The 209,419-nt window shown below is 45.0% G+C and overlaps 1 protein-coding gene across 7 annotated transcripts; it reads right to left on the bottom strand.

The window, feature by feature from the left end:
• Positions 1–10,005: 10,005 nt before the first annotated feature.
• SMOC1 (SPARC related modular calcium binding 1) lies at positions 10,006–161,643 on the bottom strand. Of its 7 annotated transcripts, none has more exons than XM_007987125.3 (13): positions 161,278–161,627; positions 91,655–91,820; positions 90,423–90,535; positions 67,291–67,390; positions 65,147–65,194; positions 50,234–50,323; positions 48,226–48,306; positions 31,389–31,581; positions 30,775–30,857; positions 28,820–28,925; positions 18,818–19,062; positions 12,627–12,682; positions 11,839–12,148 (listed from the first exon to the last, which is right to left on the bottom strand). In XM_007987125.3, the coding sequence occupies exons 1-12, from the start codon at positions 161,545–161,547 to the stop codon at positions 12,636–12,638; spliced, it is 1,542 nt and encodes a 513-aa protein (XP_007985316.1). In that variant the 5' UTR covers positions 161,548–161,627; the 3' UTR covers positions 11,839–12,148; positions 12,627–12,635. The 7 variants fall into 7 exon arrangements, with proteins under 7 accessions (XP_037840102.1, XP_037840103.1, XP_037840104.1 ...); XM_073011112.1 differs by having other exon boundaries at positions 11,839–12,145; XM_007987130.3 differs by having other exon boundaries at positions 11,840–12,148; positions 50,234–50,290.
• Between the last annotated feature and the right edge of the window lie 47,776 nt (positions 161,644–209,419).

The following is a 209,419-nucleotide window of genomic DNA, read 5'->3' as shown; positions in this document are numbered from 1 at the left end:
TGTGAGTGTAACAGATTAGCACAAAAAGCAGGCAGGGAAAGAGGTTGGACTAAAAGCCTCATTCAGTTTTTTTTTTTTTTTTGCCAGCCACTGAGTTAAAAATGAAAAAAAAAAATGTCTTTTAGCGGATTAAATGGTAGATACAAAATCACAAAATTCATTTGTCCCCATCATCACTACCGTTTTCTGAGTCCTTTCTGGGTTATCCAGGTGTTAGGCTTTGTCAAAACAGGAGATGGAATGAACAATAGGAGGAGAGTTGAGGAACGCATCCCAGGAATCCGAAGCCCTGGGTACTAGTTTAGGTGCCCCCACTAACAATCCCTCTTCTCTTTGGATCCATCTTCTCTCTGGATCACAATTTCCTGAACTATAAGTGAGGTTTTCATAAAAGACCTCTGAAGCCAATTACTTCTAGCTTTAATATTGCGGTCCTAGAATATATACAAAAGCAGTGTGTGTGTGCGTGTGCACACATGCATGCACACGTGCTTGCACACACTCAAACTGCCTGGCTACTTTAATTGGCACACCATTGCAGATGTCCCTTTGCAACTCCTTGGCCCTATGGCCTGTGTATTAGTCAATATGAAGAAGATGTTGTTAGCCATTGTGCACATGTTCATTTTCAGCACTTCTTACTGATAGCCACAACATGCCCACCTCTTTGGCTCATTTATCATTAGGGTAATGTTAACTGCTGTAATAAATAAACCCCAATATTTCAATGTCTTAGCAAGATAAAATTTTATTTCTCACTCCTATAATAATCCAATAAAGATGTTCTTGGTCAGCAGGTGACTTTCATCCATGTGATGATTCAGGGACTCAGTTTCCTTCTATTTTGTAACTCTGTCAGCCTCTGGGGCCCTGGAGTGTTCTTCATCTAGCAGTAGATGGAACAAAAATTAGAAAAAGCCCACACACACACTTCTGATTACCTTGGTTTTGAAGTAGTACTCATTACTTTCACTCATATTCTTTTATTAGTAAAAACTGGTCACTTCAATCTACTCAAATGCAACGGAGACTAGGAGATATTATCCTTGTCAGGGCAGCCACTTCCCACTGACCATTCTATACTGCAAAAGGATGAAATGTGTTTGAACGTTTGCCTCTGCCACACTCCCCTTTGTGATTAAAGATAGATATTTTTACCATCAATGGCCAAGAGCAATCTGACCTATGTCTATGTGGATTTTCGTGGTTTACAAAAAGCCTTTCATATACAAGTGTTTGAGTCTGATAAGAACCACAAGTGGTAGATACTCTTATTTTATCAACGAAGTTCTGAGAGGTTAGATGATTTCCCAGGAGAATGCAGATAGTAAGAGGCAGGCACAAACACAGGTCTTCTGATTCCAAATTCAAGCTCTTTCCAGAATATTATGAACCCTTGCGACAAACACCAGAACAAAGAATGAGACTTAGAGGAAGCTGGATCTAGCCAGCGAGAGAGAGTTCCCTAGAGAGGCAGCCAGGGTTCGGGGAGGGAAGGCGAGAGAAGCCAGTCAGCAACTGGTTCTCTCACCCTACCACAGTTCCCTCCTCCTCTCCTTTGTCTCCATTCTTACTAAGCGAGGCACTTCCTCTGGGGGCACCTGAATGGTCGATGTGCCAGTAAAAGCCAAGGGCAGACTGATGGAAATTTCCAAAAGAGAAATTTAACTGTGATAAAGTGATTTGGATTAAGGAGCCTGATTACAATTTTTGATGGAGTGTCATCTGGCCTCAGGGAGGGGGTGATTCAAAAGACATCTTCTTGGCAAAGAGAATCCAAAAAAGATTCCTGGAACACGACCCTGGTTGGTGTGTTATATGGCATTTATGGCATTTTCAGGAGGGAACAAAGGAGAGGGGAAGTCAAACTGACTTTATGAAAACTAAGATCAGCCTTTACTAGTAAACTTGAAGGTAAATCATTATTCTTTCTTTTCTTTTTTCTTACACTTTTACTGAAGTGTAACCAACAAATAAAAATTATATATATTTGAGGTCTACAATATGATGTTTTGGTATTTGTTTACTTTGTGGAATGGTCACCACAATCAAACTGGTTAGCATATCTGTCACCTCATATAGTTGCCCTTTTTTGTGATGCGAATACTTAGGATCTATTCTCTTAGCAAATTTCAAGTACTCAACACATTGTCATTAACTATAGTCACCATGCTGGACATTAGGTCTCCGGAACTTGTTCCTCTTATAACCGCTGGTGTATACTCTTTGAGCAACAGCTTCCTCTCTCCCCCACCCATCCCCTGATAGCCACCCTTCTACACTCTGTCTATGAGTTCCAACTTTTGTAGATTCCACGTATAAGTGAAATCATGCTGTAGTTGTGTTTTCTGTGCCTGGCGTATTTCACGTAGCATAATGTCTTACAGCTTCATCCATGTTGTCACAAGTGGCAGAATTTCTTTCTTTTTTAAGGCCAATTAATACTCCATTATATGCATATTGTGTGTGTGTGCATATACACATACATACACACACACACACACACACACACACACTACAACTTCTCTACTCATTCATCCATCGACAGACAATTGGGTTATTTCCACATCTTGGCTATTCTGAGGAATGCCGCATTGAACATGCATATACAGATACCTCTTCGAGACGCTGATTTCATTTGCTTTGAATATATTCCCAGAAATGGGATTGCATCATTCTTTCTTAAAAATCTGGAAAGGAGGTGTAGCCCAAGGTAAACTATTCTGGTACCTCAAATCTTTAGATTCTGATTTCTAATCTTAGTCCTTTCTGCTGTTTCTCAAGTTCTTTCTAGCTTCTACCTCAGCAAAAACACAGTGGGAGTGGTTGTCATTCTGTCATCTTTACAAACTGCAAATTACATCAGTGGGATTGCTTTTACAGTGCATGATAACTGTTGTTTTATTGTTTGTTTGTTTTTGTTTTTGTTTTTTGCTATGATCATCACCTCTGACTGAGTCCTCACTCAATCAATTTCTGCTTCCATGACTATGGGGCAGGCGTTAAAACCTGGTGGCCAGCAGACCTGATGTGTTTGATTCCTACAGTGCTTTTTCAAAACTGGAATAGTTGTCAATGTTTTAAAACAGAAACATGTTGTGTAAAAATCTGGATTCTCTGGCCACACTGGGTTGGCATTCTTATGAGGCCACAACTCCAGTGGAAATGCTAAGTGGCCACCCTATCTATGTACACAGTGTTTACTCTCTCAGTTTACTAGAGTTCTTACCCAACCCATGTCTCTTTCATGTGACGAGTCCGGTCCTGAGGCCGTTTGTACACATGACACCTGCTATGGATCAAGGCTTGAGGTATTGCATTTTGGCCTTTGCATGTTGTTGCTTGTCTCCAGTGTTCTGTGGGGTTTGAAGCCCAGATCTACTATTTTTACCTCTTGTGGAATTTTAAACAATTGACTGCCTCCCTGAGCTTCAGTTTCCCTAATCCAAAAATACAGTTTTGCAACAATTAAACAAACCATTCTCAAGTCAATTGCCACAGTGTTTAGCACCTTCCATACACCCTAGAAATGTTAAACTTGAGTATTAAGATTTGGAGAGATGGTCAAGGGACACCAGCACCTCCAAGTCAGGTGAGCCTCTAGACACAGTGGAGAAGAGAGGCAGACATGTTTGGTGTCAAAGAAAGGGTGACATGGAAGAGGCAGCAGGCCAAAGGAGTTCATTAATGCTAATAAGTAAGTCAGGTAATGGTGGGCCTGAAGAAGAGAGTGAAGCTTTGTGAGAAGTTATGTCATCTGTCCAAGGTCATTCCACAGGTAAGTGGCAGAGCTGGGCTTAATATCTAGATTGGCCATTATCTTCATACGCACCTGTTGGGTAGGTAAGACAGTTATTATTTACTGCCAGGGTAGTGAAGAAGAAAGCACAGATCGTAAGTAGGATAACTTATCTGGTTTGCCTAGGACTTTTCTGGTTTTACCACTGAAAGTCCTGTGTCCTAGGAAATCCCTCAGTCCTGGAAAACTGGGACAGTTGGTCACCCTAAAATATTGTGTCTTACAGAGTTCGTAAGAGATGGACTGTCTACATGCACCTTCTCTGTCGTGCTGCCATATTTTCCAGCCATTCCATTCCTTTTACTCTTAGCCAACATCTCAGTTAGATGAGGTTCTTTCCTTGGTCAGATAACCCAAACTTTCATTCCCACAAGATTTGAATTCTTGGCATGTTGCTCAGTTTTCAGTTGACCAGTACTTTTGGGCAAGGGAGTATGAAAAGGTACATCAGATGAATTCCCACATTGCAAACCCAGTCCTTCGTATTCTCATTATGCAACAGCAACCTGATTTCCCCCAGGTAATTAGGACATTCACCTCACCAGTTCAGTGAACCCAAAATCACTAGGAGGCAGTATCTACTTCTAATTCATCAGAACCAGAAGCCTTCCTTGGTGCAAGCATTTCTCCATTGGTCATTGAGACTTCCAAACCTGCTGAGACCAAAACTATAGAAACAGAAAGTAAGATTCTTCAAGTGGGTTATTAGGCATAATAATGAGAGGCATCACCCATCTCAACCCCTTAGTGTCCAGAACTATGATCCCTTCTATGGGTAGATAGCACTAGATATTGGCCCCCAATTACAGCATATACTGCATTCAGTATGATAGCATCTTAATATCACAAGGTATTATCTTCTAGCTGATGCTGTAATTGAGCCTGAATCAGGTCATTCCACCTTTGGGTAATGGGAAAAGTGGTACGATCAGTGACCCTGGTCAGACAATGTTGTGAAAGATATCATTGCAATGGATAAAACATTCAAAGTCCATAAACGGACACCCTAGTAAAAACACTATGGGCAAGAAAGGCAAATTCATACCCAGAATATGAGTCTATCCTCTGTAAAGACTGACTGCTACATTTTCTATAATGGCGATTGTCCAAGGAAATCAATCTGACACCATATAACCCACTGGCCTTTCTGGGAGATATTGCCATGTCAATGGCTCATCAGTTGCTTCTGCTGTGAGCAGGTCATACACTCATCAGTGGCAGTAACCAAATGGGCCTTGGTGAGAGGACAGCCATGCTGTTGAGTCCAAGTACGGCCTCCATCCCTGTTGACATGCCATTTTGTTCATGGATCCACTGAGCCAGCATCAGGGTGGCTAGAGAGAGGGGCCAACTAATATTAATGAAAGCATAAGTCATGGGCCAACTAATATTAATCAAAGCATAAGTCATGACTCATAACAGCATGAGTCGTATGGAGAACGTCTACCACCATGGTTGCTCTCTGATAGGCATTTGTATGGGGCACTATATCTTCACACTATGGGGCGCATTCCATACATGGAATTCCTAAATTCCTAATTTTTCTTGCCACCAATTAGCTTCAAGTCCTCAGTGAGCCAGTCACCCATCGTCTACTGCATGAGTTGGTGTAGATCCATGATTCAGGCCCAAGTGGACAGTTCAACGTACTGTCTGAAGTTCTGTCCACTGGGAAAATTTCCATCCGCCACAGTCTTTGATGGTCTCCTGTGAGTAAGGTTACAGACGACGCTGTCCGCTTCTGGCTGGTGCTGGCATACTGTGCAGAAATAGGTTCATGCTTTTTTCTCATTTATTCACTGGTCACAGGGAATTCCCCATGAGGTCAACATATGGTTGAGGGAAAGGCAGCAAAGCTGTTACCTGGAGTTACCACGGGAGTCAAAACTGCCTGTTTGTGCGGGTTACTGGTGCTTTCTTGACATGAATGGGCTGTTTTCCCTATATACATACCATTTCCATTTTATAATGGAATATTTCTGAGCAAGTTCAATTATATAATTTATTGGGAAAGGTACCCAGTTCTACATGGGTAGGTTAAGTCATATGTTATTTGGTGTCACTCCTTCCCTACTCATGACCTGAAGAGTCCTGATGGGGTCCGGCATTTAATTAATGCTGCAACTTGGGTTTGGTCCATATCCCTATGGTCCCTGCAGCTGTAGGAGAGGAAAGACTCCTTTAAAGTTTCCTGGGAGGACTTCCAGTTCTCCCTGTGCATATTCATAGCTTTTAATTTGTCTTTTTCCCCATGTATGTTCTCTAGGGTCATGCAAATAATCAGATGATGCCATAATTTTTGAAAATACTGCAATTGCCCTAGTAACAAAGTATTAGAACTGCTTGATCTCCAGCACCTTGCCCTCCACTTTATTCACTACCCCATTCAGTGATAATTTGAGTATTCATGATGCCACCCTTTACCGTGAACTACCTGGGTCCTATTTGCCCTCATCAAGGAAGTTATCCTTGAGCTGCTCATGACCAACCCAAACCCAGAGTTCCACTTTACGAGTTTGCTTCCTCCTAGGCCCAAGTGGCAGGGGAGGAGAGGTTTCAGGAACTGAGAAGGAGAGAGAATCAGGTAGATAGGCCTCTTAGAAAGGAGTGATATCTTTCAGTCAAAAAACAGCCAGCTCAAGGCAACCTTATAAGGAATAACACCCTGTCTTCCCTCCCCTCCCACTCTCCCATCTCCCACTGGACTCCTGGTCATCCAGAGAGCACAAGAACTCCATTGATGCCATGCATAAAAGTTAGTCCCCCAGGCAGAGCAACAGCAGGTGAAGAATGGGGAAAGAATGGCTCCAGAGGGGCAGGCAGGAGATTTCTGCACACCATAGAGAGTTGTTGCAATGATTTCATGAGGTAACAGGCTTAGCAAAATGTCTGACATACAGTGAGAACTCCCGGGCAAAAACACTGAGGAGACCCAGAGAGGTGAAGCCAATGGCTCAAGGACACACATAGCTAGTTCATAGCAAAACCAGGCTGAAGACTCCTGTAGTAGGTGCTCTCTCCACTGGCCCTGCCTTTCCTGCCAGACCGTGTGATTTTGCTGCTATTAATCTGTTCCTCCATTTTTAGCTCTCCTCTAGAAGTTACAGCTCCATCATGCAACCCGCATCATAATGCTTTTTGCAATGGCATGTGCATCCCATCAGGCTATCTCTACCTCATTTCACTGCCTTATCAGGTATATTTCATTATACCTTTCCCTAAACAACTCACTTTTTAGAATCTGATACAGTGAGCTACTCAACATCTCAGTAGACACACTTCTTTCCATAATTTAATGGAATTTTCCATTTATATATGCCATATGCCTCTTTAAATGTGTAGCAAAATAATCACTATTAAGAATGCTAAATTAGGAGTTGACAGCAGTGAATTCTAATTCTGGTTCCATCACAAGCTAAGTGTTTGACCTGGAGATGGCCACTTCACCTATCTATTGAGATTTTAGATTTTTCATGTATAACCATTAGAATAGGTGATTGTTCAGGCTCCTCCCAGTGCCAACACTCACTGATGATAAAAAGGAGGAGGAGGAGGATGATGACTGACAGATAGTGAGCTGCAGCTTTGTACCAGGCACCGCGCTGAGTACATTACCCTCATCTCACTGCTGTGTTGCAGCAGTGAGAAAAACACCTTTCTGTTTTGAGCCAGAGAGGTTGGGAAGGGTGTATTTACTGCGGCTTATACTGGTCTCTCCTGACTGAGTCTTATGAGCAGTTGAGCAACGTGTCCATCATCGTGTGGAGAGACCACATCCAAGTATGCAGTGTATGTGACCATCAAGTGTGTGAATTCTCAGGGTTGCCCTGAACTTGTAGACAGGTCTGGTCTGGGGTGCCACATACAGGACCATCGACCAGTAGCTAGAGTTAGTGCTCTGGCTAGGAGGATACGGGCAAGACAGCCTTCACAGAGTGCATCCTGACAGAGGAAAAAGAGGCAGTGCAGAGCGGGAGAGGGAGCAGCCATCTACGGGTGGCATAGAAGAATAGAAGGAATTGGCCAGAGTGCCCCACCAAGACTTGACAAAAAATGACAAGAGAGACTTGTGTTCCATAAGTAGCACAGACACTTGCAGGAGTAGGCAGGCATGGAACCAAGGTAATGGCCCTTTTCCTTATCAACTCGTGAAAGGCACACAAAGTGGAATGTTGATCCAGACCCTAGGGTTGAGAGCTTGCTTCGGCAAAGCTGCATGAAAAGATCAAGCTTCACCTATTTCCACCTGTGTAGTAGAAAAAGGCCTAACGCCACAGACCAGAAGGTCAGGGTGCCTGCGAAGTCTTCAGCCTCCTCGCCGGGCACAACTGTGGCCTTGCAGGTCATTCAGGAACTTGGGGGTAAATGGCCAGATGAACAGCCTGGCGATCTAGGGTTTTTTTTTTTTTTAGTTTTTGTTTAGTTTTTTAGTTTTTGGTTTTGGCTTTGTTGTTGTTGTTTTGCTTTTTTTATTTTTTGGTGTTTTGTTGTTGTTGTTAATCTACAAGGGGGTTGGTGCTACCAGCTTCCCATTCCACTTGGATCCTTTTGGGGACCAGGAGTAAGGATGGGCCTGGGGCCCCTTCTTTGTTGGCATCACAGCACCCCTGAAAAGATGCCTGGCCCCAGTGGCAATTACTTCTCAGCATCCTGACTAAAAATGTCCCGTCTTCCCCACCCCACAGAGGCTGAGCATAGCTCACGAATCTCCAGGTGGAGGAAGAAACAGGATAGATCTATTTTGCACTTTTCCTTGACGCTTGATCCTACTGTCCTTGTGAATGCATGGGAAGGCAGAGGGGGTCTGCAGCTTGCCCTGCAGTCAAGTGTGAGCTCAGACCTGCCCCTTCCCATGCCAGGCTGGGGATCTCTGCTGGAGGCAAGGTCAAGCCCAAAGCTCCCAGTGAGGGATAAGTACCTCCCTGCAGGAACAAGTGCCTGCCTTATTTCTCTTCCCCAAATCCCCAAAGCCTGTACAGGCTTCAGCAAAGTGGTGGCTTTTAATAAGACCTTAACTGTTCTGGGGGAAAAATGCACTTACTGCTGGATGGAACTCCCACCAGGCCCCAAGCTGGACAGGAAGGAGACGGTTGCAGTTCTAACCCTTCAAGGAAGGTAGCTGAGGAGTAGGCAGAGCTCCAGGCCCGGAGTCAGAAAATCTAAGGATAATTCCTGCTCCGCCTTTCCAGTTGGGCGACCGACCCCAGCAAGTCACTGAACTCTTGAGTCTGGGTCCACACTTGAGAAATAGGAACAAGAGTCATTGGGTTATGGTATTACACACGTATGGCAGGGCCTGTATACACAGCAGGCAATGTCTGGCACATGGTAAGCGTGCCGTGAACCACCTGTCCTCTTTTCTGAGCTGCAAAGCAGGACCAGCCCTGGACAAGGAGGGGCCTGTGTGATCACATTCAGGGTGTAGACCCTGCCCCAAGAAAGCTTAACTAAAGAAAAGGCTGGAGGAGAGTTTTACAAGGGGAATTATCTTCTGTTCACCTGCAAAGACAAGGGGGCAGAGTGTGGCACAAGGAATCTGGAGAAGGTTCTCAAGGGGGTGGTTGAGGAGGTCATTTCCAGGGACAACTGTGTGTGCAGAGAGGGAAAAAGGCAAAGAGGCTGGTCATGCTGGAGAAAACCTAGAGCCTCCACCCCTGCTGCCAATCCTTGTTTGGGAGTTCTCCAGCTCTGCAAACCAGACCTGCAGCCTCAGCCAGAATAGATACCCCACAAAACTGGGGCACAGACTGAAAAACTCCACGGGGGGTCTGCTCCCCATCTATGGCTACCTGTCAGCCTGGCGTCTTGTCTTCTGAATGATGGCAATGTACTCACTTCCAACAGCCTGAAGCCACGGAATAGGCCCCTCCCCCAGCCCTGCCCCCAAAGCTCTGCCAGCAACATTCCCTACATTCCAGCGAGAAGGGAATGGCAGTCAGGGAGGGGCATCCCGTGGGGCAGATATATGTGGGTGGAGGTAAGAGGAACAATTACAGAGAGTGCACAAACACCGTCAGCAAGAGAGTCCCCTCTTTAAGTGCAGTACCGCCCAGTGGCCACTTCTGAGTCCCCTACTAGGTTCATCATTGGCAGCACCTCACTCAGATGTCCTTGGATGGAAGTGGAGAGCACCCAGGCCAGGGAAATGAACTAAGCTTTCTAGGAAGTAAAGCCTTTTCATTAAAGGAAGCCACCCAAAGAAAGAGGCAACAGCCACCAAGGTTTATCCATTTTTATTTTTTATAAAACAAGCTACAAATAGTTTCCCTCTCTCCTTCACAAAGGAAAACCACACAACACTGCCTACACACATGATCCTGTGGGAGAAAAGATGTCTGGGGAGATCTCGAAGATCCAAACATCTACAGGCAGGTGCCGTCTTCATGTGCACATGTTTCCTCCAGGCCTGAAAGTGGGGCCAGGGTCTCGTGCAAGGCCCATTCAGCTCCAGCAGGTTGAGTTCTCTCACTGGGGCTAACGGGAGAAGACTTCCTTCCCACCTTTCCACGTTGGGGCGGGGCCACCAGTCATTCCTGAGACAACCTCTAGGATTGTCTCCAGGACAGCAGGGACCTCCTTTAGCCCAAGACCCCATCAGATCCTGTCCTGAGAAAGGTCCTCCCACAGGGACAGTGCTTGTGGTGCCCATGCCTTCTGGACCCGGAATGGGATACACAGTCTGCCAAGGTGGAGGTACTTATAGGGATGTTGGGTTGAAATACAAGATGAGGCCAGATTTGCAAGGGTGATCTGAGGAGGGCACCAGTCCAGGGCTACCCAACCTCCCTCACTGCCACCACAGCTGCTTATGGGAAGGGGCGCTAAGGGTCACTTGTTGCTCTGCCTGAAGGCCACTCGAATAGGCACAGCACCTGGGCAGAGGGAGCTGCGCCTTGGACCAGAAGGCTGGGCAGCCCATCCTGGAATCCCGGGAAGACGCCTGTGACGCCTGCGGAAAGCTGGGCCGGGATTTCCCCGTAGCCAGGTTATCACCCCGGCCCTTCTGACAGAGGCAGAATAGGACACCCAACATCAGTTTTACTTCTGGAATTAGCTTAACACCTGGAAGCCCCTAAGAAAACTTGAAGGAACAGGAAGAACCTCAGTACTGAGTGTTTAAAAAACCAACAAAACAACTTTAGTGTTATCAACAAGGTGACTGGCACCTCCCCCAACCCACCCACCCAGGCCTGTGACAGTCACTGGGACAACAGCAGGAGATGGAGAAGAGGAGAGGTCATACCCAATCTGCCCCTGGCACTGAGACAGCTGCGTCTGTGGGAGCCTCACTGGTAGGTCTGCAGGGAGGTGAAGAGTTTCCCTGTTGGTGCCACACCCCTCAGTGCAGGCATTCTGTCCTGTCCCCTCCCCTGATTAGATATCAAACACCTACTTTTTAAAAGGCCCTGTTGTGTGTCTTTTTCTTCTTTGCCTCCCCTCTTATGCTTTATACAGAGTAGATGCTAAGCATGGATGAAAATGTTTTGAGTGACGTAATGCCAATCCTTTGTGGATAACTTGCTCAGAGGGTCAGTAAGATACTGGTGTACCAACCAACGCTGGGCCCTCTGGGGATGTGGAGAGCAGGAACGTATGGACTCTGTGAGAGCCGCTACCTGTGCGGGCTATCCATGGGATCTGGACTCCCTTCCTCTCCAAGGGCAGTTTCCATCTCTCCTTAGCCCAACCTCCCTGGACAAGGCCCAGAGACAAGTGACTTGTCAATTTTGACAACTAATGGCATGGGACAATATAGTCCTCCCACCAGAAGAGAACTCGTGGAGTCCGCAGTACGATTGCAGGACTCCCGTCTTTATACACAAAGGTCAGTCTCCAGACAGAAGTTTAGTAGGCCCAGGATAGAGTCCTGGGTTTTAGAAAGCTGGACTATGTGTCCAGAGCGCCCACCACCCCCAGCAGGGAGAGGAAGAGAAATAAACAAACAGCAATGCCAATGCCTGTACAAAAGAACTATACAATTTACATATATATTTATATACAGCATATAAATCTCTTCTCAGCCCCAACAACACCCTCCCCACCCCCCCAAAACCCCCTAAAAGTTGTCAGTAGCAGATCCAAAAACTTACAATAAGAGAGAGAATAAAGTCTTTCTTCCCTTTCCTTTTCCCACTGTGGTATTAGATATTGGTGTTTTAAAATGAAACCAAAAACAAAACACGCAAATAAGAGTTATTAAAAGTGCAAACATGGTGGGCACCACTTATGTTACATGGGGCGTGGCCAGGCCATGGGCAATGCTGAAGGTTGGGTGTCTGGTGGTCCATCCTGCCTCCCTGGACTCTCCACCTGCTCTTGGGCTTTCTGCTCCTTAGACGAGGCGTCCTACTGAGAGGAGTAAGGAGAATGCAAAAAACAAAAACAAAAACGTTGTGAGAAATCCAACTATGTCCATCAATTTCCCCACAAGTGCAGCTTTTCCACCTGCTGTCAGCTCTGAGGCTAGGTGGGCACAGGTTACCTGGACTTGCAGATGAGCATCTTTTACCAGCCTGTCCTTTGCCACTTTGAGGTACCACCACGGCAACCGAAATAAGTCTGGCATTGGAGAGAACGAGGCTTTGTCTAGGAAGTGTGGGTTGCAGGGTGTGCACTCTGTTCAAATCACACTACTCTCACACGCCAGTCTTTCAGCTTGGGGCTGGGGTGGAAACGGCAGGGGTTTGTTTACAGGTGGGGATGGCAGAATCCCCTGGGCACTGACCCAATATTTCTCCCGTGTCCTCAGCAAACAACTTGAAAATGGGAGCCTAAGTCACCTGGCCAATCCCTCCACCCCTGGCGATCCCAGAAACGGGCAACTTACTGAGCGGGTTCATGCCTGCTCGTTCTCCCTGGGGGAAACTGTACCAAGGCTACCATCTGCAACAAACCAGGAACATGTGACACTGAGTGGCCTTGACCCAGAGAACTGGCGCCTTCTCCCGTATCCTGGCTCCCTGTCCCCTCTGGCCCCCAGAATAAAGAGCAAACTTGGGAAAGAGCAAAGAGTTTGTTTGGCCCTGCTTTTTGCTTTGTGGGTGTCTATGGCCCAGGTGAACTTATTACTGGCCAACGCCTTCACGCAAAGTCCCTTTCCCATAAGGCCTGGCTTCTGCTGGGCACCTCTTTGCAATCCCTCAGCTATCCACTAAGAAGGGCTCTGGTGCTGAATCACCTGGGCAGAACCGTCCCAGGTCTTGGTTCCCCAAGTCACAGAACGTTGGAGGTAGAAGGAATCCAGCAGTGGCTCGGAGCAGATGAGTGACTTACACAAAGTCCCAGGCTCATTCTGCTGACACCCACCTCTCCCCACGGGGGGCTGAGCCATTGTGGAAACTTCCATGGCTGCTCTATCAGGACCTGGTCTCCTGTAGAGGAGCAGGGAGCTGGGGGCAAGCACATCAAGAGCTGGGTCCGCCCTGAGATGCTTAGGGCCACGTGACTCTGTGTATGCCCCTAAACCTCTCTGGATTGGTCTAGAACTTGGGAGCTAGAACCGCAGCTGCACGGCTTCTGCTCTGCCTCCCTCACAGAATTGCCTTGAGGATCCACTGAATTCATGGAGGAGGAGAAAGGGCTTTGAGGAGTGAACAGTGCTGCAGAACCCAAGCCCACCCATTGGTCATGTGAGCCACAGCTCCATGTCCCCTGGGTTACGCCAATATTCCTTACAACTGGAGAAAGAGAGAGTGGACATGGGGTGGTGCGGGCGTGGGGTAGATATCAGGGTGGATAGTGGTTTATCCAGTTTTACAGAGGAGGACACGAACTCTGAAAGAAGGTGACAGCCCCAAGGCAGGCAGGTTGGAAGTGGCAGAACCAGGCTGCTGACTTCAAATCCCACCTTTTTCCCACTCCCTCCAGCAGCCGCTTCTCTCCTTGCTGAGTAGAAAGGTCAGCACGTCTAAAAAGGAAGTGCACAGCACTCCTGCCCACCAGGCTGAGATGCATGAAGCAAAATGGACAGCTAGCTGTAACCAGCTCTTTTTCATAGAGGCTTATGTGCTAATCCTGTTACTTAAGTCCTATCAGTTAATCCTCAGAGCGACTTTATTTGAGAATGATCCAATTATCTCCATCTTAGGATGATGAAACTGAGGCTTGGAGATATCAAGTAACCCACCCAGGATGGCACAGCTTCCACACGGCAAAGCGAATTCCAACCTAGCTAGCTGCCTCCAGAATGATGCTCTGAGCCACCAGGGAGGATGGGGGAGAAGAAGTCTGAGCCCCAGGCAAGTGGCATCCTCAGACAAGGCAAAAGAACAACTGATAGTTCTGAGAAAAGGAGGCACTAGACCCCACCCCACCTGCCTCACAGGGCAGTGACAATGATCCCAGTGAAGGTGCTTTATAAATTGGGAAAGTGAAGAAAGAGGCATGTTATGCAGAGAATTCAGCTCTCCAGGGAGGAGTCTGGTTGGTAAAATATCTGTGTTCAAGTGGAATTTCCAAAAATTCAGTCCCTTGGACCCAAAACTCTACTGGTCCCCAAACTCTGCATCCTTCCCCCAGCCAGCTTCTGCCCTCACCTAGCATGCAAGCCCCTCACAGCCCACCAGAGGGCACCGCACAACACGGGATGGATGACCAATGCATAGGCTCTGCTCCCGGAGCCGCTGCACACCATCGACCACAAGGGCTTTTCTGCCGCCCAACGGAGCAGAGGGATGGAGGGGGCAGTTCTTAAAGTCATGCCTTCACTCCCTGGACATGCTCCTCTATCGCTACCAATTTCTTTTGTGCCTTCACTATGTACCAGGTATCATGTTAAGTTCTTCACACGCACTATCTGGTTACATCCTCACCAAATCGCTGTGGTAGGTACTATCATCTCCACTTTGCAAATGGGGGAACGGAAGCTTAGAGAGTTTAAGTAACTTGCCAAGGATTACAGATCCAGTAAGTGGCAGAGCTGGGATTAAAATCAAGCCAGGCCCATCTGACTTCAGGGCCTCTGCTCTTACTCCAGCCCCAACTTGTGCCTGATCATGGTATCCCACATCGCTCCTGGGCCTCTCAGTAGTGGTCTGTCATCCCACAGGCACTGCCTGCCTGGAAACTGGGCTTCTCAGCTCAGGTTGTTGGTGGCACCCTCACCCCCTGCAACACCTCTACTCCTGCCCACACTGCCCCCAGGCTGGTCTGCTCCCCCACTTCCCCAGACTCCCCCACTGGCCACTCCCTTGGCTTCACCAGGCAACCAAGACTGGCCTGCTCACACAAGGCAACATCTTCAAACACACTGGGGTCCTTCTCCTGGAGGGGACAGCAGTCTGGCCCAGGAATCCTGAGGCTAGACTAAGCGCCAGCAGTGGTGGTACCTCACAAGTACCCTTGAGCAAATCGCTACCCCTCTCTGGGCTAACCTTGACTCCTAGACTGAAAAATTGACTAGAGGAGTCTTCTAGCTCTGGGCTGCGTGGGTCCAGAGCAGTGTGTCCTGTGGTGTGTGTTGAAATGGAGAGTGGGGACACAGGAATCCTTTCTGCCTCTGCATAGGCTTTAAGTCTACTCAGCCTCCACTTCACCCCACCCCATTGATTAATCCTACATACCCCCTTCCTCTTATCTCAATGTTCTACTCTCCCTCACTCCATCACACACATACACACACATATGCAGACACATGCACAGACATACACAGACATATACACAATGCATGCACACATATGTACAGACATACACACATAGCCATACTTAAAGACATAAGTGTAGACCTTGTACAAACAGACACAGACATGCACACAGACAGGTGCACACTCAGGCCTACCCACGGAGATATGCACAAACAGGCATGTGCATATACATGCAGAGACATGTCACAGACACGGGCTTTCTGGCCAGACTTTCAGGCAGTGTGTTTAGGGGTGAACAGTAATTCCAAAGCTCTCTGGTCTCCACAGTCCTACCTTTGCAGTGGGGGGTTCAAGAGGGTGTATTGGGCCAGAAAGAATGACAGTTGCACTCCAAAGCACCCTAGAGGCCTCTGTAGGCAAAGCTATGAGAATAACTGAAACTAACACTTGTCCGCAGCTGAGTCTGGGTTGAGGAGGAACATCCAGGGGATCAGGGAATCCCTAAATCTACATTTTACTTCACAGTGTTCTCTGGATGCTTCTGTCAGGTCCCGAATGTCAGCTGGAAAGGCTTCAGAGGAAGGCTAGGAGGGGTCCCTGAGCTCAGTGAACCTGAGCTCACCACACTCAGCCATTGCTTGGCTTCTGTGTGCTGTGCAGACCAGAACTACCAGCCCAGGAAGGGGGCCGAAGGCAGGGTCAGTACAGAGCATCATCGCTCAGCCCAGGAGTGCCCCTGGTATATCTGGGGTCTACAATAACACTGGATGGTCTTTTCCCAACATTGGCCATCTGTCTGTGCTCTGCGAAAGGATCACAAATTCCAAGTGTGTCGGAGCATAATGTCACCGGAAGGGTAACCCCCTCATCCATTCATTCCTTCACTTATTCATTCATTTAACAAGGACTTAATGAACTACCAGGTGCCACGTACTGTGCTAGAGGTTAGGAATTGAGAGCGAGAATCCTTTTGGCTTCAAGGGGTAATCAGAAGAGTAAACTGCAACACGGTGTGGTAAGTGCTACTGAGAGAGGCAATCATCTTATGAAGAAGAATAGTAATATTGAACTTCTATTGAGTTATACTTCAATTTCTCAGGCACTATAGGAAATGTTTTCACTCACCATCCATTTAATCAGCACAACAGTCCTACGAGATAGACTCTAGCATTATTCCCATTAAGCAGGTGAAGAAACTGAAATGTAGAATGGTTCAGTAATTTGTACTGAACTGAAATCCAAAATGCTCCAAAATCCAAAACCTCTTAAGTGCTGACATGATGCTCAAAGGAAATGCTCACTGGAGCATATCGTATTTCAAATTTTGTGGATTTGGGATACTCAACCAGTAAGTGCAATGCAAATTTTACAAAATCTCAAAAAGTTCCAAACACTTCTGGTCCCAAGCATTTCGGATAAGGGACACTCAAGCCGCATGTGGTGAAAGAGTGAGGCCGGGGCAGAGGCAGGGTTTGAACCATGACATTGTTGAGTCCTGGAGACTCAGAGTACTATGGGAACAGAGAAGCATCCGCATCAGACAGCCATGCCCAGAGTGATGAAGTCACACACCAGTAAGCCTCAGAACCAAGGCCAAAAACCGGCCATGGAGTGGGTGGGTCCCAAGCCCTGGTTCCTATAGGAACCCATCCATTTCCCATGCTACTCTTTGGGTTTACTCTGACAACTGAGGAACAAGGAAAATGCCTTTTTGTCTTCTGCTAAACTCTTTCCCTAGGAAATCTCAGCTTTTCCAAAGCTTCCATTTCAAATAAGTCAGCATCACCCAAATCTGCAACTTCAAACCCTTCACGGGTATTACAGAGTCACTCATCCTTCATGTGCATCCAACTTAATGTGTCCAAACCACACTTGGGCTCCCTCTGCATCCCTCTACACCTAACCTGCTCTTCCTTCCATGTTGCCCGTCTCAATGAGCAGCCCTGCCTGCAGCTGAACAAACCTACCTCTGCCCCATAAACCAGCTTGATCTCCAATCACCCACTTCTCTCCATCCCCCTTACCCTGCTGCATTTTCATAACTTGGCCCTCCATCGCTCTAGCCTGGACTGTGCCATGCCTCCTATTGGGTGACCCTGTCTTGCTCATTTCCAATCCATGTCCCACCCTGAAACCAGAATAATTTTTTAAGAAAAACTGATACTATCAATTCTCTGATTGAACCCCTTCAACAGCTTTCCACTACCCTTATAAAGTCTAAACTCTTTCACCTGAATTTAAAAACTCTCCAACTTCACCTTGCCTCTTGTCACCATCCCTGCTCTTCCTATCACTGTTAAAATATTTATTTCAGTCACACAAACATCCTTCAGCTCATTGAAAACTGTTTCCTTGTCTCCAGAGCTTCACTCCTCGTTTGCCTCGGCTTAGAGCACTCTTCCCACTCCTGACTTCTCTGCTTGGCCATCTCCTATTCATGTTTCCAGTAATGGGTTAGACCATGGGTTGGCAAATTTATCTGCAAGAGACTAGATAGGAAATATTTTAGGCTTTGTGGGCCATGTACAGTCCCTGTAATATATTCTTCTTTCAAAAAAACGTATAGCTCTTTACAAATGCAAAAATCATTCTTAGTTCACAGGCTGTACAAAAACAGGCCACAGATTAGATTGAGCATTTAGGCCATTGTTTGCTGAGCCCTGGTTTAGGCATCGCTTCCTTCACAAATTTTTCCAAGGCTGTCTGTCCCTTAGTGTCTTGGGTGCCCCTATATATGTTGTTACAATGCTCTGCACTTGCCCTGCTGTGACAGAGCTTATTAGTGTTCACCAGAATTCATGCTGTCCTCTTCCTGGGTTCCCTTCCCTAGTGACTGAGTTCCGGCCAATGAATTATGAGCAGAAATGTGTGTCATTTCCAGGGCTGGCCCATACAACTCCCTCACACGCACTGCTTCACGTCTACTCCATCTGGTTGACTGAGGATGGAGATGATCCCCAGAGTAACCTTGGAAACCACATGATGAAGACGGCAGAGTCACTCTCAGCCTGGATCCCAGAGTGACTGCATAGAGCAATCCCTGCCCCTACTCCTTCCCCTACACACACACACACAACCTGCGACCATGCTGAACTATTACATGGGAAAGAAAAATTTTCCACTGTGTCTAACAATGATGTATGGATCTACTTGTGACTGTAGCCTGGCCCACCCTAGCACACTCTCACAGCACTTAATCACACAATCACAGCTCATGTGAGTGCTTATTTAAGCTCTGTTTTCTGTGCAAGAATAGGGACCTTATCAGTCAATTCCACCACTGTCTCAAACATCTAGCATGAAGCATAGCACACTCCCAGCAAATAATTGTTGAACAGATGAGTACCTGGGATCTCATTTATCAGAGAGCCCTTGGTCCCATGCCTGTCGCGGGGGCAAGTATTGAAAGGCCAGGAGCACAGGGGAGAGCACTCACCTTCTTTGCTAACACCCAGGCAGCCCTTCAGCTCGGGCAGTGAAATCACCTTGTCTTTGTTCAGGTCACAGTAGTCGGTGAAACGCCGGGCACATTTCTTGGGCTTGGCTTTCTTCTTCACATAGCGCTTGAAGGGCTTCATCTCCCGCTTGTTAATGTCATTGCTGCTATTGCTGTCCAGCTGGCTGAAATACCAGTGCACCACCCGCTCCTCCAGGGTGTGGCTGGGGTCGGGCTCTGAGAACCTGGGCCATGGACAAACACCCCCACCCCAGAGAACACCACTCAGGATCTTGCAGGAAGCATCAGCCCTGGTATGACTGCCCCCGAGAAGGTCAAGTAGAAACGGCTCCTCCAAGCCGAAGTCCACCCAGAGCGGCTCAGTCTGTGATGGCATCAAGCCATCCTCTCCGACTCAAATCCCAAGATTGGACCACTCTTCTCAGGGCTCCCCAAGTGGGTAATCCTTATTACACAAACATGCCCCACCCTCTACCAAAACCAGAAATGTTCTTGTACACAATGGGTGCTCAAGACAAATCGGCTTGATCTAATTCGCTGAATAAACCAGAGCTGGAATCCAAACTGTCCTTCCCCTTGCCTAGCACTCACTGTGGACCAGCTGCTCATCACACATAAACATGTGCCCTGGGGTGGATGTAACTGTGGGGAAGATGCTGTGAGCACCCACTGTACACCCAGTGACAGTCCAGGGCCTGGAGGGTGCACCCCTGGCCTCAGGTGGCTCACTGTCTCTAGTAGACAGAGCCAAAAAGGTGAAAACAGTCATGACAACTAAATGTGGGGTGTGAGGTTCCCATGGTCCATCACTGCTGGACACCCCATGCAGTGGGAACTGAGAGAAGAAAGCAACTGGGACAGACACAAACAAAAGTTCTAAAACTGGAAAAGCCTGGACCTACTGGGGATGAGTCTCTCTAGCCAGAGGTTTTAGTCAGGGGTTCTGGGGTGGACCCAGGAAACCACATATTCACCAGCATCACCAGGTGATTCTGCTGAGAAACGCTGGACTGGAATCACCAAGAACACTTCCTGGTGTCCAGATGCAGAGTCACAAGCATGTCTAACACAGCCCCTCATCCGGTTACAAGACCAACATCTACATCTACATGTGTAACTGCATGCAATGGCCTACCCATCTATGTTATTTACTTAACTGTGTCCTATTTTCTCCCAAAAAGGAGTCAGGGTGATAACTACTATTTACAATTTTTAAAGCCAACAATGGGTCTATGATAGAGGGGCTTCCTGGGATCACTAACCAGGAGAATGGAACCCCATGAGCCCCATGGCTCCTGTTCCCAGGGTTTGACACTGAGTGTATGTGATCTAGTGTATGTGATCAGGTGCAGCTTCCCCTGGGGAAGGAGAATAAGGTTGAGGTTGGGAGTCACACACATTCACATCCTTAGTGTGCAGGGCACTGGGACAGAGTGCATGACTACCAGAGGTCAAAAGATGGGCAGAGGGCTCACTGTTCCACAGGGATCCTAGACCAGGGTCCAAGGCCTGTCTGCACATTCTGAAGCTGTTCCTGGTGGGAAAACTATTCAAGGCACTTGTCATGCCACCCTCTCTTCTCTGGGGTGTGCTGAGTTTTCCAGAAGGGAGATAATCTCTGACCCCTCCCCTGTGAACAAGCCAGCAAACTCCCTCCTCTTCCATCCCCCCAAGTAACCTCCACGTTCAGCGAAAAAGAAGTTCTATTATGGGGGGGAGAAAAGCCAGTCATCCATCCTTGTTAGATGCCTATTCCTAATTAGGTGAATTTCAGTCTTGGGCAGGTACTCCGGGCATCCTGGACTGATTCCAGGAGGACGCAATTAGTGGATCTGCCAAGGGGACCTCATCCTGACACGTTTAACTCAGAGAGTACCTGGCGGAAGGTGTGAGGGAGCCATGGAGAGCTGCCAGCTGCCTCTAACTCTTAGGAAATCTGCTTAGTCTGTCATGGAAACCAGTCTCAGGAGGTCTTCAAAACAGGCATGAAGTTATTCACTGCAAAACTCAGATTTTGTCTCCGCCAGCATACACAGTATTCTGGGGTTTTCTATCTTTCCCTATTTTACCTGCAATATTCACTCTTAAGATGTCCCCTGCAGTGTGTACCAGTTGCAAAGGCAGAAAATTCTGTTGGAATGCTGTTGGTGCAGGTAGGGGAGTGACCTGCCTGTCTCTGCCTTTCCCCAAATAGCAGGGAGGACACAGGCTGCAGGGGAGAGACAGGGCCCCTAAGGAAGGAACTCGGTTCTCTCAGGCAATGGGGGAGGCAGTCAGGGACCTTCCCGCTCAGCCCCTCGCCAGGAGCCATGAGAGTTCCAAGGCAAAGGCAGCTCTTCCTTTAACCTTTAGGCTCAGTATAGCGTAATGTCTACCTAGAGGCTGGAATAATAAAGCCTCAGTCACTGAGACGGGAAGGGATGAGGTCATCCCACCCAGAGGCCCTGCCAGGGGAGGCGCGCTCCCTCCAACACATGTTTCTGGGGCTCCCGCCTGTCCAGCTTTCAGCAACTCCACTGATAGAGCTCTGCCACCCTCCTTTGCACTGTTTTGCAGCAAGAAGCAGTTCTTCTTCTGACTTTACAACCTCCAAGAGTTTCCTTCCATGCCTGAGAGTGACCATCATCTGGCTCCTGCCCCTTTCCCTGCCTTTCTTCTGATTTTCCCTTCTTGACATCTCCTTGCCAGAAGAATAACATTTTGACTCTCTTCACTCCCACCAAGACCTCCCAGTGCAGGGCAGCCACAGCTTCTGATTGCTGCCCCCCACCCCGCCTGGCTCCCAGCCAGGGTGGAGATGTGCAGCGTTCACTTCCTCAGGAGAGATCCTCTGAGCCCCTCCAAGGAGTGCCTCTGGGCTCCGTCTAACGCTGTCATGACCCACAGCCTGCCCTGTGAGGCCCAAGGGTCCTGCTGCCTTCCTCCCTCCTTCCCAGCCAGCATGATACTCTCTGCTTCTGAACTCCTTTGGCTGCCAAAACAACCCCCAAACTCCCAAGTAAGAGAGCCCTACCTCTACCTGTAAGCTGGATAGCCCTAGGGTCATCTTTGGAATTCAACACTTTGGCCAGGCCAAACTCCAAGTACATTAATAGCAGAAATTTTCAGCTTTGAGTCCATGAGGGATTGTGAACCCTCTGAGAGCCTACACAAAGATAATGAGCTCTCTCTCTAGAGAAATGGACATACACAGAGAAGTCTGCAGATTTTAGGAGATTAATGGACTCCCTAAATCCCATTCAAAGTCCATGGACTCAGGTTAAAAAAAAAAAAAAGACAAAAAACAAACAAACAAACAAACAAAACCCTTGATCTAGAGGAATGGAGGCTCTAGCCATGGCCCAAGAAGAAGATGCTTAAAGAAGATGGAGTGAGACAAAAGACAGCAGCTGGAGGGGTTTGGGGATAGTTTCCCTACTTCTAACAAAACTATTGAAGGCAATGGATTTAAAAACTCTGTAAATCAAGTTTCTGACCTGGCAACAGCCTTAAGTCACAGATTAGGTTGACAGCAGGTACCCACCATGCTTTGTACAAGCTCTTGGCTAAGACTGAGATCCAGCAGGAGTCCTAGCATAGCAGTAAGTGTGTGCAAAAGAAGACCCAAGAGGCCTCTGTTAACTGAACAGAATCTGAGATTTTTCCTGGGGGAGTGCTGGATAGACATGGAGCAGGGAGGCCTCCCCCAGAGCTTCAGGAATCTCTCGAGCAGTCTTTGCTGGAGACTTTCCATCACAGTTAGACCCCCTCAACCACAAAGCCATAGCCCAAGAAAGCCCAAAGCCTTGCCCCTTCCCCTCCCAGCTCCAGGCTTACACTGGCCTCAGGCTCCCAACCTGTCTCACACGAGCACACATATATTCCTGGAGGTTAGGACTGCTGGATTCAAAGCTGCTCATCAGGCAAAGGCTGGGGACCTAAGTGAGAGGGAGCAAGGGCTCCGCAGGATCAGCGTAACAGCACTCACTTGTCCACACTGCAGACTTCTCCACAGGTAAAGTTCTACTTCTACTAAAAGGGCTCACTGGGTAGGTAAAATATCCAAGTTTCCTTGGATATGGTATGAAAAGACACACCCAAATGATACCAAATTCCAGATTTTAGAAGACTATGGTTCAGACAACATGAGCCAGACAATGCTAGTGTCTGCCCTACCTCTGGGCTATTTTTGTGGCTGTCCTGTTGACTTCTGCCTCCAGGATGAGGAAACCCACTACAGCCAAGTTCCTCCCCAAACTGGCCCCACGGAGCCTTCTCCCAGTTTCAGAGGTGACACAGGCCACCCTTCTCCCACAGCACTTTCAGTTTTGCTTCTGCAGCCTCAGCCTCGCCAGGCCTTGGCTGCAACGCACAGCTGGAGAGCCAGCTCCGCTTACCACAAGGAAACCTGCTTTGGCCAAGATCTCGGGCCCAGTTCTGCTGTCCTAAGCAGTTTTAGAGAAGGTAAGGAGCGACTGCCTGGAGGCACTAGCCAAGCCAAGCAGACCAACTGAGCCCTGTCTGGAGTTGGGTCCAGGCCCCGCCAGCTGTGCGGGTGCGGCTGGGAAATGCCAAGTCAGCCACATTCCAGCCTCTTCCTTGCAAAGCCATCAACGGGCAACCACACTGGGCAGGAAGGAGGAAGCCACAGTACGGTCTCCCCTCGGGGGACCACGTGAAGGGCCAAGAGGCTCACACAGCCCTTCCCACCTCCCCTCAAAGTTGACTTTCCCTAGGGAGGGTGGAGCCAGGAGAGGGTTCCCCTGCTCTAGAAGACTCTGCCAGCTGAGATCTCAGAAATCTTCCTTTGGGACTGATAAATGCTAATGGGTGCCATGGGAAGGCTGATCTAACGGGGAGCACTGCCTCCTGAAGCCCTGGCCAGAGGGGCCAAAGGGATAACTCACTCACCCAGAAAACATTCACCGTGAGGGACTATGACCCAATGATATTTGCAAGGCACCCCCTCCCATGCACCTGCCATGGAGTTTTCGCAGACACCCCATTCTACTCTATTTTTAGATATTTGTGGCACTGCTTTTTGCTACTAAATCAGGCCAGAAAAGGGAGTAGATGCCTCCCACTCTTCCACTCCCCACATCTAGCAAGTCTTGAAATCCTATTGATTTATTTATAAAAGCTTCAGCGAATCATCCTTTTCCCACGGTCCATGCCCTCATCACCTTTCACGTTGGCACTTGCTATCATCTTCCTGCCTACCTTGCTCCCCTCCAATCCCGCCTCCATAGTGCCATCAGGATGACTCTGCAAAAATGTCCACCTGACCCTGCAGCTCCCTTCTGCCCTGCATCTTGAATCCCAGGGTCTGGCACCAGTTGGGCTCTGCCCAGCTCTGCAGCCTCATCTCTCCAACCCAACTCCCAAACGTAAACCATACTACTTCTTACAATTCCCTCCACACTCCCTACCCTGTTCAGTGTTCACACCTCACTACCCACATGGTCCCCTCTGCTGGAAAGCCCTTACCCCTGGTCCATCTAGGTCAGGCATTTTCCCATTCATAAGTGAAGATGGGGCTCCACGGTCGCTCCCATGGAAAGCCTTTCCTTGCACGCCCTGGCTTCCCAGGGTCCCTACAACACTTTCTCAGCCTCTATTATCCCACTGACTTTGTACTGCAGTCATGTGGTTGTTCTGTATCTCCCCTCCAGGCCAGAAACTATCCCCTTTTCTTCAGATGCCCCAGAACCTAGCATGGAGCTCATACCAGGGGCAGGTTGAAACATGAGAGTTGATGCAAAGCCAACATCTCCATGCCCGACAGGAAGTAGACTGGGAGGAAGACACCTTTTTTCTGTACTGTTCAAACATCTTCTATCCCTTTTTCCCACTGTCCCCAAGTGGGACTGTTTCCCTGGCCTCAGCTGATGTCCAGCTTTAACTACTAGAGTCTGAGAGGATAAAGGAGGGATCGGATGTGGCTTCCTTAACCTCATGCCTGCAGCCCCAACTCTGCCTGAACTCCACAGTCAAAGCCAAAACCCAGGATGCCTGGATTTCCTAATTGTCTTCGTCAGTCCTGTTCCAGACATGCTACCTGACCTCCAGCTGCCCCATGCCTCTGCTCCTCCATCACACAAGAGGGACAACTGGCCAAGGTCTGTCTGCACGGCGCTCCAAGTCCCTGGGTCCCAGCCAGGGTGCCCTCAGGTCCTGGTTACAAAATAGCACCACAGTAAACTTGACAGCTGGCTCCAGCCTTATACTTGGTCTTTTGGTGGTCGGGGTAGACCCTCTGATGTGTGCCAGAAAGAGGTCTTATCAAAACAGGGATCCATCCATCTATCCCTGTCCCTCTAGCTATTTATTCATTTAACATATTTTGCTGGGCACCTACTATGTTCCAGGCACTAGTCTAAGCTCTGGGAATACAGGAGGGAAGAAGACAGAAAATGTTTCTTCTCTCATAGAACTTAAATTCTCACTGGGTTTGGGGAGACAGACAATATATCAACAAGCCAGCAAAATATCAGACCGTTATATATGCTAGGCTGAGAGTTAAAAGGGGTGCTGAGGTACAGGGTAAACAGGCAGCTCTTGCAGATTGAGTGGTCCTGGAGAAGGTGACATTTAAATAGATAAGCAGGGGCCAGTCATTGGAAGATGGGGAACTGAATTCTAGGAGCAACTGACATACAGGTCCTGGAACCGGCAAGAGCTTGACTTGTTCGAGGAACCAGAACTGAGGAGAACCAGGAGAACCAGTGCCTGGAACACAATGGTGGGAAGGAAAGGAATATGTGAGGAGAGGTGGGGCCAGCTAGGTTGTCCTGAAGAGCCAGCCCAGGTCAGAGTTAGGGCTTATGCTGAATATAGTGGGAAGATCTGGGACAGCCTTAAACCCTGTTACTACGCTGGTAACCCTGGCAGCTACCTTCCTGGATAGCAGTTTCTCTCTTTCTTCTCCCTTCCCCCACCCACTTCCTTGATTTCTAAACTATTTCTTGGAGCATCTTGTCCGTCTTTTGACTAAAGTCCAGCCTTTAGGTAACATAACTACCAAAGGCAGCTCAAATCTTTCATTCCCATCAAAACCAAGTATGGTCAAGCTAATATGAGCTTAAAATGAAAAACATGTTTTGAAAACAATTATTTTTTTGAAAAATCTCTTCCAACTCTAAATTACACCTAAAATAGAATGGAAAAAAGATTATCTTCCCTAAGGACACACTGATATTAAAAAATCATAAATTTCTTAGCTTTCATTGCCTGTAAAAATCCCTTCTGTCTGTCATTTGAGGATAAGGCACAAACCTACCTTCCTTCCCCTGGCAGCGGGGCCCATCTGTGTCCCCCACCTACAGCGGAGACCATGCAGTGCTCTTGGGAAAGCAGCCAGGGGGAGCTTGAAGTTCTGCCTCCTTAGGACTCAGGCAGAACTGCAGGTGGGACCCCTGAGCTGGGGGGCAGTGCCAGGAGCCTGCAGGAAGGTGTAAGTGGGAGCCCCCAGACCAGAAATTTTTAAGCCCACAGACCTCCTTTTTTTTCTTTTTCCTTCTCTTCTAAACATAATTATAAACACAAAACATAAATCTTTCATGCCTGTTTTTGCATGAAACAACAGTTTTTTTTTTTGTATTCTAAACACAAATAACATAAAGGCCAACAATACTGAACGTATGAATCTTTCATGCCTGTTTTTGCATGAAACAACAGGTATTTTTTTTCATATTCTAAACAAATAACATAAAGGCCAACAATACTGAACGTGCCTTTTCAAAATTCACCTCTTCCCTCTTCTCGGAGATCTGGATGCCATCCTCTCTATCTCGGAGACTGAGCAGCGGAGTGCCATGGGCCGCCTCCAGCAGCTCCCGTCTGTGGGCCTGCTGAACCCTGTCTTCATCTTTCTCAGACATAGTGCTGTGATCCTCCTGGAGGAAGCCAGGTCCCTACCAACAGGTTGGCAGAAACAGAGCCACAGCCAGAAACCAGCCTCAGAGCTCAGAGGACCATGGGGGTGCTCAGGGCCAGCACCCCAATAAGCAGTTTCCAAGATGGGCAACCACTGCATTCACTTTTTTTTCTCCTTTCATTTTTTTGTTGTTGTTGTTGATGATTTTATGTGGTAAGAACACTAAACAGGAGATCTAGCCTGTTAACAAACATCTAAGTGTATAGCACCGTGCTGTTAACTATAAGGACAATGTTGGATAGCAGATCCCTGGGACTCATTCATCTTGCTTTGCTGAAACTTGACACCCATTGGTTAGCAACTCCCCAAACCCCTAGCAACCGCCATTCTACTTTCTGCTTCTACGCATCTGACTGTTTCCGATACCTCATGTACGTGGAATCATGCAGCTTTTGTGCTTGTGACTGGCTCATTTCACTTAGCATAATGTCCCCAATAAAACAGGATTTCTCTCTCTTTTAAGACTGAATATTACCCCACTGTATACATATACCACATGTTCTTTATTCATCCATTGATGGGCACTGAGGTTGTTTCCATATCTTGGCTATTGTGTGCACTCACTTTGATTTGATATGAAATTGGATTTTCAAAATGGCTGCCTTTGTCTGCCTCAGGATGCAGAACTGTCAACAGCTTGCCTGGAGCCCTAAATTCCTACCCTAAACACATACCACACAGTCCTGCCAATCACCACTGAGGGAGCCATGCTGGGGTCCTTCCAAGGCCTAGGCTTTTTCTCTTGGTTGCATTCCTTGCCTTATGGATAACAGCTCTGCCTCTGGGCAGATGCCGGGGAACTAGCGCTCCCTCCTCAGTGAGCCATGTAAGTTCAGAGGCAGGCTTCCCATCTCTACCAAGCCTAGGGTACCTCCCTTGCTGCTGTAAGGAGCCTAAACACCCCCTGCTTGTCTCCACCAGTCCCTGCTGTGCTTCCCCAACTGGCTTCATAAGCAGAAGTCTTACTCAGCATGTCTCACAGGCCTTTTGGGATCTGAGTCCTGCCCATCTCTTCCATCTCACGATTACCACTCTTACCTCCTCCGCTTCCTCCTCCTCTGACTATCCATCCCAGCCCAACCTAACTGAACCACAGACATGCACTTTCTTGGATCCACAATATCCTTTCATTCTCTCTGGAATGGCTTTCTCTTTTCTTTGACAGGCATAGTCCTACCTATCCTTTAAAACTCAGCTCAGATATCACCTCCTCCAGGAAGCCTTTTCTGACTCCTTCAGACTGAGTTAGACAACCATTCTCCGTTCTTCCACCTCTGTCCTAGCACTCACCACAGATTTTGTAAGTATCTATCTATGGTGTAGTATCCCCACTAAGCTGCATCCTTTGAAGGTGGGACATGCCTCTATCCCCAGATACCTTGTCCTTAGCCCAGTGTTTGCTGTGTCTTCGATGTTCAAAAGGTGGTAAGCAGATGGATGAATGCACGCATGCATCTCCAACCAACTGGCCTAAGGGGCCAAACTCATGAATGCCAGCAATGCTGGTTACTGGGGAGCATGTGCATTTCAGCCTCAGATCAGGACTGCCTCAGCTACCACCTCAATTCCTGACCTAAGCTGGATTTGGCTATATGAGTGTCCAATTCCATTGCCAAAAGCTCCTTGGAATTCTCAGGATGCCAAAAAGGCATCTGGTTCCTGCCCTCTAGGAGACAAGAAAATCACAAAGTGCTTTGTGCTTCCTCTCTGTCCTCCCTGTCCCCATGATATGCCCATCACCCTTCTTGCCATTCAGAACTCTCACTCCAACCCATCCCCTTCTGAGATTAAACAGCTGGAAGTCCCAGACAGCCCTGGATTTTCCTATAAAGCAGGTAACTAAAAGCTAGGGACAAGCAGCTCCCAAAGAATAGGGAAGGAAGAGGGGCAGGAAGATTTTTGGCAGAAGGCAGGTCAAAGCTATGGGGACATGGTTTCAGGAAAAAGATCACCTTCTAGTCCTTGCCCTCCGCAAACCCTGCCCACTCTCCCACCCTCCCTCAGCATCTGAAAAGTCAGGGGCCCCACATTTTTCTCCTGGGCCTGATTCCTGCTCACATTCTCACCTCCCACCTCCGGTGGGCGCTGCTGAGTTAATGGCCTGAACCATGTCAGTGGTGAGAGCATCCAGTAGGCTGGTGATAAACTCCATTTTCTTCCCTTCTGGACAGCCTAAAAGATAAAATGAGATTTGAAGGTAGATGCCAGGTTATAATCAAGTCAACAGCTTTCTCAACTACCATCCTTTCCTGAACTTCTCAAAGCCCTTCTTGTCCAGCCAAATCCACTTTAGGGATTTGTTTACTGATCAGAGGAGTCTCATAAACTTCCATAGTTCCTTTACCCATACCCCACAAAGGACCATCAGACCAAATAATGCTTTCAATTTTCTTCCATTCCACACATTTTTGCTAGACATCAACTCAGGCACCATGTTAAATGCTAGAGATACAGCAGTGAACAATACAGAAGGTCCTTATCCTTGTAAAGTTCACATCTACAGGGGAACCCAAGCTAATAGCCAAGTAGTCATCCTAAAGCGAGAAAAATACTGTGTTATGGGTAAGAACTAGGGGCTGTGGGAGCACAAGACAGGGAGAGAACCCCCAGTGGTCAAAGTTGACTTAAGTACACCTACCACCAGATCCACCCAAGAGTGTCCTCCTTTTTTCACTTCCCTCCTCATCCATCTTAGATTATAACTACAGCATCTCTCTTGCCAGTACTCTCAAGTCCTTTGTTCCTTTTTTCCTCCTTGTACTATTCCAGCAAAACACAGTAAAGCACAGATGAACCTTCTATAGATACGCCTTTTCCATGTCTACACCACATAGCTGGGGAAAACACCACCACACAACTGGATAAATGGGTGCTCTATAAAGTCACGATCACCAGCACCAGGTGGGCCTTCTACACTACTCCCAGTGCTCCTCTCCACAGCAACTCCACACAGAAATGAGCAACTAGCTCATTCTCTTCTGTCCCCAAATCCTCCAGGTCTCAGGTTCAACACTTGCTTCTCAGAGAAGCTGTGGAATCTAAAGTAAGTTCTCCCTGCCATTCTCACAGCACATTCTGCTTTTCCTCCAGAGTACCCACCGTGACTATCTATAAATGCCCATATTCATTTATTCGTATCCTGTCTCCTTCACTCTGTAAGTCTCATGTCAACTTTGACCACTAGATTATACCCAGTGCCTGGCACATAGTAGAATCTCAATTCACATTTGTTAAGGGGTTGGCTAAAAGGGATACCCTGGCCACCATGACTCCATTCTTGTCATGGGGTGATTTCTACAAACCTCGTGTGGAAACTCCCTGACTTTTGGAACTTTCTGCTTTCAGTTCTCACTTGGAGTCCTGATATGTCATGGAAAGGTGGCCCATTTCCCACCAGCACTAATCTGACTTCGTGCTGTGTAAGGAACTAATCTGACTTTGTGCTGTGTAAAGAAAACAAGATTCCAAGCCACCAACATTTAGTAATTTTACTGTAACCTGTAGGCAGAGATCACTATAAATAAGGGGAAACCCACAAAGCAGCTGTCTGGAGGTCCCAGGGCCCTGCCTATGTGCCTTGTGTCACACTCCATGATGGTCCTGTGCCACCAGAGGTCATCTGCCTCTTCAGAGCAGGCAACAGACACTGTCCGCATCGCTCAGGACAGCCCCTCCCTGTAAGCTATCTTATCCTCACAGCCCTGGAAAAAATAACTCACAGTGCTCAACACATTGTCCTCATGGACCTCAGATGGACAACGCATTGTGGAATTGCAGAGACAGGATTTTAACCCGATGACTGCATTATAAAGACGAAGAGGCACAGGGAAGAGAAGCAACGTGCACAAGAGCACAGAGCTAATTAGGGATAAATCCCCGACCGGGATGCAGATCCCACGGCTCCTGGCTCCATCTTACATATGGGGAAACAGACAAAGAGGAAGCAGCTTCTTCTGCATGATGAGAGGGTGGAGGAACAGAAGGAGGTGACGGTGCCGGCAGGGCCAGCATCGTCTCCCACCTGGTAGCTCCCTGTCCTTGAAGGGGTCATCCACCTCTGTACTCTTGGCCCTGGCGTCGCTCTCACAACTGGGCATCACGTAGCTGAGAAAAGAGAGATATGGGGGGGTTGGGAGGGGCTGGCAACTGAGCCTACTTCAGTCACTACTGCCCAGCAATGATCTATGTTGTCACCAAGCCTAAAGCACCGAAGGTGGGCAGCACGATATCCCTTGCGCTGTCCGGCAGCTACAAGGCAATCTTAGCATCAATGTTCCCATTGCGACATGTTCAGGCATGTCATTTCAACCACTCAAGCATAATAACAATGATACTTGAGCTGCACCCAGTATCTTTTTTGATCCATGGAACCAAGTGGCTTAGAAAGGGCAATAATTGCATCAGGAAACTGACGTTCAGAGAGGTTAAGTACTGTTCCAAGGTCTTAAGTTAGAAAGAGACAGGCCTGTGACCAGAATCCAGGTCCCAGGGTCTTTCTACTTGAAAGTCTTCTACTCGTTGAAAACATTGCTCTCCCAGGCACTCCCACCAAACCAGGGCAGGAACACTGGGAGATGCCAGCATGCCTAACAGCCAGCAGGTCCCTTTTCCCAGGACTCAGCCTGGGGGGCTTACCGTGTGGAGGTCCCAGGCAGCGGGCGCCCTGTGTCCACCAGCACACACCAGCAGTAGCCAGTGGACTGATGGCACTGCACTGGCTTATAGAGTCCCCCAGGAGCACACTCAGGGATGACAATACCCTCACGGGGATTTTGCCGGGCCTCTTCCAGGGCACTCTGCCTCTCCTGGTCACATGAGTAGACTTTCTCTGCAAGAGAAGACACAGCCTGTGGTGACTATCACTCCTGTGACTTAACATTCCTGGCTTCTGTGTCCAGCACCCAAAGTAAGTAGCAAGGACCAGGCCTGGACCCAAGGAACTGATGTGCTGCCCCATTGATGAATTACCACGGAGAGCTGTCTCCCATGTCAGCACACGCTGAGGGGGCTAGAGGTTCAGAACCTCCCTGTGGCCATCTCTGCTGCCAGCATTCATTAGCATTCCCACCAAATAGGTTCAACTGCAGCAACAAGCCAGCCAGGGACTCCAGGGATGCCCCTTCTCAGAGCTGCAGCTTGTCTGGAAGGTGGAATATCTTACTGTTTTCAGAGTGGCTCCTATGGATGCTGTCTAGGGCTGCAGGAGAGGTGGGTGCAGGAGCCTGGCTACCCTGCAAGCTGATGCAGGAATGCCTGTGCACGTAGACCCTTCCAAGCCCAGACACAGCAGGATGGAGCCGTCGCCATCAGCCTCATGTGGAGTGATGCTCGGCACCCAGGAGGAGCAGAAACAAGGTCCAGCCTTGGCTCCTCCCCACCCTCCGACGCTGCTGAGCAAAGCAGGCCAAGTGAATTTCAGTGAATTACACAATGCTGCTTCCATTCAATGGGCGAGAAAACAGGTCCAGCCGGATGGTGTCTGCACTCAGCAGCCTCAGGAACACATGAGCATGTCTGAACAGTCAAACCTGGTTTCCCCCCATCCAGTCCCCGGCTGAGACAGTGCATGGTACCCTGTGTCCAGCATGGTCAGCTCTAGGGCGTCTCACATCTGCACAGCCACTTACCTGAAAATTCTTTCCAATCAACCACTTAGCCTGCCTGGCTTCCCTTTTTGTTTTTTTCTGGTTTTGTTTTTGTTTTAATTATTAAAAATAAATAGTGTTGGGTTTCTTATTATAAAGAAGTTTTTAAAAAGAAACTTTGGAAAAACCTATAATCCTGCCAAAGTTAAACACTGTACCTTCCCTAGGTTTTATGTACATACACACATGGAAATACAGGTGCACACATCTTCTTTTTTGATAACAAAAGAATCACATCATAAACCTGTACTATTACTTTATTTTTCTTTTTTTTTTTTTTTCTGAGACGGAGTCTCGCTGTGTCGCCCAGGCTGGAGTGCAGTGGCACAATCTCGGCTCACTGCAAGCTCCGCCTCCCAGGTTCATGCCATTCTCCTGCCTCAGCCTCCCAAGTAACTGGGACTACAGGCGCCCGCCACCACGCCCGGCTAATTTTTTGTATTTTTAGTAGAGACGGGGTTTCACCGTGTTAGCCAGGATGGTCTCGATCTTCTGACCTCGTGATCCGTCCGCCTCGGCCTCCCAAAGTGCTGGAATTACAGGCTTGAGCCACCGCACCCGGCCTACTTTATTTTTCATTTACTTGTTTATTTACCCACTGTATTTTTTTCATACCACTATTCTACAACTCTTCTCTTGAAGAAGTTGACAGGAATGTAGTCTTGGGCATCCCACTGAATGTTTACAGATTGTTACAAAAATACCCTTCTTAAGAGCAAGGAACTTGGTATCAGCAACCTGGAGAACCATGCTGTGCACTGAACAACAGCACAAGCAATCAAAATAACAGAAACTCAACTCCACTTTAAAGAAGCCAAGTTCCTTGAAATAGTGGCTCTGTTAATGACACACATATAGGTAAGCGTGCATGTTTAAACAAACCATGGGAGTACACAGAGACACAAAGTAGCTCAATGCAGTTTTACAGATAAGTCACATGACAGAAAAACAATGCTATGTCTCACTGCTAGGAAAATGCTCGAAAACAATAGCCTGGTGATTCTTGTTGCAGGGTAAAAATATTTCCTTAGGGGCATAAAAATATCTAAGGGCCAGGAGGCAGGCACATATAGCATATTCACTATTAAAATAGAAAATGTAATTTTGAATTTGGGAAGTGAAAAAAAAAAAAAACTACTGCTTTCATAATGCAAATATAGAAAAGCTAAACAGAATCTCCTTGGCTAGAGGAAGAGGAGTTTAAAACAGCTGACAGACATCAGACTTGGGATTCTGCCTCCAACTGTGACTACCACTAGAACAGCATCTAGAGGCAGGAAAGAGACAGAAACTGAGCAGGGAGAGGGGCCTTGGGAAACCTGGCTTAAAGATCCAGCATTTTGACTTCAGCCCCTGGCTGGGAAGGTGCCATGGCAACTTCAAGAGGATTATGCAAGAATTTTTCAATAGCTCCCCCAACCCCAATTTGGTAGCCTTATTTTCCTACATCGTATTTCATGCCATGAAAGAGGCAACAGAGGAGCAAAACCAAAGGAAAACAGCTTTTTACTGGCACCACGTTCATGTAACAACCTCTGACAGAGGCTTTAAATTAAGACTCTCCAGGCCAACCTTCTAAAGCCATAAATCAGACTGAAAGCAAGAGGCAGAGAGAGAAGGGGGGATCTTCCCCAGGGGCAGAGCAAATAATGAACCTGACTTCACACCACTGGGGGTCCCAAGACCCTAGGAAATGTGGACAGGAGCCATCTAAGAATAGGCACAGACCCATGATTAAGGCCCTGTTGATGGATTTCTGGAAGTCCTTGAAGGCTGTTCTGAGCTGTTTATAGTCAGTGTCTATGAAGTTCCATGGAGAATAAAATCATTAAAATGCCAGGCTCAGTGGCTCATGCCTATAATCCCAGCATTTGGGAAGGCTGAGGCAGGCAGACTGCTTACCCCAGGAGTTTGAGACCAGCCTGGGTAACATAGCAAGACTCTGGCTCTACAAAAAAAAAACAAAAACAAAAACAAACCACAAAAAGTAGCCAGTGTGGTGGCACATGCCTGTAGTCCCAGCTACCCAGGAGGCTGAGGTGGGAGGGTCACCTGAGTCCAGGAGGTTGAGGCTGCAGTGAGCCATGATCATGCCACTGCACTACAGCCTGGGCCACAGAGTAAAACCCTGTCTCAATAAAATAAAATAAAATAATAAAAATGATAAAGCTCACTAATTTGGAAAAATGGGGTATGGCAAAGAATTTTTTAAAAAGCCTGAATGCAGGCTTTATTTTATTATTTTTATTATTGATTTATTACTTCATTACAATATCTGCAAGTCCAGGTGCCTCTAAGAAAGAGACAGGAGTGATTGATCATAATAGCACTAACCCTCTGTGAAGAGTACACAGAGAGTTTGTCTCACAGCAAAGAGAAAATCTCCCTTAAAATCATCTTTACAACTAATAACAATAAAAACAAACATTCATTGAGTGATATGTGCCAGGCAATAGACTAAGGGCTTTACCTGATTAATCCTTTGCCCATATGAGGTAGGCACTATTATTATGCCCATTTTGTAGACAAGGAAACTGAACGTTGGAGAGATTAATGGATTTTCCCAAGTTCACTCAGCCAGGAGAGAGAAGGGCCGGGGATCCTGACAGTCAGGCTTGACTTGCTAACCTCTAGACAATGTTGCCTCTAACCATTTGCTCTAGGAAACAAATAAATTTATTTTTACAGTGAGCTCTTCTATGTCAGTGTCTTTGTAGACTATCCCAAATCTGCTGCATTCAAAACCAAATGTGCTGGACACAGCACAGCCTCTTCTAAACAATGATATCTTCTCAACCTACGCAAACTACAGATCTTGTACCTGGATATTTTTCTCTCTTTGCCTCAGAAGCAGAAAACTTAATACCAAACTTAACTCACCCACCATTGCAGAACTATAAAATGAATAAAAATAGCTAACATCTGTTTGAGTATTTACCATGGGCCAGACTTGGTATTAGGTGCATTATTTGTATTAACTCACTTCAAATTCATTACAAACCTTTAAAGGCAGTGTTGTTATCCTCATTGAACAGAAAAGGATGCAGAAACACAGACTGGCTGAGAAATTGGATCAAGATCAAAGAACTAGGAAGTGGTAGAGTTGACATTTCAACACTGGCTGGGTGCTTCACCTCTCTGCAAGATCATCTTGACACAGAATAATCTGATTTTTATTCTAACCTATATTTTTCTTTTACTCAGTATAGTTCATCTCATTACAAAACAGTCCTCACTGAACTGTGCCTCCCTGTGATCATGCCCCTGTGTGGACCCCTCACATGGACTCTGGTTTGCTTTGGCCAATAGAATGTTGGAGGCAACGCTGATGCTGTGTGTCAGGCCGAGGCCTCAAGAATGACTTGCAGCTCTGGCTTTCACTTTTGTGGAAGCTGCCCTGAGATCACCAGGAGGAAGCTGGTCTCGCCTACTGGAGAACAAGAGGCCACAGAGAGGAAAGGGAAGCAACTCAGTGAGTAGATGTGAGAGGGAGGTCACCTTGTACATTCCAGCCCAGCTGATCCTCCCCCACCTGGATGAGTCCGGGAGTAAATTCAGATAAAACAAGTACCCCGGCCAACCCACAGACACATTAGAAAGAATAAATTATTTTTATGGTAAGCCAGTACATTTTGGAGCAGTCTGTTACACAACAACAGATAACTGAAACATCTAGACCTCCTCAACTATTCATCAACTTACCTTATACATATTTTTGTAGCCCTGTAAGCCCTTCAATCAACCAATCAATTATTCTTGAAGGGCTTCTCTAGAGGTTATGGGTCATGCAGACGCTAATCAGTAACTACCACAGGTCATAAACTTATTCCATATCTGAAGACCCAAATTTGTAACTCACCCACCTTTGCAGAACTCTAAAATGAATAACAATAGCTAACATTTATTTGAGTATTTGCCATGTACCAGACTCGGTACTGGGCAGTTTGCTTGTATTAACTCACTTCAAACTCAAACAAGCCTCTAAAAATATGTTCTTCTTATCCTCACTGAATAAAGGAAGATGCAGAAACACAGACTGGCAGAGTCACTGGATCAAGATCACAGAACTAGGAAGTGGCAGACCCAAAAAGCCAGCCCACCCCTGGGGCCACTGCCATCCTTTCCTTCTTGTCACCTGGATCCCAAATGCATGTTAAAATTCACATCTATCAGTTTTCTTAGGTACCAAGAAGTCCCCTTCCAGAATGCAAGACAGGGGACCAATTTCATGGGTCTCTTTGTGATCCTGGGTTCAGAGAGGGAGCTCCCCAGAAGTAGACACACACTGTTCTAAAATAATCTCTGCTCAGGAACATTCAGAGAGAGATGACAAGATTAGAAGGTCTGGCCAGGTATCTATGAGAATGGGCCAGGACCATCTGTAAACATCGGGAAGCCATAAACAGCAGGGGAAAGGGAACAATCAGGGCTGTCCAGGGGGGCATGGAAACACATAACCACACATACACACTCACACGCCTGCCTATAATCCTGTCCCTCAGATGGTGCAGGGAAATGAGAGTCAGGTCATTCCGCACTTGGCAATGAGTGGCTAAAACATCAGTGACAAACCTCTGACTGCCTAAGAGAAGAAACACAAGAGAAAAACATCCAAGCAAACTGCCCAGTACCAAGTCTGGCACATGGTAAATACTCAAATAGAAGTGAAACCATGTCCACTCCTTGTCACCAGAAAGCACACAACCCTGTCCACCACTAATTGCACATAGCGAAGAAAGACCAAAGTCCAGCAGGAGTGGGCAGGGCAGGAGACAGGAGAGGAAAAAAGAGGTTGGACCAGATAAACATGAACCCTGTCTCCAGGCCCAGGGCACGGGTTCTTTCACATCCCACCAAGATGGGATAAGCCTAGAGCACAGCTCTATCGGCCCTATCAGCTAGGACCAGCCCAGGCCTCTGTGCCTCTCAATTACTCGTGGTGATTGGGAACAAAGGAAAGCATGGATAACCTAAATCCCCAATCTTGATGTTAGCCCAGAGTTTAGTCTTTTATCCCGGAAACCTTTTCTTCTTCATCATCTTTTTCCTTTCTCTTCTTTTTTTGTTTAAACCAAAAATGGCCAAAAAACATAAACATTACAAGATTTGAGTTTCGGCTCTTTGGGCTGGCCTTTCTTTCTAGACACTGCCTTCCAGAGGAGGAACTGCTGAATAAAGGAGCAGACAGAAAAGCTGAGATCCTGGGTAACCCAACACCAAAGCACCTTCTGCACATGTAGTCAGCAGTTATTGGTTGGCCAGCTATGCTATAAACATTTTGGAGAAAGAACATGGGAACCTCATGGTGATGGAGGAAGGCGGGGGTAAAGGGGGAGACGGATGGAGAGAGAAGATGGTAGACAGAGAAAGTCTGTGTCACTTAGGGTTCTGCAGAGAAAGAGAACCAATGGAAAATAGAGACAGGTGTGTGTGTGTGTGTGTGTGTGTGTGTGTGTGTGTGTATCTATGTATCTATTTGTTTTGGAAGGGCCAGCACAGGCACAAGCGCTTGATATCTATAGATTATAGATACACACACATATACATAAAGAGAGAGAGAGTAATATTTTAAGGAATTGGCTATGCAATTATAGGGGCTGGCAAGTCTAAAATATGTTGGGCAGGCCAGTAGGCTAGAAATTCAGGTAAGAGTGATGGGGCAGTCTTGAGTCCAAAATCAATAGGTCAGGTTAGCAGACTGGAAACTCAAGCAGGATTTCCATGTTACAGTCTGGAGGCAGAATTCCTTCTTTTTGGGGAAACCTCAGTCTTTGCTCTTAAGCCCTTCCACTGATTGGATGGGACCCACCCACATTATGAATGGGAATCTGTTTTATTTGAAGTCAATTGACTGTAAATGTTGACCACATCCATAAAATACCTTCACACCAATATCTAGGTAAGTGTTTGACCAAACAACCGGGCAGGATGGCCTAGCCAAATTGACCTATGACATGAAGCATTGTAAAGTCCATCTGAAAAATGAGTGCAAGAAAAAAGGCTAATCTTACAGAGAGCCATATGCAGAAGAACTGAAGAAGAGTCACAAGCCATAAAAACGTGGACTGGGAAGATGCCTTGTTGAATGATGCAGTCCTCCCAGAGAAAGAACCAGAGGTTCTCCCAGTGGAGGCTCGACTGGTAACCAAGGTACCTACTCTGGCCATCTGGACAGGGAGTTCCTTAGACTACAGAAAAAGTAAACTGACATTGTCCTGAGAGAGGAGGACCTAAAGCAGGATCCTGAGTAGCAAATAAGATTAGGGCCCAGGAAGAGGACACAAAAAAGGACTGGGACCTTGTAGACCCAGGTTATCATCCAGGATGTTACTGGTTGTATATGTACTGGGTGCTGGCATCATGTCAGGTGCTGGAGAGGCCAGAAAAATCCTCTAAGACATAGCAAGCAGAAAGAATAAACCATGAGATCTTAGTCTACCCTCATTCAAGGCCATCCTCCGTCCCCAAAGCTTTCCCTGAGGCCCCGCCCAGAACAAGGCTAGAAGCAGTGTGGTCCTTGTGCAGGATCTGCCCTCATGGGCCCCTTGTCCTCAGTGCCCTGTTTCACTGGATGCAAGTTCCTGGAAACTAGGACTCTGCACATCCTTCCTGAGCCTTCACCACACCCACCTCTGGTAGCTATAGGAGAGCCATGGAACCTCTGGTGTACAAGATTCATAAAGGGTACTTGGTCCAAGAACCCTTCTATTGCTTGAGTCCCCATCATGTCACCCCTCCCACAGAATTCTAGTCTGACACTTCAGAGACAGGGCTGCCCACTGTTGAATAAACCATGGGGATGAGCCCACAGACGCTGCAAAAAGAGTATCTATCCCTTTGACACATCCTGGGAAATGCTACACACAACCCTCAGACCATCAAGCGCTGGATTTTCTTAGGGGAAAAATCAATTAAAATGTTACCCAGACTGAAAAATGAGAGGCACTTACTTAGGTTTCATTGCAAAAGGAGTTGTCCCACTGAGCCAAGAATATTAAAGAAAAAATTAGCAGTGTGTCACCTACAGTGACCCTGAAACCCCTTCAAATACTTCACACCCACCTAGTCTCTTATCAAAAATGAATGAAATGCTGAAAGATAATATCAAACTGTGGGTTGAAAACAACCTTTCTAAATTACAATATGAAATTCCAGAGGCATAAGAAACCGCATGGCTCCAGTCTCAGGATTCTCTAGGTCAGCATGTGAGCATGTGAGAGTGTGGTGTCGGGAGCGTTCCAGAACTGTCGGGTGGCTGAGAATTTGGCAGAGGAAGCACTGCAGGAGTAAAAGAGAGAAAGATAGGACCAGGTTGTAAGGGACTGACTTTGCTGTTTCAGAAGGGCTAGCACAGGGACGAGATGCGGTGCCCCGGGGAAGGGTTGCTGGACTCAGTGATTTATGGGACATCACTAAGCAGGCCCTTGCTGTTTATTTAGCCACATGGGGTTTTAGCACCTATGGTTTCAAGCCAACTATGTGAACAGGTTATTTTTCTTACTTGTGGACTTTGCACTTTTTCACAGGACGGGCTAAGTGGCCCCCAGAGGATCATTTTTCCAAGCACCATTTGCTGGGCCGACTCTGCCCTGCTACCATGGCTTTCCATCACGCACACCAGTCTGTGCCACTTGGCCATTGCCAATTCCCAATTTCTCAACATTTATGTGACTCAGAGTTATGCAGGGGCTCTGAGAGCCCTGAAGAAGGGGAGAGCCCACAGAACCATTGCTCAGGGCTCCTTTCCAAACACAGGGCAGACAACTGACCCAGAAAAGGAAAGGCCCTACCAGGGCAAGGAAAAAGCAAATGTCACTGGCGAACAGAACAGTCAGCCTCTGAAATTGTGCTCAGGTTTGTATCAGGTAGAGGGTGGGTATGGAGAGAACAGAAACAGAATTTGCACAAATTAAAATCACACTTCTGTTTACATGAGTTTTTCCATCTCCTTTAAGCTAAAAAGTCCTTTCCCCCACAGAATAGGCAGGAAAAGAAAGCAAAAAACATAACATCATCCCTCAATTGTAACCTACAAAGGGACCTGGGAGAACCCCCTGGAGGGAGCACCCTTCTGATTAACTCACTGGCCAAGAGAACTGTCTGCAGCTCCAGCCCAAATGGAGACGTGAGGATGGTCTGAAAGCTCAACTTGAAGACTGCTCCCACATGCCCGAGAGACCTCAGGGCAGTCAGAGGGAACTAGAGATAGGGCGTGAGGGAATACTTGGGCTTCCTTGGCAAGGCTGAAAGCAGTAGTAAGTGCCTATCACTCCTCCTGCACACTCCTATCCAAGGGTCTGGCATGTTAGAAGGTTCTGAAGTCAGCAACAGTTGGAATAGACGCAAAATAGGCAGTCAAGAGCATGGGCTTTGTGGTCAATGATTCAGGCTCTACCCCTTGTTCGCTCTGTGACCTTGGCCAGTTAAAGTTCTCAAAATTCCAGGTTCCTTACATGTAAAAGTAAGGTAACTCTTGCACATGTCTCATAGGGTCATTGTGAAGATTAAATGCAATCATATGTGAAAAACATTAAACCTGGTGGCATAGTAAGTTGCTAAATGGTAGCTACTAATCGTATTAGCTGGTCTAAGGTAGCAGTGTGGGGTAAACATGGTCTTCCTGCCTTATCCCTATGAATGACCAGTCTCCTCAACAGGACTCCAGTAGCTGACCAAAGGCAAGGCAGTAGAGCAGTATGCTCCAGGGGCAGGCAATAAAGGGGTATTAGGTCTGCAGGTAAACTAAAAAAAAAATATGCACATATAGCTAACAGTTTATCTGCTTTTTATAATCACTATGCCAGCAATTCGAAACAATGTCAGTGATAAAATATTCCTCCCCACTGGGGTGGACCTCACCATCACCCCCCATCCCTTTGGTGCACCACTGCCCAATGGTCAGCTCCTGCCTTAAATGTTCCTTGTATTTCATCCTTTGACCCCTCAGAGTCAAACAGAGGCCTCAGCACATGATAGTTCTTGATGGATCTATGACCTTGAACAAGGCCCTTAGCAAGTCTGGGCTCCTATTTTCTCATTTAAAATTAAGTGGCAATGCTAGATGACTCTCAGGCCCTTCTCACTCTAACGGCCCACAGTCTTACAATTAGACAAAATCATGTGCACTTCCCCATGACTCAGGGGCCAGATCCAAACTTAGCTTCCCAAGTCCCAGCAGAACTCCGAGCACCAGGAAGGGGCTGGGTTAAAGGGAAGGCTGTTCGGTGCTCTCAGGTTCTCCCTTGTACCTCATACCTCTTTCCACAACCCTGCTATGTGGCCTATGAGCCACACCTAACCTGCTGTGTCTTGGAGATCCCATCTTCAGCACAAAAGTAACACCATCCAGCCCATATCCCCGACATTGGCCGAGGGCACCTCGTCACAGGGATGTTTACAGTTGGCACTGTAAGTAGGGCGTGCTGCTGGGATGAAGTGTCATGGGTGAGGAGGTGTAAGGGAAAATTACAAACCAACCAGCCTGTCTAAATAGTTTCTCTCTGTGTAACCCAAAATGGTCATGCATGTCTCACCATGGTCTGAAGTGGTGACCGCTTCCTTCCCACACAGAGACTGAGTTCCTATGGGGCAGGGAAGAACAAGATCGAAATTCTACAGAGGATATTTCATCCAGGATGGATTGTCCCAATATAGCATGCAGGCATTTTTCTTTTTAACTTTTCCCCCAAGGCATCACTGACTCGCATCCGCTCAAATGTTAGAAAAGTTCCCATCTCTATTGACTCATAGTATTGAGTGAGCAGACATGACCCTTCCACCAAAAAGAATATGAAATACCTCACAGTATTTTTTGCAATGACAAGTACTGAGAGATAGCAAGCTGCCTTTTTTCTAGTTTTTCTCAGTAACTTCATTGGCCTTAACCTGACAGTCTCTGTACTTTCAAGAGCAAGTTCTAGCAAATAAAAATTTAGACAGAAAGGGAGGAGAAGGCACAGACAAAGGGGAAGATGAAAGAGCTATTTAAATTTATCAAAATAAAGTATCACAACTTCACTCTCTACTCTGCAAAACATGAGTGTTGCATGTGTGAGTGTGTTTATGAGATGTAGACCCCATCTACTTCCAAAGCCATTTTACAAATAAACACAGAACAAGGACCCTCAGATCTAAGCAAAGACTGTAGTTGACTTCCAGAAAATTGGAATGAGCTAATGACAATACCTGGGCAAGATCTTTAATTTCAGTGTCTTAGCAGCAGAGGTCAAAAGAAAATACCAGGGCATGTAGTTTTGCTATCAAACATTAAAAAGCAGACACACTCACCTCCAGAAACAGAAACAGAACCCCTGCTGGTGCAGCACGTCGTCCCAGTGCTGGGTCCTGCAGCACATCCCTTCACCCTCCCACACCTTTGTGTTCCAAGCAGACAACGTGGGGCGAAGGAGCAAGGCGACCAGGAAAGCTAATTTTAAAACAAGGTAAAAATGGACTGTGCGGCTAGGCTCCCTGGGGCCTCCAAGTGTGTTTATTGCTTCTCTCCGCAAAGGGAAATTTTAAGAAAGAACAAGGCCTTTGCTGCCATGGAGAAAGTCATAGGGATGACCACCCATCCCCCATCCCCAGCTCAATTCTACTGGCCATGATTGACCAAGGCACCTGCATGAGAGAGATGGGCAGACATCCAGAAGGCCAGTTATGGAAATAAATATCCAGTGTGTGTTTTTATATAGATATTTTAAATGCACACAAGCCCAGACCCATCCTCGGCTGCTAACGTTAGTGGATTACTCATTCTTCCTTCCAATCACGTCATGTGCGAGATTCCAGGTGGCCGTGGGGTATTTGCTTACAATGGCTACTGCTGGTTTCCCTGCGAGCTGTTTATTTTTCCAGGCCTCAAGTCATTACATCAGTCAGCGGTTTCTAGGCGGGCCAAGAGTACTGGCTTGGGGGGGGGGAGGAATCCAGCCAGGAGGTGCAGATGCCTCAGTGACCCCAAGTCCCAGTCATAGCAGCTATCCCAGCAGGAACTTCCTGGGTGAGGAAGGCGCAATCCAAGACGTGGTCAAGGGGCCTGAAGCAGGCCTAGAAGAGCAGCACTCTGACACTGTGAACAGCTTACCTGTGACAGGTAAGGTGACTTGAGCAAACACAGTCACAGTCATGCACGAGGAGGCCAGGGTGTCACTTTCATGGTAAAACTTAAAAGAAATGCATTTCCACCTTGTGTCTGTGCTGATGGCTGTGTCTCCAGGGAGCAGAGTCACCATGAGCTGCTCCCTTCAATGATGTAGAAAAGGAAGCACTGTGGGTCTAAGAGGCAGGGGAGGAAAGGCATGGCCCTTTTGGATTTAACTCACAGGGGCAGGGTCTAGGGCCTCCTTGAAGTCCTTGATCAGATCATGGAAGAAGTTAACTGGAAAAAAACAGGGACAAAGGAAAGAAAGAGATGACAAAACAAAGAGGGAAGTCACACCACTCCACTCCACTTGAGGCCACAGAGTCAAGCCCCCAGGGCAGAAGGAAATGAGTGGTGGGCCTTGGGAACATTACTATGCTGCACAGAGAAGAGCTGCATGACCATATTTCCTGAGAGATTATACTTGCCCAGAGGAGAAAGGGTGGAAGTTTTTCATATAGAAACAAAGATGTCAATCAGAGCCATAGAAAAGTACCTGCATATAGTCAAATTAGAAACATGAGAAGATGAGATGAAGAATTAGATGAAACCTAATTCTTGTCACTTATTTCATATCTTTATCATCTGTAACATGTAGATGGTAAAAAAATATTTTAAACACTAGGTATATTAAGAAATGCCTTGGTAACCAACCCCTGATTAAAAAAACAAACAAACAAAAAAAATTAGCAAGAGTTCATATTTCCTTATAAAAGCAGAACAGAGGCTCCATCCAACATTCATTTATGGGAAGATGCGGCTCTCGAGTTCTAGGGTATTAGCTGGCCAGGTAAATTGTCTTTCTGAATGCGAAAGGAATTCCTGGTGCGCTGGAGATGCAATGGAGGAGAGGTTCAATGGAGGCAAGAACTGAAGAGAAGAGCAAAGAAGCAAATCTGTCAATGCTGAACCTGCCAAGTACTCAAAAGGTGACACTGACCATAGTGAACACATGACAAAGCCTTAAAAACAAGAGCCAAAACTTCCAGGAGCAGAGAAGGAGACTAGGAGAGTCTGCAGGCATATGTGTCATGTTATTGCAAAACTTCAGCTGCCCAGTGGAACCTTTCCAATGTCAACAGTCCCCAGGCCAGAAAACAAACCTGGCGTCACAGGGTCTGAATGTGAAAAAAGGATGTGTGGGGTGTAAAAGAAACTGGGATAGCCTTTTTGCCTCTGAGAGACAGCTGAGAAGAAGAGCTCTCAACCCAATGGGCTTCACGGAGTCCCATGGCAACCTCCCCAGGGGAATGCAGGCTGAAGCACACCTGAACCCAGGATAGTCCGTCAAACTCAATGAAAAACTTTCTCAGGTATTTGGCCAAGAGGCTCCAGTCCCTACTAGAGCCAAATATCCAGATATAAGTTATCATTAAGGTATATTTGACTTCTCATTAAACCAAATATGATAACATGTGACAAGTGGCTAGCAGAAGACATAAAGATATTCCACCAAGAGTCACTAGTGTTTTGTTGGGTATAAAAAATCATTTATGGTGTACCTACTATGTGTCAGGCATTACACAGATGCTCTTGAGTCCTCACAAAAAAATCCTGCAAGGCACTAAAACTTTGTTTTACATATAAGGAAATCAAGACTCAGGGAAGTTAATTAACTTTCCCAAGCTCACTAAGCCTCTCAGTGGGAAGCTGGCATTGGAAACCAGGTTATAGGTTTGTCTGACACCAAAGTCCATGATTTTGCCATTACATGGTTTATCTCCGCTACATGCAAAACTTCAGCTGCCCAGTGGAACCAGTTGTGTAGTGGAGATAAACCATGCCTAAAAAAACCAAACCTCAAGATGCTTTTTTGGCAACCCGTTTGTGGCAGCATGCACCAGACCTGGACATTAAAGCCTGGAAAAGGTTTGTGTGAGATGGTGAAGAGCCTTGTGAGCTGCCTCAGAGCTCCTGTGCTGATGCAGGCTTACCTGGGCATGTTAGGAAGCATCCTCCTGCCTGGTCTATGAGATGGGCCAGAAAATTTAAGTAAGACATCCCCAGACATCCCCACACACACACTCCCATCCAAATACTTCTATTTCAATCATATATGCCAGAAGCCAGAAAGCTTTTCTATAAAGGTTCAGATGATAAATATTTTAGGCTTTGCGGGCCATACAGGGTCTGTCACAACTATTCCACTCTACTATTTAGATGAAAATGTTCACAGACTCTACACAAATATATGGCTGTGGCTGTGATCCAACCCAACTTTATTTTCAAAAACAGGCAAGTGACCATTTGACAACCCCTGTTACAGGTCTTTGTGGCACCATATATTTAATATATAATTATATCAAAGAGATTGATAGGCATTCAGTTAATATTACCCGTTGATCACGATGGAAAAAGTTCCAGTTTAGTAGGAGATTCCTAAGTCATCCATCTCTAACAGTTATCCCTGATCTCAGTTTCTCCCAGGGAACTGTTAGGTCTCTCCCAACTATCATATCATATACACTAACCTTACAGATATAACTGGGGTCAGCCAGAGAAAAATAAAGGTGGCCAGGTCACCCCAGCAAAAGGAAGGTGAATGGACCTGCCCAGAATCCTTTTCTCAACATGACCCTATTCTCATCCAAATGGAGAGTAGGAATGAAAGCAGAACTTCAGCAGAAGCAAAGATTATCAACTGACTTCGACCTCACCACTTTACTACATGCAGAGAATACAACCAAAGAAGACAGACATTCTACTTCCAAGGATAACTAGTTTTCTCCAGCCCAACCACTCCCTAGCTGCGACTCAGGACAAGTTACTTCCTCTGTCTCAGCCTCTGACTCTTCATCTGCAAGATGAAGACAAGAACAATAGCTATCTCAAAGGGTTATGGTGAAACTCAAGTGAGATGACAAATGTAAAGTTCCACAGGACCTGACACAAAGTAGCTATTATGGCAGTGCTATTCTAATTTTACTGATAATGATGATGATCTTTTCTCCTCCATCATTCCCCAAAGCAATCAAATGCATGGGTACGTGAAAAAGAAATTCAAAGAAGCAACTGTTAAATGCCAAGTGAGTGTTTCAGGCAAAAAAGTGCTATATATTACAACTCAGAGAGCTCACCTTCATATCTTCCATTTGGTCACAGAATGAGAATTAACTCATGGGGGCCTTGCAGACCTTTCAGGGCCTCAAGGACTAGAAGACTAATTGCAAATGTTACTTCTACCATCAGGCACTACAGGCACCAAAGCCGCTTCTATTTGATTTATATTTGCCTAACAGGGAAAGGGGAATGAAGGGGGTCCTAAGAAGAAGCCTAACAGATGCCTTTGCTTAAGGTGACAATCATAAATTCTTTCTGATTGAAGAATTTTCAAAATAAGCACCATCATTACTATTCCCATTTTTCATACCAATAATAATGATAATAATAAATACATGTACTTACAATTTATCAGTTAGCCAGGCATCAATTGAGTATCATATAGACACTAACTTAGTTAACTTTTAACCATAGTCCTTTGAGGGAGAGATTGTGATCACATTTTACAAATGAGAATTGAGGCTCAAAGAAATTATATGACTTGACTGGGGTCACTAAATGTTGGAGCTAGAATGTGAACCCAGGTTTCACTAATTTAAAAGCCTGTGCTTTAATCACCGCACTCTTCTGTCAAAGACTGACTCAAGGGAGTTCACAGTCTCCTTTCACTCCACCATCCCATATCTCCAACTTTTATCAGTGAACAGACACATGAAAAGGCACTGACAAGTCCAAGTCACAGAGGAACTCAACTGATGGCATTTGAATTCACCTCCTGGTCTATATCATTCCTTGCATTCTAATGCCACATCACCACCATTAGGACAGAGTTGGTGAACAGGTCAACTTAAAGGGGACCAATGACAGGACACTCATTAATTAATGGTCATGTAAAATTCTGCCTGCTGGTTCAAAGTCATATATCTTTTATCCATAGTCTTGCCACCTATAAGGAAAAGATTATATGGCTAAATTCAACAACCAGGCATAAATTATGCAGAGTGGTATTTCTCATAATGAAGTCTTTGGTTGAAAAGATGATCCTCCTTGATAGAGATACAGATTTGGCTTGTGAACACATTTTCCTGTTGATGAACATTTAGTCTTTATTGATAGTAAATGGACTTTACTGACTCTGGTCTTTACTGATATTAAATAGAGTCTACAAAATAATCCTACAAATATGATCACCCTTCAAAAATTATCACCTCTCTACAAGGGGTTTGGCCAGTGCTCAAACTTGACCACTCATAAGACCCCCTAAAAGATCAGACCAGAGAAGATCAGACCAGAGAAGACATGACTGTAAGCAGCTATTTAGAGCCTTCAAAACACACAGAATCGACTCCCTCCAGGATTGAAGTCCAACTTCTTTATGTCCAGTCATTCTTCTTTCAAATTCTTCTGCATGGCTTATGGAAAGTTAATCAAAACATTACAATATATAGTCCAAAAAATTGTTAAGAGGATCAACGACCTAAGAAAGATGATCCCTGAGATGATAACTGAATAAAATTAAAGCTGGAAGGGATTAATACATTCAATCTCTTTATTTTATAGCTATAGAAATTGACAACCAGGCAAATTAAATGACTTTCCCAAATCCACACAATAAGAAGTCACAGAACCATGGAGCAAAGAAGGATGAATTGGGTACGTATATAATCCAAGGAAGGTTATTTACCTGAATTTCTTATGTTGGTGTTGTTCAGTTTGGAGTCCTTGATCACCAAGTGTTTAATCCATAGAGTTGGAGCTGTGATTTCTAGGGGTGGGGAAAAAGAGAGAGAAAAAGTCTGGGCAAAGAGACCATGTGAGTGGAAGTGTAACCTCAGACTTCTTAATAGCCATTTTTCAAAGTCTGAGGCATTGAGGCTTCAGTTCTCTCCCACATCCACTCCTCCCAGTTCCCCTTCCTTCCTCACAACGGAAGCTCCTCTCCCCAACAGCTCATAAGAGCTGATCAGGGCATCCTGTGCTGGGAAGCAGAGTGGTCAGAATGCAGAGGTGCTGAGCACTCCATCCAGGAATAAAAATATTATCCCAGGAGGTAAGGAACATGGGCCAAGCCAAGTCTCTCTCAGCTGCTTCCCTGGGAGAAGATTTAAAGGGGATAAATCAACAAACGAACGCCAAACAAACCACAGAGACCATTCTAGAGGAAACGGCTGAGCCGAGACTGTTCCAGATGGGAAAGAAAGGAGTGCATCTCATGTGTGCTTCAATCCCCTTTCTAATGGCTTCTCATGCGCAGAGGCTGGATTCCTCCATCCAGAGAGTGCCAGGGTGCCTCCAGGCTCTCCAGGATTTGGTCACCCAGTGGACAGGCGGGAATCCTAAGTGACCCTGAGTATACTGTAGAGTGATCTTCAATGAGGGTACTGGGGAGGTCTCCCAAGATGAGACAGTCTCTGTCCCTCACCTGAACCCCCAGGGTCCCAGACTTGTCAATGATCCAGAACCTCTGTGGATCACAGAGACATCTACATCTAAACTTTCAGACATGAGCATACAAACCTTCCCATAAGTGAGCTGATTGTAAAGGATATTGTACATTTCAATCTTCCTCAGAACTGAGCTTGTGCTAGGGACATCCATAGCCACAGTGTGAACCCGCGGCATGATTTCTTTTTATTCTTCTGTCTCTCTGTCCAGTCTCATGATCCAGGACTGGATACACTTAGCTAGGAGTTGCTCAGTTTGCTACATGTTGCACTAAAATCCCAACCTTATTGTCATATTTTACAGACTTTACTCTGCCAAACTTCCAGTTCCTCATCAGGGGAATATGGAGTACTCAGTACAGTACACTGAAGAGTACAGGCCCTGAGCACCCCAACTTAAACCTTCTGCACCCCGCACTCCTATCCTCTCTCTATGCCTCCAGAGACTTCCAGCCTCTCTTTTGCCACCAGCCACAATTTCTCTTGACCTAGAATTTCTCTTCTCCAAAATGTCCTGCCTCAACTCTCAACGTCCCTACAACCTGCACAAATCAATCCCACTGGCCAATCTCCTTCCTGCAACTTTCCTCACTGTATCCCATCCCTACCTCTTTCCCCTCTTGTCCATGCCAGCCCCTTGCCTGGAACACCCAGACTCCTCCCCTCCACTTTCAAGATCCAACTCAAGTCCTGGCTCTTCACGAAAGCTTTTCCCAGACCATGGTGATCTCTTTCTTCCGTAAATGTCTACAACAATAAGAACGGAGACCACGTAATTTAACACATAAAGCACTCTAAGAGTTGCAGCTGTCTTGAGAGCAAAGGCTTACATCTCCAAACCTCCTTTTCATCCCCCAGAGGGGCTCACACAGTGCGAGGCACAGAGTGGACACTTGTAAGTGCCAATTAATTTACTGAAGGGACACTGCCGGCCTATCTTTCTCAGCCGTGATTCCTGGGTCTTGGCAGCTCCAAGGGTCTGTCCAGGCTGTGTTATTGTTGGACACCAGGAGACAGGCAGGAAGCCTGAGAGAACAGAGGGCCCTTCCAGAAGTGGAGAGTGTACCAGTTCCTGGGAGGATTTGCATTTTTTAAAAAGGTTAAAACAACCCAGCTTACACTGGGAAAAATTGAAATTAAAAAAGAAAATAATAATAATAAAACTTAAACAAACATCCAGCGTTAAGACCTTTCCCAAACCTGAAAATGAGTGGGAGAATGAACATCCGAAGTAATGCAAGAGCTTACCATCTCCATCGAACACCGGCTGGGTCTCCATCGTGGGCGTTGGCTTAGATCCGTCATCTGAATTGAGGGTTAAAAAGAATCGAAAGGAGACTACCATTATTGAGGTAAATACTATCTACTCTCCAGCACTGTTGAATGGTTGGGGTTTGTACAAGGCCCGGCCAAGTCCCAGTGAAGAGACCAAAGATAAAGAAACAAAAGAAGAAAAGGGCAAGAAGGAAAAGAGAACCACAGACAGACAAAAGAGCAAAACAAATCCAGGTTTGTGTTCACCACCCCAAGGCATGGATGAGAGGAGCTAAAGCTTCATGGCTTTGGGGAACCGTTTCTCACAAATCTGAGGATACCAGTATGACTCTGCTGGCCCTTGTTCCCACAGGAAAACTGGGAGGCAGTATCTCCTGAGTTAGCCCTGAGTTATGGCCAAGCATGTTAGGATAAGGTTGGCAATCCTTATGGCATCAAATTCTGTTGTCCCCAGCTCCTTTCCTGCCCTAAAGCTACCAGCTCAGTGGCCCTGATTAAACAGTTCAAGGAAAACAAGAGACCTATGTGCTATTCCCTTCCAATCTCATCGCTGTTTCTCCACTCTCACCTAAAAAAGATAAGAAGGCAGGAAGAACCATTCTCTCTCCAGCACGCTGAATTGAAGAGAATCAGGAATCATTAGAATACTTCTAACTGTGAAATAGCAAACACCCCAATTCCCAATAAGGGAGGGCAAGTAAAATGGGAGAGGACATGGGACTTTGCAGAAATCACCCTACACTTGCTTTGAAATTTCTAACATAGATGATTGGAGCAGGGAGCTCCCAGTAACAAAGTCCTAATGCTTATCATTCTAATAGTGTTGGCAGTCCTCTCTGCACAGCAAGAACCTCTGCAGGTCAGGAGTTAGTGCAGACTTTGTTTATTTACCTTCCAGGACTCTGAGTTCTTTCATCAGGGCCCCGAAAACCTTAACTTAGAGCCATGTTTCTCAACCTTTTTTCCATTATCACTCATCTAAGGAGCATTTTTAGGTAATTTTTTCTGAATCATCTCCCTAATGAAATTTTAGTAATGCAAATAAACTGTATATGTATTTTTGCTTCATATGTAAAATGAGTGTTTTTCATCCCCTAAGAAATAATTTTACCCTCTTAGAGAAGGCTGGGAGAGGGTATCTTTGTCCCTCTTAAGGATACATAGTTTAAGAGATTTCTCTCCATGTGGGGAGGGAAGGAGAGCACTGTTGTCTCAGGTGGTTTGATGGTTACACCATCCTTCTCTTCTCAAGGCCCCTTAGAGGTCTTTTAGGATGGAACACTATATTCTCAGAGCATTAACTATTTATGCAGAATGCACATTCTCAGATAGTCTCTGTGACGCCAGTCAGATCATCAATAATAACAACCCTCTACCATTTGGAGCTCTCAGTACCTTTGGCCGACTTTCCTACATCTTACTGGGGGAGGGAGAGAGAAAACAGAGTCCTGATCTCTTTTTTGCATCAACGTCTCACCCTTGGGAGCTTAAGATTCAAGAGCTATGGAGACTCTAACCCTTGCTAGAGACTGAGGCCAGCAGCTGAGCTGACAGTCGTGTGACACCTAACCCTGCTATTATTCTCATATACTGACACTAAGACCCAACTCTTGCAGGGGCCAAAGTGATCCTGAATCATCTGATAATCATCCCAAGAAATGAGATGTAGCAGGAAGAGAAGAGTATCTATGCAGGATATGTTATTTGCCTCAAACTGGAGTCCAAAACAGGCATCTTTTGATGCCAAACTGTGTGAGTTTGATCTGGAAGTCATTGAGGGAGAATAAACACAGAACAGAGCCACACAATGTCATTTTTTTAATAGCATCACTTCCCCTGACTCTATTAACACCTCTTTCCATTGAATTCAATGAGCCACTGAATTGAGTCTTTTGGCAGCTGCAATGCACATTTGGTTGTGCCTGCCGGATACAGAGTTCATAGTCTAAATAGTCCAGCACAGTGTGCTCAGCCGTTCCACACAGGGTGGCTTCATTTTAGGAGTCTTACAGGCTAACAAAGGGAAAGTGAAAAATCAAACATTCCAAGAGAGATGATAGTGAGAACTCAGGTGCATATGGCTTATGTAATATTTTAATACTCAATGTAGGTATTAAAATCCTCCCATATCACAAGAGCTGTATCTCTTCTCTGGAGCAAGATAACTAAAAACATTCTGTTTATTTCTCCCATCATCCAGATGAAAATCTTGGACTGCCCATCTGGCCCAGCCATCAGCAAAGGTGGTCTGCACTCAAGGAGGGCAAAGAAAGTTTTCTGGGGAAGCTTTGCACTTTTGCAGGTCAAGGAGTTCCACAGATTTCCCAGATGCAGTCAGAGAAGCCCATGAGGCATAAAGCCACGTGCAGGGAAGGAATCTTCCTGCAGGGTAGGGTCACTGAGGGTGAAGAGATACAGCTGGTCTGCCACAGGGAGGTCCTAAATGGAAATCTTTATGAAGTGAGAAAAGACAAGGTGCCCTGCTGCCAGGAACCACCTGTGAAATCCAGCATTCTCAAAGGCTGGGAAGCCAAGCCAAAGCGAACAGCACTCTCTAACCATCATCTCCGGGCACCTGGGCTCCTGGCTTCTGACACAGCAAATAAGAGCACCTCTCCTACCAAACACAAGTCCAAGGCCTAGATCCAAGGTCTACATCAGTTCTGCTTCCAGGCAAGCCCTGGAGCAACACCAGGCCTCACACTGGGTCCTGGGGAGAGAGCAAAGTTTCTATGTGTGCTCCTGCCTCCCAGTCTCAAGGGGAGTCACCCTCCAATTCCCCCTTTACACTTAACAGTTTACATGGAATACATCTAACACTCTGGATAAGTTGAGCCCCTCCTTCTACTTCTCTGGATAGCAATATCCTCTTCTGAAACTGAAGGATACTTGCCCACAAAAGGGACCCCTTTTTGTGTAGGTATAAAACACTTTAAAGGCCTATTAAAGGGAATCTATAATTCCATGAGTGCAAACCATCTTATTCAACTGCTTACTTTTAAAATTGGGTTTACAAAATTAAAATCCTATCAAAGTTTTTAAATTGAAAATAAGGTAAACCTTACAACTCAATAACAAGCAACCTTATTTAAATATGGACAATATATTTTAACAGACATTTCACCAAAGAAGAGATACAGATGGCTAATAAATGCATGAAAAGATACCCAATATCATTAATCATTAGGAAGGTACAAATTAAAACCACAACAAGATACTTCTAAACAGCCACTAGAATGGCTAAAATAAAAAGATAGACAATATTAAGTGTTGGTAAGGATGTGAAGCAAATGGAACCCTTGTTCATTGCTGGTGAAAATGTACAACTGGGCATCTACTTTGGAAAGGAGTTTGACAGTCTCTTTAAAAAGCTAAACATAAACTTTTCAACCCCAAAATTCCACTCCTAGAACCCATCTGGGAGAATAAAAACATGTCCACACAAAGACATGTATAGAAATAGTCACTGCAGCATTATTCATTAAAGCTTCAAAATGAAAACAATCCAAATGTCTGTCAACTGGTGAATAGATAAATTGTGATATATCCATATGGTAGAATACTATTCAGCAATTAAAAAGGAACGAATAACTAATACATGTGACAATATACATGAAGAATCTCAAAGACATTATGCTAAGTATAAAACTCCAGATGTAAATACCACATGATTCCATTTATATGAAATATCTAGTAAGGCTAAATCTATAGACACAGAAAACAGATCCGGGGGTGCCTAGGGCTACAGGTAGGAGTAGAAAATACCTGTGAGTGGGTTCAAGGTTGCTTTTGGGGGTGATGGAGATGTTCTCTGGTGACAGTTGTACAACACTATGAATTTATTAAACTCATTGGGTTGTACATTTACAATGAGTGAATTTTATGGTACGTAAACTATACTTCAATAAAGCGTTAAAACAAAAAGGGAGGTGTGCCCAAGTCATCACAAATAAATCATCAGGCAGCAGCAGCTAGATTGAGTGGTCCTTAATTTGGGGGAAGACTCTTTCATCTGTTTTAAAGAAAAATATACCTGAATCTGTACATGCATGTGATGTTTGGTGCATATTCTTCGCGACTTTTTTGGACCTCAGAGAGTATTTCTCTTTAATACTATAATAATCTTTCAGATTTAGAAGAAGAGGATAAACACTAAAAAAATAAATAAATAAATAAAATAAAAAGCCAATTCAAAGATTATCCTTTTTCTTACAGGGAGGGGAAAAAAAGGCAAATTTGGAAACATGAAAACAAACAAATAAATAAGGCAAACTGAAAGCATTCTCACGGAGGATGTCAAGAGCAACAGTAATAATAGTATTACCACATTTTGCAACACTCAGTTCCTGGCAGGTAGCTTTCCTCATCTATTCTCACCACTAGCCAGAGCAGAGGGAGAAGCCAGGCAGATAAAGAGAGAATGGAGTAACAATGCAAGTAAGTGATTTGATCAAGGTCCCAGAGGCAGCAAGCAGCTTTGGAAACTGCCTGGTCCCAGAGCCCTGGCATTTGGCCTCCGGAGACTCCCCAACCCCCAGTCATGCCTTGTCCTTGCAGGTGCAGGCCCAGAAAGTTGCAGCCCCCGCATGGGCTCTGTGAGCCTATACAGACAGTGGGTTTGTGTGACAGCACAATTCCTTGCCCTGCGAGAAGGCCTGGCCCACGCACAGACAGCTGGAAGTCACTTCGACCCCCGATGACACCGTTCAAAGCCTCCTCTGTTTGGCTTTTTGATTCCTGATTGACATTCGCTGGCGAGGAGAGATAAATGCCGGGCTGAGGACAATGTTGATCCGCTCGGACTATTCTCAGGGAAAGACTTTTCAGAATAACAAACAAAACAAAACAAAAACCCAAAAACATTGGTGTGCTTAAGGGACTGAATAGAGCCCAAGAGGTCCAGGGACGCAGGGCCAGGCCTTTCAAGGGGCTGGCAAGTCCATTGAGGAGTTAATTGTTTGGGTGTACAATGAGTTTATTCTGGCCACATACAAAGAGCTTTCTCTTCCAGGTCCTTCAAAAGCAAATGTCTCAAAGGGGCCAGAGGAGGAATCTGTATTAATGGCATCTCTTGGGGTCTCTGAGACTGAGAAGCCTTGGAGAATGAGGAAAAAAGAAACCACTTCCCCCATCCTGAGATGTGGAAGGTCTCTCAACAATCCCAAGTCCCCTTCAATTCTTGGGCTCTCCCCAAACCATGTCCATCACTGGTGACCCTCCCTCATATTCTTTCAGGTTGCCATTGTCCATCTTTGAAAAATACATGGAGATAAACTTCAGCCTGGTAGAAGTGCTGGAAGGTTCTTGCTTTGAAGGGACCACATTTATGCCAGAGCCACCATCCCTCTCCACATGTGACTCTGAGGCCCAGTGTGGAAGTGGAGACGACTCATTCTGGGCATCGTAAGGAGGCAACCATGTCTGTTTGCAAAAGTCCCTCAAGAGCCTGCCCTGAATCAGACCTGGAGGAGGATGGAATGCTAGGCCACCTCAACATTTCCTGAGATGCATGTGCCATGACCAGCGAGGCTCAGAAATGGATGGTGAACTTTCCTGATTCTGATCTGATCTGTAAGAGCAGAAGTGGTCTGGCATGTCAGGTTCTTTCCAAAGCAGGAGGTCAGTGTTTTATATTCCATGTACCTACCTGCATGTTCCCTCCCAAAAGAAGTGAAAACAAGCTGAAAGCTGCCTTTTTGCAGGCAATTCCCACATCCTCGAGCTCTACAGTTCCCTGAATAAGAGCAAAAACAGAAGGCTGGGGAAAAGGCAAACCAGGGATGGAAGAGGAAGAGGAAGCACCGGCAGCAGAGGAGTCTGATCAGGGCTGGGTCCACACAGAAGACTCGGCAATGTTTTTTTAACTTTTTATTTTTAAATGATTATAGATGCACAGGAAGTAGGAAAGATAATACAAAGAGGTCCTGTGTACCCCTCGCCCAGTTTTCCCCAATGGTAACAGCTTTACAGTTAACATGATGATATGGGTAAGCCCTTTAATTATCTAGGTGGCATAATTAGTACAAAATCAAAATCAGGACACTGATATTTGTATAATCCATGGACCTCACTCAGATTCTACCAGTTTTAAATGCACTCATTTTTGTGTATTGTTCTCTGCAATTTTATCCATGTGTAGACTCGGGTAACCACCACCACCATCAGCCTAGAACTATTCCATCAGCACAAAGATCTCCTTTGTGCCACCTTTACTGTTACACTTTCCCGCCTCCACCCCATTCCTCACACCTGGCAACCACTAATCTGCTCTCCATCTCTATAATGCTGCCATTTCTAGACTGTTATATAAATGGAATCATGCAATATATGACCTTTTGAATCAGGCTTTTTTCATGTGCATAATGCCCTTGAGATCCATTCAAGTTGTGGTTGCATATATCAACAATTCATTCCTTTTTATTGATGAGTATTTTTCCATGGTATAGATGGATAGGGGATCCCACCTTACTCACAGCAGTTACCTTCCAAGACCCCCCGTGGATGCCTTCAATTGTGGATAGTACCGAACCCTACACGTTCTGTTTTTTCCCATACATACTTATGATAAAGGTTTATTTGAAAATTAGGCACAGTATAGATAAACAATAACAACATAATAAAACAGAACAATTATAACAACAGACTTTTATAAGTTATATGAATACTGTCTCTCACTCAGGATATCTGATTGTATTATACTCATCCTTCTTCATTTTGCAATCTATCCACTTGGTAACAGAGCCAGCCCCAAGTGACAGGGATGGTACACAGCATGGGTATGTTGGACAAAGTCATGATTCATATCCCAGGTGGGAGGGAGCAGGACAGTGAGAGATTGCATCACACTATTCAGAACAGCTCACAACTTAAAACTTACAAATTGTTTATTTCTGAAATTTTCCATTGAATATATGCAGCCCATGGTTGACCGTGGGTAGGGCAGTACTACTGTGCCACAGTTTGTTTCACCCACTGAAGGACATTTGGGTTGTTTTTTTTTTTTTCTACTTTCGGCTATTACAGATAAAGTTGCTTCTTGTTCGTGTATAGGTTTTCTTGTGTGGCCATACATTTTCATTTCTCTGGAATAAATGCTCAGGAGTGCAACTGCTGGATTATATGGTAAATGTATGTTTAGTTGTTTTTCAGAAATTTCCAAAGTATTTTTGCAGTGTGGCTATACCATGTTACATTCTTGCCAGCGATGTATGAGAGGTCCAGCTTCTCGGCAGCCTCACTATCATTTGGTGTTGGCACTACTTCTTCTTTCAGCTCTCCTAATAGATATGCAGTGACATCCTGCCATGGACTTATTTTGCATTTCCTGTGGCTAATGATGCTGAGCCTCTTCTCGTGTGTGTATTTGCCCTCTGTTTGTCTGCCTTGGTGAAATGTCTATTTGTGCATTTGGCCAATTTTTACTTTTTCTTTTTGAGACAGGGTCTCACTCTGTCACCAACGCTGGAGGGATGATCTCGCTTGCTGCAACCTCCACCTCCTGGGTTCCAGTGATTCTTCTGCCTCAGCCTCCTGAGTAGCTGGGATTACAGGCGCCTGCCACCATGCCTGGCTAATTTTTTGTTTTGTTTGTTTGTTTGTTTGTTTGTTTGAGACGGAGTCTCACTCTGTCGTCCAGGCTGGAGTGCCGTGCCACAATCTTGGCTCACTGCAACCTCCACCCCCTGGGTTCAAGTGATTCTCCTGCCTTGGCCTCCTGTGTAGCTGGGATTACAGGTGTGTGCCACCGTGCCTGGCTAATTTTTGTGTGTGTGTTTTTTTTTTTTTTTTTGCTTTTTTGGTTTTTTTTAGTAGAGATAGGGTTTCACCATGTGGAGTAGGCTGGTCTTGAATTCCTGGCCTCAAGTGACTCGTCCACCTTAGCCTCCCGAAGTGCTGGGATTACAGGTGTGAGCCACCATGCCAGGCCACCATTTTCTAATTAAACTGTTTTTTAACTGCTGAGCTTTAAGAGTTGTTTATATATTCTAGATATGAGTCCTATGTTAGATAAACAGTTTGTAAATATTTTTTCCCAGGCTGTAGTTTTTTGTTGTTGTCGTTCTTGTTAATTATGTAACAGCACTTTTTGCAGAGCGAATTTTAAAGTTCAATTTATATACACTATTTTATCATGTTTTTGGTGGTGAAGATTTTCTCTTGTTTTTTCCTAAAAGTTTTAATAGCTTCACATTTTACATTTAAATCTGTGATCCATTTTGAATTAATTTTCGTATCAGGCCTGAGGTTTATGTTGAAGCTTTGGGGCTGATTTGTTGATTTCGTTTGTTTGGTCTGTGGATGTCCAACTGCTACAGCGCCGTTTGCTTGTGGGTCTGTTTCTGGGTCCTCTATTCTGTTTCATTGATTTATGCATCTGTTCCTCCACAAATACCACACTATCTTTAGAACTCTAGCTTTATTCATCTTAAAATCAGGTAAAATGATTCCTCCCACTTTATTTTCTTTTTAAAAATTGTTTCAGCTATTACTAGTTCCATTGCCTTTCTGAAGAAACTTGAGAATAAACAGCATGTTTATTCTCACATGTTTCTTTCTGTAAGCACAGGATCACTGCAGTGGAACCTGAGAGCGACAGACAGTTCCTCGGCCTTTACCACACGCACTCTGTAGCCTTCCGAGCTGGAGACCAGGGGTCAGAAGCAGGCCCAAGGCCTGTCCACCTGTGTGCCCACATCCCTGCCTCTCTGCAAGCTGCTGTGCCACACTGGAACTTAGGCAGGGAGCAGGGAGCAAACGAACATATTCTCGTTGGCCTGACAAGCTCTGAGCCCTCTTACCTGGACTTCAGAGGCCCCACAAAGGCACTAGTCAGAGGGCTCAGGAATCCGGCAGAGGGCTTTGCTCAGCTCAGGCCACCCCCTCCAAGGGGCTTTCCTTAGAGGCTCTGGCTACAGGAGCTACCACACAGGGCTGTTTGGAGGGACCACCTGCCTTCCCTCCCCTGCAGAGGTGGCAACTTCCCCGAGCTTACAGAAGCCTGTTGCTCCCCTGGGAGGATTTTCCTACACCTGAAGATGAATAATCTCCATCATAAAAGGCTAAGAACCATTAGAATGAGAGCTCCAGGAGGTGAGGCCTGGACTCTTATACTCATCCCTGGGTCCTTAGTGACGATAACAAGCCTGACATTTAGTAAGTTCTCCATAAATATCTGCTGAGTAAGAGCACCAAGCATAAAATATCAATGGTTACTAATACCACCAGGGATTCAAATGAATCTGTGTCTAAGAGGCTTTTTCCAGATCCCTAAATCTTATTTTCTGTCAATCCTTGGAGATGAGGATATGGCAAGAAATCAAACTCTCAGTCTAGTGCTGTTCATGCATAAACTTTTCTTCAGAGACCCTGGAATATGGGCCAAAATGGAGGGGGTTGAGTAGCTGGAGCCAAGCTGGCGGAGCAGTTAGCTGTGGGAAGGAGGGAGACGTGGTACATGTGTGAGCACACAAGCACACCCCTTCTGAAACTGACCTCTGCGAAGCTGGTATATGAACATTCCAGGCTTGGTGGAGGCAGCTCGGAGAACCAGAAAGCAAAAGAGCTGCCTCTCTCAGGCTTGGAGCTGCTCAGGCGCAGTTCTGTTTCAGTAGGCAAAGAATCAGAGTGAATCCTTCTCCAGGAAAAGCCATGTGAGCAGAAGCCAACAGCATGGAGGTCGTCAGCTACCCATCTCCATCCAAACCCAGCCCAGCCCATCTGATGGCAATGCTAAGAGATCAGCTACAGATTCAGCCTCCCACACCCCCGGGGGTGCTAGGGGAAGAGAAAAAAGAGGTAGTAGGGAAGAGATTTAAGTCACGTGAGCAGGAGTGATGTTTCACATGTGGAATGTCCCTCGACAGCCAGCCCAACACGGCTCTGCCAGGCTCAGGGCAATGAAGTTCCCCTCCTTCAGGTGTGCTAACACCTCATGAGGGCTGAGGCTGGGAGCCACCCAGTGCCCTGCATCTGGGATGTTTGCCAGCCATTGTCCCTGTCCTAAGCCTGCCGCTCAGAGCTGCTCCATCCATTGCTTGAGTGACAAGTTCTCCAAGTTGGCAACAACCTGTAGACCCAGCTCCAAAAATAGAGACACAGACAGGGACCTTGGAGAAATAAATATGACTCACTATTTACTTGGAGCATATACTATGGAACAGCCAGTGGGAGATTTTCTTTTTAAGCTCTGCAAATTAAAGGTGGGTTGGATTTTTGAAGTTCTGCCCCTCTCCAAGACTAGCTTGACAAATACAGAAGCCCATGCAGAAAAGTTAAGCAGAGTTTATTAGTATTTTTACTTTTTTCTTACTTCCCTTAAACAACTAACTCCCAGACTTCTTAGGGGAAAAATGCAAACTGCAGAAAATTCCTGGTGACCCTAAATTTTCACTTGCCATTTATCACAGCATCACCCCACGGCCTCCGATGTTCTGGGCACTCAGAAGTCAAAAGCTCGCAGAGAACTGCCAGAAATCATTTCACAAGTGCTTTTCCATATCCTTTCATTTAATCACTCTTCATCACTGCCCCCCTTCATCCCACCAGAGGCTAAGAACTTCCTTCCCTCCTTGCACTTCACAAGCAATGAAGAGCAGGGCCAACCCCTGAACCTGTGTTCAGTTATCCTGGAAGCTCCTCAAATCACCTATGGTAATTAGCATTGAGACCCCAAAAAGAGTCCCATCAGAAAAATCCACAGGCCTTGGTACAGCCAGGTAAAGCTGCTGCAGGATACGTTTTTGATCTCTGAAACCATTCTGCTTCCCATCTACTTTCCTTTGGATGATTCCAATGAAAACCAAAACTTTACCTCTATCTCTACTTCTTCAGCCTTCAACTCTTTTAGCAGCGCATTTTCAGAGCTAAAGGGGCTGTTTGGGGCCCTCTTCGTCTCTTCTGATATTCCTCTGTAGCATCCATAAAACACATGTGAATGCACGTGTGCACCGTCCCCCTCTCTCTCACACACACACACACACACACACACACACACACACACACACACATCTCTTTAAGGGCCAGGACCAAAGGATAAGAAGGGGAGGGGGCAGCCAGGATGGGATTGCCCCAGATCAATGGATATTTGAAACTCAAACACATGGTCCAGGACCTACACTGCACGTGTTAATTACCACACATGTGCCCATAAAGGAGTCCGTTAAACACAAGGGGCCCAAAGAACAGAGTGAGGAAAGGACATTCCAAGGGATTAAGTAAATAGTCTGAAGTTTTGACCCTCCTCCCCTCCTGGAGCACGTGCATCTGGGTAAGATAACAGTGCCTCTCCCTCCTTCCCCCACTTATTCCCTGCGGCCCCACACCTGTGGATCCAGGAGCCACAGCCACCCAGGCCTCCTGTCTCGGACCAAACGGCTGTGACCTGTTACAGCCCAGCCTCTCTCCCTCCTCCCTTCCTTCTGCTGTCTCTCTGGGCCTCCTCCCCCAGCCTCCTTCTGCTCTGCCTTTCTCCTCCTCTCCTTCAGAGAACTAATTCCTGGCTGGCGACCAGACTCTCCGTGGTCACACAATACATCTTTTCATTCCTTCCAGTCTGGGAGGGACAGCCGATCCCTCCCAGCCCGGTCAGGGGAGGATATTTAAAAAGGCAAGAAGCTAGGGAAAGAGAAGGCTGGGTCCTGTCCTTGCCCTGCCGTTCCCCACCATTCACACCTCCAGACTTCTGCCCTACCTCTTTTCTGGCCATACCCCTCACCCTGCACAAGCGTGCAGACCCAGCACCTCTTTGCAGCAGGCCTCAGGGAAATAGATGCCTCCTAGGAGAACCCGTGTGTGGGCACAAGTTCAGACAAGGGGCCTTTGTGTCTTCCCACCTGCTGCCTTCCAGAGCACATTCCATTCTTAAGTGGCAGCTGAAAGAGGAACCTTGGCTGGTCCACACAGGATATTACTAATGCCCTCTCGCACCCTGTCCCCATTCAAACCCCAGCTTCCTGGACAGGTGTGGCTTCAGGTGTGGCGTCCTACAGGTGGCCCGAACCTGCTCTTCATTGCACTGCCCACAGGAGACAAAGAGAAGAGGATCCAACACCTAATCGGATCCTTCAAAGTACAGGGAAAGAGAGGCCACTAAATAGAATTTAAGACTCCAGGGGAGAATGAGTCCTAGCATTCCCCACCAGGGCCTTGTCCTGACCTTTGCACCAAAGAGGAAGCCTCTGCAGAGCCACCTTGGAGGAAGGGACCCATCCAGGGCAAGGCAGTAAAGAGCTGGGAACTGAGAACAGCTTATCCCTCTGAGATAAAGGCTTCAGATTCTATCCCCCATTTCCTGCATCACCCCTGGAGGAATCAGGCTCCTCTACCCTCTTTTGGCTCTGGAAGCTGACCCTAGAGCTAAAAAGGAACAAAGGGTGCTCACTGCTCGACTGTAAAAGGGAACAAAGGGTGCTCACTGTTGACTGTAAACTGACATCCCCAGCCCCCACCCTCCCCGCTGCCTCTTCTAACTGGACCAGTGAGAGCCTGGGATGACCATGGGTCTGTCTCTCATTGCTGTCCACAGGGTGCAAAGCCACATCCCCCTGGAAAGCACTTCTCTGTCCAGTTTAAGAACCAGAATCCCATGGCTGGCAGTTGTTTAGTGTGTGTGCACTTTACTCAGCATCATATACTCAGATCCTTTAGGAGGAGGGGAATCTGGGTGGTCAGTTTGGCATGATTGCCAATTTTTCTTTCCTACCACCAGGACCTCATGCCCAGGAATAAAGGTGATGTTCCGGAAGATTCCCATTACAACAAGCAAAACTAAAAGCAGTGCATGCCTGTAGTCCCAGCGACCTGGGAGGCTGAGGTGGGAGGACTGCTTGAGCCCAGGAGTTTGAGGCAAGCCTAGGCAACATAGTGAGATCTTGTCTTTAAAACATAAAAATTAAAAATGCTTTGCTAGAAACACACACACACACACACATGCACACACGCGCACACACACACACACGCAATAGAAAACCTGAAGGCATCTTCCTTTTCCAGTCCCAGTAAACACACACTACTCACAGCGTTGGTGATTTCAGGTCGTTGTAGATTCTCTCCCCACTTCCCCACCTAGGAGGGAACCACCGACACTTATGGCAGTTTCCCCCTGCCCTGGGAAGGACCTGAAGAAGCACTTCTCCCCTTTTCCAACGACTTTCTCATTTCTGCCCAGGGGCCCATTGGTCCCTGTTTTCTGGTGGGTGGTGGTATCACCTGTTCCACTTCCACATCTTCTTGGAGCACCTGCATTTGGGGGCAGCAGGTTCTCCAGATCCTTATCTCCTGCATTCAGAGTGGGTGACTTCGCCTCTTCTTCCTGTCCCATGGCATAAGCACTGGAGGCAGGGCCCAGGGCTTTACCTTGGTCTCCCTGCAATTGTGTGTGCACAGGATAAGCCTGTGAACTTCACAATGACCCTCAGCAAGGCCAAGGCTCCACATGGGCCCTGATGAGCATGTAGTTTCCAAGGCCTAGATGCAGGTGGGAAGGCTCAAACTCAGCCTGAGATGGGAGTCCTGGAGAGGTGGCACACAAGATGAAATGCACACCTGCTTTCCATTCAACTACCAGCTCTGCACATATGCTGTCCTGGAGCTCAGTGGCAGTGAATCTTAAGCCTCCAACTGTCTTCCATCCTAAAAACTATGATCAGCATATTCCAGGGACCTATTGCTCATATTGGCTGGTCCAATAAACAGACCTCAGACAGATGCCAGCTACGTAACTTGTGGGGCCCAGTGTAAAGTAAAAATGCAGGGCCTCTCATTCAAAAAGCAGGGAAAAGTGCCATTTAAGGCATTAAAATACAAAGCTTTGTCCTTTATTACATAGTCTCTCTCTCTTACCTTGTCACGGTGTTATTTTTTTTTTTTTTTTTTTTTTTTTTTTTTTTTTTTTTTGAGACGGTGTCTCGCTTTGTCGCCCAGGCTGGAGTGCAGTGGCCGGATCTCGGCTCACTGCATGCTCCGCCTCCCGGGTTCACGCCATTCTCCTGCCTCAGCCTCCCGAGTAGCTGGGACTACAGGCGCCTGCCACTGCGCCCGGCTAATTTTTTTTTTTCTATTTTTAGTAGAGACGGGGTTTCACCATGGTCTCAATCTCCTGACCTTGTGATCCGCCCGCCTCGGCCTCCCAAAGTGCTGGGATTACAGGCGTGAGCCACCGCGCCTGGCCCACGGTGTTATTTTAATTTGCTACTTAGTATTGTCCTAGATAAAGAAAAATTAAAATGTTAAGCATGCTGTGGAAGACACATAGTACACCTCACAAAAGCTTTGTGCTAATGGGGTGACAAGGTTCAGCAGACACTCATGTGATGTGTCTCTCCTCCACTCACTTGCCTCTTCACTGTCCCACGGAACTCAAAGACAGAATTATTCAGAATTTCAGGATAACAACTGCACACGTCGCACACCCACAAAGCCAGCCTCGCCCTAGTGAAGAGAATCTGGATGTGCTGGGACAATTATGAAGGAGGATCAGTGAAGGGGGAAAAATGCCCAAATGTGCTTACACAACAAGAGAGTCAAGGGCAGACTTGAGCACCCTACCTTCCTCATCCTCTCTGGTTTAACGCTGGCTACACTGGTAGTTGATTGACTGAGCTCCCCACGGAACCAAAACTCCCAGGGCTCACACTCTAAAGGTCCTTCTCAGCTTTGGGCTCTATACTCACTCACCTCCCTCGGGAATTCTGGGAGCTTGGTGTCCATCACTGTATGAGCCTTACTTACCTTAGGTGCTTCAGAGAAGAAACATGGAATAAGAATGGAGAAGATGTTCTGCAGGACACATTAGGCTTTCACGCCAGGCTCCTTCTATCTCATCTAAGAAATCCTGCTTGGACCATCTTTGGAAGCAAACATTTAGATAAAGCATAAAACTCCACTCACCTTTCCTTCCTGAGTTACCCTGGCTCAAGGGCTTGTCGGTGACTGAACCTTGGGTGAGAAGGGAAACAAAAACATAGCCACTCAGAATGCATTGCGGTTGGTTTCTTTCAAAGAGTTGGCAAAACCTGATATTATGAGTATATGGTCATGTATATATGTATTGTATACACATCTAAGAATATTATATACAATGTCAGTACATATACACATGTTGAGTGGGGTTTGTTTAACATCAATGTCACTGATAACCCAGCACTGTTGAGATGAACTATGATTTCTAGGTTCCCTGGTAACAGTCTTGACCACATTTTTACAAAAGTCCACACTCATATAACTCTCCCGTTGAACATTCCAATATCTGCCCCTCACGTTTACACCCCCATCTCCCCAGCTTCTCACCAGTTCCATGTTCGGAGCCATATTCAGTCAGCAAGGCCAACTGAAAAGAAACTCCCTTTTACTGCAAAGGCAATGATTGACATCCCTTGCTGGTTAGGACAGGAAATCAGCGATTTTCCATCTGCATTAAGTAGAAAATTGTTGGCCCAATTGTACTGAATGGGCCAAAACAGTCTAAGGCATGGAAACAATTTTGTAGACACAGCCTGTTCCTCCAGAAGCGGGTAGCAGGTATGTTTGCCCAAGCATTTGCCCTGCATATACTAGGGAGCTCTGTGCACCCCCTCCTCCAGTCCTGACCCTGTGGCACCTGTCTTCTGCTGAGGTCCAGCCTCACACAGGCCGGGTACAACCGGTGCACCCACAGAAGAGCATCTGTGGAGTCCTGCCAAAAGAAAAGAATCTCTATTTCCCTAAACCATGTCATACTCCTTCTCCACGTACCAGTTTTGTGAGAACTCAAACATATTATCCTGCATGGCTTGTTTCTAGTCGTTTGTTTGCTTTACATGAAACTTTCCAGGTCATTTGAAAGGAGGGCTAATTCCTGTACCTCCCTACCCCAACCCCAATTAAGGTTTCTAGTTTCCATGTAAACCACAAATAAAGTAAACTTCCCTTTTCGACCTGTAAATTTGGGTTTCCTGATGTAGATTCTAATAGCCCTTTCCACTTTCTTTTTCCTTCATGTAACAGAGCAGTAGAAAAAGCTATGATAGCAAGACTGTCAGCCTTTGGAATTTCCCATAGGTTGTAGCATAATGTTTTATACTTTGCTTGCACTTAAAATGAAAAATAAGAAAATCAATAAAACCCTATGCACACAGATATGAAGAAATATGAATCAGCTGATGGGTGGGACAGGCTTTTTTGAGAGAGCTGAGCCACACAGTGAATTAAGGGAGTGACTCAGAGTCTTTTACCATCTGAACGGAGGTGGACACTGTGGGGCTTGTAAAAATCCCTAATCCACAATCCTATGAAATGGACCTAAAAGCACAATTTCTCTGCTTATTAAGTTGGGAATAGAAAGGACTTAATTTTTGCTATGGACTAACCCAATGGATCACTATAAAGCAATAGTTTGCTAACTTGTTTAATCATCAGAATCATCTGAGAGACTTCATAAAAACAAGGACCTCAGGTCTCCCTCCAGGCCTCCTGGATCAGAATGTACAAGGGGAAGCCTCAATATCTGGGTTCTCTTTAATTTCCCAGATACTGCTGGTGATCAGTCAGATTTAAGGGCCACTGTTATGAAGATTTTCCATTTCTCTACATTACATTCTTCAGGGGTGGTGAGTATATGACACAGAAGCCACCATTCTCCTCTCCTGCTCCCATGACAGGTTATCACTAATTGATAACCACAGCCTTTGATGCTGAGCTCCCAGGTGGTCTCAAAATCCATCTCAATAAAGCACTTCAAGAGCCACTAGCAATCAGAATCAGCACACAAGCTAGTAACTTACACGCCACCACAGCTCTATGAAGTTACAGCCAGTGCTTAGCATTGAACCAAAAATCTAAACTCAAAATCCGTAAATACACACACATGGCATACACTACCATACCTTATCATTTGCTGACTTCTGAGCAAGCGTGTTAGAGTAGAATCCTCCCTGACCTAGAAAAAGGTTCATCACCACCACCAACCTTCTAAAGGTTCTCCCACAAGCTGCAGGAGACCAACCAACGGGTCTCTCTCCAACCCTTTTCATTCTTCCCGCCCCTCCCTACGGTACCTGAACATACAGGAGTTTTATTCTGCACAGAAGAGCCACTGATGGGCTTCCCATCTGGAGTGACGCACCAGCAGTACCCAGTGTAAGTATGGCACTGCACCTGTTCAGGGAAGTGAAAACGGAAGAAAACCATAAGTCTTTGTCACAATACCAAGACTCATCTCCAACCCCTTTCAAAGCATCACCCATATGGTGAAAGAGCACCTTCCACCTCTCATCCCCACATCTGTCTCCAGAGTGTCTCTCATGGGTGGTCCAGTCAGTGAACAGCACTGGGTACATGTTTGCTGTGGGACGCCCATGCAAACCACAGCAATTCACCCGCTTCTTTCTTACTCCTCTTCACACTTAATACCTGCATCATACTGTGTTTTTCCTGAGATGATTCTCACCGATACCTGTACATTTGTTTTCTCTAGCACTGACATACGCTCCTATCCAATTATAAAAAATTCTAACCCACCCTATTTTTGAGACACAGTTTCACTCTATCACCCAGGCTGGAGTGCAGTGGCATGATCTTGGCTCATTGCAACCTCTGCCTCCTGGGTTCAAGCGATTCTCCTGCCTCAGCCTTCCAAGTAATTGGATTACAAGTGTGTACCACCACACCTGGCTAATTTTTGTATTTTTAGTAGAAATGGGTTTTGCCATGTTAGCCGGGGTAGTCTTGAACTCCTCACCTCAAGTGATTCACGTGCCTCGGCCTCCCAAAGTGCTGGGATTACAGGCGTGAGCCACCGCACCCAGTCAAAAATTCTAACCCTAACTAACTTGGCAAGTAAAAGTTGGAATGTCATCATTGCAGATTGATATGACATTTCTTTAACAAGCAGAGACCAGCGGTAAGCTTTTCTTCTTTGTCTAGCTTTTCCCAGCATCCATTCATAGATCAGCTTGCCTATTGATCTTGTGGCTCTCTTGAGATGAGGGCACACATGATGAGGTTAAGGCAAGGGGGTAAAACCTGCAGGTTTATTTCTAGATGCCCCACTGCACCACTGTGTGATCTTCCTCAAGCCTCCAAGGTCAGGTCTGCCTGCCTGGGAATAGCAAATATGGAATAAGGCTTTTTGCATCCTTCAGGGTAGCTCTTCTTTCTCTTCCAGTAGCTGTCGCCCTACCCACCACCTCCCGCCCCACCCCACTATCCTGCTTTCAATCTGGAGTTCCTAAACACACAGTGAGGCCTACTTCCCTGCTTAGAATCCTTCAGTGATTCGTGCTGGGATCTAGGATAGAGATGAAATTCATTGGCATGCACTCAAGGTCCTCCGTGATCTGCCTCCATCTATTCCCGCAGCCTCATTTCATGCCCATGTCCCAGCACACACCCTCCACGCTGGCCACAGAACCCTTTGATGCTCCTAAACACATTCTAGTTTCTCCTGATTCTGAGTCTTTGTTTGCTCCAACCATTCCATTTGTCTGGAATGCTCTTCCCCAACCCATCTCCCACCTACTCCTAATCCCTCGTATTCCCCTCCTCCTTTGTGATATACCTCCTCAAAGCAGTCCCAGCCTCCCCTGCCTCCTTCCTCTGATCCTCCCACACAGCCTGGGGCCCCCCAAATCAGAGCCCTTATCACTGTGAGCTCTAGCTGTTGATTTATCCAGTCCATTCCCCCCTCTCAAGATTGTGACCTCAGGGACTGCATGCTAGTTATTTCTACATTCCCAGAATCTAACATAATGCCTGACATTCATTGTAGGTGATTGATGGGTTGAATAAAGGCATCCATTATCATATTTCCTCAATTCTTGGTCTCCATCAATTATAAAAATGCAATGTCAATTTAAACAGCCCCACTACATTAAATGTAGATCTCAATTATAAGATGTGTGCCAATTGCAAAGATATTAAAGTGTGAAGAAAATGTGCCTCTCGAAATCAAGGACATATTGGAATCAAGGCTAGACAGTAATAGCATACAAATTGAGTGGTAAGGGATGGAAGGGAGCAGTGAGAGAAGAGATCTGACAGCCTGGGTGAAATCCAAAAGTTATCACAAAGGCAGAAAAGCTATAGAAAGGCTTCTGCTCTTGTGTGGGCACCAAACACTGTCATTTCCCCCAAGATGAGTTGTTTCACCATGGACCTATCAACAGAAATCAAGCATAAGACAAGATAGGGGGACCCTTATTCCTACCACGAAGGTGCATGTTGTATAAATGAGGCATTTCCCACAGCTCCTGCATCTGAGACGTTGCTCGGGTCTTCTGATCAATGCCTTTACCCCAGTACTATGTCCCACGCCCACTTCTTTTCATGGTCATGGTTGCTACCCCAAATGTTCATCCAACAGCAATATCTTCGGGTCAGGTCAATGCTACTTTCTGAGGAGCCTTAATGGTGGAAAGGAAACAAATCCAGAGAGACCTGAATTTGAATCCTGGTACAGCCAGTTATGAACTGGATACATCACTCAGCTCTTTGAGGCCCATCTATAAAATGGGGATAACAATGTCAAACCTGAAGGTAAGGAAGTCCATTGTTTGGCACTCAGTGAAGGCTGGATATGGAGTGGCAGTGGTAAGGATTGTTCTCAGCTGTGCCAGAAATGCCTGGCAAGCCAGCCTTTTCAAAGGCCAGATCTAGTAACCTCGACAGACTTGGGTGGGAAATGCTGCTGGAAATGTGGAGTTGATCCCTTCAGACTCCATCCACCCTACAGGGGATATTTCCTAGAGATACTTCCTCGCCAGTGGCAGCAATTTAATGGAGCCTGGCAGGCTGCTTTCTCCTCCTTGGCCTGTAATCACCTCTGGGGAAACCTGTCCCAGGAGCTGAATGGCTACGCTGACTCACTCCCAGGGACCTTGACTCCCATGGCCAAGGCAGGCCTCTGTCTCCATGAGGACTGTGCCCTCAAGTCCATCGCCCAAGGCTGTGTCTCTGGCCCAGTGCTGCGCTGCGGGAGCTGGGCACTGCAGTCAAGCAGACTGCAGAGAACGGGCTGGTTCGAAAGCCACCTCCTCTCAAGCATGCACAGAGTCCCAGCCAAGGCTACTGGGGACAGAAGCAAATTCATGAATAAGAGGCTAAGCCCAAAGCTTTGTTTCTGGGGATATAATCTGACCTCTGGGCTCAGAGGGTCCCAAGGGCCACATTCTTACTGAGTATGCCCATTGTATCCCAGTGGGCACATGAACACTGTCTCCCAGCCCCCAGCTGGCCCAGAGGCCCAAACACAGCTCCTTTCTCCCCAGAGCCCTCAGCATTTTTCTCAGTCCAGGCTCCAAAGAAGAGAGCCCAGATTACAAAATCCCAGTCTGGGAGCTCCTTCCAAGTCCTATAAAACTGAAATCGAATGAGGAATTGTTGCCACGTGCTTGTGAGGGCTGGGGTACACAATAATGGGCACGCCTGCCCCAGGTGTGCCACAGGGGTGGGGACAGCCATGGGCAAAAGGCGGCACAGAAGACCCCAGCAAGGTCTCAGATCCAGGAGCTGAGGGAAGTGGCCGAGCACAAGCTCTTAGCTGAAGGAGCCTCGAGTGAATCAGCCCATGATTCCACAATGAGAGGTTGTTTCTAAGTTGTCTAGGGAGTTTTCAAGGTGACTTCTTGCAGAAAAAGAAGTTACATGGAGACAGTCTGCAGCCAGCCTTCCAGCACTTCCCAGCTCTGCCACTTAACTCCTTCTGCAGCCTTGAAAAGCTTTTAAATCACACTAAGCCTCGGCCTGTCTATCTTTTTAAAAAGGGAAGATAATCATGACAATAATACCTATCTTAGTTGTTAAGAGAATTAAATTTGATAATGTAAATAAAGCACTTAGCTCACAGGGTAAGTGCCCAGTTAACTTTCAGCTATTTATTTTTATTATCATTGTGTTATATTTTAGCAAACTATCTGTACACTCAAAAATGCCAGAGCCAGATTATCTGACGAGAACAAAAGAACATCCTATTCTAAGCAGCCTGAGGGGAAGGGGCAGTCTAAAGTCAGCAAAACGTTTGAAAAGGTTTGGGTGGAAGAAGAAGATGTTTGTTTTCACATAGAAATAGTTCTATTAGGCCGGGCGCGGTGGCTCAAGCCTGTAATCCCAGCACTTTGGGAGGCCGAGACAGGCGGATCACGAGGTCAGGAGATCGAAACCATCCTGGCTAACACAGTGAAACCCCGTCTCTACTAAAAAATACAAAAAACTAGCCGGGCGAGGTGGCGGGCGCCTGTAGTCCCAGCTACTCGGGAGGCTGAGGCAGGAGAATGGCGTAAACCCAGGAGGCGGAGCTTGCAGTGAGCTGAGATCCGGCCACTACACTCCAGCCTGGGCGACAGAGCGAGACTCCGTCTCAAAAAAAAAAAAAAAAAGAAATAGTTCTATTGCCAGCAGAGGAGAGAAACATTTCTTGCAGAAAAGCAATCAGGGTGTAAATTCTTTGAATTGATGGTTTCTATATAAATGATCAAGACGTAAACTCTGCCTGGCTTAGCTTCCTCCCTTGCAGATTTATCCTTTTAAATTAATAAGTAATACCCTTCCTTTTTCCCTAAGAGCCTCAAGTTGGTCAACTTTCAGACTTAATCTCTGAGAAAAGCCCAGGCCAAGAGGATCCATGAGGCAACTGGCCATTTCAAATATCTCCCTGTGCAGTTCGCAAAACTCAGGGTTGTTCTTGCCCAAAAGGTACAGATATAGACAGTGAAATCTGCTCCTGTCCCACTCTGAAGCATCCTAGGAAAGCTGAAGTGTCAACAGATGGCTCTTCCTTAAGGGACAAAACGTGTTTACTCATCAACCTAAGTGAGGTTACCTTCTGCTTATATTGTAACTATATCATAGAATGTAACGGGGGGCGGGGGGGGTGCCGGGGGGGCTGGGTGCGGTGGCTCATGCCTGTAATCCCAGCACTTTGGGAGGCCGAGGCAGGCAGATCACTGGAGGTCAGTAGTTCAAGACCAGCCTGGCCAACATGGTGAAACCCCGTCTCTACTAAAAATACAAAAATTAGCAGGCATGGTGGCAGATGCCTGTAATCCCAGCTACTCAGGAGGCTGAGGTAGGAGAATTGTTTGAAACCAGGAGGTGGAGCTTCCAGTGAGCCGAGATTACACCACTGCACTCAAGCCTGGGCAATAAACTGAGATTCCATCTCAAAAAAAAAGAATGTAACTAGGGGTCCCAAAGGTCCTTTAAGGCAGTGTGTTCCTAGATAAGTTTCATCTCTGACTCATACACTTTAATATTTTTGGCAAGAAGCCCTTTACATAAACAGCCTAGTGGTATATTTCAGGCCAACCTCCATCCAAATAAAGACAGGCCTGAATTATTTTAATCCTGCTAATCTTCAACATTAGCCCAAATTCTGAACACCTGGAAGGATGCGAAAGGCTAGTACTCCCAACAAGGCAGGGGAGCAACCGATGAGCAGAAAAACGTCAGCTCCTGGGGGTAAAGCAAAGTTAGGGAGCAAAGGGGAAGAAAGCACAGAAAGAAATGGGGCCGACAGATGAACAACGCGTATAGACAACTATCACCTGCAGGTGCCGTGTCCAACGCAAAAAATACCACCTTCCACTTTCGTGATGGCTTCTCAGTCACCATCGAAGGTCTATGCATTATCTCACTTGGGCCTCAAAGCCACCCTTTGTGCAAATCTTTTATAAGAGAGGTACAGAGAGCAGAAGTTATTTGTTCAAAGGTCACAGCTAGTTAATAACAGCACAGGACATTGGAATCCCAATATCCAAGCAATCATAAAATTTCAGAACTGATGGACTAGAAAAAGCCTTAGAGGTCACCAATCTAACCCAAACACTTCACAAATGAGGAAACTGAGGCCCAGAGACAGAGTAGTAGTTGGCTCCCAGTACCTTGTCCCAGCAGATGGAAAGTTCTCAGACCGTGAGGAAGGAGGAAGAGACAGGAAGTGGCCGCAAGCGCTGATGTCTGAGGGAACTGACTGAGTATATTTGGGCCTTGTAATTTTCTGGAAAATAGAACTCTTTGGGGTCATGTAAATATGCCCACCAGGGAGGCAGCTGGAAGAGAGTCTTTTGCTCCCATTTCAATGAGAGGCCTTTTCTGGAGTAGCATTTGGGCCTCCACCTGCTGTGGGCTGCCCTGCTTCCCCTGGGATGTTCTCTGGGGGTTTCTATGGCAGGTGTGAGGCCTCATCTCCCAGAGTTGCTTCTTTGTTGCTTCTTCTTTCACTCTCCTACCAATCACCCCTGCTTTTCTAGGCAACCAGAGAGGAAACCAGCCTCTCTGCAGGTGCCCACTTTCTTCTCTTTTCTCCAGAAACGTGAGGCTACTGTTCTCTCCACTTTGATACACTGATGAATGAATGCAGCTTGTGTTCTGTGAGGTGTGAATAGACATAATGAGGGATAAAAGTATCCTCTGGTCAAATAACTTTCGAAATATTGGGTTAAACAAAGTTAAAAGATTTCTTTACTGCAGAACTTCTTCTAGTTTTACATCAATTAATGATTTATCCCTAAGAGAAAGATACCATTTGCAGCAATTCCTAAACTTATTAAACTAGGGACTGATATAGTTTGGATGCATGTTCCCAAATCTCATGATGAAATGTAATCCCCAATGTTGGAACTGGGGCTTGCAGGGAGGTGACTGGATCATAGGGCTGGGTTTCTCATGAATGTTTAGCACCACCCCCTTGGTTTTCTTGATAGTGAGTTCTCATGAGATCTGGTCGTTTAAAAGTGTGTGGCACCTCCCCTCCCTCTCTCCTGCTCCTGCTCTGGCCATGTGATTTGCCTGCTTCCCCTTCCCCTTACGCCATGATTGTAAGTTTCCTGAGGCCTTTCCAGAAGCGGAGCAGATGCCAGCATCATGCTTCCTGTACAGCCTGCAGAACCATGAGCCAATTAAACCTCTTTTCTTTATAAAGTACCCAGTCTCTGGTATTTCTTTGCAAGAATGGACAAATGCAGGGACCCTCCCCTAACTTTTACACAAGGAGCATTGGGCAGAACTACTGTTCGCTGAAACATGCTCGAGGTTGGGGGAAAAAGCAGTATAATGAACTACAAGGCCTTGCTGTATTTTTTCACTTTGCCCCATCCTACTTTTCTGCAGTCTAGGTATCAGGCTCTCAGTTCGCTATGCTTGAAATAATTTCCTTCTGGTGACAACCCCTCCTCTCCTTTTGTAATGCTTTGTCAAGCTATGTATTTGCTAAGGAATCCATCCTGAATTGCCTCGGAACTTCAAGGACAACTGGGATCCCATGGAAGGCATGGCGCCTTCTCACCCTGTGGCTTCATTTCTCCCGTCTATCTCTTTGTGCTTCTTTCACAAAATAGAAATCACGAACCATATGCAATGGGACAGGCTTGATTCAGCATGCCTTGTAGCAACTACAAAACATGTCATGAAAGGACCGCTCTCATGTATATGAACATTTCCTAGTGGGAAAAGATTCAACTACAAGTAAAAGGAATGTGAGTATTTTTCTAACTCTCTTTTGGCAGTGAAAGTATGAGACTGTTTTTTCTTTTTAATCTGCCCATTACTCCAAATCGGTTAGCAGGGTTTTTGGATTAAGCTAATCCACAGTGAAATTTAAACATCTTGCTGTTGGTCCTATTGATGGCTTCATGTCAGAGCAGTATTTTCAGCTGCTCTGTTTTCCTTTTGGCTGCATTCCCTACAGGATGTCTGAGCAGTTGTGGTTTTCCATGGGTGCCATGGGCTCTGGCTGGAAGACTGATCACCTGAGATGGCCACTTATGTCCCCATCCCCAAGAACATCTCTCTCCATCAGAAGCTGCTGGAGAAGATTGTTTGTTGGGTATGGATGAGAGTCACCTGGAGAGCTCACGAAAACGTTGCTGGGCCTCACCCACAGAGCTTCTGCATTCATTGGGTCTGGAGTCATCTGGAGCTTTTGCATTTCTAACAGGTTCTCTGGTGATGCTCTTGCTGCTGGGTCCAGGGACCACACTTCAAGAGCCACTGTGTCAAAGGAGCATCCCACCCACTTTCTGGCATTTATCATGAAATACCCAAGAAACAAGTACTTTTCTAGGTGAGAATTTGGGAACAAGGGGCCTTGTGACCCTATTTCTTTCCAAAGCTTTTATATTCCCAATGTTTTAATGACATGGTATTTTAATGCATGAATCTAGTGATTGCAGTATTAAATCTTCTGGGTGATTTCACACATGGACAAGAGTTTGACTGCAGTGAGAAGGGGGTAAGGGGGAAAGAAGGAAGGGATGGTGTAATTCTTTTGGTCTGTCTAGCATGAGCTGTCCTTTCCTCAGTTTGGAACACATTATCACACAAATCTTCTCCTCATCTTTAGTCAGGTTTGACTGAGAAGCAACAGGAATAGAAGGGAAAACATGGTTTTGGAGACAAAAAGACCTGAGTGTAAATACCATCTCCACTGCTAGCTGTGTGACTTCAGCAAAGTCACTTAACTTCTCTGAGCCTATCTATGAAATAGGGTTCATGGTACCACCTTGAAGATTATTAAGAAGACAAAACGAGATATATCAAGCATCTAAAACAGTGTAGATATAGGATATGCACTCAGCACATGCTGATTTTATCCTTTTCCCCTGCCCTTTTGCAGATGATCTAGGCCAGGGGTGTCCAATCTTTTGGCTTCCCTGGACCACAATGGAAGAAGAAGAACTGTCTTGGGCTACATATAAAACACACTAACACTAACAATAGCTGATGAGCTTTAAAAAAATCTCATAATGTTTTAAGAAGGTTTATGAATTTGTGTTGGGCCTCATTCAAAGCCATCCTGGGCTGCATGTGGCCTGTGGGCCTTGAGATGGACAAGCTTAGTCTAGGCCATAGCCTGAAAGCACTTCTATTCTTGTTGGCTGTAGACATTGTCTCCCACTCTATGCCACGTCTAGGGAGGATTGCCTATTGGGGAATGAATAATTTTTCCTTTAAGAATATTTACCTCATCTGCCAGAATTTAAGAGGAGATTCAGGAAAGGAAGCTAATCCTTCAATTTCAAATCCTCCTAAATATGGGAGTCTTTGTCAACTGCATTTTTTATGAGTTGATGGTGTGACATGGCTGCCAACATGGCATGAGTTAGGAGTGGTGTGTTTAGAACAAGAGACAGCCTTGTTCTTCCCCAGCCTGCTCATGACCACATCTGAAATCTTGTGTCCAGTGTGAGGAAGGATGCTATAAGGAAGGCCCTATAAGAAGGGCCTTGGCAAATTCGACTCAGAAGAAGAAGGCCAAGAGGAAAGACATATAAATCCCTATGATATGGGAATGAGTGCTAGAACTAAGGATTTCTGCCAAGGGAAATAAATTGTTGGCTGAAAGAGAAGATTTCACAAGGATATAATGGTGTCCATCTTCAATCCATCTTTCTGTGGATTCTGTAATTCCCACAGCTAGAACTGAAGTCATCTGTTGGAAGTTACAGGAATACAGCTCTCAAGTCAAGGTAAAGAGGACTTTCCAACAAAATAGTCCCAAAATGCATTATGGATTTTGTCATCGTGGAAATAAGCTTCCTGTCTCTGAGAGCAATCGAGCAGAAAGTGGAAGACTACTTGGGGAGAGACTGTAAGTGGAACCTGAGCCCTGGATTGGAGTGGGGTAGGGAGAGGAAGGAGAAGATAAACCAGATGTCTCTGAGGTCCCCTTTAATCCAGAAGGTCCGTAATTCTATAATCCTTCTGTAAGATGAACTTTTGCTCCTGAAGAGTAGGGTGGAGATTTATAAACTAGTACCTAATTGTCAGTGTTAAGACCACCATTCCAATTATATGGTGAAGAATATTTTTTGTATTTTCCAAAAAGTTTGAACAGCATCCCCCACAATGGACATATAAAGACATTTGGAACACCCGAGTGTTAGGGTGCCAGGGACCCAAGGAACTTCACCGTCTTCACTCCTGTTCCTCTGTGTGGTGCCTAGAATGATCCGGGTTTTGTAAACAGCAAATATGATACCTCTTGTTCCCTTAATTTTATTTCTATCTTGGGGGGTAAGTATCAAATACATTTTTATGTTTAAAAAAAATACCTAATAAGAAAGTCCCTCATAAATAGGAGCTTTTACTCCGATGAGAACTGTGAGAAAGCTGGCTGGTGGGGAGCACAAAGGTAGCCTGCAGGAGTGGAGCCTTTCCTTGCATCTCCTATCTGATTTCACTTTTAATAAAACTTTCCTGTCTTCACACCTCCCACCTGAGTTCCTATTATTCTTTCCTATTTTGACATGGAAAAAAATTTTGATCCCTTCAATTTTGCAGAAGAGTTTAGTTGACTGACCTGCCGGGTCACCTCCCAACATGTTACGTGCACTCACAGCGCAGTGGCAAAAGCCCTAAATGTGTGTCTTAATGGCTCTGCCTGAAAGTTTCCTGAGTAAATGTCTGTTGTGGGCCTACTGTGTGCCCAGCCACCTGATTGGACATTAGCTCTTGTCTCATAAAATCCTAAAATGTGGCATTTTCCTCCTCAGAGATCAACTGAGCCCCCTTCCCAATGTAGGAACACTCCCTCCCACCCCCATGGCACGGCTGATGGATGTCCACTTGGTCTCTGCTTGCCCACTTTCTGGGATGGGAAGTTAAGTCCTCTTTGAGTCAGACATTCTGTCTGTGAGCTACGCTAATTGTCAAAAGTTCTTCCCTATTTTGAGTCAGAATCCTACTTTTATATACTGTACTTGGTGATCCTGGGTCAGCGCTGTGGGACCACACATAAAACACTATTATCATTCACAGACAAAGGTTTGAATCTGGCTCTCAGGTATCCCTTTGGTCATCTTTTTACTATTATTATTATTATTATTATTATTATTATTATTTTTGAGGTGGAGTCTTGCTCTGTCACCCAGGCTGGAGTGCACTGGCACCATCTCGGCTCACTGCAACCTCCACCTCCTGGGTTCAAGTGATTTTCCTGCCTCAGCCTCCCAAGTAACTGGGACTACAGGCACGCGCCACCACACCTGGCTAATTTTTTGTGTGTTTTTAGTAGAGATGGGGTTTTGCCATGTTGGCCAGGCTGCTCTTGATCTCCTGACTTCAGGTGATTCACCCACCTTGGCCTCCCAGACTACTGGGATTACAGGCGTGAGCTATTGTGCCCGGCCTGGTCATCTTTTTATCCATCCTTTGGTTGTTATCTCCAGCTCCACTGGATATTCCTCACATCATTTCCCAACTTTACTCACCTGAGTCACCCTCCTGGATATGCCCCAGTTTGGCAACATCACTTTAAGAGATGGCAATGTCTCTTACAGGGGCAGTGTGGAATCATGATTAGAATCAGGAATTCTGGAGCCAGGGTACTTGGGTTTGAATCCTGGGTACTTGGGTTTGACTCTGCCACTTGCACACTGTGAGACCCTGGGCAAGCTACGCAGCTTCTCTGTGGTTCAATTTCCGCATCAACAAAATGGGAATGCAATAGTGCTTATAGTGAGGACTGAATAACTTAACATGTGTCAGGCAAATATAAAACAGCCTGGAACCTTGTGTATAGGTTAAGAAAGTGGTATTGTTGATGACAATGATTATTATCTAAAAAAGAATAGCAGAGCCTGTAATTCCAGCACTTTGGGAGGCTGAGGCGGGCGGATCTCAAGGTCAGCAGATCGAGACCATTCTGGCTAACACAGTGAAACCCATCTCTTTTAAAAATACAAAAAATTAGCCAGGCGTGGTGGTGGGCACCTGTAGTCCCAGCTACTCAGGAGGCTGAGACAGGAGAATGGCGTGAACCCAGGAGATGGAGCTTGCAGTGAGCCGAGATCGCGCCACTGCACTCCAGCCTGGGCAACAGAGTGAGACGCTGTCACAAAAAAAAAAAAAAAAAAAAAAGAATAGCAGAGAGAGTGACTGAAGCCTCCCATTACTGAGCCTCTCCTCTCCCACAGACAGCAGGAAAGCCAGAGCACGAGGCTTCCATCTTTCCCTCCCTCCCAAGTACACTGCATTGCAGAAGAGCAGCTGCAGATACCGCCCAGAGCTCACTCCTTTCATTTCCACAATAGACAAATTGTAGGGACAGAATCACCAAGGGCTATGGGGAGCTCAGATGCCCAGCTGGGAGCACCCAAACCTTGCATACTTACTCCAAAGCAAATGATGCTAGCCAATCTGAGAGAAGACTCACAGTGGCCATTCAGCTAGAAAATAGCCATTGAAGAGCAGGACAGAGCAGAGAGTGGGATAGGAGAGTCCCCAGAGAACACAATGGAGACAGTGTTCTGAGCACAAAGCGTGCTCCATCCACCCTCATCTTATCACATGTCCTTGCACCTGACGGGTGATGGGGGCATGGGGACCAGTTCTCCCATTGAAAAGATGATAGTAGAGGTTCCCAACACATGCAAGAGATTAGACCAGTCACTTCCTAGACAAGTCCTTCCTGCACAGGAATGGGTCAGACCCTGCTCTTGCCATCATTGACAAAATTAAACATTAAATTTCATAACTGCATAACTGAGATTGTTTACTCACTGCAAATTATATGCTACCTGGACCTCCCACGGGAAGGCAAAAGTAAGGTCCCCTTGGGAAGCTGGCTACTGGCTGCTGCTCACTGGGGCTCCAGCTTCTACCCTCCCAGATCTTGATGTGCTGAGAACTTTAATGCCCACAGAGGATACGCCAGTGGGGGAGGGGCAGGGTGGACCAGCACAAGCCCATCGCTCTACTCAGACAGGCAGCAGCATTTCTCCTCTACAACTTCAAGGCTCCCTGCGACCCAGAGTTTCTAATTTGAAAAGGAATTCCCTTTCCTGCTTGTAGATTCAAAGAAGTATTAGCCTATCAGAGACTGAGAGCTCTTAGAGATATACAAGGCTCATTTGATGGTTCTAAAAAGTTTCCTACCCCCAGTTGGTACCGTTCTCTCCCAACCTTTCCCTTTCCTTACAAATATCATGCCAAGGGTACTGACATTGTCCCAAAACCTAGGACCACAGCACAGGGTACAGGTTCCTGTGCATTCCCCCTACTAGATACTCTGCCTTGGTGAGTAGAGCCAGCACCAACCCCATACATGAGTGCAGAACAACACTCATCTCACTGTCCAATTAAAAAGAAAAAATAAGATTTCAACTTCCTACAAGGTTACAGTGATCAGGAGAGTGTGGCACTGGCATAGGACTAGACATATAGATTAATGGAATCGAATTGAGAATCCAGAAATAAGCTGATTTCTGAGAAGAGGACCAAGACAATTCAAGATGGAAAAATAGTCTTCTCAACAAGTAGTCCTCAGACAACCGAATATACGCATGAAAAGGAATGAAGTTATAACAAATAAAAGAGAAAAAAAGATAAATTGAACTTCAAAACTAAAGCTTTTTGGCCAGGCGCAGTGGCTCACGCCTGTAATCCCAGCACTTCGGGAGGCCAAGACAGGCAGATTGCTTGAGCTCAGGAGTTCAAGACCAGCCTGGGCAACAAGGCAAAATATTGTCTCTACAAAAAACACAAAAATTAGCCCCACACAGTGGCATGCACCTGTAGTCCCAGCTACTCAAGAGGCTGGGGTGGGAGGATCGCTTGAGCCCAAGAGGCTGAGGTTGCAGTGAGCCAAGATAGTGCCACCACACTCTAGCCTAGGTGACAGAGTGAGACTCTCTCTCAAAAACAAAAACAAAAAAAAAAAAGAAAAAGAAAAAGAAAAAAAACGAAGCTTTTGTGCTTCAAAGGAAATTATCGAGAAAGTAAAAAGACAACCCATAGGATGGGAGAAAATATTTGTGAATCATATATCTGATGAGTCTTGTATCTAATGCCCAGTGGCTCACGCCTGTAATCCCAGCACTGTGGGAGGCTAAGGCAGGCAGATTACTGAGGTCAGGAGTTTCAGACCAGCCTGGCCAACATGGTGAAACCCCATCTCTACTATAAAAATACAAAAATTAGCCGGCCTTGGTGGCACGCGCTTATAATCCCAGCAATTCCAGAGGCTGAGGCAGAAGAATCACTTTAACCCAGGAGGCAGAGGCTGCAGTGAGCCAAGATGGTGCCACTGCACTCCAGCCTGGGTGACAGAGTGAGTGAGACTCTGTCTCAAATAAAAAAAAAGAAAGAAAGAGTCTTGTATCTAGAATACATAAAGAGCTCTTGTAACTCAATAATGAAAAGGTAAGTAACTGAATTAAGAAATGGGAAAAGGATCTGAATAGACATTTCTCCAAAGATATAGAAATGGCCAAAAAGTACATGAAAAGATGCTTGACATCATTAGTCATTAGGGAAATGCAAATCAAAACCATAATGAGATACCACTTCACATCCACTAGAAAAGATACTAATAAGAAAGATGGAAAATAACAAGTGTTGACAAGGATGTGGAGAAATTGGAACCTTCATACATTGCTGGTGGGAATGTAAAATGGTTCAGCTACCTTGGGAAACAGTCTGTCAGTTCCTCAAAAGCATAAACATATAGTTACCATATGACCTAGCAATTCTACTCCTAGGTATACGCCAAGAGAATTGAAAATAGATACCTACAAAAAAAATGTATGTAAATGTTCACAATAGTACTATTTATAACAGCCAAAAAAATGGAAACAGGCCGGGCATGGTGGCTCACACCTATAATCCTTTGGGAGGCTGAGGTGGGCATATTACTTGAGCTCAGGAGTTCAAGAACAACTTGGGCAACATGGCAAAACCCCATCTCTACCAAAAGTACAAAAATTTAGCCAAGTGCGATGTTGCACACCTGTGGCCCCAGCTACTCAGGAGGCTGAGGTAGGAGGATCGATTGAGCCCGGGAGGTGGAGGTTGTAGTGAGTCCAGATCATGCCACTGCACTCCAGCCTGGGCAACAGAGTGAGACCCCATCTCAAAACATAATAAAAAATAAAAATAGAAACAACACAAATGTCCATCAGCTGATGAATGAATAAATAAAATGGGATATATCTACACAATGGAATATTGTTTGACAATAAAAAGGAATGAAGTACTGATTCATGCTACAACAAGGCTGAGCCTTGAAAACATTATGCTGATTAAAATAAGCCAGGCAGAGGGACCCAATATTATTATTCCAGTTGTATGAAATGTCCAGAATAAGCAAATCATAGAAATAGAAAGTAGACTAGTAGTTGCCAGGGACTGAGGAGAGAGGCAATGGGTACAGGATTTCTTCTGGGGTGATAAAAATGTTCTGGCTTAGATAACGATGACAGTTGCACAACTCTGGGAATTTACTAAGAACCACTCCATTGCATATTTTTAAATGGTAATTTTTATGGTGCACAAATTATATGTCAATACGGTTATTATTTTAAAGAAAAAACAAAAACAGGTGGCCAGCCCACAGACCACAGTTTGCCAACCTCTGAACGAGTTCAATTCTTCCAGTTTACAGTTGAGCAAACCAAGAACCTAAAGAGGAAGAAAACTAACATCTGCTAAGCAACAATTATGTGCTAAATAGAAGACATTTTGTATAAATTTTCATTGTACATTAACTGGTTGTTTGGAACAAAAGCAATTCACTGAAAAACACATGTAAAACAAGTAGTAAGATGCTCAGGACACAGTAGATGTTCACACTGTAACAATAATATGTTTTTTGAGCATGTAACAAAAAAGGAAACAGAAAAGCAATAAGTGCCCAACAGTGGGGTCCATTTACCATTTATGCCATCTGTACATAAAGGATGGGCTTGAATTGTTAGCTTTAACTGCTTTTGACTGCTTTGAAAAAAAAAAAAGCTAGCATTGTCCACAGACCAAAAGGCAGGAGGTCTTTATAAAGCAGGGCACCATCCACTAAACACACACAGAACACACTTTTTCTGCAGCATCCAAAGGGGCCAACTGTGGCTGAAGAAGCTCAGAAACATTCCAGCTCACAGATGCAGCCCAGGTCTCAGTACTTCAGCTAGAGAGTCCTCTACACTGTCTGAGAGAGCCACACTGTTGCTCTAGGCAAGATCTTCCCACATGAAGACAAAAAGGCCCATGGCCCCCGACTCCTGTTAGACCTCCAGGCTCATCAAAGATAGAACAAACCCCTTCCACCCTATGAGGCTGTTCAGCCTGCCAACGTTTCATCAGGCCAGGCCAACAAAGGTTCCCAGTTCATGTCAAGCATCCAGACCTTCAGTACTTGCTGGGAATGTGAAAGAAGAAAGACCAGACAGTAAACCAAGGTGTTCCCAGGGCAAGCCAGTCACACGACTCTAGTCTACAGGGGCGACGTCAGGAAGATGCGGTTCTATACTGTGGAGTTGGGGAGCTAAAACGGAACAATAAGATCTGCTTCATAGCTCAACTCCAGGCACTTAGGAAACAAGTGTGTATTTCCCTAGGTTTTAGGAAATACAATAGTAAGAATTATAGAAATGACAATAGAGCCCACTGCCTTTGTCAAAAAGTCATAGAACATTTTTTAAGCTTCCAACTTCAGAACAAAGCATCATCAAGAAGAAATTACATCTCCCCAGATCCCTATATGCAAGGGATCCATGCACATAGAACCCTATATGCAATGACCTCAGGAAATTAAAAAATCGGGTACGTGTGTGCACTGTTGGAGGGAAGTAGTGGTTAGAATGAGAAAATGGGGAAAGTGGTGGTGCCCATACAGCTATATCAAGAAAGATTGTTCCTGGACCATGGAGCTCAAAGACAGGAAACATAACACTTCTTTTTCCACACAGATATAACATAATGAATAGAGTTTTATATTCTATATTATTAGAACTACAATCCATCTACACAAAAAATTATAATGTCTTGGGAATGAGTCTGATAAACCAATAATCAACCACATGGTTGCTCAACATTTATGGAAAGCGACGTGGTAGTATGCATCAAATGCCTTAAAACAAAAAAAAGGCCTTTTGACACAATAGACAGTTGCTGGGAAGTTAATCCCCAAATTTTCAGGATTCATGATACATTCATACAATGAAATACAACGCAGACACTTTTTAAATGAGATAGTGCTGTATGTAACTTACTGGGAAATAAGCCCATAATATAATTAGCTAAGAAAATATTATAAAACAATACATGACATCACACCATTCTTGTCCGAAATAATGACAATAAGTACACACAAGGAAAAAAAATCTAGAGGGTTAGACTTAACTGTTGCTATTTCAGGGGGATGAAATCACTGGCTTAATCTTTCTACCTTATATACTTATTGTCAGAATTTTTTTAACACAATGTGTATAGCTTTTCTATTTAGAAGAAAATGAAAATATTTATTGCCTTAATTATCTGGTTAATTAAATCCCTAATACACAGACATACACAAATACATAAAATAAGCCTCTACAACACATACCTTTAGAGGGTGCATAGTGTGGCTATGTCATTTGTTTAAGCAATTTTCTAGTACTGGATATTTAGGTTGTTTCCAAATTTTTGCCACTATAAACAGAACTTGGATTGTAATCCTTGTGGCTAAATAGTTTCACATATTTTTAGTTACTTCCTTAGAATAAATTCCTAGAATTGGAATTGCAGCCCAAAATATGGACACGACTGAGGACTTTTGACCCATATTGCAAAATTATCCCATTAAAAAGTCAGTGCCAATTTACTTTCCAAACTGCAATGGAAGGGTACCCTTTTCCCTTTATCTGACCCTGAATATCATCATCTTTTCCCAGTTTTTGCTAATTTAGTAAGCAAAAGCATTCATCATCATTTTTATTTGTATTTCTAAAATGACAAAAGAAGGTAACATCATTCGGATTAACTTATTGACTATTTATTATTATTGTATGATGGGTTTATTGCTATCTCTTGCCCACATTTCTACTAGGATCTTTTTCTTTCTGAATTGCAAGAGTTCTTTACCTAAGATTAGCTCTTTGTTGTTAAGGCTAATGTGTGTTGTTTGCTTTTAGTTTAATTTTTCTCTTTTTAGAAATGGGGTCTTTCTATGTTGTCCAGGCTGGAGTGGAGTGGCTATTCACAGATGCAATCATAGAGCAATACAGCCTTGAACTCCTGGGCTCAAGCAGTCCTCCTGCCTCAGCTTCCCAAGTAGCTGGGACTACAGGCTTGTGCCACCATGCTCAATTCTGCTTTTAGTTTGGTTTAAGGTGTTTGTGTCCAAAAACTTAAAATTTATATATATTTTCCTAACAATAAAAAACATTCAGAATTCCAAATAACTGACTTATAAATGAGCCTTTGAAATATTATTGTTTGAATGTTGTCTTTTATATAGTTACTTTATCATATGTCTTCATCTCTTTTCTGCATGTAAACTCCTTGAAGGCAGAGGTCATGACATTTTTTTGAATCCTCCCTAGCAAGCAGCACACAGCCCACAATACAGCAGAGCTCAAAAACGTCTGGGAGGAAAAGATATTGTGCCTGGGGATTTGCTTTGAAGCAATCCAGTTTGGGGGCAGGAGATGGAAATGAGGTAAAAATGAAACAGAATTGGCCATTTGTTAATCATTGCTGAAGGTGGGTGACGGGTTCATTATATTATTATTTCTACCTTTTTGTATTTTTTTTAATTTCCATAATCAAAAGATTGTGTTTTTTAAAATGTTTGTTTCATTGATTGGTCAATAGCATTAGAAAGAGAATTTCTGGCCAGGCACGGTGGCTCAGACCTGTAATCCCAGCACTTTGGGAGGCCGAGACGGGCAGATCACGAGGTCAGGAGATCGAGACCATCCTGGCTAACACGGTGAAACCCCGTCTCTACTAAAAAATACATAAAACTAGCTGGGCGAGGTGGCGGGCGCCTGTAGTCCCAGCTACTCGGGAGGCTGAGACAGGAGAATGGCGTAAACCTGGGAGGCGGAGCTTGCAGTGAACTGAGATCTGGCCACTGCACCCCAGCCTGGGCAACAGAGGGAGACTCCGTCTCAAAAAAAAAAAAAAAAAAGAAAGAAAGAAAGAGAATTTCTGCAACAACAATGGTGATAGAAATGGAATATATATGTATCAAGGCCACTTCTGTAGCCCAAAAAAGTTAAGAGCACAGCCTTCGGTATTAGGCAGGCTTGAGTACAACTAGTCTTAGGCCCTCGATATTAGGCAGGCTTGAGTACAAATTGTCTTAAGCTTAGGGACCTCAAGTCAGCTATTCGACGCCACTGGAACTCCATTTTTCTTTATAAATAAGGGCATTAATAACTATCTCAAAAGGCTGTAGTAAAGATTAATGGGTGTAAAACCCAGGGCCTAGCACCTGATAGCACTCAATAAAAAGCGGGCATCATTGTCATTCAGTGATACACACACGTGTCAAGCTCCAGCCAACACAGCCTGATGGTGACAGCCCAACACCCTTCCACTGCAGCTGAGATTTCAGTTAATCAGCTTGGGCACCAGACAACTGCTTGGCAGAGGACTTGATAGAACAGATGTCAGGAGTTGTGTTTCAGATACCCAGAACAGAAAACAGATAAGACCATAGCAAAGGACAAAGCCTATAGCTCCTGACCTTACTCAACAGGTCCCCAAAAAGGCTAAATTCCACATCTCAAGGAGGCAGTCGAGGAACAAGAGTGATGAAGTCCTTATGAAAGTGGTTTGAAACTTTGATCAAACATTGGCATCACCTGGGGAGCTCGAAAAACCACAATGTCTATGTCCCACTCCCAGATTTTGATTTAATGGTCTGGGATATGGCCTAGGTTTCAAGACCTTTAAAAGTCTAACATGATCTAATGTACAGCTTTAGTGTCGCTGCTGTAAAAGAAAGCTGAGCCACTCCTGTGTATGAGTTGGGGTTGGAGGTAGGGAGGGAAGAGGACAAGGGAAAACAAAGAGAAAGAACAGAGGCCAGCGAGTCCCACATGAAGCCCATTAAAGCCAAGTCAGTCATGTGGTCTCAAGCTGTGTCCCATGCCAGACAAATCCAATCCCATTAGAGTCCCATCACTCCCCACATAAGCTTTAAGAGAGGGTTATTGTGTAATCATTCACAGGGCTAAAATATGTGACTAATACCGGGATGCGTGCATATCAATATTCTAAAGAATATTAAAGCAATGTAGTTTATCTCTGGGTTTTGGTCTTGGGGGAAAAAAAAACGCCCAGCTAAGTGATGGAGGTTGGAGAAAGGAGAAAACATCCATCTCCCGGCATTTTGGCAGCCTGTCAATGTGACTGAAGCACACTCAAAGAGGCAGCCTTATTTTGTGACGTTATTGCAGTGTCTTTGATCAGCGGGAAAAGCACATCCATTTCAATCACTGTAGCTGAGATAGACCCGCTGTCTGGCTATCTGGCTGCCCACCAGGGTGAGCTAGCCTTCAGCCTATAGACACATGGCAGTGCTTAGCATGTCAAACAAATGAGGGGGTTCTTGACTATCTACACAACTCTTGCTGAACGTCAGAGACTCTCTCGTTTAGCAATTTAGCCTGGACTAATCTGGAAGTTCCTTTCCCCCAGTAAACACCACCTGGTCTGACCTGGCCTCATCAAAACAAAAGCTGGCCAGTGGGCTGTCTGTCATGAGGTAGCCATCACTTCAGAATCAGGAGGGCAGGGGTCAACCGTTCCTATAAGCGACACACCCAGGATTACACAAGCCTGGAGAAAGAAAAAGCCAATGGCAACAAACTCCACTCTCCTCCTTTACCTCACCCTGTCTCAGCCCCAAACTGATCTGAGAGAAGTCTGATTCCTCCATGCAGACATGAATTCTTAGCAATGCAGTTTTAAATCTATGCAAAGATCACCCACATTCTTTTTACCAGAATAAACAGTTTTTTAAAAATTGATGGAAGAGTTCATCCATTTTCCAACTTGGGGATTTTCAACAGAAGCTTTGGTGGGATTTTTTCTTTTTTCTTTTTTTTTGCTCTGCCTCCCGGGTTCACACCATTCTTCTGCCTCAGCCTCCCGAGTAGCTGGGACTACGGGCACCCGCCACCACGCCTGGCTAATTTTTTTGTATTTTTTAGTAGAGACGGGGTTTTACCGTGTTAGCCAGGATGGTCTCGATCTCTTGACCTCGTGATCCACCCACCTTGATCTCCCAAAGTGCTGGGATTACAGGCGTGAGCCACCGCGCCCGGCTGGGTTTTTTTTCTTAAGTGGCATAGTGGCATCGACATGATAGAAAGATATGAGTAGTAGAACTACAGTAGAGATGGGAATAATGATGATGATAATGAGAAAACTTTATATATTATTTATGTGTTCCAAGTGTTTCATGTGTGTTAACTGATTTTATCTTCATTACAACCTAATGAAGGAAGTTATAATAATGATCATTAACAATAGTAATTATAGGAATATATAATATGTAACAATTATTATGACATATAATAATAATGAACAACAGAAAAGCAATCATAATAATCAATCTCGACTTTTCAGATAAGACACCCAGAGAAGCTCGGGGACTTACCTGAAGGGTGGGGGCTGAGCTTCGTCCCAGGTGTCCGGCTCTAGGAACAGCATTCTAACCAGAGCACCAGACTGCCTCCTTCCAGAGCACACCTCAGAGCCTCCTTTAAAGCTGCCAGCTCAGAGAGCCAGCAGAGTATAGAGGGCTTCCGAGGGCTCTGGACTTAGGAATTCGTGAGTCTGAACTCCAGCTCTGCCACTCCACATCCCACACCTGTTGCATCCTCTATAAATGGGGATAATGACACCTACCTCACAGGCTTGTGGTAAGGTTTAAATGACAAAATGAATTAAAAGCACCTCTCCCAGGGTCAGCAATGAAAGTCAGTTTAACCCAGTGACTATCAAGCCTGGCTACCCATTTGAATCGACCAGAAAACTTTTTAAATGCTGATATCCAATCCCCAAACTCCTTATCCCTCTACATTTCTACCTCAACAGAAAGTTAGTCTCAAATCAGTCATCCTCTGTGTCCCACCTGGATATGAAACCTGAAGCCCCTCAGACCAAAGACCAGCCTATACACCCTTTGCCACATTGATCGAGAATTACAGGGAAGCTTTTAAATCCCTGAAGCCTCTGCCCCTGGCTCTAAGACAGCAGGAATCCCCCCAAATGTTGTTTGATTGGACAAAGGAAGTTGCAGGTGCCAGGACCACTCCCAACAACTTGGCTAAGCTCACCCTTGTCCAGTGACCTTCCCCACATTCATCAGGACAGCACCTTCACCCAGCTGGCACCATATCCGACTCTCACAGAAGCTGCCCACCTCCCACCTCAGCCACAAGCCCCTGCATAGGAGGAAGCAGCCCAGAAGCTTTCCTGAGAAGCACCTTTCTGGCCCACCGTTGCCTGTGTTTTAGAAATAGTCTGTGCCAAGGCCAGGTGTAATGGCTCACACTATAATCCTAGCACTTTCGGAGGCTGAAGCAGGAGGATCACTTGAGGGCAGGACCTCGAGACCAATCTGGGCAATGCAGCAAGATCCCTGTCTCTAAAAAATATTTTTAAAATAAGCTGGGTGTGGTGGCGTGTGCCTATAGTCCCAGCTATTCAGGAGACCTGGGTGGAAGGATAGCTTGATCCCAGGAGTTCAAGGCTGCAATGAACTATGATTGTGCCACTGCACTCCAGCCTGGAGTGAGACCCTATCTGCAACAGAGTGAGACCCTGTCTTGAAAAAAAGAAAAGAAAAAAGAAATAGTCTGTGCCAAGATCAACACAGTCAGCATTACTTTGACAATACACTAACCAGAAGACCATCCAAGATGAGAGGTAGGACTGCCTGACTTAGGTTTTAAAATCTTAGTATATGCATACCTGTATGTGTATATACACACACACACTCACACACTCCAAGAACCATAGTACACTTTGTGCTCAAAAAGGACTCTGCTTCGTTCAAGGACTGGGTATAGAAAGCAGGGAGGGCAGGGGGGTAGCAATAAACAGGGAAGGGAATACTGGGGTTGCCCATGGAAACTGGCAGGAATAAGAAAAATAATCAGCCCACATTTGACAGAAGAGAAAAGCACAGCTCTGGCCCTCAAAGGAGACAGCCAGCAGGGAGGATGGGGACCAAGCAATGCCAGTTTCCTGGCTCGGGCTTCCATGCATCTTTTCAGGACCTACTGCCAGTTGGCAAGAGGTGGCGTGGGGGGCCGTGGAGGGGTCAGGGACGGGGAAGGCAGCACGGAGGAGAGTTGAAGAGCCACTCACTCGACTGTTTCCCAGAAAGTGAAGGCGCCAAGCAGCCCTCGCACTCTCAGGACACCTCCCCTCTGCTTCCGTCCAGGAAAGAGCCCAAGAGGATTGTCCAAGGCCTCACCTGGGTAAAGGAGCCGTCCTCGCCACACTCTGGGACAAACACAGCTTCCTGAGGCTTCTTGGCTTGCTCTAGGGCTTGAGCCCGCTCCAAGCGACACTTGCTCTGGCCAGCATCTGAAAGGGGAGAGGAGCGGATTTCATATTTCACTTGGATTCGACACTGGGGCCGAGGGACAAAATAGCTGAGAAAACCACTCCACCTGTGCGGGAGCCCACACACAACCAACTGGCTTCTCCAAGCCTGAAAGGGCCGTGGCTAGGGGCTGCTGCACAGCCCCTGTTCCCTGCATGTCAGTCACAGAAAAGTGGAGGAGTCATGTTTTTCCCAAGTTCTGCCTGTCTTTTCTCCCAAGTACCTCTACCCTCGCCCCATAGAAAATAAAAAATGTGTTACTTCCATGATTTTTCACTGGGTTTATTCTAAAAGTAGTAAGCCCAACGGGGGTTCAACCATGTCTTATGGTTCAAGAATTGCAAGTATTTTCTTTAGAAAATCAGAGGCTCTAGCGCAGCCTGCTTAGCCACCTACAATTCCTGGGATGGCTCTAAGCAGTCCGGGACTACAAATTCAAATATGTACAGGATTCAGGAAAAAGATACAAATTAGAGAAACCAGCTGGATATGAGAAGAATGACACTCAGTTCTGAGAGGCTATAGGGAGTGCTGTAAGACTGTGGCAAACTGGAGAACAGGCTCCCCTTTAAAGGGGTAGCTGTTATGCAGGTCTAGTCATGTGTTGCTTTGTAGGAACACAGACCTAATGTTACCAGACTTTCCAATTTTGGAACAGAAGGACAAAAAGCCAGATTTTTTTTCACTGAATCTCCCAATTTTTAAATGTTATCCCAAATGTTTTTTGCTGTTTTTAAACAGGCAAGGAGACCAAACAAAACATATCTGTTGGCCAACAATTTGGAATCACTATTCGGGAGCCAGCAATAATGTCTTGCCGTTTTAAGCATCTCCATAAAAAGAAAAAGGAAAGCACTCGCCAGATAGCAGCACATCTCTTTAAGCCCTAGCTTGGGGGCAGTGTGTGAAAGACAGAAAAATGCTCATTCCTTCAGGTAGACCAGGCCTTCTTCCTTCCACCCTGGTGGAAGGGGTGGAGAGACAGGAAAGCAAAGTGAGTAGACAGATTTATTCCAAGCTCCCCTGCTGCAAATGCACAGTGAGGGAGCTGGGGTACCCAGGAAACTCTCCTTGGCTGGGCAGGGGGTGCACACACTCACCTTTGCATCTACCTCGATGCACCACGCCCAGGGTCTGGTCTCGGCACTTGGCTCGCTGGTACTCACACATGGACTCGTAGGACCTGCCATCAGAGGCACAGATGGGTTTGGGTTGAGTCCTGGAGCAGTGGAGGTTGCACTGAGGGTCACGGTCACTTATTAGAAACTAGGTTGGAAAAAAGTGAAAGGGTACAGAGGTTACTTTTGCAAGAAAAGTAGGGGCGAGTCCATGACTTACAGTACTTGTTTGCCTTTAGAAAGTAAGTCCCGAATAAACCCGAATAAAACCCTGAAAGTCAAGGGAACGGAGCAGCCACAAAGTCTAACCAAGGAAGGCATCATCTATGCCTCATACGAACAATAATGTCTAACAATTACTGACCATTAACAGGCACTGTGCCAGGTAATTCGCATCCAGGACCTCAGTCCTCACAACAACCCTATGAAATAGGAACTCTATTCTGTAGACAAGGAAACCGAAGCCCAGAGACATAACTTGCCCAGTGTCACATAGCTATAAGAAGTGGAGGCTGAATTAGAATCTAAATCTGTCAGAAGTAAAATCAAAGCTTTACCCTCTAGGATGTCTAGCCTCTCCATCCATGCAGACAGCCATGCAGCCTCTATTTGGGTGCATCCTCAAATCAGGAACACACTCTCAATCTCCAAATTCCATCTCGGGAAAGTTTCATTTATTAGATGGTATTGAGCTCCAAATCTATCCTCCCTCCAATTTTTGCCCACCTCTCTCTGGCAGAATACAAGTTAAATAATTTTCTGTGAGAAACAGATTTCCTGATTTTTAAAATAACAATAATCAGCTTGGAAAATATTGAGTTAAGCAGATTTTCTTGGTGAAGGGCTTCTCAGGTGACTCTAATACATTCTTATGCATTGTGAACCTCCAAGACGCATAGTAAATTAAAGATAGCTACAAATTATTTGCTACTCCTCCCATTGAGCTATGGAGTCTAATTTCCTCTCCCTTGAATCTGGACTGGCCTCAGGAACTTGCTTGACCAAGAAAATGCTATGGGAGTGGTGTCTGGGGACTTCAAAGTTAGGTTACAGGAAGCCTTGCAGCTCCTTCCTGGGCCTCTTGTAATACTCACTCTTGAGGAAACCAGCTGCCGTGTAAGAAGCCTAACAACCCTGAGACCATCATACTATGAGGAAGCCCAAGTTTACATATGTCAAAACTATGCAGAGAGAGAAACGCCCAACCAGCCCAGGCACAGAGACATGTTGAGTGAAGAAGCCTTCAGGTGAGTCTAATCCCAGCTGTCATCTAATTGCAACTCACAGAGATGAAAATAAACAATTGCATGAGAGACCCCAACTTCAGAACCACCCAGCTGAGCCCAGTTAACCCACAGAACTGAGAGAGAGTATAATAATAAATTGTTTTAAGCCTTTATGTTTTGTGGTAGTTTGTTACACAACAACCAACCAGATTAAGGGGCATATACAATGAAGGATCTTCCAAATATCAGGGAACCCTCTGTTAACAACAACAGAATACAGTTGGAAAACAATAATTGGGCTATTACAATCCATGAGCTTCTGTTCAATGACTCACGGTTAGACTGTACGGGCCTTGAGACCTGGGTCCACTCTTATCTACTCCCATATAGCAGAGTCCTGGGCACACAGAATGAGGCTGTTCATCAGACTGGGTTGAGGGAATGAATGTCCCATAATAATGAATGGCAATGTCATGAGCACACATCAGGCTATTGGTAATGGTAGAGATGACTGTGTAATCAAATCAAGCTCGTAGAGGTTTTGGGAAGGCATGAATATAAGCTCTGTCTCAGACGTATTTGTGGGCCCTTTGTGTGAAGCAAACAGATGAGAACTTGTTGACCCTTTTCCAGAACAGCAGAGAAAGTTTCAGAGGTAGTACCACACCCTTCAAGGGAGTACCGGAAACACACATCCCACACTGGCCAAAATCCAAGAGGACCTGAACCTGTCCATAAACACACAGACTACATCCCAGCTATAAAACCAGTCGCTCCTTGGGACTGGACCTCATGCCTGGGTGCTGGCTGCCTAGCACAGGGACAGAGCAGCTAAGGGCTGAAACCACTGCACAGGACTTGTCCAAATGGACAGTGAAATTGCGCTTTCTCTTCAGACGCCTTCGGCAAACACGCACTCACAGGTCACACCTGAATATTGCCCAGGGCCCAAAGGGAAATATCCAGATAGTGTCTCATGAGCACAGCATTTGATAGAGTCCGGTGTTCAGGGGTAAAAAATAAATAACTCAGATCATCGTCTCCAGAGGAAGCCCACCGCCTCCAAGGCTGCCCCACAGAAGAGGGGTGAGCTGAGAGGGGGAAGTGGGAGAGTACATCATTGTTCAGTCAAGCCCTGCACATGACCCCCAGCCTCAACCCCCTTTGAGTTGCCCCTGCTTTAAACCTGCGAGCCGTGTCCCACTGCTTGGGGACCCTTACATTGTCTCCTGGGCCTGGTGAGAATCGGACCCTAGGGCCCCTCTCTAGCCCTCTGCTCTCTCTTCCTTGCTCTCCCTTGCTCCCTGCTGGTGGGGCACACAGGTCTTCCCATTTCTCAGATGAGCTACCTCTGCTGCTACCTCCCAAACGTTGCCTTGCTTCTCTGGGCTTTTAGTTTTCTCATCCATAAAATGAGAGTAGTAACAAGCCTTGCCTCATAGGGTGGTTCAAAGATTCAATTATTAACATATCCTAAGTCACGTATAAGTTCTTGTTCATCTTCTTTCTTTGGAATTTAAGAGAAGCGGGGCATGGTTTAAGAGAACACACAGAAAAAAGAGGGAGAGGAAGACAAAGTTTCTTTTCAAACCCACTGAGGCTGCCTAGCTGCTTATGCTGTAGCTCATGGGACAGGAGAGCTGCCAGCGTCCCCGTGAAGTTGAACTGCAGGCCAAAAAATCGGTTTGAAAATGGATTGCTCTATGCCAAGAGAGAGGCCACAGCAGCCGTGCCGGAGACCAGCTCCCTAACAAGGGGAATACTCTGTCTGCAAATAGACAGGTTAAAGAACTTCAGAGGCCCCACCCATGCCAACACACAGAGATCATTCTCAGCTTCAGAAGAGCACCCAAAATATTCCTGTCTAGAAATTACTGGTCCCTAAGCCCAAATAAAGAAATGTCCATCAGTGACAGACTGGATTAAGAAAATGTGGCACATATACACCATGGAATACTATGCAGCCATAAAAAAAGGATGAGTTTGTGTCCTTTGTAGGGACATGGATGCAGCTGGAAACCATCATTCTTAGCAAACTATCACAAGAACAGAAAACCAAACACCGCATGTTCTCACTCATAGGTGGGAACTGAACAATGAGATCACTTGGACTCGGGAAGGGGAACATCACACACCAGGGCCTATCATGGGGAGGGGGGAGGGGGGAGGGATTGCATTGCGAGTTATACCTGAGGTAAATGACGAGTTGATGGGTGCTGACGAGTTAATGGGTGCAGCACACCAACATGGCACAGGTATACATATGTAACAAACCTGCACGTTATGTACATGTACCCTAGAACTCAAAGTATAATAATAAAAATAAATTAATTAAAAAAAAAAAAGAGTTTGGAGACAGCATGGGGTCATTGACAATCTTCAGTCAACTATGGTGTCACATTTTCATCTGTTTTAGGAACGGTGTATATTTGTGATTGTTTTCACACACACGAAAAAAATGAGTTCTATAAAATGGAGCTTTAACCAGATGACTAAGCCCTAATAAGATCACCCAAACCTCCGGGGCCCCAAAGGGATTATTCTGTGTCCACAAACACTGAGGATGAGGTAACACTCCGGTTCATTCCTTCATCTGTTCATCTGCTCTTTACTCAATAAGTGATCACCAACAGTGAGCCCAACACTGTACCAGCATAGGAAGCAATACGTAACCAACATGGTATCCACCCTCAGTGAGCTTACCATTTAGGGTGGAGGCAAGGAGCATGTTAACAGGACACCATGGAGCTATTAAGATAGAGGCAATAAGAGAAGGCTTAATCCTAGAGACTCTGGAATGCTTCAAAGCCACACAGTCCAACAGAACTTCTCACTGTGATGGACATGTTCTATATCTGTGCCATCCAATACAGCAGCCACAAACCACATGTGGCTATTAAGCACTACAATGTAGCTAATGCAAATGGGAAATCAAATATTTAGTTATGTTTAATTTTAGTTAATTTAAGTTTAAATGACCACATGTGGCTAGTGGCTACCGTATGCAACAGCCCAGTTATAAAGTAAACAAACCAAGAAGAGAAGAGAGAGGAGGGAGCATAGTCTCCAACTGAATTTTTCTCATTTGAGCCAGGTGAAGACTGATTGAGAGAAAAAAGAAAAAGAAAAAAGAAGCTGGTCTGGAGAATAATTTCTGCATTTTGAAATTAGATAGTATATTAGGCCATTCTTGCATTGCTATGAAGAAATACCTGAGGCCAGGCATGGTGGCTCTAACCTGTAATCCCAGCACTTTGGGAGGTCAAGGAGGGAGGATTGCTTGAGCCCAGGAGTTCAAGACCAACCTGGGCAACATAGAGAGACCCTGTCTCTACAAAAAATTTAAAAATTAGCCAGGCATAGTAATGCATGTCCATGGCCCTAGTTACTTGGGAGGCTAAGATGGGAGGATCACTTGAGCTGGGAGGTGAAGGCTGCACTGAGCCACGATGGTACCACTGTACTCCAGTCTGGGTGACAGAATAAGAATGAAAGAAAGGAAAAGAAAAGAAAAGAAAAGAAAAGAGGGAGGGAGGGAGGGAAGGAAGGAAGGAAGGAAGGAAGGAAGGAAGGAAGGAAGGAAGGAAGGAAGGAAGGAAGGAAGGGAGGGAAGGAAGGAAAAACAGGCCGGTCTGAGACTGGGTAATTTATAAAGAAAAGAGATTTAATTGCTCACGGTTCTGTAGGCTACACAGGAAGCATAACACTGGCATTTGCTCTGCTTCTGGGGAGGCCTCAAGGAACTTTTACTCAGGGCAGAAGGTGAAGCATGAGCTTGTATGTCACATGGCAAAAGCAGAAGCAAGAGGGATAGGGGGGCAGGTCATACACTTAACCAGATCTCACAAGTACACTATTGCAAGGACAGCACCAAGCCATGAAGCATGCACCCCAATGACCAAAGCACCTCCCACCAGGCCCCACCTCCAACATTGGGGATTACATTTCAACATGAGATTTGGTTGGGGACAAATTTCCAAACTATGTCAGATAGAAAATCAGTTCACTATTTATGGGTCAAAACTAGGATATTCCAGGAGTTTGGAGCTGCTCAGGAGCAATCATGGTTGGTGGAAATTTGGGGACTTGGACAGGGTCAAGCCATCTCTCCAACAAGTCAAACACTGAGCCATTTCCTTCTAGAGGGGAATAGCAGTTTTACAGAAATATTCACTTATATTCCTTTCCTTCTTCCTAAACAAAAGACAGTAAAAACAAAATAATAATGTTAATTATGATTGCATAATACAGAAACCAAACAAAAGGAGCTGGGATAATTGTATATCTGCAGTTGTCTCTCCCACCCATTCTCCTTGTGGGGTGGAAGACTCTGAACATTCTGTGTTTTGTTCACATTTGTAAAGTAGGATAGATACTTGATATACACATAAACAAGTCATTTTTCCTACTGGAAAAGTAAGCTACTGACTGGGGGCTGCCTTTGCCATGGAGGAGATCAGGGTAGATGAAATCAATTTTGGACTAATCATCCCCTCCATCTGAAATGCACACATGCTGATTCTTCCCCTTCAGTCTCCAGCAGAGTAGAATGCAAGCCCTGCCACAGCTTTTGCTCAAGGAGACCACCCCAATACCACAAGCTGTGTTAGGTTTGACTGACTGCCAAGTTTCCATGACAATATAGAGAATAAAAGAGCCAGCCTAAGGTTCCATCTGGGAGGAGATGTTTAATTCTTTATAATATAGAGCTGTTCTCACACTCTTAACTTCAACCTGTTAGTATCATGCTGACTTAACCAATATCTAAAATCTAAACAGGTATTTTTCTGGTAATATGCATACCCCTATATTTTTCCTGGGTGTAGAGGAGGAGACAATAGCCATATTAAACAACCAGGTCGGTGGTCTATCCACTGGATTTAGGAGAGTGAAGTCCACAATTTGGAGCAGCAAGTGACATTTCTCTGAGATATCATACTCAAAACTCACAGGCCAAACTCAAATTAATTTTAGGTTTTTCTTTAATAAATTCATATGTAACACAGCTTCAAGTACTCACTTTTAACATTTTTGCTTCACTTACCTATGGGAGCAAAACAAATCACCCCTAAACCTAGCAACTTCAAACAACAATTTATCATTTCTCATAATTCTGTGGGTTGACTGGGCTCAGCTAGGAGGTTCTTCTGCTCCACATGGTATCACCTGAGGTAACAGATTTGACTTCACTTAGTCGAGAGCTTGATTGGGGTTCTGTCTCCAACAGGCTTTCCTGTCTTATCCATGATGACTTCATTTAGTCCTTTATCTCTTGCCTGGGTGTTTGACTCTTTGGCACCAACTTCCTCCCCCATCCCTACCCCTAATTCAAGTTCAAATTCCACATTGCCACTGAGGTTATCATCCTAAAAAGCAAATACTTTCATATGTTAAACACCACCATTAGCTTCCTTGGCACTCCTGCTGCACTGTGTTTATACTCCCATCAAAATCCTCAATATACTGCATTATCATTTATCTGTTTATATGTCTATAAAAGATTGTGTCTTATTCCTCTTTATATACATAAGGCTTAACACAGCACCCTACCAAAAAAGTTTGTTCAGCACATATTTGAGGAATGAATGAATGAATGAATGAATATCAAACCTTACCTAAAATATACCATGAAGAAGTACCTCCTTTTTCTGTCACTTACTGTGAAAATAAATATTCTTCATCCAACAACCAACAACAGCTTAAAGCTCTCAAATGTATAGTAATTAAAGGTATTTGTTCCTTTCTTTTATTTAAAGGAACATCTATCTCTTAGATAATAAAAGCCACATGTTAAACTTGGTAATTTTTCCTTGGATTAATGGAAAGGAAAAAAATCTCTAATTTAAGAGAATGTACCAGTATGGCTGAGATAGTACCCATATATCATTAAATCATCATGGAATTCATTCCCAATGAGCCTGGCCTTAGCCCCCAGGAAGACTTTCCACCACCCCAGAGATGTCATCTCACATAACTCAGGCAGTATCTGAGACCCTAGACTGATGAGCCTGAAATGAATTATAAGTCAAGGTAGAAAACTCTGACAATTTAACGGCCAATGTGATTAGCACTCTAGTTTTTTGAGCAGCTACCATATGCATGCACTTGAGTAAGAACAATAGTCAGACGGGAAAAAAAATCATTTATAGGCCGGGCGCGGTGGCTCACGCCTGTAATCCCAGCACTTTGGGAGGCCGAGGCGGGCGGATCACGAGGTCAGGAGATCGAGACCATCCTGGCTAACACGGTGAAACCCCGTCTCTACTGAAAATACAAAAAATTAGCCGGGCGAGATGGCGGACGCCTGTAGTTCCAGCTACTCGGGAGGCTGAGGCAGGAGAATGGCGAGAACCCGGGAGGCAGAGCTTGCAGGGAGCCAAGATCGCGCCACTGCACTCCAGCCTGGGCGACAGAGCAAGACTCCGTCTCAAAAAAAAAAAAAAAAAAAAAAATCATTTATAAGTCAACTTTTTGATACCATAAATTCATTTTTCTACAGGCTCAACATTGTAAATAATGGTGAATTTTCTCCACCTGCAAATGTCCAATCTCCAAATGCCTATTTGGAAGGAAAGAGAAGGAGAACAATCCCTACATGTACACCTGCTAGGTGGTAACAGGCAGGGCAAAAACCACAGCCCAGTTCTACAGCTCCATCCTGCCTCTGGACTGTGCACACACTGGCCCCTTTCCCTGGAATGTTCTTCCACCTGATGAACTCCAATTCAGGGGTAAATGCTGCTGCCTTGGGGCATCTGACTTCCAAAACAGGTTGGGATCCCTGTGATGAGCCCCAGAACACCCACTATGGTCCACTGTGGCCTGTGCCACAATTGTGATTAAAATGGCCCATCATTTAATTTTACATTGCTTGCCCATACCCCTCCTCCGGGCTGTAAGCTCCCTGAGGGCAGAAACCAAGATCTCAGTGTGACACTGCTGCATCCCCAGTGCCCAAAGGAGGCATTTAATAAATATGTATGGCTTGAAAGAATGAGGAGAAAACCGAGGCTGAGCAAGATTGTCAGTAAGTGGTAGAGCACTCCTGTAAGTCTGATCCTCACAGCCCAGATTCTTTCTCCCACACCACACTGCCTTCCTCTATGTAGGGATATCAGACACCGTGCCCCAGATGTCACTGAGGGGCAGAAAGGGCTTTGCTGTCAGCTCTGGCAACAGTGGTTTGGGTTTATAGTAGTGACCCACAGAACAGAAGAGGAGAAGGGCACCAGAAGCAAAAAGAGCTCTCCCAAGAGAGGGGATACTTTTCTGTCTTGTTTGTAAATCACAGTCCAGCTCAAGTTTTTAGAACTCAAGTACCAACAAGCATTTCTGGGAGGTAAACCTGCAATTGAAAGGGGGGAAAAGTCACTCTTGGAGCCAACGCCTGGAACAAAAAGCGGAGAATCACATTCCAGACGTCTAGCTGCGGCTCAGCCGCTTGCTCTCCAACCAAGGCCTGTGCGCCTCTCACCACATCCTTCACCATCTGCAAAACTGGACTTTGGCTTTTTTCTCTGGGGCCTGCATCTTTGGGAATGGAAAGTGGTTTCCCATTAAAACATCACTCACCCACCCACTATCAAATTCGTCATCTGCATTAAAAATCCACATCCCTATATCTGCCAGCTCGCTCTCACCCTTCCCTGACCCCATGACCACTGCATTTACACAGGTGCAAAGAAGGGCCTCGACCTGCTGCCTTCAGAGTGGGGCTCGGTGAAGATGGAGGAGGGAAGATAAGGGAGGTCAAAGGGAATGAGAGGCCTGCCAGCAATGGCAGCATCTGCTCTTCCTCCGCACACCTCCGCGACAGAGCCTGACAGCAGCATGCCCGATTAAAGGGCTTTTCACGCTGCTGAGGGAAAGCAGACACCCCCTCCAGCTGTTGGGCAGCTGGAGCCACTTCTGTTGTTTTAGCCAGGAGATGCCTGACCTTTGTCACCCCACCACCACCCCCTTCCCAAGGGAGGAATTTAGCGGTCACTTCACCCTACCCACCCGACTTCCCTCCTCCACTGTGCCCCCCACCCCCAGCAGCCACAGGGATGATGGGCCAGGGCCCAGGGGAGAAGGCTGTCTTACACCAGGTGCCACTGTGTGGGAGGGCAGGAGAGAGGAGGACCCGTGGGTTTGACAAAGCAGCTGAGACCCTGGTTCTAAAGAGACCCTAACAAAAATGCAAAGAGGGCCAAGTTAACTTACATGCTCCCAAACCACCCAGACTCTGTCTGCAGCCCCAAACCCATGCTTTCTGTCAATCTTTTAGAAAGGCAGGTGCACATAAAGTGAGGGTTAGGGTCCAAGTCATCAAATTTCAAAAAAAAATAAAAATAAAGCTTTATTCTAAGTGAAAGAAGCCAGACTCAAAAAGTTACATACTATATAATTCCCTTATGTGACATCCTAGAAAAGGCCAAACCAAAGTGACAGAAATTGGATTAATGATTACCAGGGACTGGAGATAAGGAGAGAAGCAGGAGAAAATGTTTTTGGGTGATGGAAATATTCCAGATCTTGATTATGGTAGTGGTTACACAACTATATACATTTGTTAAAATTCATAAAAGTATACATCTAAAAGGGGTCAATTGTACCCCATGTAAATTACAACTCAGTAAACAAACAAGATAAAATCAACAAACACAAAACTAAAAAAAAAAAAAAAATCCAAAGACTGTTTGCTTTGAAGGGCACATCAGACCCCCATAGGCACTCAGAGAAGTTTCTGGCGATTTCTCCGCCCACCCCCTTTAATACAAGCCACCATGCTAGGTGCATTGAGGATTATGAAAATAAACAAGAACACAGGCCCTGCCCCTACAGGCTGATCTAGTTGCAAAGACTGACATCTGGACATATCTCCACTGGGGCTGCATTTTTGAAACCAGGAAGCAAAGCCTAAGTCACAAACAGATAGGATATGGGAAAATGGGATGCCAGAAAATCCAAGATGTGAGATGGTCACAGCAAACTCATAGAAAGGAAAAGAGAGGAGAGGAAAGGCAGGGAGTAAGGAAAAAGAAGCATCCATTTGGCAAAGACTCACTGAGCACCTATTATGCTCCAGGGCTCTGCTGAGTGCTGGACAGAGCAGCTGAACCTGTGTTCTGTGGGGCTAGAAGGAGAGGTAAGTTCAGACTGAAAGGATCCAGGAGAATTTCTCAGGGAAGGGGCCATAAACTGGATCTTAAAAGATTTTCACAAGTAGGAAGGGATGTCGAAAGGACACTCTAAGAGAATCACAACAGGTACACCTAAGTAGACAAGCAAAGTAATTTCAAGACAGAGTTTAGAAATGACCATTCGTAGAAGAAATCAGCCCCTAGGGCCAGGTTGGAGAGATCATAGAGGATCCTAAAAATTCCCAGCTGTCTTTGGTGTTTCTTTTGTTTTTTAAAAAAACCGAAAGCCAATGAAGGAAGTAAAACATAAAATCAGACCCGAGTTTTGGAAATCTTTGGCAAGGGCATGACAGACAACAGAGAAGACATTTAGGAGGTTACTATGCTTGAATAAGGCAGCAGTGGGATGGAAAAGAAGGGGCATATTTGGGCCAATGAAGTCGTTGGGTGTCCTGAGTAATAAGTGTGGCCACACTGTAGATGATGAGCTTAGCAAACCCATCAGCGGCCCCCAAGAACTACAGCCTAGTCACAGGCAAATGTGAGTTTCTGAGTCTAACACTAGGCATCTACATGCACACTGCTTCCCCTGAGAGGTGGTTATCCCAGGCTGAAAAGCAAATGCACCAGGTGGAATATGGACCAACTGGATAAAATAAGAGCACCAAGAACCAGATCCTATCACTGTCTTACGGAAGAGGGTTGCTGTCCATGGAGAAGATCAGTGGGCTTCGTAACTGCCCTACAGGACTTCCACGAGGCTAGGAAGGGCAGGGCAGGATGCCACAAGCATGCATCCTGGTGAGAAAGAAGGAGAAAGGTGGACAAGTTGAGATCAAAATACCTCTTTGCATGAGTGGCGTCCTACAACTTAAAAGCCCTTTAGGTTTTAGTCCTCCTTGATCACTGACAGGACATCAAATCTTTTACTCAGAGGTGAAGGCATTTATTTTTATTTTCTGCTTATGCACACACACCCCTCTCCTGTCACTAAATACTAGGGAAGCAGAGGCTGGAGAAAGTCACATGCCCGTTCCCTCTCCTTATCCCTCAAAGTCTGCCACCAGCACAAATAAAAACTCCTCTCGCTCCAAATCAAATAAACAGAGAGCTCTCCAGGACCCAGGATCCAGATTTTTTTAATCCTCTCAGCCCACTAGCATTGAGGGAAAGAAAATAGAGATTAAGCTGATGGTATTAACAAGGAGCCACAAAATGGTCTTATACTTGAGGTGCATCCAAGAGATCATGGATTATAAGGGAGGACTGAGACTTGCAGGGGTGCAAAGGCAAAGAGGACAAAGAAGGAGTTTCTTCATGCCCGTTTGGTTCGAAGCATACTGCCCTTCCTTCCAATGACACACACATCTGATAGCAAGGGTTTGTTAAATTAGCACCATCTCTCCACCTGGCAGGAGCAATTTATTCAGCCAAGGCTAGTAACTCCTTACAAAGCTATCCTGAACACTCCTATGAGCTCTGACCAGCAATATGCTCTAAGTTTTCATTGAGCATTACTAAGAACACAAATATCTAGCATGTCACTGAGCCTGCTGGCTTGTGGCAGCGAGCCCCGGATACTCCTGTGCCACCTGACCCTGGGCAACCATCCTTGGCTCATCATCACTGGTAGCATTTTGCACCCAGCGATATGTGAGATGTGTTTTACCACTGGGGGACTGAGGGAGAAGTTCGGTGGGGAGTGGGGAAGATGGCTGGGGTTGATCTCAATACAACTGGGTGCTGGGCAGCAACTGAACCCCTCTGGCTGGAAAAACCAGATCCCAAAACAGAATTGTTTTCGCAAGAGACTTGTGGAGATTCTGGGCAAAGTGGGAGATGCAGAAGCTGAAAGTGCCATCCGAAAGATTCAAGTTCCCCTTGAGAGATTCTGGGTACTCACAAAGCTAAATGACAAAGAGAAACAGAAATTAGGCAGGTCCTTCTCCCCACCTCTGCATGAAGCCCATCCCTGCTCTGGCACCTGAATCGACAGCTTTGGCAGCAGTGGGAGATAGTCCCACTCACCTGGACCTGGCTCTCACCATGGGCACAGCCAGCAATAAGCATCCTTTGGGCAAAGGGGAAATTATAACTTATTTGTGGAAGTATCCAAGGCACCACAAAGTGGGGACTAGGGGGACTTACTGTTTGAGCAGATGAGGGTCTTAAGAGTCTTTGTAATTTAGGAGTAAATATGAATGTGGCACCATTGTGTAATCACAGACAGAAGAGACCTGGAAATACCAGTTATAAGAATAGAAGCTAAGGGGAGACTGGGTCCCTTTAGCAGACTGTGGGATTCCAACAGGCAGCCCCAAACTCAGGAAGAACTTGCAAAGGCCAGTGGGGGGATCCAGAGATTGATTTTCCATAAAGATGATACTGGAACTGGCTGTGAGACAAAATGCCTTAGTGATATGGTTTGGCTATTTCCCCACCCAAATCTCATCTTGAATTGTAGCTCCCATAATCCCCACATGTGGTAGGAGGGACCCGATGGGAAGTAATTGAATCACGGGGGTGGGTTTTTTCCCTAGCTTTTCTCATGATAGTGAATAAATCTCACGAGATCTGATGGTTTTATAAAAGGCAGTTCCCCTGCACACACTGTCTTGCCTGCTGCCATGTAAGATATGCCTTTGTTCTTCCTTTGCCTTCCAACATGATTATGAGGCCTCCCTAGCCCTACTGAACTGTGAGTCTATTAAACCTCTTTCCTTTGTAAATGACCCAGTCTTGGGCATGTATTTATTAGCAGCGTAAGAACAGACTAACACCCTCAGAAACTCACAATGTGGCTGAAACGAAGCTAACCTGGCCCAGAGTCCGGTGGAGAGTTTGAAAGAGGTGGGAATTGGATAGTGCTTTAAATAAAAGGGCTGATCAGCTGAACCTGTTCATGAGCTGAGGCATGTGTGCGTCCATCAGATGGACACAGGGACATGCGTGCACACACCGTCACACTCAGAAAAGCCCATAGGAAGTCATCGTTTGGAGGGCATAATCACGAGCTCTTGTTCAAGAGTCTAGGACCAAGAATGTGGAAGAAGAAAGCTGCCAGCTAAGTTACTTGCAAAAACAACAGCACTGGAAGTCTTTGTTTTCCTCCCCTCTGGATCTGCTCTGCACCACCAGACATAAGCCCTCCAATATCACAATATGTTCCCCAAAGGAGATGAATGGAGACCCTATCAGTGTCCTATAAGAGACCCTCATGCCACCAACAGAAGTCATGGACACTCCTTGTCCCTCCTTCAGTGGGCCAAATGGGCCAGGTGAGCCCCACCCAATGTGCTTCCTGCTCCATCCCCAATACAGCAACAGCCCAACAGCATCTTAAGGGGTAAGAAGCCCAAAAGCCACCCTCCAGGCCTGAGCCACTGAACCTGCAAGACAGACTATCCTCTTGTCTGGGTCTCCTTTCTCATCCTGCTGCAGAGCTGCCGTTAGCCCTCACGACGCCACTACATGGGATTCTTGGTGTTGCTGCTGTTCATTTTCTAACCTTAGAAAACATTTATCCACTCACACATTGTGCTTTTACCACCTACTGTTCCCCTTAGCAATATAAAAGGGCCCAAAACAGCCTCACCATAGCCCACCCATGATAAAAGACTTCCACAAATTCTAAACATAGCAGGAAGAAGAGGCAGAGTATTATACTCTCCCAGCCCCTGGGGAGTATGTCATAGCTCTGTCATAACTAAATGGAGAACTGGTATATTTCAGTGTCATAGGATTATCATGAAGGAAAATGTCATTTAAGTGCCTGTTTAATTTGGATGAAATCCTATGGCATACACACAGGCTCATCTTCATTTCCACTTACACAGTGGAGAGATTTACACTGACAAGGGAGATAACAGAGGAAGAAATGCTTTATCCACAGCACTTGAGGAAATCCACTCCCTTACAGCACTAAGCCCTGGGAATGAAGCTGAGCAAGTGCAGACTAAAACAAACAGAAGAGGAAATCCCAGTCTTGCTATATCATCGAATTCTGTTGGGGCTGTGTGTGTTTAACTCGTGTGCTTCCTTTCATTGCTACTTCCACTGTCATTTGAGATCCTGCTGTACTGATTGATGCCTGGCTTCAGATCACCAAACACACAAGCACATACATGCACACGTGTGAACATGCGTGTGTGCACACCCCCAAATACACACACAAAATGCTTTCAAAGTCACAGGCAAAAGAAGAGAAGAAATAGCTTGGCCCATGTGGGACTGGCACTGTCAGACCATCTCGAGCTGAAAATCCCCACTGCATCGCTCGGACAAGGATTGATGACTACTGCCCGGGCCCCAGGTTATGTCTGACTTCGCACAACTGTGAGGCTGTTCTGAGCAGGAGAGAAATCATGTTGACCCAAACTGGGCCAAGGAAAAGTAAATAAAACCATGTCAAATTCTACAGGCAGGAACGGGAGATCAGTGGAAAACCAAAGCAAACCCACTCCTGAGGAAGAGAAAGAATGGTTCTTCCACGTACTAACCCTTTTAGTTCCAGGGCAGAGCGAAGATCTTTCTTTTAAGGATAAAAATCTGTATTTGACTACGAGGATCTTTTTCTGTTAGTCCAGACATTTAAAACTCTTAAGGTCAGATTTCCCTCAAACACGGGATTAGCCAAACTGATTGAGAGGACCCTTGCCTTTGCACTTAGCAGGTCCCATCTGTTAAGCAGTCCTGTAGAAACAAGATAGCAAGGGGTGGGTGGATCTACTCACAGAGAGCATGCAGGGCACACCAAGCAAAGCCTGCACACTCTTAAAGAACAGGAACTCCACAGGCTTTCTGATGCGAAGGATAACACCCAAAAGACTCAGGACTAAAGACTTTTCACCCAGCCTTCAAAGCAGTTCTCAAGACTTTTTATTGGCCAGGGAAATGCTCACAATATAAAATTAACTAAAACTAAAGCAGAATATCAAACATATATATATAAAAATATATATAATACTTATGTGTGTATATATGTAAGTAATCTTTCTGCCACTCCAGAGAGAAAAAGAGAAAGACAGAAGATAGGAAATATACCAAAATGTTAATAGTAGCTGTCTGTGAATGGTAGGAATACACATGGGTTATAGATGGGTTTGCTTTTTTTTCTTGGCACTTTTCTTGGCACTTTTCCAAGTTTCCTACAATACACCTGTTTTAAAGGGATGAGAGTGAGGCACATACAGAATCCAAACAGATTGACCCTGACCTGCCTTTAGCCAAGTTGCACCCAAAGTTCTACCCCAAATTCTGCTGTCACCTCAAATGCATCCAACACTGGCCAGCAATGGCTCACACAAGGCCAGGGACTGAGCAAAGCTTGCCCAGACTTGCAGTGGGAGGGGAAGGGGAAAGGATGCCTTCTCGGCTTCTTGATCTCTGGAAGTCTGATGGGGTTACCTGTTACTCTGCATCACACCTACAGTTCAGAAGCTCAGCACAGAACAACTCAGTGTCTTTTCTCAACAGTGTCATTAGCATTGCAGGCCCGGATGTCTACCCAGTGTCTACCCAGGCAACAGCGTCCTTACCACATAGTCTCCCTCTTCAGCTAGGATGACATGGACAGGCAGTCTTCAGCCTTCCCTGTGATGCTGCTTTGAATCTCACCAGTTGGGATGAACTCTAATGTCCCAAGCCAAAATGGTGCTGTGATAGGGCCTGCCAGCCACACTCAGCAGCCTCTCTAGGGCACACATGTAACCTGTATGGGCCCTCAGACTAGAAGGTGACAAAGGGTGGCGATATGTCATCAACTGGGAGAATGGGGGAGAAATGAAAATCACAGGGCCAAAAATAAGACCTCACAAGACATGCAGCTGTAGCTTCAGGTAGAGGAGGGATGTGGAGGGATATTGGCTCTCCCATCATTGCTGAAAGATGCCCTTAGAACAAAACTCTCCTGGCATTCATTTCCTTGCAAAACAATTCAAAATCTAAACGTAGTTTCATATTCTAGCTCCACAACTTGCCACATTCATTTGTTCCATAAATATTTACTAATCCCTCTCTAAGGTCAGCCACTGTACTAGGCACAGGATCTGCAGGGAGGGGCACACTGCCGTAGTTCCTGCCCTTCATGGTCTTGTGAATGCAATCCTCACTGTTCCTATTTCACATCCTTCTAGCGTCTTGGTACTCTTGAGCTACAGTCAGGTCCCAGGCACAGACTTCAGATTGGGGATACACCAAAGCCCAACCACCCCTGTGTTGCCACCCACATGTAGCAAGCTCCTTGGAGGAGGTTCTTCTTGGTCTGGCTCACAACACAGATGTCTCTCGAAAAGGCAATTCCATTCCTGACCTAATCCAGAAAAACATATCAACTCTAAAGAGACCCCAGCAAACTAACTGTAGGAGGGGCTCGGGAGGCCGCAGGCCAACTTCAGAAGTTGCTCAAGCTAATCAGAGTACTTAGACTAGGTTAAGACACAGGGCTGACTGCCTCCTGAGCAGCCTTTGAAAAGACAGGGCTAAGGGTGACTTGTGCTAGAGTGTTTGGTCTTGTATAAGAAACTATTTCTTCTAGGGAAAGCCGAAAAAGACAATTTTGAATTTTTCCTTTTTACCTTGATAGAGTATATCTCCCCAACTTTTGGTGCATTTAAAAGCATCTCTGAAGGGGACACTTAAAGTAGAGGTTGCTTTACTTTAAACAGATTCCCCATGCCAGATCTAAATCTATTTGGGGTCCCTGTCTCCACCAGAAAACTGCCTTAAAATTTTTATTTTAGTGCAGAAGTTCCAAGAAAGAAGACTATATTTATCTAAAACCTAGACTATAAAACACCCAATTGCACTGCTGAAATTTTACAGCATTCTAAGAGGGAATTAAAGAGAAAGAAGTCATAGTAGAATAGAAATAAGTTTCCAGGGGATTCTCATGTATTGCATGCCTTCTATGTGCCAGGCGCAGGGCTAAGAATTTTAAATAAATTATTTTCATTGATCCTGACAACCACCCAAGAGATAATCTTCTGCATCCCACTGTGCAGATGGAAAAACTGAGATTCAGAAAAGTTGAGCAATTGATCAAGGCCATACAGTCAGAATTCAAACCCAGACCTATGGCTCCATTATATGACAGCCAACACAGACCAAGGAACTGTGTGAAGACCCAAAGGAGCTAAACCCCCAACCCAGCCTTGGACTACATAAAGGCTCAGCAACTTAAAAAATTAAGTCCAATGTTGTGATGTTTTTGCATAATTGAGTAAAGAAGATGTAGATTTCTAAGATCCTACCACCACATTCTTACCTCCTCCCATCTATTCCCTTAAAAAGGAGAGGAGTAGGACTAAACAAAGATGCTGAGTCCTTCAAAGGCCATAACACCTGGACCTCAGCAGCAATTTTTCCGGGACGCAACACTTCTCCCCTGTGGCTCAACCCCACCCCATCCTTCCTGCCCCACCTGGCTAGATTGGAGATTGCTCTGTCTCTCTCCTGGGGAGCTGCTCTGTAACACAGCAGGACGAAAATATGAGGGACAAAATTCAGAATCAATGCCGTTCTATTTCTGCCATGGGGGAACGGGCTGTCCTCATGTATGCCTCGGTAGGTGGAGATGGATGCCAGACTAACTCAATGTCAAAGCCCTGGGCCAATGACAATACCCCAGTCATCAATCAGGTGTGATGCTTCTAACAGAAACGAGATGTGAGCCTTCAACGGGACACAGCAAAGAAGGGGGTGCTGCTTGGGAAGGTCCTCCATACTGGGCAGAAAATGCAAGGCAGGTGGTAAAAACATGGACTTTCAGTGAGACACACCTGGGATCCAGTCCTTGGTCCTTGGACCTTGATCAAGATACTTACCTCTATGAGCCTCAGTTTCCTCATCTGTTAAGGCAGGGAAATATGGCAGTTACAGTATCAAAGATGTTCTGAGGATAAAAGAGTGGGTTGGCACACAAAAACCATTTGATAAATCTTAGATGTTACTACATTAATACTTCCATTATTGACTAAATCAGGTTTTTAAACTGCATTCCATGGTTTCAACATATTTTCACTGAAGTTGGCAAGGATTTTAGATACTGGTTTGCAAACAAAGTCAAAGTTTGTATATTTTGTGAAATAGCCAATTTTCTGGCCAGGTGCTGTGGCTCATGCCTGTAATTCCAGCACTATGGGAGGCTGAGGCAGGCAGATCACTTGAGGTCAGGAGTTCAAGACCAGCCTGGCCAACACAGTGACAACCTGTCTCTATTAAAAACACAAAAATAAGCCAGGCGTGGTGGTGCGCACCTGTAGTCCCAGCCACTCGGGAGGCTGAGACATGAGAATCGCTTGAACCTGGGAGGCAGAGGTTGCAGTGAGCCAAGATCACGCCACTGCACCCCAGCCTGGGCAACAGAGCAGGACTCTGTCTAAAAAACAAAAACAAAAACAAAAATGTCTTTTACATTTGTGTGAGCTCATTTCTTTCTAATTTTATATTACAGTGATTTTCAACACATAGCTTTGTAAAGAACCAAGACAAAAAGATGTGGAAGATATTTCAAGTTTTAAATTCAGAAACAGTGTATGTGTTACTAACTGTAGTGAGAAAAATGTCTTTCGTTTTTCAGTAACAGGCATAATGAATTTTTAAAAATAATGAACATTTTAAATGGGAGAACAATGTTATTACAAGTCTACAACTGTCATCCTGTTTCTGAAAATAAGTAAAATACTAGTATGCTAAACATCTACTTTTTATTTAGACCTTTCCCAGAAGGGTCACTGTGTTGAAGTAAAAAAGTAAGATAAAAACTATATTGTAAAGATGTATTTTGTAAGAAAACTTTACCCTTTTTCGCCTGCACTTGCTATAGATAAAACTCAGAGAACCAATCAGTTTAAATTTTTGCTCTGCACCCCATAATGTATGTCATCCTATGTATACTCATCGTTAAAACTCTCTCGATGGTCTGGCTTCTGAGGACACAGTCTGATTTGAGGTAAGAAGAGTTCCACGTCTTCCAGAAATTTTAAAACTGCTGCCCTAGGCTAGTGTAGTCTTGCACAGCTTATGTCAGAATTACTCAGAATGTCTCATGGGCTTACAGAAGGTGACAGAAGAACTGCTGCCACCATCCCCAAAATACTTTCAGCCCTGCCAGAGCTGCCTTTGCTCTGCACCCCCCACCCGCCCCATCACAGCTCCTGTAAGTGGTCACCAGGGAAAAGCCACACTGCCCTGCCAGCGTCTCTCCATCTTCCGGCACAGGGGCTCCCAAAGCACAAGGGTCGGTCCCCAGGACCACAAAGCCGCCTTTGAATGAATAGAGCAGAGGCCGGCTGTGATATCAGAACAAAGACTGAATGTGCCTAATCCGGCCTTTGAGAGCGGGAGGAGAGGGCTGCACCTGTATGAACAATGCTGCATCTGAAGCCCAAAAGGCACTGAAAGGTTCCTCCGGCTCCCGCTGCCCCCATTCCTCCTGGGGCCTTTGTGGTGGCTTTGTTCCTCACTTCCACCACTCCTTTCACTCAGCACACCCCCAGCTCCAGGGACAGGAGGAGGCATGTGGGGCTGAGGGCAGCATGGTAGTAAAGTCCCAGAAGGCCCCGCGCAGCAGAGGAAGCTCATCACCTGTAACTTAGCCGTACTCATGCATTCTACAGCAAAATGGCAAGTTTACCATAAAGCCACTGTCCCCCTCCTGAGCCCTTCAGGAAACTGTTCCTGTTCAGGGGCCGTGCCTGTGGCTTCACACATCTGCAGGCAAACCAAAGCACCCCGCTGGTGGACTCATGCTTTGCGAAACATGGAGCGTAGTGGTGAAGAAGGGTGTTTCCGTTCCCTTGAGCACGCCTTCACCATACAACCCACCGCGCACCTGGTGGAGGGTTGAGGAACAGCTCGGGTTCCGAGGAACGGGACGGCAAAGCCACTCCTTGGACTTCCAAAACAGGTGGAGGCTCCGTGGTTTGGGCCCTGGTGAGGTCGGTGCCCCGCTCCCTGCGCCACGCCTGCTCCACTTCTCATCCCATGCCTTGAGGTATAGCTTGGCTAAAGCTGAGTCACAGGAGGGAAAAGTGAAGAAAGCCCTCAGCCAATGACAAGAATCAGAAGTAGAAAGGCAGATTCCAGCCACAAATCTGAAGTCCTTTAACCAGACACTAAAGCGTGGCCATTTCTCCTTCCCCAGCTTTCTCCATGTAAACCTTGACCGCTGCCACCGCCACATCCCCTGATTTTCAGGAGAATCTTCTCTTATTTTTCATAATTGTGTTAAGACCTGGTACTGCCACAGTCTCCTCAGCCATCCTTTCTAAACATTTAATGGCTCTCTAGAAATCCTTTCTTAAATCTAACCTAAATCCTTTATGCTGCAATCTAAGCTTATTTCCTGTTGATCAATCCAACAATTATTTCTTGAGTGCTCATTAGAGGTTTGACCCAGGACTCCCAAAGAACATGATCTGGCTCCTTCCTCCAAAAGCCAATGCTCTGGGTGAAGAGAAAAGACCAGCAAACAAGGAAGAGCTCTACACTACCTGCCCGCCATGAAATTGTATAGACGACTGACAGTGAGTGGAGCTGAAGGTCTTGGAGAAGGAGGAGTTGGGGCAGCTGGGAAGACTGCACAGAGGGAGCGGGACTCAGGCTGCCCCTTGAAGGATAAATAACATTTGGCCTCATGGCTGAGACAAGGAAAGACATGTCAGGCAGGGGAGACCACCCCACCCTGAATAAAATGGCCATGCATGCGCAGGGGACAGAGAAAACGCCCATGTGGCTGCTGCCAGATGTCTGTGTGAAGGTGGAATGGCTCCCTCAAGACAGCCGGGCCTCAGTTCTGTGGCCCAGAAAGAACCCATGGAAGCTTGGGTAAGAAAGTCACTCCATAAAACTGATGTTTTCAGCTGCTTGGTCTGGCCACAGAGGGCAGAACAGAATGAAGGGGAAAGAGAATAAATGCAAAATGGACAGTTAAGAGGCACTGGCACAAATGCAAGCATGAGGTGTTGACAGCAGCCTGGGCTATGCTGTGGCAGTGGGGATGGAAAAGACGAATCAATACAGGAGATGGTTTAGAGGAAGATTCTGGAAGCAGCTGTCACCGTCTCTGGTTCCAGCCTACTTCAGTAAATGCAATGGAATTAGGTCACCCCCTGCATTCCCACCTCCAGGACAAGAGCAGCATCAGGCACTGGGAGGCAAGTGTCCTTGCCTGGGGAGCTGGCTTCAGAAGACACTAGCTGACCAGGCTCTCAAGGCCCTCCCTTGACAGAGCTTTTCTGAGGCCTAAGCCCTGAGGCCCAGGAACTCCCATTTCCTGACCCTTTCTCTTGCATACCCGGGGCCCTTCCTCAGAACCTCCTACTGCCGAAACCCCAGACCAGCAACCTGGCTGCTGTCACTTACCCAGAAAAAGTGGCTGGAACTGACGGTGTTGTTCCTCTGCACCCAGTCAGCTGCTAAGGGGAAAAACAGGCCTGCCCCAAAGCCACAGTTTGGTTCAAACAATTTAAACATAATGTTGCACAAAAGAGGACTCAGTTTCCTCTCACCCTCATGCCAAGAGCACATCCATCTATCCTGAGCAATGTTGGCACAATGCAAGTGCCTCTACAGACCTCTCAAGTGAAGTGACTCAGCAGCTTGTGGGCTGCTGGGACGGGCGGTGTGGTGGGACAGACAGCGAGGTCCCTCAGTAACTGGCCGGAGAGGTGCAGAGGTGGGAAGGTGCTGTCAGTGGGGTGGGAAGGATGCTGTCAGGTGAGGGGAAGGGTTCCGTCAGGGTTACAGTCACCAGGAACGAGAAGAGTGAGAGCAGAGGTGGGAACAGAATCAGGAAAGATCCAGAAGCCAAGCAGCAGAAGCATGTGTGGATTCCACAGCCCATCTCTGAAGTGGATATGGGAGTTGGGGCTGCTCCCCCAGCCACGTCTCTGCCTCCCTAGGGGAGGGTCACCAAAGATGTGGGGCCGAACTCTCAAGTCCTATACCAGACCCTACTTGCATCTCCAGAAAAGAGACTGATCCCAGCTTGGCCCAGACGCCAGGAAGAGGTTTCTGAGTAAGAAGGCTTCTCTTTTCCTTCGTCAGCCTGACGCCTCTGGGACTGCCTCCTTCCATGTCCGACCAAGAAACAAGCCCCACAATCTGGCCAAACTCCCAATTACCACTAAGAAGCAGTTCCACCTGTATTTAATCCAGAGCCAAGAAGCTCTTTATTGAGTTGTACTTTTAGATCATATCCCTCCCTTCTTCTCCGGGGGCTTGGATTCCCAAAGAAGCCTCCAAGATTCAATACTTTGGCTTCCCTGAGCCCCAGGCTTCCCTCTCACACAGCTTCCAGGACGTGTCTCTAAAACACCCCAATGTCTTAGAAAACACTTGGTTTCTCAGGCATCTCTGTGGCCAACGTAGCACAGTAGTTAAGAGTATGGCCTTTAGAATCAGATAGACCAGGATTTCAGATCCCAGCTCTACCACTCACTTGCTGTGTGACCTTAAGCAAGTCACTTAACCTCTCTGAGCCTCAGCTTCTTCATCTGTAAAATAAGAATGCTCATTCCATGGACTGGTCATGAGGAATAGTGAGATGGTGCATATAAAGCTCATAGCCTGGCACACTGTAAATCCTCCATAAATGTTAGCTATATTTATTAGGACTATTCTACAGCCCTCAGACTGAAATTGTTTGGGAGAGGCAGATGGAGTAGGGAATGGAAGGGAAAGGCTTCAGCAAGAAGGAGGAAGGAAGCCTCCTTCCTCTTCCTTCCATAACGGGTGAGCATAGAGCCTCCAGGGATCTCTGATGTGGCAGACGCTAGACAGTCACTATAAAGACACGAGATGCCACTTCAGGAAGGTCTCTTCCTATGCAACTTGCAAGCTTGCCACCCCTGGGGAGGCTCCCAGCTCCTGGAAGAGACCTTCCTGAGAGATCAGGGCCCTCCAGAGAGTTTCACTCCAGTGTACAGAGACTTCCAGATGGCCATTCCTTCTCCAAAAAGATATATTTCCCTGTCCAATACCCCAGCATCAACACCACCTAACAGGTGGGGACTTGACCCCAACTGTGAAATTTATGACAAATGTAGAAAATAAGAACACGCATAAGCAGAGGAAGCATTATATTTAATATACGCATGTTTTAACTATTCAGGCTTTGAAGATATATAATATTAATAACTCTACTCAGATGGGGACATTAATTAGGCAAAATGAAGTTCAAAGAATTCTCCATTAATCTAGACTTTCCTCCCAAATTAATATGTGAAGCAGGCTCTTGTTTCACTTGCACTCTGAAATAAAGTCCTGGGAAGCAGAAAAGGGCCCCTCCAAAGAGCACCTCTAAAGTAGTGCACATAGAAACCCCAAGGCATCCAGCCACACCACACCAAGGATCAGGAAGATCCAGAGCTGGAACCTCGCTGGAGTTTGCAAATCCAGCTATAAAGCTGTCTGGGCTGGGCCGGACCCTCACCCCTGGCTGGCTCTGGCTCTAGCCTCAAACACACTGAGCCTGGATAAACAAACAGGGGATTACGCTGACCCAGACTACGAGGAGACTGCATTTTTGCCTGAAAAAGTTGCAATTTGCCAAGAAAAACCATCTCTGATTCACACAAGGAAAATCTCAAAATAAATCAGAGCTGCACATAGGCCCAGCACAGCCAAGGAAGCCTGCCTGCTTCCTGGAGGAGGAGGGCTGACTCAAGGTAAGCCCAACCTCCTGCTTCCCAGCCTGGCAAGCCAGTGACCAGCACCAGCCATCTGGGTGCCAGCCTGAAGCATTCAGATACACAGATCGTCCTCCAGGCCTGGCCTTGGGCAAATCCCTTCTCCTTGCTGGGCCTCAGATCTGAAGCTTCCTGGACTTCATTCAAGGCACCTTTTCTCTTTGGCAGGAATCGCACTGTATCGAGGCCAGCATCCCTCCTTTCCCTACTTGCCCAGTTCCCCACTGCCTTCTCTTCCCTGCACTGACCCCTTCACCCCTCTATTTATTCCCCTTCTAATTTCCTCAAGGGGTCCCTCTTAGCTTCACGTTACAGAACACAAAGGAACTCGGATCAATTACCCCTGGAGGAGGTGACCTGAAAGTCCCTGTGGGATGCTCAGTCCTGCCAAGTACTTGGTTCAGAAGTGAGCAGTCAAGTACCAGCATCTCACCCTGCTAGCCTCCCTTCAGAAAACCAGAGCAACAGCTAGAGAAGTGTCTCCACCCCCAAGCAATCCTGCCCCTCCTCAGAGGTTTCCCTCCTACCATCTTTTTGTTGTTGTGGTTGAGGTAGAACCTGACTCTGTCATCCAAGCTGGAGTGCAGTGGTGCAATCTTGGCTCACCACAACCTCTGCCTCTGGGGCTCAAGAAATCTTCCCACCTCAGCCTCCCAAGTAGCAGGGACCACAGGCACTCACCACCACACCTAGCTAATTTTTTGTATTAACCAGAGACAGGTTTTCACCACGTGCCCAGGCTGGTCTCAAACTCCTGAGCTCAAGCAATCCACCCACCTCGGCCCCTCAAAGTGCTGGGATTACAGGTGGGAGCCACCACGCCCGGCTTCTCCTACCATATTATTTAGCCCTACTCCCTATCCTCCATCCCCTCACATTCTCGAGCAATTGTAAAGCCTTTCCTGTCCAGCACTCGTAGGCCCCAGCACAGACACACAGCCAATGCTCAGAAGTTGATGACCTGCAAAACCAAACCTAGAGCCCGGACCTTTTGAGGCCTCCTTGCATGCTGGAACGACTGGAAGTCAGTCAGCACGACATGAAGCATGTTCCACATATGCTACCTCAATAAATCCTTAGCTCTAGTTTTTGCCCTTGGGCATGTTGTTTAGCTTATCTGTGCCTCAGTGCCCATATCTGTAAAATGGCATGATAATGGAACCACCACATGAGGACATTCTAAGCAAAGTGAAGTGCAAGTGAAGACACATGAAGAATTTAGAATTGGGCCTGGCACAGGTTGAGTACTCAGTTAATGTGAATCACTGTCGTCGTCATCATCATCATCATCACCACGTTCAGGTCTTCACAGCAACCTATAAGCAATCCTGGGCAAATTAACTGAGGTTCAGAGAGGTCAAGTGACTTCCTCAAGGTCACCATGTAAAGAAGTACTAAAACATGGCTTTCAAGGAAGTCTGCTGACTCCAGCGTACTTTCCACCATTCCATACCCAATTATGGCTCTTTGGAGCCTATGTGCCATTTGGCTACAACAGGGAGCCAGGCAAGTTTCATCTCTGATGGGGCCCCAGAGAGGAGCAGAGAGTGAGAGGAACATGGTTTCTCAGCAATCTGACAGGATTGGTCAGAGGAGCTGGCCAAAGGACAGAAAGTGGGGTTCTGCTGCCACTGAACAAAAGACCACTTGATCCTCTGCAGAGCCCCAAGCACCTGAGGCCACAAGAGAGAAGCGCTTTAGCGGCAGAAGGAATACAAACCTCTCCCACATCTGCGGCCTGGCCCCTTAAGCCCTAATTTTTCCACTTTCCCTTCCCCAGCTCTGAAAGTTTACAGGACTGGCTGGCTGTCCTGCCCCATGGCCTAACCCAAAGCTTGAAGCAGAGAGGATGGCTTACTCCTCCCGGGTCCCTTGGTACCAAATTAAATGCAAAAATCCAATCTAGCTGGCGGCAGCTGATTGATTGGCCCTGGTATTGAGCCTTCTCCTTGCAAAATTTGCCAAAATCGGAACACAATTCAGAGATCTGAGTGGCTTAACTTCATCACTGCCCTCAGAATCTCCAATCAGGAAAATCCTGCTTCTTGTTCTTCAAACAAAGTCATCGTCCAGGAGAGAACATAATTTGTGTCTGTTCCCTGGACATGCAACTCCCAGACTTTGTCAGGATTTTGGTAATACCAAGTCAGGAGCCAGTTCAGGAGACCGGAAAAAAAAAAATAAAGGCTTCTGATATTAACCAGCTCCTTGGGTCTCGGTGACAGAGAGTTCCTGGGGGAAGCTGAGTAAGTCTCTGGGGGGTTCATGAAGAGCTAAGACTCCTCTCCAGGGTGTGTGCAGCCTTTTCCAAATGTGTCTGTCTTTCATAGTGGTCTGAGGTATAAGCAGGAAACAGGGTTTGATTTCCTGCTCTGCTCATTCTGATAAGAAAATTGGAAAAAGAACAACCTCTAACCTACAATGAACTTTGTGGACGGAGACTACCTGGCCTACAGTGAACCCCTCCAGGTTCCAGAGAGCCAGCAGCCCTGATTCACATCTCTCTGTTCACTTCCTCCAGTGTTCAGTCTTTCAGCCAACAAATATTTGAACCTACTATGTGCCCAGCGCTGTTCTTAGTGCCAGAGACAGACACGGGGAGTAAGACACACAAGCCATGGGCTTTACATTTAAGGGGGTCAGGACAAGCACACACATAAATGGACAAAACAATGTCAGGTGGTAATCTGTGCTCTGAAGAAAATAAAACAGGGTGACAGCACAGCAAGGGACTGGATCCTATGGTTGCAAAGAGACTCTAGGGGAGGAGGTGATATTTGAGCACATACTTGAATGTCAACCTTGGGTGCTGCCCACACAAAATCTAGGGACAATCATGGTTCCTCCCCTCAAGAGCCCTCAGTGTACTAAAGGAGAAAAGATGGACACACATGTAAGAGTCACATTCTACCTCCCCTAGCTCCCCTACCTCCCCTCCTCCCCTGCCTCTACTGCCTCCCCCTCCTCCCCTACCACCCCTCCTCCTCTAGCTCCTCTCCTCCCCCAGGTCCCCTACCTCCCCTACCTCTCCTAGCTCCCCTCCTCCCCCTCCTCCCCTACCTCCCCTGCCTCCTCTCCTCCCCTGACTTCCCTCCTCCCCTAGCTCCCCTACCTCCCCTACCTCTTCTCCTCCCCTACCTCCCCTCCTCCCCTACCTCTCCTAGCTCCCCTCCTCCCCCCCCCACCTCCCTTTCCCCTACCTCCCCTCTTCCCCTGCCTCCCCTACCTCCCCTACCTCTCCTCCTCCCCTATCTCCCCTCTTCCCCTGCCTCCCCCACCCCCCACCTCTCCTCCTCTCCTACCTTCCCTCCTCCCTTGCCTCCCCTAGCTCCCCACCTGCCTTACCTCTCTTCGCTCCCCTAGCTTTCCTCCTCCCCTACCTCTCCGCCTCCCCTTCCTCCCCTAGCTCTCCTACCTCCCCTGCCTCCCTAACCTCTCCCAGCTCCCCTAGCTCCCTTACCTCCCCTCTCCCTTAACTTCCCTAGCTCCCCTACCTCCCCTACCTTCCTAGCTCCTCTACCTCTCCTGTATAAGGCAGGCAGGACAATGTGGGGGAGGGGAGAGGGGCAGAGGTCAGATCATGTAGGATTCGACCCATGCCATGGTGAGGAGTCTGAATTTCATTTTCATTTCCGGGTGCCATGAGAAGACACTGGAGGGTTTCTCATGAGGGAACGTGGGATTCGATATCCACTTCATAAAGAGGTTCACCCCAGCTGCTGTGTGAAGAAGGATCACAAAAGGAACGGGAAGTGTAGACCAGTGATTTCCAGGGCTGAGTAGATTGTAAATGTTCTCACCACAAAAAATGACAAGTATGTGAGGTCATGCGTATGTTCATTAGCTTGCTGGAGAGACAGCGTGCAGACAGTGTGCATGCAGCCAGTGCATTTGGGAGGTGAGCTCAACAGGGTCTGCCGATGGACCAGATGCAGGGGCTGAGGGAAGGAAGGACCAAGAGTGATCTCTAGGCTGGGGCCTGAGTGCATGGGTGAGGGGCAGTTGCCATTTTCTGAGAAAGGAAGTCTGTGGGAGGACTCAGTTTGTGAGGGAAGAGCAAGCAGAGGCATATTAAATTCTGGAGGCTTCTTGGATATCTGTAGCAGATGCTGTTGACACCCCACCGAGATCCCCTTTTTCTGGTTGGAGCAGTTCAGTTGCTGAAAGGACCGTGAATCTTCTCTCTATAGAACTGCCTTGCTGAAGGCAGCCCGACCAGGGGACCCCAGGGAGGTTACACTGCCAACTGCCCACCCCACCAGTGGCTCAGGCCAAGGCAGGATACTGCCAGGCATCACATCTTTACTTAGCCTCTTCTCCTGCCCTATTCTGCCTCCCCCCTGCATGGGATTGATTGAAGGCATGCTCTCAGGAGAAAGGGCAGGATAAGTATGTCCCTGCCTTGGGTACCGTCCGCAGCTAGAAAACCAAACTGAGACCACAGCTAAATGAAGACATCAAATCAACAGCAGGTCATAGGAGTCTAGAGTAAGGGCTAGAGATACAGTGAGAGTCACCAGGGTATGGATCTAAAGGCAAGGGACTCAATGAAATTATCTGGGGAAAGAGTACAGCTGGCATCAGAGGATCCAGGATGAAGGCATGGGGTTGTCCCACACTGGGAGAGAATGGAGCAGGACGAGGCAAGAGAGGAGATTGAGAAGGAAAACCCAGCAAGATAAAGGGAAAAAAACTGGTCTCTCTCTCCTTCTGGCCCATGCTGTTACCCTTTGTGCTCCCACCAACCCAACTCCTACGTGTGCCTGGGTTTCAGAATCAATGAGAGGGAACTCACATTTACATTGAAATAATTAAATAATTTAAATAATTTTGCTGCGTTTACTCAAACATGTATTCAGTCTTGTGAGCCAGGGAGGGAGCTGGTGTGGAGGGTGTACAGTGAAGAAGGCTGAGACCCTGCCCTAGGAGCGTCCCTGGGAAAAGAGAAGTCAACAGGTGATAAGAGTCGATGTGACAACTGATGGGATGCACAAAGTCACAGGGTAACTTCTGTTGGTTTTCAGTTATCTCATCTATTCATCTTTCCCCTCCTTTTTCCTACACACACACCACACACACACCATACACACCCAACACAAGGGCTCTATCCCCATAAGCTGATACAATGTCAAGGCACTTCTCAAAGTTTGGGTGCATATGATCACCTAGACATCTTGGCAGCATACAGATTATCATTCACTAGTCTGGAGGGGGCCCAGGAAGCTGCATGTCTAGGAAGGATGCTGGAGGCTGCATTTCTATGTGATGCCAACAATGCTGGGCAGTGGCCCACACTTTGAGCACCCAGGGCAAAGAGGACACATTACACTAGACAGCAATAGTCAAGGTCAACCTGATCCACGACTTTCCCCAGGAAAGCCAGTTCTTGTAGCAGAAAGAGTTCAGCTAGCCATTGGCCACACTCCAACACATCAAGCAGCAGCACGTACTGTGCCCAAGCATTTAATAATGCACAAGACCTTTACGCCTGAAGCATGATGAAGAGAGACAAAAAAAGCAGATAACAACATCACCACTGTTTATTGGGCTCGCTGACTTTATGCCAGGCACCGTGCTAAGAACATTAAGTGCATTTTTCAGTCTATCCTCCCAGCCTGCAGTATTTGCACTTTTATTTTACCAATGAGAAAGCTCCAGAGGTTACATTACTAGCCCAGGAGGGCACAGCCAAAACCCAGGCAGTCCTACTTTGAAGACCGAGCTCTGTATCATGACCACTGAGCTGCCTCTTCAGTGAGCTAATGGAGTCTGAAGCCCACTCACTCTGACCTGGGGCACTGCCTGATTCTCAACAGATGGCTGGATCCCGGAGAAGGAGGAGGTTGGGCAGGCAGGAGCAGTGCACCCAGGTGAGGCACCCCAAAATCACAGCCAGCCAAATTCATCCAGAGCACTTCAGGGGTCCAGGGATGGAAAGAGGGCTCCTTCCCTTGGGTACATTTCTCCAACTTGATTCCTAACCTGCTATTTCTGGTTCCCATTGCAAAGCACCAGTTACTTCCAGACCCTCTGAGCCATTTTATAGAAGGAAAGAAACACATAAGAAGCATCGGTTTGTTCTCCAGCTGAACGATGCAGTGAGACCACCCAAGTTAGGGCCCAGCCCAAGCCTTGGGAATTCTCTTATGTTAAAAATGGAAGACTAATAAGATTCTCCTAGGGTTTATGTCAGCCCTCACCCTCCCCAGAATACAAAGCCCTGCACAGACCAGGGATTTCTTTCACCCCTCTTGCAGACTAGTCCACTCACCTGTGAGGCCCCAGGACCCACAGCCCAGGGACTTAGCATGTGACACATCAGGAATGTGCGACAACTGTTTGTTGAATGAATTGATGTCCCCTTCTGCCCTACTGAAAAACTTGACCCAGAATAGGGAAGAACTCAACACTCAATTTCATAGTGAGTCAGTGGAAATGAAAACCAGTGCAGTCTGTGAGCCTCATGTCCCAACAGCCTCCCCTGAGAAGGTCCAGGCCTACTGCGGGAGACACGAGGGGTTGGTCAGGCCTTCCCCAGGCACTCTCTCTCTCCATCAGCCTGCAAGATCTTGCCCATGATGTAATGACCAAGGCGGAAGTCTGTGGCGCTGGGGGCTATGGAGTCAAGCTAACTCCCGCCATGGCCTCCCTGGGCTGTGAGTCATAGCCAAGGTGATGCTCAGAAGGCATCTGGCCAGCCCTGCAGCGGGAAGTCTGTGTGAGAGAAGGCTCACAGCCCAAGTGCTCTGAAAAGCTCTCAGGACACCCAGGAGGACTATGGGCTTTGGGTGACCAACTAGGGGTCCTCACCCCCAAGGAATGGAGTGAGGGACCAGGGAGTTTTTGCACCCTAAGAAATGCAGGACTAAGGAGCACAGAGCAGAGTTCCCCATCTAATGGTGACTGTGAACTAGCTTAAACAGTGAGAAGAATTTCATCTCCAGCCACCAGGCCTCTCACTGTGCTGTGCCCTCTGCCTAGAACGCCTCCCTCCGTCTTCACTGGGTAAGTCCTCTTCCTCCAGACCATACCTCAGGCAGGGAACCCTCAAGCCAGCCCTCTCTGACCTTCCAGACAAAGCCCCAGGCAAAGCAGATCTCCTTTGTAGCTCTCATCCCAGGTGAAATTTTATTTTATTTGCATGCTCCTTTTATTGCCTCCCACCACTAGACTGTAAACTCCATGATGGCAGCAACTGTTTTTGCGGTTGTCATTGTATCCTCACCTGGCGCTGTGTCTGGCACAGAACAGAAGCTTAAAATAAGTGTGCTAAAGGAATGTTTGCATTGGGGTGGGAGGACAGAGCCATGACAACTCGGGAGGACACAGCCATCTGAATATGACAGGAAGCTGTTGAGATGTATGAGCACATAAAATATGATTCTAAGTCCCAGTTCTGGCAATAGCCCCTAAATAATAATATGAGGGCTGTCGGCTGCCAGAGACAGCCCCACATCTCATCTGCACTGCCTAAGTTACATATCCATAAAACCTACAGAGGTAAGTAGCAGTAACATAGCCAGCACTGGCACTAATCATATTAGGATCAACATTTTGGGGTTCACTCATTCTTACAAGGTCAGCCATAGCAAAGACCTAGAGATCACAGAAGGAGTTTTCTACAGCCAAATAGAAGGGGCTCTAGGCTTTTGGGCTTCACTGGCTTTTGTCCCCAGTGCAGGGGCACATGCTGTCCTTCTGTCTGCAGATCCAGTTCCCGATAGAGGCTCTGGGCCTCACTCTGAAGACATCTCTTAAACTAAAACCAGTCCATAGCAACAGCCTAGGCAACTGCCAAGGAGAGAGAGCACGCATCCATGCCTCCCGGGAGACTAATGGATGATGGCAGGCACCCACCTCCATGTTAAGATGCAATGTATGTGCCTTTTATCCCTACTCCAGGGGAGAAAAAGGGGTGGGGGGTATTTGTGTTCATAGGATGATTTAGTCCAGATGGTTGCATTAATTTCATATTGGATAATCCTTACCCACTGTAAGTTATCCAAAATTATGTTGAATAATTGTATAGTTAAAATACATTTTTTGAAAAGTCTACCTCTGGAAGGTTTCCACCGATTTCATCACAGCCAGGAGAGTGAATGAGGCAGGATTCCCTGTAGATCTTAGGCCCACCCAAATCCCATTGCAGCTTTGATGACTGTGAGTTGAGAGCATGAGATCTGAGTCCCACTGGGCCAAGCTTGAGGCCCAGCTTCACATTCACAAGGCTAGCAATTATGGGTTTTGTCAAGTTTAATACCCCCGTTTCTTCTGCAGGTCCATAACTTGTAAAATCATCACAGATGTGTTACGATATTACATGTGCCTGCTACGCTCTAGGTCTTGGTAAATCCTAGTAGTGATAATTGAAGGAGTTAAAATTATAACAATTATTTTTAAGTACAGAAGTGAAAAGGTTCAGGGTATATGTGGGAAACAGAGTAACTTCTCCCTTGGCTGCAACACAGGCTGAACAAGACACAGGGCTGGAGAGGTGGAGTCTAAATTGAGGGAAAGGGGCTGTGAGAGCAGCCCAGGGCTTTATTTTTCATCTCCCTGGGGAATACCTGAGTTTCTGAGCATGCTCTCTGTCCCAGAATATGAGAGGATTGCTTGGTGCAGTTCTTTTATGGGCTTGACCTGCCTATCTAAGGCAGCAACAGGAATTCCCAATGTGAAACACCAGCCGCATGGGAAAGAAGACTCTACCCTCTTCTGCAAAAAGTAACCCTAAGTCAGAACTTCTCAACAAACCCACCACAAGTATATGCATTCTCAGAGACAGCAGCAAAGAAAACACACAGCTAAAACTCCACAGAAGAAGGAATCAAAACAAACAACAACAACAACAACAACAACAACAAAACCACGATCACCACTCCTCCATTATCCACATAAATAGAAAGAGGCTATTTCCTTCTGCCTGCACCATTTGCCTGGGTTGTATGTGATCTTATGAGGGCTACCTGAAGCACTTCAGAACACTACAAGTCAGAAGGGACAGAGAAGCTTTGTTCTTGGCTCAATATTCTGTGGCAGCTGGGCAGCTATGAAAAGTGTTACCTCTCAGAATAATAACAATAATAATAATGGCAAGTTTTTTGCCAGGTTCTAGGTGTCTAACATGTTAATTCATTTAAACCTTAAAACAGTCCTGTGAAATAAGTACCTTCTACAGATTTCAAAGATGAAGAAACCAAGGCACACAGAAGTTCTGTTACTTGGCCATGGTCACCAGCTGATAAGTGATGGAGCCAGGAATTGATTCCAGCCAATTTGACCCTTGGGTTCATGGTCAAAATAGAAAGGATCAGTCAAGCATGGTGGCTCACACCTGTAATCCCAGCACTTGGGGAGGCCAAGGTGGGCGGATTGCTTGAATCCAGGAGTTCAAGACCAGCCTGGGCAACACGGTGAAACCCTGTCTCTACAAAAAAATAGAAAAATTAGCTAAGCATGGTGGTGTACACCTATAGTCCCAGCAGCTCAGGAGGCGGAGGCAGGAGGATCACCTGAGCCCAGGAGGTCAAGGGTACAGTGAGCCGTGATTGCACCACTGTACTCCAGCCTGGGCAACGGAGTGAGACCCTGTCTCAAATATATATATATATATAGGATAAGTTCTGGGGACCTATTATATAGCATGGCGACTCTAGTTCATTAAAATGTCTTCTATACTTGAAAGTTACTAAGAGAGTAGATCCTAAGTATTCTCACCACAAAAAGATGATAGCATGTGAGATGACAGATACGTTAATTAGCTTGATTTAAGCATTTCACGATGTGTACATAGATCACGGCATATATACATTTTTGTTAATTAGACCTTAATAAGGCCAGGGATGGAGAACTGGGGACCACATTACTAGAGGCAGGAAGGGAGGTGAAGCACGTTGTATTTTTTTTTAAAGAGGACATTGTGTGTTGCCTCCCATTCTGCCTGCTGCTGTGTTCATTCAGCATCCAACGTTCATTAATGGTAGGTCCACTATGTGACTAGAAACTGTCTTTGGAATCATCCCTAAAGGCCCTTTGGAAAGACAGCAAAGATCACTGGCCTGCTGCAAGCCCCTCAACAGATTTTGTTCATATAGAAACGTGAAAAACAATATTTGTCATTTTTGAAAAGGTGAAGAAAGAGAAAAAGAACAGCATGACTATTTTCAAAACCAGTTTTAAATGAACAACCGATGTGTTATTATCCAAAGTGTAACCCGCTGAAGACCGCCAGCACACACACTGTCTTGTGTTCTCAAGGTATTTACACAACACTCAGTAACAAAGCTTCTCCCAGGCCCTCACATTGTATGTTTATTTAAATGTTTTCTAAATGTGTCATTCATTGATTAAGAAGCTGTAGCTCTACATGTTTTGTTTTTAATGCAAGCTACACATATCTGTTCATGTGAAATTCTAGAAGCAAGTAAAGTTCACCACAACGGCCCATGTGCACTATAGGCAAACGCGGGGCAGGGCTCAGGCACACGTGCTCCGTGAGCATTGCCAGCGAGGTGTTTGGGCCAACTGTCTAAGAACCCATGAATGTTCCACTTTGAAATAAAATTACCTTACTACCCTTCCTTCAAAGTTCCGGCCCTGTTTAACTGAAGAACATTCTGCTATTGCAAAGTGAACTATTACCATTTGCAGTGTAAATCACAACTTTCTCACACTTTGTGAAAACACAACAAAAACAAGATGGAATTAGGTACATTTGAGCTGATCAAATATCATTATCTGTCCTAAAATTGAGGCTCCTTCTGAATTTGTTTAGAAAAAGAGTTGTCCTGCTGTTTAAAAGTATGAAAACCACCACCGTATTATAATGCATGGTCGGTATAAGAAGTGAGAATTCATTCACTCAACATGCTTCCAGCATGTTCTAAATCTCAGGCACCATTCTAGGCACTGGGCTTCTGGCTCTCATGAAGTTTTCATTCCAGCAGGAGGACAGAACCAATTGACAAGTACGTGATAATCTAGCAGGTGGTGATGTGCCCTGCTGAGAAAAATAAGGCAAGACAAAGGGAATGTAAAGGGTGTAAGAGGGTGGAGATAGCAGTTCTTACCCATAGGTTGGCCAGCAAAGAGTCTCTGAGAAGGTGACATTTGGCCAAAAGCTGAAGGAAGTAAACAAGCGAGCCATGCGGTTTTCTAGGGAGAGAACATTCCACACAGAGGGAACAGCAAGGGCAAAGGCCCTAAGGAGGAAATGTACCCAAGTGCTCAGGGAACAGCAAAGAGGTGGAGCAACTGGGGCAAAGAGGGCAGCTTCAGGAGGTCAGATCAGAGAGGCAGCCAAGAAGCAAATTACATGGGGCCTGGAAGCCACTGTACAATGGGCAGCAGAGGAATGAGTGATCTGATCTACATTTGAGAAAGCTCACTCTGCTCTCATGCTGCTCATAAAGGGTAGGGCCCAAAAGCTGAAGAGAGGAGACCAGTGTGGCAGCTACTGCAGTAATCCTGATGAGAGAGCCTAACGGCTTGGACCAGGCTATAGCAGCAGAAGTGGCAAGAAGTGGGTAGATTCTGGATACATTTTTAGAGTAGAATCACTTGGATGTGCTGATGGATATGACCCTCCAGAAAAAGGAGGGTCAATGATGACTTTGAAGGTTTCGTTGCACCTCTAAAGATAGAGTTGTCATTTATTGAGTTGGGGAATGGGTAAATGGGTTTGGTAGGGTTGGTGGGGAAAATCTGGGGTTTTTGGTTTCATGTTGGTTTCAGATGCCTATTAGATGTCCACATATAGATGTAGAGCAAGAAGGCAGATATGTTGGTACGGCTATATCCAGACTAGAGACATAGATTTGAGATATGTCTGCATAGAGATGCTATTTAAACCATAAAATTACACAAGATCAGCAAAGGCATGAGAATAGAGAGTGTTCCTAGGGCTGAGCCCTAAGGAACTATACCATTTACACATGAGAGAGATGAGGGGGAGCCAGGAGATGAGACTAACTGGGAGCATCTAGGCAAGTAGGAAGATAACTGGGCAATGTCCCAGAAACTGAGGAAAGTGTCCCATGATGGAGGTGATTAGCTGTGTCGAGAGCTACAGTACAGTACAATGAGGTCTGAACATTGCCTGTATCTGAACATTAGCCAGCTTGGAGGTCACTGGTGATACTGACAAGTTGTTTCAGGGATGTAGTGGAGACTCATGCCTGACAGGTGTTAAGTTCAAGAGAAGACAGAAGCGAGGGATCAGGGAAAGCATGTATAGACCATTACAAAGAGTTTTGCTGCCAAGGACAGCAGAGAAATGGGATGCTAACAAAAAGGTGACAAGGTAGAAATTATAATAGGTTTGACAATAAGGAAATGATCTAGTGGGAAGTGGTGGATAGTGACACAGAAGACAGGAGACAGTGGCTACAGTAATGTCCTTGAGTAAGTACGAGATATGACCTAGCATCAAAGTGGAGGCGTTTGCCCCGTACAGATGCAACAGCAGTTCATCCACAGTGACAGGAGGTTTGGGCACAGACATAGGTAGGTTCAGAGATACAGTAATGGTAACCTGAAGAAACTATCTTCCATTGCCTGAATTTTCTCAGTGAAAGAGGAAGCAAGGCTGAGATTGAAGAAGGAAGACCAATGTGTTGGAAATTTGAGGACAGAATGTGTAAACTGGCCGGGCGCAGTGGCTCACACCTGCAATCCCAGCACTTTGGGAGGCCAAGGTGGGTGGATCACCTGAGGTCAGGAATTTGAGACCAGCCTGGCCAACACAGTGAAAACCCATCTTTACTAAAAATACAAAAAATTAGCCGGGCGTGGTGGTGGACTCCTGTAATCCCAGCTACTTGGGAGGCTTAGGCAGGAGAGTCACTTGAACTCAGGAGGCGGAGGTTGCAGCGAGCCAAGATCACGCAGTTGCATCCAGCCTGGGTGACAGAATGAATGAATGAATGAATGAATGAATGAATGAATGAATTAAATTAGAAAAAAGAATACGTAAACTAGTCTTCCAGCACACCAGAAGCATGAATGGACTAGAGAAAGAGAACAGAACTGTCAGGCAGTACTTGGGATAAGAACAAATTTCTAGTGAGAACAGTCAGAATGGTCTCATTACTAAGCATTACAGTTGGAAACTTGGTAAGACTTAGAGAGGGACAGACACTTCCGGTCACTGGGCATCTTCTTGTATGATAATGGCTATTTCACCAGACCTAGGCAGCTTTGGGTTTGTATTTTTCCTTCCTGTTGGTGTTTCCCACTTTTGATCGTGTGGGTGTTAAGGAGCATTTTGAATGTATCACTGAATAGAAGAGGCAAGTAACAAGCAAGTCTGACTACTCTGAAGATGCCTTTTAGTTTTTTCAGGGGTCTGCAAACTACTGTGGGGAAAGGGGTACACAAATCTGGCCCAGTTCCCCATTTTTGTAAATGTAAGGCTTTATTTACTTTATAACTTAGCTATGCCCATTCTTTTACATATTATCTGTAGCTGCTTTTGCACTATAGTGGCAGAGTTTAGTATTTGCAACAGAGACCCTATAGCCCACAAAGCCTAAAATATTTACCATCTGGTCCTTTACAGAAAAAGTTTACAGACCCCTAATTTACAGCAGTGGTTCTCAAACTTTAGGAGCATCAGAATCACACCGAGGGCTTGTTAATGACAGACTGCTGAGTCCCACGCCTAGACTTTCTGATTCAAGAGGTCTTTGCTAGGGCCCAAATTTGCACATCTTCAAAATTCCTTTGTGATACTGTTGCTGCTGGTCTAGCGGCCATACTTTGAGAACCACTGGTTTAGGAAAGCCCATTATACCCACATGATCAGGATCTTATTCATGACTCTGTAGTGAACTTGAGCTTTTTCACTCTAACTCTAGGTTCCAATGTATAAACAGACAGCAGACATACACTCTAAAAAGCTTCTCTGAACAGGCAAGGAATGAGCCAAGGAGATAAGGGAACACAAATCTCATGTCATTCCTAGGACTCTTAAAACCCTAGCCAGGGTTTCTCTCAGGGCTGCTGTATTGAACGAGCTTGTTAGCAGCCATGAAAAGAAACTTATTTCCTCTTGCTTCGGAAGAGCATCAGAAGTCCCACACTCAAGAGCAAAATCGGATCAACAAATACTTCCACCATTGTGCCAAGGCTATTTCATTTAAATCCGTTATCCCCACCAACCTCAGGGACTTCTCCTGACACTCATGTATTCCAAATAGGTTGGTCAGATTTAGCAAATAAAAATGCACAATGACTAGTTACTCTGAATTTCAGAAAAGGAAGAGAATATATTGTTTAGTATAAGTATATCCCATGTACTCTTTGGAACACACACACACATGACAATTCATTGTTTATCTGAAATTCAAATTTAACTAGGTGCCCTGTATTTTATCTGGCAGCCCTAATGCTAAGGTTCCCCGAAACATCCAATCATATTTTGCTTATTTTGTCTTCCTAGGAAGCTGGTAAGGAGTACACAATTCACATTGATAAGAGTACATAGAACACTCGATATCGGTGGAAAAGGTACCATGTTCCCACCCACAGGAGAGGACATACAGTCTAGCAGAGTGGACAGAGATAGAGGAAAGATTTTGTTACCCAGCAAGACAACCCTACAGATAGAATCACAAAATCAAGGTGCCAAAGACTCTGAAGCCATGCAGAGCTGTTTGCCCCACACTCGCTGGCCTTAAGCTATCATCTGGGTTTTTTCCATCCTTCTTCAATGTCAAACTGTGCATGATCTGTATCTCCACATGCCAGCCATTAGCCATCATTCCTCCCACTTTCTAATTTGATGCTTCCAATTTTCAAAGGAACTTAAAGTAATAGGCGTATTCAAATTGTGTTTAAAGTGAAAATAAACAGGCCTGAATATTTCCTAGTGAAATAAGGGAAAGCCTGACAATTTCTCCTAAGCAGAAAGTAGCCACACAAACTGAAGGTTAAAGACAAACTGCAGCCTGAGGAGGGACGCGACCAGGAGGGTGAAAGAATGCAAGGCTCTTCTACCATGAGGGAAAAAAAACTGAGAGGGCCTTTTCCTTTTCCCTCTCTCCTGCCTGGAAAGCAAGTGTTATGGCTGGAGCTCCAGCAACCATCTTGTGACCTTGAGAAAGCAAGCCACAACCAACGGATGATGACACAGACAGTCAGAACCTGGGTCCCTGTGGCCACCTATCACCTCTGAATAGTACAGCTGGAATTCCTTTATGTGAATCACGTATAATTATGCCGTGGCTGGGTACAGTGACTCATATCTGTAATCCCAGCGCTTTAGGAGGCTGAAACGGGAGGACTGCATGAGGCCAGTAGTTAGAGACCGGCCCAGGCAACACAGCAAAACACCAGCTCTACAAAAAAAAAATTTAATTAGCTGTGTGTAGTGGTGCATGCCTGTAGTCCCAGCTACTCAGGAGGCTGAGACAGGAAGATTGCTTGAAGCCAGGAGTTCAAGGTTGCAGTGAGCTATGATCATGCAACTACACTCCAGCCTGAGTGACAGAGCAAGACCATGCCTAAAACTAAAAAAAAAAAAAAAAAAAGGAAATTGTGCCTCAACTATGGTTGAGCATCTGTTAACAGCAGTCAAAAATACAATTCAATATACTTGTGCTATTTACTTCTTTCAATCCTGACAATAGTAACTATACACATGACCTCATTTGGAAACAACGTCCAAAACATTTAAACAGAAATGCAAATTAAAACCATAATGAGACACCACATACTATTAGAATGCTAAAAATAAATATAAATACATTAAAAATATTGACAATATCAAGTGCTGGCAAGGACGCAGAGCAACCAGACCCCTCATACGTTGATGGTGGGGATACAAAATGGTACAGTCACTCCAGAAAACAGTGTGGCAGATTCTCATAAAGTTAGCCATACACTTACCATATGACCCAGCAATTCCACTCAAAGTGTCTACTCAACAGAAGTGAACACTTATGTTCATACAAAAACCTATACATTAATGTTTCTACAGCTTTATTCATAATTGCCAAAAACTGGAAACAACTCAAATGTCCTTCAACGGGTGAATGCATGAACAAACCATGATACATTCACGTCATGGAATATTACTCAGCCAATGGCAAATGCATTATAGTACATGAAAGCAGCCAGACTCAAAGTACTACATAATTCCACTTATGTAACATCCTTCTAGAAAAGGTGAAACTATAGAGAAAGAAAACAGACCACTGGTTGTCAGGGGTTAAGGTAGAGGGAGTCAATGAAAAGGAGCAAACAAGAGAATTGGGGTGGGGAGCAGGGATGGAACTGCTCTGTGTCTTGATTGTGGTGGTTACACAACTGTATGCATTGTCAAAATTCATGGAACTGTTCACCAAAAACTGTGTTGCAATTACTGTATATGAATTTTGAAATAAACTTTACAAGTTTAAATGTGTGATCTCTGGGCCACATGGCTCTCCTGGGCCTTCTACCTTGGGCCCAGTCTCAGTATCTGCCCTAATCTATTCCATCTCCAGCCTTTACCCCCAGGCACAGTCTGGATATCCCTCCAAAATCTAATACAGCGGTAGACAGAGAGGATTCTCCATCCAAATCCTGGACACATTTTAACACCAGCCACTAACTGGCACTCCTGAAACAGAACAATAGCTATATTGTATGCTGCGCCATACAGGCCACTGCATAAACATTAGCAACAAGTTCCATGGTGACTCCCTGCTACTGGCCTTTGCAGCTGCCCAACTCCCAGGACTTGAGGATCTGCCCAGGGTAACATGGAGTCTGGATACAGTTCAATGTGTCAGTCTTAAATCTATAGCTTATGACAGTCTCAGTCCTTGGAAACTCCCTGGTAATAACACAGGCAACAGACCTGCTCCCACCGAAGTCCCCAGTCTCAGGCTTCCAAACAGCTATGCTTGATGACCTCCCAGAGGACAGCGTACCCTCAAGTCCTGAATATCCAGGGTTAATCCCTACAAGTCAGGCCATGGAAAATCCGTCTGCTCAGGAGGGATTCTGACCAGGGGTGCATTTGACTTGACACCTCCTCAGCATAAACACAGTCTGTCTCTCTTGACCTTATGCAGCTGCTGAGCCCAGTTTATTAAAAATTGAGTATCCAAGGCTTATTGCAATAGGGGCATTTTTGTCAACCAAAAAAAAAAAAATCTTCAAACATAAATCATTTAAGCCACCTTCCACATTCGCTGGCATGAAATAAACAGAGGCTGTCTTGTAGGCAGAAGGTGCCAGAGTGGCTTTGCCAGCTTCATGCCTCCTGCCTGGCCATCGTATACTCCACCCTAGATGTTCAAAATATAATAAAAACCTGCACAGAAAGCTTTCTTCCCAACTGTTTCTTTCCACCCACCTGTGGGGTAACCTGAATCTTGCTGTACTGTGCTATTAAGGCAGCATGGTACATTGGAAAGCACAGGACTTTGCAACTAGACAGACTCGGATTCAAATCCAGACTCTTCCCAGGGGCCTAAGTACTTTTCTTGTCTTCTCTGCACCTCGGTTTGCTCAATCATAAGTGAGAATGAAAATCGGTTCCTTTTGCAGAACCAGTTGACAGAAATAAATGAGAGTCTATGTAAAACACCTAACATGGGACTTGATCCATAAAACATGTTCATCATATTAAATCTTTTTTCCCCTAAGTAATTTCCTCTATCTAAAATTGTTCCTTATAAACCTGAAAACATAAGCTAACACAGAAAGCAGAGGTAGATGATCTGTCACCAGGAGGAAACCATCTGCTCCAGGCTAGGAAACATGGTTCAAAGGAGTGAATGACATGTGAGCAAAGAAAAAGAAATTTGGTCTCCAATCATGTCCTCTTGACTGGTAATCAATGGAGTCCTGTTCTGGGGAGTGCTAGACCCAAAAACCTCTGCTCTCTCACTCCCCGATCCTCATTCTCACCCGGTTAGAATTATTTTTGGCCCAAGAATCAATGATAAACAAATTAAATGGCCAATACCCAAAAGAATACAGATTTTTAAAGTGTTTTCACTGCTTCTACCTCCTAGGGTACCTTTGGAAAATACCCTGACATTTTCTGGAAACTTTTTACACAGCACAACTTAAAATCTAAGGTTGTTCTCCATTGGAAAATAGCTCTTTACAAAAATAAGAAACTGAATATTCATTTAAGATACAGTCACAATTTTGAAAAGCTTTTACATAAATCCTTGCCAGAAATCATCCTTTCCCAATGCTACCCTCTGAGCTTAAAGCTGTCTCCCTCCCATGCCAAACTTTCCACCACCTAGACACTGCAGTGGGAACTTTGGAGGTCAGCATTGGATGTACTTGCCTGTAAACTCAAAGTGAAGTCCATCAGAGAAAATGTATTTGCTTAGAGAAGTCTACCACAAAAAAGGAAGAGTTCAGCCAATTCCTGCTATCAGACACAGTGTATTACATGTTCAGATCATATGGCAACATTTCACATGCTAAAGTAAAATAACAAAGCATATAGAGTGAATATGCACCATGATTCAGGGACACCAAAAACTCACATATTTATGATGATATGCTGTTTGATGCCATCACCAATAGATAATTTTTCAGTACTTGATACAGTGCTGAGCCCTGGGAGTATGGAGATTTAAGACGGGTCTTCTGAGTTCTTTCGGTATGGTTGGAAATATGGAGTCCCTGCCCTGAAGGAGTCCATCCATAGTCTAGTGGAGCAAAGAGATAAATCTACAGTGAACAAGCCAATGCATCACCATAGAGGGCTTTAGGAGAGGTGAATATAAAGTCATGGGAGGCAGAGAAGAAGAAGAGAGGGACATTTCAAAGAAACAATTGGGAGAATACAATTCTTCCAAATAAATTTGTCACACACACACAAACACACACACACGCGCACACACGCACACACACACCAATACCTAAGATTAAAAGAAAAGAGGCAAAGAAAGAGAAACAAAACTGACAAACAACTCCCCTCCCTGTTTTGAGCCAGCCTGCCCCAAGTCCTAACTGTACCTAAGGAGGTTACCACAATAAACCGGAGTGGTCTCCTAATCCAGCCTCCAACACTAACAGAAAGACCTGTTAGAGACCACTGGAAGGCCAGCACAGCACCCACAGAACCAAGGCACTGTTGGAAGGCCAGATGAGGAAAGCAAAGAGGATGCTGAGGCCCAGGCCCTCCCAGACCTGGCTAGCAGATTACAGGGGTCTACTGTGTTCTGTCCTTTTCTTCGTCTAAACACAGCCTGTCCTGCGGCCAGAGTCTGTCTGTGTTCCCACTACCCTCTAGCGCAGCAGCCACCAAGAAGATGCAAGACCTCATCCAAGGGTGTGAAACATCAGGAAAGGGACAGCAACAGGCTCACTTACCTGCATACAGGTAGCTGTGCAATATTATAGTCAGCTTTCACATTTGAAATGAACACATACGCAGATTCGGTGGTTGCTTTGGTTTTACTAATTCTATTTATACACACAAGAAATACATGTTCCTTTTACAGAAGGGAAATGAAAATCTCCATAATACTGCCACTCAGAGAAAACACCCAAATCAATGTTGTGGTGTGTACTCTTTTTTCTGTGCATATTGGTCATTTACAAAATGGGTGTCTACAGTACGATGTTTTACAACCTACTTTTTTCCCCACACTGAATCCATTGTGAACTTATCCATGTCAAAAACACATCACCATTTTTATAGATTTCTGTGCCATAGATCTGTGCCACAATTGATTCACCTATTGCTGTGGTCTGAAAGTGTATGTCCCTCCAAAACTCATATGTCGAAATCCCCACCCCCAATAGTATTAGGAGGCAGGGCCTTTGGGAGGTGATTAGTTAGTAGGGGAAGAGCCCTCATGAACGGCATTAGTGCCTTTATCAAAGAGGCCAGAAAGAGACCCCTCACCCCTTCTGTCATGTAACATTAGAGTGAGAAGATGGTTATCTATAAAGAAGCTCTCTATACGGAACCTTATAGATAAGGAACCTCACCAGACACTTGTTGGCACCTGGATCTTGGACTTCCGGCCTCCAAAACTGTGAGAAATAAATTTCTGCTGTTTATAAGCTTACCCAATCTATGGAGCCACTCAAATGGACTAAGACACCTACTCTACTTGGGTTCATTCTTAATACTTCTCTTTTGTTTTCTGTCTTACTGAATGTCGGCGAATGAGAGGCATATTACCCTTAGAGCTAAAATAGAAGTTACCTTAAATTCTGGGCCCACACCTTTGCTCTCTCTACCCTTGGTTCATTACAAGATAAAGTGGGATCTGAAATTCTTCTCTTTTGGGTAACTCCCAAGGGAGAATCAATGGGTAGAAGACTCAGAAAGGTAAAATTATATTTAATAGATAAAGAAATCACTATATATTTAAGCAAGAAAATAGATAATCAGTAAGCATGTTACAGAAAGAATTTCTCAGAGCAGAGGCAAAAAGATGATATCTAAGATTCCATGTGGTAGGTTTTACCTTTTATAAATAGACAGTGAACTAATTTTTGCTATCAAAATAATAATTCCTCCATGATAAGACATTAAGTGCCATAGTGCTGTTTCCTGTGGTTGTTAATCCCTAGACTCTAAGGCAATGCCTGTTCCACGTGGCAGCCCAGAATTTAAAATAGTCATGGCCCCCTGTCTCAGAAATTGTCTCCTCCACCACCCATTAAACCTCCTTCCCTCTACACCAGAGGTTGTTCAAGAACATTTTCTCACAAATATGACCATTTCCATCTTACGTCTCCTATTTCCCTCAAGACATTCCTCCAGTAATTTTTTCTTTCTGCATTTCCAACCTCTTTCTCTTCTCAAATCTCTCTCTAACATCTTTTAAAGAAAAAATTTGACCTTGCATCTCCACCTAACTTCCACTGTTTCTGTCCCTTGTTTCATGGTCAAGCTTATTGAAAAAGTGGTCCACCCTCCATTTCCATTCCTCTCTTTCATGGCAATCTTTGGCCTTCATGATGCATTGAAGATGTTCCTATTGAAGTCACTAATGGCTTCCTAGTGGGTAAATTCAGTGGATGCCTCTTAGGTGTTCACTGTCCTGACCACCTCAAGCCTTCCCTCTCCCTCAGTTGGCTTCCAACTTCTCTTGACTCTGCCTTTTTGTCCTTGTTCTGGTTATCTATTTGTATAGCAAATTTTCCCAAAACTTAGCAACTTAAAGTAACAATTTTATACTGCCCATAGATTCTACAGGTCAGGAATTCGGAAAGCACACAGAGGGCATAGTTTGTCTCTGATCTACAGAGGACTCAAAGGCTGGGGTTGAATTTATGACTGGAGGCAGGAATCATGTGCTAGTATTGTCACTCACACCTGGCAGTTGATCCTGGCTGTCAGTGGGACATCAGCTGAGGCTGTTGGCCAGAAGACCTATACATGGCTTCTCCCTGTAACCTGAGTCCTTCAAATCATGGCAGCCTCTGATTCTTACATAGTGGCTCAGGGCTCCAAAGGTGAATGTCCTAGGAAAACCAGCAAAAGCTGTATCTTCTTTTATTACCTAGCCTTGGAAGTCTCCCAGCAGCACCTCCACTGGAGTCAAGCTTTCCCAGATCATGGGAAAGGAACATAGGCCTTGTCTCTCTGGGAGGAGTGTCAAAATCCCACAGTAGGAAGGGCATGTGGGACAGAGGAGATTGCTGCAGCCATCTTTGGAAAACGTAATCTGCTACAATCCTCTTCCATGATTTTTCTTCCTATGCCCAACTTAATGGTAGCATCATCTGGAGTTTGATCACTTACTGATATAACACTTTTCCCAGGTCAATTTTATCCACACCAACTCTCATCTACACTGGTGACTGCTTGGTCTACATCTGATCTAGAATATGCACAAATATCTTCACCTAGATTTCTTAAGGTGGCTCAAATTCAACACAACCAAAACAATCCTTCTTGGCCCCTCAACAAGTCTGCTTCTCTTTCTGTACTACCCATGTGATTCATGACACCACCTAATTTCTGAAGTCATGTAAGTAAGAAAACAAGTAGGCATCTGTGTTTCTCCCTTTCACCTTCACCCTTCCACATCCAACTGGTTGCCATCTTTTAACAATACTGCCTGCTTGATATTTTCAGTCCTTCTTTTCTTCAACCCCACTATCATCTCATTGACCTTAACTCAGATGCTCATCATCTCTAGGTGGGTTTTTGTAATTAATTCATAACTGGTCTCCCAGCCTGGAGTCTTGCAACCCCTCCAAACTACTCACTGCTTGATCTTTCTAAAACATTATTCATGTTACTCCCCTGCTTAAAATTCTGTAATGATGCCAACTGCCTATAGCACCCAAGTCGACATTCCTTTGGGTGTAGATGCCTTGTCCTTCATGATGGGTCACCACCTCCCTTTCCAGCTACCCTCCTTCTATTCCCTCACAATCAACCTACATCACACCATCCTGAACTTCTTGCAGTCTCTACAACATATTTTCTCATACTTCTATGCCTTTGCATATGCATTCCCTCTGCTTGGAAGTTCCTCTCCAACTCCTGCCTTAGAAATTCCTACTCAGCGTCAAATACCTACATCAGGTGGGACTGCTTTGACTCTGCCTTCAGAAGACTGTCAGCCCCTATGTCCTATGTGTTGCTATAGCATTTCTTCCCAACATCATCATATTGTTCTTACACATAACATTTTCACATGATGTTATCATTTGTTTGTATTATCATCACCATTCTGACCACCATGACCATATGAGTCTGTATTTGAAAGGAATGCTATCAGTAAAGACCCTCTTCATTACAGGCAACCCATTACAAACTTGATAACAAATCGAACAAGACATGATTCTGTCTAGTGTTAAGAATGATATAAACATGGTGGGCAGTGGCGGAGTGGTGCTCTGTGATATCCTGCCGCCTTCAAGAGGAACAATGTTGAAGGATTGCTGCTAAATCTGGGCTACCAACACTGCGTGGGAGGCATCTCCTCATGTTTTGGTCACAACCCCATGAAGGAAGTATGATTACCTCCCATTTCACCTATGAGACCGAGTTTCAGACAGGCTCCATTATGGGCACAAGGCCCTCAGCAGCAGGTGGCAGAGCCAGCCTTTTAGCCCACAAAGGTCTGACTCCAGGGCCCATGCTATTTCACTGCCTCTACTACTTTCCTTATTCTCAAGTAGCTGATGCTTCACCTGTCCTGGGCATTTTCAGGACAGATCAGTAACCCCAGAAGTCACATGTGTGAGAGCGTATGAAAAGGAGCCACCAACAAGGCTGAGGAATGCAAGTGTTAAACCCCATAAGTGACCAGTAGAGAAGGAGCTGTTGAAAGGTCTTCCCTTAGGGGCAAGTGCTGGAGAAATCCACCACTTCAGAGACAGTGGCACCATTGTTCAGATAAGTTACACAAACATGAGCAAGAACTAGATCCTACCAGCAAGAGAATTCGCACACGCATGCTTGGCAAGTGAAGCTCCAGATCGAGGCAGCTGGTTTCACTCATAGGTGGGGAGAAGTTCCACAGAGATGCATTTCTGATAAGGTTTAATTCATTACAGAAGTGTATCAGTCCTAACTCTCTACTGTGAATGATAGAAAATAAAATGAAACTGACTCAAGCAAATTAAAAAAAAAAAATTATCAGCTAATTTATTGATGTATAACAAGTCACTCCCAAGACCTTGTGGTTTAAAATAACAACTCTGATTCTGTGGGTTGATGGGCCCACCCACCTGCTGGTTTCACCTGGGGCCCCTAGTGCAGCTGCATTCAGCTGGAAGATCAGCAAGGCTGAGATCTGAGATGACCTTACTGACATGTGGGGCAGCTAGGGAACTTCGGTTCTGCTCCACATGACCTCTCCTCCTCCAGTAGGTTAGATGGCTTTCTTAAAGGGTGGTCTCAGGACAGAGGTCCCAGAGGGTGAAGGCAGAAGCTGCAAGGTCCCCAACGCTAGTCTCCACAATACACACAGTGTCACTTCCACCACCTTCAAGAGTCCAAGCAAGTCACAAGGCCAGCCCAAATTCAAAAGGTGTAGAAATAGACCCTATCTCTTAATGAAAGCAGCCATAAAGAAATTGTGGCCATATTTAATCTACCGTAGGAAGCTACTGACTCATATAAACAAGAGATTCAAGGAAGCTTTTAGCAGAGTGGGATCCAGGTGTTTGCAATATATTATAAGAAACCTCTTTCTTCTCTCAGCTTTCTTTTGCTCTGTGTTGGATTTATTTTGAAGCAAGCTTTTCCTTCATAGTGACCAAATAACTACCCACCACTACAGGCCTACATCTTTAGAGCATACCAACCCCAGGGCCTCTTTTTCTCCAGAGTTTCAATAAAAAGTCTCCAAATTGAATCCACTGGTCCAGCATAAGTCACATGACCATTCTTAAACCAGAGGAGGGCATACACTGATCAGGCCTGGGTCATGCATTCACCCTAGAACTGGGAGGTGGGATCAGTCCACTCGAGTTATGAAGAGTAAGAGTAAGGGACAGGTGTTCCCCAAAGGAAAGTAGAGATTCTATTACCAGAAAAGACAGAGTACAGGCTGGGCAGACCAAAACAACAGATGTTTCCTACGATAGGCATCTCAAGATGGTGACAAGGCAAAGAGCCACCACAGAATGCACTGAATTTCCCTCTCCCAATGCATCATGGAATTGTGCCAGCTGACAAGTCCTTGTTTCCCAGCAGGGTGGTGTGTGCACCACTGAACAGCTTCTTGTGCATTTGAAAAACAAAGACATAGGACAAAGCCTTTTGCAATATGCACTTGCACAGTTCTTCAATCTGGCAAAAGATATTCTTTCTCAGACATTTGTCAAATTCCTCCCTAAGATGTCCTACCCTAATAGGAATCAGAATATTTTAACTCAGAGTTTTTCCTGGAACAGATGCAAACACAACTTCCCCCTTGCTTTCCACAGCCCTATCATAGGCCAACTCATAAAATCTTGGAAGCAACTGGGCCAGCACGACACGAAGGCTGAGGGACAATGTGAAGATGTGTGTCATCAGTAAATTAGTCATTCCCAGACCACCTCCGATAGTTCCATCCCCAAGAATATTTACAGTATAAACTGCAGAAATTAGGATATCCACAACAAGTAAACGAATGAATGAGTCAAAGACTGAACAAAGGAGTGAGGAAATGAGTCAAAATGCACCTCCTGGTTAGAGCTGTGCTTCAGGCCCTGAGCAAAGATGGTCAGAGGGCAAATGTACCTTAGCAATCCAAGCAGCCCTTCTCTTTGGACTCTCTTGGACTATGACTAATTTATGTTGTAGCACTTCTCTTCATCTTCCTGGACATCTCCTGAGTATGGGAGAAGGAGCTGAGAAAAGGTATCTCTCATTTTACATTTCATCACATGGTATAGCAGTCGCAAGTGACCCTTAAGACTTGGTCTTCCATGGAATTGGACATCATCTTTCTAGAACTGCAGCTGCCCAGTTGAGATTCCCAATTTCATGTCAGTAGAGGAGCAGCTCCAACCCAAAAACAAGAAGAGGGTAAGAAAAATCTATCCTCGAATAAGAGGATAAGATTTTGCTAATAATGGCCAGTTACAGGCTAGCATGACTAACGGTCATGCTAGACCAGGCCATTGTGGCATGTGGTCATGAGTTTAATCAGTTGTGGCAAGAACGAGGATGGAGAAGTGCAATTCACCTTGTTTTAGCAATAGGGAATACCTGGTTATCAGGTTTTTCATAATTAACACAAGAGGAGAGCCTTTGGGTGTTGGGGACAGGCAAGAACATGTTTGTTTTCTTGACACCTTCCAGCACATTATTAAGCTATGAGTAAACACCCTGTTGCCTGAAGTAAGCATCTCAGGTCAATGAACCTCTGTGTGTCTCAGTTTCCTCATCTGTAAAATGGAATGATAATAATATATTTGTCATCAGAATAAGATGGATTAGTATGTGCAAAGGGCTTAGAAAAGTACCTGGCACATAAGAAGAGCCAGATAAGTGTTATCACATAAGAAGAGCCAGATAAGTGTTATAAGTGTTGTGCATTATGTACTGCTCCATACACGAGGGACTATCTTGTTCCCTGTTGTATTTCGTTTCCCAGCACCTAGAACAGTAGCTGGCACATAGTAGTAGCTCAATAAATATTTGTAGAATGTGTTGATTTGAATAGCAGAAAACACTAGCTCTGTGTCAGGCTCTTTGCTAGGAGCTTCAACATGAAAAAATAAATAAATGGCACACACACTCCCTACCCTCAGCCACATCCCATAAGGACTAGGTAGCTGGGTGGCTGCTTCCCACATGGCTAGCTCTAGGAGGCACAGGTGGGCCTTCCTCCTCTCTTCCTAGGCCTCCCTCCGCATTGACAGCTTTCGAAAAGCACAGCCACCTGAGCAGGGAACTGTGAAGAAGTATCCATAATCCACCACTGAGCACACTCTCTGTGTGTCTGGAGTGAATAGAAATGAGTATGGCGAGTATGTTAGAAGCTTGGTAGCCTCCACTCCATCCTAACAACAAGTAAAAAGCTGAACAAACTGAAAATCAAAAACTCTCATTTCACAGGGCAAACCACTGCCCCCAAAATTGGAGAGACCGGCAGATTACAGAGAATCACAGCTTACCAGGGCAGAAACCTCCACAGGAACCAGTGTGGTAAGAAAACCTAAACCGGTATCTAAACCTCAAAAGTTTAGGTAGGAAAACCTAAACTGTAACTGACAACCTGCCAGAGGCTCAGTAGGAACAAGTCTGAGAGTCAAAAACTGTAAGAGTGCCTAGACTTAGGGGGACCTCCACATTTTAGTGAGTTTTACCTCCAGGAGCCCTACCTGGTTCTCACAGTGAATATCAGAGAAAAATCTCCTTGCCCTTTGTATTAGTCCGTTCTCACATTGCTATAAAGAAATGCCTGGGGATTGGACAATTCATGAAGAAAAATGTTTAGTTGGCTCATAGTTCTACAGGAAGCACAGTGGCATTTACTTCTTGGGAGGCCTCAGGAAACTTACAATCATGGCGGAGAGCAAAAGGCAAGCAGGCACATCTTACAAAGTTGGAACAGAAGGAAGAGAGCCAGAGAGGGGAGGTGCCACACACTTTTAAACAACCAGATCTCATGAGAACTCTGTCACAAGAATAGTACCAAAGAGATGATGCTAACTCATTCATGAAGTATCCAACCCCATGATCCAATCACCTCCCACCAGGCCCCACCTCCAACACTGGGGATTACAATTGAACATGAAACTTGGGTAGAGACACAGATCCCAACCCTTCCAGCAGAAGACGGGGGAGGCAGCCATTTTGAAATACAGCAGAGCATTCTGTTCCCCTTAACAAGGCCTTTGCCATCAGGAGAAACTATTTTACCAGAGCCTAACCTGTTGGGATTTTATCAGAGCCTAAACTACCTGGGAGAAGGGAAATAAACTCTAGCCCACCCTAGCCATCATGTTCCACCTAAGGTAGGGGGAAACACTAAGAAGCACTTATGAAGTTCACACTCCAGGGGCACAGGCTCACCAAAACACTAAGACCTAATCATGGGACTACAGAATGCTTCTCCTCCCCCTACACCTTACCACCACATCACTAAAGGCCTATTTACCACAAGTCGTTTTGCCCAATACATCATGGCTGGCTTTCAACAAAAAATTACAAGGCATACTAGAAGGCAAAAACAAACAAACAAACAAACAAAAAAACACGGTTTGAAGAGATAGAGCAAGCATCAGTACTGGACAAATATAGCGGTGATGTTGGAATTATTAGATCAGGAATTTTTTTTAAACTACGATTAATACGCTAAGGGCTCTAATGGGAAATGTAAACAACATACAAGAACAGATGGGTCATATAAACAGTGAAATGGAAATTCTGAGAAATAATCAAAAAGAAATGCAAGAGATCAAAAACACTATGACAGAAATGAAGAATTCCTTTGATGGTCTCATTAGTAGACTGGACATGGCAGAGGAAAGAATCTCTGAGCTTGAGGATATGGCAATAGAAACTTCCAAAACTGAAAAGCAAAGAGAAAAAAGATGGGGGAAAAAAAAAAACAGAATTGAATATACAAGAACTTTGGGACAAGCACGAAAGGTATAACATGTATAATGGGAATACTAAAAGGAGAAGAAAGAAAGAAACAGAAGAATTATTTGAAGCAATAGTAACTGAATTTCCCCAAAATTCATGCCAGACACCAGACCACAGATCCAGAAAGCTGAGAGAGAACACCAAGCCAGGAAATTGAAGAAAAAAAAAAAAAAAAAAAAACCCTAGTCATATCATATTCAAACTGAAAAAAAAAAAAAATCAAAGATAAAGCAAAAAATCTTGAAAGAAGCCAAAGGAAAATACACCATATGTATAGAGAAGCAAAGATAAGAATTATATCCAACTTATCCTCAGAAACCATGTAAGGAAGAATAGAGTGTGATGAAATACTTTAAATGTTGAGAGAAAAAGTTACCCTCCTAGAATTCTGTATTTTGCAAAATTATCCATTAAAAGTGATAGAGAAACAGACTCTGAGGCAAATAAAAACTGAGGGAACTTGTTGCCAGTAGACCTGCCTTGTAAGAAACGTTAAAAGAAGTTATTCAGAGAGAAGAAAAAAACGTAGCTCAAAAACTCAGATCTACATAAAGAAAGAGCATTAGAGAAAGAATAAGTGGAGGCAAAATTAAAACTTGTATTTATTATATTATCAATTAATTTAACAGATAATAGTTTTTTCAAAATAATAATATTAGCAACAATGTAGTCCATGAGTACAGCTTACATATAAGTTAAATAAATGACAGCATGATACAAGGGACAGGAGAGAGGAATTAGAAATACTTTATTATAAGGTATTTGCACTACCCGTGAAGTAGCATAGTGTTACTTGAAAGAGGACTTGGATTAGCTTTAAATGTTTATTGCAAACTCTGGGGCAACCATTTTGAAAAGTTTTTTTTAAGTATAATTGCTACACTAAGAAAAGAGAAAATGAAATCATTAAAAATGCTCAATTAAAAACACAACTGGCAGAAAAATGAGTTGAAGACAAAAATAGGCACAAAGAACAAGAGCAATAAGTAGAAAACAGTAGCAAATATAGTAGATATTAATTCAACTACATCGATTATCACTTTAAATATAAATGGTCCAAATATACAAATTAAAAGTACTTAGAAGAAAAAAAAAGTAGGTGTGGCTGGCCCAAGCCACGTTATCTGGAAATATCCCTCCAGGAAGTCATGCTAACAGCAAGGAGTTATTGTTTCTGAACTGCAGTTCTGAAAAAGACCTGGAGCGATGTGTAGGGACACAATGGGCTCTGCCCTTATTGGCCTTCTAACACCCAAACAAGGGGAAGGCTCATATGAGTTTAGAGGAGGAAGGGGCCAGAAAAGCCAGGCACTGCCCCTCCAGCTCCATGGAATGTTCCTGGATCACATCTGGGAACACATTAGACAGTCACTAGCCTGACCCCCAACCCCAAAAATTGTGAGGAGGGCACATCAATCAGCAGGACCTTCCACTTACCTCCTAATGGCAAAACTGTTTCTCATAGTCTTACAGACTTCCTATGATTTCTCACAGTCTTAGAGAAATATGAAGAAGGTGATCAGGACTACTCAAGCTTCCTTTACATGCTATAGTCAAGAAAACACCCTACCATGCCAGCAAAAGGGAAAAACGAAACAAGACTTCAAGAAAGAGCGTCCAGTTGCCTGGAGGAGAAGCCATAGCCACATGGCACATGGAGGAAGACCATGCCAAGAAGCATCCTCCCTCCACTGACTTACATTTAAGAGGATCCTCCTGACCTATATCAGATTGGGAAAGTGAAGGAATTTGATACATTGCACATAAAATGAACTTTATTTTTAAACAAAAGGGAATAAAATCATGGATTATAAATCTTCACTGTATTGATGGGACTCTTTTAGCTTTAATTCCAAGAGGGAAATCTAATTTTGGGTTCTTACATGGATCTCTCATATTTTCTTGTTACAGCTATTATTTTCGTGAATAGTCAACATTTATTGAGCTTCCTGCCGTCACTTCATTTAAGCTTCTCAATTACCCAATGAGTTAAATAATATCTTTCTTTTCTTGAAGAGGAAGCTGAAGCATGGAGCTTAGTTCATTTGCCTGAGGACACACAGCTAGAAAGTGGCAGAGCTAGAAAGTGGCTTTTCTGAGAAAAAGACCTAATCTCAGGTCTCTTTGACCCCAAACCACTATGCTACACTGCCCTCTAGGTAGGTAAGAAAGCAGGCAGCTAGTCAAATGGTATCAGCTCAGACTTCTATCATCCAGCATTGAGATGGAAGGTTGAATTTCATTCTCAAAGCAGATGCAGCTTTAGGAAAAGAAAGGTACACACTGGAAGCCAAGTACCCTGGCTCACATCTATAATTCCAGCCCTTTGGGAGGGTGAAGTAGGAAGATTGCTTGAGCCCAACAGTTCAAGACCAGCCTAGACAATATAGCAAGACTGTGTCTCTTCAAAAATTTAAAAATTAGCCAGGTGTGGAGGCACACCTTAGTTCAAGCTACTCAGGAGGCTAAGGCATTAGGATCATCTGAGCCCCAAGAGTTCAATTGCACCACCGCAGTCTAGCCTAGGTGACAGAATAAGACCTGTCTCAAAAAAAAAAAAGAAAAAAGGAAAAAAAGAAAAGAAAAGAAGGGAGGAAGGGAGGAAGGAAGGAAGGAAGGAAGGAAGGAAGGAAGGAAGGAAGGAAGGAAGGAAGGAAGGAAGGAAGGAAGGGAGGGAGGAAAAAAGGGTACAAACTAGGAATCAGCAATATTGGGACCAAAGCTGTAAGCCCAGTCTTTTCCAAAGGCTCTACCTTGATGAGGGGAAAGAAAGTACAATGCCATACCACCAAGAAAAGTTGCATGGTCCTCAAAGCCAGAAAGAAGACTAGAAGGATGGAATGATGCATCCTGACCTCTGTTCATTCAGGCTGTCAATCTTCCCTAAGGCTTTCTGAAGTCACTGGCAGAGAGGCAGAGAGAAAGTATCCAAAGAAGGAGAGCCCTGGCTACTTTCAGACCCTCTTCAACAAAAACAAAGGGTTTCTACTTCTACTCTCAAGAAGGGTATTGATTTTAAAACCCACCTAGGAAACTATCATGCCGACCATCAAACATGCTCTCACTGCTCCAGATCACTTGCCATTCAGTTGGGTGGATGTTTACATGGATCTCATTGCTATTAACCAGCATCAAGAGTCCTACATCGAGATCTACCTTTACTTCTTCAAACAGAATCACTGGCTACTTGTTCTATCAGCTCTACTTCACATTTCCTAACTGAAACCTTCAACACTGGCAGAAACCAGAAACTCACCCCTTTTCAAAGGAAATGAGAATGCTATGAAATGCATGCACAGTCAGGTGGCAAGGACGGGGAAGATTCCACATGTCCTGAGGTTTTGGTCACCTTTCCCAACTGCTGGAAATTGGTGAATTGGCCAAAGCCAACTTAGAAACACAATCCTCTACAAAAATTCAAGTTCTTTCCCCCCCCACAGCTGGAATTGTGCCACTTTTCCAAGTGTTCCAGGGCATCTTTGAAAGGAAAAGACATGCACAGAGCAATAAAGGGACATATCTAGAATCTGGCCCTGGCTCTGCCACTAGCTGGCCAAGTGCACTGGGGACAGTCCTTAAACATCTGTCAAACGAAGGCATCTATGGCAATCTTTCCACTGTGGGCCTATTATCCTCATTTTGGGCTCTCTGGAATCATCTTCACATGGCCTATCTATTCTATTCTGAAATTTTCCAAACTCTTTCTATGTTCCCTTTTTCCTGTCAGCTCCAATTCTTGGAACATCTGCACTGGGAGGACCCTGGAAAATCATTTAATTCCCTTAACAAATGAAGCAACTGATCACCCAGTAAGAGGGAAGCCCCGCTCTGGGCTCTGACCATCCATGTCGAGCACCCTTCTCACCACACAGCCCACCCCACCATTCCACTTGTCTCCAAATGTCACAGATCCCAACACAAATCCTGTGGTTGTTGCACCAGCATTCCTTCCACTCTCCTACCTTGTCCAGTAGCCATGTGATCAGGAGAAGCTAACACAATTAACCTGACCCCTTGTCCCAGAAATGGGTAATCCTATCTCCCACCCCTGCCACAGTGATTGGTCTAAGAAACCTGGGCCCAAGTCAAGCATGGCATTCTCCTGGCCAAAGGGATTAGTTAAAAGAATGGCTAAGTTTCCTGATACCATCTAGGAATGAAGACTCTGCACCTTCTGAGAGAGCTATTGAAAGTCAATTCTCTTTTCCCTCTTCTAGAAAGGATGATGTTTAGATAGGAAGGATGGAACCACTGCAGCCATTTGCCCCCATGACAAAAGCTGGACTTGGGATAAAACATACACCACACAAGGCAGAGGGGAGCTACATAAAGGCACTGTATATTTGATGATGCTACTGAGCCACTGAATCAAACCACTTCTGAAAATCACTGTATTAGTCTGCTAGGGTTGCCATAACAAAATACCACAGACTGAGTAACTTAAACCACAGAAATTTATTTTCTCACAATTCTGGAGGCTGGAAGTTCAAGACCAAGGTGCTGGCAGGGTTGGTCTCCTCTGAGGCCTTTCTCCTTAGCTTGCAGATGGCTACCCTCTCACTGCCTCGTCACAGGGCAATCATGTCCCTAGTTTTTCTCTGTGTGTTCTAGTCTCCTCTTCTTACACGGGCACCAGTCAGACTGGATTAGGGCCCACCCTAACAGACTCATTTTAACTTAATTGCTTCATCAAGGCCCTATCTCCAAATGCAATCACATTCTGGGGTGCTAGGGTTTAAGACTTCATATGAATTTGGAGGAGATAGAATTCAGCCCATGGTACCTGTCTTACCTCTGTACCTTCTGCTACTTGAGCCAATGAATCTCCTTCACTGTATAAGCCAGTTCAAAATGCATTATCTGTTTCTTGTAATATAAATAAATACCCAACTGATATAAATATACCAAAGATCACACAAAAAGCAAATCTATAGTTACATCCAAAAAACCTCCCAATTAACACTAAAAAGTAAAACCAGCTCCCTTATGCTCTTACCACTTCAACCAGAAACCACCAAGGTGGTTTCCCTCCCAAGGCCACCAACCAAAAACTCAGGGCATAGTTTCCCCCTCAGAGCTTTGCAGTCGCATGCAGCCTTCCCACTGAGAGAGGCTTCAGAAGGGAACTTTAGCACAAAACCCCCTTCTCTATCTCTCCATGGCAACATCAGAGACAAGGAAAATAACGGCAATACCTCCCAAAAGTTAGAATCTCTTTTCAGTACAGCCTGTTACTTGTTTAAAAATCAGTGAATTAGCAGGTCCGGCAATGATCATCAATGGGTGCTCACATCACAGATGCTGTATGTCTCCTGAAGGAAGTACACACCAACTCCCATGAAATATACTTGCAAAAATATATCTATCAAACCTATACCTGATCAAACCTATAGACTTAACTACCATTTTACAAGAAACATAAAGGATACAGGGACATGTTACAAAATGCAACAGAAATGCAGGCAGCAAAATCTAGTGTGGAAACCCCAGAAGACCTGTTTACTCAACAAATAAATTACAAAGTAAAAAAGAGGTAGAGGAGAAACTCATAGATTAAAACAGACTTAGGAGACAAATCAACCAATTGCAATATGTGGACCTTATTTGGGCCTTGATTTGAAGAAACAGAATAGCATATTTAAGGGATCATCAAGGAAATTTGAATGTTGATTATTTGATTGTATTATATTACAGAATTATTGCTAATACATTTTGTTTGTGGTTTGGTATCATGGTTAGGTTTTTTAATGAATCCTAAACTTTTAGAGATATATATGAAAATGCACAGATGATAAGACACAATGTCAGATTTGCTTCAAAATAATCTGAGCAGAGGAATAGGGAGATGTTTGCTTTAAAATAATCTGAGCAGGGCAATAGGGAGACTGGTAGAAGAAACAAGATTGGCCATGAGTGGTTCATGGTCAAATGTGGGTAAGGGATCCATGGCAATCCATTACACTATTCTCTCCTTTTGTGTGTATTTGGAAGTTTTCATAACAACAAAAAATATATAATGACTAGATAGGACCCAAAGATGAAGGAGAGTCTAAGTCCTTTGCCAAAGTTCTAGTGTCATTTCCAATACAACTTGCTTACCAACACATTTTACATAAATTTCCCCAATTACCTTCACAGAATCTTCCATTTGGCATATCTTCTTTCCAAATGTTACTGGAATTTCTGAAGCATGGAACAAGTATGCTCTCCAAAGTATTACATTAAGAAGTTCCATTCAGAACATACTACAGAAACTCACAGCAAACATTAATCGGTGACCTGTGTGTCATGCATTTGTTGCTGCTTGTGCAACCCGAGTCTTTAGAAATTTATTCACCCTAGTTTCTACAATCTTAGTAGAAGGCCTTTCTCAGCCTGACACCAAAGACAGAAACCATAACAACAGATTAGCCACATAAACATGTAAAAGTTCAGTGGATTGAAACCCTCGTCCTTTCATATAACATACTGAGAAAGGCATTTGCCAGACTTGACAGAAAAACAGATTAATACCTTTAGTATTTTTTTAAAACAAACCTACCATCCCTATTTTTTAAATTAGCAGAAGCCCTGGGCAGGTAATTTACAAAAGAAAGGAACTAATTTAGGATTGGTAGATACAATACAAGATACTCCATTCAATTTCTATTTCAGATAAACAATGAATAATTTTTATGTGGGTCATACTTACACTAAAACATAATCTGTTGTTTATCTGAAATTCCAATTTACCTGAGCATTCTGTATTTTTACTTTCCAACTTTGGAAAGTTTAAACCGATGACAACTAACTTGGAGAAGATGAAGAAGAACCTCATTCATGATCATCCAGGGAGGGCAAGGACGACAGGCAAGCAGAGGCCTGGGGAGGGCAGAAAGGAGCACTAACACTGGCAAGCACAGGCCAGGAGAAGGGAGCAGCAGCCCCTCCTGGCCCTGAGGAGGGTAGGAGGGAGAGGCCAGCAGATGCAGTACGGGGAGTAGGGAGGGAAGAGGAATTGCAACTTTGGTTAAACACCCCAAGCCTGTCCTTCAGAGGAAAGGAAAGGCATGCTCAGCTTCATGCAGCTGAGAACCCCTTCCAGAAGCATCACTTTTAATATTTGTTCTTAAACACTGTTTGTGATCTATCTAAATGCATTTTAATGTCTTATGAAAAATGTATAATGTATTACTTAATATATACAAAAAGGAATTTAAGAATCTATGTATTCACCGCCCAATTTTAAGACAGACAATATTACCATTCAATCCAAGCCTTCTATGTGTCCCCTCATGACATATTCCAGTTTGCCCTACTTAACCATTAACCTGAGCTCCACACAGCGTTCATCACTGTCCTTAATTTTATCTTACATTTTTTACATCTAAACAATATAGCTTTTGCATGCTTTAAACCTTTATGTAAATAATAGCATTATGTATTATTCTGCAATTGGCCTTTTTCATGCAACATTGGTGAAATTAATCTGCAATAATTAGTATAGCTTTGGATTAGTCGTTTTCAGTGTTGTGTAAGAGTCCATTATTTGCATATACTTTAATTTATTTTTCTATTCTTCTGTTGGTGGTCATTTAGCTAATTTCCAATGTTTTACTACCACCAGAAAATGCTGCTATGAACAGTCTTGAACGTATCTCTCCATATACATTAGAGTTTCTCCAGGGTATGTACCAGAGCAGAATTACAAGGTCAAAGGGTGTGTACAACTTCAACTGTAATTCTACAAAGTTATACTAATTTATATTCCCACCAGTAGCAATAAATATATTTTTTACAGTTATGTCCTGCTGAGGTTAATTGAAAACTCTCCTTTAAAGCAGCCTGAGCTCAAAGCATGTTGAAAATGAGCAGTCCTGGTACTAATAGTTACTAGCCCTAAAAGTTAGCCCAACATGAATACAGGCCAATTGTGTCAGATGTAGATTGAATCCCAGGGTGACTCAGGAATCAGGTTGGACTGAGACAGGTTTAGGGGGCAGTTTTCAATCATGCATGTTTTAATCTTTATTATTTTGCTCTAGAATTTAAAAATGCTCATTGTAAACAAAATTGTGTTAATAGTCACCAAAATGCATCTCTTGGAAATTGAACATCCCCATGATCACCACCACTAACATCATGACAAATAATCTACCTAATTTTTTAATATATAAACCAACTTTTTTATCTAAAAGGGATCATCTATTCCCTTTTTTGCATATTACTTCTTTTTACTATCCAATATAGCTTTACAAGGAAAGAAATCATCTACCTTTATTGAAAATTCTATTATTCAATAAACATTTATTAAGCACCTGCTTTCGGGCAGGATGGAGTCTATAAAGAAAATTAAGCTACTTCATCATTAAGAGGCTCCTACCCTAAAGGAAACTAACAGATGCTGGTCATAATGATGGCCTCAATCATAAAGCACTTTCTATGAGCCAGGCACTGTACCAGGCCCTTAATGAACGTGGTAGGCAGGATAATGCCCCCCACAAAGATGTCCATGTGCTAATCCTAATAATGCTATGTTACAGGGCAAGGAGGTTTGTTCTAATCAGCTAAACTTAAAATAAGGAGATTACTCTGAATTATCTGGGTGGGCTCAGTGTAATCACAAGAGTCCTTAAATGGCAAAGAGGGACACAGAAAATTCAGAACCAGAGAGACCCTGGCAGCATGAGGGAAGATTTGGCCAACCATTGCTAACTTTGAAGGTGGAAGGGACCACAAACCAAGGAATGCAGGCAGATTCCAGAGGCTGGAAAAGGCAAGAAAACAGATTCTCTCCTATAGCTCCAGAAAGGAACTCAGTCCTGCTGATTTTTTTAGCCCATTAAGAGCCGTATCAGACTTCTGATCTCTAGAAATTTGTGTTGTTTAAGCCACTAAGTTTGTGTTCATTTGTCATAGCAGCAATAGGAAGCTAATACAAGGCACATCATCCATTTTCCCCACCACCCTAGAAGAGGTGCTGTGACCTCCAATGGACAAATCAGGGAACAGAGGACCTAAGAGGCCAAATTACTAGCCCAGATGCCCAACAGCAGAGCCAGACTCACACTTGAGTCTGTCTGCCTCTGAGCCTATGCTGAGGTTGCTCCTGGTTGGCTGGGATACAGGAAAGATGGTGACACATGCCATCATAGGGGTAAGCAAATGATTCTTTGCTTAAAGGAAACTGAGAGAATTCATCCTGGGACCAATCTAGAAGGACTGCATGGAGGTAGCATCTGAACCTTTTGAATGATGGGCAGGATTCTGACAGACAGAAATGGGGAAGTAAGGAGAGATCAGGAAGTACAGTGGTTCAGCCCTGCGGAGGTCTAGGGCACATAGGGGTATCCAGCAGGAGGTAAGGTTGGACATGCTGGTCAGAGTCCAGCACTGTCCAATATGATAGCCACCAACCACATGTGGCTATTAACATTCATATTTACATTAATTTAATTTAATTTAAAATTCAGGTCCTCAGTGTACTAACCACGTTTCAAATGTTCAATAGCCACATGTGGCTAATATTGGACAGTGCAGTTATAAACCATGTCCATCCTTGTGGAAAGTTCTATGGATGAAGGGAAGTCACTGGCATCATCATTTTTAAGCAGGTCACTGGCACTTTGGAAGGAGGAAGTGAAGGAGTAACGCATGTCCTTTTATAACACTCCCTATCTCATTCTTTTATTTGTTACCTACAACGTGTCCTCTCCCCAGGGGCTTGGCAGAAGTTTCAAGAATAAATGCACAATGAACGTCCATAAAAATTATTTAAAACTCCCAGCACTGCCTTAGAATGCATATCCAGTTCTAAAAATAAGGCACTTTGGGAAGTAGGTCCAATTTTTCTCCACTGTCAATACTATTTTTTTTAAAAAAAGGCTTTCAGTCCTTATCTTATAGAATCCAACGAACACTGTAGTGCAAAATAGTTTTTAAGGAGGCGAGGCATAGTTGTTCAGATCTCTAGATAATTTGTCAGGTTTCAAAACACATTACGCCTGACCTCATGGAACTTTGCTCAGTCCCAGTGCTCTCTGGTGGTGGGAAAGGCTCTGCTGAGATAAGAGCTGCCTTCCCTGTCTTAGAGAGGCTGCCCCATTCTGACTCAAAAAAAGGATGCTGAAATCAACCAAGGTGATGTCCAGGAAGGATGCAGAGCTCCATACCTAACGAGCTTAGATGTGGCCAAAGGTAAGATTATTTTGTGATCTAGCAACTGAATTCTGAATGATGTTGGATGCAAAAGAAAACCCTATAGTCACCTATGTTGCTTTGGGGTCTTCATGGGGACAGTTGGAAGTGATCCATGGCAATCCAATCTCTGGACCTCTCGGTGACTCATGGCTCACGCAGAGCATGTACTGTACAAATCTAACCCTGTTTGGTGGCCTCACAAGCAGCTCCGATTGATTTCTCATCTGCAACTCAACCTTTGTCCTCCCCAAACATGGAAGGAGGGGGCCCTCCACACTGACATCCTCCACCACTAGCAGCAATACCAGAACTTCGCGGCCTAAACGATAAATCTCTATGTGGCCCAGAGAGAAAGGGTGCCCTGTACCTGCTAAGCAGGATCATGCATCCCACCCCCAGCTCCTGAAAAAGGTGGTGAGGGGAGGTTGGAATGAAGACAGGCAACAAACTAGAAACAGGCCTTCCCCTAACCCAGACACTACCTCCACCCACAGGCCCCACTGGCCCCACTGGCAAATAAAGTTTCTAACCCAAGCATCAGCTCATGAACACTTCCACTCTGCAGGGTGAATCACCCTGAGCAAGGAAAAGGGAAGATTGCCCACTGCCAGCTTAGCTTTACAAATGAGCCCTTAAGCCACCTGATGCAGACGTTTATGCCAGGGCCTGGGTCTGCTCGGGGTCTAGAAGCCAAAATCACTCCCCAGTGGGGTTATTTTAGATAGAGACACATGCACATCTTGAAAGGGGGAGAAGGAAGCAGAAGGTGGCAAGAAAGGAGTCCCTTACTCTGGGAATTTTTGTTTGTTTGATCTCACATGCAAAGAATTGAATTAATTATAATCTTTGGCTCATGACACACTCAACATTGGTTTATGCAGGGCTCACTTTTTTATCAGCTATTAGATCTTGAATAATGGACAAATGCCTTTAGGCCCATCCTCCCTCTCCCCAAAAAGGTAGAGTATCAACACCAACCCACACCAACCATATGGTTTTACCCATTCTATCCCCCTGCCTCACCCTAACTTCACCCTGAATCTGTATCCATCATTACTTTACTTTGCTTTTCATAGCATTTTCTTGTAGCTGTACGTATTCCTAAAAAGTTTTTTTTTTAATTTTACTTATTTATAAGTTTATTTTTTAAATGTCATGCTGTATCTTTTGGTAATTTTCTTTCACTTAATATCATATTGCCAAGACTTATCCATATTTTTGCATGTCACTGTTGCTCACTTGTTTTGGCTGAGTATAATTTTACACTGTGAATTCATCATAGTTTACTCATCTGCCCTCCCACTGATGAGCATCTGGGCTCTTTCCAGGTATGTGACTTTGTAAACATACTTGCACAGGACATGAGTTTCTCCTGGGCACATATAGCCAAAGTGGAATTGCTGGGCCATAGAAATGTGAATACTCAACTTCAGAAGATTATTAGATCATATCAATTCTTTTCTATTTTGATTGCATTTCCTAGAGATTCTAAAATGATTGTTTCCTCTTCCTGTCCTCCTCAATTTTGTTTCTATAAATTTCACATGTCAGCTCCACCAAAATGTTTAAATCTGGTCCTTGGCCTAACGCTTGAGTAGCACTTCAGCTAAATCCCCCCATATGGAAAAGAAGGATTCTTGTCAGGGGCACAGATAATAGGAAAAGCATCTAAGCAGACACAAGGACCTACCCTGGACCAGATGCTGGGGTGGGCTAGTCAAATGGAAGGAAACAGTTTAGAAGCTGTTTCACTCTTGGCAAATGCAAGATACAAAAAAGGACTGGGGAGGAGCTATAAAGCCAGTTTCCCTATTCAAATTTGTATATTCAGTCTCTCTTCCCCCACCTTCCTGTAACTACCAAGCACACTTATTTTTAAACAAAGAACAAAAACCCAAAAATGGAAAAGCCAGTTTGTAAATAACCAATTTCAGGTTTAAACAACAGCAGGGTCCAGGTTGGACATCATTATGCAGTCCACTTCATTTCAATATATATTTACAGAATGCTTTACAATGTGACAAGCACCCTGATGAATGAGGTCTCTATTCTGCCCTCAAGGGGCTTGCAGATTTGTTCATTTACCAAAACAGATCATGCATGAAGGGCTAAAGGGGTCACTTAGTGCTAAGAAGAGGAAGATGCTGGCCTGATACTAAGATACTTACTGCAAGAGGGTGAATACAAGTTAGAATGCAAGTGGACCAGATACAGAAGTTGTTCAAAGGAGAGAGTAATCATTCCTAAGCAAAACGAATGCTCTGTAGAAAAGTTTCTAGAGAGTAATGTTGGATCTGGGTTTTGAAGAATGATCAAGTGATCAAGAGGAGAGAAAAGCAATAACAAATACCTAAAACATCTAAGAAATCAGTTTCAGGTTGAAGAATACACAAATGAATGGAAAGAGACATCACGTTCATGAACTGGAATAGCAAATGTTGTGAAAATGTCTATACTTCCCAAAGCAATCTACAGATTCAGTGCAATCCCTATAAAAATACTAAGATGTTCTTCATAGAAATAGAAAAAAAAAACCCTAAAATTTTGTAGAACCACAAAAGACCCTGAATAGCCAAAGCAAAGTAAAAAGTAACAAGAACAAAGCTGGAGGCATCACACTATATGACTTCAAAATAAACTACAAAGCTATAGAACCAAGACAGCATGGTACTGGCATAAAAACAGACACGTAGACCAATGGAACAGAATGCAGAGCCCAAAAATAAATCCACACAATTACAGCCAACTGATTTCAACAAAGGTACCAAGAACACACAATGGGGAAAGGAAAATCTTCAATAAATGGTGTTAGGAAAACTGGATATCCACATGCAGAAGAATGAAATTAGACCCTCATCTCTCACTATATACAAAAATCAACTCAAATGAATTAAAGACTTAAATGTAAGATCCAAAACTGTGACACTATTAAAAGAAAACATACAGGGAAAGCTCCATGACATTGGTTTGGAGACCTCAAAAGCACAAGCAACGAAAGCAAAAATAGACAAATGAAATTATACCAGACTAAAAAGCTTCTGCACAGGAAGGAAAACAGTTAACCAACTAAAGAGATAACCTAGAGAATGGGAGAACATATTCACAAACTATATATCTGATAAGGAGTTAATATGCAAAGTACACAGAGAACTCAAATCACTCAATAGCAAGAAAACAAAAAACAATGCAATGAAAAAATGGGCAAAAGATCTGAATAGGCATTTCTCAAAAGAAGACATAGAAATGGCCAATAGGTATATTTAAAAATGCTCGACATCACTAATCATCAGGGAAATGCAGTTAAACCACAATGAGATACCAACTCACTCCAGTTAGAATGGCTATTATCAAAAAGACAAAAAACAACAAGTGCTGGCAAGGATATGGAGAAAAGGGGGTCCTTACACACTGTTGGTGGGAATGTAAATTAGCCATTATGAGAAACAGTAAAAACATTCCTTAAAAAATTAAAAACATAACAAGCACATGACCCAGCAATCTCACTGCTGGACATTTATCCAAAGGAAATGAAATCAGTATGTTGAAGAAATACCTGTTCTCCCACGTTTATTGCAACATTGTTCACAATAGCCAAGATATGAAATCAACCTAACTGTCCATCAGTGGGTGAATGGATAGAGAAAATATGGTATATATACACAAGGAATACTCTTCAGCCATATAAAAGAATGAAGTCCTATCATTTGCAACAACATGGATAAACCTGGAGGACATTAAGTAAAGTAAACCACCACAGAAGGACAGATACCACGTCATCTCACTCATACGTGGAATCTAAAAAAACTGGTCTCATAGAAGCAGAAAATAGAACAGTGGTTACCAGAGGCTGGGGAATGAAGAGGGGAGAGGGGAAGGAGGGAGGTTGGTCAAAGGGTACATAACTATAGTTAGAGAGGAGTAATAAATCCAAGAGATCTATTGTGTAGCAAAGTGACTATAGTTAGTGACAAGTTATTGTATCCTTGAAAAATGCAAAGAGTGGATGTTAAGTGCTCTCGCCACAAAAATGATAATTATGTGAGGTAATACCATCATTAATTAGCTAGATTTGACTATTTCATAATGTATATACACTTCAAAACATCATATTGTGCATGATACATACAATACAATGCTATCTGTCAAATTTAAAAAAATAAAACTCCATTTCTGACTCAGACCTCTTGATCTTCGCATCATCTCCTATTTCTCACACTTCTTAAATCTAGTTCCTGCCTCCAGACAAAGTGGAATCTGTGATCACTCTTTAACACACATTATCTGCATTTATTTGTTCATTCCACCAACACCAATGAAGTAAATCTTGACAGATGTCTGGCCCTTGCTGAGCTCCAGAGATAAATCCCTGGACAACACAGTAACAGTTCCTGCCTTCACCCAGCTTTCCATCTTCAAGGCAGACACAGAATTTAACAAAGACAGGCAGTTGGCTTGACCCTCAGCCAGACGCCATCAGCCAGGGAGAGCCCCTCCCCCATCCCATCGTCCCCTGAAACATTTTCAGCAAATTGTGCAGGATTAAAGAAACAGCTCTGCCTCCTCGGTAATTAAAAGAACCCTGACCAACGTCCCAGGTAGCCAAGCGGCCACTCAGAGTTGAGACGCTCCAAAATCAGGTGCTTCCTACATAATAGCCTCCAATCTGATACTTGATAGCCACTGGTTTCCATAGTCAAACAAATGTCAGGAATTTTATGAAGGAAGGCAGGAAGCAAATAAGGGGGCAAGGACTGGGGTCTAGGCCTCGGGGGAGCTCAATTAGTGAACCAGATAAAGTTAAACTGAAAGGGCATGCTCTTGGTTTCCTAGAAAGCCAGCTGGAAAAGATGCCAATCCTTAAGCCTCTGTCACTCAAAAGATTAACAGAAGAGACTTAGGAGCGCCCACAGGGAATAATGCAATAAGCCAGATGTTTCTGCTCCTCGGATGACGCCGCTCTCAACAACCAGAGCTACACTTTTGAGGCCACCAATAAGCCATAGAAAAGAACTGGAGTCTTTGGGGATAGGTTGAAATTCAGTCATTTCCCTTAAGTGATACAGATACCAAAAAAAAAAAAATATTAATAATTTCTCTGCAAACTCCCCTGATGTATCCAGGTTCTGTATTTCTCATCAAGCCATCTCTTTCTTTAACAGAAATGGCAGCACTCAGATGAACACTCGCTACAGCTGCATGGTGGTGGGAAAAGCACACAATCTTTCAATCCATATAAACTGGAAGCTCAGGCAAGTCGATTGGCCACCCTGAGTCTCACTTTGTCGTCTGCAAAATGGCTTTTAAAAGACCCACCCACTTGTTCTCGTTGGAATAAGAGATCATGTAAAGTGTCCAGCCCAGATGTTCATAAGTGGTAGCTCTTGTTATCTATAAACACAACCAGGTAACCACATGCTCGAGACAGCACCTTCTCCTTGGTACTTTCTAAACACACCAAGATGCGTGTGCGCATGTGTGTGTATGTTTGTGCGTGTATTTGAGTGAGAGAGAGAAAGAGGGAAAAAAAGAGGGGGAGAGAGAGAGAGAAAAGCAGCTTGCACATACACCAGTCTATTTACAATTCCTGCTTATGTTCCATCACTTCTATCAGATTAATAAACTAGAGGAGCTGGCAGGAACCTAATCATGGTGCCTGATTTCCCCTCAAGTCCCTAGCTTTCCCCTAAAGGTTGCTTCCTCTGATTCCAGGAGGCCAGGAAGGAGAGCCATATGGCTTGAGACTCTAGACAAGCCCAGCAGCAAACAAATGAGCCCCCCACCATTTGTCTCAGGGCCTCTCTCCTTTCGACCCTCCTGTGGGCGGCCATCCAGATTTCAGTCGGGGTGCTCTGGTCTGCATCTCTGTCTTGACTGTTCCTAATTATTGGAGGGAACGCATGGCTCGCCTGACCTCAGAGTTTAAGAGCTCCGAGTCCTAATATCAAACCAAGCAGCTTCATTTAAAAGGCATCCTCATCTGCATCCATAAAAGTCACTCCCGGAGCCCTTACTTGCCCCAGCTTTGGGAATGCCTGCTGTCGAGGATTTATGACACGCCCTGGATCTAATCTGCCACACTTTAACTGCTGCTGTTGCACATCTGGTCATAAAAGCAAGGGCTGGCCCAACACGGGGACAAACACTTTTCTTTCCTAAGTGGCTGCAAATCTGATCTCACAGTGATAGCTGGGCTTGGATGTAATCAACCCAGCATCTGGGCAGTCTTTAAGACTTGTCAAGCATTACAAGACTTTTCCTCCACACGACAGCTATAAAGATGATTCTCATATAGCAAAAGCTATGAATAAACAACCTGCAATCTGAACAGGTGGTAAAGGGCTAGGCCCAAGGATGTTCAGGAAAGGAAGCACGAGTTGGTTGAGCCAACCTTGTTTTCGCAAAGATCCTAGCTACTTTCACATGGACTCTCAGGCTGCCAGTTAAGAAGCAATTGCCCTGACATAAACTGATGCTTGGCCAGAGATTGCCTGGATTAAGTTTGGTCGAAAGAACCACTAGGTGGTTTAATAGTACATGTTTTAAGGCAGTGAAATTCTTTATTAGACCAATTGGTAGGGGGTGTTGGGGGGATAATCTAGACCATAAATGAACACAATGCTGTCGGTTCCAGGAGATTTTACAATGCCCTGGACAATCTGTCCTGTGCACAGAATTGGCAGGTTTCATGTCGTTCAGAAACTCCAATCAGACCAAGGTTCAACAAGTAATTCAACCTCCCAGCACTGAACCCAGGGGAAGAGACCCCTGAACATTGCGCAACTCTCCCCTCCCACCTCTGACCCTCTTCCAGTGCCTGCCCGGCAGGAGGGGACATTAAAATTATCTGCTGTGGGTTTTACGAGCAGTGATCGCTTTTTAAAACAACAACACAAGGTCCTTGTGTGGCTCGCGGGTAACCTAAAACTCTCCAGGCAGAGCTGCACCCACCACCCCCCCCAACCCCCGCCGCCTGCCAACAACGCCAGCGCGCTGGACCTGGCGCAGCGTGGGACCACAGGGAAGCCCTACACGAGCGGAGAGCGAGCTTCTCCGACGCAGGAGGCACCTCTGAGGGTCTTGAGCAAAATGCAGGGGAGAAGAGATTGGGAAAGAAAATCCACCAGTGACAGTTCGGGGGCAGGGGAGGGATGGTGCTGCAAGAAAGGGAGGGGTGGTGGCTCCAATGGGAGAAAAAAAAATTTCAGCAACTTCACCAACGAAGCCCGCAGGGGACCTGGTAGTAGACAGAGGACAACAGGTCTCTGACATCTCTCTTCCCCCTCCTGCCTCCAGGGATGAGTGGCGAAGCGACCTCACCTCCCTCCGCAGGTGGGCGCAAAGCTGGGGGCGCACTTACCCTGGGGCCTGTGGTGCGGTGGCCGCGAGCCGGGGACAGCTGCACCAACACCAGCAGCAAGTGGGGCGTGAGCAGGCGGGCGCAGCGCGCGGGCAGCATGGTGTCAGCCAGGCTGGGCAGCCGGCAGCGAGCGGGGTTCGCGGGCTCCAAGGGGCGCACAGCGCGTCTCGCTTCCTTCCTTCCTTCGCTCGGGGCCCTCGCGGCGGCGGGGAGCGGGCAGCGGTCCTGCGGCGGGGGCTCGCAGAGGCTGCGGGCAGAGGACACAGTCATTAACCGCGCCGGAGGGGAGCTGGAGCGCGAGCGTGTGCTCTGCGCGCGTCGCTAGCTCCGCTCGGCGGGGCCCAGGCAGCAGCAGGTTGGACGCCTGAGCCCGGGCCATGGGAATTCCCGTTATAAACCCCCGGGAGGGGCGGGGCGGAGCACGGCGGGCCTGATTGACGGGCCAAGAGGCCTGTTGCAGCCGACCCTCTGGCAGGTGAAAGCCAATGGGAGAGGAGCAAGAGGAGCCGCTCGTGGTCAACCCCCATCCGAGGAGCTCTGCCGGAGTGGGCCCCGGGAGAGACTGGGATAAAGAGTAACTTTCTCGTGGCACTTCTGCCAGAGGAAGCCTGAGAGAACCCCAGCAGCTGACACCCACCAGAATGTTCATCTGGCTAATAATAATGCCTTAAGTATGTATATTTCTTAGCTCAAGTTCGTGACTGTCCCAACAGCCCGGTGAAGTAGGCAGGGAAAATACTCCTAGCCCCATTTATCGGATGAGAATGCTGTGACACAAAGCGCCAAGAGATCTGCCTCCCTGCTGCATCTGGGAAGAGCAACTGGGAAGTCGCGGGATGGGCGACTTCCAGGGTGGGCTGTGGCGTTGGAGTGGAGAATGGGAGCATTCACTTCTTTCAAAGACTTTCCCTGGGGGGTGACATCCTGAGTCTCACAGCAGCTGTCCCAGGAGAAGTCGCAAGGGACAACGGGAAGCGTGTGCTAGGCACTGGCCGCTGGGGAGGGCCACACACAACCTCCCAGCCCTACGGTCCGTGTGATCCAGGATTGGAACTCAGGCATCCTAGCTTCCCACTCTGAACTGGAGGGCAAGGGGCAGCCTCTCTATAGCGCAGCAGCTCTGGGAGAGGCGGGCAGAGAGGCCCTGGTCCCCTGATGGGAGAGAAGGAGGAAAAGCATAGATGAGGAGGAGGTAGTCTGAGGATGCAGAGATCCCAGAGATGGGGTAGAAAAAGGAGAGGAGATCTCTCCCGGGTGCCCGACCCACTTGGAGAGGACAGCTCAGCAGAGCTTCAGTCAGATGTTGGGGGGCTCTGCCCAGGGCCATCCCCAGAGGGCCAGCTTGGGAATGGTCACAGCTGCATCACACGGGCTCCTCAACAGAGCAAGGTGCTCAGCTGCCTTCAATGAGACTGACATCTCCAGGAAATCACAGGGATGAGGGAGGCAAAATGAAACCTAGAGCGATCTCCTTATGTGGAGAACAACCTTCAGCGCTTACTTCCATCAGTGTGGGCTACTTCGCAGGAAGGGATTATTTTCTATAATTCGATTGTAAGCATCAGTGCCACACTCCTCCTCCCTATCTGGTCTGAGAGGTCCTAAGATTAGCTCTGCTCCCTCAGAGTTTCTCTCCTGGATTCCATGAACCAGCTTCCCACCTGACTCCTGAATTCGGTTTTGCCCTCTCCTCACACTGGCCCCATCCAGCCTCCACACAGCAGCCAGTGTGTCTATTTGCTATTTAGAAGCCAGTGATCCTTTTAAGCAGCAAACCAGAATTCACCATTCCCTGCTTAAACGACTTCCCCTCTCCCCAGTGCCCTCAGACGAGAAAGCCCAAACTGGATGCTGGAACAATAACAAACTACTTGTGGTTCTCCAAACAAAAATGAAGAGCACTTCTAAAAGAACGGTCTATCTTTTCCTCCACTGGGAATGAGCGCCTTGGTCAGACTCTGGAGCTGGACAGCAGGGTTCAAATCCCGGGTCTGCCACCTAGTGGCATAGCCTTGAACAAGTCACTTGACTCATCCAGGGTCCCGTTTTTCTCTCTGTAAAATGGGGATAAAAATAGTATCCCCCTGCCGTGAGATGTTGTCAAGATTAAAGGAGATGGAGTCTTTAAAGCCTTTAAAATAATTAAGTGAAAAGTATCACAATATGGCATTTGAAGAGGACAGGACAAATGCCTCCTCTCATTTTATCCTCAGAACAATCCTCTGAAATAGGTCAGACATCTCTACTTTACAGGTAGATAAGTGAATAATCCATGAGATTGTGACTTGCCTGGCCTCATTTGGTTGGCAAAGGACAAAGCGGAGACTCAAGGCAAGGTTTTTGGAGTATGATTCTGCTTCCGTCATGTGATGGTTGCAATCTTCAGTCTCAAATCCCATAGGGTTGGACGTTCCTGTGTGCTAATTGGGAATTTCTTCAGTGGTCTACAAGGTAACTGAGGCTGATGAGCTCCACTGAGCTTCAGGGGAAGAGGATGTAAACAGCAGGGGTCAGCCTTTCCTGGAAACAGCCCTTGTGATCTGGCGTCCTGGAGTTTGCCCAGCTGAACTTGTGACACTTGTCCAGTACTGTGCCCTGTGCAGCACTGATATCAATATCCATGTATCCACCTAAGTATTCACCCTCCAGGGACTCAACAGGTTGGAACTGTTACCATCGGGCTCAGCAGCGTGGCAGGCTTTTCCTGACCCTACCACCTGGCTGCATGCACCTATCAAGCTGGTCAACTCCTTCCTGTTGCTGGAACTATTGAGAAATCTGCTGGAGTAAGTAAATATGCTTCAGATGGCCCTGAGTATCTGGCAGCACAAAGCGCCCAGGGAAAAAGCATTGCAATAGCCCTTTCCATCCCCAACACCAAATGCTGCTTTCCAGCCAGAAAACTTATTTCCAAGTGTTCACTGGTCCAAAAATCTACATTATTCTGGATTTCAATCATGTAGCTTAGTTCAAACTATGAGTAACTGCTTTCCAGTTACTTTGCTCAGCAAGTATTTTCTTTCCCTCTGGTTGGCATACGAGGCCTGTTGTAACCATGGCCATCATTCAGATGATGCATTTTATTTTCCCAACTCCTCCCAAGCCCAGAGAAGGTTAGGAATTCCAGAGAACCACTAGTCCCAAACAGTATCTGTCTGCCAGGCTTAATCTTCTGATCCAAGCAAAAAAGTGAAATTGACAAGTTTCTTCTTTCCCTAGAGCCCAGACTCATGGTCCAAAAATAAATCTAACTATCTTGGCATCTGGTTTGTCCAGTTTCACTCATACTCCTTGTCTTGCGGGACTTCTATTTGCAATGGGATATTTCAGTAGATGAAAAGTAATACTTTATGTCACAGATTAAGGTCTGAAGGCCTCAAATATTTAGTACTAACTAGAAATGCCAGTTTCAAATATATCTGTGTTTCTGGCCAGGTGTGGTGGCTTACGCCTGTAATCCCCGCACTTTAAGAGTCCGACGTGGGAAGATCACTTGAGGCCAGGAGTTTGAGACCAGACTGGCCAACATGGCAGAACCTCATCTCTTTTAAAAATAGAAAAATTAGCTGGGTGCAGTGGTGTGTGCCTGTAATCCCAGCTACTTGGGAGGCTGAGGCAGGATAATTACTTGGGAGATGGAGGTTGCGATGAGTCAAGATCATACCACTACCCTCCAGCCTGGGCAACAGAGCGAGACTCTATCTAGAAAAAAAGAAAATATATTTATCTGTGTTTCTCTACAATCCAGAGGATTCTTTCCTCATCTCATATTCAGAATAGAACCTTTTCATTCATTTTTAATAAGCACTTTGATGCATCTCTTTCTATGCCTTGCACAATGTTCATTATTATGAGGGATCTTTGGATGCACACCCAGCCCTCTGAGAGGTTATCATCTAATTTAAGACACAGACCAGAGAGATACCTGGGGACCATATTTAAGAGTAAAGCCAGCTGGGCGCGGTGGTTCATGCCTGTAATCCTAGCACTTTGGGAGGCCGAGGTGGGCGGATCACGAGGTCAGGAGATCGAGACCATCCTGGCTAACACAGTGAAATCCCATCTCTACTAAAAATACAAAATATTAGCCGGGCATGGTGTCTGGTGCCATAGTCCCAGCTACTTGGGAGGTTGAGGCAGGAGAATGGTGTGAACCCAGGAGGCAGAGCTTGCAGTGAGCCGAGATTGAGCTATTGCACTCCAGCCTAGGTGGCAGAGCAACACTCCATCTCAAAAAAAAAAAAAAAAAAAAAAAGAGTAAAGCCTGCAGTGTGTTGTAGGAACTCAGAGTGAGATGACCCTCTGTAGGCCTAATGGGCAGGAAGGTCTCATGATGGAGGTAGATCCTGAATGAGGCTCTGGAGCAGAGCGCTTCTATAATACAAATATATCCTGATTTCTATTTCTTCATTTGTTACAACAGCTACCAACAGAAAGAGGTACACTGTATCTAAAGTCCAAGACTTTTGTCAAAAACAATAGTGAACTTAGAAGCTTGAGACATTAAGATTCCTGGGTTCTGCTTTTAGATTTATGACTAACTTGCTGTAACCTTAGCATTAGGCTAAGGTAAGTATTATTAGTCCCACTGTGCAAATGAAGTTTACCCGCAGACATTTAACCTTACCAAAGTCACTCCTTAAGCTTTAAATACACATGACAAAAATAATTCGAGTGACAAACAGTTTAGAAATTTAGTTCTCTCTTTGGTACACAAACTCCATTCAAAGCTTCAGGCAGCTTCCTCCAACCCAGGCTCCTTCTATTATTTCTCTGTCATAATAAGCAGCTCTACCTGGTGGTACAAGAAGATTGCTTAAGCCCCAGCCATCATATCTATTTTCCAGCCAGCAGGAAGGAAAAAGAGGAAAGAAGAGCATGCCCCTCTTTTTAAGGACACCTCCCAGAAGTCATGTTTCATTTTGTCTCATTGGCTGGAACTTGGTCATATAACCACATTCAGCAAAAAAGGGCTTTAAAAAATGTAATCCTAATTGGAGGTGACCACACGGGTATAGCTAAAATTCAAAGTTTGTGTTACTAAGAAAGGATACAATTCTGGGACACAATTAGAAGTACAGGCCATCCTCATAAGTCGTCCTTGAGTTGCCAAACAAAAGGAGGTCACAGCATTTAAGCTGTGGTTTACCTCTAGTTCTGCAGACCCAGCTCCCTGGTACTCAAAAATATTAATGGCTCTTATGGACTGAATATGTCTCCCTGAAATTCATATGTTGAAAGTCTACCAGCTCCATGTGATGGCCTTAGGAGGTGAGTCCTTTGGGAGATGTATGATTAGATGATGATGATATACAGTCAAAAAAAAAAAAGGATTAGGTGAGGTCATGAGGGTGAAACCCTCATGAATGAGATTAGTGCCCTTATAAAAGTCACAAGAAAGTTTGCTTTCCCTCTCTGCTCTCTGCCATGCGAAGATACAAAGAAAAGTTGGCCATCTGGCCTTACCAGAACCCCACCATGCCAGCACCCTGATCTTGGACTTCCAGCCTCCAGTACTGTGATAAATACATTTCTATTGTTTGTAAGCCACCCAGTCTATGTTAAGGCAGCCCGAACTAAGACATTGACCTTTAGTGCCAAACACCCAGACTCTTCATGGCCACAAAAATTTCCTTCTGGTATTTCCCTTAGGCACGTTCAAGTAGGAGGAACTGAGAACGTACTGGAATGAAGCTCAAGCCATGTGGTGCCAGGCTGGCAAGAAATAAGCCCCTAAAGAGACCAGTGGTCAGTTATGGTCACTTGGAATAATGCACATCTTGTGAAAATATTTTTGGCAATTGTCTATATTCTTCTGTTTCTATTTATTTCCCCTCCCTCTTCCACCTATAAAGGGATCTTTCTCTTCACCAGGTTGTTTTTCTGTAACCTAGTTTCAAAATTAATAATAATAGTGGTAGTAACTATGAGGGCTTAACTAATGCCAAAAATGAAGACCTTAGTATACACTCTTGCATTTATGAGGTAGGAAGCTTTATTTTCTCTATTTCACTAATGAAGACACTGAGACTGTGGGAGGTTAAATAATTTACATAGCCAGAAACAAAGAGCAGAATAAGAACCAAAACCCAATCCACCTTGTCATGAGGGTGGAAAGTACTAAAAGCTAACCTTTTGCTAAGCACTTTCCCTACTTTATCTCATATCCTCAGACCCAACTTATGAGGCCCTTATTATTGGTCCCATTGGATAGATGAAGAACTGAGGCTTAACCACAGAGGTCAAACTTACCAAGGACAGTTCTTAAATTTTGCATTCACATCCAAAAATTTGGCATCCTCTTAACCCACTTATGCCTAGTGTTCCATTATTGGAATGCTGAGCATGTGGGGGTTATTTATATCCTACTTCTCAAGGTCGTTGCCAAGGTCTGATTTTGCAATTCAAAAAATTGCAACCTCCAGCATAAATGGGTTAAATCTCTCACCCCTAAGAGTCAGAAGCACATGCTGTTTTTGTGCATGCTATTTTGTTCATTGCTGAAGGCTAACTTCAATATCCATGGGTATGAATTTTCCCCATTCACCTGCTTTAATCGTCTGTATTGTTTATACAAGAGTCCAGTTGGGAAGGGGCATTTCCCTTGTATTCAGGACCAGAACCACCATGTTTAGATGTTCCAGAGAAAGCATTACCTCAACGACCTCATTCAGCCTGTGGTTTAATACTCCATCATAAATCATCATAATTTGGTCCTAATCCATTGGCATAGAGGCAAACCAGTCAACCTAACAAATTTTACTGCATCCCTACTGTGTGCCAAGCACTGCATCAGGGGCTAGGTATGCAGTGTGAACAAAGACAAAAGGCAAATGACATCAAGGAACTTACAGTCTAGTAGGAAGACAGATATTAAGCAACTAATTATTAACAATTAATTCACAAGTTACAAGTATCCACAGTACTGCAAGGAGGCACAGTGTTTGGGGACTTTGTTTTAAAAGGTATGTAACCCAGTCTGGAGAGTCAGTAATAATTTTCCTCAGGAAGTGATGTTTTGGGTGGTGTTTTTTGAAATAGGGATCTCATTCTGTTGCCCAGGCTGGATTGCAGTGGCACAATCATGGCTCACTGAAGCCTCAACTTCCTGGGCTCAGGCAAGCTTCCCGCCTCAGCTCACCAAGTAGTTGGGACCACAGGTGCACACAACCACACTTGGCTAACTTTTTCTTTTGTAGAGACAGGATCTCCCTATGTTGCCCAAGCTGGTCTCGAACTCCTGGGCTCAAGCAATCCTCCCACCTTGGCCTCCCAAAGTCCTGGGATTACAGGCATGAGCACTGTGCCCTGCAAAAGTGATGTTTAAGTCAAGACCTGAAGGCTGTCTGATTTAAGCTGGATAAAGCATGGGGGGAAGAGTATAGTAGGCATAGCAAACAGCATATGCAAAGGCATTGAGGTAGGCGAGACTATGAAACTACATTTGTGACTAACTAAATCACTCTTATCCATTTAACCCTTAGTAGCCCAGGAAAAATAATTATCACCATTTACCATCTGAGTATTTTTTAAATTTTTATTACATAGTTGTTCTGAAATAATTATCTTTGACTATAGAGGTCAGTAACAAAGAACACCAGTTCAAGGTTAAACAGTCAGTCACTGGACAGAAGTCCTCACAAAAATATGGCCTTTGTACAAGGTCATGCTTTTTATGGTCTTTTATTATAGCTTTTATGATCAGACACACAAATATAAAAACCCACTCCTCGTGGCCTTCCTTGACTCTATTTGTCAGGGTTTTCTTAACATTAGTGATTCCATTTTGATTCTGACAACTTTCACAATACAAAGAGAGGGTGCTTTGAGGTTTCATAGTCTCTTTCTCTTCAAAATGACTTTCTTTATATAGCTGTTCTCTTTTCATTTTCATGGTTACTGTATATAAAGAGAAGAATTAGGGCATTGTAAAAGATTAGGAGGTAAATTGAATTAACCACTTTGAAAGGAGTTTCTGTCTACAGTCACAATATCCAAGAACAAAATGAAAATCCATTTATTAAATAGGACCCAGGAGAAAATGGGAAGTAAAGTTCCATCTTTCTTGGCATTTTTTTTCTTTTAGATAAATCACATGTGCCCCTGGTGATCTGTGTGAGTAGAAAGTTTCTTATTGAGAACAGTTTTAAAATTCATCTCACCATACGGGTATTTTAAAATACTTTTACAAATAATTTATAGAAGTAGTAATAAAGGAATCATATATTAGTTACCTATTACTACATAGCAAATTACTCCCAAAACTTAGCATCTTAAAACAGCAAACATTTCTCATCTCATGGTATTTGTGGCAGGAATCTTGGAGCGGCTTAGTTTGGTGGTTTTGGCTTGGGGTCTCTCATGAGGTTGCAGTCAGGGCCAGCTTCATGGGCAGGCAAACTGTACAATCACAAAAGACCCCATACTTGGCTTAATACTCTGCATTGCTGTCTTGGATTTTTTTTAGTAATTTTTGAAAGAAGAGACCCCATTTTCATTTTGCCCTGGATCACAGTCTAAAATTATGTAGCCAGTCCTGGTTGCGCTCAAGCTGTCAGTCAGGATTACAGTCATCTAGGGCTGGAGGATCCTCTTCCAAGCTCACTCACATGGTCATTAGCAGGCCTTGGTTCCTCACCAGCTGTTGGATGGCTACCTCCATTCCTCTCCACATGAGTCTCACAACAGGATAGCTCACTTCCTATCCAGGGGTAGTGGTGAAAGAGAGAGTCCACCTGTCTTTTATAACCTAATCTCAAGAGTGATGTACCTTCATGTCTTAGCCTGTTCTTGCTGCTGTGACAGAATACCTGAGATTGGGTCATGTATAATGAGCAGAAACTTATTGGCTTATAGCTCTAGAGGCTGTGAAGTCCAAGATCAATGGGCCAGCAACTAGTGGGAGCCTGCTGGATATGTCATCCCGTAGTGGAAGTAGGACGGGCAAGGTTAGAGGGAGACAAACTCACTCTTTCATAACTACACCAATCCCACGCATGAAGGGGGAATCCTAATAGCCTAATCACTTCTTAAAGGTCCCAACTCTTCATACTGTTTCCATGGTGGTTAAATATTGACATGACTCTTGAAGGAGGCAAACATTCAAACCATGGCACATTACTTCTGCCATATTCTGTTGGTCACACTGACCAACCCTGGTACAATGTAGAAGGGGACTGCACAAGATGTGAATAGCAGCAGGCTAGGATCATTTAGGGCCATCTTGGAGGCTGACTACCACAGACAATGAAAGCCAGCTTTGTTAGAACTGTTAATAACAATTTAAATATAATAAACCCAAATTTTATTCATTTTCCTGTTTTTGAAGATAGTACACCTGAGGCTGAGCATGGTGGCGGCTCACACCTGTAATCCCAGCACTTTGGGAGGCTAAGGCGGGAGGCCAGGAGTTCAAGACTAGCCTGGGCAACATAGTGAGACCCCCATCTCCACAAAAAATAAAGTAATAATAATAATAATGAAGAATATAGCATACCTGAAATAGAAAGCAAACTTTGACTAAAATCATTCATTCATCCAGTATCATGAACCTGGAACATATTCATCTTATAAATACTGATTCCAGATTTCAAATGTATCGTTAATTGGTTCTAACTTATTCCTTATGGTTCTTCTGTTTGTACTTGAATCATCAAGACACAATACTTTTGAAAGCTTTAGTGGCTCGTAGCTTTGTTGAGGAGAGAATGCTCATCTTCTTTCCCTCATGACTGCAAAACATTTTCATTTTTTTCTTTCTTAGGTCTACAAACACAATTTTAAATCTTCAATTCAATTAATATTTTCCTTTCTATACTATTTCCTCTTTATGTACATGCCTGCCTACAGCATTTGTCCATTTCAAGTAAATTTTCCACAAAAACCTAAAAAATTAAAAAGTATTACCATACATCTTTTTAGCAAAATTGGAAGACCCAGGATTTTTCCTAAAATATTGTATAATTATGTTCATCATGTTGAGTGACTAACTATATGAAAATACCATATTTCCTTTTAAAATATGTTCCTTGACTTTTATTAAAAAGTCAAAAAATAACAGATATTAGCAGGGCTGTGGAGTAAAAGGAATGCTTATACACTGTTGGTGAGAACGTAAATTCATTCAGCCACTGTGGAAGGCAGTTTAGAGATTCCTCAAAGAACTACAAAACAGAACTACCATTCAACCTGGCAATCCCACTACAGGGTATATACTCAAAGGAAAATAAATCCTTCTACCAAAAAGACACATGTACCCATATGTTCATCACAGCACTATTCACAATAGCAAAAACAGAATCAACTCAGATGCCCATCAGTGGTGGATTGGCTAAAGAAAATATGGCACATATACACCATGGAATACTATTCAGACATAAAAGTGAATGAAATCATGTCCTTTGCAGTAACATAGATGCAGCTGGAGGCCATTATCCTAAGCAAACTAATGCAGAAACAGAAAAGCAAATACTGCGTGTTCTCACTTATTTATAAGTGGGAGCTAAATCTTGGGTACACATGGACATAAAGACGGGAACAATTGACACTGGGAAATACAAAAGTGGGGAGGTTGGGAGGGAGCCCAGGGTTGTAAAACAACCAATTGGGAACTATGCTCACTACCTGGGTGACAGGTTCAATTGTACTCCAAATCTCAGCATCATGCAATACACCTTTGTAACAAACATTCACATGTACCCCTTGAAACTTTTGAAAAAAGTATATATTTTTTAAATTCATTAACTCTCAAGTTTGAGAAAAATCTTCTAGGCTATTGTCATCTGAAGACTCATAGGCTAGGTTATGTCTCACATAATCAATTTCGCCAGCATTTGTCTGGACTCTACTGTCTCTTTGAATTCATCTTCTGTTTATCTAGTAATTATGTAACCTCTTCCCTTATCACCTTTCCTCTCTGTTGTAATAGGCAGAAAGTGAAAAATCTGTACTTCTGAACTTCTTAATAAAAGCTAAAAGCAGATGACAAAGATAGTATTCCCAGTCTTATATGTTTTTAAAGATAATGTAACATTTCAAGCAATGAAGCAAGAAAACCGAAGGATGATGAAATTCTGATGATTTATTACACTACATTGCATCATCCTTCTTGATGATTCTATCCTTCTTCAGTGTTCTTATTTTACTCTTTTCAGTACTTTGGAATTAATTGATAAGTAATGATGAAATGATTCCTAAGATGACAAAATAACTACATAATCACCCATGGGTTCTTCCTGCCCACTCCACAAACAAAACCAGTTCACTGAGACCACGGTATTGTAGTAAAGAAACAGTATAATTGACATGAGGCCAGCCATGCAAGAGATGGAGTTATTACCCAAATCAGTCTCCCCAAAGACTTGGAGGCTAGAGTTTTCAAAGATAGTTTGGTGGGCAGAGGACTAGGGAATGGGTGCTGCTGATTGGTTGGGGATGCCATCATATGGGTGTGGAAAATGGTCCTCATTTGCTGAATCTGCCTCTTGATGGGGGTCCATAGGACCAGTTGAGTCATGAGTCATGACTCCCAATGAGGTCCATCAGTTGCCAGAATGCAGAACACTGCAAAAACATCAAAAGGCTGATCTTAGGTTCTACAATAGTGGTGTTATCTATAGGATCAATTGGGGAAGTTACAAATCTTCTGACCTCCAGCACAATGGCTGGTTATCATTTAACTATGCTTACATTTTAGCAGAATTCAGGCGCCTCTCGTAATCCTAACCTTGTGGACTTTCATTAGTTTTCCAAAGGTGGTTTAGTTTTAGGAAGGACCATCATCATCCTTGTTTTAATTTTAAACTATAAACTAAATTCCTCCCAAAGTTAGCTTGGCCTATGCCCAGGAATGACCAAGGACAGCTTGGATGTCAGAAGCAAGATAGAGTCCACCATGTCTGATTTCTCTTACTGTCATAATTTTTCAAAGGTGGTTTCTTTCAATTAAATGTTTCAAGATTCAGGAAAGAATAAGATCACTAAAATCTCATAGTATATCTTACATTTATTAAAGGGTCCAATATCATAATTACAAGTTTAAATGAGTTTTATTCTGTCTTTTAAAAAAATAGGTAAATTTTACAGTCATACTTTTTGAAAGATATCTAAGAAAGAAAAAAGTCAAAAAATATTGTGAGAAATGCTTTTAAAAATTAACTAAAATTGGGTCTAAGGGATCGTAATGGTATTAACACAATTAGTCTAAGGATTTGGAAGAAATGATAGCACTCGTATGACCTGAAGGAGACTCAGATCCCTCAGACCAAAGTTCTCCAGTGGCTTCTAACCTCACATACCTCCCTCCTTCTGCCTGACAGCTTCATCTGGCCACTGGTGCATGCTGACCATAAGCATGGGCAGGTCAGAAGTGCCTCAAAGGTGATAACCTCAGAAACAACCTCAACCACTGGAGAACCAGAATTCACAGATAAATTCCTCAGCTTCCTCACTCCACTGCAAGGCACTTTTGAGGTGTATCTCACACAGTCTCTCAGTGGGTTCCCATCAGGATTGAGCCCCAGTTGCCCACAGATGTAGCCTTCTCATTAATGAACCACTCATCGGTTTTTCTCCCTTCCCTATTACGCTTCCCCACTCCTTACTCTATTTCCTTGGGTTACCTCCAAATAAACTACCTGCACTAAAATTGCTTGTCTCAGAATTTGTTATTGGAAGAACCTAAACCAAGACATACAGTGAAAGCCCACATGATGAAAAAGCAGCAACAGCTTCAAACATCATTGGTAGGACTATCCTTGTTTATCTGGAGACCTCACCATAGACACCATTAACTCAGAGCAGAGCAAAGTAGGCAGATGCAAGCAAGCCAAACAGCAAATAGGGTAGATGGCAACTTAGAAAAAAGAATACTTTTCATGCTTTTAGAGGTCATTAGAATGAGGAGCTGTCAAAAACCATCAGAAATCCTTTACCCATTTGAAAACAAAAGTTGGAATGGACTTGGTGATGGGGAGACAGACAGTTTGATCTTATTAAAGAAACAGTCCAAGACACTGAAATAACCCTGGGCTTGCAGATGGAAGACTTGAATTCCAATCCAGGCCTCTGAAGTCAATTGCCACTTCTACCAAAGGGAGATAATAAAGACTTCCCAAAGTTACAGAGAGTACTAAATGAAATCAATCATGGGTTACAGTAGAATGCCCTATCCAAGTTTAAACTTGTGTTTTTAATCTTCAGCAAGATAATTTTCCAGCTACCTTAGGGTATAGACAGAAGAAAAAGGCTCAAAGCAGGTCTTCTTTGTTTTGGAAGAATCCATCAGTTTGTAAATGACGGGTCAGTAAGCAGGCCTTAGTGTTCTGGGAGAAGGGTATAACAACTTTTTTGTATAGTAAGCAGCTTTTTAAAACTGTCTGCCTCCTTTAGAAGAATTTGATCCCTGGAGAGGAAGAAGGACCCTGGTTCTGAGCCTGCGCAGTGGCCAAGCTGCGGACATTCTGACTTGCAGTCCTCCTGGAGCTGCTTGCACCCTGGGATTGGCTGCGTGTTGGAACCAGAGCTTGGATAGCTGGAATACTGGAACTCAGTTCTAAGGGTCAGCCCCACCACACTGTGCATGGCTGGGGAAGTAGGCACCCTCCATGGAGGTGTTTCCATACACAGATCAGACTCACCAGCACCCAGACCCTGTCTTCCACCTTAGAGGCCTCCTTCGCCAGCTTAGCTGGTATGTCCCTTCCCTCTGGCTGCCACAGAGAGGAAGCCACCGCCTTGTCCAGCAGCCACCTACTTCACCCACAAACAGCACTCTGGTGCCTTGCCATCCATTGCCAACAGCACCTGACCTTCCTGCTCCCAGGGCAGCATTTGGGGACTTGACCCATGAGAGCACTAGGGCTACCCTCTTACCAGCGTTGGTCCTGGTCACCCTGGCCAGTTGATCACTGTCAGCCATGGAGGAGCATAAGAGGCAAATGTGACTCCTCCCCAAGGGAAGGTCACAAGCACCAAGGGATCCCTGGGTGCACAGTGGGAAAGAAGAGGGAGGCCTGATCTGGAGTCTTACATCTATGTCCAGCAGGCGAAGGCTTGTGCATCACAGCCTCAAGCATAGAAGAGTTAATTTTATGTGTTAACTGGATTAAGCCATGGCATGCCCCAATATTTGGTCAAAGGTTGTTCTGAGTGTTTCTGTGAAGGTGTTTTTGGATGCAATTAACATTTAAATTGGTAGACTGAGTAAAGCGGGTTGCCCTCCCTGATGTGAGTGGGTTTCATCCAATCTGTTGAAGACCTGAATAGAACATAAAGACTGACCCTCCTCAGAATAGACTCCTTTCTGCCTCAGGGCCTTAGAACTGGGACCTCAGCTTTTGGATATGAAATGAAACATTGGCTTTGCCTGGGTCTCAAACCTGCTGGCCTGAAGATGACTGAAACTATACCAGTGGCTCTCCTGGGTCTCCAGCTCTGGAGAACCCTGACTGATACAGTCTCTATACCCCAAACTGTACTAACACATCTCAGTAGCCTGGTGAATCCCCCACACTGTGCCTGGTCACTGTGTCTGGTCAGTTCCATCCATGTGTTAGTTTCCTATTGCTGCTATAACAAATTACCCCAAACCTAGTGGCTTAAAACAACACATTTATTATATGAGATTTATGGAAGTCAGAAGTTCTAAATCTGTCTAAGTGGGCTAAAATCAAGCTATTGGCAGAGCTGCATTACTTCCATAGGTTCTAGGAAAGAGTCTATTTTCTTGCCTTTTCTCTGGAGATCTCCTGCATTCTTTGACTTGCAGCCTCATCCACCATTTTCAAAGCCAGCAACATAGCATCGTCCAATCTCTCTGTGACTCTGATCCTCTTGCCTCTCTCTTATAAGGCCCCTTATGATTACGCTGGCACACCAGATAACCCAGGATAATCTCCCATCACAAGATTACTAACCTAATCACACACAAAAAGTCCCTTTTGCCATATAAGGTAGCACATTCACAGATTTCAGAGATTAAGATGTGGACATCTTTAGTGGGGGTGTTATTAAGCCTGCTACCTTCCCTCACACCTCATTCCTTTCTGACTTCCTCTTGCTCTTTCTCCTTTCACTGGACTGTCACTAGCTCCTGGCCTTGCCCATCTCCCCCAACATGCAATCCCTTTACCTGGAGGCTCTATTGCTGTCACAGCTTCAGTGACTTCTTTTGCTTTGGTGATGCTCAAACTAATGCCTGAAGCCCATGCACCTCCCCCACTCTTCAATCCTATTCTTTTTATGGTTTCAGCTTGCACATGCAGAGAGTGCAGCATCTCCTCACCCGCTCAGAGTCTCACCTCACTCCCATGTCTGGACCACCACCCACAGTGCCTCCAGACACTGCTGTTCCAGGCTCAGAAGCACTCCCACCCCACCTCTTCCAAATCCTACCACTTTTCTCATATTTGCCATTACCATGTTTGTGGTCCCCGCTCTGTCACATGGTTTTCCCAAGGTTCAGTGGTTTCCTGGGGTAAAAAAAAATCACCAAACATTCTCTCCATTGTATCATTTTCCTGTTCAAAGATCTTTAATTATCTATAATTTTTATTTTTTCTACAATGTCCATACATTATATTTGTGATAAGTTGAGAAGTGTCATTTAAAATATAGGAAGGAATGATCAAATCCAGTCTCCTCTGCCTTCCCACTGCACACTGAGCCTTTAAATTCCATACTCCTCATTCTCATGGCTCCCCAACAGGAACCCCCCATTCCAACTGACATATTGATTCATCCAACAATATCAGTGAACACCTGCTCTGAGCAAGGCACACACCTTGCAGAATTCAGCATCCATCCTTCCTAGGTCATGTTCTCTCCTGCTCAACAAGGAAACTGACCTTCCACAGAGGTTAAGCATGATGATATAGCCAAATTGACAAACTGCTCCACAAAGAGGAGAAATAAATACAAATCTAGTAGGTTTTCCTAAGAGTTTTTTTAAGCTACTACTAAAGAGAGAGACTGGCTTTTTAGTAGTAGCTTGAAAAAACTCATAGGAAAATGATTTTTTAATAACTACCACTTATTGAGCACTTACTACATGCTAAGCACTTTATAAATGTCTCCTTCGATCCTCATGACAACCATATTATCTCCTATATTATTGCCATACTTCAGATGAGGAAACTGAAGCTCAGAGAGGCTAAGAAACTTTCCTATGGTCATACAAGCCCCAGTGGCAGAGTTGTTTTCCAACCTGAACATGTCTGACACCAAGTTCACATTCTTTGCTGCCACCCTGTGTTAGAACAACTGGACAACTAGATTTTGGAGCTTATCCTGAGAATCAATGTAAAGGCTCAGCTGGCACCAGAGGCCAGAGCCAGGCCATTTCCATGGGATCATAGTTCAAAGTCAATGGCTCAATCTGAGGGCTCTGGCCTTGGGCAAAGTGGCACTCAGAAAGGAGCTGGAGTCTAAGAAGTAGGGCAATACCATCTGCAGCCTCCTTCTCTAGATTGCACTTCATGGAGTCATGCCAGGCCTTGCACCCAGCCAAAGAGGCAGCATTGCCCTCAGCCAGGGGAACGCTCCACTAGCCACAAATGCACTACAATTGCTGCTCTCTGCCCCTTGGCCTCAGCCCCTCTGCTCATCCTTCTAGCAACCCAGTGTTTCCTGTGGTCCATGCAGCTGTGGCTGGATAATGCCTCTTAGATGGCCACATCTCTCTGGCCACTTAAACCTCAAACATGTTGAGATTAAAGTCCTTATCTTCTATCATCCAGCCTTTCTATCCTTCCACTCTCCAACAAGGTCAAAGGCCATACCCAATCCCACTTGCTAGGCTATTAAAATGGCCAGATGATATCAGGGTGAAAGATTACAGGGAGGCCAAACTGAATACATTATTTTTAAATAACTAGGATGAAATGCAAATTAAGGGGAAATTGTTATTGCTCTTTTCCCATGTGAGAGGTATAGTTTCAGTAAGAACATGTAAAAACTCCTTCAACATATTTTGTTCTTACGTTTGGGCCTTTACCAGATGTCTTGCACAATTAGACATGTGTCCAAAGACAGAAAAGTTTGCATTTGGATGCTTGTATCAGAGGCAGGAAATATAATAGTTAAGAGTCCTAGATTGGGAGTTAGACCTTGATTCAAACTCCACCTCTGTGACTTGCTGACTGACCATGGACAAGTCTCTCTACCTCTCTGAGCCTCAGTTTTCAGTTTTCTCATTTGTGAAATAGTAATTATAATTAAATGTGCCTTCCTTGTTTACACTCATTAGGATGGCTATTACATTTTTTTAAGTGCTGGCAAGGATGTGGAGACATTGGAACCCTGTGTGTAGCTGGTTGGAATGTAAAATGATACAGCTGCTATGGAAAACAGTATGGTAGTTCCTCAAAAAATTAAACATAGAATTACCATATGACCCAGCAATTCCACTTCTGGGTATATACTCAAAAGAACTGAAAGCAGGGATGCAAGCAGATATTTGTACACTAAATCTTCATAGCAGCCTTATTCACAATAGCCAGAAGATAGAAGCAATCTGAGGGTTCATTGATGGATGAATGGATAAACCAAACATGGTATCTACATACAAAGAATATGATTCAGCCTTTAAAAGGAAGAAGACTCTGACACATGCTACAATGGGAATGAACCTTGAAGACATCATGCTAGGTGAAATACGCCAGATTTCAAAGGAAAAATATTGTATGATTCCACTTACATGAGGCATCTAGGTAGTCAAATTCATAGACACAGAAAAGAGAAGAATGGTTGCCAGGGCCTGGAGGGAGAGGAGAATGGGTTTAATGGGTGCAGAGTTTCAGTTTGGGAAGAAGAAAAAGTTCTGGAGATGGATTATGGTGATGGTAGTACAACAATGTGAATATACTAAATGCCCCCGAACTACACACCTAAAAATGGTTAAAGTGGTAAATTTTATGTTATGTATATTTCACCACAGTAAAAAAAAAAAAAAGATCTTCTTCATAGTTTTGTTGTAAGTGTTAAATGATTAACATTGGTAAAGCAACTAATAGTGCCTGGCACATGGGAAGCCAGGGAGTGACAAAACTGTGGACAAGGTGTCACTACCACTATTCTTAGTCCTCAGACACAGTGGCTGAATCTTGACCAACCCAGGGCCGACAAGTAAGACTGCACCAGGAGAAAAGGGAGAGCAGATGAGGAGAGCTATCCCAGACTGAGAAGTGAGGGGATTATAACAAGACAGAAAGATGGAGTACAGGGCCCCAGGGAAACCTAAGTCCAGAAAGCACCCAGGAAGAAAAGAGGAGGGCCTAACAGAGATGAAGAGGGAACAAGATCTGCATGAAAAAGGGCCGGAGCAGGCCTGCCAGTAAAATACAGGATGCCTTGTTAAATCTGAATGTCAGATAAACAACAAAATGTTTAGTGCAAGTACACCCCAAATATTGTATAACTCTGCTTTATTGCATGAGTGTATTTATTGTTTATCTGAAACTCAAATTCAGCTAGGCATCCTGTATGTTTATTTGCTAAATCTAGTGATCCTAGGCCAGAGGCGTGGCTCATCCTTCAGGACCTTATACTAAGTCACTTTAGGATGATGCAGACTCTAGAATAGCCTGGTATTTAAAAATCTGGTCAGGGCAGTGGCTGGGAGCAGGAATAGGATAGGATTCTTCACTTTGCAAACGTATTCTTTCACAGTTGGGGTCCTATACATAGCAAGTTCCCCTAATCATAACTTAGAAATTCATTTTTTAAACTCAAATTTGCAGTCTCCCCTTTGAAGGAGCCCACCTGTCAAAGCTCAAGGCAGGAGAGACCACATTCCCAAAAGCTATGGTTCTTCCAGCTTCCAAGAGCAGCAGAGGAGGGTAATAAATACCATTTCCACCTCAGAGGGGTCTGGCTAATAAAAACCAAATCCCCACCCTGCGCCAAGAGGGTCCAGTCTCTTCCCCATGCCCTGCTGAACGGCCCAGCGTCTCCAGCCCGGGGGCTCTGCAGCCATTTGCAGAAAGGGCAGTCACAGATTCTTCGGAAAGCAGAGACCTAAAAAGGGCTTTGTCTATGTCAAACCAAACACAATTCTCCTGTCCCTGCCCTACACTGATTAAAAGCTGGAGTTGTTCGTTTTGTTTTGAGAAGTGCCAGGGTTTTATGCTCGAGGTCCCCCTTCCCGCCTCACTATTTCCAGCTGCTGAGGCTCATGAGTGAGAAGGACCACACACCAGCAGCCCAGCGGTGCACAGGCCTGGCAGAGATTAAACCCCAGGCAGCAGGGGAGGGCCCCCTCCTTGGGAATGGGCGGCCCAGGGAAACCCCGGTGCAGAAGAGGAGCTGAGCACGGAGAGGAGAGTTCCAGGAGAGAGCCACCTGAGCCCCTGATCCCCATCCACCCAGAGCCCAGCGTCTTGTCCATCCTACAGTCAGCCTAACAAGCAGGTCAAAGACCAGGCTGTAGGGGGGAAGCAGCACACAATCTTGAATGCAGTGAAATGTGCCTTCCCCTTCTACTTTTTTAAAATCTAAACAAACGTATTGGCCACATAACAAATTTAATTTGCAGGGGAAGTCTGAAGGGGAGTGGGGGTGTCAGAAAGGAGGCATACTTTGGGTTTTCCTCCCAGGCCTACCAGCTAAACCGGCGAGCTTAGCTGATTTTGCTAAGCCTCAGCTGGGCCATCTGCCTTGCTTTCCAATTAGAGAGGCCACAGACCAAGATGGGAAAAGGCAGAGACGATGTGTGATTGGGTTCTTTCCCTTGTCCTACTTAGAACAATCTGCAGGGAGCATGTTTATTTGCTGACTTGTTCATTGTCTGTTTCACCCACACCAGAATGTCAGACTGGATACCCAGCAGCTAGCACCAGATACCCAGCAGCTAGCACAGAGCCAGGCATCCGCTCAGGGAGCCCAGAATACTGTTTCGATGAATGAGTTGAGCGTGGACGATGAGCAGGAGGGAGGCAGGGAGGAAGCTCTGCCGGGAATGAGGCTGCCCTTCCCACCGCAGCACACTTTTTCCATCCCTGGTGACCCATCTTCTCGGGGTCCGAAGGGGATACATTTTAGTGGTTGGGGTTCCTCAGTTTTTTTCTCACACCAGGTTTGGAGCAAACTTGGGGGTTAATTTCATGGCATTGGGCCCCGGCTTCTTACTCTTCTCCTTTGCCTTTGGATCCACTGTCTTCATGCTGAGGGGAGCCTGGGGACCGTGGCGGTGTCTTTTCTGAGGCCACAGAAGGGGGCCTTCAAGGCACCCTCTTTCTGACCTCATCTGCCAAACACTCAAAGAATGGGGTTGTCAGGAGGTAAAGATAATAAAAATAAGTCAGAAGATGCATGAGGAGGAAGCCCGAGCTTCTAGTCTTCTCGGCCCCAGAAGAGCAGGCCTGGGGCCAGCATCGTCACATCTGCACCTCTGTCCTGGGGAAGAATGGGAGGCTTTTCCACCCCCACCTCATGACTCCCCGTGCCTCCTTGCTCCTCTTTTCCTCCTCCACCCCAACCCCCACCTCCACCCCGATGCTGTAATGAAAAGTTCATGTTCAAAGCTTTACATGAGATCTGATTTTCAACACTTTAATTGGATTAATAGAAGCAGGGAGTGGAGAGCACCACAGCCCTTCTTCCTGGGATGCCCCTCCTCCTGCCTGCCCCCTTCACCTCCCTCCCTCAGCCTCTCCTCTCCTTTCTCCCTGCTATTCTCCAGTTCATCTCTCCCCTCTCGCCCTCCTGCCAGCAGCCTCCTCTCTGTTCCAGGCACTTTCTGAGCACTAGTAAAATTATCTGTCTTCCCTAACTGAAGGAAGAACAGGCTAATTACTGAAAATCCTGATGAATGGAATAGTTCTAAAGAAATTCTATTTTCGGCTGGGTGCGGTGGCTCATGACTGTAATCCCAGCACTTTGGGAGAACAAGGCAGGCGGATCACTTGAGATCAGGAGTTTGTGACCAGCCTAGCCAACATGGTGAAACTCCATCTCTATTAAAAATACAAAAATTACCTGGGTGTGGTTGTGCACACCTGTAGTCCCAGCTACTCAGGAGGCTGAGGCAGGAGAATCACTTGAACCAGGGAGGCGGAAGTTGCAGTGAGCCAAGATCACACCACTGCACTCCAGCCTGGTGACACAGTGAGACTCTATCTCAAAAAAAAAGCAATTCTATTTTCTTAGGCTCTGGAAATACATACTACCTACTGAGAGACATAATGGATAACAGCATTGAAAGTCTTTAAAAGGTAGAAATCAAGTGTAATTTATATATTGGTTATTAGTGGGCAAGCGTTACCATTAAAGGCCTTCATTCTTAAGGTGACTAACATTTCTCAGACATAATCCAGGCTTTGACACTCCCGCTCCATTTTTTTTTTACAGATATAGCTAAAATACACACCCTCAGAGCTGTTCCCATGATCCAAAGTCAATGCTTTGGAGCAGGGAGATGCTGTATCCTTAATAACAACAACAAAATCCCATATCACTAAAAGCTCTGGACAGGCGGTCACCTGAGTCCTGGTGCCTGCCCTGTGCCCCAAGGCTAATTCACATTGAGACCCTGGACACATGGCTTATTTCTCTACCCTCACTTACTTCATCTATACAATTAGAAGGTTACTCTTAATCAGTGGGTTCCAACGTTTTTATTGTATGCCTCTAACAGCAAAAGGTTTTGAGCATTCATCCCTACTGTATGTATAACTAGTTATAGTGTGCTACCTGGGTGCATATAATATACACAATGTCTAGAAAATTTAAAGGCTAAAATAAACATTGGTTGGGTGCAATGGCTCATACCTGTAATCCTAGTACTTTGGGAGGCCAAGGTGGAAGGATCATTAGAGCCTAGGAGTTCAAGACCAGCCTGGGCAACATAGCAAGATCCCATCTCAACAAATAATTTTTAAAATTAGCCAGATGCAGTGGTGCTTGCCTGTAGTCCCAACCACTCAGGAGGCTGAGGTGAGAAAATTGCTTGAGCCCTGGCAGGTGAGGCTGCAGTGAGCCGTGATCATACCACTGCACTCCAGCCTGGGTGACAGAGCCAGAGCCCATCTCAAAAAATAAAAAATAAATAAAAATAAAATAAACATGAAATAAATGATATTTTATGTTATTCATGGCAGTTTGAATTTGTCACTCACTGATATTTCAAGGCAAAATATTTATGTAAAGCAAGACATAATGATTATTGCTGTAAATCCACATGTCAGGCCAGGCACAGTGGCTCACGCCTGTAATCCCAGCACCTTGGGAGGTCAAGGCGGGCAGATCACTTGAGGTCAGGAGTTTGAGACCAGCCTGGCCAACATGGTGAAACCCCGTCTCTACTAAAACTACAAAAATTAGCCAGGTATGGTAGTGCATGCCTTATAGTCCCAGCTACTTAGACTGAGACAGGAGAATCACTTGAATCCAGGAGGTGGAGGTTGCAGTGAGCCGAGATCGTACCACTGCACTCCAGCCTGGGCAACAGAGTGAGACTCCACCTCAAAAAATAAATAAATAAATAAATCCGTATGTCTAGTAGACTTCAAAATCATTTCAATTTGCTTTAGTCGCTGATTTCTTGCCAGATCATTGTTGTTCCTTACAATGTGGGAAAAAGTTCATATAAGAAATTGGAGGTGGCAAGTCAGCCATCATTGTTGTTTTAATATTTTGCAGTTTTAATACTCTCTACAAAACAATTTCTTTGCTTTTAAAAGGAACTTTTCAGGCTGTCTATTTTTTGAGGCTAGGCATTCAACTAAACAATATACTAACAGGCGCAAATATACTGTTGTAATATATCACAACATGCTGAAAGCACAGGACAAAATGAGGGCGCCCCCCGACCCGTGATCCAGGGATCCCACTCCTACGTCCGCTGTGGTGCATGCTGTCTGATGAATGGACTAAGTTGGGGAGTAAGAGCCACTCTGTGAGAAGACATTAATAAGCACTTTTGTTTCTTGTTTTTAGTAGATTACAAATAGAAATGGATTCTAACCATTCTTTTGCCACCATCCAGAGGATTGCCCCGGTGGCCGCCCTTTAGTGACTACCGCTCTAGGATCCCCCATCAGTCGTTCTTTGATTCTCCAGTGTCTCTATAGCTGGAATCTTTCCAGGCTCTTCATTTCACCTGCTACTGGTCAGCACTCCCGACTCGTGAACTAAGCAAAGTCAACATAAGCAATGCCTTGCACTGAGGTCTACGAACTGTGAAGGGTTGTGCATCTAGGGTGAGCAGCACTTAGTGCCCTTGGACATAGATGGGCCTCAGACTCCAGCCTCACACAGTGGGTCAGAGCTCATGGAGATCTCTTTCTCCACTGTTAATCTCACTGCACAACCACTCTCCATCCTTAATTGGTCCCTCCCTTCTCCAAAGCGTGTATCCCCTTCCTTTTCCCTACCAGGAACCCAGTCTTTGCCCAGCCAACCCTTATTCTCCTGCCTGGAGAAAGAAGAAAGGCTTCTATTGGTGTGCATAGGGGTGTTCACATTGCGGGGACCACACTGGACCTAGTCACAAAGCAACTACAGGACAAAGCCAGAATTTAAAGCTGAGGTCTAGATGATTCCAAATCTCATACTGTTTCCAACTTTCCAAAGACAGGGAATAAGTATGGTTTGTATGTGTATCATGTGTTCGCATATGTGCACATAAACATACACATATGCAGTCATACAATATCGTTGAATACGGGGCACTCGAGTAGATAAACAACTGCAATAGGGTAAGGCTGACGGCCCCAGAAAAGTCCTAGGTCCAAACACGGGCAGACAAGTTGAGAGCCCCTGTAGCGGGCAGTCGCTCTGCCAACACCTAACACTGATTCTCAGTGACTGGAAAGAGAATGAAGGTGTGCCCACTCACAACATCCTAGCAACACGGAAAAAAAGACTCGGATTTGTCTGCTTGTGCCTCATCTGTTTGGTCTCTTTGAAGGGATGATATTTACTCCGGTCTTAGACAGAAACCTATTCTGGTTTGAAAAGAAATCAGATTCCTTGTCAAGGTGATAATACCATTTGGGGACCTTCTGCACCAGCTGTCCAAGCTTGAGAAAATAAACTCAGTGAGGAATTTGTGGTCCTTCTGTGTCTACAAGACTGTGTGATGGGCAACCAAGTGCAAGTTTCAAAAGCAAGAGAGCAGAGGAATAAAAGCAGTAAAACAGGGCTTCGCTTCGCTCTCCCCTCCGTAAGTATGATTACTTGGGGGAGGTTATTTCAAAATAAAAGTCTACGCTTGCCTCATGGCATTGCCAGTCCTTAGACCAGCCCCACTCTCAGTTAAGGCTGGGGGGTGATCTCAGCCTCAAGATCACGAGGATGACGATGACCACAACAGCAATGGCATCCACTTTTTGATGTACACATACTTTGTGCCAAAAATCCCCATAAACACTTTTCAAACATTATCTCAATTCACTCAGGAGTCCTATGAGGTAACAATCATTGTTACCTTCAGATGAGGAAACTGCAGTTCAGAGGTGCTCAGTAATTATCCCCAGTTCCCCTTGCTGTGGGAGGGTACAGCCAACGATATCTGGTTCCAAAGGCCATGACCTTAACTCCTCCTCTAGGAACCGCAGGTTGGAAATGAGAGAAGGGCTACTCTTTTACAACGTGTTTATTATGGAGTAATTTGACCTGTTAGGTGATGAGAAGGTGATGCCATCCCCAAACCCATTCATTCAAGAAATACTAATTGAGCATCTGCTATGTGTCAGGCACTGTTCTAAGTGCTGTGGATACAACAATGAACAAAACAAGTTCCTGTTCTCATATACTCAGAATGTAATAAGGAAGATAGATAACCAACAAATCAACTCACATATAATATGTTGGAGGGGGTGACATGTGCCATAAGGAAAAATAAAACAGGTGAGAGAGAGATGGGGAGGGGAGGTTGCTATTTTGGATAGGGTGCTCAAGGAAGCCCACTCTGATGAGATGGTATCTGAGCAGAGGCCTAAAGGAGTGAGGGACATGCAACAATCTGGGAGAAGAACGTTCCAGGCAGAGGGAACAGCAAATACAAGGTGGTAAGCGTGAGAGCTGGCCCGGAACCCAGTCTCGTTCAGGCTTTTAGGTTCTCAAGCCCGCTTCTCCCTTTGCTAATTTGCAGAACTGTACTGTCCTTATTTTGCCGTGAGGAAATCAGAAACTTACATTCTGAAAGTTATTCTCCTCATTGGTTTCACAGAGAAAGGAAAAGGAAGTCACTTTTCTTATGTTTACTTATATGAGTGCATTTATCCTTACGGTGCTCTGAAAAGTCGGCATGTTAAAGTTACGGTCTGTGGGCCTCAAAGTCTATGCTTTTTCCACCACACCACATGGAAGGGAACCATCTGATTTCATATTGAGGTAATTCCTTCCTTTTTTAAGAGTTCAGAGCACCTGGACACCAGAACCTGAGGTCTTCAGCCATCCTCCGCATCAGACATTAGCTGGGAGCCTCCCATGTGCTAGGCTCATGTTGGGTACTGTGAATGAAGGAACAGTGATAGCAAAGCAGGCATGGCTCCTTCTCCCAAAGATGGCTCTGCCCACTGAGCAGGGCCAGTGGTGGGGCAGCTTCCAAGGCAAGTACCATGTGCTGTCATTCCCCTCCCCCAGCCCTAGGCCAGGACCCAGAGGAATTCCTCCAGACTCAGCTCTGAGGGAAAATGAATCCTGAGTCCTGGGTCTTCAGCCCACTTTGAACTGTCAGCTGGGGCTCAGAGTCTGCTACCCGCCCCCTGTCACCTTCCACTCTGCAAAGTCCTCCAGCCAATGGGCTGGTTTTCAAGCTGAATGCTCCAGGTCTTGCCCAACGACCGAGGCAGAGTGAATGAAGTAACTAAGATCCCGTTGCTTCCCAAGGAATGGAATTCAAGACACTCTCCAAGGTGGGCCAGGCTTTTGGAAGAATCCAAGATGGGTTTGGGGATTCAGGCAAAAGTCTAGCTAGTTCTCCTTTGATCCAAACAATAAGCCTGAAAAAAAGTCCACCCCACACCCTGCCTCCAGAGGAAATCAAACTTCATCGAGTGTTGCCAGGAACCCATCTCAAGTTCTCCCACAGTGGGACATAACTTCTAAACCCAGTGGAGTAACAGATCCAGGGACAGCCAAGAGATGAGACATAAGTCTGATTGAAAGCCATCAAAGCTTATTCTGAAACCAGCCTATCAGCCTACCACTTCCTCCATTCCAGGAAACTAAGCAAGGTGGTTGGAAGTTAGACATGGAGAGATGGCAAAGGGAATGAGTGGAAAATTGCAGCTGAAACCACCTCCCCCAACCTTAAAGGCTTCCCTTTCAGTGTCAACAAATATGCAACCAATTAATGTAATTGCAGAGTTATTTATGGTGCCCAGCAAAGTGCAGCTGGATCCTAAAAGACAAAGTTGGAAGCAGGGGAAAAACTCTGTCTCAGCTTTTGGTGTGTGGTTTTGCTGGTTGGGTTCTTGAGGGGGAGGGGAGGGGTGCTTTTTCTTTCAGATGTTTCAGTCAACTTGTGGTATCCATGTGTCTGATGGTCATGGCCCCTTCCAGGCAGTTTGCAGGTGTTCCTGCCTGGGGCAGGGAGAAAAAAAAGGGGGGCAGCTAGAGGAAAAAAGCTAAAGGTCTTCCGATTTCAAACTGTGATCTGACATCGAAGACTTTCTCAAGGTTCCCCACTTTGACTGCACACCTGTCTTAATCCTCCTGCATTGACCCTTCCCATAACAACCACCACCAAAAATTGCAGAGAGACCCTTTTTCTCATAGCTGTTATGTGATTGTCTGGGATGACAGCTGTGTTGCCACTCAGCGCCTCGCACAAGACAGGTTTTAATTAGAGTTATTGAGGGGTTTGAATTGGCACAATTAGGGCCAGCATTAATGGGGTCTCCATGTGTTCTTTTGAACAGTTTGGCCCTATTTTTTGTCCCAGGGCAGGAGGGGGTTGCAACTAATGAAGTTGGAGAGTGCAAATTATCTCAGCGAAAGGAGGGCAAATGTAAACCACCCAGGGGAGGGGGAGACACTCAAAGGAAAGAAATGAAAAGAAAGCAGTTACATATGGTGGAGGCACAAACACATTCACACACACGCTTAGTTTCATGTCTTCCTTTTCTTAAATGGTCCTTTTAGAAGGAAGTTGTGGCCACCAAATATGTATCATTGGCTGAGATGGAAAGCAGGAAAGATACGTATGCTATACTGAACTAAACTGAGGATGTGTGCATGCACATGTATGTTTCTGTGCTAGCCCCTCAAAAGCTTATGAGCATACTAAAGGAAAAGCGAGATGAGACAAAAGTCCTAATCCCTCATCCTCTTAGATGCCCATTGCTTTTTACTGTCCCAGGTTCCTATTTCCTTTCTTTCCAGATGTCTGTTCCTCTCTTTGAGCTCCTCAAGCCCTTATCCTCTATGTTCTCTTGAGAGAGCTCAATTTAAAAAGATAAGCCCCATCCCCAAGTCTCTGAGCCCCCCATCCATGAACACGTTCAGTAAAGTGCAGCCCAGGATGGTGCCTGAAGTCCAGTAGGCCCTGATGCCTCTAACTTCCCTATGGACCTGACACTCTTCCAAGTGTAAAAGTCATTTCCAGTAAAAGTCAATCTGGGGAGTAAGAAGGCCAGAATTGAAGAAACAAATATGATGGAGCCCAGTTATAAATCAACTCTGTCTATGTGAGAAGGAGGCAGTTGAACTGAAACAAGCCTCCGTTCAGTGTGGCCCCAGAGCCTGGGGCTGGATTTGGGTGGCCTCTGAACTTTGGGGACTGGGGAGTGGAACCATTTCACAAGCCAAAGCAGCAAAAGGCCACAGTACCCTGCAGAGGCAGAGGCAGGATCACGCACAAGTTTCAGCCAAAAATGAAAATCAGGTGAAGCCACCTCCCCAGCACTGTGGGCCAGTGGTGGGACCAGCTGCCTGCAACAAAGTCCTCTCCCTACTCATTTCAAGATGAGGCTCCTGCTCCTTTTTTGCATAGGTGACATCCCCTTCCTTCACCAGCTGTTTTCCCTGATGTTTTAGCAATTCCAGTGGCCAAGGCTACTCTTGCTATCCGGCATAATGAATGCGGGGCGGGGGAACAGGGTGTTGGCTCACCCTCTGTGGGACAGTCTTGGTAGAGAGAAATGAGAAGCATAGTTGAAGGAACTAGAACCACTCCCAACCCAATGAGGCCCAAGAAATGTAGACAAACAGACACCCAGTTTAAAATGCCTCAAGCACTCCACAGACCCTCAGGTGCTGGTACAGAGAGGTTAACCTTGCCTGATGCAGCCAGCTCTTCTCCTGCGGCACCCACATGAACCACGTGGGGCCGAACTTTAAGAATCCCACATGGCCAGTCAATTGGTTTTCCCGAAAGATGAAATTCCTGAGCCCAGCAAAGATAAGCATGCCAGCACATGTAGCATGACAGGGATGCTTTAAAACAGTGGCTCCAACAGGGGCAAATTTGCTCCCCAGGGGACATTTGGCAATGTCTGGCCACGTTTTTGGTGATCCTATCTGGAGGATAGTGCCAGGGATGCTGCAAACATCCCACAAGGCACAGGACAGACCCCACAACAAAGAATTCTCCAGGCTAAAATTTCAATAGGGCCAAGGCTGAAAAACCCTGCTTTAAAGTTAAACAAACCTGGGCTCAAATTCCAGCTCTACCACTTCCTAGCTGTGCGATTTTAGAGGGCCAGGAATCTCTCTAAGTCCTGGTTTCCACATCTGTAAACCAGGGATGGTAAACACCTAGCTCACAGTTAAAGCAGCTCACTGGAGGGGTTCAAGAAATAGTAACCTTTCCTTTTTTTTTTTTTTTTTTTTTTTTTTTAACTTAAAAGAATGTTCTGGGCTATCTTTACTAGAATCACTAAAAGAATGTGGCATTTGGGTAATCACTGATGAAGTCTTCCAGCCCTGAAATTGCCTTTTGCTCTTGCTGCTGTCACCTGTCTCCTTCTCACACAGAAACTAGAAGCCTGGCACGGAGCCTTTTTGGGAGAAGCCTTCAGGACACCTTCTATTCTGAGTCACAGCAGCCTCCGCGCCGCCTGCGGCCAGCTGCACTGTGGTCCCTGGCTGCACCCCCAGACACCCAGCCATGGCAGGGCGGCAGGGGAGGGGCCGCCTGGTTTCCGGTGGAAGTGGACTTGAGTTCGGCCGTTTCTTTTGAACCACGCAGCGGCCAAACGTCAATTAGCCGAGCCCTGAAAAATGAGTGCGCTCTGCGCTCTCCGGGAGGAGGGCAGGGCGCCCTCGGCCCGGCCTGGGGTTGCTGCCCTGTTCCCCCTATTGTGCCTCCAACAAGGGCGTTTTATTGAAAAGAGCTGAGTGCATCTAATGCAGTTATCCGTGTCCGCCTCATCGGGCCGTGGGCTGGGGGCGAGGCAGGCAGCTGCCGCCGCCTCACACGCTCGCAACAAAGGAGCGCGCTGTGGAGAATTTTCTCCTCTTTGAACGGCTCATCTGGTTTCCATTTTTGAAAGGTTCCCCAACCCTTCTCTTCCACCCAGCCCCCACCCCACCTTCACCCCCTCCTTTCTCTGCTTTGCTCTAGCTATGCCCCTTGGGGGAGGGTGCCCCACGCCCCTCGCACAGTTACCCCCTTACGCGTGTTGGAGGCATGGGTGTCCCCCGTACACCTGGCAGGGCCACACGTCTGAGCCCAGGGCCCGCTGGGCAAACACACGTGGCTTCATGGTCAGGCTGAACGGCGTTCCCTGGCCTGGGCCTCAGTTTCCCCATCTTCAAAACGCTATGATTGCATGCCACCTGATTAATGGTCTGTGAGTCAACGAACTGATTTGTAAAGCGTGTGGCAAGTACGTAATAGGATAATTCAGAAATTTTTAATTGCTTTTAATTTTGCTGGAGATAACCGCCATCGACTATTTTCTTCTGGTCGTTTTCTCTGTATAAGAAGTCATATACAAAATTACTGTTCAATTGGGATGCAGTTTTATCTATCTCCTGCTTTTGGTTATATCTGGAGGCATTATCCTATGCTAAGAGTCTCTGAAAATGTGAGATTCTTAAACAACTGCCAAATATGCCATCATGGGCTTGTACCATAATTGATTTAACTGGTTCCCCCACTGTTGGACATTCGGGTTGTTTTCCTGTTTGCTTGGCTGGTAGTGGTGGTTTTTACCCCACTATTATAATTACAAGGCCATTTTAAAAAATAGAATCCTCGTGTGGCTTCCCAAGTTGACAGCTGGATCTAAACCCCTGCCCCAGTATAAATCAAAGGCATACGGCATGCACTTCCACCTCTTCTGAGGGCTGGCATGAGGGGAAAGGTCATCACTGGCCTCCTCCTCCCCTGCCTGACACCTCCAGGCACCTGCGAGTTGGAAATTCACTTTTGAATCATGGCCCCTGTAAATTATGGCCTTGGGCAAATTGTATAACCCTCAGTGCCCTCAGCTACACAATGAAGATACAATCACGCTGACCTCAGAAGGCTCTTGTGAGAACTAAATGAAACAAGATACACAATGTGCTGAGCGTGTGACTAGGACACAGCTGCCAGGCTGTCCCACTTACTCACTGTGCGACCTTGGGCAAGTTTCCTAGTCCCTCTGTGCCTCAATTTCCTCACCTATAAAGTGGGGAGTTGTGAGGATTAAATGACGTAATACATTAAAAGTACAAAAAACTATGCTTGGCACGTTATAAGAACTCAGTAAATTTAGCTATCATTATTGTTCACCTGCCTGCCCTGCTTGTGAAGAGTAAGGTCAGCTCCCCAACCCCAACTAGTTTTCTCTTTAATCTCCCACAACTAGCCCATTCCAAACCCTATCAGTACAGTTCTCCTTCCAACCTCAGGCCCAGCTCCACTTGAGGAATCCTAAGCCCTCAGAAAACAGGATCCCAGATGAGATACTGAGCTCGAGCAAAAAGCCCAGGCCCCAAAGAGATCCTCACAGAGCACCCCAAACCCCCTCCACACCCCCAGCCTCTGCTTTTGGCATTAGCAGTCTCCCTGGCTCAGAGAAGGGGACGGGGTGGGAGTGAGGGGGCTGCTTTGTCATGGCCTTCAATCTCCTCTCTCAGGACTTTCTGTTCATTTGTCCAAATAAGAGTAACATCAAGAGCAGTGGCCATCATTGACTGAGTCCCAGATGTCAGACCCTGCAAAGTGTTATGATTGTGTCTGTGAATTATCAACCTATTGTACAACAGAGGATGGAGACTGACCTCAGAATGATCAAACAACTTTCCCAAAGCCATGGAGCAGAGATTTGACCTCCTGAGACTCTAACCACAAAGTCCTGTGCTTCCCAGGACACTACATGGCTCAGGTTCCTTTATCACTGAAATTGAAGTTGCAGAGTCACCTTTCCTGGAGTGTACGCCCTGAGAAACCTAAAAATGAGAGGGCATTTGGGGTAACATTCCCAGGTTTAGTAAACAAAAATACAGGACACCCAGTTAACTTTGAATTCCAGATAAACAACAATTTTTTAGTATAAGTATATCCCCATGTAATATTTGAGACATACTTATAATAAAAATTTTCATTAGTTATCTGAAATTCAAAGTTAACTCGGTACCCTATATTTTATCTGGCAACCCTAATTTTGAGGCTTCATTACACTCCCCAGCAACTGGTTCAACAGATCAGAGGTACAGTCTTGGCCTCTGGGTCACATCACAATGATGTGATGTCACCCCTCCCATCTCTGCACCCCTTTTATAGCTCAGAGGTTAAGTGACTTGTCTAAGATCACAAGACTGGCCCTTGAATCACACCCAGGCCCATGCTCTGCTCCCAAGTCTCCTGATAAGTGCCCAGCAAAGTGACCACCGCAGCCCCAGGGAGGATCTGTGCTTTCCAGGGTAAAATTCTCATTCAACTGCATTGACACAAGAAAAATGTGAACAACATCTGAAAGTTTCAACAGATAATGCAACCTAAAGACTCTCAAGATTTGTTGATAATCTTTTGGTTACACATGACAAAACCTTTGAACTAAACTAACTTAGACTAGAAAGAAATCAATAGCTCGTGTCAACCGAAACATCCAGATGACCACATTGATGGGGGTTTGTCAACGGGACACAGGAGCCAACTGAAGGATCTCCCAATGCTCAAAGATGGAACAAATTGAGCAACAAAATAAGGTAGTATTGGATAATAACCCAAAGTATAAAATACATAGCCAGGAGTCCACACTTAGACAAATAAACAATTGAATAAATAAATGTGAGAGGAAGAGACAAGTCTTCCATGCAGAAGAATTCCAAACAATTTATGTAGCTACTGTGCCCTCAAGGGGAGGGAACACAACTCCCATTCCTGAAGCATGGGCTCCACATAGTGACTTCCTTCCAGAAAGTACAACATGGAGGCTGGGCGTAGTGGCTCACGCCTGTAATCCCATCACTTTGGGATGCTGAGGCAGGCGGATCACTTGGGGTCAGGAGTTTGAGACCAGCCTGGCCAACACAGTGAAACCCCTCTCTACTAAAAATACAAAAAAAAAAAAAAAAAAAAAAAGGACAACATGGAAAGGATGAAAAGAGCCATAGAAAGAACAAGTTCATGGTGGTGAAACCTGATATGCCCTGCCTTCGCCAGGTGATCAAGGACAACATCGACAGTGATAAGTCATGCGGACAAGAGGGACCCTCAATATGTCATGAGAGTGGCACTTTGTGACCTTCCTCCAAAAACATATAACCCAGTCTAATTGTGAGAAAAACATCAGATAAATCCCAATTGAAGAGCGTTCTACAAAATACCTGACCAGGACTCTTCAAAACTGTCAAGGTCACCAAAAACAAAAAAAGCCTGAGAAACCATCACAGCCAAGAGGAGCCTATGGAGATATGAGGATGAAATGTCACGTGGTGTCCTGGATGGGATCCTGAGTCAGAAAAGGGCATTAGGGGAAAACTAAGAAAGCCTGAATGAAATATGGACTTCATTTCATAATAATGTACCAATATCAGATCATTAATTGTGATGAATGTGCCATGCTGATATAAGATATTAATAATAGGGCTGACACAGTGGCTCATGCCTGTAATCCCAGCACTTTGGGAGGCTGAGGCAGGCACACTGCTTGAGCTCAGGGGTTCGAGATCAGCCTGGGCAACATAGCAAAACCCTGTCTCTACAAAACATATAAAATTTAGCCAGGTGTGGTGGCACACATCTTTAGTCCCAGTTACCCAGGAAGCTGAGGTGGGAGGACTGTTTGAGCCCAGGAGGCAGAGGTTGCAGTGAACTGAGATCACACCACTGTACTCCATCCTGGGTGACGGAGTGAGACTGTGTCTCAAATATATATATATAATAGGAGAAAGTGGGTATGGAGTCTGGGAACTCTAATATTTTCACAATTTTTTATAAGTATAAAACTATTATAAAGCAGAGTTTATTTAAAAAAAAAAAAAGGCCTGGGGTTTCAAGGGTGGTTGGACTTTGAGTTCAGATGACCTCATTGTTTGACTCTGCCTTCCTCCATGCTGGTCTCAGGCTCTATGTGACAGCAGCCGGGCAGGAGCACCTCTACCACTACATCCTCTCTGGTTAGAGTTCAGCAGGAAGGAGCCACGTCTTTCCCAGAATTTCTGCCAGACTCTGTGTGCTTCACTGCTTCTGGCTGAGCCACCTACTCAATTACTGGAGCCAGAGGAATGAGAAGTCCTGACTGGCTTCCACCTGCCACCTGCTTCAGCTCTAAGTTGGGGCCTGATTGTGAGGAAGCAATGGATGCACCAAAAAATTGGGGGCTGTCACCTGAAGCAGATGAATGGATGTCGGGTGGCAAAAAATAACCGACGTCCAATACCCGCTTCAACGCTTGTAGTAGTGGTATGTTCACATATGAAATGCTGATGATGAGTCTTTCATATCCTTACTTGCCAAAATAGTTAGCTACTCTATATCCATCAATTTTTAAATCTAATCCAAGAAATGGCAGGACAGAGGAACCACTATTCAAGTCTGGCTCTGGAGCCAAAGCATGGCAGGTGAAAGAGCCAGAACAGTGAATCACAAAACCATCCTGACCTTCATCGTGAGGGCCCAAGAAACTGATCTGACAGCCTAGACAAGGACCAATAGAGCAGAAAATCCAGAGGGCTCCCCCAAAGAGCCCCACAACGGAAGCAGGAAGGGTTAGGGAAACCCCTGTTGTCATAATAATATATGGTCGTGCTGGCTGTGAGCCAGACACTCTCCAAGGCAAGTGCATGCGTGAACCCATCTGATCCCCACCATAGTGCCATGTTCTAGGTATTATTATCCCCATTTCACAGGTGAGGAGACTGAGGCGGAGAGGGCTTAAGTAAATGTTCCCGAAGTCACACAGCTGGCAAATGATTGAGCTGGGATCTGATTCCAGGCTCTGGATCCAGAACTATACTAGAAACCATTATTAAGAACTAAAACAGGAAAATGACCCCAAAATATAGATAGTACTTAATGCCCAGTTTCTCACCCCAGCTTTTTGTTGTTGTTGTTTTGTTTTGTTTTTAAGACAGAGTCTCGCTCTGTCGCCCAGGCTGGAGTGCAGTGGTGCAATCTCAGCTCACTGCAACCTCTGTTTCCTAGGTTCAAGTGATTCTCCTGCCTCAGCCTCCCCAGTAGCTGGACTACAGGTGTGCCCCACAACATCTGGCTAATTCTTTTGTATTTTTAGTAGAGACAAAGTTTCACCATGTTGGCCAGGCTGGTCTCAAACTTCTGGCCTCAAGTAATCTGCCTGCCTCAGCCTCCCAATGTGCTGAGATTACAGGAGTGAGCCACTGGGCCTGGTCTCACCCCACTTTTTAAATCCAGGTTACCATTAACCTTCCTTTGATGGGAAAGTCACTTAAGCTTTTAACTTTACTTCAAGTGCCTAAACTCTGCAGGGAAAAAAGAAATAATCTCTCTCTCTAAACAGAAAATAAAAACAAGCCAACAGGAGAGACTGAACTGGTAGCTGAAGAAAACACAGATTCGAGGTAGTGGGTTCAATTTGCATCTGTATGTTATTTTTTCTTGGCTTATGCGTGAGATTTTTTAGTGCCAACTTGACTTTTTCCTCTTCTCAGCCTGTCACCTGTTTGCATGGCCAGTTCACACTGCCTGCTCCCAGGGCTGAGCCACCACGGGTGTTCAGGATGAGCTTGACACTGCCAGGTGGGAGCCCTCCCTGCAGGGGCACACAGCCTGGCCCAGGGCTCTTGGCCAACAGTAGATGTGGGGACCCAGCATCCTGACCCTCTTTCAGGAAATCTCCATAGGACTTTTTTTTTTTTTTTTGGCTCTCACTTCTTCAGCATTACAGCCTTGAGTTCACAGTAATCATCAGAAAGAAAGTCATTCCAAATCCAACTCATTATCCTCTACTGTGAAACTGCTCCTCCATCTGTGTTCCCCACTGGACACACAGACACTGCTGCCACCATCAAGTAGGTTGCTCAGACCAGAACCTTGTGCCTGCATACCCAGAGCCAACCAGTCCTGACGTCCTGCAAATTCATCTCCTTGATGGTTCTCAAATGTGCCTTCTCTTCCCCAGCTCCACTGCCGGTCACAGGTCAGACTCTCCTCACCTGGTTTGTTGCAACTCCTTCAAACCTCTCTACCTCCCAGGCCTTGCTCCATACTTCAGCTGTCACCCTGTGGCCGGGATTATCCTTCTGAAACCCTGTGATGATCACCTACCTAAAACAGTCCGTGGACTCCCATTGCCTGCAGGATAAAGTCTGAACTCCTAGGATTCCTGAGGGCCCAGCTCATTTTAGGGATCATGGGAAAGAGAAGAGAAAAGGAGGGCATTGCTGTTATCCTCAGAGAGTCACAACAGGACTGAAAAGACGAGAAATATAGGAAACAACTTTGAAAAGCAGCTTTGAGATCCTCAGATGAAAGATGTTCAGATATCTAGGCTCTTCTGGACTCGTCTCAGCACCCCTCCAATTCCTCACCACCCCCATCACCCTACCTTGACACCTCTCCCACTCAGATCAGGCTGGGGCCCCCGGGCTAGTTCAACAATGCCTGGCCTTCCCCAGGCACATCTTGGGGCTCTGTTGGGAGAGAGAAAACAAGGGCTCTGGAGCGTCTCTCAGTTTCCCTATGACCTGGCTGTGCCCAGGTGGATGTCAAGCCGAAGCGCAGTCCCAAGCTGCACAGGTCTGACCCCCTTCATTGTTATTAAAAATCCAGCCTTTCTTTCCACAGAGTCAGTGGCTTGGCTGGGGGCTAGGCCGAATGCAGGCAGTCCACAACACCCACACGCACCCCACAGTTCATCTCCCAGGCTTCTGCCCTTCCAGTCCCTGTGCCTCTTCCACTCTGCTCTCAGCCACTTGCTCTATGCCAAGCTCCAACACCCTCAACGGTTGCCCAACTGTTTCCACTAATCCTGTTCTGGGGAGCAGGTCGTTCAGCAGTGGAGGAGCCACAGCTCGTGTGAAAACAGCCCGAGCTGGCCCCAGCGCTCACACCTGCACACTCCATTCATCCCCACTGTTTACACATTGTCATCCGCAATTAAGGCTTTCCCAGGAACTGCAGCAGGCTGATTGCCCCACCGCCGCACAGGGACCCCATTCTGAGCCCTTGTGTCTGTTAAATTGAGCATGGGGCCCTGTGATTAAATTAAGGTTTGTGGCTCTGGCACTCTGCTTAAACTCCATCCCACTCTGCCTTGCTTCTGCCGCCACCGCCACCTCCTCCACTTCCTTCTCCTCCTCCTCCTCCCCACCTTCCGCTTTCCCCTCCCATTCATCACTGGGCCTCTTGGCAGCTTGATGGGGGGAGGTGGGCAAGGGGGAAATGGCCTGGCCTCTGGACAGGGAGGAAGAGTAGCTGTCTTCCATTTAAAACAAGGATGAAAGAGGATGCGTGACCCCTTGGTGAGAGGGGCTCTGGAGGGAGGGGACAGTGCTGGAACTAGAACAAAGAGGGTGGTGTGGGGCCTGTGCTAAATTCATTAATCAGCTGGTAGAACCAGCATGGCAGAGTGGTTAAGGGTACAGGCTCTGAGGTAAGGCCAGACCTACGTTTGATTCCTGGCTCTGCCACTTTCGGACTGTGGGATCTTACTCAGGAATAACCACCCTGAGTCTTGGTTTCTCTGAGCCGGTCAGAGGGATCAGAACAAGAAGCAAGGAAACGGAGGCAACAAAGGGAGGCATTTTTAGACGAAGGACGACCAGAAGGGCTAGACATTAATCTTTCCCAGGTGATACTTGGGTTTGATAAAATGGTGACCATGGAGATCCATGGTCATGTTATCTGGAGACGGGGTAGAGGTAGGGGTAGAAAGGATTTAGGTGCCAGCTACAGGGCTTGGAGCCATAGTTTGCAAACATCACTATACATCAGGACCTACTGAGGAGCACATTCAAAAATACAGACTCCCATTTTCTGTTTTCTAATTTCAAAGGTCTTGGGTTACCCCTGGAATCTGCAGTTTAACAAGCATCACAGGTGATTCTGATGCACAGGGCTAAAGAAGCCACGTGCAGAAGCATAGCCAGTGAAAGGCCATTCTAGGATTTTCACAGTGGAAGATTATTAGATTTGCCTTCTAGAAAGAAAATTAGGGATGGTTGAATTAGGGAGTGGGAGAAACCAGAGACAAACAGAACAATTAGGAATCTAATGCTACAGTTCAGATGCCAGATGGCAAGGACCTGAACTAAAGCAGTGGCAGGGAGGTTGGGAAGGAAGAGCAACATCTCAGCGTCAGCAGGGCACAGTCACCAATGAATATGAGAGTGGGGGAAAAGCCAAACGTGAGCCTTCTATTTAGCCTGAGTGGGCAGATGGAAATAGCCTTAGAGAGGGGAAGAGAGAAGGGTGAGGCTTGCAGCAAAGCAGAGGGATGGGGGAAACCTGAGTTCTACTTTGGCCCTGTTGATCCAGAGTTTCGTGTGTGGCTTCCAGTAAACAGATAAAAATATGCACGTGGAGCTCAGTGGCGAGATACAAGAGGAGAGATTCCCTGGGGAATCATTAACACGGAAATTAAAGGTCTCCATCCTGACTGCTCGCCAGAGCCTCTGTGGAGCTTTGATCAACAGAGACACCCAGATTGCATATTTAGGGAATCTGATTTAATGAGTTAAGGGAGGGGCCTGGAAGTCAATACTTTTTGGAAGCCCCTCAGGTGATTCTGATGCACAGCTGTGGAAGAGAACCACAAATGGGCAGGTGCTACATCTTGAAGGTTGACAGTATCCCCCAGGTAGGAAGGGGAGGGTGAAAGGCAGAGAGAAAGAGGAGCCAGTGAAAGGAGGCAAGACGGAGCAGGGAGGGAGGAAGATGGAGAGCCAGGATAGAAGAGCATCCCTCCCTGAAGCCAGAGAAGCAGGAAAGGCCAAGAGGCAAGGAGAGAACCAAAGGGGAAATGCTGTCCTAAGACAGGTCAAATAGGACAGTGAAGAAGAAGAGACCACTGGATATGGTGATTCTTTCAGAGAAGAGTTGCGGGAAAGTGGCAGATAAGGCAGAAACAAGTTTGTGGGCACGAAGGAGGAAGAACAGCCACCAATACCGTTATCAGAGTTGTCTTTCTCCAAAAGAGCAATGGAGAAAGAGAAGAGGAGAGAAGTGGTGAAACAGTGAAGGGGGCGGTCATGTAAAAAGTGGGGTGCCTGTGTTTAGGATGAGGGACATTTACACATGTTCATAGGCAGAGAGAAAAAAGCAGTGTTGAAGGGGCATTTCAAGACACACAAAATTGGATTACTGATGGAACCAAATTCTGGAGAAGATTAGAGGAAAGAGAAACCTCCTCCTGGTGTTCTGAGCTAATGGAAAGACTGGCCTGGAAGGAAGGCAGGAAAAACACACATTCTCTGAGATGACAGAAGGAAGACAGAAAGGAAGGGAAAAACAAAATGTGAGCAAGTGGGTATAAGAGTCAGCTAAGTTTGGAATTGTAGGGAGGGAAATTTAGGGTCTCAAACCCTATTGGTCTCCATTTTCGTGGTGAAGTAGGAGGCTATGGCCCTTGCTACCCATGCAGTAGGTAGGACGGAGCACGGGGCAGGGGTGGGGAACAGCTGTCTTAGAGAGTGCTAAGTTTGCCAGGCAGCAGAGAGCTCCGCAGACCTCCCAGCACCTGACAACCTCAGGGCAAGACCAAAGTCAAGGTCCAAGATTGTGAATTGGGAGGGCAAGTACACTACATGGACAAGGAATGGTAGGATCGAGGGCAGCTCAGCCGTAGAATCCAGACAGGCAGCGAAGCAGGAAAGACGGGGCCCTGAGGGAACGGGGAGGCCCAGAAATAGGGGGCACCGGTATGGGTAAAAAGAAAGGGAAAGCATCCCTAGCACCCAGCTTTTAATTTCTAATACCATTCTCCAATCAAAGGAACCGGGGCTCCTTGGAAAAAATGGTTGGTTCAGGACTTGGGAAATGATGAGCCTGGAGCATCTTGTAGTGCCAGAAAGTAAGGAAGTGCTCACATACACACACACACACACAAACGCACATACAGACACATATACACACAGAGACACACACAGATACACACAGAAACACACATACAGACACATATACACACACAGAGACACACACAGATACACACAGAAACACACATACAGACACATATACACACACAGAGACACACACAGATACACACAGAAACGCACATACAGACACATATACACACACAGAGACACACACAGACACACACAAACGCACATACAGACACATACACATACACACACGGAGACACATACACACACACAGACATACACACCCAGACACATACACACACACAGACACACAGAGAGACGCACATACACAGGCACACAGAGAGACACACACACAGACACATGCATGCACACACACACAGAGACACACACACAGACACACAGAGAGACACACACACAGACACACATGCATGCACACACATAGACACACACAGACACACATACGTAAACACAAAAAGACACATGCACACACACAGACACATGCACATACACACAGAGACACATAGACACACACACAGACACAGACACATACAGAGAGAAACACATACACATACACGTACACACAGAGAGACACACGTACACACACACAGACACATGCACATACACACAGAGACACATACACAGACACACACACAGACACAGACACATACAGAGAGAAACACATACACGTACACACAGAGAGACACACGTACACACACACAGACACATACATACACACATACACAGAGACACACATAGACACACACACAGACACATATATACACACAGAGAGAGACACACAGACACATAGACACACACATAGACACAATAATGGGGTATATCAAAGGGACACAGGAACCAGCTGAAAGAGCTCCAATGCCCTAAGCTGAAACAGTTTAAGCAAGAAAATAAATAAAGCAGTATTGGATTAAAACCCCAAGTATAATAAATATTCAGGTTCCATTCTGACATTAATAAATGATGAAATAAATGGGATAGAGGAGACACATCTCCCATGCAGAATTTTCATAATGTACTTAGACACTCTACCCTCCAGGAGGTGGAGCATAACTAACCCCTCACTCTCCAAGTGCAGGCTATACACAGTGACTTCCCTCCTAGGTGGACAGAATGGAAAGGGAAGAAAGAGTAACTTCACAGTGGAGAAACCCGACAGGCACTACTTCAGCAGATGATTAAGGTCAACAGCAACTAGGATAAGCCATGCTGACAGGATGCACCCTTGATATAGGGAGATGAGAGTGGCACTTTACCTCTGTGGTCTTCCTCCCCAACTCCCACATTTCCAGTCTCATCATGAGAAAAACATCAAATTTCAATTAAGGGACCTTAAGTGAAATACCTGACCAGTACTAATCAAACTGTCAAAGTCACCAGAAACAAGGGAAGTCTGAGACACTGCCGCAGCCAAGAGGAAGCTAAGGAAACATAATGACTAAATATAATGTAGGTCAGGCCTGGTGCCTCACACCTGTAATCCCAGAACTTTGGGAGGCCAAAGTGGGTGGATCGCTTGAGCCTAGGAGTTAGAGACTAGCCTGGGCAACATGGCGAAACCCCATCTCTACAAAAAATACAAAAATTAGCTGGGCACTGATGGCGTGTGCCTGTAGTCCCATCTACTCAGGAGGCTGAGGTGGGAGGATCACTTGAGCCCAGGAGGTTAAGGCTGCAGTGAACTGAGATCACATGACTGCACTCCAGTCTAAGTGACAGAGTGAGACTCTGTCTCAGAAATAAATAAATAAATATAGTATCCTCAATGAGATCTTAGAACAGAAAAAGGACATTAGGTAAAAACTAAGGAAATATGAATAAAAATGTGAACTTTAGTTCGTAATAGTGTATCAATATCATTTGTTAATTATACTGAATGTAGCGTGCTAACATAAAATTTTAATAATAGAGAAACCTAGGTGCAGAGTGTATAGGAACTCTATACTATCCTTGCAATTTTTCCGTAAGTTTAAAACTGTCTTTAAAAATTAAATTGGTTGGCCAGGTACAGTGGCTCAGGCCTGTAATTCCAGCAATTTGGGAGACCAAGGCAGGAGGATCACTTGAGCCCAGGAGTTTGAGACCATCTTGGGCAACACAGTGAGACCTCGTCTCTACAAAAAATTTTAAAAATTGGCCAGGAGTGCTGGTGCGTGCCTGTAGTCCCAGCTACTCGGGAGGAAGAGGTGGGAGGATCACTTGGGCCCAGGAGGTTGAGGCTGCAGTGAGCCGTGATCACACCACTGCTCTCCAGCCTGGGTGACAGAGTGAGACCCTGTCTCAAAAAATAAATACAAATAAATAAATAAATAAATGATAAAGTTTATTAAAAAGTGGAAGTAAGCAAGTGGATTCTGTAAAGATGATGGCAACAGCATAGTTTTTTAATATCCTCCAAATACAGAGAGAGCAACCAAGATAGCAAAATCAAAGACCCACAGACAACATCAACAACATTATTCAGTGGCAAAGTCTCCCTACAAACCACTAAGTTCATGTACATGGGAAAAAGCCTTCAAAAGCATGAGACTTACATGGTATTGGAATCTGCTGTTTGAGCAGAAGCAGAAGAAAGATTCTGAGAACAGAAAAACCCCAAATTCACCAGAAAATATGGTGAGTCAACCTAAGAAGAATAGCTGAAGTAGAATGGCACTTCTGTGAGATCCAATCTGTGGGTCAGGGCAAGAGGACCACCATGCAGTAACAACTCATGGTGCTGGCATAGCCTGAGCCCTATAAACTCTCAGAACTGACAAGCATAAGCTCATTTAAAAAAAAAAAAAAAAAAAACAGCCCCACAATGAAGAGAAAGTACTGCAAATAGTACCCACATGGAGCTGGATTAGGCAATAGGAGTAAAGGATAGAAAATGTAAAATAAGGCCAGGTGCTCGTGCCTGTAATCCCAACACTTTGGGAGGCCGAGGCAGGCAGATCACCTGAGGTCAGGAGTTCAAGACCAGCCTGGCCAACATGCCAAAACCCTGTCTCTACTAAAAATACAAAAATTAGGCAGGTGTGGTGGTGCTAGTGTGTACCTATAGTCCCAGCTACTCGGGAGGCTGAGGCAGGAGAATTGCTTGAACCTGGGAGGCAGAGGTTGCAGTGAGCCAAAATGGCACCACTGCACTCCAGTCTGGGCAACAGAGTGAGTGAGACTCCATCTCAAAAAAAGGAAATGTGAAATAAAAAAGTGGAACAGATGAAACAGATATCAGAAAACACCAAACCATGTTTTTATCACCTTGCAAAAACAGAAGAGGAGGCTTTAGAACCAAGAAGCTAGAAAAGCTCTCCTGACTCAACCCTCTTCTCCAAAAATACTCAATTCACTTAAAAAAATTAATAACAGAAAAGGATCACTTGAATATTCAAGATCAAAGACCAAATCACTTATAAGAGGAAAAAACGAGATTCTCATCAGACTTTTCTACAGCAATGCTTTATGCCAAAACACATGGAATAACATATTAAAGATACTCAAGGAAAAAAAAAATGAGCTATGGATTTTATATGAAGCCAAAGTGATCTTTAAGCACAAAGGCCACAAGCAAACTTTTTATTTTTTAGTAGAGACGGAGGTTGGGGGTAGGGGGTTTCGCCTGTTGTCCAGGCTCAGTCTCCCAAAGTGCTGGGATTACAGTTATGAACTACCACACCTAGCCCACAGGCAAACTTTCAATAACATGCAAGAACTCACAACTATGCTTGCCATAATCCCTTCCTGAGTAATCTACTAGAAAATTAGTTTCAGGAAACAAAAAATGACTGCAGGGATACCTATGTAAGTACTGATGGTAGACATTAAGAATGCACTTGCCTATACAAATAAGACCAAATAGGGATTAAAAGTGAGACAGGATACCATGTGGTGGTTATGTCCTCTAATAGTGTAAATACAACTCTTACAAAATGGGGAAGAATGGAGAGTGTGTATGAAAACCAGAAGGAGCTTACCGATTGCCTTATGTGTAACATCTAGGAGAAAGAAAATATTACTTCAAATATTGGTGGGAAGGCAAGGGACAGAGAGAAGAGGTTACTATGTAAATTTGATATTGTTCATACTATGGCACCAAAGACAATAGTCCACCCCCATAAAGGAAGAGACAAAACACTAGTGAAATTATAAAATCCCAGCACTTTGGGAGGCTGAGGCGGGCAGATCACAAGGTCATGAGATCAAGACCATCCTGGCCAACACGGTGAAACCCCCATCTCCACTAAAAATACAAAAATTAGCTGGGCATGGTGGTGCACACCTGTAGTCCCAGCCACTCAGGAGGCTGAAGCAGGAAAATCACTTGAACTCGGAAGGCAGAGGTTGCAGTGAGCCGAGATCGCACCAATGCACTCCAGCCTGGTGACAGAGCGAGACTCCATCTCAAACAAAAAAAAAAGAAAGATAACCATTAGAAAAAATTAAAACCTTCCTCAATACCAAAAGATATATCGAAAGAGAGAGAATGAAAAAAAACCACAAAGTGAAAGACATATAAGATATTGTATGATAAAAGAGACGTATGATGTATATCATGATAATACGACAGAACTGAGCCAAACACATTGATCATATCAATAGTGTAAATATGGTTAACTCGCTCATTAAAAGGAAAAGATTTTTAGGTTGCCAACGAAACAAAATGAAAATCTATGCTATACACAAGAGACATACCTAAAACAAAGAGATTAAGGTAGTTAACAATGTTTACATGGACAAAGATATACCAACTATATGTAAATCTAAAAAAACACCAACAATAGGAGTCACAATTTTGCTATCTGATAAGACAGAACTTACATCCAAAAAAACAAAATAGTAAAAGAGACAAAGGCATTTTATAATGATAAAACCTATCATTCACCATGAAGACATAAAGTTATTAACATACAGCAATCACTTTCATAAAGGAGAAACTACAGTATTTGCAAGGAAAAATAAAAATAATAGGAGACTTTAACATATTTCTCTTGAACCCGGGAGGCAGAGATCCAACAGAACACATATAAAATAATACATTATGACCAAATGGAGTTTGGTCCATAAATACAAGACAAAACATTAAGACCTTACAATAGTGAGGTAGGTCTTATTAGTATTTATCCAATTCTGAGCCCTAATAACAGAATACAGCTTCTTTTTTTTTCTTTTCATCTTTCTTTAAAATTTTACTTTAAATTAACAAATAATAATTATATATATTTATGGGGTACAATGTGATGTTTTGATATATGTGTACTGTACATTATGGAATGATTAAATCAAGCTAATTAACATACCCCTCATCTCTCACTTACCTTTGTGTGTGTATGTCATGCAGACATTCAAATTTTGAAGTGTACATTATATCATTATTAACTATAGTCACCATTCTGTGCAACAAATCTCAAAAATGTATTCCTCCTAATTGAAACTACAGCTTCTTTTTAAGTGCACTTGAAACAGTCACCAGATTGACCATATCTTTGGTTGCACACAAAAAAAACTCACTTAAGTCCCAAAGAACACAAATAAAAACAAAAACATTCTCTCTATATAATTCTACAAAACTAGAAATTAATAGTAAGATTTTAAAACCTAAAGGTTTTTCTACCTAGGAACTAAAAATCACATTATTAAACAATCCTTGAATCAAATGAAGAAATACCAGAAGAAGTTACAGAATTTCGTGAAAGTAGTCATGAGAAAAACATGACATATCATAATCTGTGGTATACAACAAATACAACAAAAGCAGTTAGTGGGAAATTTATTGTATTAAATATCTATATCTATGTGAATCAAAATAAAGGAATAAGCACCAACTCAAAAAGCTAGAAAAAAAAATCAACAAGGTAAACAAAAAATAATCAGAAAATAAACAAATAAAGATTAAAACAAATTAATGAGTTAGAAAACAAAAAACAATAAATACATTTTAAAAGTTGGTTCTTTTTTTAAAAAAAAATCAAAAACAAAATAAACACAAAATCTAGGTAATGTAATCAAAAAAAACTGAGAATGGAATGAAATACAAATGTTCAAAATTAGAAATGAAGAAAAATAGCTAAGAAAACAAAAATGTTTCCCAAAAATGAGATTACCTTGCATGACAATAGGCAAATAACTTTCAAACCTATATAAGTGGATATTTTTAAGAAAAATATAATTTGCCAAAATAGACAGTAATAGAAGTTTTTCTAAGAAAATTTAAGCAGATCAATTGTCATAGAAGAAATAGAGAAAATACTTAGAGACCTCCTCCATAAACCAAAAAAAGGACCAGTCCCACATGATTTTACAGAGGAATCTTACCAAACTTTTAAAGATCAGATAATCCTTATGCAATTTAAACTATTACAGAGTATAGAAAAAGAAGGAAAACTTCTAATTTTGTTTTATGAAGTGAGTGTAATACTGATACCAAATTTGGCAAAGATTACACACAAAAAATCAGTCTTGCTTATGAATACTGTTACAAAAATCTTTAACAAAATAACAAACAGAATCCAACAGAACTCACATAAAATAATACATTATGACCAAATGGAGTTTGGTCCATAAATACAAGGGCAACTTAATATTAGGAAATCCATTAATAGGCTGGGCGCAGTGGCCCATGCTTGTAATCCCAGCACTTTGGGAGGCTGAGGCAGGTGGATCACTTGAGGTCAGGAGTTTGAGACCAGCCTGACCAACATGGTGAAACCCTGTCTTTACTAAAAATACACAGATTAACCAGGCGTGGTGGTGGGTGCCTGTAATCCTGCTACTCAGGAGGCTGAGGCAGGAGAATCACTTGAACCCAGGAGGAGGAGGTTGCAGTGAGCAGAGATTATGCCACTGCATTCCAGCCTGGGCAACAAAGTAAGACTCCATCTAAAAATAAATAAATAAATAAATAAATAAATAAATAACAGAATCCATCAGAACACATAAAATAATACATTATGACCAAATGGAGTTTGGCCCATAAATACAAGGGTAACACAATATTAAGAAATCCACTAATAGGCTGGACAATTGGCTCATGTCTGTAATCCCAGCACTGGACAGTGGCTCATGTCTGTAATCCCAGCACTTTGGGAGGCCAAGGCAGGTGGATCACCTGAGGTGAAGAGTTCAAGATCAGCCCAGCCAACATGGTGAAACCCTGCCTTCACTAAAAATACAAAAATTAGCCAGGCATGGTGGTGGATGCCTGTAATCCCAGCTACTCAGGAGGCTGAGGCAGGAGAATCACTTGAACCCAGGAGGTGGAGGATGCAGTGAGCCAAGATGGTGCCACTGCTCTCCAGCTTGAGTGACATCCACTAGTAAAATCCATTCTATTAATAAAGCTAAAGGAAAAATCTTATGATCACCTCCATATTTACAAAAAATATAAATTTTTTTCTAATAGTCAATGTCCATTCATTTTAAAAACACTCAGTAGAATAGAAGCCAATGGATACTTTCTTGATGTAATTATACAGAGAAAGAGACATACTGCATAGTCATAAGGGAGAAAAAATGGAACTAATGCTTACATCGTAAATCAGGAAGAATTCCAAAAATATCAGAGATTTCAATGTTTAAAAGAAGACACTACAAAATACTAGAAGAAAATATGGATAAATTCTTCTGTGATATTGGAGTAGGAAAAACTTTCCTATGACTCAAAATCAGAACAAGAGGAAATTTAACATGATTACATAAAACATAAAATGTACTGCATGGCAAAAAGAACTATACACAAAATAAAATGACAAATCATAAACTGAAAAAAAGATTTCAAATTTATACCACAAAAGGGTTAAAATCCCTAAAATGTAAAAATCTTCTAAAAATAGAGAAGAAAACACCAAAAGCTCTATAGAAAAATGAGCTAGAGGACAGGCATGGTGGCTCATTCCGTAGCCTCAGCTACTTAGAGGGCTGAGGCAGGAAGACAGCTTGAGTCCAAGAATTTGAGACTTTAGTGCACTGTGATTGCACCTGTACTTCAGACTAAACAACATAGTGAGATCCTCTCTCTTAAAAATAATAACAAAATAATATACACACATACACAGACACACACACACACACACACACACACAGTATGCTACCATGTTTTTAAAGAAGAGTAGACTACGAATATATATATTTGTATTTTTATGGAAGGATCAACCATAACACTTTTTAAAATAATTACCTCTGAGGGAAATGGGGTTGAGAATACAGGGATTTAAGACAAACTCCTTTGAATACAACTTCATTTAAAATATTTGACTGTGGAATTATACAATTCATTTATAAATTATACAACGAAAATACACTTACAGAGTAATACCTAGAAATCAAAAGTAAAATGTAACAGGTGACTCCAACTATATGTTCAATTTGTAGCATTAACCATCCCAAATAACAGTACAAAAATGTGTACATCCCTAATGAGATATACCCTAGGACCAAAAACCCTACAAAAACCACAACCTCTCGAGTGGTTTTCAGTATTCCTAATGCTGGTATGTGTATTGGTATTCATATTCTAAAATTGCTGTGTGTGACGTGTGAAATAAGTCAAATAATCAATTTGACAGTGACACTGAAAACCAAAATATGAGGTGTGGTCAAAGGTGCTATTAATGTAAAATTAATGAGGTTGTGTTTTTCTTTTTTAATATACAATCTTGGCCAGGCACAGTGGTTCACGCCTGTAATTCTAGCACTTTGGGCAGCTGAGGTGGGTGGATCACCTGAGGTCAGGAGTTTGAGACCAGCC

Source organism: Chlorocebus sabaeus, chromosome 24, assembly GCF_047675955.1.
Source record: "Chlorocebus sabaeus isolate Y175 chromosome 24, mChlSab1.0.hap1, whole genome shotgun sequence".
Lineage (NCBI taxonomy): Eukaryota > Metazoa > Chordata > Mammalia > Primates > Cercopithecidae > Chlorocebus > Chlorocebus sabaeus.
The sequence above is the reverse complement of the archived record's forward strand: the minus strand, read 5'-3'. Positions and strand labels throughout refer to the sequence as shown.

Bases quoted from the DNA above. Each gene is read 5' to 3' on its own strand.
- SMOC1 (XM_007987125.3), bottom strand. From the start codon at position 161,547: ATGACTGTGTCCTCTGCCCGCAGCCTCTGCGAGCCCCCGCCGCAGGAC. The intron at 48,307-50,233 runs GTAAGCTCTTGC...CCCCACCCCTAG, and splicing joins GCCGGTGTTCGATGGAGATG to AAATCACAGCTCCAACTCTA. The intron at 31,582-48,225 runs GTAAATAACCTT...CTTCTCTTGCAG, and splicing joins CACCAACATAAGAAATTCAG to AGAAAGTCTACTCATGTGAC.